Source organism: Pelodiscus sinensis, chromosome 14, assembly GCF_049634645.1.
Source record: "Pelodiscus sinensis isolate JC-2024 chromosome 14, ASM4963464v1, whole genome shotgun sequence".
NCBI classification, from domain to species: Eukaryota; Metazoa; Chordata; order Testudines; family Trionychidae; genus Pelodiscus; species Pelodiscus sinensis.
Window position 1 is genome coordinate 22,222,794 of NC_134724.1, and position 274,905 is coordinate 22,497,698.

Genomic DNA, 274,905 nt, shown 5'->3' on the forward strand with positions numbered 1-274,905 from the left:
TAATAAATGTGGTAAAGTGTTTCAGATTGGGCATCTGTTCTTTTACCTGTTACTTTTCTTTGTCATCCTGACTTTTGAAGCCATGTGTATTAGAGGATCAAGCAATCTGTTTCCTTGAGACTTCTGAGAGGACAATCAGATTGCTCCCCAAATTGTCTCCAGTTGTTAGTAGGACGAGGGGGAGGGGGGCATCAAACTCTCTCCGTTCTGTAAAACTAAGGGATTAGAATGTAAGAACGGTCATACTGGATCAGACCAAAGGTTCATCTAGCCCCGCAGCCTGTCTGCAGACAGTGGCCAATACCAGATGCCCCAGAGGGAGGGTACACAACAGGTAATCCTCATGTGATCCATCCCCTGTCACCCATCTCCAGAGAGACAGAGGCTAGGGACACCATTCCTATGCATCCTGGCTAATAGCCATTGATGGACCTAACCTCCATGACTCTATTTAGCTCTTTTTTTGAACCCTGTTAAAGTCCTAGCCTTCACCACATCTTTTGGCAAGGAGTTTCACAGGTTGACTGCGCGCTGAGTGAAGAAAAACTTCCTATTGTTTTATTTGAAAGGATACAAGATGACAAACCCTGCAAGCATTTATTTTACCTTGTACAGGAAGTAATAAGCAGAGGAAAGAGATTTTTTTTGAGCCTGTACAAAGTGTAGCAACTCCACGATCAGCCAGTACTTTATGGTTACAAGCTGGGATAGAACTAGGGGCCTGTTTGTGCTTTTGGATAAGGACCAGCAAGCATGAACTAGCTGATGATAATCTTTTGTTTTTGCTGTATCACAGTGGAGTACACAGCAGTCTGTCATTCAATGTCATGCAGTGGTAGATGTGCTACCTAGTCAACACAGGCTAATATGGAACAGTGTGCTGAGCAGGTTTAGGATTTTGTCCTCCATCTTTACCAACTCAGCTGAGACATCAAAACTTCAATCCAAAATGAAAACTCAGAAGAAAACCATAAAAATGAAATGGAAATCTGTGGCCCCAAAGCCACATGTCTCTGAAGAGTTTCCCTTGACACTTCTTCATATCTTCTTGTATTCAATTGTTACAGATGATCTGATGGTATACTGTCAGGAAAAAATGGTTGTTTATTGGTAAGTTTCAAAATTCTCACTGGCTTTTGTAGATTTAAACCAGTCACTTGATCTAACTTTATATTCAGGCAAAACCTGTGTTATTACTATTTGTACTTCTAGACTCCTTGCATTTTAAAAAAATCTTTCCCACACTATTTGTTTTCATTGGCATAATCAAGGTTTCTTTTACTAACTATGAAATATGTAGCCAATTGAACTAAGATATCCAGACTTTTTCAAAAGCATGAGCATTTTTGTCCATGTCGGTTGCAATAGACTTACAAAATTTACAGATCTAAATATTCACTTACTGCAGAAGTTCAGGTAGTTGCACTCAAAACAATACATCCAGCTAGAGACTAATACTTAATTCTGTCCCATTAGATTGTCATTTCAGTATTAAGTGTGAATTTTTTAAATCAATATTTGGCTCTACAAGCGGGGAGAGAGATTTTTATGCTGGAACAACATCAACTGTCTGAGCAGTAAAAGTTCAAATGGAGGGAAAGACAATGCAGAGACTAGCACTTCTGAACCACCAATATTCCAAACAAAAATCTGTTCTGTGTCTTCATGAGACGCATACAGCAGGGTAAACTGGGATATTGTCTGAAGCTCAGCTATAAACAGTGAACATTAATAAACAATTTAATTGTCTTTAAGTCAAATTATGAGACCATCCTAGATTTACAGGTCCACCCAAGAGAGTTTAATATCCAGAAAATAGTATTCTAAAGACAAATTCCTTTTAATGTATTCTATAGTATATCATTATAGATGAGGGTTTTTAAGTTACTACATAACTGCCTGAGCAAAAGAATCTGTAAGACTTAGCCAGTGTAAGTGAAAAAAAAAATCAGCAAGTTCATTCCAGACCCACAGACTCCTAACAGAACTAAAATGGAATTACAATTGTGTTTACTTGGAGAAGTAGCTTGGTACAACTGGTAGGGAGGAATGATTTTATTATTATTTTAATAACTCAGCCACTTTATAAAATGAACTGCACCATTTATGTAAAACTATTATTTGTGTTATAGTAGAGGCTAGAGGCCCCAGCAGTATTGGACTGGGCACTGTACAAACATATAACAAAGAGCTGGGCCCTGCTTCAGAGAGTTCACAATCTAAGTAATGGCTGAGATACTAAAGAAGTTACGCTGATGAGCAAAGAGATGCAGTAGGTGGTGACTGTGACTGTGTCTTTTATTAAAGATGCAGTCCTAACCTTTGCAAAAATAATTTCCACTCTTCAATCTATATAGGATCCATCACTTTATTTTCCTAGATGCCAGTGGTAGCGCACATGTCGCTTGACCCAATTAACTGCCACTGTTCCTTCTTGCTGTGCACTATGCCACTATAACTCACACCCTTGTTATCTGCAATGCACTCAACTTTTGGCTACTCCTGATAATCATCTGAAACTTTTTCTCACATGTGATGTAAGTTTTCATGGGCATTCAAAACTGGTGTTACCAGACCTGCATTGATTACTGGTGTCCTCCTGGGTACAGTTCAAGGTGTTTGTTATGCTCTAAAAAGTCATTGAAGGTCTGAATCTGTTCTCCAACAAGTCAGTTCTTCCCCTGTGGCCTGTCCCAGTAGAAGAGAAATCCTGGGTGATTCTTGTTGTCTGTACTTGGAGTGAAATACTGAATGGATGATAGGAGTCATCGTTGGAGTCCTAGTAAACCTCTTCTTTCTAGATGTGTTCTGGAGTCCACGTTAGGTAAACTTCAAGTGGATGTGTTAGTTACCCCTTTTGTAGATGTCTTGTTTGCAAGTAAGGATCAGCCAATTTAGTAGCACAGAAAATAACTTATGTTAAATCTTTTGATGTAGAGAAGGTATTTGCTGTTGGTTGGCTTTTTAAAAAAAGAATCTAAAATGGCCAGGTAGATGCCACTATAAATCAGTAAACAAATCAAATAAATATTCCCTCCTTAGTGTGTATAAGCTAATGGTCTTTAAAAATCCCATACACCAAAAACTGATGTTCTCCATATTCCCCTATATTAATTGATGGGCAGTCAATTTATCATGTAACATTACCTCATATGTTGTAATCTACATTTCTGTAAGTATGCAAGATACCAAATAATACATCATAAATGTCTCATAAGATATCAGTCATCAGATTCTAATTAACTTGTTATGCAGGCTGGATAACTTTTTCAGAAGCTGACCCAGAACATGAAAGCAGTTAAGAGAAACTGAGTTCAAACAAATGTTTTAAGTGCCTCACTAAGGTAATATTTTTTATGACTTCATACCTTTTTGTTTACTTGTGAATTCTATACGTTTGTGTCTTTTTCATTATAAACCTCATTGGACATTTTCTAACAGCCGTTTTGGCAACAATCTACACTAGTTTAAAAGCACTCTGCTTCCAGAGTCACTTTAGTAAATATGTAGATTTTGCTATACACCGAGCAAGACCAAAGTAATAGGGCAGGGAGCTGAGAGAGTGGATGGTGCAGGAGTCAGGGAAGAGGCTTAGGATGGGTCAGGAGCAGTTTGGGGAGGGGCAGAGGCAGAAGGGCCATTTGCCTGGGCCAGTGGCCAACAAGATGGCAATCCCCAGCCCCAGCTGGCCACTGTCTTCCTTGTGCAGCTGTCAACCAGAGGTCACTCTGCAGTGTGTGTAGCTGTCCCTCCCATCAGCCTCCTCCCTTTCCATGTTACAGAAAACAATCAAATTCCAGGCACATCCCATTTTCTTGGCACAACAAAACCCTGACCTTGCTTTAAGTTAGGATAAGAGGAAGCTTCATATCAAATATGATTGTCCTAGCTCTTATAGTTTAGGAGGAGCTCCCTGTGTGACACACTATGCATCCCAGGATCTCATTACCTCTTTTGGCTAAACAGGGGACTCTCAAAAAGCAGAGAGGTTTTTTGACCTGTTTTTTGCACTGGTGTCACTTCTGCTAGAATAATGTCCCTAGTTCCAGTGCCAGCAATTCAAAAGGGTGTTGAAGAATTGGAGGGGGATCAGGAAAGAGCCCCCTCCCAAAAATTGAGCTCTATAAGCTTACCCAAAAGAAGATGAATGAGTATCTTGATTACAGTCCACCAATATTTACAAGGGGAACAAATGTTTAATAACAGTATTTTCTTTGTAGCTGAGAAAGATATACAGGCAGTCCCCGAGTTACGCGGATCCGACTTATGTCGGATCCACAGTTACGAACGGGGCCCGTCTCCCTGGTCTCCAGCAGACCAGGGAGAGGAAGCAAAGCGGCGGAGCACGCGGGCAGCGGACTGGGCTGTCCGCTGCCCGTGTGTTCTGCGGCTTTGCGCCCCGTCCCCCTGGTCTGCAGACCAGGGAGAGGGGGAGCAAAGCAGAGCAAAGCCGCGGAGCCCGAGGGCAGCAGGACAGCCACGGCGCGTCTGGGCTGTCCCGCTGCCCCCGTGCTCCGCGGCTTTGCTCCGGATGCCTGTGGTACAGCAGCTGGGGTGCTGCCGGTTGGTCCCGTAGCGCCGCTCTGGGTGCTACTGGACCAACCCGGCAGCACCCCAGCTGCTCTGCCCCAGGCGTCCTGATTCAGCCACTGCTGGTCAGTTTCAGCAGCGGCTGAATCAGGACGCCTGGGGCAGAGCAGCTTGGGTGCTGCTGGGTTGGTCCAGTAGCTCCGAGGAGCGGCGGCGCTACTGGACCAACCCAGCAGCACCCCAGCTGCTCTGCCCCAGGCTTCCCCAAGTCAGCCGCTGCTGAAACTGACCAGTGGCTGACTACAGGAAGGCCCTGCCCCGGGCTTCCTGGAATCAGCCGCTGATCAGTTTCAGCAGCAGCTGACTTGGGGATGCCTGGGGTTCTTAAATTGAATCTGTATGTAAGTCAGAACTGGCCTCCAGATTCAGCCGCTGTTGAAACTGATCAGTTTCAGCAGTGGCTGAATCTGGACGCCAGTTCCGACTTACATACAGATTCAACTTAAGAACAAACCTACAGTCCCTATCTTGTACGTAACGCGGGGACTGCCTGTAACACATTCCAATGGCTGGAAGCTGAAGCTAGACAAATTTAGTCTACAAAGGATGCCTACATTTTTAATGGTGAAAGTAACCATTACAACAGTTTACCACACCTTGTGCTAGATTCTCCATCACTAACGAATTTTAAACATTGGATATTTGTTCAAAAGAAATGCTCTATGAATTATTCTGGGGAAATTCTAAGGAAGTCAGACTAGATTATCACAATTATCTCTTCTGGATTTGGAAGTCATGGTTTTATGACTCTATGAAAAATGTTTCTTTTGGTATATGATCTCATTGGTATGCTTGTTGATCTAGTTAGTTTTAACTGATTAGCTATGCTGGAAGGTCAAAATGAAATGTGGCATACAAAGCAAATTAATCCTCTTTAATTAAATACTGCCAAAATAAAATGAATAGGATGCTGTTTCTATTGAGCAAGTAAAAGATACTGCATTTGTTTGTTTATATCAAAATGGTCCCACATATTTAATTTAAAAGGTTAAAGTGTGTGTTGCAAAAACATAAAAAATTGCCATAAAAAAAACTGAGCTCCTTATAGACATTTTAAGTAATGTCCATTGTGTTTTTTACTATATTAGAGTTGTAAGCCTAGATACTTAACCACACAGGTCAGTACTGTAATTATGGACAGTGAAATTGAGGGTCAAACTCAGAGAGTCTTTGCTGCTTCCAAAAGCTAGAATAATGTACTTATTGTGGGGCTCTGTACTAAAACATCAGTGTGATGGTGTTCTGCTACCCTCCAGATAGCATGTATTCCAGGCCTGTGTATTCTCAACAGCTGTAATGGCAGCTCCCCAAAAGGCAAAAGAATTTAGCATTCCAGAATGAACAGCCAGAAGAAAACATGTTGTGGACCCCAAAAACTTAGACACACCAGTGGGTTGTGGAGGAGGAGGGAGATGAGATTTGTTTTGCAAGGTGACTTACGAAAATTGAACAGTAAATATGGGAGCGTGGATGGGCCCTATAAACCACAGACATGGCCCCAAAAACATGACACAGCTAGAGCTATTGAAATTAAAGGAGAGACTGACTTCTGTTACTCTTTTACAACCTGCTCTAAAATTAACTGAAGTCAATGGAAGTCTTTCTGTTCCCTTCAGCTGGCCCTAGATCAGGCCTATACGGTGCAAGTTATCATCCACACTTCCTATCAAAAGGGTAAAATTCCATTTTTAGAAAATCAGTGGGAGCTGTGCATAATGTTATAAACATACATGGCAAGTCTGGAAATAAGCAGCTACTTGAGCAGTGGGTTCTTGGAGGTTTCTGATGCCATTACAATGCAGTAGAATGTGTGTATACTTTAAACCACTAAAATGAGACATTCTATAGGCAGTCTGATTTATCAGGTGTATGGTCCAATAGGGCACAGATCATCATAGCATAAGATTATTTGCATTTTATAATGAATAGAAATACTCTCTGCTCTCCTTATTTCTAGATTTCCTCACTGCATTCTACCTTCTTTGTACAAATCTTTTAGTGTGCAAGCTCCCCAGAGCAGAGACTCTAGTTCTGGTTATTGTACAGCACCAAACCTGACATTAAGGGCTGAACAGAAACGCAAAGCACATATAATGAATCTCATATATTCACCAGGCTTCTATGCTTGACAATCAGAATCCTTGTGAAACAATCTGAGACTTAGTTTGTTGATTGTGGGCAAAAAAAGAATAATTCTATCAAAACCAAGATTGTGTCACTTCCACGCCTGGAAGGATGTGATATTGAAGTTCCAACAAGGGAAAGGCTTCACTGTTCTGCTTTATTTATTTTTAATCTTGCTATCTGTTGCAGGTTCGCCTTGTCTTTACATATGGGCTTCATTTGGACTTCTCTATTGCCCAGAGAGCCCATTTCACTGAAAGCACTTTATTCATTATTCGGCATTCTCCAAGGTAAAGTCAATATCTGTGCGGTTTCCCTTATAAGGGAAACACAAATACCATCCTGCTTTTTAAGCCACTAAATCTGATTTCAACTGTGGCACCTCTAGGATGCATGTTTTCAAACAGAGGCGGAGGGCTCCACTTCTTTCACAGTCTTGGTTTCACGGAGGTACTGGAACAATTTTTACAGTGGGGGGTGCTGCTGACTGGGAGACTATGCATTTCGTGTTTGTTATTACTACTACAAGCCAGGAGCTGCAGCAGCATCTCTGCTCCCACCTGCTTTTATAAAGTGCTTTGCTGAGCAGCTTAACCGTAAACTAATGTAACTGCGAGAAGGTGAGCTAGGCTCTTCCGAGTCCCAGTGCCCTCTTCGCAGGTGCGGTAACTCGTGCACACTAATACCACCCCGGGGCTTGGCTAGACAGGCAGGCATTCTCCTCAGGCAGCTGCACTCAGGCCCAGTTAGGTACGGCCAGAATCTGATGCTTCGTGCGTGGGGCCACCCAGGGCATCCCTCTCCCTGCGACTTCAATGCAGGGGGAAAGGCATCTAGGTGCTTCTGCCTTGGTCCTCTCTTTCCAGCTGGCAGGGCGGGGCCAGGAGCTGCGGCTGGCCCCGGCCCACAGGACTTCCCCACCTTCCCTCCGGCGGCCAGCCGGCGTTCTTGGCGCAGGTGCCGCGTCCACCCTCGCGGGAAAGGTTCCCTGCCGCGCAGGCGGCCGACCCCAGCCTGGCACCCCGGCGCGCGCGGCCTCCCGCGGCCCCAGCAAGCCGGGGCGCGGCGCTAGGGGCCGCCCCACCCCGGGAGCCCCGCGGCCGGTCTCAGGAGCCGGGGTGGGGGAGGCTGGCTGGCCTGCCTCTCGCGAGACACAGCTGCGCGGACGCTACTTGAAGAGGAGGGGAGAGGGAGAAGGGAAGGAGGGGGCCGCCCGAGCAGCGGTGGGTGCAGCGGCCGTGACTGGAACAGCGGCGGGAACAGCGGCGGCAGGCTCCGTAGCGGCAGCAGCGGCTCCAGTGGGTGAAGGCAGCGCTGGGAAGAGGGTTTTTCTTTCCCCCCACCCCGGGGGTGCTGTGGCTGGGCAGGGGTGTCAGCGCCCGCCCGCCTCGTGCATGGCTCGCCCGGGCTGCCCCCAGCCTGACACCTCTCTCCTGCCGCCGTAGCTTCCCGTTGGTTGCGGTGCTGCTTTGCAAAGCCTGGCCAGTCTCATGCTTTGGAGACGGTCCCAGCCCCAGCGCAGCCTCAGCCGCCGCTCGGTGCGCTGGGCGGGCTGTGCAGCCCTGGCTGATGCTGGCGGAGCCGGGAAGGTACGGTCCCGGGAGCGATGGGGAGTTCGCTGGCCAGCCGCTTGGCGCAGTCCGCAGCGGGCAGGCGGAGATGCCAGCCGGGTAGAGGGGCACCGTCCGCCCAGGAGTCGGGGCGATTGGTGGGGCTGCGCCTTGCGCTCTGTGGTGGCTCCCGGGCAGCGGGGTGGGGGATGGCCGAGGTCTGGCTCCGTGTCACTGAAAACCCTTCTCCCCTCCCCTCCCTTCTCTTGCAGCTGAGCGGGAGTCAGGCGGCGGGGACCCGCGGACTTCGGCGGCTGGGAGGAAGGAGACGCCACTTGCAGCGCGCCGAGCCCCAGGGAGCCGGCGAAGGGAGGCGGCGCGATGTGGCTGGGGAGGCTGTGGAAGTTCGCCCTGGGATTTACAGTGCTTGTGTCGTCCTATCCGAGCAAAGGTGCTGAAGGGAATTTGGAGGCTGACAACGCGAAGGAAACCAGAGCCAGCAGAGCCAAGAGGCGAGGACAAGGCGGCGGCGGAGGAGGACACGATGCGCTCAAAGGGTAATTGGATTGGGGACCAGGGGGTGTCTGTACATAGCTGGACCTGACGCGCCTTTCAAGCTAGACGGGCGGTTGCGGTGAAGTGGCTCCATCCCTGTTGCGTGGTGGGGGGGCTTCTGCCAACGCACGGTCAGAGGGTTGGAGAAGAAAAGCCCCTGGAATTACCCAGCCTGGTTTAGACAGTGCAGTTGGGATTGTTCACTCCTGGAAGCCGCTGAAGTTGTCAGGAGACAAGATGTCTCTGTTCTCTTACGTTTAGGGAGGCTGGGGGGGGGGGGGGGGGTTGCACTTACCCCAAATCAAGCTCTGAGTGCGGGGAGGAGATAGTGGTTCCTGTTGTTGTGCAACGTCCTTCCTTTGCTTATTAAAATTTTTAAAAAAGGTGCCATGATACTGACAAAAGCAAAGAAAGTCCAAACTAAGGCTGTGGCCTTAGGGGATGGTAGACACATCATGTGCGCTACACACACCGAGCACAACAATGCTGGTATGTACACGTTTTCAGCCTGATTCTGCAATCTCCGTGCACCCAAACATCCAGGAGATTTGGATGGACCAGGATTGTGCGATCAATTATAACATAAATATAATAATATTTAATGTTTTGTTGCTTACTAATTTAACTTCCAGAAAGAAAAATAGAGAGAACCCACTCTCATTGCCCTTTCCTTCAAAAATAATTAGTGTTTCATTCCTCCCTTAATCAGGGCTCCCGCTGTTTATTTGAAAAAGAATGCCCATAACTCCTGCTCTTCAGATGGATTATGGTCTGTCATGCCTAGATAGATAATTGTGTAATATGTATCCTTGCTCATTTGGTACCATTGTGGTCTGATGTATAAAACATACACCATCCTCACAGTGCCATTCTTCTGGAGCTCTTAGTATCTAGTATCAGTGGTTACATTGGCGTATGCTCTAGGTACTTTTAAGTGTAATAAAGTCACTATGAAATCACGGTGCATGCTTAGTAGTTTATTTTCAGTATTAAAGCGTTCAGCCTGTAAACCAAAATGTTTCAGGATTTTTAAAGATATGTTTTCAATTTTAAAACATTGTTTTGTTAAATGGGAAATCTCAAAATAGTAGGTCTGGTTGTGTAATGTGGATTCCTGCCCTATCATCAGGGCAAAATTCTCAGTAGTTGAATATAGAGTTTATATGAGCGTTTTTATACAAGCCTACTTACATTGATATTAGCAGATGGCACAAATGGCTAGAGGCCTGCAGTCTTTTTAATCTGGTATAATCTTTCAAAATCAGAGGAAGTTTTGCCTGAGTGAGAAGTGCAAGATTGAGCTTTATATTTTTCTTTATTTCATTATTTGTCTAATAAGGAAACATTACAGTTTTATTTTCAGAAGATTAGATACATAGAATTCAATTTCTTGTCAAATTACCAGTATAATAATCATGACTATAGCTATAAAATTACATTCCACTCTTATGTATAGGTACTTGGTTACTTTATTCTTTCTCGGCATCATCTTGTGATCAGTTTTATGCTTCCAAATAGTCTCAATAACCTCGGTTTGCATGGTCAGGCCCTCTTATTTTATTTCCTGGTGTCTTGTCACCAGAGAGTTAGCTGGGAAGTGCACTTTCTGGCACTTCTTATTTGGGCAAAACTGCTGTTGACTGCAAGGATTCTAAGCAAAAATTCAAGGATAATTGTAAATAATAAAAGCTCTCAAACGTTAGAAAATTACTTTTCAGACAGTTACTATTCAAAGGATGACTTCGTCATTTCCCCCCTTAGCATAATTTGGGTTCTGAGTTAAAATATCAAGTTGAAAAATGCTTACTTAATCATTGGGCAAAATTCTGCCTTCCAGTACATATGTTGTCTCCATTGACTTCAGTGGGAGTTGCATGTGTATGCTGGAAGATGCAATTGCTTTGTTGAAAATAACTATCATTGTCTTTTGTGGTTGTTTAGAAAGTAAAAAAACAAAAACCCAAGAACAAACAGATGAAATCAACAACTTTTTCAGAGATGATATTGCAAGAATTGATTATGATTGAAAGCTGAAGAAATAGCACAACTGTCCAGTCTTGTGATTAGCTTCATGAGTTAGACATCTTTCATTTATAAAGCGTGTTGCAGTAATTGTATGTGTATAAAATATTTGTGATGAAGTCTGTGTTTTAGACAACATGAAAGTTTAGTATTAACAGAAACATTAGTTTTAGACATTCCATTTGATCATGGCCTGGTTAATCATTTGGAATATTACAATTCTTAAGTGTCCTGGAAGGCAGATACTTAACAAAATGATAACGTTTTGCCAAAGAGTCTGATCCAATAAAACACAAAACAAATCATTACTTCATTCAGTTATCATTAGTCCTTTTTTGCACCTCATTCTTCAGGCTGACGGTAAAATGTGACCAAATTGTTTAAGCAGTTGGAAATCTTTTCTTCTATTAGCCATATAAACATCCTTATCATTGTTATGAGAGTCCTGTTGAACATTTCCAATTTTGAAATCACAAGGACTTTCTTTGGTGTTGCAGTCTAATGTACAAAATGGGTTTCTTAAAAAGAGCTGTCTTTTTTTAACAGAAAGGGTTGGTGCTAAGTCTGTGGAAATCCATAGAAAATAGGCATTGAGGATATAGGAATTACCGATAAATTAAAGGATCGGGGTTGCTAAATAGACTTAAACATTCTTAGAAAATTCATTTTACTAGGAGAAGAGACATTCACATTTTTCCGCATTTATCCATCAGTACAAATATCTTTGGAGTTCTGAGAATTATACTATAAATTATAAGCAGATGCTGGTAGATTTTGTTTTCATATTACTGTAGTTCATGTAGTTGGGGGGGGGGGAGTAAGTCTGAATATGGCTTTAGAGTGTTTTCTGCTATTGATTGGCAATGCATGGATATGGGAGCTTCTTGAAAGATTTTCAGAGAAAAAATTGTGGTAGACTTTTTGTTAAGTATTTGGTTAACCTAACATGGAAAACCATTTAGATTTTAAAATATTAAGATTTTTTGGACAGATGTTGGTTTTATAAAAATACAGTTAGGGTTTATTGTTAATTTGCATCTAATTTCATATTAATTTTATATTTTATTGCAAGTTTAAAGTTGGTTATTTTCTTCCTCACTATCATTGCTTCAGTTATGCTGATGAGATACCTGAAAGCTAGAAGAGGACTGTAGCAGATGCACCTCTGTGTTAGCCAGAGCTTAAAACTTCAAGCCTGCTGGTGGTCCCGTAACTTACAATTCTGACTCAAACGTTATGCTATTGAGCAAATGGCATTATAGTAAAAGCGGAATCCCTTTTTCTCTAATCTAACATGCATGTTTACATGCTAGTTTCATATTGCTATCCATTGATCAGAAAACTATTACAGTATCAAAGTAACTTTTTTCAGAAAGTATGATTAGTTTTTTCTGTCAGTTTACACGTTCAGATATATACTTCTGTTTACATGTTGCAGTATCTCTGCAGTCCATTATGGTTTATTCCCCACCCCTCTTTAAAATAATAAACACCATACACGTATATAGATAGATATTTCATCTAAAACAGTCCTAAGAGCTTTAAAGACTGTTAGTGTATTTTATCACAAGGGTTTTATTCTGTAACCCCTGAACTCCTAAATCTCTCACTGTTGTCACTTGGAGTTTTGCCCAAGTAAGGACTGCAAGTCTGCGGGGGGGGGGGGGGGGGGAGGACTCTTCCTATACGCTTGAAGAACATGATGTATAAACTTAACTCTTGGATATAAAGTAAAAATCCAGTTATTTCTTTTGAACTTGTTCTGTTTTGATTAAATGTTGTTGTTATGGTTGTCTACACTCATTATAATTTCTCCCCAAAATGAGACACACACTTTGTAATATTTTAAAAAGTTACACAATTACCAAATAAGACAATAGTGGTTATTTGCTTCCTCTCATATTGCAATGGTGATAGATGATGATAGTTTGCTTAACGATAATTTGAAACTGAAATTTTAAAATGACTAAGGTTTCTTTGAGGTAGCTGAACTATGAGATAACAGATTTTTCTCAATAAGGCTATAATTAAATTCATACTAGAACTCTGTTTTTTGTTTAAATTGGAAATGATAGTATTACAGTACAGGCTAGTTGGCACTGATCTGATTCATGAAACTGTGAGTGAAACAAATGAAACTGTCCTACAGCAGATTATTATCCTTTGGGGATTAAGTGTTGCTTGCCTTACTTCCAAATGCAAGATGCACTGATTTTACTGGGGCTAAATAAACATGAATAAATCAGGCAGGATTTGGCCATTCATTTGCATTTGTTCACTGAAATAAAATAAATCTTATAAATCTATAACATAATTTCAGTTTTCTAATATATAATTAAGGCGTCTGGTTTTCATTTAAAACCAATACTTGCCACTAAAAACCTGCTGAAGAAAAGCAGACTTACCGTACTGGTAAATATTGGTTTATACTGAAAACCTCAAACATTTTTCTTACCACTTCTGGCCTAAACACCTCTGGCTATCCTCTTATGCCACACCCAGTCAGTGTCAAACTCTGGACTTGAGTGAAACTGAAAGCTGAGAATTTTGAATTGGGAACAAAGTGGAAAAGAATGTAAATGCAGAACAAATTGGGTCTTTTGGCTTTAGAGATGTTAGCCTGTACATATCTCTTGTAAATTGCCGCACTTCAGAGAGATCAACTTGAAATCTAGCCAATTAAAAAAAAAAAAAAGCCCCCCTCCCCAAAAGCAAATAAACAAAACTCAAAAATCAAAACCACACTGCAATATTTTTTAAGTGTGATAGCAGACAGTCTGTGTTTGGTGCCTTACAAACACGGAGGAAGGCATAGTTCCAGTCCTATAGATCTTAAAATTTAAAGACAGGTTGGAGTGCTATGCATGCTGGATTCTAGTATTAGAAGATCATGAAAAAGTTAAGTAGTTTGTGGTATTACATGTTTTCCTGAGGCTACCTACCATCGATGATGGTTTATTACAATTATTTTTAAGTCTGCATGAATTTAGGTCTAAAGCTACTTCTATGCTTAGAGCATTCAATTTAGAGGGTCTGGTAAAGACCCGCTAAATCAAATGCTGAGGAAAGCCCCGGTCAGTGACAGTACTCTTTGGTTTGCTCTCATTGACCTCCTGCTGTGGAGATGGTGCCAAGCTCCGCTGAAGGTACGTTGACTCCAGCTATGTTATTTATGTAGTAGGGGTTGCATACTTTAACCCAACCTTCTGGATCCAGTTTAGACCTAGCTTAATTCAGGGCAGAGTGAAATGAGTGAAGAGCTATTGGCTAGTCCCTACTATACATGTGAGTTTCCTTGTGCCTAAAAAGCGGAGCATCATACTATTTGATAAAGGTGTGATGCAAGATTGTGTGGAGCAAGTACAAAGCCCTGTAGGAAAGCATGTGCAAAATCTGTCTCTGCTATTGCTAGTGCTAACAAGTGCCAACAGTTTCTTGATCATGAAAGAAAGCGTAGAATCAAATGAAGTAAAAATATTAAATGAACTAAACTGTACCATCAAATCTCTATGGCTAGTTAGTAATTCCGTGCTCTAATAATGTAGCAGTAGGAATATATTAGTGACTGTGAAATGCTCCAGGAGATTAGTGAGTCTACAAAAATAAAAAAATCAATAATAATGAGGGGTTTCAATTATTCACACATCGAATGGGTACATGTCACCTCAGGACGGGATGCAGATAAAAAGTTTCTTGGAGCAGCTGGGTCTGGAACCCACAAGAGGAGTGGTAATTCTTGAGTTAGTACTTTGAGGAGCACATGATCTGGTCTAAGAGGTGACTATAGCTGGACCACTTGGAAATAATGACCATAATATAATTAAATTTAATATTTCTGTGGTGAGAAAAATGCCACAGCAGCTCAATACTGTGGCATTTAGCGTCAGAAAGAGGAACTACCCAAAAATGAGCTAGTTATTTAAACAGAAATTAAAAGGCACAGTGCCAAAGTGAAATCCCTGCAAGCTGCATGGAAACTTTAGTAACACCATCATAAAGGCTCAACTTAAATATATACCTCAAATTAAAAAAAACCAGAGAACCAAAAAAGTGACACTGTTGCTTAACCAACTAAAAGAAGCAGGGAGAGTAAAAAAGATATCACTTAAAAAGTGGAAGTATTTGATGGGACCACCTTCTGCCTGTCCAACAGGCTGGGGGTTTCAATGGGTATGCCTAGACTACAATGTTTTTTCGGAAAAAAAAAAAAAAAAAGCCTTTTTCAAAAAAACTTTCTCTGCGTTTAGACTGCTGCCGTGTTCTTTCGAAAGTAAATCGAAAGAACACGGCAGTTTTTTTGACTGCGGAAAACCTCGTTTTACAAGGAAGAACACCTTGTTTTGAAAGTGCTCTTTTGAAAAAAGGCTCTATGTAATGCAAACTGTGCTTTTTCGAAAGAGCATCCAGACTGCCTGGGTGTAGTCTAGACGTGCTTTTTCGAAAGTATCTTTCGAAAAGCCTCTTTGAAAAGAGGATTGCAGTCTAGATGTAGCCAACTCATATTGGCTACTAGCTCCATAGCTTGGAAAGTGAAACACAGTATTCTGGCATATTAGGAAAGGTCCTATTCATGGCTGGCTACATGTGTGACCAAATGATTGGCAGGTCAGAAGTGGGATCATGCTATGACTTCTGTTCATAGAGCTAGATCTGTAATAGGACTTGAATTTGTCTCCACTTGCCTGTTCCACTGGGTCATTTTTCTGTGAGGATGTGTACAGTGTATATTGGGGTGGGCAAAAGGGCCTCCCCTGGCTGGCTGGCCCACCAAGTAAGTTGATCCAGCCTGCAGAGGCCCTGCCACTTCCCTTGCCCCCGGGCCAATCGGGCTGCGAGTGGGGGAGGAAGTGCGCAAAGTCTCCTTCTGCTCTGCCCCCACTCTACAAGGAGTGTGTGGCATTCAGAAGTGCCACGTGCTCCTGGCAGGATGGGAGGACACTGTTTGTTCCCCCCCTCCCTTGAGCCCTGATTGGCCATGGAGGAAAGGGAGGAGAACACCAAGTCTCCTTCCACCTTGCAATGGGTGCTGCGCTTCTAAGCACCGCGTGCTTCTTGCAGGACAGGGGCAGAGTGGGGGGAGACTTCATGTGCTCTCCCGCCCCCAGACCAATCAGGGCTTGAGAGCGGGGAGAGTGTGTGAAGTCTCCTCCCACCCTGCAAGGGACTCAGCACTGAAAGTCAACGCCAGCTGCTGCTCAGTTGGTGGTTGACTCTAAGCATGGCGCTCCCTTGCAGGGCGGGGGCAGGGAGTGAGAGACTTCATGTGCTCCCCTTCCCCAGGGTCTGATTGACCTGGGGGCAGCAGGGGGAGCATGTGAAGTCTTTTCCCACCACCAGGAGCATGGGTATATAGAGGGAACTGCCGGCTGTTCAGAACACTGGGGGGGTGGAGGAGTCTGGGGGTGGGAAATCATGGAAGTGTCCTGATCCCACCCCTTCTGCCTGAGGCTCCGCCCCTTCCAGGGCAGCCTGGGGCCACTTCAAAAATTTCTGAAGTGGCCCCCTGGTGTATATGAATGATTTGGCTTTCCATGGTTTAGTACAGGGGTGAACAATAATTTTTGATGGGGGGGCACACTCAGAATTTGGAAAATGGTCAAGGGCTACGCTCTCCCATATTAATGGCAGAGGTGTGGGGTCTGAGATGGAGGTTGGGTGCAGAAGAGAGTTTGCAGTAAGGGACTGGGGTGCAGGAGAGGATGTGGGAGGGAGTTTGGGTGAAGGAAGCAGTTGGGATATGGTATAGGGGACTAGGGTGCAGAGGTTTGAGTTGTGACCTTGGGCAAGAGGGAGCTGTGACTTGGGGCAGGAAACTGGGGTGCAGGAAGGGGCTGCAGGGGTTTGGGTTGTGACCTGAGGCAGGGGATTGGGGTACAAGATCTGGGATGGGATATGGGTGCAGGAGGAGGACAAAGGGTTTGGGTTATGTGGAGTAGGGTGGCAGAGAGTTGGGGTGCCAGAGGCAGGCTCTGGCTGGGAGACTTAGCTGCTTGAGGTCCAACCAGCAGCCTTCTCCAGCAGACTTTGTGCCTGCCCTGCCCCCACACTGGCTGCAGGGGCCATGTGGTTTATGAACAGCTAGGAGCCTCAGGGGTGGGAGGAGAGTGCTTCTCAAGCTGTCTGTTGATGACAGGCAGCTCCCATTGGCTGGAAACCGGCCAATGGGATTGTGCTGGGAGAGGGAGCAGCATATAAAGCCTCTCCTTCCTGCCCTGGCCTCACAGCTTTTCAAATAGAACCCCATAGCAGCTGCATTTCTCAGCAACTGAGGCGGGCAGGCGGGCTCCCCACTGTGTCTGTGGGACGGATCCAGTAGCTTGGTGGGCTTGATCTGGCCTGCAAAGGGTATTTTGGCCAGGCCTGGTTTAGTATCATGTGTGTGCCATAGCTACTGGTTTTATATTGCTGTCTTTTTTTTTTTTTTAATTCCTCTATTGCTTTGCCCTCAGGACTATATCTTTTTCATCTGTGTCCACCTGCAAGACAGTTTATTTGCTGTAGTTTACCATGTTAGTAAGATGGGCAGTGCTCACCCAAAGAGGGGTAAGTGGTAACCAGTGCATAGAAACTGCAATTAGTTGGAGTGGGACTGGAGAAAACATAACAATTAGGGTTACCAGGTGTCCGGTTTTTGAACTGGACAGTCCAGTATTTGAGCTTTTTGTTCAGGAAACAAATTGAGAAAATATAAATGAGAAAAGAAAAATGTCCGGTATTTTCTAAATAAGATGTAATGTAGATTATGATGTAATGTCAAGTGTGTCCGGTATGTTTGTTTAAACCATCTGGCAATCCTAGTGACAATGACAGAATAAAATCTGATTTATAGCAACCTGCATGGAAGTTGGAGGGAGGAGCACAGTTTGCAGAAGGGAAGAGTTTGGAGAAGGCACTAGGGAGTGAGTCTGTGTGCAGGTGGCTGGAATGGTAGCTACAGTGGCAGCACCTGTTTGCAGTTTTTAATAGCCAGTTTAGTTTTAAAACAGTGAGGCCTCTCATGTTATTACCCAGCATGCGGCATATGAAATACTGATCATTCCGGGTTGAGGGCCAATCTGCATTTTAGTTGCTAGATTCAGCCCAACCTCATATGGTTGTCCCATTACCAGAATCAGATGGTCTGCATGGGATTAACACACCTATACTGGTTAGTTTGGGCCTGTATTTGGTCTCATGGACCCTGGCAATTTGATATAGGTTTAAGTCCCCTGGGCTGTTTTGTCCTATTATAGTGGCTGTCACTGAATAAAGTTGCAGCCTTTGTTTTTTACTCAGGTTCATTTGTCCCCTCATTGGCGTGCAGCCATTCAGCAAAAGTGTTGCTTGCTTAGTACAAAGAGTACCTTGTTTGTTAGGATTTATGTTCCATATTTAACTCTGTATGGACTTTAATGAAAGTTTTCATCAGGATCATTTTGGACACATCTGAGCATGTAGCTGTATCTGATTACTAGCACATTGACAGGAGCACTGTTGAACTGTTTACCTGAGGAAGCCAAGAGAACTCCTTTTCATAGAAATGTATTGAGCAAACACATGTGAGCTATATCCTAAAACACTCAAAGGAGCTAGTGATTTTCTACTCCTAGAGTAGAATCATTTGGAACAGAATTTGTTTTCCACTCAATCCCTCCCCAAAACCTGCAGATACCCGAAGATCCATGAGGAGCCCTGGACACACAGAGGAGACAGAAACATATAGGGTATGTCTAGACTACCGGGTTTTGTCGACAGAAGTTTTGTCGACAGTATCTGTCGACAAAACTTCTGTCGACAAAGAGCATCCAGACACATTGAGTTCTGTCGACAAAGCAAGCTGCTTTGTCGACAGAACCCTGTAGTCTAGACGCAACCCTACAGGCAATAACACTTTCTGTCGACAGAACTGTCGACAGAAGGTGTTATGCCTCGTAAAATGAGGTATACCAGCGTCGACAAAACTGCTGAGTTCTGTCGACGTTATGTCGACAGAACTCAGCGGTAGTGTAGACGCTGGTATAGTTTTGTCGACAAAAGTCCACTTTTGTCGACAAAACTCAGTAGTCTAGACACACCCATATAGATTAGAGCTTTCTGCATAGAATGGTTTTTTGTTGTTTTTTTGCTCTGCTCCAATGTCAAAAGTGAATTACAAAGTACCTTTCAATAGCTTTTCTTCAGAGCTCCATCTCAGTCCAACTACTCTATAATACCAGTCAGTGTCTTACAGGAGCATGACACCTTAGAAATTATATTCTCCCCATGTTTGTTAGCTGGAAGTCATTTTGGGCCCATTTCTGGGTCAAACAGAACAGAATGCACAAAATGTGAGACACCCACCTGGACTGCACAGCTGTTGAAGCTAAACCACTTCTGAAGAGGAAGGAAACACTTCCAAAATGTGTCCATATAATGTTTATGCAGCCACACATCCTTCCCCTGCTTCTGCTTCCAGGCATCACACTCATCTCAGAATGTCATATTTCATGTGGATCTCTTTCTTCGTAGGCGTCAGGGGGTTAGTCGGGATAGTGGTTCCTTGGTGGCTGGACAGCAGTCCACTGAATGAAAACACTTGGCTGAAAGACGTTGGTTTGGTTGACAATTCCAAAGCTAAAGATGATGGATTGGAGGTGGGATGGGCTAAAGTAGAGTGTCTGCTAGCATCAGCTCTTTCCAGTCCACTACACCTGGCTTTAAAAAGCACAAGAACAGTATTGCTAACTGCAAGAGTTCAAAAACTGCAAGTCCTCTCTCTTAGATTGGTCTAAAGATCACAGAAGTTGGGGAGCATACGGAAAGGTCAGGTAGATCTTCAAAGGCATGAACAGCAATTAGGTGCCTAACTCCTAGTGACTTTCAGTTGACTTGGGAGGTTCCCAAATTTTGGTTGTGCCATTGAAAATCTCTCCCAAAACTATGCTCTTTGGCTCATCTGTCTGGATTTTGAGCTCCTCCTGACCCCAACGTGCTTTTGGCAGAGGTAACTTAAAAATTCAGCCTTCAGAGCATATTTATGAGCACACAAATTCAGGCCCCCTTTTCCCTGTGCATCTGCTCCCTATCTTACCTCACTTCCCTTCCATGTCAATACCACAAACCCTTCCTGCCCTTCCGTGGCAGCCTCCCTCATCCCCACTCTCCCAGCTCCACTCCTCCTGGTGACAACCTGCAGTTCCAGTCCTCTCCACCTCAGATAGGTGCTGCCAGCCTCTGGCCTGCAGGGTTAGAGTGGATTCCCTTGCGTTCTTTCCTCCAGTGCCCTCCTACACTTTCATGCCCTGTGGTGGAAGTGAGACTGCTGCTCTTGCCCCGAGAGAGGGGTTGCTCAGCAGTGTTATTCTTTGCCTATGCTGTTGACAGTACGCAGGATGTGTGCAAGCCGCCTCTCATGGCTGAAGTGTGAAATACCATGCAAATTCCACAAAATTCCTGAGTTGACTTTGTTTCCTTGTGAGACTGTAAGAGATGCCCAGAATTGATCTCAGCTTTCAACACCAGCTATCATATTGTGAATGTTGGCAATGGTGCAGAAATCTTGACCAAGTCCCTTCCTCTCTCCCTGGCTGGATCTACATTGGGATGACTATCACTCTGGATCTAGAGATCTGTCTTGGCCCTAAAAGATGAGGTGAAAGGGAGGATTGGGGCATGCCATCCCGTGAGTGTGTCTACAGTTCTTGCTCATGGAGTGCACAGGGGACCTTTCCTTTGCTTTCCTTTCCTTTCCTAGGCCTTGCTTGGTTTTGCGTTAGTTTCCATGGCAAGCTGGGCCTAATGTACATTAGACTACCACGTAAATTGGGTCTAGGATTGGACCCAGTGACATTAGCACGTAGAACAATGAGAGAATGTGCCTAAAAATCTGTCGTTCTATAGTGAACCATGAGAACAATGCCTGGCTGTCAGGTCGGATAAATCTGTCCTTACAAAATGATGACCAGAAGATGCTGTGAATCGGTGTAGCTGAGTCTCTGAGACGTTGAATACCATCACCCAATTGCTATATTTGGTGGGCAGAGAGTGATAGAAGCTAAGGTTAACAGGATTTCCAGTGTTGCTGAAGGACAGAGCTTGCATGTCATTTTGAACTCCTGACATGCATGTTGGCTTCAGGATTGCAGAGACAAGGATGCCTGTGGAGTTTCAAAGTCTAGTCTTTCTTCAGCTAAACTGAGCCAGCATATTGGGACAGCAGTACCATCTTGTCAGGGTGGGGAATACCAGTAATTATTATATTAAACTCACTGCATAGAATAGACATATCTCATTTAGGGTTGCCAGGTGTCCGGTACTGACCCGGACAGTCCAGTATTTTTGCTTCCTGTCCAGTTAAAAAAAAAAATCAGAAAATACCAGAAACCTAAAATGTCCAATATTTTCTGATGTTTATTTTCCCCGGGCCAGGAGGTGAAAATCCTGGGTGCTTACTGGGTTCCACAGGGGAGCTGTCCGGCCCGGAGCATGGAGACAAAATGGCGGACGGCTGCCAGCAGCCTTTTAGGGCCAAAAAGCCTCACAAGCATTTCTTAAAGGGGCCACTCTGTTTTTTTATTTTTATTTTTTGCTTAACTCTCGGGGTCCCCCTTTTTTGGTCTCCCCCCCCCTTTTTTTTTTCTTCAACAGAATTTTTTCTCCAATGTGTGGTGTGTGTGTTTTTTTTTTTTTTTTTTTTTTTTGGGAGGGAAGGGGTGTTTGGTATTTTTGGTTAAACCATCTGGCAACGCTAATCACACACATGCTGTAGAGGAAGCAAATAAGAGATACAGGGCACATCACACACATATGTGCATAAAACATGGCACAAGATTTTGGTGATATGGGGCAGATGCTTAATATCTTATTAATGGGATAATAGGCACTATGGCTGAGGACTATGGTTGTTTGTACTGAGAGACCTGAATGCTTCCATGGATTTCTCTTCTATGCCACTGTTATAATAATTTTCAGTCTTCTCCCTCTCTTTCTGCCCCTGCCCTCTCCCAAAAGCATCTGAGGTAGACCAATCCCAATGATAAAAATATCCCATTTTGCCTGTGGATGAAAATTGGCAAAATTAGTTTGCTCATCAGTGGGATGTGTGAAAATCAGCTGTCATGGAAATGCATGAATTTTAAAGCTTCACAGCTTTATTAGAGCGGAGGGAGTAAGTTAAGCATAGACTAAAACTTCAGGACCAACAGAGTCAACACTCAATAGTTAAAAAAACAGCAACGGTCCTCTAAGGTGCTACAGGACCACTGTTGTTTTTTTAATTAGACTGACATGGCTACTACCCCTCTAAGATTTTTTTTAAATGCTCAATAGTGTTACCCTGGCCAGAGCATGGGGGAGGGAGGCTCAAGGCAGCGCACTGCTCTTGCCTTCCCTCAGCTGTCAACGGGAGGATGCGTTTACACCCCACCTGTGTACGGGTCTGGCTTAATAGGGAGCAGAGAGATTTCACCCTGTATATGATCACTACAACATCCTTCCCCTTTGTCCAGCTTAACTAACTGTTTTTTCTCCATCTCAGTTTAGTCTTTATCTGGCAAGCAAACTGTCTCTTCTACTTTCCCAGCCTTGCTCTGCCCACTCTGTCTAGCCTCTGTCTAATTTATTCCAAACCCATGCTTGATTTATCCCTGGCTTACGCCAACTTTGACGAGTGCATGGCAGGGCTCCGGACAGATTGTGGTACAAGTCTCAGCAATGCCAGCAACTCTCATGCACAGATGGGTAGTGTCTTCCTCAGTAATGAGCTGTGCTTTCTGCAAAAGGTCTTGACCAGGGCAACTGGTGATTGTAAACATTCAGCACCACACTGGGCAGGCTTCTCTATGGGGTTCCTACACTAGCCTGACTATATTTCACAGTTACCTTCTCCTCTCTAAAGGGCAGAAGTGCACATGCCATCTCCATTTTCCTGGAATCAAATTCTCCCCACTTCTGCAGCAGCTGCCCCCTTAATGCCAAACTATTGAACTCTTTCCTCTCCCCAGCTCCTGCCGCACTGTGTTTGGTAGTCATTGTAATTGGGTGCTGGTGTTTTGACATTGGAGTGACTCTGCTACACTGGTTCATGGAACTTTCTTGTCTCTTGCGAATACCCAAACTGAAATTTGCTTACCAAAAATCTTTCTGAAAAAAGGAGGTGGCACCCCTTTCTCCTGGTGATATTTCAGGCTGAAGTAGCAAAGAAGGGACTGGTTGATGAAAAGAAGACAAGACAACGGGACAGTGCTGCACACTGTAGTGAAGAGCCAGGTCAAAGATGTAAGGTACAGACAGGAGGCATAGCAGAATGGAGCTGAACTAGCTGATATTATTGTGCAGGCCTTTGATGACGGGGCAATGAACAAGCTAGGTATGTAATAGTGTAGTCGATTAACCAATAAGCAAAAGCCGGTCCCCGAGTTGTGAACGGTTGAGTTACGACCGTTCACATTTATGACCAAAGTGGTCCCCGAGTTTCAAACACGATCCACACTTATGAACAGCGTGGTTGCCATGTAACTCAATGGGGTCCGAGTTACGAACGCTTTGACTTACGGCCAAGTGTTTGGTCCATAACTCGTTTGTAACTCGGAAAGAGGCTGTACATGCATTCCCCCCACCCCCGCCAGTACATTTTTTAGCAGGCTGGCCAGCAGCTCGGCTTAGTCCTGGCTCATGCTGGATCCAGGACCTACCCCGACTGTGGTGCTGCATTTAAAGTGTATTAGGAGCCAGACGGGCAGACAACCCTGCTCAGTTCCAGCTCACGGCAGGTCAGTCCCCACCCCAGACAGAGGCTCTGTGCCAGGGGCAGCAACGTGGGGCATCAAGCAGCTGGTCCCCAAGGGAGCTGGTTTTTAAACCGGTTCCCCTCATGGACCAGATCTCTCCTGGCTCTCTCCTGGCACCACATGAGGCAGTAGCATGGAGTGGCAGGGGGCTCCTCGAGAGTGGGGCTGGAATGCACTGGCTGCCGCCCACGCCCCCACCCCCAGGAACTATAGAATAGTTGAGTAACCGATAAGAATTCATGAGATTACTCAACTATCCAATTAACCAATATTTAACATCTCTAGAGCAAGCACAGTTCCCCAGCTAGTGCTAGGGTAGTATTAATACAATGTAGGTATAGTGCTACAAAAGAATACAGAGGAGTCAATAATGCCTAATATATCATGATTATGCAGGCACATCATACATCTTGTGCCTACATAATCATGATCAGAGTGGCAGTAGGCTAGAGAGGCACTGATTCATTGCTTCTCTTTTAGATCTGTGTTAAAATTGTGAAGGAGCAGTACAGTATATCTGTGCTTAGGTTCTTTCATATGCACCATGCACATGCACCAAGTCTAAGGCTTTGATTCAGGTTACTTTTATGGGGATAGGGAGGTGGGGGAGAAGGAGCCCTCACTTCCCCATAGAAATGCTCTGCTGTAGTTCCCACAGTTCTTTCTGCTGCTGCACTCCTCCGCACAGGACAATAGTTAATAGACACAGTGCTATGCAGGTTCATCAGCTCTGCTCCTGTCTCTTTTTGCTACTGCTTTACCTCCACCCTACCCTAATTGAGCTGTGTAGTAGAGATGTGGAAGGAGTCACCACAGAACCAGACGTAGTCATATGCAGGAGGAGAGGATTCCATGTATTGGCCCAGATCCTGAACCCTCTTTCTAGATTAATTCTCATGTGTGTTTGTCTTGGCAGATTCTCAGAGGTAGGAGTCAGGATTGGGTTCGTAGAAACCATCACAGAGATCCAAAGTTGCTTATGTCTCTTATTAAAAACCTTTTATTTCCACTTTTCACATGCTAGGCATGCATGTCCTTGCAGTGAGTCCACAGTATTAAATATGCTGCAAAAAGCAGGCATGATTCTCAGCTTTTGCCTTTGCCTACTTGGAACAATTGTGATGAATTCCAGAAAGCTTTCAGAAACAGAGTTTAAGCAGCCAGAGATGACAGATGGATTTTAATCTAGACCAATGTTTCCTTTGCCCTCCAAAACACCTTTCCATCCACCTGTCTATTTCTCTCAGACAACAGGAGTGTTTTTGTCCTCTTCTGTGTGAAAAGTTATTTTAAAACATGTTTAAGCCATGAAGAGTTGAGTGTCCAGAGTAGAGATGTCTGAGCTGCCATCAAGCCATGTCCTTTTGATTCTACATAACTAAAATGCCAGGTACGTTTTCATAGTGTAGGGGCACATTGGCAAAAATAATCCATTTCTCATAACTCAGTGAAGATGCCTGCCCAGTTGGCTTGGTTCCCTTTGAGACATATTTGATAGTCTTAGTCCAGTTTTAGTGAACAGACGTTCATATCTAAGTAATGTCCATTGATATCAATGGAAAGCAGAGCTCTTAGAGTTCTAAACCCTTCTGAGATAGGTGGATGAGGTACTGTGGCTTGCTCTGCAACCTACCATGTTTGAGTTCAGGCTCTCCCGCCGTCTTACTCAGCTAGTCTGGGCTAATATAAAACTTAGAAATCTAAAATGCACAACGGCAAGAACTGAAGTGGTGTTAATGATGTGTGTTTCAGGATTACTAATCAAAATTCTAGGGAGAGGTTTTTATTTATAATTCACTAAAAGAAAAAAAGTATTTATCCAATGCTCTAGGCATCTTTCATAGGAATGAACCTACTAGTTACACAAAACTGACAGCTTTGCAACTGTTGATGCTGAAGGTGTCTGACTTGCACACAGCATTTATCACTACTCCCATGACACACTGAGTCTGTTGCTTCTCAAAGTGCCTTCTTAGGATGGTAAGTAGTGAAGTCTCAAGTCCAGTCATAGATAGCGTGTATTCCCTTTCCTGCTAACCACATGCATGCTTCTTTTATTCTTTAATAGTATTATTATCAAAACCACATTCTTTGAGCTACTGTCTTCAAGCATCAGACCAAAGGTATCACCAGCTGAGCATATCAGTCTCATGTATCAGTTAATGGAAACAGAGAGAGAAAAACAGTCATATACATTTATCATTTTTCCAGTAGATGACTAATATCCTTTGACAATAATTCAACTCATCTAGCTACTACATTTTCACCCGCATGTTATTAATTGAAGACAGAATTTGTTTATTTTGGAAGTCTTTGAACAAAGCTGTTGGCTTCAGTCAGGGCTTTTTTTTCACCGCCATGCAATCAGTGAAAGCCTTTGTTATGGTTTGTGAATATATGTGTAACTCTGAAAAATGTTCCATGGCAGCCTCTCCCCAATCTCCTGTTTTTTTTCCCCCCATTAAGGCTTTGAAAATAGGGGCTACTGAGTTCTCAAAATGCATGTGCTCTCTTTGGGACAGATTCTACTATCCTTCCTTATGCTAGATTGTTCCTCACTCTATGGGTGGTTGCATTGACTTCAGTGGGACTACTTGAGGGAGAAGGTGGTAGTCAGAGTAGCATGAAAGGGTCCAGAGTTTTAAGATTTTTGGGATACTATTCAGCTGTGTCTACATTGGCACCCCTTTCCGGAAAAGGGATGCTAATGTAGCACTTTGGAATAGGCAAATCCGCGGGGGATTTAAATATCCCCCACGGTATTTGCATTAACATGGCTGCCGCTTTTTTCCGGCTTGGAGATAAGCCGGAGAAAAGCGTCAGTCAGCGTGATTCTCCGGAAAATAAAGCCTTTTCTGGAGGATCTCTTATTCCTACTTTCAAGAGATAAGAATAAGAGATCCTCCGGAAAAGGCTTTATTTTCCGGAGAATCACGTCTAGACTGGCGCTTTTCTCCGGCTTATCTCCAAGCCGGAAAAAAGCGGCAGCCATGTTAATGCAAATACCGCGGGGGATATTTAAATCCCCTGCGGATTTGCCTATTCCAAAGTGCTACATAAGCATCCCTTTTCTGGAAGGGATGCCAGTGTAGACACAGCCTTCATGTTTCTTATGAAGTGTGGTGAAGGCGACTGTTCAAATCTCCCTCTTTTGCCAACAGCAGCATCGGGGTAATGTCTGAGTTGCCCGTGCTGGCTTTTTTTCTTTTGTACATAGTCTCTCTTTTATTCCCACTCTGATTTAATTGTATTTATTTAAATGGGTAGTACTCACACAGTGCTAGGTGCTATACAGATCCATCTTTGCCTTAAAAAGCTACAGGCTGAAAGATAACAGCTAAGCAAAAGGTGTGTGTGGGGGGGGGTATGTGTGTAAATTAATGAAAATGGTGTGTCTTCTGCTTCTTTTTCAGAATATAGTGTCATTTGTGCATAAGTGGGTTTTTTGTTTGCCTCTTCCGCCCCGCCCCCCCCCCCCATCCAGATCTGTTCAGTCTTCCAATTTGCCTGGGAGACCCTTGATTTTTTGTTTGTTTGTTTGTTTCCTATGCTGTGTTCCTGAGAAGTAGTTTCAGTCTCCCAGTGGGAGACCAACGTTGCAGACTTGTGGGGGGAGGCATTCTACAAAGTCATCTCTAGATGGGGACTTTCTGGCTACAGATATCACATCTACAGCTAGCGCCAAGCTGCTACAATCATAGGTATAGGGCAAAGCCGTGATGTAAGGGCTCACTCTAGTCTATGACTCTGGGTGTGTTGGGGACCATCCTCTAGGGCAGGCAGAAGAAGCTGCAGGATGTGAGGAGGAGGAATGCAGGGAACCAGACTATGAGATGGGATATATGGAGAAACCAGACTGTGGAGAAGGGGGAAATTTGCTCAGAGGAGACAGAGCTGGGGGAGGAGTTGTGTGGGAAACTTGATAGGTTTTGTAGTGAGGAAGAGCAGGGAATTGAAGGATTTGATGATGATCTGGATTTATGTAAGAGAAGCAATTCAGTGAGCATGCAAGCTATGCCCATATCTGAGTGCTGCTTCATCTCCTCTCTTGGGCGTGTCCCTCTATGCCTTAACTGCTTCTGCATTTCCTCTATCGACCGTGGAGAGGGAGGATAGTTGGAGGAGCAGGAAAGGAGACCTTTACTATTCTGTGCACTTCACAGTGCCCTCAGCGAGATGAGAGGGTCTGCGGTAGCTCTTCTTCAATCTGCAGGCTGCAGGGGCTGCCATTGATAAACTTCTCCTCCCATCCACAATGCATGTGATCATAGGCCAGGGGATGAGGCAGAGGCAAGGAGACCTTCACCCTGGCTTAGGCCTGGGGAGAGAGGGGACCAGCAGCTGGAGATCTTCATTCCCAATCCATAGGGTAGGGGGTATGTGTATTCATTCTTCCTCTCTCCCTTCCTTGCTACTAGCAGCAATATGAGCAGGAGTAAACAGGGTCTTTCTGACTTCTACTGTACCTTCCTTTGCCATTAAGGCAGCAGGAGGTGGTGTAGAGAAAGAGATCTGCTAATGCCTCTAGTGCTACTTGGTGGAAAGAGAGGAAAAAACTCCTGGAGAGCTACTTGAGCACACTTCATAAGCTGCCAGTAGATCACAACCCATGTGCTATGGAGAGAAGACTGCAAGGTCCAGGATTCTTCTTCTGGTACTTTTCCCAGTGCTCACTTGACTTGGAGTGCTCCCCCACCACAAATGCCACACACACTGCATAGAATGATGTAATTTTGTAAATTAACAGGGGTACACCCTCGTCTACAGAACAATATCCAGCTCTGGAAAGATAAATATTTTACTGATGGTTGTGATATAAATACCTGGATAGGTAGTTATGGTGAGGTATAATAAAGGCTTGAATTGTTTAGTTTCCAAAGAAAGAAAGAGATGAGAGGTGCGTGGCTGAGATTGTTAAGAGTCATTATGTCTCAGTCCCTCCTTTTTACACTGTTCCGTGATACAAGAACAAGGAGATGCTCTGAAAATTAATGGCAGTAAGTTTTCGGATGCATTTGTTTATGTAGTGTACAGCCTGTGAGTTGGGAAAGTCATTTCTGGAGGTCACCAAGACAAACACAGGATTGAGGGGGCAGAAGAAACTGTGTAATTTTATTATTATTTGAACTCCTTGTAGCTATGCAAAATAAAGCTGTGATCATGGTAGTAATCAGGGTAGTTGAATGTCTCGTTTCAGTCTCTAAGCATGATTGCTCATTGGAAGTCTGGCAGGTGTTTTCCCCTGTGTACAACATTACGTTAGTTAACTGCATTGACTGCATAACTAGGTGCAGTCTAGTTCTGGAAGTATATAGAATATAGTGCATAGAGATTGTGGGACATATACAGGAGCGGCCCTAGACAAGCTGCCGGCAACTGGCACCCTAGGCGAAACACATGATCGGCGCCCCGCCTTCAAAGCCCTCAACGGCCGTTTATCTTGGCGCCCTAAACAACCGCCTAGTTCTCCTGTATTGACGGGCCGCTGCTGGGCATATATATGTTTTACTCTTTTTGTTGTGAGTTAGTTATGATAAAAATTCATTCTTCATGTAACTCTCTTCAGGGAAATTGTTATAGTGCTTAGTATTGTGCCACAGAATGCATCACTAGGGTCTCTCATCAATAATTTAAAAAAAAAAATCGTTCTTTAAAAACATTGACATTTATCTCTTAAAAGCTAATGTTCCTATATAGCTGTTGACTATATGACCTTGTGATTGTGTTATTAAAAATTACCTGGTTGACAATTATAAAAGTGATCTTAAAACACAGTATATTTTAAAAAGAAACCTGTTGAATTTGGCCTGTTTCATAACTTGCCATAGACTAACAAAGTTTATTGTACTACATACCGTGTCTGTTTTTATATATGTATATTTTAATCACAAATATTACTTAAATATGATCTTTTGTATCCTTCTGATTTTTATTTATTTCAAAATAAATGTTACAGTTGTTTGTTAGAATTTTATTTCAGTACCCCAAGTTATTGCTTGTTATGCACAATTCAGCTGCCCTCTCAATTTGATTGTATTGAAATGGTGGGAGAGGAGAGCATATGACTGAAGAAGTAAATTCTAGATACACCAAAGTAAGCAGGTGAAAAGCAAAGCTTATAAAGTTATACATGTATTTCAATGCAACAAGCAAAATTGACTATGAGCTTTAGTTGCCACTTTTATTGCAATCAGTGGTGTTGTGTCCACTTAAATAACTGATTAATTTAGTCCAACTTCTCTGTTACTGTCACATTACAGACAATAAAGTGGACTAGATTCTGATCTCATTCAATTAATGTATCTTTACAGCTTATTTTTGTCATTTATTACGGTAGTATCTGAGCATCTCATTACACTAATGAATTTTAGGGTCACAATACACGAGTATTTATCCCCATTTTATAATTGGTCTCCCCACTAGAACTAGTCAGAAACTGTGTTTTTCTGTCAAAAATGTATATTTGTTAAAATTGAAACATTCTGTGGGAACATACCTCATTTGATGAAATTCCAGTGGAAACCAGGAGGCTTTCAATAGGACCTTGCTTGACAAGCAGGCTTCAGAAAGCCATGTGATTGCTTCTGTTGGGGTTCCCAAGACTTTGAGTATCACTGGGTCTAGGTCAGTCAACTTTCTCCTGGAGCCTGGTACTGTGAGGGCTCCCCAGGTCCCATTATGGAATTTCCCAATTTCCCATGGAACTGAAATTCCATTTTCTCTCTAGCTGTACCTCTGACTCTTGACCTGTGTCTTAATCACAAGACCATCTACTTACTGTGGATTTGCACTGCTTTAATTGGTGCAACTGGGATAAAAATTGGCCCAGTGTCTAACTGTTGTCTTGCAGTCTTGTGCTTAGGTGTTACCCCCAACCCAAACTGGATACTGTCAATTCATGTTCACAGTTGTAACAAGCAACAATGCCACCCAGTCTGCATTAATAAGTTCCATCATTGCTTCAGACAGGAGATTGTGAAAGAAAATCTTACATGTCTAGTTCCCAGTCTTGATTTGGCATGAGATATTGGAGCAGTTTCCCTTTGATGGAAGGACAAAGTGACATAGTTGTAGCCCTAGGGGCATGTAGCTGAAATAATTATGATGGAATATGTTGCGAATATATGCATCAGGAGTTTTAAAACCTATAAAAGCAGTTAAAAAGCTATGTGATGTTCTTAGAAACAGGGCCCACTTATACAGCCTGTACTTATCTTGCTGAGCATGGAGCTATTGACCCAAAACCCAATGAAGTTGATGCTAGTGTTGCCCTAGATACCAGTGAGCTTTGAGTCAGTTTGTAATCAGCAGTATGAAGCCATTCAAGTGGGTGAAATAATAATATTTAAGATTCCATTAATAATGTATTTCACTAGATAAATATAAGACAGTCTTTTGGGACATGCACACAAATAAATGTTTATACTTATAAAGGAAGTTTGGAAATCCATCCTGCACCATGCAGGGTAGATGTTTACTTAGACATTGTAATACTGTGTCCAAATAACTTTCTGTATCTATATTACATAGTTTAAAAAAAACACACCTCTAAAAAAGGTCAACAGTTGTCCTAAAAAAGAAAAACAAGCATCTAATTTGTTTAAAGAATTCATGTTTACTAAGATTTAGATTGTGGCACACTTTTCTCAAGTTTTGTTGCTTGAGTAAGGGTTGTAGGATAATAAGGTTATGGTATGTAAAAGAAAAGGAAGATCTATTTTCTTGCATCTGGAGCTATATCCTGTTACTCCTGTAAGGAAGACTAGGTCCCTTGAATGGGACTTCTCATAGTAGTAAAATAAGCAAAATTTGACTCATGGAGAAGCACAGAATGGTGGGAAGTTTGATAGATTGGACTCTGTGTCTAAGAAGTGAGTAGCAAGAATAAGTTCTAAGTATACCAAGTGTCTTAGTATTTATTTCACAGGCATTTCAGCTCACTAGAATTCATACATTTTACATTTTTTGCCAATGATTCATTTTTGCTAAATAAATATTTTCATGTATTGTCTTTTTAATTTGGCTAATGTAATAATTTGCATTACTCTTATTCTGGTCAAGATAGGAGTAGTATAGCATTTTAGAGCTGGGTAGGGACATAGAAAAGTACATGAAGCTACAAAAAGTCAGGAGTTATCATTCTGAGCATGTTAGACTTTTGCCATATTCCCTGATCATAGGCTTGATCCCTCACTCTTTATTTCAGTGGGATTATGGCTGGCAAGAGGAGTGTAGGATTGAACCTTGTACCTATTGTTCTATTTCCCAAGTTAAATCTACAGTATCCATATAAACATTCAGTAGCATCTGAAATGCTGGAGCTCTGTTACATTTTTTTTCTTTTAGCTTTCTGAGTAGTTTTAAATATAGTGATTCATTTTACATTTTTGCAGTGTAATCTTTGGCATCACAAGAGAGTAGGCATCACTAAGGTCAATAAGTAGTGTATATATACTCTTTCTGTTAAATATGCACAGACATTTATGCTGAGAGCTGATTCCCATAATGTGTACTGCACTGCTTTTATTTTTGACTTTTTCAAATGTTGGTTATTAAAATGTATTTTGGAGGAAAAACAAGAACCAATTTTTCTTCTAGACCCAATGTGTGTGGATCACGTTACAATGCCTACTGTTGTCCTGGATGGAAAACGCTACCTGGTGGAAATCAATGCATAGTCCGTAAGTTACTGTCATTGAACATTATGGCCAAGATTTATCTTTTCCGGTTGCATTGTTTGCATGTTTATGTGAATGTATTGCTGGTCTAAGTTCAATACTGGTCATACTGCATTTATTTATTGTTTTAACATGGAAAAGATAATATACAAAACCCTGCTAAGCTACAATTCAACATGTATGTTGATGTGTTGGCAATATTTGAACACAAGCCACAGGTATGTTCCTTTTGAGTCTGTGGTAAATCATACAATACTAGATCTGGAAGGGACCTCAGGAGATCATCAAATCCAGTCCCCTGCCCTCACGGTAGGACCAAGCACCATCACCAACACCATGGTGACACTGCTCATCAGGCATGTTCCCTTTTGGCCATCTTCTACCACTACTGGTGATCCTAATGCTTGCCCATGCCTTGTTTGCAAGGAGCATGCATGTCAGCTTTCTGACTCTCCCTACAAATAACGGGATGGACCACTTTTGGGTTCCATTCCCACATGCAGAGTATGCCGTCTGTGTGCTGAGATTTTGTCTGCAGTATTATTGTAGCTGTATTGATCTTAAAATATTAGAGAAGATAAGTGAGGTAATATTTCTTGCAAAAGGAGAGGGCTGGACACTTCAGGGCAGATGGTTCTGGGGAAAACTGGAGTTGGGAGTGTGTTGTGTCACACTGTAAATAGTAGGAAAAGCGGGCGGAAGCCAGGGTGGGGCTCTTGTGTTGTCAGCAGTTTGCTGGAGTCAGAGTTGCTGATCCAGGGAAGTACAGTCTTGTGATCTACATGCTTCTCTGTGGGCTATGGGGGTCCAAGTCGGTCCAATAAAAGATATTACTTCATCTGCTTTTTCTCTGTAAGTATTAATTCCACTCAATTTGTATTGTGAGTCAAGTGCCTTTTGTGTGTTAATGGGTTTTTAGTAAAGCATGCTTTAAAGTCTTTTTAATTTTATTTGTAGCAATTTGCAGACATTCCTGTGGGGATGGATTTTGTTCAAGACCAAATATGTGCACATGTCCAAATGGCCAGATAGCACCCTCCTGTGGTTCAAAGTCAAGTAAGTATCCTTCTGTACCTTCTGTTCCTGTTTTGAGTCTGCCAAGTTATCAGCAGTTAATAATGTTTCAGACAACTAACCTCTGAGTCAGTAGACTAGACCTCTTTACCACAGCAAAGAAGGCCCAGTTCCCTGTGATGAAATTTGAAGAATGACTCAGAAGCTCGCTATGGGAACTACTCCTTTTTGCCAAATTAAAACCAAATTAGTTGTATTAGAAACCATATTAGCTTGCCAGCAGAATGTTATTTTCTGGAAGATTCCTCTTCTCTATTAGACACTAAACTTACACATGAGTGTACAAAATGCATCATGATGGACATGATATTGCAGACTATGGGCCAAATTCTACTTACTTGTATAACTTTACTGAAGTCCTGTGGGGCATTGATGGGCCAGATTTTGTTCTTCTTTACCTGGATAATCCTACAGTATTTACTTGGGTAATCCGATGTTGTAACAGATAGCAGAATTTGGTCATTTCATTTAAATGCATTAAGACTCAAGCTTGCTGTCCATCTTCTGAGGCTGATCCTGCTAACCATATTTGGGAAAAAGTTAAGGTTGTCCCAAGTGTCTAAACATCACAAGGGGAGTAGTGTCTGATTAAAGACTGCAATATGATCTTGCCTGTTTGTTACAATATATTGAATCTCCACCTTGTGGATCTCTTCAGGATCCTTAATGGGGGGTTTCAGGTTGGCACCTCTTCTTTTTTTCGCTCTTGTTTTATAGGCTGTAAAAACTTTAATATTAGCTGAGCATTATTTGTCTGTGGTTTTAACATTCTTTTCATGTAGTAACGGTAAAAAAAAAAAGTAGAATGTGAGGGAGGGGCATGTTTCAAGCACTGAAGTCCTTCTTTTGGAGTTTGTCACTCCTAGCAGGTACAGCCATGGACTGGGAATGGTCTGGAGCCACACAGCCCCAGAAGAGCTCTGGGAGGTCTTCTACCTCAAGGAAGAAAATATTTCCTTTTGAGGTGGGCTGGGAGAATGTACTTGCTGCTGCATCTCTGAATAGGGTGCATTATGCCATTATACTGCCCTAATCATGTGCACTGACGTCCTTTGAGGTGCACCGGGGAGTCATCTTTCAATCTGTTATGTTCCTTCACTTGTGTTTAGAACAGGTATGATCTAGCTGTTATACTCACTCTGTCATTACTTGGGCAACATGGACATCAGAGGAAGCTTTTTCTGAGTCATAAATTTAAAAAAATGAGGAAAGACTTGGATTTGGTGCAGTAATTTTTTTCGGCTATGACCTGCCATCTATTTCAGCACAGGACTCCCAAAGGCTTTCAAGAGAGTTCCATGCATGGCTAAAGGAGGTGGGAGAGTTTGCTGCAGTTTTGAGTAAAGTAATTTTTAAGACCAATTCTGTTCAATTGTCAAGCAATCTCTTGTGATATCTAGGGTATTACACTAACCAGCAATTTTTAGTCAGGCTGATAATTTCCCCCTTATTATTTAATTGTTTTTAATATTGTGGATTTCCTATATACACAATAAAACACTGAGGGTATGTTTACACTGCACAGCTATTTCGGGATACTGAAGGTATCCCGAAATAGCTACCCCACGTCTACACAAGCCACCTGTTATTTTGAAATATTTTTCAATAACGGACACGCTATTTTGCCATCTGGTAAATGTCATTGGATGAGGGATAAGAGATGGCTTGAAATAGTGTGTTATTTCAAAATTTGGTGCTGTGTAAGACGTGCCAAATTTCAAAATAAGCGATTTTGAAATAGTTTCGAATTAAGATATGCAATTTGATAGCACAAATTGCGTATCTTATTTCGAGTTTAGGGTGCTGTGTAGATGCACACTAAGACTTCAACTTTATGTGCAGCTTCTGTTTTAAAATAAATCACTTGGAACTTGCTTAAAGGATGCAGTAGTTTTAGGCTCACTTTAAGAGGTCACATTGTTTTTAATCAGTAAAGCAAACCAGAGTTTAAAATAAGAAATGACTGAGTTATGTGAATTAGAATACAGCTACTGCCTAGGTGAAATTTTATGTAGTAATTTTTATCACCAAGTGCTTCTACTGCACAAGGACTTTAGAATGTAGTCTTTGGGTGAATGGTTAGCACAGTTGGCACTATAGATAGATTCCATGAATATATATGTACACAATAGACCACAATAGCTTGGCGCTGCCACTCAGAAACAAAGGAAATCTAACATTTAAAAAACCAGTTTAACATTAAAGGGATATTGTCAACTTAAATGTGACTCCAAATTAAAATGTGATCAAAACAGGTTTTTATAAAATCAAAGACAAATGGAAATGTTCTGCAAATGATGCTAACAAAAATAAATATAAATTCTAATTGAAAACAATTGTTAAATTAATGATCATTGCCCTGCAATTTTTGAAACCCAGATATTTCAGCTTAAGAACTTGAAACTTAACAGTAGTAAAAAAAGTGAAGCAAATTTTATTGATTTTTCACTGTCCTAGTTGACAGAATATGCAGTGGCAAGTACATTGGATTTTAAATACTAATTTCTCACAGTGTGCGATTGGCCAGTGCAAACCTTACCACTGTTGAGAACTTGCTCATCCAAATCGTGGTGTTGTCTTCAGTGAGATGGTTTCTTACTGGTGTTTCTAAAAATTTTCAAAAGAGGATCCAAAATCAGTGTTTAGATTCCCTGTTGTATGTCACTGGTTCTGCTATATAGCACTAGGGGAGACAGCTCACTGACTTGTATGGGCCATATTAATAATGATGGCTCTGTGTACCACCAAACTCCGATCCCAGTATTTCAAAAAGTAGATAGAGCTTTTACTTCAGAAGAGCTTCTTTGAAAAGTAAGACAAATGATGGAAACAATTTTTTTCATGGCTATATGCAAAGCCATTCCTTTTCCCAAAATGGGAAAATATACTTTTGCTTTCAGCTTGAACAAATAATATAAAACTTAGCAGTTTAAGCTACTGTTAACCTTTTTATCTCAAATGTAGTTCAAAGTATTTAAATGGTTTTGGTACTCATGTGGGAATGGAAATTAGCTTTTGGCATGGCTTACTCTAATTGAAATCAGTTTGTGGTTTTTAAGTTCCTACCCTGCTTGACAGATGATATCATTTCCTATGCTTTTTCTAATCCCCTCTGTTTTTCTAAGATTGTATAAAGCTAAGCTGAATTACACATTTTAAAGTAACTATACACCTTTTTCTGACCTACTTAGGATGCTGTCCAAAAACCTTCACTAGACACTTACTCTGAATATTTTCAGATATTTTCACTTTTTGTTGAGGAATGTTATTACACTTTTTGTTGCCTAACATACTTCCATAGCAAAGTAAAAATGTATCATCAGCCACAAATAGAAACATGGGAAATTTAAATTCTAGTTTTATCCTCATACAATTTAAACATTAACAATCTGCGTTTATATTGGTGGCTGTATTATAGACTGGCAGTATGTACCTGTGCCAACAAAAGTTACAATTGTTACTTTTCCCTAAAAACAACAGCAACAAAAAAAACCAACAACCACCTCACTTGCATCTGTGTGGAGCTTAAGTTACCAAGGGACCTACGGAGGTTTGGCCGCAGAAAGCTTTCATAGGTGATTGTATGATACTGGCAGATGGCAAGTGGTTCCTTGAAGTCTCTTTTCCTCAGTTCTTCTGAGCATGTCAGACAGCATAGTAGGTATACTGTGTTATGTACCAATCTACCAAAATGCTAATCTGACAGTATTCCTATCTGGGGAGGAGCCTTTCATGTGGTTCCTGTTAAAAAGAAAACCATTTCCTGGCTAGAATGTCTGTCTCAGTTGGAATCTGTCAGACAGTGGGAACTGTGAGGGGAATTAAATCAGGAGGCCTCTCTGCTTCCATACAAAGGAAGTGCCTGATGTTTAAGTGGTTCCTGACATCTTAGTTGAATAACATTTTTGTTCTTATTATCAGAAAAGTGCAGTGCAGGCTTTTCAGCTTTTTGGCGTTAGACGTAGATTGGATGTTAACTGTTAGTAAGTGGCAAGTGCTTAGTTATGGAGGAGCATGAAGTAGAGCTCCCTTCCTCTGCTGACAGCTTTGGGAGTGCTTCCCCTTTCTCTGGCTTTGGGAAGCGCTGCTGTAGCATACGCCTCCAGCACATCAACACCTTTGGTTGGTGATGGGAAGACCACATACGGGACAGAGATGTTGCACTGCAGTTTCACCTACTCCCACTAGAGGTCCTTAACCTTTCAGCTCCCCTTTTGATCTACCTGTGTTAACAGGAGCAAGAATTTTGTTGGTCCCCACGTGCGCTTATTTCCCCATTGTCCTGATGATAAACCCTGGTGCTACTGCCTGCCAACATCTTTGTTTTCCTTTTTAAGTTGGCGTAGTTTCACCACTGAACTGCGACTGTATCCTATACCCATTATTTAAGTGTGAAATTCTAGTTGGTTCAATGAATAAGAGCTGGAGGTTGGACCTTCCTTTGTTTCTCGCAGTGTTTTGAGTCCCTTAATACTGAAACTTACTAGTATTTTCTCTTCCATTTTCTACATATCAAAAACCTAATTCTATAGGGTGCTAAGTTCTCTCTATTTCTAATGACTCCCTCATTGCTTAGTTCTTCACAGAATCAAACTGTAAAATAATCACTGAGCCATTTTGCTCTTTGCTGTTCCCAACTATTTTGCTAATATGTAAAAATTATTATTTTTCATTCAAGTACAACACTGCAACATCAGATGTATGAATGGAGGTAGCTGCAGTGATGACCATTGTCTCTGCCAGAAAGGATACACAGGAACACATTGTGGACAGCGTAAGTATTAGTAACCAAATATTTACATATGTAGATGGGAAAGGTACACAATATTAAGACAGATAGATCAGTCACAATTCTAGTCTAACTCGTTTCAGCTAACATCGGACTCAGTGTTAGAGGACTAGAATGGAATTTTACAGGACTTTGAATTACATGCCAAGGGAATTCTTTTGGATCAAAACTATTTAAAAACATGAAGTAAATTCATACTAATTGGCTATAACGTGATCCTGTAGTTCTTATGCTAGAAAAATTTGCATTGTCCTCCCAGGGTTTACACATTGCAGCAATAGGCCCTGCATTTCAGTATTATCAGGAGATGCAATAGAGTTTCTTATATTTTTTTAAAAAAAGCAATACCTTTATGTAATGTTAGTATTTTTAAATATTAATTATGTTGTGTACCTAGATAACCAGATAGGTTTGACAATGCCAAAATGAACTAATTAGGGTTGTTCGACATAGTGACTTTCTTTGATCACCATACTTCGCATTGGATTACATTATCTATTCTTAGCTGTTGTGTTCAGACTGGAGATATGCCAACCAGGCAATACAAGTAACTCCTTTAATGTAAATGCTGCTCTGCTAAAGAAGCATATGGTTGATCTATGTGAGATCGCAGTAATGCACGATAGGAGTTCTTTGCCTCTTTCAGCCAGGGTATTTTCTAGGTCTAATGAGCTCCTGTATAAATCCACCTCTTCTACTCCATAACAATCAAATACACTACAGTCATAGAGGAGTCTCCACCAGCATTTTAGACTCCACTGTTTGAAGAGTACTAAGGGCTGATGCTGATTATGCCTTTCCCAACATGACTACCACAGTTCTATTAAATTCAAATGAAAGTTCAATGATCACTTTTGAACCCAGTGTTGTCATGTTGTTATCCAATGAGCTATTAGTCCTTCAGTGAACATTTATTTGAATACAGACAAAAGCATTTCTTCCTTGGGTAAGAACTAGGGATGAAATCCTGTCTCCATTGATGGCAGTGGCAAAATGCCAGTTGACTTTTATGGGCCCAAGATTTCACCATAGGAATTTGAATGGCGGGGGAGGAAGAGGAGAGAACTTTGTTTATGAATGAGAAGGTGGAATCAGTGTGTGTGGTTTGGATGTGGAGTAACAAGTAGGAGAGGAAGGATGATCTAGCAGGGCATATTATAGATGTTTCCTTGCGTAGAGTCAGGGTTACTAAGACACATATTGCTTAAACCGAATCACACCAGAAAACAAAAAATGTGGGGCTTGTCCGTTTGGAAATTAACCAGGTGCTGGTTCAGTGAGGACTGAGGAAACCCATGTTTTATAAGATTTTATGTGAAACCCAGTAGGTTTGTTTTATGTGAATATTTATTGGTTATCTTTTTGACAACTGGAACACTGCTTTTGGACTTTAATGTCAGGAGAAGTGGATTCTGTATCTCGTGATGCATCATAGGTGGCTGCAAGACCTGGTGTACCTTGGTTTGGATCCAAACAATGAAACATGAATAGCTGATATCTGTTCTGACTAGCCTGTCTGATACTGTGATTTACTGGCTGTTAACAAGAAACCCTGGGACATTTAATTATATTTTTGATATGTCTGAGTGAACAAATCAGTCTGTTAATTTGTCCCTAGATTGTACAAAGGCGGGGACAAAACCTGGAGGATTTGGAGATAATATGTTTCCTATCTCTACTGAAGAGTAAATACCTTAATTTAACTGTGAAGTGATGTTTGAAACTATGGCACAGACTTGTTTCATTATAGGGAAAACACCAAAAACCTAGAGATATTCTGCTTTTAAAGTGTTTGCAGTATCTGCAAAATTATTGTGCTTCACTCAATAAGAGTGGGAAGTTGTGCAGAAATTGAAAAATGAGACTTAAAAATTCATTGAAAAATAGGTCCAGTATCTAGACTAAACTAAAATAGACACGCTCATCAGATTCCAGGTTTCGCTATTTTCCCCAAAGCTGGTAAAACTACATCTATTAGGAATGTATGTCATTTTGGAAGTATCACAATTCATAGTTTTTGCCCCCTTCATTTGCAGCTGTCTGTGAAAATGGGTGCCTTAATGGAGGGAGATGTGTGGCTCCAAACCGATGTGCTTGTACATATGGCTTCACTGGACCTCAGTGTGAAAGAGGTATGTGCTGGAGATCATGTATCCTGATGTCTGTCAGCATTTAATGCTTTTTGGTTAAAATTGTAAATTGACACAGTTTAGTCTGTAGAAATTTATTAATGACTGTGAATTATTCATGTAAATTAGATTCTTCTTGAAGAACAATATGCAGATTCTAAAATAAAAACTGCCATCAGAGAGAATTGTGAAGGTTTGTTAGTGGTCCTCCATAATTTTGAATGAATTTAACTCTTGTAGATGTAATCTTTGAGGATGAATGATCTGTTGATAAATAGATTCATTATCTTTTACATAGAACTAAATGTTTAATGTCCTATTGTCTTAACTTTCTATTTCATGTACCTGATTGATGGCCTTGTCCTGTAGTACTTATACAGCCCAATGATAGATTTTGTAATTCTCAATTTATTTTTCTGTTGCTCTCTGTTTAATTGCCATTGCATGGGCTGTAGAGATCAAATTTCCTCCACAACAGAATGAGGTTTTTAAAACTTTTAGACTGAAAATAAATATTCAGTTTAGGTATAGAAATATGTAAGTTTGGTTTAAAAATAGGCTCCAGAATGAAAGGCATATGAAACTGATTAAGGCCTTTGTTTTGTTCCATTTGTGATGCTTATGAGAACACCTACCTCCAAGAGCTGTCAGATAAAAGCATGAAGACATTTTTATATAAGCCTTAGCTCTCTGTTTAAATTATGAGAGACGGGTTTTTTTTTTGTATCAATCAGACTGATGCATTTAACAATGATAAGCAACATTCTGACTGTGTGTGTGTTTGTGTGTGTGTGTGGGGGGGGGGTTGTTTTTTTTTTTGTTTTTTTTTGGCAAGGTTTACTTAGTTTTTTACATCTTGTATAAATTTGTTGTTACCAATTGGAAACTTGTTGCTTAAGAGTGACCATAGCAACAGGCACAGCTGTTTCCAGATGAAAACACAGCCATACCAACTGCCTTATCTGCAACACTGGGTTGTTTCAAGGAAATTAAATCAGTTGAATGGTTCACTGGGGACAGAGGCCAGGCATCGTTGTTTCTCTGTAATCTTGAAAATAATGTTTGTTTAAATTTGATAAAATGTCTATTAATTATATGCTTCAGAAAATTCATCTATATCACTCATAAATTAGAATTCTTTATATGCTCAATAAGACTAAAGAAACTATAGGTATATTTTGGGCCAGGCCCTGAGATGTATTGATCATCCAAAACTCCCCTTGACTTCAGTGGGTGTTCTGGATGTTTTTCCCTCAGGACCAGGGCCCTTAATCATGGCTGGCTCACCTATTCAGGCAGCCTAAGTGGTTACCTAATGCAACCCTATAGTAGAGGCAGCAAAATATCTGATTGTTCTGTGTTTGATCATAGGGTGGGAAGTCCTAGACATTTCCTACCTTTTTTAAGATGGACAGAACTCCAAGAGTTGGCATTAAGAAAAGTCTTGAATAGAGTTCACTTGTATATGGTTTTGCTCTTGAGAATGTTCAAAACTGCTACTGAAATATTTCTGCAAACTTCTTGGGTACACCATACAACCCCTCTGTTATTTTTTGCCATCAGCATTTTAAACTGGTGATTTCTGAAGTTTTTTTTAAGGGAGAATGATAACGATATATAAGAAACGATAGTGTCAGTTTCTGTGGGAATTCTAAAGGATATGCATTTTCCCATGGTGCCCTCTGTATGTTCACTACATGAGCTTAGAGTCTCACCTATTTGCTGAGACGTAAGTTTAATTCCTTTAGACATCAAATCTGAATTTGACCCACTGAGTGTGAAGGAATCTAACTTGGTTCATATGGCCAAGAGCTTGTAAAAGAGATGTGTAGCAGGAAAATCACCCAAAAGCAGGAAGATGCGTGAATATGTAAGCTAAACTAGTGCCTTTCTCTAGCTTATTCTTTTTTATGCCTTCTTCCAGTTCTTCAGCGTGTTAATTATGTCACTGTAAACTGCATAGATGACTATGCAGTCATGTGTGTATATACCCACAGCATCTTATTTACCACCTTCGAATTTGACCATTACCACTGTGTACTCAATTTTCAAATTTCATGTGTACAAACAGGGTTTGCCTGGGTCCTGATTTGTATTTGTGCAATGGGAATTTCCTGCTGCAACTTTGATAAATTGGTGCTGTTCGTCACATGGGGATGGCATGCAGATCATAGGTGCTGTTCGAGTCTGGGAGATATGAGGAATCAAAAAGGGCTAAAGGATCCAAGATTAAAGCCTACTCAATCTAAAGGATAAAAAAAAGTCTTAGTGTGTGCGTTGTACACAGGATTACTGGATAGGGACTATTCATATAACCTTGCAGACAGTGGCAGCTTGTTATTGCAACCATTGGGATCAAGTATGGATCTGGCGAGACGTTGCCTAGTGCAGGACCTGAGGAGGGAGAGAACAATGGTGGCTGTATGCTATGTTTATGCCCTCTGCCCCTGGGGCTGCCAGGGTTCAGTTTGATTCCCAGTGCTGTCAGAACGGTGGTAGGCTGCCCAAAGATGTGTCTAGCAGCCAACCTTTATGCCATTGTGGAATCTCAGGCAAGCAGCTGAGCCAAATCTAACCTACTTTGTGCCAGTGGACTGGAGCAAAGCAGCTGTAGCAGGGGTCAGGGTCTGACCTAATGTCTTCAATCTACATGCCTTTTCCATAAGGCATTTTCCTAGCATATGTGTTTGATTCCATAATGATCAGGAAAAAAAGATTATTCTTGTTGATGACTATTGAAGAACTGAGGCTTCTTCTGCACCTATGAATTCTCTGAATATGGTACATTGGTATCCCTGCAGCCTCTGTACCTACTGCACTAATATATTCCTGTGGGGTTCCAGATCCCTGAGTCATACTATGTCATCAGAAACACTCCACTCTGAAGAGAACATTTTGAGTATAAGTTAATGCTGACCTTAGCTGGAATACCTTGCGTTGTTCAGCATCTACATCTGTGTTGTCGCTAGAGAGTTGTCTGGTTCTCTGGCTCATGCGATTTTGCACATCTGTCAGTTGAATTAGAGATCCAAATGTACACTCTAGCATCAGGAACATAATGTGGGTTTGTGACTCTCCCTGGAGGACTTATTGTACATATATGTATGGATGTGATCCAATGAGTGGATTAGTGTGATGCATACTGCGTAACAGTACTCATTTTCATGTGGCCAAACCTGACCTGTCAAAGGGGTGGGTAGCACCTTTATCTAACCATAAATAAAATGAGAACTATGCATCAGCATTCTTTTAAAATTTCTGATTTTTGGGGTGAACAAAATAGATCCAGTTTCTTGGTTGACAACACCATTCATAGGTAAATGCAATGGGAGATGGAGTGGCAGGGCTTGGGTTTGCGGTGCGTGCCTTGCAGGCATGTTTGGCTGTGGCTTGACTTCTGGGTTATGCCAGTGTTCTAAATCATGTATTATGGCTAATAATTATATGGTGCTTCTCTCTACAAACATTAATCATTACAGTCAAAAGAGCATTTTTGTGGCATGCCTTTTAGTTCATGTAAGTCATATGCCAAAGAATCCTGCAACCCCTACTATATAATGTTGCAGAGTATAGCATTTTTATACAGCGTGGTGTGTGGCATACATGTTTGGAAGCATCCTAATGATCGGAGGTGGAAAACAATGAAAAGGCTCTATTGTAGCAAAAAGTGTGTCCGTTTTTTAGATCCTCAGGTAGGCTATGTGGTTCAGTAATATTATACTGTTTTAAAGAGAATTTCTGTTACGTACATTTTGGCCCATATGTGTAACATGAGACAGGCTGGATTTATATTATTTGAGTAAAATTCTGGCCATGTGCTTGCTAAATGAAGATCTACAAGCCCTTTCCAGAGGCCAGCTCTTTCAAGCACCAAGCCAAACAAATCAAAGGGCCTATTGCAATAGAAATCCTCCAGACATGGTAGCACAGTGAGATCTGCTGAAAGTGGCGTCGAGTACTTTTGACTTGGAAAGGGCAGCATCTGGCCCCAGATGATTAGAGCATAGAACTTACATTTTGTATGGACCAGTGGAAGCCTTCCTGACAATATAAAATACTATAAACAAGGCTTAAAGGAATGTTGTTTGTTTACTTTTTTGGCTGGAGACCTTAAGCACGTTGTGGGAGGGCATGTTATGCCATCACTGATGTATATTCACTTAGAGCTTGACTTATTTGATGGCTATGGCATGATTGCATTAGTCATATACCTATATCGATAACTCCTAAGCTGTTGAGCATAGTATTTGGCTCCTTTCCAGAGCAGAGGAAGCCTACTGGGCATATTGCCAAATATATGCAGATGCATCATTAGGAATAAAACTGACCCGGTATTTCTTTGAAATAATGAGTATTATAAAGCTGGACATGGCAAAAATTAAACAATGAAATTGGAAATGCTTCCTAAAACAATTTTAGACAGATGTAAGATATATTAACCAGGAAGGAAAATATATCTTCTAGAGCCTTGCTTGGTTGAAAGGAGTTCAGCTTTTAGGGCTCCATCCTGCAAGGTGCTGAGTGCTCCAGCCCATATCCAGTGAAGTACTTCAGCATGTGGCAAACTTTAAAATCAAGAGACTTATGTTTGTAATTAAGTTTGTGCGTAAGTGCGTTGCTGGATAAATGCCTAAGCGCTCAAAATCAGCAAAGCCCTTAAGCACCTGCTTAACTTGCAGTGTACGAGTCTCTTAGGATCAAGATCCAAGTGAAAATAAAGTCCAAATTATAGATTAACTAAAATATTTATCCAGTGTTGCTCTGCTCCTTAACTCCATTTTTGTTTTTTTGGAAAATTAAAAAAAATGTACATGCTTCATTTAAATCATTGCTCTCTGGCGTGGTGCTAGGAACGAAGGGTTCAATATGCAGGCTGCCTTGGGGAGAGAGGACTGCCCCAATCCCCTCTCAGTGCAGCCAGGTGAGAAGTGCCTCTCCATGACTGCTGCAGCTCCAGCAAGCAAGGCCAGGCAGGAGGGGGAGGTGCATGTCCCCTTGCTGGGGCTGGTCCAGATTCACCTGCCCCTTATGCATTCCTGCCAGTGTGAAGGATGCAGCAAACTGTGCACTTTCCCCTCCTCCCTGACTAAGGGGAACAGCCAGCAATGTCCCCATATGAATTGGGGTAGTGGAGCTTTAACCCTCCTGTCTTCCCTAAAGGGTATCTGGGGGTGGCAGGCTGGGGCAGTCCCAGGTGAGCTGGCTTCTGCCAGCCCCTTTGACCTGCCTGGTGATTCTGTCTCTCTTCTGTAGGGTTTTATGAGAAGCAATCCCATTCGAGGCACATCCCATGCACAATGTTACCTTGCTTTAAGTTATGATACTAGGAAGCTGTATGCCAAATTTAGTGCTCCTAACTCTCATAGCTTGGTAGGCGTTTTTGAACAAACAGATTTCTTTCTAATGTTTAAAATAGATTGGACTGTTATATACTTTATGAAAAAAACTCAATTAAGAAAAAAACAGTACAAACTAAAGTCTTAGCCATGTTAGTCTGTATCTGCAAAAACAATGAAGAGTCCTGTGACACCTTAAAAATGAAAAGATTTATTTGGGTATAAGCTTTTGTGGGTAAAATCCACTTTGTGAGATGCATATAATGAAGTGGTTTTTACCCACGAAAGCTTATGCACAAATATATCTGTTAGTACAAACGTAATTATCAGAAATCCTCTAAAAACTAAAACCAGATCCCCCACTGCCTACTAATTACAGTGAACACTCCCTTGACTTTTTGAACATATCACTCTTCCTGTTTGTTAACTATACTTTTAAAGGGTGAGCTGTATATAATGTACAATGGATGCTGCACATGGTTGTGTACTTGCACTACAGAAACAACCTGAAAAACATGCTTTTGCTACCTGCACGCATTTGGAGAACATAGTGAAAGCTCTTAGAAAGTGATACAGCCCTGTTTATTTGTTCATGTCCTTGGAGCAACATAAAGAACCAACTCCTGTTACTTAATGGATTTTTGGCATGGGCTTCAATGAGAACAGGATTGGACCCACGGTAGTTCAAATATTATTTAAAATGTATCATGTTTCTTTCCCCCCCTGGACTCTGAATATGAGCAAATGAATGCTTTTCCTACAAGCCGAGTCATTCCTGTACTGTTGTCATGCAGGAATTTTTTGCATGATTTTTAAACTATATTTGGCCATTATTAAAAGTTCCCAAATTGAATGCCTTGTGTAAACGTCTCTTTTCCAGAGAGCCTCTGTGTGAGTGCGAACACTGTGTCCAAACCAGGCCTTAGTGCTGTGCAGACTTTCTGCTTTCTAAATATTACAACTGGTAGAATATGGTTTTACAGCAAGGACGCTGAACCCCTTAGCGTGCCCCGTCTCTGGTATTTAGTCTAAATGGAAAGTAAATAACAAAGTGTAGATAGCAGTAAAAGTATGTTCTCAAAGCCTTATGTCGCATTTAAAGTAGTATTGCAGCATATGGGTAGCTGGCAAGCATTTGAATAAACTGGATTTTTGGAGCTGGCTTCCAAGAAACACATCTGTTGACATAGACATGTAATTTCTGCAGTCAGTAACATTAATGCATGTACAGTATTGTAGCAGCACACTCGAGCACAGCTGTAGTTGAAGGCCTGTAATAACGGTTGTTATTGTAGACCCTTATTTTCATGAGTTTATAACTCAATCATGAAAATTTGCCCCAGGCTGAAATGTAGTCGATTCAGTATCAGCCCTGGAGTGACTTTTCATATGTTTTTAATTTTAAAACCAAATTTGCAGGTCGTCTTTCCAAATGAACTAGTGCTGTAGAGTATTTTTGTGCGTGAAAGAGCCTGATCTAAATGGAAATTCACTTGAGTTTTTCCACTTCTGAAATAGAGGTTATAGCTTAATCCTGGGGACAATAGTTCACATGACACAATTAACACACCCAATTTAAGATGCTCTTGCATTCACAAAAGCTTTTAATCCATGAATCTCTAGGCCTGAATTGGATAAATTAAGCTTAAGACTCAGAGTTATTTAAAGCAAAAAATAGCAAGGATTTTGAGTAAGGCAATAGCACACTGCAAAAGGGATAGTTGTATTAGGAACTAGTAAATCGTGGCTGGGGTAAGGGATTTTCCCATTGTTCTGTTCCTTGCATATGTATCTGACAGTTATCTTACTAGCCATATATTGTTGCTTATTCTATACCTTGCGCAACACCAGATATTAAATAGCATCTTTTAAAAGTGCTTACTAAGATCTCTCTCTCTCTCTCTCTCTCTCTCTGTGTGTGTGTGTGTGTGTGTGTGTGTGTGTGTGTGTGTGTGTGTGTGTGTGTGTGTGTTGTGGGCATGGGCGCGCACACGCGCGCACGCGCACACACACACACACAGAGCTAATCATGATACATAGGCTTCAGGCCAGAAGGACTTAGGGTTTTTGGGAGGAACTTAATCCTTCGTGCACAGTGCTGGGCTTTTAAAAAAAATTCTCATAAAAATCAAGGCTCTGTTTGGGGACGGAAAACCATCACATACACAGGCACCCCAGTACCTCCTAACAATAAACCCAAACAAACCACACACCCCTCCCACCAAATCAACAAGACTTCATGTGTTTTTTCACAAATGCCACAATAAAATGTGAATGGATTTTTTTCATTATAAAAGCCTCTACCTTATCCACAGGCCATTCAGGCCATTGACCTGCAGATACACAATGATGTACTGGGTTTTAGGTTTGGGGGAGTTGTTAAATGTTTTGGTAGAAGTGTACAAAAATTCAGGTGAAAAACCCAGGTTTCTACATTGGATTCAATGTAGAAGAGATAGGACCCATCATCAGCAATTAAGTGTATTAGTGTATGCAGACAGACTTCATAAATTGTGATACAGGTTGAATCTCTCTAGTCCAGCACTCTCTGGTTCAGCAACATCTGTGGTCTAGCACGATTTTAGTTAGCCAGATGTCCACTTATCACAGTGTGGCCAAGTTTCCTTTGATCCGAAAAAGTTTGTTTACAGCCATCAGTCCTGACTCTGTGTTCTGTGTTGTTGTTCAGCCTAATTTACCCCAAATGTCTTCTAAGAACCCAGTAAGCAGTGGAAGTCATGGTAATGCTGCTAGACAATATTGACCTTCCATGATTTGGCAAATTCTTTGGTTCGGCACTGGTCAGATCCTGAGGGTCTTGACTTAGAGAGGTTCAACCTGTATAGATATTTCAAAAAGAATGGGTTGAAATCATTTTTGGAGTTTTGTTGTCCAGATTATGAGCCTAATCCCCCAAAGACTGAGCAGTTTTCAAGTTCCTTAGTGGTGTGGGTGTGTGTAACTCATAATTATTATTTAAGGGTTGGATTCTGCTTCTATCACTGGCAATGACACAACTCCCATTGACTTTGGTTGTACATGATCTGACCTAGGGATGTTAAATTTAGATTAATCAACTAATTGAATAGTAAATGGAAGAGTAATATTGCAGTATTGTTGATGGAAGAGACTGTGGGGCTCTTGTACATTTCAAAAGCAAACTGAGCCAGGGGGCCATCAGGGGACTGCTTGAGACCCCTGCTCACCCTGTGCTCCCAGTGTGCTTCTGCTTTTGAAATGTAGCAAGAGCCCCGCTTTTGCTCATTTCAAAAGCAAAAGTGCTGCCAGTTCCCCACTGCGCACTTGATTCTCCAGACAGTGTTGGGAGGAACTGGCTTTTAAGCAGGTTCCCCCCAACACCGGCTCCTGCTCCCCCCCATTTGCTGCCTCTCTCTGATAAAGGCAGCAAGGATGAGGAAATGATTAGTTGAGACACTGGTTGACTATCCAATAAGCATCTTTTATAGGAGAGTCAACTAGTCGCTTACATCCCTAATCTGAACCTTAGTATCTAAGAAACCTTGTATACATGGACATACTTATATAAAGATGTAATAATATACAAGAAGGGATGTACATGCGTGCCTGATTATGGGATTTCACATTAGTACTGATCTGACTTATATACACGGTGCACACAGGTGAAGATTGTAACGTCCCTGAAGAGCTTGATGGCTAGATTTGCACACACAGTGCTATAGATAACGTGGAGGAATCTATAGCAAAGTGTATTGTGTTATGAAAGACAGGTTGTTTCATACAATGAAGGAACTGCAGGAGTGACTGTGCTTTGCTTTTGAGCCATTTCCATACAGATGCATCTCTGGCCTTCATAATCAGCATGAACATTCAAGTTATTTTGACTTTTTTTAAACCAACATTACAAACATAAACTTAAAAAACAACAAATAGTATGGTAGCACTTTAAAGACCAACAAAACGTATCCTGTACAGACAAACTCGGCTACCCCTCTGAAGATTACAGATATAGTCCCAGTTACCTATATGCCAGGTACCTCTCAGCTTATTGCTCTGTACGTGTTTCCTAGAACATATAATAGCTCAGGAAAAGGAATTCCTGTAGGAGCTTTGGCTGAAGAGGTGTTTGGCTTCCTAAATGGGAACTCCTGGGGTTAAAATAATAAAGGGGATGAATAAATGAGGCTGAGAACCTATTTAACTGTGCATGTAACCATTTATGGAGAAAAGTGTTTGTTCTCTTCTGGGCCTCTATTTGTTTTGATACAAGAAAGCACCAATATCTACAATCCCTTGATTTGTTGCTATGAAAATAAATGTTTTGATTGTGAATCACCAAGAAATTTTATGTGAATATTTTCCATTCATATTCTTGCATTCCCCTTTCCCCTACATTGAAACATTAGGCTGCAAGTTTTCTTACTACTGCAACAGCAAGAGACAAAGTAGTGAAATTCAGATGCATATGATCCCTATCTAGATTAGTTTATTTTAAAATAATGATCCAAAGCTTGAATAATGATCAGTTCTAATAAAGTAAGGAGACCCTCTTTTGAAATATCATAGTTCATACTTAAATACAAGGATAAACTGACAAGGGCATTTCCAAATGAAACAATTCTTGTGTGTAGATCAGCTTCAAAATGGAGGTTATCTGTAATGAAAATAGATCTTAAATAGAGGTCAGCTCTCCTTGCAGCCTAGTTCTAATAAAGTTGGAATTTTTTCCTATCAAAGTTGATTCATTTGTGTGGTAAGTGTTGCACTTAAAATAATTTCCTTATTTTAATTTCATCAGAAAAGTTGCAAATAAAGGTAGGAAATAGCTACTTAGGAACTGTTACAACAGCCACATTCACACTTCTAGTTAGCCTCGGGAAGTTCAGGAATAATGACTGAGTGGTTTTTATATTTTTCAGTGACCACATGTACTGTTTGGCACTCTGGAGCTATGCTGTAGGAAAAGAAAAGAGGCCTAAATAAGGTTTGAAAAGGAAAGAGCCTTAAGAGAAAGATCTGTCTCCAAACTCTGCTCGCTATAAAATAAAGAATCTAGTTTTACACTCCTTAACCAGAAAAAACTCCTGTTGAGATTAATAGGCATTTTGCTTGAATAAAGCAAATCGTTTTGAGTATTTCTGTTTGTGAAAAGGCTTTAGTGCCTAGGGATTGGGGGAAGTAATCAATAAACCTCTGCTATTGTTAAAAATGAATACCACTAGGAGTTTTAAAATTACATATTTATTCTAAAACAATAGCCATAACTGATCATTGGCAACAGAAATCAGCAAAATTCAACTATAAATATCGATATCCATAAACAACATAGAACAGCATAGTTACTCATCTAGCCAGCTCATTTACTGATTGTCATTCAAGTCCTAAAAAATATATTGTATTTCTAATGTCAAGGCTTATCATAGGATTCTCCAATGCATCCATTTGCCACCTGTGTGATTTTACATTACAGAGAAAGTTTCTGTGCTGTAACAGTATTCCAGTTCTTCACAGTTTACTTTGAATATCACATTTCTCATTCATTCTCTTTTAACATTTTCTTTTAAGTATACATAGCTATCGGGAAATAGCTGGATAGACTCTTACAGAGAATAAAATCCTCTCTCAACAGCAGAGCTACAATACAGGACTCAAGCAGTACAGAGTTTTTTTTCATTTCATGAGGCCAGTACCTCAGCTGTGGCAGTTTACAGTTGTTGAGGATGTATAAGAATTTCAGAAGCAGCCACATGATGAAGTCCCATTTTCAAAAGTGATATAGGCACTTAGGCTGCTACGTCCCATTGAAATTCAGTGAGAGGTAGATTCTGAATTACATCAGCCACTTTTGAAAATGAGATTTAGGCTCCTAAGTCATTGAGGCGCTTTTGAAAGTTTGATTCCCACTGTTAACTGCTATTCTCACTTTTACCATTAACGAATACAATAACCCTTACCTTATTTTTTGTTTGTGTTGTTTCATGGCCCAGCTTACTATGATGACAGTAGCATTAATGACCACTAGCACAAGCATTTCTTCTCTGGTAATGACCATTTGAATTGAAGGGCTTTGCCTCCAGCCAGTCATTAACTAGGAGGCAAAGCCCTACCCAAATTAGTTTAGCCTTTTTACTATTTAAAATATGCTACTAATATATATTGTGTTTCTGTGTCACTCTTATAATCTGCTCTTACTAAAGGGCAGCATGTAGTTAATAGATTCAAGAGTCTAAAGCCTGAAAGGCATCTACTTCTACTGGATCTTCTACTCTGACATACTGTATGTCAAAGGCCATTAAATTTCACCCAGTTACTGTGTTCTGTGTCCAGTAGCTTATGTTTGGCTAAAGTATATATTTCACAAAAGCATCCTGTTCTGATTTGAAGTCTTCAAGACAGACTTTCCTTAGAGTAGTTAATTCCAGTAGTTAATCACTCTCATTACAAATTTGATCCTTATTGCTAATTTGAATTTATCTGGCTTCCACTTTCAGCCATTGGTTCTTATTCTGCTTTTTCTTTGCGAGATTAAACAACTATGAAATACCTTGTATTTACTTCCTCTGAATGTCTTTATACACTGTAATCAAGCCACTTATCAATCTTCTGTTTGATAAAGTACATAGATGGAGCTAAAGCCTCTCCCTGTAAGGGATTTCCTCTTGGCCTTGATTCATTTTCATGGCTCTTTACTGCACCCACTCCAGTTTTCAAGAACCTTTTACAAATGTGAGCACTGGAACTGGACATAATATTCCAATTTTGATCACTTCAATGACATGTATATAGGCATAGTCACCTCCCCATTCCCACTTGCTTCTCTCCTTTGTATACAAGAAAGCATCACATCAGCTCTTTTTGTGATAACATCACTCTGGGAACTCATGTTGTAGTGTTCATTCAATATCATCCCTAAATCCTTTTCAGAGTCACTTTCCAGTATACAGCCCTACATTGAGTAGTTAGATGTATATGTAACCCACTAAACTTTGATTACACAAGTATCCAACCTGCTCCCAGTATTTGTGGATTTCACCATTTGTGGTGATCTCAAGAACATATCTCCCATGAATGGCGAGGGCTTCTTGTACTCCTTTTCAACAAGAACAGTGACAGAAGCTTGGGTGACATACCTTTGCATTTGTCTGTCTTAAAACACATCCTGCTTGAATGGGCCCAGTGTATTGAGCGTTGCAGATCTCTCTGTATGACTAGTCTGTTCTCATTATTTACCATTCTGCCAATCTTTGAGTCATCAGCAAAAGCAATCAGCCGGGATTTTATCCTGAGCCAGCCCAGGACCAGAGCAGAGACTGAACTGTGACTGAAGGAGTAACAAAAAATTCCTTGCTTCCTGCTTGGCTGGAGGGGAGGGAATAAGCTACTCCAGTCCCTCTTTGCAACTAGTTCAGCTGTGCAGGCTGCTATGCTGAGAAGAGGAGATACTACCAATGCCTGCCTGCCTGCCTGAGAGGGGGAGTAGCAACCTGGCACTGTTGCTCTCAGCCTGAACTGTTGTTCCTTGCTGCAAAAGCAGACTGGCAACCAGGGTAACACACTGGCACTGCAGCAATGGTAGTGAGTTCAATCGGATGGTAAGAAATATCAGCTCAACCTTTTATTTGAATATATTTACTATATTTCCAGTTTTTGCCAGATTGTCCACCAGTAGGGCTCTGAATTTCAGTCCGTCTCCGTGTCTCTGTGCCACCATCCTTCTCAGAGCTCTTTCCTTATCACTGTATGCCCATGCTGACTTCATTTCGTTTATTAGCTGGTAAGCTTTGTGCCAGGCCAGCGGGAGAGGCTGTCACTTCTTCGGAAAACTGAGCACATAATACATTGTGTGCCTGCAGGTCTGTAAGGTGACACCCATTCCAGAGATGTGAAGACTTATTCATATGTTTTAAAAATTTTAAAAGTGTAAGTCATGTAGAAGAATACAGAAGAGAAAGCATTATTTCAAAAATAATACTTCAACTTTTGAGAACTGAGACAAATGTGCCTTTTCCTTTAATTTGTAAGCCAACTAATGGCATCAATGGAGCGCTTTAGCAATATAAGAAAGATCTAGTGCCCACGTTGTCAAATGTTCATAATTCAGAATGTTTTGAGTTCTCTTGAGTGTATATGCTGTGCTATGCAGTGAGTGGAGCAATGATTAATTGAGTGCTGTGAAGGAAAAGCACATGTTATGCTGACAATACCTAATATGCTTGCCTAATAAAATCTTGAAAATGAAACTGCTAGTTTTAAAAAATTCAAGCTGACAATGTTACAGTGGTGGATGGGGGAGGGAAAACCCCTGCTTCGACTCATGTGAAGGAGATACAGTACAAACACACCTTTTGGCCATCAGTGAGATTTACACATGTAAACTTCCCATTTGTGATGCCTTTGCTTTTATTTCTGAGCCATATATGCTTGGAATCTTTGATAACCTAATGTATTAGAATGAAAGAACATCAGAATGCCATGCAGACCCAGACAAAAGGCTAATTTAGCTCAGCAACTTATCTTCAAATAGTGGCTAGTGCCAGATGCTTCAGAAGGAATGAACAGACCAAGACATATATCAAGTGATCTGTCCCTTGTGCAGTCCCAGCTTCCAGCAATCAGAGGCCTAGGGACACCTAGAGCATGGGATTGTCTTCCTGGCCATCTTGACTAATAGCCCGTGATGACTTGATCCTCAGTTATACGTTTGCCCTTCATAACATCTCTTGGCAATGAGTTCTACACATTGGTTTTGCATTGTATGAAGAAGTACTTGCTTGAGTTGGATTTAAACCTGTTGCTTATGAATTTCATTTGGGTGACTCCAGGTTCTTGTATTATATGAAGGAGTGCATAACATTTCCTTATTTACTGCCTCCACATCATTAATTATTTATAGACCTGTATCATGTCCACTCTTAGTTATTTCCTTTTTAAGATGAATGGTCTCAGTCTTTTTGATTTCTTCTCATATGGAAGATGTTCCATGTCTTCAGCATTTTGTTGCCCTTCTCCATATGTTTTCCAACTCTAACATATCTTTTTGAGATGGGGCAATCAGAACTGCACTCAGTATTCAAGGTGTGGCTGTGCCATGGATTTTGTATAATGGCATGATGTTATTTTGTATTTTATTATGTCACTTTCCTAATGGCTCCCAATATTCTGTTAGCTTTTTTTTTTTAATGCTACTGCACTGAGCAGATGTTGTCTGAGAACTGTCCACAATGATGCCAAGATCTTTTGGGGTGGTAACAGTTAATTAAGACCCGCATTGTAAATCGAACCACATTGTTGTGGTTATAGACTAGTCATAATATAATAATAGGTGATGGTTGCGGCAGAGTATTTGTGGAACTAATCTTGGTAACTAGGACACTGAAGACTACGTTTAAAATCTTATCATGTTTTCCTTTAATGCAGTGTCTGGACACATCTAGACCTGGCCTTCACTTTGGAAAGAAGATATGCAAATTTGGTGCAAATTTGCTTATCTTTTTCCAATCGCTTTTTTGAAAGAGGTTCTTTCAGAAAAACAAGTAGTCTAGATGCTGTTCCTTTGGGGGTGGGAAAAAACCCTTTTTCTAAAGAACTGTTCTTCCTAAAAAGAGGATTACAAGGTTCTTTTGAAAAAGGGGTTTTTCTTGAAAGAACCACATCTAGACTACTTGCTTTTTTGTAAGAACCTCTTTTGAAAAAGTGATTGGAAGAAGACATGCAAATTCACACCAAATTTGCATATCTTCTTTCAAAAGAGAAAGCAAGTCTAGACATGCCCTGGGAGGCATAGAAGTAGTCCTCTCTTTGGGTGCTATGGGAACTGGGAAGATCATTGCATACATGCTTCTTTTGTTGCCTAATTTTGGAAGTCAGTTGAAGTTAGATACCAATGTTTTCTGGCAATCATTGTCAGCCATTGGTGCAGCTGAGCACAATTAGCTACAAGCATAGACATGACAAACCATAATCAGCATCATTTTAGAAACATGACTTAAAACTTTCTCTGCACCAAGTAGGTGTTTGGTAAATATACCCAATGAGTCAGCATCAAAGGTAAAGAAGTGAATTAAATTGAACCAAATTAAAGCCACTTTAATTCTAAGTGAGTGTGTCCACACAGGGATTTCATGTAGTTTAACTAATCCACACCTTTAATTAATGCACATTATTTTTCCTGAGTGTCCCCATCTAGAGAAGCACTGAAAAGAAGGTTGGAATCTTACCTGAAATCACTTCTCCTTGATACTAGTTAAAATAAGAAAGAGCTTCCCTAAATTGTTTTGACTGGATGCCAAGAGGGCAGCTTCAGCATGATGAGAGAGCCTGTGAGAGCTTCTTGGTGTGGTGCTTTTTATAGAAGTACGCCAGGAATCTTTCTGGCATGATTTTCCTACATGAATGATGTGTTTCTCTTCTCTCAAGAGTGTGATACTCATCATTCTTCACACTTGTCCTATAGCTGAGAGGAACTTTGGTCCCTTTATTTTCCTTATGACAGGTATCCATTATTATAAGGAATAGCAATGTTTTGAAGGAATCAGACTAGCACAACTGCCTTCTTGTTACTATGTTCACAGAGAGAATAGAATGCCAACCCAAGGGAAATAAGGATCATGTAGATGAGAATTAAACAAATACATTGTTGCTAAAGACCTGTTTTCATGCTGCGGTCAGGTTTTTGGTTAGGAGTAGACAGTTGTGACAACATTGCCATACTGCAGTAACATATTCTCTGCTCTGTAGGGGTAAGAGATACCTATGTAGCTCTGTGCAAATGTAATAGTGTTGCAGCACACACACTCAAAGACTGTTTGGAGTCTTCACCTGGACTTGCTGGGCTGGTGTCTTACTGTGATTGTTGGCTAGCATGAGCAGTTGCTCTCATGTAATCGCTGTAAAGCCAGTGGGAAAGGACTCAGCCTTTCATTTTCATTTCTAACTTTCTTCATTTGGGAGGAGAATGTCAGATGGAGGCTAATGACTTGCAAGTAGCTGTGTGTTAGAGAAGCCAACAAGCCAGGAAAGACTCACTTTTCATTCTTTTCTTGATGTTTACCTTGGTTTTGGAGCCTGTACTCCTGCTCTCAACACCAGACTTCCTGGCATTATTTGAGGTCTGTCTTTCTATTACTGTGTAGTTACAGTCTATGCATTTGAGGTTTATCCTTACTTTGGTCCAAGCTCCGTCTTGATACAACTGAGGGAGGAGAGGCTGTATTCAGGGGAAATGAAATGACATAGTCTCATCATATGGTGATAACACTCTTTCCATTCCACTAGTACATAAGGAGAATGTTAAACAGAAACTACAAAAGTTAGACACATTTTAAAACCAGAAGACCCAGATAATTTGCATCCAAGAATTTTTCAAGAGTTGGCTGAGGGATTCACTAGATGATTAATGTTAATTTTTAGTAAGACTTGGAACACTGGGGAAGTTCCAGAAGACAAGAAGAAAGTTCCTGTTGTGCCACTATTTAAAAAGTAAATGGGGTGACACATATAATGTCAGTCTGTCGATCCCATGCAAGACAATAGAGCAACTAATATAGGACTCAATTAATAAAGAATCAACGGAAGACAATGGATATCAATCAACATGGGTGTATGGAAAATAGCTTCTGGTAAACCACGTTGATATCTTTTAATGAGATTACAAGTTTGGTAGATAAGGGTAATAGTGTTAATGTAATCTGTACTTAGACTTTTGTAAGGCCTTTGGTTTGGGATTGCAGTAGAGGAATATAAAGTTAACATGGCATATATTAAAATGGATTTAAAAACTGGCTATGAGATAGGGATATAACAGTAAACAGAATTGTCATCAAGTGGGTGTCCTTTAGTGTGTGGTAAAAATGTATCCACAGATTCCGAGAGTAGAGGGTTCTGTTATGATCATCTAGGCCGTGTCTCCAGATTGGATCTTCTGGTATTCTATTTAAATGTGCTAAATAGAATGCTGAGGACACTGGATATGTGCACAAAACTGTAATCAATCTCAAGCCTATCCACTCCTTCCATCTACAGTAGGGGTGGGCAATCATTTTTGAAGGGGAGATATTTCACAAATTTGTGAAGTGGCCCCAGGCCGCCTTGGAATGGGCAGGACCTCGGGTGGAAGGGGCAGAGCCAGGACACTTCCTGTGGTCCCATGCCCACAGACCCTGATTAGCTTGGGGCCCGGGGGGAGCATGTGAAGTCTTTGCCCCCTGCCGCCCGTGGCACCTAGAGAGAACTGCCAACTGTTTTAAAAATCTGGGAGTTCCCTTTAGGAGCTGCATACCCTTGGCGGCAGGAGGGTACTTCATGTGCTCCCCCCAGCCCAAGGCCAGTAAGTCTCTTGCCACCTGCCCCCACCCTGCAAGGGGTGCACAATGACTAGAGTGAACCGCCAGCTGTTTAAAATAGCTGGCAGTTCCCTCTGGTGCTGTGTGCCTCTGCGGGAGGAGACCTTGCATGCTTCCCCATCCCCAGATCTCAATTGGACTGGGGGCAAGGGAGCGGCAGGGAAGCTGCAGGCCGGATCAATCCATTTGGTGGGCTGGATATTGCCCTTGGAGGTTCTCTTGCCCTTCCCTTATCAAACATTCAAATTGTGCTAAACTAGGGCTCTAGCCCAGAGTACTGGGATTCCACAAGGGTGGAAGATTTGAGTCTGAGTCAAGCCATAACTTCGAGCTCTATTGCTTTGTAGTGTGGCCCCAGCCCTACTGGACTCATTCTGTGAGAGCCAGCCAAAGGTATCCCATAATCCTATGGCCAACTTCTTTTATCCTTTGGATGGTCAGCTTTGGGGGTCAGTCAAGTTTCTCACAGTGAAACACAAACCGAGTGCTCCAGCAGCTACATTTTGGGGAGACACTAAGAAGTCTTGCATAAGGTGGTTGGACTAGGGCCTAACTAATGCAGCGTTAGACACTAGAGCCCAGATTGGGATCCAGGGTTCAACAGTTCCTAACCTGGGGTTATAAATGAGTGAAGATCAGTGGTACTCACTGTGGGTTGGGACCCCAGAGTGGGTTGCACTCCATTTTAATGGGGTCACCCAGGGTTGGCTTAGATTTACTGGGGCTGAAGCCAAAGTCTTGGCCCCAGGCCATCGGGCTTAAGTAGAAACCCAAAGGCATCAGCTGTTGGCAGCAGGGCTCCTGTTATAGGTCCCCTGCCTGGGACTGAAGACCTTGAACTTCAGTTTTGACCACTCCTACCACCCCTGAGTTGAGCAATGGGGTTTTGGCTTTGCCCCCCTCCAAGGCAGTGCAGCTTGGGTGGGCTCAGACTTCAGTTCCCCCTCTTAGGGTCAGATAGTAATTTTTGTTGTCAGAAGGGGGTCATAATGCAATGAAGCTTGAGAATCCCTGGTGTAGGGTTCAAGCCCTAGTAATAGCCGCCCTCAGGCAGAGTAAAAGGATGTTGAACTCTCTCAGCTCTGGGAAGAGTTGGCTATAGGGATTTGATAGCATCCAGGAACACAGCCCTCAAAAGTGATCAAAACCACAAATAAATCCATCTTACTCTGTCTGAAACTTTTACACAGAGAAAGCTCATAAAGACTTTTGCCTCCTTTATCAATGAGAGAGAGGTGCACAGCTACTGTCCCATTCCCTCTCCTTCCCCGTAATAATTTTTTACACTGGGCTTGATGATAAACAAAAAATTATTTTATTAAGTATAAAAAGTAGGATTTAAGTAATTACAAGTGATCAAACCAACAGATCAAAGTTGGTTACTAAGCAAGACACATAAAACAGAACATGTCAGCTAAGCCTAATATAGTAGAACAGTTGGAGTAAGAATTTGCAAACAACAAGTTTCTTAATCGTCTTTTTCACAAGCTAGGCAGCCTCCTAGCTTGGGTCTGATCCTTTCTGCTGTTCCGTCTTTGCTGTTTCAAGTAGGCATCTTGGGTGACAAGTGGGAGTCTCCTAGAATTTGCAGCTGTGCCTATTGTTTGGTTTCCCACCTTTATATCCCTTTTGCCCAAGGTGGGCATTCTTTGTGTTCAGTTCCAACTTTTCTCACCTTGATTGGAAAACTATAAGATCCAAAATGAGTTCCAGCATCCGGTGACCTGGCCACATGTCCTGGCAGGATCACCAAGAGTCGAGGCTTACAGGAAAAACAAGACTATTCACAGGTTGTTGGTTTGAGTTCTGGGCCATTATGTTTCCGGAGTATCACTAATAGCACTCATTAGCACATCTAGATTTATAAACAGATTCACACTTCATGTTTTTAACTTCACATTCAAGAATGATACATGCACAGAAATAGAATATACATAATCAGCAGATTTAAAATATGTCACATGGTGTATTTTGGCTAAAGCATCTTTGAATTATGCATATTCATATCCATAAGCCAATTTTCATAAAGCATGGGGTGGGGAGTGGGCCATGACCATATACATTGTGACTGAGGTGCGAGCCCTGGTGTTCACACTAGTCAGAGAGCCTATGTAGTACAGTATGGTTGTGTTAGCAGGTATTTACATTTTTATTTAGCGATTGTAATTTAGAATCTTATTTTATTTAGTAATTTTATTTATAACATGTTGAACCTCTCTGGTCCAGCACTCTCAGGCCTGACTGGTCCTGGATGAAGGGATTTTGCTGGAGCAGGGGAGGCCATTTGTGGCTCTTCTGCTGTGAGCCCCTGTCCTGCCTCCCCACCGGGCTTCCCAGCTCTGCCCTTCCCACCTCCCCCTGTATACCAGCTGAGCCACATGCCAGCTCCAAGCTCCCATCCCCCATCCACATCCAAACAACTACACACATCCCACAGCAAGGGGCAGGAGAGGTGGGAGATGGTGCCCATTGGGTGCCAGCTTAAAGCCAGCTCCCACTGCATGCTGGTTCCTAGAGAGCTGCCTGCCCCACCCTTGCTGCCTCCCTGAGAGGCAGCATCATGGGGGACAGGCAGGAGCTGGTGCTTGGAGGGAGCTGGCTCCCCATGAGCACTGTCTCTGCAGAGCCGCTTGTTGTCTCCTCCCCCGCTGCTGCCTCTGTATCAGAGGCAGCAGCCAGGGTGGGAGGGGCTGGCGGGATCCTGGAGCTCAGCCCCTCCCCCCCCCCGGACAAGGGCTGTTGCCGCCCTGTATTAGAGGCAGCAGCGCAGGGGGAGGAGACAACAAGGAGTTGGTCTGTGCGGGGAGCTGATTTTTAAACTGTGTCCCCTTGTGGACTGGCTCCACCTGCCACCCTGCACTGCTGCCTCTGATACAGAGGTAGCAACATGGGATAACAAAGGACTCCCTAGGATTGGGGCCAGGAGCATACTGGCTGCCACCCCTAGGGGAATATTTTAGTAACCGAGTAACCGCAAAAAATTATTGCATCTATGTGATTACTAAAATACACAGTATCTAACATTTCCTAATAGATGTACCATAAACAGAGGCCAGGCCCACTGATGTGGGGCAGAGAGCAAAGGAGTCAACTGCCCCAGGGCCTGGTGATTCAAAAGGGCCCGGGGCTCCCAGCTGCTGCTGCTACTGCAGCAGCAGTGATGCCTGGAGTCTTGGGGCCTTTAAATTGCCGCTGGAGCATTGCTCGGCATGCTCTAGGCAAAGTTCAGGGCTGGGTGTGAAGTGCGTCACAGTCTGGGTAGCACGGAAGTCTGGTTGCCCCTCGCATTCACCCTTTCTACCTGGGGCCCCGCTCCCTTTGGTAGCACAGAGCCAGTCCTGCCCCCTAACTTTTTCAGGGGCCGGTGAAGCAGCCGGCTCTCTTGAAGGAGTAGAGCTGTGGGGAGATTTCACTCATAGACTTGAAGGCTAGATAGGATCTCAGGGGTCACCCAGTCTATCACCCTGCCAAGATGCAGGATATGTTCTGTGTATACCACCCCAGACAGCTGATTATCCGACCTCCTTTTGAAAAACTCCATTGCATGAGCTTCCACAATTCCCTTAGGCAGTCAGTTCCTTGTCCTATTGTTCTGACTGTTAGGAAGTTTTCCTGAGGTTTAATTGACAGCAAGGACAAGGAGTTTAGACTGAATGTTAGACAAGGGGGGGAATGACGAATAGAGATGCATTCTATCCATGTGAATGACGGTTCTGTTAAAAACATTGAGACCTCCGCAAGCTGCCTCGTTGGGTAGTTAACCTGTGTGGGTATCTAGCTAATGTGAAATACTTCTTTTGGCCAGACACAGAATGGGCAGAGTGAGGTGGCAAGCGTTCTGCCTCATGCTATCTAACATGGTCTAAGGAAATAGTCACATCATTATTGCCTTCTCATTCCAACAGGAGCTTATTAAGACATGTCTACATGAAAGAAAACTGATATACTAAATTACTGGAGCAAAGTTAGTTCCAAATACAGTTCAGGTATTCATGTTTTTAGAAACCCATCTTGTATCTAACACCACTGTGTCAGCTACTGCTGACATCCATACAGGAAAGAAATAAGTACTTCTTATTACAGCTGCTGTCTGAAAGGAAGATGAGAGGTTAAATTAGGTTAGTGGAAACTAAAGTGGTATAGTGGAAGAGGTGTTTATATAGTTTGCCATTAAATAACAGGATTTTAAAAATTTAAGGCCAATTAAAAATGTGCTGGATTTTCCTATTTATAATAAACAAATTATTTACTTTTTCCTTATTTTTTAAAATAATATTGAAAATCATGTCAAATTCAGTTGTGGCGTCTTGATTAAACTTCTTGGGAGTAAGACCTGAGCCACCAGTGTGTGTGAGAATGATTCTGCTCTTCTTATTACAGTTGATTACAGTGTGCTCTGTTATAAAGGGTGGAGACACTTGGTGGTTCTCCAAAGAAAGTGAGTAATAATTGACCTAATGTACAGTGCACATGAATAACATATTCTTTTGGTAAGAAATTTATGTTTTACAGGGTGTGCTAGAGTTCACATCCCTTTTTTACGTCTTCCAAAAGATTTTAAAATACTCAGCTGCTCTATTAAATTTCTAATTCAACAAAGACTCAAATGCAAAGTATGCATTAGATAAAGCTCTTGAGTCAAGTCCAAATGCTGAAAAATCTTTTAATCTGCCTTGAAAACAGCTGTTTAGAATTTTGAATAGAAATAATAACCATTTTCCTCAGCATATATTATTGCTGTTCACATCAGTCCCCAAGTGGGATAAATTTCTCTTTGTTATACTGATGTGAAGTGTTTCTGCTGTTATAAAGGATCAGCTGTTGTCTAACCATACCAGGTCTGATAATCTGGCTCCAATGAAGTCAATGTGAGTTTTGTCTTTGACTCCAGAGTGGTGATGAGAAGCAGGAATTTATCCCTGGTGTTTTGATTTGCTAAGAAGAAAGGAGTTGACCTGGACTCCTTCTGTGCCAGGCTTATGAACGTTGTTGGTGTTCTTATTAGTCATGAAGATATAGTAGCACTATCTAATTCCCTTTTAATGGTACAACTTTTAGTCCCTATGAACACATTCAAGGAAGTGGAATATTCTTTATGCATAAGAAGCTTTTAAACCTCTTTTCATAAATAAATGAGTAATCTTTTTAAAATATTCACATACCAACTCATCAAATAATGTTAAGTAAAATTGAATTCCTAGGCAACTGCGTATTACAGTCAAAAATCACAAAAGAATTCAAGGTGGTTAGGTGGTTAATATGATAACAGTGAACACCAAAAGAAATAATGGTTTGCCACTTGTAAAATGATGTCTAAACCCCACTGGCCTGGCTTGCATTTTACTGTATACTACAACTCTTCATTTTGTCATAGGCAAAGGATAATGCCTTTCACAAAGAAATTGTGCTATACAAGAACACATGGACCCTTTTTTAAAAAGACTCAGATATAGAAATAATGTATTCTAAGAGGAAATAAAGTCTGACTGGAACCTGTCTTGGACTCTGGCTCTGATCCAGAGCCCCAAGAGTCAAAGACAGGATTCAAATTCAGAATAGTCAGCTTATGTCAGCCAACTGAAGGGTGTGAGGGAGTTGGAGGCACTTGTCAGAGACCTGTGCATTTGAGGCAGTCCATAATTTTGGTAAGACACTTTCAGTTACAAATATGAAATCACTTTAGCAAAGAAGACTTTTTTTTTTTTTAGGCTCATGGTGGTCAGATGGGGATTGCCATTACTGGGGTAGGGTTTTTTAGGTCTTATAATAAATTAGTAGTTCTGGTTAGAGAAAGATAATGTACTAAAATGATGGCAAGCTAAGTAAATATACAACTGTTATAGCCAATAATGCGGTCTACTTTTTCATTTGGGCTTACAACCCTTCATTTGAAAATCATCTCTTTTGTTTTATTTGTATGCTTTAGAAATGGGGATTTCTTAGCTGTTGGGATGTTTATGTATGCATTGGAGGTCACATAGAGAAATATGAAAACACAGCATGTGCATGTGTACCCCAAACAATGCCACCAATGAAAAGCTAGGTAACCAATTAAGTCTACAGAGGGAATGTAAGCATTTCTTGCTAGAGGCTTGATCCCATTGCATCTTTCCGTTAAATTCAGTGAGCTCTAGATCAGGCCCTGACTTTGGTGCATGGAAAAGTCATGAGTTCTCTTTTCAGTGAGGGTATTTCATCTTTTTGTAATCAACCCTGTACTTGGTTTGCAAGTGCACATAGGAGCATCCTGCATATACTAAGTGATATGTATATGCAGCCACTGATGGCAGTGGATCCCTATGTAGGCAGCCGTGAGCAGTCTTTGGTCACAGACATGCAACATGCATGCTGTATTTTACTTTCCTGCAAACTGGAACACGAAGATTATGTGAAAAATCAACAAGATAATTGTATAAATAGGGTTTTAATTAGCTGTTTAAAAGATATGGATTCAATTTCTAGTTCCTAATTAAATTAGTTGGGGGGTTGTCAAAGCGACCTTCTTGCCAAGGAGGAGTTCCAATCTGGTAGTTATCTCATTTTAAACATGTGGGCTAGCGTACGTTATCTTTATAATTTAGGCTTACAGTATACTCAAACGCTAATAAAAGCTTTGTGTTTAAGGGCGGTCTAACCACATCAAGCTAATTTTATTTTATAAATCTAAACAATGTAATGCTTTAAAACATTTTTCTAATTCCAGTTTATCAGAAGTATGGCACAAAAAGTGAAGCTTACGTATTAAAATGAGGGTTTGTGGCTAATCTAAGTACCTCCGCACAGGAATGATATGGATAAATGGCATACTTTTCTTGGAACTTGCTTTTTGGACAGAATGCAGAATGACTCTGACAAGTAGGAGGAAGCTTTCTCTGCCACTGTAGTGTCCCAAATTATGGGCTTTCTTTTCTTTTATGGCATGGTTTTGTTTTTGTTTTGCCATTTAAAGCCACCTAAAACTTTTCCCACGGTATTGTTGTGAATGCAGCTGTAACTTTTAGTACTAGTCCAAATAGTCTGTTCTGCCATTAACATTGGGGTGGATGTGTGTATGTCAATGTCAATCTAGATTCCTAAATATTCCCATTCAATTGCAAATGAAAACCAAAAAACTTATTTCAAATATATAGTTAATTAGTTTTATAGTACAAGTTTGAAGCACTGTTACTGCTATCCCTTGCATATCAGCTCCTAAAGAGGAAGCTTATATACCGTACTGTACCACATCCTGTAAGCTTGGCTCCTTGACATTTCAATTTGGAGAGTGTATTCCTGGTTAACTCCATCCTGTTTTCCATTTTCTCCACTCTCCTAACACTTGTTAGGATCCCCTGTACTCTCTTTCATGTAACTTAATGGCTCTCTTGCCATAAATCCCAGACAGAAATTGGCCCCTAATAGGCATAATGTCCACAGCCTCAGAGTGTGAATCTGTGTTGACTGAGAGATTGGGAGAGTTGGATTTGGCTGGAAGAGGTTCCCAACGACTAAACGCCATGGGTTTGATTCAAAGCCTGTTGAAGTAATAGATTTTCACTGACTTCAGGTTTTCTTTCATTTGCCAATTTACTGCATTTTGTGTGTGTGAGGCAGGTGGGTGGGTGAGGGTTATGTCATTTATGGCATATGTCATCTCTGCAGCTGGGTTAAGCCATTCCTGATGTAGAATGCAACCCATTAACTCTTACTTGATCTTGCCATATATCATGGGTGTAGCATTTGTTTTCTCTGTTGTCTGGCAATGAAGTATGAGAATAATATCAGGGCAAAACATTTGGACCACGTCAGCTTGAAGATAACAGGCCAAAAAGAATGTGAAAATCAACTGTCTACAGACAGGAAACGGTCCTTTTGGAAAATATGAGGTTAATAGCTGCAATTTATGTAACTTTGTTTATTCATATGTGGTCACCTAGTGCTAGCTAGTGCATAATATTTCAGAGAAAATAGCCAGATGAGAGAGTCTATTGTATTAGGTTAACAATCTACTCATCACTGGGCTCTAACATTCTCATGAATTTTTGCAAGCAGATATCTTCCTGCTGGAACAGTGCGTGACCAGAACCTTGCTTTTGTCCCTTTCTTCCTTACAATCACATCCATCAAGGCATCCCACTCCCAAGATGGAACTAAGACTTTTTTGGGGTCACTCCTTGCTGGCTTTGTTGGATTGGCAGCTCCTAGCTATGCCTCCCTGTTAACTAATTGCTGGCTGGGTTTTGGCTGGCAGGCTTTCTCGCTCCTGGTTAGCTGGCTAGCCTCTCATGGCTGGCTGACCACTCTTTCCTCCCCGCCCCTTTTCTCTCTCATGGGTCTCATTACTTCCAAAGTTTGTCTCTCCTCTTGCTCCCCTCACCATCTTCTTGTCTGCCTCTCCACCCATTACATTCACTTTGATCTTCTCCTTTGCTACATCCCTCTTTTCCTAAGCTCTCTTTTTCTTTCTTGGCTGTTTATCCCTATTTCCCTCAGACCTGTTCTCTAACCCCTTTTCTCTCCTCTTTTCCCTCAGATTTGCTCTACTACTCTTGGTGCTTTGGGGGCACTGCCTGAGGAATCTAACCTAGCCTCCACTTCCATTAAAATGGAGGAAATTATATTGTTAGTTCACTCTCTACATTTGTTTTTGAAGATGTTATTTTGGTTGCTTGTGCAGATCCTCCTTTGACTCCCTTTCCTGAGCTTTCTAGATTTGTGAGCCCATTCTATGCTCAAGCAAATCTTATAGTAATACATCTGATAGAAACCCAATTATAGTGTCACATACTTCTTCTGTATCTTCTTACCCAACATTGTTGTTTACCAAGAAATCTGTCTATCAAAAAACCACTTTTCTCCTCTATAATTGGCTATTGTTTCCTTCAGGATTCCTTTAGAAATGCTTCAGCCCACTGTTTCAGAAATTGCAATTGTGGTCTCACAAACACTTCATTACATTGGTGTGGAACAAGAATTTTTTTTTTTTTTAGTGATCACAATGATGGGAAAGGAAGTACAGGCAAGGGTCATGGCAGCTAAATAAAAGTTTGCTGAAGAACCTGGTATTTAAAACAGGCATTCCCAAGTAAGATGAGGTGCTGCATTTCATAAGAGTATCCTTTTCTCTTCTATTTCAAGCTCAATCTTACTCTCTGCAGTCAAGCTTCCACTGACTTCAGTGGAAATGTTGCCTGTTTAAAAGCTGCTTGTCTGAACCCCTTATTAGCCGCTGTGTAGCTTGTCACTTTCCCTCTGGCTGAAAGCTATGTTAGTATAATCAGTACTGATTGATGGATCTGCCCCAAGAGGTCCTATTTAAGGCAACTCTCTCAACATTGTATTGAAAAAAACCCAAAACTTTCTCCTCTCTCTCTCTGATGTGTTAAGCCACCTTTTATGTCAGAAATATGAATCCCACCTGAGAGGGCATTGCTGCCAGATGATAATTTGTTGCAGTGAGAGAACACCACCTGTCCAGCTACTGAAAGATTCTGAAGGTTTGTAGATTGCCTTTTCATATACGCCCAGATGAGGTCCATTTCTATGTAAAAATTGTACATGCAACTTATTGAGTTGGAAAATTAATTAGACTATGTAATTGATTGCACATGAATTCCCCTGAGGAATGTGTTCTATTGCTGGTGCTCTTGTACAACACAGAAAACCTCAAGAAATAATTCCTATGGACTTTGACCAGAGGCTGATGACCAACCGTGCATAGAAACATAGAGGATCTTAGCATGAAAAATGTTACATGAAAGTTCTTGATTATTTGCACTACAGTGGGGCTAAGAGGCCTCAACTGAGCTTGGAGCTTTATAGTGCCAAGTACAGTAGACTTCTGATAATCTGGAACCTTTGGGATCCAGGTGGTGCTGGATTATCAGATATGCCGGACTATCAGGAGGTACTATAAACTGATTATATACACATATACAGTATATACTGTATATAAAGTGTTTTAAGCCTTTTTATTGTAGCACAAGTACTGTCCAGCATCACACAATGCCAGTGGCAGACTGACTCTGTCCCATCCGGTTTCATTCGGTTCGGCTGCTACCACTGCTGCCTTGTGACTCGTTTTTTGCCGAAGCTCACTCACTAGGCTCTTGCCATTTTGATGCTGTACAATTGGATGCTGGACTATTGGAGTTTTACTGTCCTGTGCAACTATATACTAGATCTTTGCCCCAAAAGGGACTAGTCTCATTAGAAGGAACTCACATTTTGCAAGTGTATGAAGGAAGGATGTGTATGTGTACTATTAATTCCATTTTACAAGTGGGGAACTGATGCACAAAAAGTTGTCCAGTGACAAACAAGAAGCTAGAAACTGAATCCAGGTCTCCTGAGTTCCAACCATCTGTCTTAAATAGAGGAGCATCCTTCCTCTTTAATCGCCCAGTCAGTAAGCAATTTCCAGCCTATTCTAGACAGCACTTGGTAAAACTATCAAGTGATACATGTACAGTAGACAGGCATCTGGACCTCAGTTCTTGCAGATTCTTTTACCTGTTAGCAGGAGTACGTTATGCAGTTCATAAAACTTCCCAAACTGCTTTTATCTATAAAAGGTTTAGCAGTAGGTTATAAATAATATATTTAACTATGACAAATTTGAAATGATATTAAAGGTATAAATGTATTTTAAATACACTCTCATCACCCCACCCCCCACACATACTCCTTGGCTTTCAGTAGTATTCATGTTATAAATTCCTGCCATGGCTCATTTCTCATGATGAATTAACCATGATGCATCATGCCTGGTTAAGTAGTACATTACAGTCTGTTATGTTACCCTGGAGAAAGAGAGACAGAGAAGGGGGAGGCAGGTTAACCCCACTCTACTTGAATGTTGGGAACTCACACATTGGGATTTAGCAAGATTTCCAACACATAGGCCTACAACATATTCTCTCCTATAGTATAAGCACTTAAAGTGAGATTAGATTCTGTTTATACCAGGGATTTCAAACTCCCGGTCTGTGGGCCAGTCCTGGCGGAAACAATTGCGCAATCTGACCCAGGACTCCTGGGGTGGGGGGGTGGTCTATTACTAGCCCCCACATCTCACCCCTTCCCACCTATCACACCACCCTTTTCCCCCCATGGCACCCCATCCCCTGAGTGCACTGGGCAGGTACACATGCAGGGGGTTGCAGGGTGACCACAGCTGCTGCATGGTGCCAGGCTCCCCCAGTGATCCACCAAGTTGTGTGCTCAGGGGATGGGGTGCCATGGGGAATAGAGGGCAGGGCAATGGCAGGAAGGGGCAGACCTTAAGGGCATCCCTGGCCCATTGGGAGTTCCCTTCTGGATTGCGCAATCACTCTGGATGGAACTGGTCCATGGGCCGGGAGTTTTGAGACCTGCGATATCTACCCACAATATCATAATAATATAAACAGTACAGTCAGTTTATATACTATAAAATAAATGGTACTATATATTTTATACTATAGTATAACGTAGTATATAGCAGAGTATATAGTAAAATCAACTTTTGCTTTAGGCACTTGCCCCCCAAAGAGTACAAGGGAATGATACACAGCACAGTCTCTCTTTCATATATGCTCTCCATTCCCTTTCAACGGTGATCTCATGCTTTTTAGTATGGAAGCAACAGTATTCTGTGTAAGCATGCATAGAATGAACAGAACTACATGTTCTTGTCAGTGTAATAATTGACTTTCTGTTGACGTGTGCTTAGTTTCTTGAGTCCCCTTCACTCCTCCCCTGCCCTTTGAAAAAATGTTGCTATTTATTAGTTCCTATTGACATGGATTCTGGGAGCACCACTGTTCTGGATCAACTTCTTGACTCCATTAGAACCAGATGTTCTACATATTTACATTGACATATTTAAATGATCATCCTGGCAACAAATAAAAAGCACAGCTTTGAAGAAGCTTTGGGATTTACACAGTGCAGAGGTGAGAAAAGCCTTTATTTTTCTGCAAGGGGGTCATCAAAATAACTACCCAGGGATCTTCCAGAGCTAAACAACGAATCATGCAATGGACCACTCGGCATAAGTTAAGGTTTCCCAAACTCTTGACATTTATCCAGGAACAGATCATTAGTAAAACACAATTGGACCATTGTCATTTATGATTGAGCAAATATGAGTCTGATTTTTCAAAAGAGCCTCCTAACTTTGAGGGGTTCTGTTTTTGGATGCAGAACTGTAGTCACCTAGCATGAAATCTTGTCTCATTAAAATCACTCATAGTTTTACCTTTGACTTCTGTGGAGCCAGGGTTTCACCAATAGGAATGGATTGTCATAAGTATTGTGCACCAACAGCTCCCCTTGACTTCAAGTGGGGTGAAAGCTGCTAAGCATCTCTGAAAATTAGAATGTAGGAGTGATATTTAAATGATTATCTTTTCAGTACATTCCTATTGATTTCACTGATGTCAGAATTTCACCATAAACTTCTAAAGTTGAGCACCTTAGCAACTGACCTGCCCCAATTTAGAAAACCCATTTGAGAATGTGTCTATATCAGTCATTTGTTACAGCAATTTATTGTAGTGAAGAAATGAAATGCATGTCTAGGATTTCCATGGCAGCGTCTGCCTTCTGGGACTTAGTGGCACTGAGTGTGGGACAAGTGGAGTTTTAAGAACTCATTTTCCCACCAGGAAGTAGAAGAGTTGTTGTTTGATTGTTGTTTTGAATACTTAGATAAATGATTGTTTTGCCGTACCTGTTATATTGAGTAATGTAGACGTACTAGCAGGAAGACTATGGAAAAACAAATTACATCATCACAGATGTTAGACCAAACTCAGGAAATGTTAAACAATATGCTGAGAATGTGGGATTATTTTTACATACTGAATAGCAACAATAAATTTGCCATAGTTGGTATGTATGTAAAAATTCCATAGCCTGCTGGGACTACTTATGATTCTACTTTAACCAGTATGTCCAAGTTTAACAAATAGTGAATAACTACTATCTTTATTAAGTGGCTTACTGGGAAGTTCAGTAAGACCTTCTGGCCAGCATACATATAAAAGCAGAATTTGACTTTAAATTTAGACACAGCCTAAAGCTAAGGATTCTAGGTTTGGTTTCTGTTTTAACTGATGTTTATTTTTGGCTAGCTTGATGCCTCTCCGGCATCTTAGAAAAATGTAATGTTTAATGTGACAGTGATATCACTGAGAACCTAAATCAGTTAATTTCTTTTCCCCTTGGGTGACAAAAACCTGTAAAACATTGCTGCATGCATCAGTCGCTCAGACTGTGTAGCAACTCATTGTTTTTAGAGCCCCTGCCGCTCAATAGCACTTCATGAGCAGAAAACTCCCTGAACTGTATCTCTCATGCCTGCTATGCATGACCAAGAAGAGAATGCCTGTTAGGATCCTTTCAGAGCAACATTACCACTTTCCATTAGTATAAGAAGTTAGTTTTTTTTCTAACCAAATATTAGTAAGTTAGAATAGTTTGAGGTTGCTTCTAGTTTATATATAAATCCAGAATCTCAGTATAAAGTGTAGATTTTATTTAATTCATGCGTTGTTGTTTGTAGAGCAATATAATACCTTTTTAGGCTGTGTCTAGACTGCATCCCTTTTCCGTAAAAGGGATGCAAATTAGACACATCGCAATTGCAAATGAAGCGGGGATTTAAATCCCCCCACTTCATTTGCATAAACATGGCTGCCGCTTTTTTCCGGCTTGGGGTTGTGCTGGAAAAAAGCACCAGTCTAGACGGGGATCTTTCCGAAAATAAAGCCTTTTCTGAAAGATCCCTTATTCCAAAAGGCTTTATTTTCCAAAAGATCCCCGAATTAGTATATGATATGTACTGGGTACTTAGACCACTTACAACAAGAGTTAAGAATAAGTGAGCTCTACAGCTTAAGATGAGAGCCAGCAGGTTTTACAGCTCAAGCTGTAGAGGCTCCTATACTAAGTTCCAGAAATCCCACCTTCAGATCTGCCCAGTGGTGGTTACAGATACATCATTTATTCTCAGCCCTTTTCTATGTTTTTTTTTCTCCTCAAATCTCAGTGATGGTACAATCAGAGATACTCAATTAGTGTCATTCCTACATGCTTTCATTGTTAAAATACGTGCTAAAATGAAACCTACCTTGATGGCTAAGCATGATGAACCAGATTCTGATCTCAGATACACCAATGTAAATACAGAATAACCCCGCGGATGTCAGTGGAGTTGCTCCATATTTGCAGCACTGTAAATGAGTTCAGAATCTGTCCCTATGATATGAACAGCTGTACAGTGTGGCTGAATGATATTAGCTGGTGGCTGAGCTGAATGCAACATGGTGTCTGAAATGATTTGTTTATGTGACAGTTTAAATTTAAGATTCTCTGAGACCATTTGGGATGCAAGGTGCAATATAGATATAAAATCATGATCAAGGACACTGTGAAGATGAAGTAGAATATTTGTATATTATTTATTGTCTCCAAATAATATTTCGTGCATTTATCCAGTCAGTTACTGCACAGAATTATATAAGTTTCTTCAATCTTATTCGTTGCTTATTGGCACTGAATTGAACAAGTTGTAATGAAGGACTTACATTTTTACAGTAGATCAAAACTATGACTAATCACAAGTTTCTGAAATGCTGAGATTTGTACAGATTTTCATGTTAAAGTGCCTGTCTGAACAGAGTTGGATGAGTGAACATTTGCTGTGTGTCAGAGTCCACATTCTAATGTAGTCTGCATGCTTATTATTTCTGCATAGGAGAAACTTTTTCATAGCAGTAATTTCCCATGAGTGTTGACTGTAGTTGCTTATGGCAAAGAGGGAGAGGCTTTCTCCTCCCAAGCAAACTAAGTTTGGCAGCAATTAGAAGGAGGTAAGAAGAGATTGGCGATTGCTCTAATTATCTCTGTAAGGGACTGCCAAGTCTAGAAATTCTACAGTCTGACGTAGGATCACAAAAGCAATTCTGTATGATGCAAAAATACACCTGTCAAAACTTCCTTAGCACATTTATTGCTATCACTTGAAATGATCCAGTGTGAAATACATATTCTAAGTTCTCTTCCACCATTTCCATTATGCATTCCCTCTTTGCATTTCACCTAGCTTGGATGTTGAAACTGTCCAGTTCCCTTCATCTCACCTCCCTCTTTTCTTTGCAATCCGTTTTACTTCTGGACTGGGTCTCAACTCAGTACACTGCAGTTGTATTTGGCATTACCACACTACAGAGGAATATTTATTTTTAAAAAAGAAATGAAGAGAACATTCTAGATTTCTTTTTTTAAATTACCCTACCCCGTTTTTTAAAAAATTACTGACATGGCCCTTTCAGTTCTGGGTGTTATGTTGTTCAAGAGCATTTCCTCTCTCTTCAGGCTGGAGATAGCTCTATTTAATCTACTGTACCTCATTAGGAACAATTTTTCTTACACTGTTTTCACTGCTTTTGAATACTCCAAACTATTTTGTAGTGAATGTCTTTTGGAGCCAAATAGAAAAACAGAACAAAAAAAAGTTAATCATCTAGTATTGTCTTTACCTTGCTGTTTAATAGTTAATATCAGTGGTGTGTTAGGAGAATTTCTATAACGTGGCACTTCTTAAGAACTCTTTTAAAAAAGAATTAAGAACTGCAGCCAATTTGTTTTAAGTGGAACTTCCAGACTATTTAAATTGAACCCATTCTCCTTAATAACCATCCGGGCTTGACAGTAAATATGTCATCAAAATGTGTTATTCTTTGCAAAAGGAGAAGAGAAAAAATGAGTTCAGATTTTATTTCATTATTGTCATAATTTTTTTAGAAGAATTTTTAAAAAATGGAAAGCTACAACAGAACATTCCTTTTCAGAGTTTACGGAAAAAGAGGAAGGGAGTAAGAATCTGTCAGGTAACTGATTATTCCAAAATGAGAAGTTCCCCGTTTGGTTGCATTGCTTACTGTTTTCTTCATCATGGAAAAGAATAAAATGTGGTAACAATTTTCTGTATTTGGACTACTGCCGCACATAATTGGGAACAACAGAGAAAAAGCCTTGATTTTGGTGAAATGCTTAGTCTGCATGTTGGATTAAAATGTGTGCAACAAATCACTCCAATTTGATGATAATTTTGGATATTATTTTTTATTTTATTACTTTAATATTACTTTTCAGTGACGGACTGAGAAGTGGGTCAGTTGTAAGAACAAAACTGGCATGAAAAGTTGTCTAATTTGTTCTTGAACATGGATTGCCAAAATACTTTTAAAATGGTCAGCCTGATTTGTTCTGTGCATTAAGTGCAGCTGATAAAAGTTAGTTAGGCTTATGTAGTTAATAAAACTATTATTTAAATGTCCTACTCTTTAACCAGTAGCCAGGAGTACTAGATAGCCTTGGCTAGATAGACATGTTAAAAAGATCATCTTGTAAAGATGGGTTTTTGAAAAAGCTTATAGAATGGAAAATAAATTTAGTCTAAAGTGTTCCAGCAAGGCAATATATAACTTCAGAACAAGCAAAGGTGGTGGAGACATGGACAAATGGGGTCAATGAAGCTATAAATTAAGGCTTGACATTTGTGGTACTAGAGTATATGAAAGAGTAAACAGCTTTTGTGGTTGATTAAATACTTAAGCAGAGCAATATAATAACAGTAAAAGCAGCTTGCTGCAAGTACTGTGAGTGCCAGCATCATGATAATTATTCCTGTTATGTGACCATGGAAAATAATGAGGCAGTTAAGCATACTAAGAAATAGTATTAAAAATATGTACAAAATGTTGCTGTTTTCTTTTCTCATGACTGTTTGAAAGCCTCTGCCGTGGATTTTCCAGTAACGATGCATTTAGGGCCTGGATAGGATGAGTGTGTGTGTGGATGAATGTATGTGTGTTAGAGTGAATAATTTTTTTGAGGAAATGTCTCATGTAGAAAAAGGAGTGTTGCAGTTGGATGCAGTGATCATCGAATAGAATTTCAGTGCCAGCTGTGATGGGTTAATCATTCTAATTGAATGTTTTGGTGGTGATTGGTTGAAATTCTTCTTGTCACATAGTTTGATACAGTATTCAAATGGACAACATGATTCAAAATAGGCTAGATTGATAAAAGGCAGGAACTCATGAGTCTCACGTGTGCTGCTGACTCAGTATAAAATCAGAGGAGTCGCATAATCGAATTAAAACCCCTATATATAGTGGTAGCATGCAATCAACTGACAGGAACATTTTGTAAGGGAAGCAGGAATGCAGAGTATTTGCCTTCCCCATCTCTTTCTTGTCGTGAAATACATTAAATTGCATTATCTTTATTGTTATTGTGGGACTGGGGCTGGCTAGGTGTGTGTGAAGCGTAGTATTTGTTTAAAAAAATACAAGCTCAACCGTCTCTATCATGGGACCTTAAGCATGTCTGAGATATCTAAAAACACTCTGAAAGACTAAAGAGCACTGCAAATTGAGGCCCAACTTCTAACCTTTGTTTTCCACAGTTACATTCTAGTTTATTACTACACTCAGTCTTCTGTCACTTTCCCATCACTTCTCAGTCTCACAGTAATTTGTAGAATGCAGTCTGATCTCATTTTAGTCATAGCATGCATATTGCCTTCTGGAAAGAGGCATGTTGTGATCTTCTCTGTCATATAAGTGTACAGCTCCTCCATTTGTTTATAATTTTTATAAAGGCTTGGATTAGAAATAATTGGAGACTGATAGATTAATGTACATCATTTTGTTCCTTCCATGTGGTTTTCTTGCTCTTTGAGTTCAGGAAAGAAATAGTGACTGAAATACTGTGGCACATGTGGAAACTGAAAATCTCTCTGTTAATATTGTAGCTAGTGGGAGGTAAGTGTATATTAAAAGTTAGTGAGGCAACTAATATTTTAAGTTATATTGGTCTTGAAAGACTGCCCAGGAAAAAGATACCCATGGCAGGTTGTGGCTCCTTAGTTCAAGACTTCTAGAAAAGCAAGTCAATGGTGTTGACTTAAGAAACTTGCACAACAGTTGGACATAAGGCAGCTATGCACCAATGAACTGTAGTAGCACTGTGCTGTGACAAATGGTTATTCTTCTTGACAGCAGAGTCACAGACCACAAAATAGATAAAATACAGATTACTCAGAGTAATATTATTGCTTGGGGAATGCTCATATGTCCTGTACGTTTTGGGCCAAATTGAACAGTCTTTACTCAAGCAAAATTCCCCTGAGTTCTTTGGAGCTTTGTCTGAACAAGAGTAGCAAAATTTGGTTGCATGCTTTTACTGTGTAGGAGGCAGTTGCAACCACTCTCAGAAACCTTCTTGTAGGTTCCATTTTTTGTGGGGTGTCAGTAGTATCTATTTTTAATTAGAGTAACTATGTTACCCCACATCACTGGCTTTTCCACACAAGATTATTTACAGACGGGTGTTTATTCTTACAGAATAAATGTTGTTCTCTGAAATTAATTTGCCAGAAATACCACTTCTGTACTGCTACATTTCTGATACTAATTAATTCATTACAGGAAGCGTTTAGTGCTTGTAAGGTTACCAGGGTTAGATTTATCTTGGCATGAGCATTTAGCTGCGATCTTTCAGTAAGAAAAGTCAAGATAGTATTTTTTTCAGTGATATTTCCTTTTGCTGATTGTACAAACCAGTGTTCTTTCTGATATGTCCATTGGTTAATAGATTCTCACAAATGTTTACAGTAGAGATGGGCTCAACCCTCGCATTTTGAGTATTCCAAAACTCAGAAGATTACAGATGTGAGTTTTTGCTTTGGTCCATTAACAAGACCAGGATTCATTTACAAAATCAGGATCTGTATCTAAGATTCGATTTTGAAGACCCTCAATGTTTGGATTAAAAATGGACTCCTTCCTATACCTAGATTGCAACACTGATGTATTTGATGATATTATTTGAAGTTTGTATCTGATTTAGAAACTTTCCTACAATCAAGACCATCATCATCATCCCATCTTTAAATCAGCACAGAAATACACAAACAGAAATTAGAAGAGGGCCTATGTTACATTGTTACAAACATTAAAAAAAAATTAAAAGTAACATTCAAACGTAAGGTATTTGTTAAAGCATCTGTACTTGTCTCAGAAGCAACAATGGACCTGAAAGTTTTTTGTGGCTTAAAATTGAAGTACTCTTCATAATTCTATGAAACATAACACTTTTTACCTGAAGATCTAAAGTTTCCAACCCTACCAGGAAATAATGTTTTCTCAAGGAATGGCAACTGTAACAGATAGTATTTATTACAACATTCACCCTGGTGTTGTGTGGTCATTAATTTCAAGTTCTTTAACAATACAAGGTAATATAATCATGCAGTTATGGCTTTGTAACATCAGCTGAGTTAATAAAGTATCTTAGCCTGTATAAGCACTGCAGGATCAGATTCTGACTTTGGACATTCTATTATGTCATGAATCTTCTTTGTAACTGTCAGGTAAATGTAGATGTATGTTTAGATGCATATGATTCCCATGAACATCAGTGACTGTATTTCCTTGTGGAATTGTATATTGCTTTTTGAAGTGCTCTAGTACTCAGATTTCCATTTTTACAGAATGCAGATTAGCAAAGGGGTCGTGGTTTCTAAAGATGGCTTTTAAATCTCTGGTCCAAAAATAAAATTGGAGGCTAGGTTGTCATCTTCTGCTTTCAACTAAAGCATAGAGACCATATGTCAATGATATCAAGAGGCCTTGATTGAGTTTCAGACTTGCTTCAGCCTTGTGGTCAGTATCTCTTTCCAACCACATTGCCTACCTTTTATCCTCAGAATTCTTTATTTTTTTTATTCTGAAGCTTTAAATTTCATCTGCTGGAAACGACATGTAATAAGGATAATCTGTGAAGTCTCTCATCCTTTCCTCACAGACTTTGCCATGTTTTTTTGCTTCCTGAAGCCATTGAGATTGAAACAGAATTACTTTGCTAGTCCTTTTTCTGATGAAGCAATGAATGAAGATTCGTCTCCATCCATGGAATTCAGTGGACTCCACTGGTGTGGGATTGGTTGCAGTTAATGTTCTATCAGCAGACTGTGTTCAGGTGAAGATAAGAGGATATACCTTATTCCAGCATGAATTGTTACAACAACTGCGCAATCAGTTTAAATAACAAATGGAGTTCAAAGGGTGGACAGATATCATGTTAACTAAACTTGCCTTCCTCTTATTCTTGGCATAATAAGTGAATGATTTTGTCCCTCTTTTTAGCAGTACTGGAGAAAGGGGAAGTTGGCAGGTTAAATAACATCAGCAATGCAAAGTTACATACAGAGGAGTTTCAACTTGTGTTTGAGGGTCATGTAGACTTTTTCCCCTATGGAATGTTGAACAGCTGTTAAGAATGCTCCATCCTTCCAGGCAATATAGTTAGTTTGCTCAGGCAATGGTTTGGCATGTGGTTCTAACTTAGGATGTGTAAGTGTAAATGTGTTTACACACCCGGCTCCTCCCAACCTGCTGCTGCCTCTGAGGCAGCAGTGTAGAGGGGTGGCAGGGAGGAGCTGGTGCTTGTGGGGAGTCTGCTTTATTTTAGTAAGACCCCCTGCATGTAAACATGAAATAGTTGAATTTTTCAGTGGTTACACATTTGCCTAAATAAATGCATTTTAACATCCCTTGTTTTAACTAGATACTGCAGTAGTCAGGTTTCAGAGGTAGCTATATTAGTCTCTTTCAACAAGGAGTCCAGTAAGAGCCATCCTTAGGGGCACGTGGGAGCTGAGGTAATCCCCCTTCCTTAGGTCTTGCTTCACCCCCACCTTACCCCCACTCCTTTCCTTCACACAACTTCTGCTTTGCCCCTGCTCTGCCCCTTTGCACGGAATTCCACCCCCAGCCTATGTGAGCTGGTGCATTACTGGGGTCCTGGCATGAGGTGACAGCAGGGCGACAGCCATAGGGGCAGCAGGAACTGGAGCAGCCTGGCAGCATGCTCTGCTCCGCTCCACCACCTCACCCGGCCCACTGCGCACCGCTTCTCTGCAGCAGTGAAGAGTAGAGTGCCCTTTAGCTGGGGTGCTCTGTTTCCCCTTGCCAGGATGAATTGGAGGGGACCCCTGCTGCTGTCCCCATGCCAGGCCTCTCCCCCATGTAATCCCCTGGGCTGCCTTCGGACCTGTCCATAGGATGGTTGGAGCAGCCACTGCAGGGTCTGAGGCAGCTGCCCTGAACCATCATATGGACAGTGTGCCTCTGAGTCCAGTGGTACCTTAAAGACTAATATGGCAAAAGCTTTTGTGAGTTGAAACTCACTCATGCATCTCATGGAAGTTTATGCCATAATTAAATGATTAGCTAGTAAGGTGCCACTGGATGCTTTGTAGATACAATTGTGTAAATGGAAAAGGTAGCATTCATTTTATCATGATCTGTATCTTTATAATAGTAAGATTTCTTATTTTTCCTATTCTTGTATTGTGATCTTGACACAGTAAAATAAATGCTGCATTTTTCGGGCTTGGTCCTGTGTGATACTAAGTCTGGTGCACTTTAATAGGGGATTAGAAATATTTGGAACTTCTGAACAGGTGCTTCTTATTGTGCAAAATGAGGCCCTTACACGGAACCATTGTCCTCCTAAATCTGGGGCAAAGACTTCAGAACGAGAATTCCTCTCAGTTTAAGGATTGTAATTCCTGTGAGTAAGGAAGCAGGATTTCTCCTACGGTCCTTAGACGGATCTGAATTTTAAAATGCTCCAGTCTTTTGAAATTTACTTCTAAACAACATATTTATATTAAAGACGAACTGTAGTTGCAGACATCAATGTTAATGTGATGTGAGCACCTAAGGACTCTAGGGTGACATGTATCTTGTGTTGTCGATGTTGGAGATAGCTTGATGCTCCACGTCACATCGGGGTGTGCCATCCAGTCCGTACTTGGACCAGTTCTTGGTGTTTAGTGCTCTTCTGCATTTTGGACCACATTTGCCAGTGATACATTCTTCAGCAGCCTATATGGTGATTTGAACACAAGGGATCTTTCAAAGAGATATGTACAATGATCTAGTTGCTCTGGTCAGAGCAGGAGTGATTCATTTTGCAACATCTTTTCATTCCTTCTCATTGATTTAATGGGCCAGATCTTCAGCTTGAAGAAATTAACCCAGCTCCATTAACTTCTGTATTATTTTTCTGACGATGATTGCAACAGCAAATGCTGCTCCAGTTGCCATCCTTTTATCAACTGTGTTGGGGGGTTGCTGGCCCCTTTAAGGGGACTCTGAATCCAGGCTACCGGAGACAAGATAAGGGGACTGAGCCTTTTTGGTGAGGTACTGTTCCACCTAGTGGCACTGAGCCCACTTACAGAAAGAATGAGTCTGCTACCAACCTTAGCTCATGTGATAGAGATTCATGTACTAAGCTCCATAGGTCCCAGATTTTATTCCAACTGTCAGGGCACTACATAGGCACTTAATGGAATAATGAGCACTGGAGCTTGATAAAATGCCATCAAGGTTCAGTTGTAGTTTCTCCTAAGAGAAAGCTGCTCCCAGAGAAATGTAGGCCCCAAAACAAGGGCACTGTGCAACCCCTGGAGCCAAAGGGGAGAGACTTTGTTTCAAGATTTTTTTAAAAAAATAATAAAGTCGAATCTCAGCAGGGGTATTGTATCTTATACCTTCTTGGATGGTGTGGTGTTCCTCAGGGACTCCTAGAGAAAAGAAATGGAGTCAGGGATTGGCTATGATGACATTATACTAGGTCAGGAACAGGTGCTGCAAGGCATGTCCTGTGACAAATTGCCATTGGAACTGGCTTGTCCAATTAACTAGTAGATATATGACTGTGTGTGTAAATGCCCACAAAATGAATAATGGCTCTATCCAATAATCTGGTGAGCATCTGCAGTGAAGTGCTAAGCCCGACCAACTGATGTTTAGTAAAAAATGTTTGTGTTTTCAACAGCAAATGTTTGCAAAATTAAAATATATTTTTAAAGTTATTTTTCCTGGTTTTCAGCCAGTTTATAAAAAGGGTCAGATTTAAAAAAAAAAAAAAAAAACTTTAAAATTTTCAGTGAAAACATTTGGTTTTTTTTCTTATTTTTTCCTGGTAGCTTTGTTCTCAAATCCTCATTAAGGGCTTGATCATGCAGACCATTATTTATTTCCTTTGCTTATTAGAGTAGTTCCATTGTCTTAACCTCAACAGAATAACACATGCAAGGATGGATTGTATACAGAGTGTAAGGAAGGGTTTCCAGTATAAGGGCCAAGTCAGTGGTAGTTGAGTTCTTTGTAGAAGAAAGCCAACTATTTGTGACCTATTTTAAAATCAGTATGATTTACAAATCTGCACACTTTTTTAAAAGGATTAAAATAGTTCTAGCGAGATAAATATGTATAGGTTAGGTATAATTTATAATGACTCTGTAAGGGGATGGGCCTAGACTAGATGACCTCCCAAGGTCTCTTCTAGCCTTACATGTCTATGATTTTATAATATCTTTGTTAGTTCTGCAATTAGAATTTCTTATTCTAATATTTTGAAATGAATTCATTTTATTTTATTTTCTTAAGCATTCGTCTTGTACTGTGCCAGCATATATTATTAGAGTCTGATCCAAAACCAGTTGATTTTAGTAGTCAGAATCCTATTGACTTCATTGGGTCTTGAATCAGGCACTTACATGAGAAACTGGAAGCTGAAAAAAAATTCAAGATTTTTCTGTGGCTGCTTAACGTGAGAATCAAAATTAATCTTTTCCTAATCCTTTTTATTGGCCTGCAGATTTTTTCCATTTAAAAAAAAAGGGGGGAGGGAGGAGAGGGAAAGAGTAAGAGAGGGGATCTTCTGTAAAAAGAAGAAAATGTCATTTGATGAGATTGGTCTGGTCTGACACGTGCCAGAGACAGTAGAAATTCAGGTTGCTATTTGTTGTTGCCCTGGGAGAGTGAAACAAAATTAACGTCACTAATATTTTATTAAGATTCCAATTTAATTCCATCCATTCAATAAAAGACTTGCTGTACCATAAATAAATCAAAGCAGATGTATTCCACATGCCCATAGTTAAGCTGCTGGTCAAAATTTATCCATATGCTTGGTATGGAACGTGGCTATATGAGAGTGAAAATTGTCCTTAAGAAACTTCTTATAGACGAATAGTAATAGAGAGGTAGCCATGCTAGTCTGATCTTGCTAAAATAAAAGGAAAAAATAGGTAGCACTTTCATCTTGTTAGTCTTTAAAGTGCTACATTATTTTTTCATTTTCATATAGACGACATACTCTTGAGACCCATTTAAAAACAGCAGTTGTGGAAACAAATAGAATCTGACTGTCAGCATTATTTTTAAATGCTGTACTAAATATTAAAAGAAACTTAATTCAATTTGCTGAAAAGACCCCCACTAATGTTGTGAGTAGAGATGAAGAAAAGCTGCATAGAGGATCCAGATCTAGAAGTTAACTTCTGCAAAGTGTTCGAGTCAGTCAGCTCCAGGCTTTTCCTTCTGGGACCTTCAGAAATATGGACGTGCATTCAGGAAAAAAAAAATACAAATAGTCAATCAAATTTGTAACTGAACTCATTTCAGTCATGCGTGTGTCCATTTTCATTCTGGTTTTCTGTGAACACTTGTGGGATTGTATTTTACTCACACACCTATTCACAGAATGGAACCTGCTTAATTGTACTTGTGAATAACCATGAAGTCTGATTTTAAATTTACCCACGCAAAGATGTATCCCCTCATCTGATTTGTCTGACCAATTACAACTAAGTTTGAGTGTCTGCCGTTTGATAGATGTATTCCTCATCATGATAATATTTGAGTACCTCCCGCTTAATAAATGAAAACAACAAAACTCTTACTCCTCAACATGTACAGAAATCATTTGAAAAGCAGTGGAATTCTTTTTCTCCTCATTTTTCGCCCTCACCCAAAACACATGTGAACTCCATAAAGAGCTATGGTAAAAAAAAGCTAAGCGAAAGACATAAGGGCTTTCATTTATTTAGTCCTGAAAATTATGAGGAGACTTGGAGCATCTTGTGTATCAAATATTCATAGTAAAACCATTGTGATCATTCCACAGGGATGTTTATTTCATATTCAAATATGTTGACCATTAAAAATAAAATTGAGAGAAATGATGTGCGCATGGATATCTTCTAGGTTGGAAAAGCAGGATTTGGAGGATTTTTTGTGGGGCAAATTATTACTTGCAAATTATTTACCCAACTCCACTTTATTATGAGTTATGTAATGTTGTTCTAATGCGATGCTGACTAGACCTTCTTTCTTTGGTTCAGATTATAGGACTGGCCCATGCTTCTCATTGGTAACCAATCAGATGTGCCAGGGGCAGCTCACTGGAATAGTCTGCACAAAAACCCTTTGCTGTGCAACCGTTGGGAGAGCCTGGGGCCACCCCTGTGAAATGTGTCCAGCTCAGCCTCATCCCTGCCGACGAGGTTTCATTCCAAATATTCGCACAGGAGCCTGTCAAGGTGAGTTAGACACAAACTTTCACCAGAACTGCTGAAATTACTAATGACTTAATCTTGATTGAGTTGCATTGCTTTGTATAATCTGCCCTATGCCATTCTCTGCAGTACATGGGAAGAATGGAAAAACAATGTCAGATACGTTAGTTTATGATTCACAAATGATGTTCAAGTAAAAGCATTAGTAACTTAGGTCATATGAGAGCAGCCAGGTTCTTAAATGAATTTCTCACTGCCAGCATGTCCTTCATTGGTGTTTCTCTATACAGCCCGTCTCCGGAAGGGTTTGTGCTGTTTCAAACTGTACTCGAGGTAGACCAAACCAAATCAATGAACATATTGCTCTCTCTGCTTGCTTTTTTTTTTTTACGTGCGTTTGTTGGCATTAGATTCAGTTTGTATGTCTTGTCTTTTGAGCTATGTTGATCTGATCTGGAGCCTGCTCCCAAAGCCAGCATCTTACACCCTCTCCTACAGCTCCTGGAGAAAACAGCCTGTCGTGCCATTTAAATGCCCCAATTAAAATGTCCAGTTGTACAGTTTAAACAGTTTTGGAAATACATTTTCATTTATTTCAAATAAAAAAATATATGCAGATGTTGCTTTCTTCTTTCTGAACATGCCTCACCCTAGAAAGTCCTTGTAGTGCTTTTTTGGCTTTTATTCTAATACTTCCAGCTGTACAAATTCTTTTATTGTCTGGATGTCTGGCAGGAAACAGGAGAAAGTTAACAGGGGCAGCCATGTTACTAAACTGGTGTGGATTATAAATTCCCAGGATTATATCTTCGGGACTTCTAACATGCACTATATTGTGAGAACAGAGGAGATAAAGTTTATACATATATGACTAATTTTATTTAATTTTGAGATTCCCATGAAGTACTTCAAGGCATTCCATTGCATTAAAATATTTAGAAATCCTGTACCACTGGCCAATTCCTGTCTGGTGGCTGCAAAGAGATATGACATATCTCTAGGTAGACACATGCATGCTGCAAAAGCAGCATTAACATGTGTCCATATTCTGAGATCAGCCATTCGAAGGCATACTCCTTTCTTCTTGTGCAAGCACAGGGATAAATTGCAGAGGGCTGAGTGTTGAAGTCCATTGGCAGGTCAAGGAGAGTATATAAATATGTGACCCACGCCCTCAGCTTTTAGGCTATACCAGTGGTCGCCAGCCTTTTTATGCCCAAAATCCCTTTTTAAATTTCAGGACACCACCAGGATCCTCTCTGCCCCTTCCCCAAGGCCCAGCCCCTTTCCAGAAGCCCCACCCACTCTTAGAGAAGAAACAGGCGACCCAGAAGTGGATGGGGTTAACGGAATTGCTTTATTGCCCATGCACGTTAACCTCGGACATTCAACACTATGTCCAAATGGCAACAAATTCGCCTTAGTCAGATGCTTTTATCTATTTTAGTATGTTAATTCACACATTTATCACTACTTTTCCTAAAACATTATTTAGTAATGTTAACTCCCATAAAATTAATATTAATAATCAAATAATGAATACAATTTTACCCACCCTTAATTACTATTTATATAATTTCTAATTGAATCATCAATTTCCTATACTACAAACTAACAGTTTACAGAGATTACAAGGAATTTGACCCTAAAGATATTATGCAGAGCCAGTGATGCAAGAGACATAACAAAATAAAGCAACTTCTTACTTATCTAGTTTCCTAGGCTACAAGAATGAAGAGAGAGAACATGTGTATACATCAGAAAGGATAATACTGGTTTTGCCCGGATCCTTAATCTGTCTCCCCAAACTATAAAACACAAGGAAAAAGCATGTTTAAACGGTAATACTGTGGCTGACCCCTGAACCATTAATGCAGAGCCATTTCAGACCTTTTAATTTTTACATTCCCCAACACACTCCATTCTCCCCTTTCTCCATCACTTACTCTCCCCCATCCTCACTCGCTTTTACTAGGCAGGGATGGCGGGTGGGGTGGGGGGGCTTTAAGCCAGGACTGAGGGATTTGGGAGCAGGAAGTGGTGAGGAGTGCAATCTGTAGGAGAGAATTCGGGTGCATGAGGAGTATAGGAGGAGATGTATGATGCTGGCTCTGGGAGGGGGCTGCAGGTTGGGGCAGAACATTGGGGTGCACGAGCGAGGGGAAGAAGGGTTGCTGGGTTTGAGAGGGGGCTACAGGCTGGGCCAAGTTTTGAGGCACAGGTGGGAGTGTAAGGTGCTGAGCAAGCACCCAGACAAAGGAGAAAGCCCCTGAATGCTTGTGGAAAGCAAGGCTTTGCACTTTCTCCTCAGAGCCCCCTAGAATGCAGGACAGCTGCCCCCTGGGGCTGTAAGCCCAAGGGAAAAATCTGTGTGGGAGAACATGCCATAAGGCTTGGTGGAGGAGTTTCTTTGACCACAAGTTCTGTAATGGGGTGGTCTGCGCTGTTGCCTAACTCCATCTGTGCTCCTAGCTGAAGCAGTGCTTTCTTCTTAGTGCTTACAGGCACCAGCCCCAATTCCCCTTGGCAGCTGGTTAGCCAGTTTGTTATAATCCCCGACTCCATCCCCGAAACTCCCTGTTGAATGCACGGGCAATCCGTGCAGGCAGCCTCACTTCTCTGCCTGAGGCTGTGTGGGCCATATTCAGAAAAATACTTTCTTGCTGGCCAGCTCCACCACTTGCCATAGCAGCTGGACCAACTCTCTCATCAGATTCCCAGCGTAGTCCTTTGAGCACCAGAAGTCTTCCTGAACACAATCAAGTCTTCCTGAACACAATCACAGGGTAGCCAGAAGGAGAGGAGGGAGCTGCCAGGGTTGGTAGCAATAGCAGTAGGAGGAATCTTATTATGCTAGAGGCAGCAGTGTGGAGGGAAGCAATAGCAAAAGGGTACAAGGGCAAGGGTAGAGGTAGCAGAAGCAGGAAGAATGAAAATTAGAGGAGTCCCAAGAGAAGCGGGGGGAGGAGAAGAGTAGCAAAAACTGAGGGCTAAGTGAGTGAGAGGCAGCAGGAAACAGAAGAGCCAATAGGATGGGGGAAGGGACAGCAGTAACCCGAAGACAATGGAGCAGGAGAGGAAGTCACTTCTAGCAAATTACAAAGTTGTCCGAAAGGTGCTCAGGTGAGACCTGGCTGTCCAGCCCCTCACTCGCTCTGCGTAGCCATTGCAATGGCCCTTCTCCCTGCTGGAGAAATATGATCAGCTCTGACACTGCTTCGTGATGTCCAGTGCTGTTCTCTCCTGGGGCTCTATGAAAGGAAAAGGGAGGGGTTCCTGGTTTGTCATGCTCAGGGAGATTCAGAATACATTGTGCCTGCCGCCTACTCATCTCACTGCAGGGGAAAAAAAACCCAGCACACACCTTTTGTATTGTAAAGCAGCCCAAATCAATTCTACAGGGAAACTAGCTCTCCTGAAGCTTTGAATAGGAGCCCACAGGGGAAGGATAGGAAGCTGCAGGGATTTCTCCCCCCCCCCCCTCCACCCCATGTAGTCTTCTGGTTGGCTGTAGAACAGAAGCACCCTGACCCATTGGGCATTACTGGAACTTGGGCATTGCAGACACAGCTCCTGCCCAGCTCCGGAGTTGGGAGATGGGCAGTTTTCTGCTGACTCCTTTTCCAGATCAGAGGAGGGAACCTAGCAGCAATTCAAAGCAGTGAGCCCAGGCCACACCCCCTCAATACCTCCCTGCTGAGAAAGCATCCAGCCATTCAGCATGGGGCTATGGCAGCGGCGCAGCCAGTGGTTGTGGCAGATTGAGACTCTGCATCTCTGCTGCACTTTGAGTTCAGATGGCACGTTGATAAAGTACCATCTGCTACTGGAAAACAAAGCGGGCAGGGAGGAGATGCAGGACTGAGATGGAGATCGACCATTAGAGCATCTGTGATTGACCAGCTGATTGCAATCAATGGATTGGGGACAACTGGGTATACCTTGTTGCACCTCTCCATTGTTCCTACCACAAGGAGTGGCCTCTAATGGCTTGTATGGTCCAGAGCAAGGCTTCTTAGAATGCAACTGTATGTAATGCCAACAATACCAACCCCGTTTTGGCTCCATAGGTTTGGCTTATACTGCCAGTTGATCTGTTCTCCTGTAATGTCTCCATGCTTTTAACAGACCAGCTATGAAACCATGAATTAGCTTTATTCGTCATGAAATTGTATGACATCCAATCCTTTTGAAATCAGATAACTGAAATGTGTTATTTCACATCCATATTTGAGCTAAATAATAAAATTGAGGGCAGGTTCAATAAAATCAAGGCTTGTTTACCCAGGTTCTCTGGAAAAAGAACGAACCCACGATGTTCCAGAGACATTAAGACAGGTACATATGCATGCGTACACACGCACAAATAAATATATGGAGAAAAATATAATTTCCTACCCACTAGTTGCTTTCAGTTTTACTACTTCAAAAACAAAGATTAAATATAAATAAGATAAAAAAGGGAAAGTAAAAAGCCAAGTCATTAATATCTAAACACAGTTATTCATTAATGGCAGTCATGGCTTCTTAAACTAGGCCCTAGATACCATTTAATAGTAGTTGGCATCTTGCCCTGTGGGAGTGAAGAATTAAAAATCCCTATCAATATTAAATGGAATACCATAAAGAACAAGGATCCATCCCACAGACTGTAACTTGCAGCTCTCACATCCAACATTTCTGCATATTCCTTATGTTGGATGACCTGCTGTCGAACATGCCTGACAAGATTTTCAGAAGGGACTAGTGATTTTTTTTGGGTGCCCAATTTGAGATGTCTTAAAAGGGGCCTGTGTTTCCAGGAGACAAGGTTCTCTGCACTGAAAATTCCCCCAAATGTTTTGAAAAAACAGAAGTAAATGTTATAGCAATAAGCTGAAAGGGTGAAACAATAATAAGCAAGCAACTTCTTACAGAAAATTTTTTAGACCATTCTAATGAATCATTCTTTCTGTAATGTAATTACAAAATCAATCTCTTCCCGAGCAAGAACCATAATGTTATGATGGGATGAGCATCAGACTTAAGTCTATTTACTCTGTTATGGCTCTTTCTGAGGAACAAATTAAATGTGGGTATTTTTTCCTTTATTATTATAGATGTGGATGAATGCCAAGCTATCCCTGGGATCTGTCAAGGGGGAAATTGCATTAATACTGTTGGATCTTTTGAGTGCAAATGCCCAGCTGGACACAAGTTTAATGAAGTGACACAAAAATGCGAAGGTAAGAACTTTCAGAACTTTCGTCACGAAGTAAGGGGGAAAATATTCAGTTTGATGCCAGCTTTTGTTTAGAATATTGTCACAAATGTTCCAGTCTCTCTCTTGTTTCCTTGAGTGCACAAAAGATATTGCACGCAGCACAGATGAACAATATGCCTTTCTCCTTCTAAACCAGAGAATCTTAAATATTGGCCCTGCAGCTTTTTCCCGTTTTATTCATGAAACGTTTTACAGACTTAAAAACTCAAGGTACATCTGAATCATATTAAACATGAAAACATAAAATATTTATGAAGTAATATTTTGCTTTTGAAATATTTGAGGCACATGTCTTTGCACAATTTGATTTATAAGAACCCTTATATGACATGCAGGATCTAATTCCTCTTTCTTTGCTCAGGGTAACACTTCATTTGACATTAATGGGAGCTGGGCTTGAGCAACAACTGCAAGATTAAGCTCTAACTGTCTTTGGAAGTTCTATATTTTGTGACTTTTCCCCTTTTCTACATTAAAGGAAGAATTTTGTCTTCCTTGATCAGTGCTTTGGTCCTCCTTGTGTAGATGAGTGTTGGATGGTAATGCAGAAATATACTTTTCAAGCCTGACTAAGTGAAGGTAGATGGGATTAGTGTCAAGAACTTGGAGTCAGACTCAGAGCTGGTGTCAAGGTCAGCAGTCCAACAGAGACTCAAAACTGGGGTTGGAGTTGGAAGTAAAGCTGTGGGTCAGAGCGGGAGACAGTAAGCAATGCTGAGGGTTCTGAGGGTGAGTACCTAATATCAGTGCCAGTGTTAGAGGTCCTGGAGATGGATCAGTGGTCAGAATCCAAATCCAAGTCTAGGTCGACACCAGGAGTTCAGAAGCAGAGCAGTCATTGCAGCTAACTAGGGATCAACATGGTTGCCTGCATACTACTTGGTATGTCTCATGGACTTCTTGTAGGGTCAAGCAGCCAACTAGGGATCGCTTGTCAAACCACTTAAAGTGGAACTTCCCATGGTGTTCAACTTCTGTGGATTGTAGGGAGAAGCATTGTTGCAGCTGCCCTTGGGGACAGCATGGAGATGCGAGTCACTTCCTAACTTAGCTGGCCTTGGTGCAAGTCCTGCTGATCCTTACAGTTATGTGGACATGGGGATTTTTCTACTGCTTAACCCTGACTTGATAGTAACTCATTTTTCTTAACATCATGTAGCTGGAAAATGGGATACTTTGCGTTTTAACCAATCAGGGGAAAAAATGAAAGCCTGAAATTGGAAGCCCTCTCCCCGCTTTCATCCCAAACCTACATTGAAGTCAATGAAAACGTCTCAGTGACTTTATTAATCCAAGACCAGGCTTCAAGTGTTACTGCAAAGATCTGAGTGTCCTTTTTGAGAGTACATATAGTGAAGCACAGGATCCAGTCTTTAGAAGAGATTTCTTTCACATTAAGTAACTGGAGGGTGGTTTCCAAAGCTTTCTGGTCCATCTTTGGTTGAGTTGTCTAGCTATAAAAATGCTTGTTTCCAATGTATGTTACTTAACTAATTTGGGGCCCAGTCCTGGTACTAGGAGTGGCCCTTGCCATTTTGCCAACCAGGGCAGAAAATGCTTTTGGCACCACCATGCTGAGAGTGGCAGAGGAAAATGGCCAATCGGAGCAAAAACAAACAAAAAAGTCAAGGCCACAGTAGGTCAGTGCTCCTTGCAAGTTGGCATCCAGCATGGTCCCCCAAAGCCAATCCTGCCCTTACTTGTGCTGTGTAGCTCCTTCCTCTGCAGGTGGTTGAATTCCAACTGGCTTTACAAGGTATAATTCATTGTGAGCAAGTGCATCAGAAAACGGCCCCAGGAGGATAATATCAATCTCATGTTCCTGTGCAAGGACTGATCCTCCATTTCATGCTTACACAAATTCACATTCATTTCACTAAGAATTTTGGGTGCATAAGAGATCTACAATTGGGCCTTTTGAATATCACTGTTGACTACACAGCCCAATAAAGCACATATGGTTTTGATTTATTCCCCCTTACCGACAGCTTTTTTTCCTGACAGTGTTCATTAATAGCAGTAGTAATCAGACCTCAGTGGTTCAGCAGCCAAATTAGCAGTCAGCATTACTCAGTAGAGCCACAGCAATGTTGAATTCATTTTTTTAATTTACTATACTGTTTCAATATGAATATATAGCACTAAATACTTCCCCATCATAGTTTATATATATCTGTAGATATTTTATTCTCACAGCAAAATGGCTGACCAAGTATTATTATTATTATCAACTACAGTTGGTAATAAAAAGCATCCTGATTTGGCCTAATAATAATAATAATAATAATAAATCATTTAGATTTGGTGAATAATTAATCACACTGTTTTATTATCACATGCTGCCAGGAACTGCAGGACACTCATTGAAGAGCCAGTGGCTCTGCCTCAAACTGAATATCATAGATTTAGGGTGTTATGTTTTAAATAGATTCCTGTAAGGATGTAGGAAAACAGGTCTACATTTTTCAAAAGTGATTAGTGATTTTGGGTGCATATAACACAATGTGACTCATCACTAGGACACCTCCTGATGGTCACTCTGGGAATATGCTTCTCCTCCTGGGGCCGTATTCTGATGCACTTGCTCACAATGAATTGTACCTTGTAAAGCCAGTTGGAATTCAACCACCTGCAGAGGAAGGAGCTACACAGCACAAGTAAGGGCAGGATTGGCTTTGGGGGACCATGCTGGATGCCAACTTTCAGGGGCACTGACCTACTGTGGCCTTGACTTTTTTGTTTGTTTTTGCTCCGATTGGCCATTTTCCTCTGCCACTCTCAGCATGGTGGTGCCAAAAGCATTTTCTGCCCTGGTTGGCAAAATGGCAAGGGCCACTCCTAGTACCAGGACTGGGCCCCAAATTAGTTAAGTAACATACATTGGAAACAAGCATTTTTATAGCTAGACAACTTAACCAAAGACTGTAGTGACCCCTTTTGGCTAGTGTCTCCCTGTGTCTGTGCACTCTGGGGTCCTCCTTCTCCAGGAACCCCCAACTCCTTATATCCTCCTTGCCTCTGGGGCAAACTGCAGTCTGAAATGGCCACTCATGATTGGCAAGAGGGTGTGGACCTGCTGCCTTTACCTACCTGTGCTGCTTCTCTGCAGCTTTAGTACACTCAGGGCTTGCTCTGGCCCTGCAGCCCAGGAGCTTGCCTGGCCAGAGCTTCCCCAAGTCTGCCTGACTTTCCCCAGTCCTGCTCTAACAGCCCTAATATTCTCAGGAATATATCAGCCTGGGAGTGAGATCTGGCCATAGGTCCCTAGCTCTGCCGGCCTCTTCCCACTACTGCCCTGTCTCAGGAGGCCTATAGCATCTCTAGCAGCCAGGTCCCTCCTGCTCCCCAGCCAGAGCAAGAGTGTGTCTGGCTTGACCCTTCCAGGAGCCTTGATTTATACAGCACTCAGCTGGGCCCTAATTGGCTCATACTGGCCACAGCTGCTGGCTCTACAACTCCACTGCTGCAGCCCTCTCCCAGGGCTGGCTTTTAACTCTTAAAGGGCCACCGGAGGCAGATGCCCTGTCTGGGTGCCCAACTCATAACATTTTACAGGAACCTGATTTTGAGAGGTATTTATCCTCTGTAAATCCACCCTCTTTCAGGAATCTTAGATTGGGCCCCAAAATTGAAGGACCCCGAATCACTGGCCATTTTGGGGCACAGTCGTTTAAAAGAAAAAAAATCCCTATTTGGGTAATAAATATTGTACAAACATTTTAGTTTTATTGTAGGGTTAGTGAAAGCCCTTTCAGAAGAGTGTTTATACAGCATGTTTTTCACATTGGGTATTGAGAGCGTTTTGCAGAAAGTGGCATAATTTCCAAATAGCATAAACCAACATGGCTGGTGTTTCTTTCTGGGGGGAGGATAAAGCACTTAGGAGATGAAGAATCGTAAAGACTGAACATGCATCTTGTGAAATATTCATGATGGCATAACTGAAACGTACAGACCTGTACATCCCAGCAAACACTATCCTACTGCAATTTTCAGGCCCTTCAGCGAGGAATTTGCTACCTCCATTTGAGCCTATATGCTATACTTGGTATATCTCGAGTTACATTGAAATGAATGGAAATCCTGCTGAAGATTGCCACAGAGATATGTGCAGGTTCTGTTAGCAATGAAGACTCTGCTATATTTTCTTCAGTTAAGTGTTGGTTCATACATCAATCACTGTGCTTAATACTATGTGATATGGAAAGATAATGGAACATAATCACAATATCATGTAGTTATTTGTATGGTTATCAGCCTTCCCAGTTGAAGAACCATGGAGAATGTAGATACCTTAGAGAGAATGCTATTGCACAGGTTCAAATTTTGCTAGGACTCCTAGGCAAACACATTAGTTTTAAGGAATGCCACAGAATCACTGTTAAGGGATCCCTGGGTACAACTTGGGGCTGTTCCCCCATAATGCTCCACTCTAGACTGTCTATCAAAATGCTTTACCAGTAACAAGCAGCAAACCCCTCCAAGCACAGTTGTCACTCAGCCACCAGCATGGAGAGGCATGCCGAGCTAAGTTGCATGAAAGTTCCTCAAGCCTCTCATGAACTACACCTAGGGAAGCAACAGCAAATCTCCCACACTCCCAGCCTTGCACCCTCAGAATATATTTCACCACTTTGTCAAAGGAAAGTGGTCATGGACCAGTCTTTGTGATGAATAGATTTCCTAAGCACTTTAGACAAACTGCCTGAGAAGGACAAAACATGAAAATAAGTGTATTGCCTGTAGAAAGTAAGGATGTTAAGTATTGATTAATGTACTAGTCGAGTAGTCGGTGGAATTTCCATCGACTGCTCGACTACTCGTTAAGGAAGGGTGCGTTAAGCGCTCACTTCTGGCTCAGGCTGTCTCTCAGCGTAACTCCTGGCTGCCACTCTACACTCTTAAAGGGACAGAGAAGATCCGGCATGTAAAGATGCTGTCTCATTCTCTGGTCCCCTGCCGGGTCACAGGACAACCCTCACACTGTCACTTTGCACTTTTAAATGGGATGCAGCAGCGGCAGCTGCCCCCCCCCCCCCCCTTGATCTCCCTCCTGCTGCCCCTCTGCATTTTTAAAGGGACGCAGCTGCAGCAGCTGGCTTGTGCTGAGACAGACAAGAAGACAGGTGCAGAATGGCAGCGTCAGGGTTGTCCTGAGACCTGGCAGGGGACCAGAGGATGAGCCAGCGTCTTTGCACGCCAGCTCCTCTCTGTCCCTTTAAGAGTGCAGAGGAAGGATGGGGGGAGTGATTGAGTAGTTGGTAAAGCTACCCGATAAGCTCCTGCTTATTGGGTAGTCGACTACTCCACTGCTGCTTCAAATCCCTTATAGAAAGTTGGATTTTAACTGGTTTGAAGCAGTAGGCATGAAAGGTCAGATCTAATTGCCAAAGAAAATGAAAACTAAGTATGCAGTCTAAATCCTAAACCCACCCCAGATAGGCTACAGTCCTTACTACATAGACTTGACCTTTAAGCTGAAGACCAATCACCTTACTTCAGGTCTTTGTCTTCCCAGCATTTTTATAGCCTTCAGCCTCAGGGGGGGAGGAGGGGAAGGAGGGAGAGAGAAAGGCTACAGTCCTTACTACATAGACTTGACCTTTAAGCTGAAGACCAATCACCTTACTTCAGGTCTTTGTCTTCCCAGCATTTTTATAGCCTTCAGCCTCAGTGGGGGAGGAGGGGAAGGAGGGAGAGAGAAAGTAATCACATGATGCCGCTGTGCCTTATTTTATACCCTCAGTCCATGTGCCAGGAAAATATTAGCCCAGATATGTCCTGGTGTGCTCTTGTGTAACTCTCTTAAGGAATGGTAAATCCTTTTGTTTACAATTCCCCTTATGATTAATGATTGTTTAACACCTTCCTGGCTGCTGGTCACCTCCTTTGTTGTCCTCAATGGGGAACTAGCAGAGTGCAATTCCTGAACTCACAACACATTTCAGTAACAATCATATAGCAAAATCTCATCACTTCAAACAATATGCAGATTTGACAGAACAATGGGTTTCTGCAGGTCATGACCTTTCCTATGCTATCTTGCATGGCATACTTTGTATGGAATATCACAGCCATATGAATGATCTACATTGGAGTTAAAGGGGGCACTTTTGGGGTTCAGGGTGTCATAGTCATTAATGGCCACGAGTTAACAGGCAGGCTCTTGGACTTAGGCTTCATTTAAAAGAATGTACTTCTAGTTGCTTGCTGCCTCAGCATTATGCTGAAGTTTGATTCAATAATGAAAGCATTTTCTGGCAAATTTTGAATGCCAAAGAGGAGAGTGGCTTTGGAATACTGTTATAGCTGTGTGCTTTTAATCCCAAAGGATCTCTAAGTGCCTTAAAAGCAGTACAAATATTTATACAGGAACCACTTTGTTGAAAGGAAGGATGGATGGTCTGTGGGTAAGATCCTGGACAGGGACTCAGAATACGTAAGTTAAATTCCAGGCTCTGTCGTGAGCCTCCTACTGTGTCGTCTCGAGCAAGTCATTTGAAATCTCTGTAAAGCTGTTCCCTTTCTGTAAAATGGGGTCAGTAGTTCCTTTCTCCCACCTTTTGTCTGTTTAAACTGGAAGCTCTATGAGACAATAACTGATTCTTACTAAATGATTGAACAATGCCCAGTGCAAAGGGGCCTTTTTGTCAGTTGGAGCCTGTGGACAGGACTGCAATGCACCTAATTAAAAATAACATTTCAGCTCCCTCTGGTGTGAAAGGGGATGGCTGCTGAAGTTTACGGGGTCATTGCACCACATTTCAAAATCCTGAAGAGAGCATGTAGCTCAGCATACATCCTTTACTCAAATTGGAATCTTTTTTTAGGATACCCTGGGGATCTGTAATTGTCACAAGTGGTCAGGTCATTGGGTCTGCATCTTGTCTGTTTAGGTAGCATCTCTGGCAGCCCTAATATGATCTCTGGCATTTGTACATCAGATCTGGCTCGGCTATCTACTGACTCACACACAGCAGGCTTCCTGCAGTATTTATCTCTTCCATGGAGATCTTCCATCCAACTTCTGATCAATTCTGACATTTCTTAGCTTGTGAGATAACAGACTTACTTGGAAAGCCAAAAAGCTTTTAGCTATTATGCTATTTACCAGGGCTGATGATGGAAGATTAGATTCAGAACATTACATATGAGATTGTTTCACTGCTTCATGCCATTCTCTCTATTTTAGTTTCACTAGTGCTAAGCCAGGTAACTTTCTTTTTTTTAAGTGGTGGTGATGGTGGGTTGGGGTAATTCTTTCTGCAGCAACCTTTATGGCTCCAAGTATCTCAGACATACTTACCTTTTATAAAACTCACATGCTTAACAATCATACTGTTGTTTACATTAACATCAACAGTAATATAAACAGTGAAATGCTATTTGAGGTAGATTCCACCTAAAACAAAGAGTAGTGATTTTGCTTTTAAGACATTCGGAGTCTATATAAACAGTGGCAACACTGACTTTAAACAGTCATGAATTTGAGTCAAATGATACTTGATTCTGAGCTACTTAGGACTGCATTTTTCTCTGTTAATTGAGTGGTTTATTCAGACCAAAATTCAATTTCCATTTTTTTTAAAATTTTTGAGACTTTTGGGACTCTTGTGGAATATAATACTGGTGCAGAAGTCAAAAGTCTCCAATCATTGCTCCCATGGAGCTGAAATTCAAGGCTTGTACATCCTCCTTTAAGTAGCATTCTTCTGTACACCCATGTGTGAAATGTGGCCCATACAAATGACACCATAACAGCTCACTGAGATGCTAGGAAGAATGCATTTTTGATGGACATGAGAAGGGGTTAAACTGAACCAATTGCTATATACTCTTAGAATGATGCTCTGTACTCTCCTGCCAGATCTCACTATAGAACAGTTTAAAGCAGCGGATAATGGCAGGAAGACATGGATAACATTTGTTTTTTCTGGCCTGGAAACCTCCAATGAGATGTGCAATTGATATCCTCTCTATCTGTACTAATTAAAAAATCCTGTGGGAATTAGTAAAGGTGTTAGCCCATCTGTTAAGGCCAAACTTCCTTCAAATAATTTTTAATGCATAAAATAGATCTCTTTAGATATCTTTACATTATGTCCTAACTTATGTGGTGTAGCTGTTAAGCAATTGCTATATTTCACTTCAGATATTTCACTGATGGGAGAAGTTATTCCTACCTACATGTATATAAAATTGGTCTATTGGTTTCTGTATCTCCGGATGAAAGGTGCAGTGAAATCCTTGCCATGTTCCACACAATCAGACACTCAGAGGCCAAGAGCATTCTTTTATTCTTTGTTTTCCTTTACTGTGCGTAACAGGTACTGTTTCTTCCTGATGTTAGTAAATAGGGGTTAAACCTCTTCAGCTATGTTATATGAATTTGGTGCCTGTTGTTTTCACTTATTTCCATACCTTTTTGATTCATCTGGGCCTTTAGTGTCACTGCCTGTCACTGGATTCTCATAACATTGAGGGCTGTGTGTTGATGTTGCAGACATTTAGATGGATGATCGTTATTGTTTTCACCTACTACAATGCAGCCTGCCTTTTTATGGTTACCAGAACACACTCTTCTTGTTTGCTAATAGGTCCGTGTTCTTATTTTAGGCACTTGCATGGCAGATGATGGAAAAACATTGTCTGTCTTTCAATACCTGTGCACTTGAACTCCACAGAGTGCTAACCAGTGCCATCTGGGAATGGCCACAGAAGAAAAAAGGGATGATAAAGTAGCATAAGCTGACTACCTCCAGCAATTGGCAAAAAAACTGAGGTTGACGTAAAATTGATACTGACATGACACTGCAGGTCACTGAACCCCCTAGCTGTGGAGGGAATACAACCCTCAACATTACAGACTTTGTTATCAGTATCAGCTGGTATGATTGGGGGGGGGGGCATACAGTTCCCCCCCCCCTTTTTTTTGTGGAGTGCTGGCACTGAAGATCTTCCTGTAAATGGTTTGTCACTTGAAGACTTATAAGGGCTACAAAACTCCTAGAGGTTGCATCCGTTGCATGAGCCTTTTGTTTAAAAGTGATAATCAGTCTCTAAGACAATTATGGATGTGATCTGCCCTCTGCCATCTCTGTTCTGGTATATACTTCATTTATGTCCAGACATTTATGAAGACCTTTATTTCAGACAAATATTGTGTATTAGTAAAGACATGTATGGGTAACATTAGGGCAATGTTTTTTAAAGATGGAAGATCTTTAACACTGGGAATTTTGATGTTCATTTACTTCCCTGTGCTGTGATGCTAACAGATCTTATTAGTTAAACTGGGTCTTTCTGGTTAATACTTGAGTGGGAGGTTTCCAAGGAAAACCTAGACATGGTAGGAAGTGGTGTTGATGATTCAGTAAGTGGTATGCTTCCCTTTGCGTCAGGGTTGAACCAGTGCCCAAGCATGGTGTTAATAGCACACTGTACTTCTGGAATTAGCAGGAGACATAAAAAAGAGCTTCTGATCATGTGTGGCCATTAAAGATCCCATGGCAATTTTCTTAAAGGTAGACTGCTAAATCCAGTGTACTAGCTATATTTAAATGTGGCATATTACATTTTGCCTACACTCAATAAGTTCCTCAACAGTTTTAAATCAAGTTTCAGGGTTGATCCCATCGTTATTAACCAGTGAAGTATACTCTCTGTGCTTCTAGAATTAGAAACTATTGTGTTTCCTTAGATTCAGAGTATCTCATATGTATTTATATGATGCCTACCAACATAAGGCTATGCTCCCATTTTGGGGCCACTAATTCATACTGTATTATAAACATTGCTGGCATAACTCCATTGTTAGCCCAAGAATTTGACCTTAAATATATGATAATTATAAATATATTAATGCTGGAATCTTGATAATTAAACTGATCAGATCTCTTTCTATTCTAGATATTGATGAATGCAGCACCATTCCTGGAATCTGTGAGGGAGGAGAGTGTTCTAACACTGTTAGCAGTTACTTTTGCAAATGTCCACCTGGTTTTTATACAGCACCTGATGGCACAAGATGTATAGGTGAGCATAAAACTGTTGAATCAGTAGATACAACTAACATTCATAAATCCATAAATGTAGATAATAGCATACAGAAATGTATTTAATTAAACCATAGGAGTGCTCTTGAAATCCCTCTTGAGAGCAAATGCCCATAGCCATTGTCGAAAGTTAGTGTTCTATTTTTTTGCTGTTGTAGCTAATGATACTCTTGCAATTTAACACCATGTTCATGTGGCTATTCCCTTTCTGATATGATTTGATATTTTGCTGTATATCCTCACCCATACTTTTAAAGTTATTTACTGTACTCTGTCCTTTTCCCCTCTTCTTTTTTGTGTTATGCTGTTAAAAAGGTGTGTTGCTCCAAAATAAGTTGAAGTTGTTTTATAGGGTTCCCCTTATCATCTTGTTCTCTCCATTAATTTTTGTGGTAGCCTGCGTTATGCTCATGGTTATGTTAAAAAAACAACCCTTAAAATACATTCCTAGACATAGAAATTTGAACCATTGTCAGTCGCACACTTTATAGGTTTTATTCAAATGTTTTTCATTAAAGAAAATAATCTCTAATGATTCTAATCAGCCTTGTTGGTGGCTGTGATCTTTGAAGTGCAGACAGTAGTGTGTGTTTTGTGACATTGATAGCGTGGAGGTGCTATTGGTCTTACTTTGAAGGTGATGGAATAGATATGGCCCTCTAAAGCAGTCTTTGTGTCATGTTGTTTAACATAATGCTCCAAAGCTGTATCCCTGAAGTTGCTATTGTGCTTCCAGACAAGGTGTTGGAGGTTGCCAAAGCAGGCTGACTGATCAACAAAGTACAGTGCACTGGCATGAGGATATCCTTCCCAGGAATAGTGTTTAGTACTTATTGACTGATGATATCCACAGTTGTCTAGAATAAGATTCATATGTTTCGAACTGGGCAAGTATTTTAGGATCCGCCATTATTTTTTTCGTCTTTCCTTTCAAAATACTGCAAGTATGATGTTCTCTATTCAGTCTTGAAAGCCAGAGCCTTCATAGTCATTGAAGTGATGAGCAGAAGCATTGTAAGTGATATACTAAGCCATGAGCCATCATTAACATTTGCATCATGTCCATAGCACAGTGTGCTAAATGTGAAGCATTGTTAATTTATCTGCACAAAGTTTAGATTTATGTCTAATCTGTAAGGTGTACCTTTGCACTATAAACAAGGACATGGCCAAAATCTGCATTAGAGTTAGGCAGAACACTTAGTCTTGATTAGGTAACAAAATACCTGTCCTCAAGTAAAAAGTATTAGGTAAGTGTTAACTAACTGGGACAGATAGGGCCTTCTGAGAAATTTATCCCTCCTGGGTCTACAACTAAAGGTCCCTGGATTAAGAAGCAGGGATTGGAACTGCTTCTGTCCTCCCTCTGTCATCCTGCCATCACTTCACCAGCCTCATAATTCAAACAGCAAAGAAATGAATGCAGCATAGAGTACGTTACATAGATGTTTCATTTGTATTGGCCCAGTCTACAATTCATTTTAAAATGGTAAATTTTTGGGTTGTGGTTGGAAAAAAAGATTGAAAACCTGTAGGATAGATGGTTTAATATGTCTTTTCTAGCTAAAAGTTTCATGATTCTCTGATTTGAATTGAATTAGTTCTAAAAATTAGACACATGGCTGACCTGTTCCATCAGCTATAGTACTGCTAATATCTTTGTTTAGGTTTCCAGCTAATGAAAGGCAAACCCACTGCAGACTGTTTCATCACTGAATTACATCTGTTCCCTCAAAATAATGGGAAAGTTCCCTGGCTTTGTATACAAACTATAGTATCTCATCTGCTAAGCTCTGGATAACTGAGTTGCTGGATAATTGAAACACCACATCCTGGATAATTGCAACACCCTTTTTTAAAGGAATGTTGCATGCTGATATAAGATTATGTCCACATTTTTCTTCTACGTTTTCACAGTGAATGTTCTTGGGTTTTAAAACCAATCTGGTTTATAGTGCAGCATCAAATCATGATGCAGCCTGTTTTAAATTAAATTATGTTTGACATGATGTAATATCCTGTGAGGAAAATTGCTCAAAGCTGCAGATTGTGTCATAGACTTTGAAAAGGTGCTTGGGTGTTTTTCCTGCTCCTCCCTCCCCCCCAAAGATAGGACATGTTTGTAAAATGTTGCTAGAGCGGAGAAGGTGAGAATTGGTGTTCTTTGTACAGCACCTACTAGCCCATTTTAGACATGAAGCTAACACATCTTTATGAACAATGTAATGGCACTTGTTGCAGTTGCATTGTGATTTCTTGCTCTGCCACCTATCTGTAATTTCCATCATCATTCACTTCAGCTTCAAAAGTCAGGGCTAATGAAAAATAAATTAATGTATGGGAATTGTAGTTTGTTACTGTTCAGCCACAGCCTTTAAATCAAAGCTGAAATAATAATAAATTGATGTTGCTTGTAATAACGTAGACCAGCGTTTCCCAAACTATGGGTCGCGGCTGCGGGAAAAAAATACCGGGCCTCAGTGTGGCTGCCGGGAGGGGAGCAGAACGGGGTGGGCTGGGAGGAGGTGTGTTTGGGATGGCAGGCGGTGGAACCAGGGCTGGATGGGGGGGCTGGATGGAGGAGATCAGGAGGAGGAGGATGGGAGAACCAGCTGCCAGAAGCAGGGCTGAATGGGGGCAGCGGGGCTGGTCGGGGGAGGGTTGTTGGGGGAGCTGGGCTGACCAGGGGAGATTGGTTGGGGGCGGGGGGGAACCGGACGCCGGAAGCAGGGCTGGACTGGGGAGATCGGGAGGAGAAGGGGGGTGGGGAGCAGGACTGACCCGAGCATATGCAGACCCGGGCACATGAGTGAGTCCGGCCCCGGGGATTCCATTTTGTGCCCCACCCCCGCCCATATCCTCCCTTGAGTAGTTGCGAATTGCCTGATTGGTAGACACACTCACGCAGCGTGAGCACATCTACCAGCCAGGCAGTTCACAGCTAAGGACTGATACACCTAATTATAATAAAACTTACCTAATTAGAAAATACCAGGTATTTTATATGTCTGGTAATTCCTCAATTTATTTCCCGGACAAAACCCTCAAATACCAGACTGTCTGGTACAAAACCGGACACCTGGCAACCCTACCCTTCCTTGCACCCTCCCTCCTAGCCAGATACCGTACCCCCAATCTGCTCCTGCTCCCGCCTCCTGGAGTGCCCATGCAGCGCTGGGTCCCCCAAACCCTGGCCCGGGCTGGGTGGATGATGCAGCCGGGTGAAACACTGAAAATGTATTCATTTTTCATTCTTTTTTTATATGCATTTATATTTTTGGGCTGCAAAAAACAGTACTGAGAAAAAACGGGTTCCAACTAAAGTGAAAAGTTTGGGAAACCCTGATCTAGACAGCTTTCTATTCATTTTACAGTCCATTTATCAAATCCATATTCCCTTAACTTGCTGGCAAGAATATTGTGGGTGACTGTATCAAAAGCTTTGCTAACACTGGGACTGGGGGCTTTGGGAGGACTAGAAACAACTTATTTGAATATTCATCATTTGCTTAATGAATATGCAAATGAATGTTACCAGTCCTCCAAAAGCTCATGAATGGATTTACTGGTCCCCGTGTCAAAAAGTTTGGGAACCCCTGACGTAGACAGTTACAGCACCATAGGGCTTTTCTGTGAAGGCACTGAAACATTTTATTAAATGTTGAACAAACTTTTTCTTCTTTCTCCTTTTTTCTTGTCTCCTGCACTGTTGTTTATAATTACTGTATTATTTTATTACAATGTGGGACTCTCAGCTCAAGTGTTGTGTGCTTTTTTTCCTTCAGATCACAAGTACCCTTCAAACATTTTATTTGGTTTTAGTTCCTATTGGGTTTGCACCTCTGAATTTCACTTTAGCTTTCAGGTGTCCATGATGAGCTTAAGAACTCAAAGCAAAGTCTTGTTAAAAACCACGGGGCACCACCTGGTTCTGAAGTGAAACCATGAATCTGCCCATGGTTTGGCTCAAAATGGGTCCAAAATGGCACAGAAGATTTGGGAATCTCTCTGTGTTGCCATCCTCACGCATTCATAAAACATGAATCAAGTCAAAGTGTCATGTGGTTGGCTTAAAAACAATGAGATTAAAAAAAATCTCTTTGGGATAGTTCTTATTTGCTTGCTGGCTTTTGAGTCTTTATAGTTCCCATTTTGAAGCTTTATTCTGCAACCATGAGGGCTAGATAATTAGGATTTTTCAAATGAAAGCTGAGATTTTCACACAATCACCTGACTTCAGGGACTTAACCAAAACGTCAAATGTATAGCGTAGGAGTGGGGAGCCTTTTTTGGGCTGGGGGCTGCAGACCCCAGGCAAGTAGATATTTTTGTGCTACAGCTCCGTTGTGGGATAGTGGGGAGGGGGGTGCCAGCGCAGGCTCCCCAGTGCTGGGGAGCGGGGAACCCCAAGCCGGGGCAAGGACTGAATCCAGGGAAGTCAGGGGCCATAGGTTCCCCACCCCTGGTATAGAGATTCACAATAAAAACCATTAGAGTTGGCAATACTGAGTCCATTAGAGAAAGCTGTAGTGGGTTTTGAGTTTTTAACACTCTGGGTGTGTCTAGCTACATGGCTCTGTCGATGGAGCCACGTAAAGTAGTTTACTCGACATAGTCAATGAAGCAGGGATTTAAATAACCCCAGCTTCATTAAAATAGAAATGCCTGCTGCGCTATGCCGACAATCAGCTGATCCGGAGCAGCGTGGCAGTTTAGACATGGCGTGGTCGACAAGGGAAGCCTTGGTCGACTGCTCCTGTAAGCCTCTTCCTGCTGCGCTGTGCTGGATCTCCGTTGACGGAGCCATGTAGTCTAGATACACCCTTTCATCCTACCGTGTCTTACCTAATTACTTATATTTTCTGTTAACTATTTAAAATTAATATTCTTGATACTGAATCAGTCCTGATTAACCAGGTAAACCAATACAGCATTAGGAGCAACAGACCATTGGCTTTGCGAATCAAAGATGTGTGTTTTATAGGTCTGGTAATTTCATGTGCATTTCTTTCCCCCGTTAGACGTACGTCCTGGATACTGTTTCTCTTCTCTGACGAATGGCCGTTGTGGCAATCAGCTCCCCCAAGTTTTAACTAAAATGCAATGCTGCTGTGACACCGGACGATGCTGGTCTCCTGGAGCAACAAGTGCCCCTGAAATGTGCCCAATCCGAGCTACTGGTATGGATCATCTTGCATTTTTTATAATAATGGTTTAGCACTTACTTGTTCAGTTACCCTGTTTCACGAGTAATGTTTGGAATGTTCACTTAGCTGAAATCTTATGAAAAGGATTGTGGCTAGTGGTGAGCAATCTCTAAAGTGTTGGATGTTCAGTCTGAACCTAACTTTTAGGCATCCTTCTCAAAAAATCCTGCAAAAAGGTATTGACTTAGTCCCTCCATAATCCTGTAGTAGGCTCAAGTTCCTTCCCATCTCTCCTCCCACCATGCGCTCCCGTAATCTTTATGACCCTTTGTCTGGTCTCTCAATCATCTGATTGTCATTTTTTTGCTGAAGGCTTGCAAGCACTGAGGGGCCTTTTATTTTAGTTGTGTGATTCCTCTCTATTCATCCTGACTGTCAAGGAATTCATGTGCTCTGCAGTTATTTGCCCCACATTGCATTGAGTGTCTCAGAGAACATGTCCTGTGGAGTCTGGGCTGGTGAGGGCCCAGCAGAGATGTAGTACAAGTGAAACAGAGTGGGAAGGGACAAAGGAAGGATCTGCTTTAGCATGTTGAAGAGAAAAGGTGGACTGAAGGCCTGCTGGAAAATCACAGCAAAGAAGAGCGTAGGAGACTTGAGGAAGATTACAGGGGGGAGAGCTCACTGTAAATCAGGAGCTAGGAGAGGAAGCTTGGTTAGAGTGGAGGTGGAGTAGTGACTTTCTTTATTGATTCCTGGCTCAAGTAGGTTAAAATAGGATGGTGAGTTGTAGGGGAATGCTTTTTTCAAAGGCAGGAGGGAGGAGTGGGAGCTCCCCTCTGCTTTTAACATGCTGCTTGCTTTCTCTTACACGATTCCTGATTATTCCCATGTAACAGCTGAAGAAATCAACTCAGAAAAGTGGTTTGTCTAGGATCACACAGTAAGTCCGCGTCAGAGCAGAATGTAGAACGTAATCACTTCCTGACTCAAACCTGTGCTACGTCTGTCACGTCATGCTTCCTGGAGCAACTTTCTTAGCTTCTCTGTTGATTTGTATTTAGGACCTTTTCTGGTAACAGTGTGTGGGATACAGTGTAGCTACATCCCATGGTGAAAAACAGGTTGTGTCCACACTGCAGTGTGCGTGATACTGGAGAAAGTCCCAGGATCCTTACTTTGTTACCTCCGCCATGCCAGAGCCTTTCCCCACTGTCAGTCTTTCACGGTGGTGGGGAAAGGCTCTGACATGGAGAACGCTGCGGGACACTAAAAACAGCAATGTAGATATGGGAAGCACATAGTGTGTAGAAGCCATGTGCCTCTCTACTTGCCTAAGCAGTGTCTCACTTTCTACACTGCTATTTCTACCCATGTAATGGGATTGTGAAATATGTATCGTACATAAAGTATACCATACATACACCATAATGTAGACCTAACCTAAAATGGAGTTAGTAATTTATAATTTCCTTTCTAAACTGCTTTCAAATTCTCTGATGGAAGGCTAGATACACATACAATGCACACGTGCACACAGAGCATTATCATCAAAAGTATTCCAGGCTCACTGATTTCTAAATATGTCCGAAGGGTGAGCCCAAATCTAGGAATTGTAGGGCTGTCAGTGAATTACATTGGAAAGGCAAAGTCTCTCCAGTTTTGATATGGAAATTTAATGTAATACAAAATAGAGCACTGGTTGCATAATTGGGCAGTTGTCTTTTCAATGTGGGCAGCAAGCACTCTTGCAGCTGTTACTATAAAGTAGGCTGTTTATGGCTGGCAATTATAGATGGAGATTAGAGTTCCAATAAAAAAGGCTTGCACTGTATTCTGTTGCGTACCACAGCAATAATTGTTTATACTGAAGGGCAGAATTCAGCATTAAAACTATAAATACTTTGAAATTGTTATCTGAAGTGTTCAGCCTAGTAGATCCACTTCTCACCTTAACACTTCCTTGGTATTGGCTCTTGGGTCTGTTGGGTGGATTTCTAACACGGGTGCTGTGATTTGTTTTGATGAAAAGAGGATGGTCCAGTAATGTGTTATATTTAGCTACTTTGATACACCATCAGACTTTAACGTAGAGTTATTTCTCTCTCAGAAACTGGTCTAATTGTATACACATTGTCTGTCTGTCTTTCTGTCTGTCTTTCTGTCCCTCCACCTTCTCCCCATAACTAGATTCCTTCTAACTGTGATACATTTAAAAAATACTGTGATAAACACTCTCTCTAATTATGCAGAGCATCAGAGAAGTTCTCTGTGACCTCACAAAAGTGATTTTTCTAAAGTAGACACTCAGGCTATGTCTAGACTGCAAAGAAAAGTCGGAAAAAGATACACAAATTGTGAACCATAATTTGCATATCTTTTTCTGCTTTTTGTTGGAAGAGGCTTTTCTGAAATTTGACCTGTCCACATGGGGCCAAATTTTGGAAAAACCTCCTCTTTTGGAAAATCCCTTCTTCCTCATACAATGAGGAATACAGGGATGCTGAAAAAATGAGTCCACTTTCTCGGAAACTGTTCTGAAAAAGAGGATACCCCCAGGATCCAGGAAAAGCTCTGCAGTGTAGATATAGCCTAAGGATATATCTACACTGCAAGGATATTATGGGATACTGAAATAGGTATCCTGAAATAGCTACTCTGTCTTTTGAAAGCATCCGCTAATGCAAAATATAGCGGGCCTGCTATTTCAGCATCCTTGTAAACTTCATTCTGTGAGGGATAAGGGCTGTCTCAAAATAGTGTGTTATTTCAAAATTTGGCGCTGTGTAGATGCACCAAATTTCAAATAGCTTATTTCTAAATAAGATATGCAATTTCCGTAGTGCAAATTGTGTATCTTATTTCGAGCTAAGGATGTAGTGTAGATGCACCCTTAGGGTGTCCATATGTAGGTGTTTAAAAAGGATTAGATCACCTGTTTGCTGATTTGAACACAACAATAAGGGATTGGGAGTTGCAATTCAGATGTCCATTTTTGAAATTTGGTCTCCTACTCTGTATTTACAAGGGAGTGAAGTCTCTCTGGATTTCCACTAGAACCACTTTTATGCTCCAGTGACGACAGGATATCTAGTGTTCCAGTGGGCAGTCATTGTTGCTATCTTGTGTCTCCAGTTCGGGATACTTCTCCTGGTTACCTCTCCTGTCCTGAAGATGCATGTAGTCATTAGCAGATATTTAAATCTGTTCAGGTCTGCCTTTTTCTCAGCATTCCTTCTAAATGTTCTAACATAAAAGTTGTTATAGTCTAACTGAAAGCAGATTTAACACTTTTTCTGAATGAGGAGTGAAAAAAGAAAATTATAACAAATCTGACAAACTTAAATCACTCCCTCCCTTCCCCCATCCCAAGCTCTTATTTAATAAAAAATTATTGGGAAAGACTTAAAAAATATAGAGTAGTAAAGGGGAGTACAGTGAAAAGTAGATCAGCCTGGCTGTCAAAGAGTAGTAAAACAAATAAAGTATTAGAGGGGTAGCTGTGTTAGTCTGGATCTGCAAAAATGACAAGGAGTCCTGTGACACCTTAGATTAACAGATGTATTGGAGCATAAGCATAAAACAAATCAAGTGGATCATGAAAAGCTAATATTATATTTAACAAATCTACTCTTCCATACTTATTCAGCTTAACTTTCCTGGATGTGTCCTTAGGAATAGGTAAATTAGGAACTAATTTATCTCTTAGCATTATTTTTACCAAATTCCTTCATTATATGCCCCAAAGCCTTCAAGGTTTGCGTGCACATATGGCTTTGGGTATACATGTTTTGTGGGCATGATTAAAAAGTTCACCTGAAAATGTGGCTATGTGATCATCCATTATATCTGCATATTACATCTTTAAAATATATGTAAAATTGCTTTCAATATTATAGGTTTTGTTAATGTAAGATATGTAGCCTTCAGGTTCACTGTTCTTATACTGGGCTAATCAAGGTAACTTGAAATGTGAATGGAAGACACAAATTCAACCCTGGAGCCTTAAAATTTCACTTGACCTATAGGAAAGAAGAATTTTCTTAACAGAAACTCAGTGTTTTTCTGTGAAATCCATCCTATAGGACTGAGTGAATTTTTAAGACTTCAGGATGGTAGTTAATTTGGGATCTAGTTCAAAAGTTCTTTTGCCCATTGAATTCATCAGAGGTTTTGCCTAAAAGGGACTAAATAAATACAATAGGACTGGTTCTTTGATGCCCCCTCATGGCTTTTAAGTGTAGATTTCCAATTACATTTTCTCTTTTTACTGGTAGTATTCTGATGAAATGTGTACTAAATTCCACATTAGACATGAAAGCCAACTCACAGATTAAGGTCCTTTGTTATGAAACAAATTCATTTAGTTTCCATTTCCCAGAAGAGGTATTTCATGTCTATCACCAGACTGACGTGCTTTGTATTCAATGTTTCAGAGGAGTATCGCAAGTTGTGCGTGGTAGCCAGTCTAGTGCCTGGGAGACCTGAAATTTTTCCAGACCGTCCAGGTGAAGTCCCTCCTGTTATTTATCCTCCTGTGATCCCCGGAATACCACATCAGCCGGACTTTCCTGTTCCATCACGGAGCCCACCTGCACATGGTAAGAATAAATATTAGCCTTTTCCCTCTAGGATATTGGCTCTTCACATTAAAAATGTGAATTTCTTAAGAGCAGTATGCTGTCTCCTATTGCTGCTGTCCTGTGCTTGCTTTGGGTGAGGCATGTGCACTGACTGGGTTTCAGGTTAACTACGTCCCGTTCTCCTTGTTACCAGGTCCCTTGTGGTAGACTTGCATTCTCTGTAATGCTTTTCCCTTCTAAATGGATATATAAGGCTCAGTCTTGAGCCTGAATGTCTGTGCAGGGGAGTAAGGAGTAAAATCCCAGCCCATGATAGTACATTAATATAATGGACCTCTCAGATACTTCAGTTGAATTCAGTAAAGTCTCCCAAGGATATGGCAGGAAATTGCTGTATTGCTCACACTTGCATCAAGGAGAACAGCTGCTGCTCCCTGGCTGCTGCTTCTAGGCAGTTGGGAATTGGATGGGGAGAAGGTGGAAGCAAAGCTTCAGTTCCCTTCGGCTGCACACTCATCCAGCACATTGGATCATGCAAGTGAGCCACCACAAAGAAAGAAGTAAACTATTCCAAGGAGAAGGCTGGGGGAAGGTTAACTGTGTCTGGTGTAGGGATGTAAAAATCCCTATCAATCAGTTAACCAGTTATACATTAGGTTAACCTAACATTTAACCAATTAATCAACTAAGTGGAATCCTGGGCAGGGGACCACTACAGCCCAGCTAGCGGGGCTCCTGCTTCCAGCTCCGCCCAGGGCTGGCTGCTGGTTCCTGGCCCCAGCCATGCAAGGTGGCCCCCACGGGAGCTCTGGAGCAGCCCTCAACCCATGTGAGGCCACAGGCATGGGGCTGCTTCCAGGTAACTGGTTAATCATTACCCAAGAAGTATCACCCAGCAAGGGTGACACTTACCAGCACATCTCTAGTCAGGTGCAAAGAGGAAGTAGGAAAAGAACTGATACTCTCAGAGTGTCAGTTCATTCCCTGTCCTGTTGCTTATTCAAGCTGGCTTGCAAAATGCCAAAGCAGCCAACAGTGAGTACTTGCCAAGTGATACCGCATAATTACCACTGCAATCTTCTGAGTGCCTGTGCAATTACTAGCTATAAAAATGGAGATATTTGAGGTACTGTGCTACTGTGTAGCAGCTATTGGTTAATGATGACTTTTTATAGTCCTATATAATACCACACACCTACTTTATTCTTCATGCATCTGTGTGTGTGGGTGGTTTGGGTGGGTTCATAAATGTTGTCATGCAAAATGGGAAAGCAGAATTATACATGTTACCATCAAAAAGTCAACATTTATCAGCTATTCTCCGGCAGTGCTGTTTCCCCACACGTAGTGCTACCCAAGTTCTTCTCTATCTGATGATGGGAGGTAAATGTTAACTTTTTAATTGAGAACACTGAATTGTGTATTACAGAAAATCATTTATAACTATTAATTTTCTTTTCTAACTTTTTCTTTTCAGTGGTCTTGCCAGTTAATTTCACTGACTATTGCCAGCTATTCAGACATCTGTGCCTTAATGGGCGCTGTATCCCAACTCCTGGGAGCTACCGCTGCGAGTGCAACAAAGGATTCCAACTGGATGTCCGAGGGGAATGCATTGGTATGGGATTTTCCATGTGCCCTGTAAATCGGACAGTGATAATTGTACTGTTTTCCTGGCCCATACCGTATAAAGACCTTCATTCATTTCTTTTTAAAACAAACCCAGAAGCTGGTTCCATGTTTAGAATGGCTGTAACACTTAATTGGACTTCAGATGCAAACTCATATTTATAATGGTTTTACCATGTTCCTAGAACTGGAAGGGACCTTGAAAGGCCATTGAGTCCAGTCCCCTGCCTTCACAGCAGGACCAAGTATCATCCCTGACAAATGTTTGCCCCAAATCCTAATGGCCTCCTCAGGGATTGAACTCACAACCCCGGGGTTTAGTAGGCCAATGCTCAAACCACTGAGCTAGCCTTCCCCCCCGGTGTATCCCTCTTTTACATGTATCCCTCTAATGTATTACATGTAAAAAAATCCCTTGTGATAAATTAAGTTTTAACCACAATCAACCACACTTTATGCTTAAGAAAAATATTTTTAATTTTAAATAGTTAGAATACTTAGAACTTAATCAGTTTAAAATGTTGCCTGCAGTTTAAATATACAATTTACAATCACAGAGTAAAGTAACATTTATAAAAATAAGGTCAGATCGTATAGTCCTTATTAAGCAAAATGACTTCAATTACTATTGATTTATTGACATTTTGCCCAACTAAGCAATAAATAAGGAGGCTTTAGCCCACTGTAAAGTGGAGGTTATCTACTATATATTTGAGGGAGTTTGTCTGTCTATCTGTTCAAGAACTTGTCCTAAACGTTAAGAGCTAGGACAACCAAATTTGGTACCCAACTTCCTTTTATCATAACTTAAAAGCAAAGCCAGAGTTTGGTTGTGCCAGGAAAATGTTTCCAGAATGGCATTGTTTTTCATAAAACCATACAGAAAAAAAGACAATCATCAGGCAGGTGAAAAGGACTGGCTAGGGAACTACCCCTCCCCCTGTCTGGGATTGCCCTAACGCTGAGCTTCCCACACCACTGGGCCCTTTAGGGAAGGCTTGGGGGCCTGTAGCTCTTCCTCCTCCCCCTCTCACGAGTCATACAGGAATGTTGCTGGTTGTTCCCCTTAGTCAGGGAATGAGGGGAAAGTGCACAGTTTCCTGCATACCTCACTCTGGCTGGGGAATGCAGGGAGCAGAGGAACCTGAACCTGCCCCAGCTGGGGGGGATATACACCCTTTCGCCAGCTGTCCCCACTGGAGCTGCAGTGGTCATAGAGAGGTGCTTTTCACTGAGCTCCAGGCTGCTGCAGTGAGAGTGAGCTGGGATAGTCCTCTTTCCCTTGGGCAACCTGCATACTAAATTCCTCATTCCCAGCCCCACCTCAAAGCAATGATTTAAATAAAGAAAACCAAAAATTAATTGTGGTAAGGATCTGAGCAATGCTGGATAAATCTTCTAGTTGTAAATAACAGCAGGTATTGATCTTCTGCTAATAAACACATAGGCTACGTCTACACTGGCCCCTTTTCCGGAAGGGGCATGTTAATTTCACCTATCGTAGTAGGGAAATCCGCGGGGGATTTAAATATCCCCCGCGGCATTTAAATAAAAATGTCCGCTGCTTTTTTCCGGCTTTTAAAAAAGCCGGAAAAGAGCGTCTACACTGGCCCCGATCCTCCGGAAAAAGCGCCCTTTTCCGGAGGCTCTTATTCCTACTTCGAAGTAGGAATAAGAGCCTCCGGAAAAGGGCGCTTTTTCCGGAGGATCGGGGCCAGTGTAGACGCTCTTTTCCGGCTTTTTTAAAAGCCGGAAAAAAGCAGCGGACATTTTTATTTAAATGCCGCGGGGGATATTAAAATCCCCCGCGCATTTCCCTACTGCGACTCATGAAATTTACATGCCCCTTCCGGAAAAGGGGCCAGTGTAGACGTAGCCATAGGCTACATCCATATTGCGCATTCTTGTGCAAGAAGATATGCAAATGAGGTGCAGCGATTAATATCGCCATGCCTCATTTGCATTCCTAATGAGCTGCCATTTTTGTGCAAGGGGCTTTTGTGCAAGAAGGAGCAGTCTACACTGCTCCTTGTGCAAAACCTGCCTCTTACGCAAGAGCCATTCTGCCTGAAAATAAGCGTCGGACCATCTCTTGCACAAGAGGAGGGGGGTTTTGCACAAGAAGGAGCAGGGTAGACTGCTCCTTCTTGCACAAAAGCCCCCTGTGCAAAATGGTACTCATTAGGTATGCAAATGAGGCACGGCAATATTCATCTCCATGCCTCATTTGTATATCTTCTCACGCAAGAATGCACAATGTAGACGTAGCCAGATAGGATAATGTTTACAATACAGCTGCTCCCATGGAGCGGTCATAAAGGCAGTCCGCAAGTTACGAACGCAACCTGCGCTTATGAACAGCACGGTCGCGTGTAACTCAATTGGGTCCGAGTTACGACTGGATCGAGTTACGGCCAAGTGTTTGGTCCGTAACTCGTTCGTAACTCGGAGAGAGGCTGTAGTCCCCTTGCATTTGTCTGTGACTAACAACCAGATTTAGAACATGCAATTCTAGAGATGAATTCTAATAATAATTTTAAAATGTAAACGCAGCAGTTTACATAGAGACTTGCTCTATTTCGAGGGGTTTTTTTTTTTTTTTAAGGTACAACATTTATATGGAAAATAATTTTTGACTTAATATCCAGTGCTTGCCTAGAACTTTTGAATATGAAATACTATATGTATAATATAGAATTATATTGGTGAGGGCAAACATTACTAATTTTTGAGTATTACATAACATGTTATTTTAAAAAGTATGTTTTGCTCATGTAAAATATACTAATAAAATAGCTCTCAGGCCTGAATACCTGCCAAGCAAATGTCTTACTAAAAATATCCGGTCTATATTTTACAGATGTCGATGAATGTGAGAAGAATCCTTGTATTAGTGGAGAATGTATAAATACCCAAGGATCGTACATATGCCAATGTCGTGCTGGATATCAGAGTACGCTTACTAGGACAGAATGTCGAGGTGAGCTACAGCATTATACACCTAGATGTACTTCTCTGTACACACCAGAGAGGGATAATATTTTGTTATTCTTAGGCAAAGTTAAACATATGCATTGTATAAGTATTTTTTTTACATAAGTGATATAGTTTAGTAAAAAATACCTTTTCAAAAAGGCTAATGCAAACCTACCTTATGGTTGAGTTGGTACCACAAAGTACTAAGTCTCAGAGGAGGCCAGGATCATGAAAAGAAATTTGGATGTAGGAGAATTTACCTATCTCTGAGATGCAAAGTGCATTTTTCACCACTCTCAAACATTTCTGGACAGTGTTGGGATATGAATTTGGTTTTAAAGTTGCATCTGCTCCCTTGCTAGTTAATTGATTAGATATTTCTGCTGAGAAAGCATTTGATTACTCAATGAGGGCATGACTGGAATATATTACAGGAAGACAATCATGCAAATAGGGTGAGTTTGAATGCTCAAAGACTCAGATTTGTTTTCATCATATTTCCCCTTTCTATACAAAGAACAGGATTTCCTACCCATTCTAGGGATGTAAGGGAGTAGCTGACTAGACAACTACCTGATAAGCCTATGCTTATTGGGTAGTCTAGTCAACTACTCGCATTCCCCCCTTCTCCCGCTGCCTTTGTATCAGAGGCAGTAGGGTGGGGAGGGAGCAGGGGCTGCTACTGGATAGGTAGGCAGCCTGGCTTAGTCGTGGCTCGCACCTGGTATGGGACCAAATCCTGCTGCAGCTCTGCAATTTAAAATGCAGTAGGAGCTGGGGAGGAGGTGGGGGGCGAGGCGGGGTGGGAGGCATGAGCCGGGACTGAATGGTGCTGCCTATTGACTAATCAACTACTCCATTAGTTAAATACCCTGCTTAACAGCCCTCGCCTGGGCTCTGAAGTTGAGTGTAGTAATAGAGATGACCGTAAAAGAAAAAAGGGAAGGTCTCAAATTCTCTTCAGTCTTAATACATAGCTTTTAGTATCTACTGAAAAGTCCTGACATGAAGTGGAAGGCTTTTTTCTTTGTTTATTTAAAATTATTACCTAGGATCTGCTTTATCAACTTCATTTTCACAAGAGTCCTGTGAACTGTTTCTTCAGCAAACTAGTAGGGGACATTTAGTGACCATTGAGATGGCATTACAGGGAGACACAAAGGAATTCATGTAAAGTGCAGTTCTTCTCCAACAAGGTGGCTGGAACTGGATTCTTGCCTCTCCTCTAGCCTTTTGGCTACTACTATATGATAAGGACTTCCAAGAGGTAGACTTCCTAAGAAGTGAATGAGTGGCACAGAAAATGAATGAGATGGGTATTTCTGGTTATTTTTGATTATGGGAACTCAGAACATTATTTTCCCACTGTGCAATGAAAATAGTAATTTAAACCCAGAAGGGGATTGTGAGTAGTCTTTACGGAACCTAAGGCTGCCATGACTGTTTTTAGGATGGACTATTGTACAGGCAGTCCCCGGGTTACGTACAAGATAGGGACTGTAGGTTTGTTCTTAAGTTGAATCTGTATGTAAGTCAGAACTGGCGTCCAGATTCAGCCGCTGCTGAAACTGACCACCAGTTCCGACTTACGTACAGAATCAACTTAAGAACCCCAAGGTCCCCAAGTCAGCTGCTGCTGAAACTGATCAGCAGCTGATTCCAGGAAGCCCGGGGCAGAGCAACTCTGCCTCGGGCTTCCTGTAGTCAGCGCTGGTCAGTTTCAGCAGCAGCTGACTTGGGGACGCCTGGGGCAGAGCAGCTAGGGTGCTGCTGGGTTGCTCCAGTAGCGCCGCTCCTCGGCGCTACTGGACCAACCCAGCAGCACCCCATCTGCTCTGCCCCAGGCATCCTGATTCAGCCGCTGCTGAAGCTGGCCAGCAGTGGCTGAATCAGGACGCCTGGGGCAGAGCAGCTGGGGTGCTGCCGGGTTGGTCCAGTAGTGCCCAGAGCGGCGCTGCGGGACCAACCGGCAGCGCCCCAGCTGCTCTGCCACAGGCGTCCGGAGAAAAGCCTAGTCTGCTGGGGGGGGGGGAGCGTACTAGCTGTGCCCCCCCACCCCAGCGGACCAGGAAGACGCAGGTGGCGGACCAAGACGCACTGCGGTCCCGCCGCCTGGGTCCTCCGCGGCTTTGCTCCCAGTCTCCCTGGTCTGCTGGAGACCAGCAGACCAGGGAGATGGGGAAGCAAAGCTTCTGAGGACGCCAGCTGCGGGGCGTCTGGGCTGTCCCGCTGCCGGCTTCCCCTGAGGCTTTGCAAAGCTGCGGAGGGGCTCAGGCAGCAGGGCAGCCTAGGCGCGCCTGGGCTGCCCCGCTGCTGGCTTCCCCGAGGCTTTGCAAAGCCGCAGGGGGGCTCGGGCAGCAAGGCAGCCCAGGCACGCCTGGGCTGCTCCGCTGCCGGCTTCCCCGAGGCTTTGCAAAGCCGCGGGGGGGCTCGGGCAGCGGCTTTGCTCCGCGTCTTCCTGGTCTGCAGACCAGGGAGACATGGAGAAAGCCCCGGAGTACACGGGCGGCAGGACCGCGAGGTCCCGCAGTCCGTGTCCTCCGGGGCGAGCCCCGTTCCTAACTGCGGATCCGACGTAAGTTGGATCCGCGTAAGTCGGGGACTGCCTGTATATCAGGATTGGGTGTCCAGTCTCCTGTCTCACAACCCCCTACATGTCTAAGCAAAGACCAGTTGCTGATGAAAAGCTGGCAGGTGGACTGTGTCTGAACTGCAGATGTACCAAGGTAAGATAGAAACTTACCAGAGCAACAGAGTGGGTCTTCTGCCACTGTAAGAATCCATCTCCCCAAGAGACAGTAACTAGGTAAATGGAAGAATTCTTCCTACAGCTACTGTTGCGCTAGGACTGTCTACACTAAGGTGGGGCGGATGAGGAAGGGGAGTCAGCTCAGCTTGCTTAAGTCTTTCCAGAGTGTGTATTTTTCATGCCTCTGAATAGATTTAGCTGTGCCAATATAATTTTTCAGCATAGACCAGCTTTTAGTGTGTTTTGCACTAGGAAAGACCAAATGAAGAAGTGAAGATAATGACCAAAAGCAGTAGTGCTTAAACTAACAATTTATTACAGATGGCATAGGTGAACATAGTACTGAATGAAGTCAGAATTGGATACTCTTAACACCATTACTTAGAGGAGCCTCAAGAAAAAAATAATTTGGGACTTTTATGCGTGGTTAAAGAGATATTATAGGATGCTCAAAAGAAAGTAAAGTTCAGAAATCACAGTGGAATTAGAGGATCAGAGTTGGAAGCAAAGAATTAAAAAACAAAGCCTAGAGAAAACATCTGCAAGCAGCCCTAGCAATGAGGGGACTAGACAGGCACATGACCAAGTGCCTCATTGCCAGAAAGCTTGAAAAGAAAACCACCAGCACTGGTGTGGGATCTTTTCTTTCTGACTCAGAAGAGCAGCAGCAATACAAACTGCTGTCTGCAGAACAATAGGGCATTTGAAAGAAGTGCCCATGGTGTACATCTCTAGGAATATCTGACCCAAGTGTTCACCAAACTGTCTTGCCTTTAGCATGGTACAATCACATTCTCCTGCTCAGTCAGTCAGAGAAGTGGGACTTCAAGGCATGTCATGTTTGTTATATTGCTTTAATTCAATTGGCTGTGAATCATTAAATTCATACAAGCCTGGTGGCCATTGCAGTTAGAGTGTGGTCACTTCACAGTTCTTTTGCAATTCATCGCAGTACTGCTTGTCACGCTGCAGTTTTAAAATATGCTAAAACAGGCAGGACCAACCACTTCTGTAGGAAGGACTTTAAGGAACAGTTATTCAAAACTACGTTTGCCAAAATGTGCATGCTCCTTGTGTGGTGGCAAAAAATAGCATTTACATTTAAAGTGGACAAGTGCAGGTGCAAGTACCTGTTCTGCCTGCACGGGTGTTTCTATTGCACATACCAATGTGAGTTTTTACAGTTGCATGTCTCGCTGTGCTGTTGCACCCCTTTCTGAAAGGTCCTCAGTAACCTTGGGACTTTTGTAGGTACTAAGGTGCTATGTGATGAGTCTGTGACAGATACAATAATATTCTGACCAAACCTTAGAAAATTAAGATAAATATTATTGAATTAGATTAAATTGGATACATTGTATTAAACATCCAATTGTTTGTGTGTTTTTATGTAACTCAAGATGTGTTAATGTAATTCCTCTGGTTATCAGCCCTTTGGAAGGGTTTGCATCTAAATCAAACTGGATTCTTCAGGGACACAGAGATGCGTGCGTGCATGTGTACGCGTGCAGACACAAAAAGGATTTTTGATTAAAGAGACTGGTTTTAAACAGGCTCAAGGCCTTCTTCCTAATCCAGCAAACGGACAGGACCCTTGGTGTAAAAAGTCCCCAATCTTTAGGAAGGACTGGACCTACTGATGATCCCATATGACTCTGTACTTGTTCTGAGCTGAAGCTGTGGTGATCTTTGAAACCCCAAGAGAACCTGTTAGATGGGGTTTGAAGGATTTCTTCTGCTAATGCCCATGTTAGAGTTGGGGTGATCTCAGGTAGGCTTGTAGTATGCATATAGATTTTTTTTGTTGTTGTCTTTGTAGTGGTTTTACCTTAAGAATACAATAGACTTGGCATTGGAAGTTCTGTTCCTATACTGGTGAATGATTACTCTATCTCTAAAGAGAAAGTAAGAAAGCTTGTGTTGGCAGAGTCACTTGCTTGAATATGACAGTTTTGTCAGGGGCTTTGCTTCTTGGAACTACTCCTCATAAGAGGGGAGTGAAATGCGGGTCTCCACTCAGAAGATGAGATAGCCAAGGGAGCCTGAAGCCTCAAGTGGGCGCCTTTGTGGGACCACAGATTTGGAACACAGGTGCAGTTGCCCTGAACTGTGACAGAGTCCCATTGATGTAATTATTAAACCCGGCATTTCAGATCCCACAGTACTTATACAGCTATTACTCAAATTCCCAAGAACTTCAGTAGGAGTTTGACTGAGTAAACTCTGAGTAAAAATTAGTGAAGATCTCAAATTTGGGCCTACTAAAGAGATTTTCCACACTAAAGCTGGCAGCTCTGTGTCTAGTGATTAAAACTCAAAGAATTTCATTCAGTGACATAAGGAGGCAAGTAAAACAGCACTGGGGAAAAAAATACAAGTAGTATTACCAGGATTAGCCAGAAGAGGCAAACAGAGAACAATAAAATGGCAAAGATTATTTTCTTCACCACGAGTCAGCTAGCAGCAGGTAAATACAACTGAAGATCCTTAAGGACTGCCATTGGAATTACCTGGGACCGAGCCCCACTCTCAACTTTGTAGCAAGAAACTGAAGAAAGGGGCCCAAGAGGCAGGAAAATTCCTCTTGCCTCGTTTCCTGTACATCACCCCTGTCAGCCTTCACGTTGTACCTAGGAATCATGGGAATGGGACTTGCTGAGGAAGAAACTATGGGATGATTCTTGCTTCTGCTGGTCCTTGAATTCCCTGGCAGCCCAACCATTGAGGGGATTCCCTCTACAAGTGCTCAGTGGAGATGGTTGCCACGGAAGGGAACTGTGATTTTAAGCACAATTAATTCTGCCTCAGATATTAATATAGGTAGCTGGGGACATGAGTCTCTTCTCTGCTCATCCCCAATCCCTGGCAGAGCCCTTTTGGATAGAACACCTGTCAAGGGGCGTCTGTATCACGGCTGAGGAAATGGAGAGTGACTGGGTAGGGGAGGAGGCATCTGCATGAACTGGTCCAGATCTTTGTACAGAGTCTCCTGAGGGCAAGAATCTCTGGGAGATGTTCCAGTGCTTGACGAACAGCACTGAGTGATCTAAAAAACGTCTAGACAGTTTGTCTCAGCATCCCTCCCCCTCATTTAGGGGAGAAGGAGAGCTGCCAGCCTTGTGTGATATCACTAGGCAGGTCCTCCAAGACCCTGCCAAGGGCCTCCAGCAGAGAGAAGGAAATGAGGATTTGATGTTTTCAATATACAAATAAGTAGAAAACATTTTGTTTTCATATCTTGGGGATGGGAAAATCTCCAAATGTCTCACTGTATTCCTACTTCAAACAATAACAGATAAGGACAACAAGCCTTTAGTTTTGTATATCCTTTCACTTTTAGTAAGTTTAGATTTTAGTGAAAACCCTTTTTGTAAGGATCTGAAATGGAGAAACTCACATATAATCAGCTAGAAGGCTCCTGAACCCTATTTTAGCAACATACAGTCTAGTGTTTTCTGAACTAAAGTTCAGTTCCTGCTGCAAAATGAAATTTCTTTCAAACTAATCATTTGATACTGATACTTCCCCCCCAATCTTAATGTTCAGTTATGCAAATCAAACCTTTCTAGGCAAAGGACATTTTTATATGGAGGCAAGAAACTGGAAAAGAAACAGCAACTTACATTTTTTGGTTTTTGCTTGGCTTTCAGATATCGATGAATGTTTACAGAATGGCCGGATCTGTAATAATGGACGGTGCATAAACACAGATGGCAGTTTTCACTGTGTTTGCAATGCTGGCTTTCATGTGGCAGTCGATGGGAAAAACTGTGAAGGTAAGAGTTTTTTCTATAGTTATTTCCCATCGATGATTACAATTCCAAACGATTACTCATTTAAAAAAAAAATAAAAAGACTTGGGGTGGAGGGAGAGAAGGAGCTGGGAATCAAATTTCTAAATACCTTTTCTTGTGTCTGGGAGGGCAAGTAAACCATCCTTTGCAGCCAATTCTGGAGCCTTGGCTTGGCAATCGGCAGCAGGATGTCTGTCCAGCAAAAGAAATAGTACATACCACTATCGCAATATGTAGAGTTCCTTTGATGGGAGTGGTATGTTTTAGAGTGGAACACAAATCACTTGCTGCATGATTTTATTGTGAGATTAACAGAATGCTATATGGGACCTTACTGGATGTCTAGCAATGTGCTTTATTTCGATTTCCTTTGAGCCAACCGAGAGAAAATCTAGGTTTCAAAATTTGAAAATGTGAACTTTAATTGATGTGTTCCTACCTCATAGACCTATGGTGGGGGCGGGGGGGAGTAGAATGTTCTTTCTCGTGCTTCCCAAGGTCCTTGGGAGAGTTTCCAGTGATCTATTCAGACATTAAAAGAATTTAAAGCATTGTTCTTAGAAATGCTTTTGGCAGAATATTATCTCAGTGATTCAGCTCAAAGCCTTTATGCCAAAATTCCTGGTTGGGATAGAGACACAATTTTTTAAAATATCATAAATAATTTTGGTCAGACCTAGCCTGTAAGTAAAAAGAAACCAAACCATGTCTAGGAGTATAATTTCTGTCCAAGACAGCTGCAGAAAATAGCATGATTCTGAATATATTGTAATGTCTTTTTGATCCAGTGATTTTATGTTAGTAGTGATTTTGTTAATCCTTGGTAGAGACAGACATTTTAGAGATCTATTTGTCTTACTTCCTTTAAGTTTAATTTAATACTATCGACATCTATTTAAATATCAAATATGTAACGATATCATCTAAATATAAATTAAAATCTGTTGTTACCCAAGGCCTGACCTCTTCCTTTCCCACTAAATTCCATGTGCTAATAAGAACCAGTGCAGTGTATATGACAATCTGATAAAACATTTGTAATTCTATTAAGCATGTTGCCACAATGTGTCTGAACATCTTGTATTGCATCAATTTCTAAAATCATTGCATCTGCTGCACTGTAGCTGGTCAAAGTTTGCTCTTGGGAGTGTACACATACAGTACTCATTAAAGAAAATGGGAACTCGGCATGCATATGTCAGATCTTAAGTGTAGATTAAACTGATGACTAGTCCTGGTCTTTGATAGATTTAATGCCCCCAATTTAATACTGTCCTGTATCTTGTATGCTCATTTATATCAATGCAGAATAAGTGCAAAACAAGTATAAAATGTTACCAAAATGAGAGAGCGCATTTTGCATTCAGTTTGCATTGATGTGAATGATTGCAGAAGGTACAGGACAGCAAAAGATTAACCCCATTTATCTATTAATACTTAATATGTAAGAGTTGTGGAGAATGTGTCGATTATATTTATAACTTGTGTGTTAGTATTAAACAATAGATTGTTTTCAAATATTGAAAATAAATGTAAATTGAAATGGCTTTTACTTCATATTACAAACTAGATATTTCTCAGGGAAGAGAAAAATACCTTTCATTCCATACACTTGGTCACAGAGGATACCTGATGCTTGTACAATTCAGTGTTAGTAAGTTTTCTAATAGGCAACTTGTCACCTAAAGAAGTGAAGTGATAATTTTATTTTAAAATTAACGTTAGCATATGAAGAGATTGCCCCACCCCCTCCCCCTATGCAGGTTTGAGAAACATCCTGAGGAGTCTGTGTCGCACAAATCTGGGATCAATGGGGGTTAGAGGAGTTTTCACTCCTACCACAATCTTCTCCTCCACCCACATGTAGGTATTCTTGTCTTAATAACAAAAAATTGTGATTACCATTCAACCTGAAGGTTGTCTATAGTAAAGCTTTCACATATCTGAAAACCACATTTTCTCTTCACCAAGGGAGGCTTAGGTCTCAATTTGGAAAACAACAAGTGTTTTCCCAGGTGGCAGTTGCAAGGCTTTCTTCTGTATGGAGAGGGGGGGGGAGGAGGAGTGCGCACACGCACGTGCCTGCTTTTCAGTGATTTAAAACATATTTCTTCACTTACAGATGATTCAGTGCTGTAAATATGAGTAGTTTCTCTGGGCATCCTCCATGACAGGGATTTTGGTTCCATCACCTGTTGATACTTACCATAGATTCACCCTGCCACGTGAGAGTTTGGTTTGGTCCGATCCATTATTTTGAGGAGGTTGTTAACAGAAGCTCTTACTGTTTTGTCAATGTGAACATTTGTATCCATTCTGTGCAATTTCAGATATGGATGAATGCAGCATAAGGAACATGTGCCTTAATGGGATGTGTATCAATGAAGATGGCAGCTTTAAGTGCATTTGTAAACCTGGTTTCCAGTTAGCATCTGATGGACGTTATTGCAACGGTGAGTTTGTCAATGATGATTACAATAAATTAGTGTTTTCAAAGGGCATGTGGTTTATTTCTCTGTGACAGCTTAAAGAATCACTGGATTTCCTTTTACACTTTCACCCAACACTGACCCATGAGACCAAGAAAGACTTAGCAAGATTCCTGTCAAATATGTTCTTTAATCATCTGGAAAGATCTAGCATTGACCAAGGCAATTTCTCCTAACCACAGTATTAGAAACTCATAAACAATCAGTGGAAATATTACTGGAGTAAAGACTGAAGGATTTAGGTCAATGATACTTCTGGTCTACCCCTTTATCTTCTGCAGCTAGGCTCTGATATATTTTCCCTTGTCTCTTCCTGCTCCTCTCGTTGGCCATCCAAACACCCTGACTCTCTGTCATCCTTGGGTTTTTCCTCACACTCCTATTTCTATGCTTCCCACCCTATCTAGCACTCTGGGGAAGACTGAGCACCCTGATTGGTGGGAACCTAGATGAGCGCATTACAGCAGCTGAGTATTTCTCTTTTGGAAAAATAAAACAGTTTCAGCCTCTTTGGATGACAATCTAACATTCTATTTGCTGACTGGGTCATCATCATTTCCGTCTGGTCCCTTAAGAAACTGGGAGATTTCTGTGTATGTATCTCATATTTCAACAAGTTTTATCGGCACAAAGCAGAAGTTGAAGCAAGGAATAAACAAACGCTCAGCCAAGTTACAGTTTTTCTTTTTAAAAATTGCAAATCTTTTAGCTCTAGGGATCAAGTCAGCAATTCCCTAGGGTAATGGAAAAAAAAAAAAAAAGGTTCATTGGCTCATACTGGAGCTTGTTTTTTATTCCCTGAAGAGCAGTCATATAAAAATCATGATTTTGATTTCAGTTAATATTCAGTTTTATATTCAGTTAATATTCAGTTTTAAATACAATCATTAATACAAAAGATAAATGAATGTGAATCCATGTCTTGGGTCTGGATTGGAACCACATCTTGTCTGAGAACGTGGACTCAGATCAGGTTTCACAGATCTGGTAGAACTTTGAAAAGCTAATACAATAGTTATTTGACACCTCTCCTTGTGAAGCTGCAAGGGGGAGCTAGCCAAGATTTAGGAAATAAAAGGAGAGTCACCTGTTTCACACCAGAGAACATCTTGGTTGCTTAGGGTATGTCTACACTGCAGTGCTAAATCAGGATACCACTGTATTCCAAAATAGCTATCCCACATCTTCACAGCAAGCCTGTTATTTCAGACTCTGTATTCCCACGTCCCTGTAAACCTCATCCCACAAGGAGTAAGGGACCTTTCAGGATAACAGGTTATTTCAAAATTTGGTGCTGTTACACAGCGCCAAATTACAAATTAAGCCATTTTGAAATACAGGCAGTCCCCGGGTTACGTCAATCCAACTTACGTCTGATCCCAAGTTACAAACGGGGGTGAAGGGGGCGCAGCTAATGCGGGGTGCCTCCCCCACTGTCGCCGCCTCCGGCGGCGGGGGGGCGCTTCCCCCCAGCAGACCAGGGAGACGCGGAGTGGCTTTTCTCGCCGCAGAGGACGTGGGTCTGCAGGGGGGAACAAGACACCAGCCAAAAGGGGGCCCCCCAGAGAGGAAAAATTAATTTCCTAGGGAACAGCAGAAGCAGCAGGCAGTGAGACCCATTGTGTTACAGTCCCCACCTTGGGAGCAACAGCTCTTTCCCTCTTCAGCACTAGAGCTGCAAGTATCTTGTTAGCGTCACGTGAAATTAACAAGTCCCTTCCAGCCTGGCACAGCTGAAGCTGAAAAATTACCCAGTGGTGTGGGTGGGCAAGAATGGGGAGGAGCAGGGCAGAAGGGAAGAGGGGATAAGCCCCAACCCCACACCCTGGCTGGAGCGGAGCAGGGTAAGCCCCGAGGGGATGGGTCTGGTTGCAAAGTGGGTGAGTGGACAATGAGGACCCACCTGTGGCTAAACTCCTGTTCCCAACACAGAATTTTTCTTTAAAATTAATCCTGTGGATAAATTCACACACACACTTCACAGGAAGGGATTTCCATTTTCAGCTCAGCACAATACAACAACAGCTTTGATTGTATCAATATTTCACTGTGCTCTCCAATGACTATTGATTACACTTAATACCCATTTCACTGAACCATCTGTAGCAAATTCTATTTGGAACAGTAATATGCATTGAATAAACTTTTTTTAGTTATAAAAAACAAAGATTCTGACTATTAAATGAATAACTGGGATCTTTCAGGAAGATTTGGATATAGCATGAAACACTGAAACTTATGATCAATTTTTAATTAAAATATCAACCAAAAAAACCTTCATATCAAAACAGTATGTGTTTTTCTTAGAATAAGGAAGTTGTATGAGAATCAGGGTCTTTTCCACCTAACTCCAGCTCCTCGCCCCCCCAAAATATGTACCAGTTCCGACTTACATACAAATTCAACTTAAGAACGAACCTACAGTCCCTATCTTGTACGTAACCTGGTGACTGCCTGTAAGATCAAAATAAGATACACAATTTGCATGGCTCAAATTGCATACGATATTTTGAACTACAGTGCAGTGTAGATGTAGCCATGGAGTCCATAGGGCTGTTTAAGATGGTCGTAGAACTTTTATTTTTCTATATGTCAGTGCCTGAATGGACAGAAGGAGGAAATACGTACATGGCCAAGATACTGAGACTACAAGCCCAGCGATAGGTTTTTGTCCTTGCATCAGCACAGTTGTCTAGTGGCGGCTTTCTATTTGTTGGGGACACACAGCTGCCATCACTAATAATGTTGGCAGCCTCCAGCAATACTATTCCTCCATCTTTTAAAACAGATGAGGCCAGTAACACTGTATCTCCATCTGCTGTCAACCTAGAATGAAGGAAGTATTGCCTGTTCCATCTGGTCTGGGTGCAGAATGGCAGTGGAATGTGGACTTATACAGTAGGTGGATGGAAGGATGCTGTGGCATAACCTCCCTCTGCCCCCCCCCCATCCCCCAAGCAGTCATCTGCTGCAGAACACAAGTATCACTGGCACACAATTTGACATGTGATGCCACCAGCAACCTGAGCCCTCCCATTGACTTTCACTTTTGGCAGAATCGCTTTTTAATGTTTTTAAAATGAATCTCTGCAAGGAAATGACATAGATCAAAAGTATGGTAGATAAATAGACTGACATTATTAAAAGACAAACCTGTGATTCTCTACTCCCCCAACCACAGTTGTGTGCCTCAGGGCCAAACAGGAATGAGGATCTATACAAAAAAAGTATTCCTAGCCCAGAGAAATGTTATTTCTGTGCAGTAAGGGGGAAAGTTTTTTTTTTTTTTTTTGAAAATTCTCCAAAATTTCAGGCAACTCAATGAAAGTTGGAACTGATTTTGCAATAAAATAAAGTGTTCCCCTGTCACCTTTCAGCATGCATAGTAAGCCTGAATCTCTAACAATTAGCACATGAACAGCCAGGAAAGGTGAGATTGTCATCGAGTCAAAATCCATTTTCGCAAAACTAAAACAAAAGGCCAAGCCATCTAAGATGTCTTTGCTTTCAACTTTGTATTCACCTCACCTATCCCTGTTCCACACCCCCAACCATGGACCTTTCTGAAATAAACACTTCTGGGACGGCCTGGGGCCATGTAAGAAATTTTTGAAGTGGCCCCTGGTCAAAAATTATTGCCCAACCCAGACTTAATGGGTGAAACCCTGACTATATCAAAATCAATAGGACTTTTGCCACTGATTTCAGTGAAGCCAGCATTTTATCTGATGTGTGTGATTTTTTTTTAGCCGATTACTTCTCTGTGCCTCAGCTTCCTGATATTTTAAAATATGATCATGCTTACCTGCCTTTGTAAAGTGTGTTGAGTTGTAAGGAAAGAAAATATGTCTTCTATTCCTGCTTGTATTTTTATAAAGTTACAGTACATTTTTAAAAAACACTAAAATGACAAAGGAAAAATACACATATTTGTGTTCAGGTCTGTCTTTGAAATAACCTCTAAAAATAAAGTTTAGTAAAAGTTTAAGCTGGTACTTTATAGAATATGTATCGCTGCTAAAGAACTTCCTTGTCCTCTAATTAAAAATACTCTTCACTGATATCCTGATGTTCTAATTTAGTTTTTACTCAGATAAGGACTGAGTGTAAAGTAGGGAAAGAATACATGCATGATTTATCTCTCTGCTTGAAACAGAACAAACGCTTACAGGCTAACTGAAATGAATTTAACTCATGTACTCAAATATAACTTCTGTTTTAAAATATATCTTGAACAAGGAATCCTGGATCATACAAGCTATATTTTGTGCCAAACAACATAACCCAAGTAAAACACAGAGGTGTTTCACTCTTAATTTGCTCTTTTAAGGTCAGAAAAAAGGAAATTGTCATCCATTGTATATATTAAGGAGAGCTGTTCTAACTTTATTTTATAAGTCTTCTACATGCTTCCAAACAAAGTTTTAAAACATTCTCCTCTGTAATCCCTAACTGAAGTAAATTGCATGTTCCCCATGTCAAAAAAATGCTCTCTCTTTTAGCAGGATATGCCGTTTAATAAAATGTTTAACTAATTTGACATCCGAACTCAAATGTTAAATAGTTTTAATCTTGTGTTTCCGTGATACAGTACTTATTGTTCCATGTGGCTATTGTTGGACAAAGATGGTAGCTTGTATTTAAGTATTGTTCAGGTTTGGTTCATTAACAAATTCCTCATGAGGCTGATGTGTTATTTTCCCATTAAAAAGTTTGTGGGGGTCTGTAACAAACATCTGATATAAAAATCCAATTGTCATGCAGATCACCATGGGGACACAATGTGTGGGCAGGGCGTGGATGCTTAGCATCCAAACTGAACCCACAGCAGGAAGAATAAAATTCTTTGGGGGCCCCATAAAGGCTAGTCATAGGGGTCAAAGCTTTAATTTGCTATCTGGCCTGATTTTTTATAGTACAAACTAAATGGTAACAAAAAAGGGAATGCCCTGTTAAGACAAAGGGCTCGTGTAGTGTTTAACAGTCATGGGTTCCTTCTTCTTCCAATTAAGTTGTTGCCTGAGTGACCCTTACTTTGGATTATGTATCTCTTGGGAACATATTAGGAAAATGTAACTCTTTGCACTGGAGGAAAAAGGCCACAGAGAGCAGGATATTTTTTTGCCTTGAATTTTGCTCTCTCAGCTCTGGATGAGCTAATGTTGAGCTAATGTTGGAGTGTTTTTATTTTTAATAAAAAAGTAATTGCACTAATATTTCATTTGGGGAAGTGGGTTTTGTGTGTGTGTTTGTTTTTATTGAATACATTGAAAATGAGCAATGCAATTTTCCACCAGGCTTTGAAAATTATTTAATTTCATTTCTAATAACAGCTTATTCTGTTCTTTAACAGACATTGATGAGTGCGAGACAGCTGGAATATGCATGAACGGGCGCTGTGTGAACACTGATGGCTCTTTCAGATGTGAATGCTTCCCTGGTCTGGCAGTGGGACTAGATGGACGTGTGTGTGTTGGTAAGACACGCTTATTGTGAGAAAAGTCACAATTAATTAAGTTAAAGTATTAAAATTGCAATAATGAACACATCATAGGTTAGCTCATAGAACATACCACATGACACTGGATTGGAACGTTCTTCTAAACTAATGAATGTCTTTATTTGTGATGCTCACTACAATTGTTCACTTTTCTCTATTTTATTCTTTCCTTTTTGAAAAAAATTTCAGGCAAGCCTCTTAGCTGATGTACATCAGCATAGCCCTATTCAAATCAATGGAGCAATACCAATTTACATCGGTTGACAATCTGGCCACTTGATTTTAAAACAGGTGCACAAAACTATACATAAGAACAAGCACTGCCTATTAAGGATGTTAAGGCCTAGTTGACTAGTCAACTATCCAACAATTAAATGCTTATTGGATAGTCGAGTAGACCAGTCAATCCCCTCTGCCCCTTGCTGCCTCTGTCAGATACAGTCAGAAAAGGGTGGGGGAGGAGAGGGAGCTTCAAAGCAGAAGTGCTGCATGGAGGCTGTATCCAGTTTCCGTGCAGTGCTGCTGCTTTGAAACACTGCATCAGCGTTTCAGAGGGGCAGCGCCTCCATGTGGCCAAGGCAGCATTTCAAAGGGACAGCACTGCACATCTGAGCCCGAGATGGTGTTTGCATGGGGCCCAGGATCAGCTGGGGACACTAAGTCCCCTGCTGGCCCCCAGGCTCCATGAGGGCTGGCCTTGGGCTGCACATGGAGTTCCGCATTCCTCCTTTGAAATGTAGTAGAGTCTCAGCCGTACATTTCTTGTATATTTCAAAGGAGGAATGCAGAAGTGCCTATCGACTAGTCGAGTAGTTGATGGAAATTCCATCGACTACTCAACTAGAAAATTACTCTATATTTAACATCTTTATTGCCTATTAGCACTTAGCTGTTCTCCTTTAGAGAAGAGAGAAATTCTTCCTGTATCTCATGATATTTGTTAGTTTCATCATTAACATTATATGAAGTAAATTTCTTCTGTGTCAACATAATAGTCTATTTAAGGTGGGACATGAGAACTTTTCCAGTGTCTAGAGATCTACCTCTGCATAACCAAGAAAAACTTCAACCCATTTTAAAATAATTTGTAGTTTCATAGATTCAGAAATGTCACACATCTTGAATAGGCCCCAGTCCTGCAAACACACAAATGTTTTAACCCTATGCACAGAATTAGTCTGGTTAACATCTTGTTTGTCAGCATTTCTAGTATTGGGCCAGAGGTCCTATTCATCTACTTACACTGTGACCTTTTCTGTGTGTTCTAGTACAAAGTATGTGAATTTCCAAATGCCTACTCCTCCTTTAGACCCAGTTATCAATTGAAAACAAAAGCATCCATGTTTTTGCTTTAGTGCATATTCAGTCTCTCTAATGAAAAACAATGAAGTAGATGCACTGTGACTGCAGATTCTTGCTCTGTTATGGAGGTAGCTTGTGGGCCATTTGGAAGTCAAGTTGCTCTGTTCAGCATTTCTATCTTTACCCTTGTATTGCACAAAAGGCAGATTCACTGGGCTTATTTCCCAGAGTTTCCGTAAGTGATGAATTTGGGCCTGGGGTCCTGGAACAATTTTCATAGTAGGGGTGCTGAGACCCACTACACCAAACTGTAAATCTTAAGTACAATGGAAACTACTTGAAACTGGGGGGAGGTGCATGAACACTCCTAGTTCCAGCACCTATTTTGGGGCTTATATGAATCAGGAACAAATAATACATTTGGAAAGAAATAGAGGGAACACAATTTAATGTAAAGGGAAATCCACCTTCTACAAGTGGAATATTCCAAAATAGCATTGTTTATGTAATTTTGTCCCGCAAAAAATGATGTAACACCTCAGAGTGTCGGCACATTCTATCTTCATTTCTGGAGTTCAGTCACCTGACATGAGTCAGGTTATGAAAAGTTAATGCCCCGTCACATTGCTACCTCCCAAAACTGCGCTTAGGTCTTAAAAGCCAGCCACCCTCCATTCAAATTTATATTACTCCGGGGTTGTCAGTTAATGATTGCAATTCCCATGCCATTAAATAATAATGATGATAATATAGGTATAACCACAGATATATCCTCTTCAAATGGAAGTTGCAAGGTTTCATTAATAAGGATTTTGAGATGAAAAGCCCCAGCATAGTGTAATCTCTTGTTTTATAGCCTAGTGAAATTGTTCCATCTTCCAAAGTTAATTGTCTGATAGGCTCTCTCTGTAAGGGCTCCGCCCAATAATATGGAAGCTTACTTTTGCATGTAGTAGCTATGGAGAATAGATTTTCCTCAGCATTTTCAGCTCCTGTCAGTCTGTGTGAGGCAGCAGAATTCTTTACATTGAGATGAGTGTTCAGTGATCAGAGAGGTTATAGTTGAGTAAGATTTACTGAGAAAATGATGAACAGAAATTACATGTGACAGCTGCTTCACAGTATTTAAAACCTAGCTCTAAAGGTGTGGCTGAATATATTTTGATTTATGGCATTATTCTTGTGACTAAACTAGATCCCTGATGGATCATGTTTCTCATTTAGATACACATATGCGAAGCACATGCTACGGCGGATACAAGAGAGGTCAATGTGTTAAACCATTATTTGGTGCTGTTACTAAATCGGAATGTTGTTGCGCCAGCACTGACTATGCCTTTGGGGAACCCTGTCAGCCATGTCCCGCTCAAAATTCAGGTACAGTATCTTTAAGAGTTATGAAATTTTCCCTGATAATGTATTTTTACAAAGGTCTCAATTCTGACTCTCATAAAATAGAAAATTACATGCATTGATCCCTTTATTCATAAATCCTGAACCTGGAGAAGGATCATATCAGAAGCTTGACACTCACCTTGCTGTTCTGAAGAATGTGCTACTGTGCTGCATGTATTAAGAGTACTGGGCTGAGGTTATTTTAAAGAGGGCATAAATGAACACCACAAATCTGGCCTGTGATTGCTGCATGCATTATGCCGGGTTTTCAAGCAATGGCCTCCATTGTTGTCAATATGAATAACCATGGATACAGTTTCGACCTCAAAATTATTAATGGGCACATTTTAGGTAACTGGGGTGTCCAAATAGTTAATTGCACCTTCCATTCAGGTGTCTGGATATCTAAATGATCTACTTTGTGTCCACAAATAACTGCGGGATCAGCCAAAATCACGTCTTCCAATTGTGGGTGGAGAAAGAGCCCCGTTCAGGACCCTTTCTCCCCAAACTGCCCAAAATAACACCATTCGCTTCTTTGGAACATAGCTATTCTCCGGCAAGCTTACAATCCTAGGCATTCTCTACACAGTTATTGTGTCCAAGCAAAATGTGCCATAAAACATGTAGCACAGAACAATCTTAAGCTATGGAACGATCTCAAGCTAATCTGTTATCTACTTTATAGGAGAAGATAGTTCAGGATTTTTTTTTTAAGCTTAGTTTTATTTGCCAGCCTTCTGAAAAGGGACAGAGTCTCATAAGCAGTTGGAACAAATTAGCTCAGTTTAGTTGACATGAGATTTTCAATGGGACCAGGCTGTTCCACATTTGAGCGTAAGCCGCTTTAGATAGAATAGCAACAAAACACCAGTCATTATCAGAGCAGGAAAAAGTCATTCCATCAGTGCCTGTTGATACCAGGGCTCTCCTCTTACGGCACAGTACAGTTAAAATGTTTTGAAAATGTAGGGCCTAATGCCATTGACTTCTGTTTCATATTTGAATTAATTTAACAGAACATTTACACACGTGGAAGTTATTTCTTCTGGGCGCTCTTGCCCTCTTCTTCTGTTAAAGATGCCAACGCGTAAGGGTAAAATATAGGACATCCTCAGCTGCTGAGGCAGAAGGGAGGAGAGAATTTTTCAGAAATAAGTTAATTGTTTCAGGAACTGAAGAAATTCCTCGAAGGAAGGAGTTGATCTCTTGCTTCTCAGAAACTCCTCCCACACCAGCCTTACTGTCCTATTCTAAATATAGCTGTGTGCTGACTCCAATGGGTTTTAGATTCTTTTCATCTTATGTGAAAGTGGTTATGTGATTCAAGCCAGGGAAAGTGATCTATTTGAAATTTCTGTGTGTAAAATTACTTCAAGCCCAATCTTGACATGGGAGTTTTGCCAGAACAAGGACTTCAGCAGAGAGACTTTGCAAGATGCTGAACACAGTATATCTTTGTTTTCTTTTCTTTGGGATCGGGGAGCAAACACTTGATGCCAAGTTATTGGCAGATTTCATAAGTAGGAGCATCTGTTAAACATAGGGTCTTTCATACACAAATTCAATTGCTGATTATAACAACAGTGGAAGACATTTTGCATGCGAGTACTAAAAAGAAAGAGGGTAAGATCACTAGTTATAGAGTGATGGCTATTATCTAAATTAACAGCATTGTAATTAACTAGGCAGTTAGCAAAATATATGTGTTGGAAGATGGTGACCTGTATATAGTGGTGGTTTTTAATATCATTATGACTGTGCAGTGCTGTCTGTAGAGCGTTGTGAGCCCATCAGAAAAATTGTAGACATTTACAGAAACTTGTGAGACTCCTTGTAAAAACGAGTCCCTGTGTATGCCTGAAAACTTTCCAGCTCATCCACCTTACAGTCAAGCACATATCATTGTGACCTGCATTTGTCATGTGTGCACATTTTTACTACAGTAGCCTAAAGTTGATGATCTTTAGAGCCAAGTGATAGTAATGACACTTCAGAGTGATGGCAGAATGCTTTGTTGTTGTGGGATAATAAATCTGCTTGTAGATGAACTTGCAAACTATTGGCTCAAAAGAAACAGCTATTTTAAATATTTTTCAGCTGAGTACCAGGCTCTGTGCAGCAGTGGACCAGGCATGACTTCAGGAGGAATAGGTAAGAGCATATAACAGTGTCAATGTGCTGAGATACCACAGGCAGCAGGGATATAGTGAGAGGCAGGGCCTCTGAATGAAGGATGTTCAAAGAAATGAACTTAGGTTTAAGCCCATGGAATGCACCATTTCACTCTACTGGCAGCTCAAGTGTAAGCACATACCCTCATCAGGCTTACGTAGGAATACTCCTTGGGAGCAGTGGAATTGTAAGCCATGAATTTTTACAGCAGCACCATTATCTTTTTGTTATTTTAGAGAACGCCAGCCTGCAGCCACAGGTGTGCACTTAGCTAACTGGGTACTTTAACATAACATCTCCCATCCCCCAGGATGGCACTGAGAGGCCTGATAATTTACCAATTCAACTTGAAATGCAGGGCAGATGTTTGTAGATTGCCTCACAAATAACAGCCTTGGGATGGATTTCTGGTCATTTTCAACACCATGGCTGTAGCAGGGAAGGCCAACTTGTGAGGTGAGGGAAAAGGGGAGCCGTCAAATTGAAAAACCCTCATCTGTGCAGTTGATTCTCTTTATCCAGTGGTCTTCCCCACTTAACCAATATTGAGTAGCTGGCACATGGCACATTCTGCAGGGATCAGGAGCAATGTGTGCTGAGCTGTGCATGATAAGGTGGCTTCATTTTAACAGTATTATGGTCCTGCAGGGCTGATCAGAGGTTAACATGTTCTTGTGGTGGTTCCCTTTGAAGCCCTATAATCGTAGACCAGTTCCTGCAAAGCTTTACTGTAGGAGTCAGTAGGACTGTGCTGCAGAGAAAGCAGACGGTGTTCAGGAAGAAGGGCCACAGAGTGCTACCTGCAATTGGAATGAAGTGGGGTATGCAGTAATTCCTTAGCACTCTGTGTTTTCACATGGGAGACCCTCGTTTCAGTGATGTTAAGTAATCTCCAGCTCCTGTTTTCCTCTGCAGGACTTCAAATACCTGTAGGTTTTTGGTGGATATTAGTCACCATGAATGTGGGTGGTCTTTATTCCTGTGGGGGAAGGAGAGCTTTCTGTAGGAGAGTTCAGATGTGGAAACTCGATGTTCTTGGTATTGAGAATTAGGACTCTCTTCTTGTTTAATGAATTTGACACACCAAAGTGAATCATTAACTTTGTTGTGTTTGTTCAGACATTAATGAATGTGCACTGGATCCTGATATCTGCCCAAATGGAATCTGTGAAAATCTGCGTGGAACATATAAATGCATATGTAATTCTGGGTATGAAGTGGATCCAAGCGGGAAAAACTGCATTGGTATGAAATTTCCATTAATCCCTATCAAAGTTTGATGTTTAAGTCTCTCTGCGCAAGTATTCCATTGATCCTTCCTGTCTGCTCCACTGATACTTTCTGATGTTTCCTCTGATTCTTCTACCTGCCTTTCTGTGGCCTCAAATGCTCTTTCTGCCTTGCAACACATTATGTGCACCTTCAGTGCCCACCCCTAGTTATTGTATCTCTTTTGTCCTACCCAGCTCGGTGACCTCCTAAGATACTCCTCTGAGCCATCCCAGTTATTGCACCAGAACGTTTCCATGCTTCATTACAACTCTTTCCCCATTCCTCTGCAGTCTGGCCTTCTCCCTTTACTTTCCTGGACTTCTTCGAAGCTTCCCAAAGTTTCTGATTTACTTCCCAAATCTCCCTGCCCTTTGTAGTATTTCCACAGTTTCCAGCTGTTGTTTTCCTTTTTTTCCATAGCATTTCCAGCTTCTCCCAACATTTTGTAGGTCTCTTTCTGATACCCAGTTCTGCCTAACTGCTCTCTGGGCCTTACTGATGTTCACCATCCTTTATCACTCTTCTTACAGCTTCTCTCAAATGACCAAACACATCCAAAAATCCCTCAGAAGTCCCGAGCTTTGGCTTCTCAAATGTCATGTGTGCACTTACGTTTTTATTCAATTTTTTTTATTTTATGTTCTGACTGAAATTATGTATATATTAGCATTTATTTTAAATAATTTCTAGAGACGTTCCTGTAAGCTATTAAAAATGTCCTAAGTGCTGCTCTTTTAGTGCAAAGAAAGGCATCTTTGTTTGTGTGTGTCTCTCTCTCTCTTTGTCTCTCTCTCTCTCTGTCTCTCTCTCCACCTCCCTCCCTCCCCCTCCCCAGCAAAACCATCCTAATAAAATGAGGCTGCTTGGAAAGGGAGTTCTTTCATGGCCTCTTGTCAAGGCCTGTTTTTTTTTTCCTCATAATGTTTTCAATTTTCATTGCAGACATTGATGAATGTGCATTGAATACACTGCTGTGTGACAATGGACAATGCAGAAATACCCCTGGAAGCTTCACCTGCACCTGTCCCAAAGGATTTGTATACAAGCCTGATCTAAAAACATGTGAAGGTAATTAATAACAATCCATTGCATTCTAGCTGCATTAATTGCAGTTTAAAACATTTTACCATATTACTAGAATTCTTAATAGCTCAGTATTCTTCTCCAGCAGTTGATATGATTTTCAGTTAAGGTAGAACAGAATAGTTGTATATTATACTAATGCATAGAAACCAGTCAGTGAAAATTTGATCCATGAAAGCTTAATATCTAATAAAATCTCCAATCCAAACTAGAGATGTATTTATAACCTACTGAGAACATTGAAAATTGCCAATATTTTACCTTTGACTCTGAATATTTTTTTAAAAAGAGCTATTTGTACTGAAAGAATTTTCGGGACAGGGTAAGGTTTTGACTTCTGCTGTAAAGACAGATGTCAGATGTACATAATGGAGCTTCTTGCCCTATTTATTTAGTATGAGTAGTGCAGGTAGTGATGCCAACTGTCAAGGTTTTTATTATTTATCATGTGGTAATGTTGAAAATGTGCCTGGTATATATGAAACACCAAGGGGAAAACAGTGTCTGACCTGAAGAATTTGCAGTCTAAAAAGACAAAGGGAATTGATAGGTGGGGGACAAGAATGCAGCATGGGAAGGTTAGACAACATGATGATAAAAACACCTGTGTCTGGTCGAAACCATCAGTGTCCTCATCACTAACAAATATACATGCTTGTGACAACAGTAGGGAAAGTGCTAGTGTGAATGAGACTTGAGTATTTTAGAATATATTGTGTAAGTTTAGCTGGGCCAGGGAGAGAGGGGATCCTAGTTTAAAATCTGCTTTGAGCCACAGGCTTAACATGTGGCCAAAACATTTGCTCAACTCAGGCAGTTCTGTTGTAAAACTGGGCGGTCGCACCTCACTGAAGAAAACAGATGCGGCAGCTGAGTAGAGCTTTCCTGTCAATGTCATGAGGTAGCATATTTTTTATCATGTTCTCCATCGCCTTCTCAGAAGAGCACCCATAGCTAGAAACCAAAATATCAGGAGAATTTCCTGTGAAGTAGGAAGGTTCTGTGTTTTAGTTAGATTAAAGGAGGCCTTCTAAAGTCTACTGGCATCTGTAGGCACTAACGTGAGGGTGTTTCTCTTCTTCTAGATATTAATGAGTGTGAGTCTAACCCCTGCGTTAATGGATTATGCAAAAATACACTTGGCTCTTTTGCTTGTGAATGTAGCCCTGAAAGTACTTTGGATACAACAAGAACCATCTGCATAGGTATTTATTCATTAAAGGTTATATGTTCATTAGCTGAAAATGTCCAGTGACATACAAATATTGTACACCAAGAATAGCATTTTTCTAAAGAGCATTTAAAAATAACTTGGATAGATAAGTTTGGTGGAAAATGTTACAGAAAAATGTTAAGAAAGTATTTGTTTTCACCATTGCCTTGGGTACATGGCTCTAGTTTTTGGAACACAATGTACTTTTATATCAGATTTCAGAGAGATGATAGATTTTGTGCATACTGTACAGACTGCTAGGGCTGGCTCCTTAAAACCATACCTGCCCATTTGGGTGCTTCTACAAAAGAGGCTATTCAAAGATTACAGGAAGGGGTAGTTTGTGACTTGAGGTGGAGCCTGAGCAAGGGATGCTGGCTGTGCAGGCTTTCCCACCCCAGGAACATCCCTGGAAAACAGGGTTTCTTGGAGATACTCCCCGAGTCACAATTTCTGCTCTGCTTCCTTCTTACTCCTGGGAGTCAGTAATTTAGTGTTGCCATAAATCAGCAATAAAGTACTAACCCCAGTCCCGATGCAGGGAGGTGAAGACAAAAATTTGTTAAGCATTCACTTATGTAACGCCAACAGATCCCAGTTGTCTGCAGGCGGAATCAAACCTGGGACCTCTGGAACTTAGAACATGATCTCCTCCTGCATCAGCTAAAAGCCAGCTTGCTGTTAGCTAAAGCTGTAGAGCAGACTCATTTTTCTCTCTGTAAGTGGTCTTGGTGGGAGAGTGGTCTAGTTGGGACATTAAACGACACCCAGGAGGTGTGGGGGTTACACTTATTCTTTGCCAGTTCCTACCCATCTGCTCTGAGAAGGCAGGACACTAGTCCAGCTTAGTCTAATGCACCCTGTTCCAAATATCAACCAGGGGGCGTAAGAGGAGTTCGTTCTCCCTCCTACTGTTCTGAGTCCCAGTAAATATACTCCAGATCCTGAATAGTGCCACTGGGGCCAGTGGGAGTTGTAGGTTTTCAGTACTGATCCAGGGGTTAGGATGTAGCCCAGAACATTTTTAGTAACACTGTTTCCTTCTAATGCCAGTTACAAGTTTTGCATGCTGAAATTCAAGCACTTTGGCAAATATATGAGCCATTATATGTGTGTCGTGTTTGTGAATATATGTAATGCTACATACTTTATATGGCAGCGTCTTGTTTTTCTTTCCAATAGAAACTATTAAAGGCACCTGTTGGCAGACTATTGTGAATGGAAGATGTGAAATAAATATCAATGGGGCAACTCTGAAGTCCCAGTGCTGTTCCTCACTAGGTGCTGCTTGGGGTAGCCCATGCACACCCTGTGAACGAGGTAAGTTCACTGGTTTATTCTGATGATACCCCCATATTCCCAATTAACAACATGATTCTTATCACAGTTAATATAGCTGCTTCCTCCTCTCCCCTCACAATTTAATTTATAAAGCTACTCAAATGCATGACTACCATAGTAATTCAGCCAGGTGGGCTTGATAGAGCAGGTCTAAGCCTACAAAAAGGATAAGTGGCTAGGATTTCCAAAAGTATTTGGCACCTAGTTTGTTCTTTTAATGACTAAAATAGAGGCCAGTGAGCATTTATGTACCTATGCCACATTAAAAAAGGGGACAGTAGACATTGTCTTAATCCCTAGCTACCTAGGGCAAGCTTTACACAAATGCTACACATTACTGTAGTCAATAGGGCAAGGTGGTCAGCTGACTTTTTCTGGGAATTTAAAAACTACTTCAGTGCTTTGCTTACACCCTACAACTTTATTCCATATCTTAATAGGGTATGTCAACAGGCATTTACAGCAACTATGCTCACCGGTGCTCAGTATTTCTGAAAATTTCAGCTAGTTCTATTTAGAGTCAGTTCAACTGACTTCCATGGTGCTGGGCATAGGTTGGTAAAACTTGCATCACAAAATAATGTTACTCACAGTTTTCCCACCCAGGGTAATGTTTGCGGGGCAGCAGTTGGTCATATTGGGCACGTCTAGACTGTATTTCTCTTTCTGGATACCGGAAGTATCTCAAAATAGCAACGTTGCGTCTTTAAAAGCGCCCACTATTTTCCAAAATAGCAGGTGCACTATTTCAGCATCCCTGTAACTCTCATTCCAAAAGAATTAAGGGATTTGTTGGAATAGTGCCTTATTTTGAAATTGTGTAGACAGCGCCAAATTTCAAAATAAGTTCTTTTGATTTAGACTCGGAATAAGCTACACAATTTGCGTAGTGCAAATTGTATAGCTTGTTCTGACAGAAGGCTGCTGTCTAGATGCACCCAAAATGTCCTGAACTTGGAGCTTTAGATTAACATGTTCTGCAATTTGATTTGAAGGACTGGACTACAATCTGATACTTCATGTCTCTGTACTCTAGTTTGTATTAATTAGTGATATAGGGATCCTGCCAAGGCAGCATTAGGTGTATGGCTTCAGAGCTCCCACTAAAAGTTATTAGACATATGGATGTTGTAGTAATGAAGATTTTAGCCCCTGTTATAAGAAATCCTGGATTACTTAATTATGTAGTGAATCCTACATCAGAAGAAGGAACTGCTCAAGATCCTTGTCTGTGTGTTTGATAATTAGATAATTGGTGTGAATGAAGCTGGAGTCATTTAACTGCACCTTTAGTTTAGTTAGTGAGGAAAAGAGCCAAAGCGAGTAATTGACACATTCCATTGTTAATGTAGTTATCCTGTTCTGTGCCTTTAATAACTCAGAAATTACTTTCTGGACTCCCCTATTTTTATAGGAAGAAATGTTAATGTTTAATGTCTTCTTTTTTGTTAATAAAGTAAATCATAGCAGTGAGTGCTAGACTCTGAAAGTTCATGTTTCTTTGTTTATTTACAGACCCAATCTGTTCAAAAGGATATTCAAGAATAAGGGGAACATTATGTGAAGGTATTTACTGTTACTTTCAAACATAAATCATGTTTTGAATGACGAAATGCTGGTGTTTAGATTTGGTGTTATTTGCCAAGGAAAAACATTGAGCCAAATTCATCCCTGATGTTACTCCATTGGCATCATCATCTTTACACCCGGGATTAATATGGTCTCACTGGTTAATTCGTGGTAATGTTATAGATTGATGTCACTCACTCAGAACACACATTTTTGCAAATACTAACTAGAGTAGTAAATGGAGATGGTTCTACCTTTTCTAATATTGTTACTAATTATGTAGTAACATTCTGGGTCAAAACAAAATGTATGCAGTGTCTGTAATAAGAATTACAGAAGAGTAGTTTTATGATATAACAATAGGATTTTGTCATTAAAACACTCCATAAACATACACAAATAAAATAAAATTACAAAAATGTTACAATCAAATTTAAATATTTTCTTTTTTAATAATTACTAGCTTTAGATTTCTTGTTGTACAAGGAATCTGTCTCAGACCATGGTAAAACATTCATTAAAGAAAAGGTTGGTTTTTAAAACTTTTTTTTTTTTTGTAGTGTGTGAGATCATCACATTTTATGCAGTGAAAATGTAAAGCCCCAACGCCCTTTTCCTTCCTTATTGTGGATTAATTTGAACTTCAGCCAAAGAACTGCACTGTGTATTTTCCCTCCTATGCACAAGCTTAGAGTCTCAAACTGCAGCAGGTCATCATGACTGACAGAATCTGACATGACATTGCAGTTAAAATATTTTAAAAACAAATTATTCCCACATGTGGCTTCTAGAAAGAAGCACTTTTTTTTGACAAATGAGCAAACTAAACACAACCAAAAAATTGAATAAGTAGAACACCCCCACATGTATTCTGCACTTTCCAAATGGTGACTGAATACCTTGGCACTTCTATACCACAGACCCACTGTATAGAACTTATCTGACCTCAGCAATACTTTCTGGAGTGTGTAAGTGAAAGAAAAGGGGAAAAAAGTGGCCCCACCTATATCTATTCATAAGGAAAGACTTAGTACATTTTCAACACTGCTGGGATGGAAAAATTATTAATCCAAGATGTGAACACCGTGTTTTCAGCATTTCTTTTACCGGCACTTTAGTTTACAACTGTTCCATGCTTTAATCCTTCTCATTCCAGTGGGCCAGAATAGCTCAGCTTTCTCACACTATTTATCCTTCCTTCTCAAGTGTTTAAATAGTGTTTGGTGTCCACAAACATAAGGCCTGTTCAAATCAGATGATGCAGGGGAAATATTTGTTTAGGAACTTTAGGGAGGAGGATGGTAATAGAAATTCCCAAGGATGATAGACAGCCACTCGTTCCAACACACAGTTCAAGTAAAATGGGTTTTGTGCAGGGAAGTAAGTTTAGGTTAGTGGGCTGGAATTACCAACAGTCTTCCAAATCACAAACAAGCCCTGTAGCTGAAAGTGTCCACAGGTCATTTTCCACCTTGTCCAATGAGGTCTGTTGCATTTGTTGCACATAAGCATGGACCCAGTGGTCTTCCTTTCTATTTCCCAGCCATTATGGAGCTGTCACTTACCCCTCTGGAGTGTGCAAGAAATGCAAAGGTTCCCTAGTGGCAGCTCTGGCCACACAGCTGTCTCACACCAGCACAAGAGTCTTGCACAGGTTGTTTCCATGCTGTACATTTCACCCTATTAGCCTATCAGTATTGCCGGCCCCAAAAATTCATACCCCAAAAATCAAGATGGTTTTTTTTTTTTAAAGAAAGATGATGTGTTATGGGTCTGTCTTTTGATTGTTGAATTCACTCCACAAATGTTCCCAAATTTATTAAAGTGATTTTGGCCTCCTGGTCCAGTAGCTCTCACCTCCTGACCCACCGCTCACAGGAAGGGAGGAAGGAATAGAATCCCTTGAGCTACTGGATTCTCTCTGCTTCCTCCTTCCCTCCCTCCAGTGAGAATGAGGATGGCTGCCTGAGGGAACGGGTGGAAAGTTCTACTTTAAATAGCTCCCTGAAGGGGTCTTTCCCAGGAGGAGGGAAATGGAGAAGATAGCCAATCAGTGGAGTTTCCTGTCAAAAACTAATATTTATATAATTGGTACGGAATGTCACCTGTCACAGGCAACCTGGCTTCTATGTAGGCCAGACTCGCATTACTCACATGAAGATATTGCAAGAGTTGGCAGCACTACAAAATTGGAGCGACCAATTTCCTGGTGTTACTCTCTGAATGAGCAATTCAGCGGCGGGTTGTAACAGCCTTTCCATTCCAATCTTCTGGGCTTGCTCCGTCCAGATTTGTTTAAATTTCTAATGCCTACAGTTTAATTTCTAAGATAATTTTCAACATAAATGGTCAAGCTGCTTTTGTGTGAAATATGGCATGTTCCACAAAAGGAGTAGGTAGAAGGGCATTACAATCCAGTTATTTATGTTCAGGCTATCTTTGTTAAGCAGAATGAATTATTGTTTATACCTCGTCATACAAAACAATACAAAATTTACCTCTTAAAAATAAAATTCAGATGCTTTTATACAAGTTAAAATCCATGCTCACCAGGGATATGTTAAAGAACTTAGGTTGATCCATGAAGTCACAAGTGGTTGAAAAAAGCCCACTGTACCAGATTTTTTTAAAGTGTCTAAAGATAAAGATAGGTACCCTACATACTTTTACAAAATTGTCTCATAATGAACATACAGCAGGACAGCTTTTTTCAGTGACCTAGTTTTGTTTTATTGATTAACCTGATTTCAGGAGGCATATCAAAGGTGCAATGATAACACTTTTAATATATTTTAATCAGTTGCACAAGGCTGTAATTAATTCAGTGTGACTTGCATTGGAAAGCCCAAGAGTTTGGAATTTTGCCAGACTTTGTGGACTTTGATATGTTTTTGTAGTCAGTCTTGAAATGTGAGTGCTAAATGTTACATTTTTTGTAATGTGGATATGTTTATTGCATTGATTTTCATTTTTAAAATTTTGTCTGGAAACAGATGTAAATGAATGTGAAGTGTTTCCCGGGGTGTGTACAAATGGCCAGTGCGTCAATACCTTGGGTTCCTTTGTTTGCCAGTGTCCTAGTGGAATGATTTTAGATGCTTCTGGACGGACATGTCTTGGTAGGTATCAAGCTATTTTACAGGGGAGATGGGGTAGAGTTTTATGTTGGGGGGGGGGGGGAGGGACACCCAAATCTCTGTATGTCAAAGATTTGCATTCTGTACTTTCTTGTAAACAGGGATTTTATTCATAATCATTTTAAAATGGGATTAATAATGGGGCACAGAGCCATTTGACTCTTGGTTGCCAGTTGGGATGAGGTAGTGGAGTTAGTGGCCAAAACTCATCTGATGAGGGGTCAGGAACCCATCTGATGAGATGGAAGCCTTGGTCCATTTCCAAGAGTGCAAGTGTCCATGTTATAACACCACTCAGCAAACTTAGCCGTGTTTGGCAACCTTTATTGGTTGGCCGCAGCAAGAAGGATAGAACGGACCTGGAGACTAGGCCCACTCCTCCCTGAAGGTGATCCCTCCAAGCCAGGGCTGGGGTACATATGGGTTTGAGGAAGCCTCCCCATGCTGCATCTGCTTGTGGAGAAAGTCTGGAAAAAGACTTCAGCTTCAGCTTTATCCATAGCACATTCACCTCTTTTTAACAACAGATATTTAAGATCTGTTGGACAAAGACACAGATTCTGGAAGCATTGGAATTATGGCAGCACTGGGCCCCTTGTTCCCTGATCCAAAATGGACTTCAAATGCTGAGCCCCATTTCCTGGAAAGTTTTAGGTCTATTAAATCTAGGAAATATTAATTCCAGAGCTCAATGACAGTAATTTCAGGGAAAAGAGCTATGCGGTATCTCTGGTGCATACTCCTGAGCTGAGGAAATGGAGGAAGCCCCACTGAGAAGGGATTTTGGGGGAGGAGTCTTGTGTTATGCTTTTCCCTCCAGCCCTCGTTTCTCCAGACTTTTATCAAATGCACAGAAATTCATGAAATTTCTCATACAACGCACTTGTGCGTGCACACGCATAAAGTTTTGTCAGCTCACTGTTTAATTACCCAACAGACATTCGCTTGGAGACTTGTTACTTGAAGCACGAAGATGAAGAATGTACATTACAAGTAGCAGGCCGGCACCGAATGGATAGTTGCTGCTGTTCCATTGGTGCGGCATGGGGCCCTGAATGTGAAGAATGTCCTCTGAAGGGAACTCCTGAATTTGAAGCTCTTTGTCCCAGAGGTCCTGGATTTGCTACTAAGGAGAAAGACTTTATAAATGGAAAACCATTATTTAAAGGTATGTAAGGGGTTTTAATTAATTTGTAAAGCCATTGGGGGAGGGGAAGCAAACCTTGATGGCATTCCTTGCTTTTTATTCTTTCCTTACTCAGGTTAAAAATTCTGAGGAGTTGAAGTCTGCAGGAGATAGAGCTTGGATAAGGATGGAATGCTAACTGAGTTAGGATGTATGGCCAGACTTTTCAAAGGGATTTAGGCATCCTAAGATGCAGATAGGCACCTAGTGGGATTTTAAAATGTGTCTAAGCAACTAAACCTGGGCCCTAACCCACATTTGAAAGTTTCACCAGGTGCTTGTCTGCATCACCAGGCACCTAAATACCTTTGTACATCTGGCGTTGTCCCTATATAAATCGAAACAAAATGAGCATCTAACTTTGGAATGATTATAGAACCACTGCCTACTGCACCTGATGTGTATGTTTAAGTGACCTTTGAAATCCAGGGAGAAAGAGACTCCACACACCTTGAAAATCTTTGCACAGCTGATGGATGCTGAAGGAGAAACATAAAGATAGCTTCAGCTGGGCAAAAGTGAACCTACTCTAGATTCTGAGTCAGAAAGTTTGTTGGCCAAATCATTGTATTCTCATGGTAGAAACCGCATATGAAGACTTTGTTCATTTATATCATAATGTGATACTAGGAGTAAATTTCAAGCATCAGTGGGAATAATGTAGTGCCCATTCTGAAAACTTCTTCCCTTTGTTACCAGTTAGATTGGGCAACTTGGTGACAAAAGTGCAAGGGGATGTGGATGTGTTTGGGAAAAGCATTTAAAGAAACTAGTTAAACAACAAAACCAATGCTTTCATGTTAGAAAGGAAGGGGAAACCCAAATGCAAATAACAATTGGTGGTGGTTGTTTCAGGATCAGTTTTATAAACAGTTACCAGACATTTAATTATCCATAAAGAAGTGTGACATGTGCTTTTGTTTATGGCAATTATATTCTCTCTGACTCATGGACTTCTCATTTTTCTCAGAAATCAGGGGATGGAGCGATTCTTTTGGCAGTTTTCTTTGGCCAGGATGGGCATGATCCAGTGCCCACTGAAGCTAATAAGTCTTTCCATTGACTTCAGTGAGCCCTGGACCAGACTCTGTTAGATAAAAGGGGGGAAAAATAGCCATGAGTGACAAAAGAAACTGGGACTCAGCTTCATGTGTGTTGCTGCTTTGCATTACTATGGTGGTGAATCACTGTATGAATTATTTGCTGTGATCTCCAGTTATAAAAGGGGTGGGAGTATGATAAATGGGAGTCCCTGAACACTGAAGGTAGTGAGACCTTTGTACTGCTCATGTAATGACCCCTTATTGCATGTTTTAGGGACTATCTGGGCCTCATTCCTGCTGTCATATGCATGGAAAGCGGCTTATGGGAACTTAGTAGTGTGGTCTGTTAAGATGATGTGAAGTCAGGGCATTAGATCACTGGTTGTGTTACCGCCAAATCCTGCCTCCCAGCAGCCCCCTATTTTATGGTACAAGATCATAAAAAGAAAGGAGCTAGGAGGAATCTGGGGCTTTTGAATAGCTTTGCATTAAATGAAGGCCTCTGTTACAACCTAGTTACACAGCAAATGCTGCTAATCCTACTGTTCCTTCCATACTGGTTCTCAAAGTTCCACTCTCCCTAGTAATTCACAGTGTGCAATCACTTCACTCCACCTCCCTCTCATAGCATCAACTGTGAAGGTCTTTATGTTTATCCATAAAATCATAAAAAGAGAATGAACTACTTTAAATAAAGAAGCAGGACCAAATTTTCACAAGAGCCTCACTCAAATCATTCTCTACATTTGTTTCTGTACGGTGCAAGTACATTCTTTTTCTGATCCATTCTTTTTGTTCCCAGAATGCCCAAATGAAATGTGAACATGTCGTACCTCATTTTTCTCATCTGTGAAACAGTACTAATATGTTCCTATTTTTGTAAAGCGCTTTTGAGATCTAGTGATGAAAAGGGCTATCTGATTGCTTAAGAGGTTTTCATTCTTATTTGTGTGTGTGTTGGTTTTCATGCACAAAATTGTAGTTGCAGCTTTTAACAAGTTAGTCATTTATTGCTGGATATTCTTTTTAACTAACCTGGATCTCTTTCAATGAAGTTTGACTAAATTGGATGATTTCTGAAAATAACCAAATCTTTCTTTGTCTCATTTTTAGATATCAACGAATGTAAAATGATCCCAAGCCTTTGTACCCATGGAAAATGCAGAAACACTATTGGCAGTTTTAAGTGTAAATGTGACAGTGGGTTTGCTCTTGATTCTGAAGAAAGAAATTGTACAGGTAAAATCTTACCTGGTAACTTTCAGAACATTGTATTTAAAATTCAGATGTTGAATTCTATTTTAATGTGTTTTAAAATTATTTGTATTTTAGATATTGATGAATGCCGCATCTCTCCGGATCTCTGTGGCCAAGGCAGCTGTGTCAATACTCCAGGGGACTTCGAATGTGAATGTTTTGAAGGCTATGAAAGTGGATTTATGATGATGAAAAACTGCATGGGTATGTTCTATCTCACATACTAAAGATGCGGTGCAGAGGCTACATGTTGGGGTTGGTTTTGCAAAGTCTTGTTGATTCAGTTTCCAAAACAAAACCTGACTGGTTTCCTGATCTGGTTTTCTTTTTACTGAAAAGGCAAATGGAAGGTTTTGTTTTTGTTCCATTTCCCCAGTGGGTAAACCAGACTGGTTTTGGATTTGCAAAATCTTATTAGTCAAATCCATCATTTGGGTCTTTGGTTCATTTAATCTGAACCACTAAAGTTCAGGGGCTGGCTTTGGAAGAGAGTTAGGATAAAAGAGCCTGGGCTTGGCCTGTCTCCACTCAGTGGTTTGTTATTTCAACATGCTCTAGTTTTGTTCTTGAAATTTTCAGTTAAAAATAATAAAAAGTAAATGTTGTTACTTATCTCATTTCACAGCTGACCCTAAAGTGGGTGCTTAGGTTTTACTCGACAAATAATTTTGCTGTTTCTCTAGGGTGTCAAAGCACAAATGCACATAGGGCAGAGATTCTCATTTCATCCTCAAGAGCTCCATCTCCCAGCTGGCAGCGTGGCCTTACATGGCATCACTAGTAGCAGTGTTTGTATGCTTTGTGTCATCATTGTTAGTCAGGCTATGCCCTGAGAGACCCTGGTGTGAATCAAGAATAATTTTATGGAAATGAACAGAGTTACTTCTGATCGAAGCTTGTGTGATTAAGAGCAGAATGAGGCTCTTTGGGGGAGGAGGAGAGGAGCAGGGCAGAGCATGGCTCAGTTTAAGTGCTGAATAGCTATAGTATACATTTTAAATGATGACTGATGCAGGGCCTCAAAACATGTAGGAACAGTGCACAGTGATGTGAAGTGACAATTTTGAAAGTATGTTTCTCTTTTAAGAGTGTGCACACTAGTAAAACCTACCAACCTGCCCACCCACACTTAGGAGACAGGCCGTTTTCTGATCCATAATTGTAGTAAATGGGGTTCCAGCAGGCTGGAGCTCTTCCCTAAAATGAATCTTGTCTTGCCCTGCTTCCTCACTGGTTGAAACCCTTCCAGCTTGGCAGCTGGTGCTCCTTCTGAAGCCCCTTTCTGCAGCTGCAATCTGAAGCTGACTACTGGGTCCTCAGCCAGCAAAAGAAAGCTGGTGGACTTGGAGCTCATCTCTGGGTGGAGAGAGAACTCAAAGCCAAGAGGCCAAAGAGAGAAGTAAGGACATTGTCCACAAGGTAGGGAGGAACAGTTTTATTGATTCTCTGAGGGCAAAGGGGGTAAGTACCTGAGAAGAGGGTGTGTCTCTTGAGATATGGTGGAGAAGGATCAGCAACTGAAAGAGGTCAGAATACTATTCTCAAGAGCGGGAGTGATGCATAGTGAAGAGTTGCATATAGGCACTTTCAGACTTCCAAATATCAATATGCACCTGTTCCTAGCATGGCTATCAAGTGCCAGCATTTTCTTCTCTGTTGCAGGCAGGGCCTTTTAGTTCCTACATTGATGTGTGTTCTTTTCCTTTTACAGACATTGATGAATGTCAGCGAAATCCTCTTTTGTGCCGAGGTGGTGTTTGCATAAATACAGAAGGAAGCTTTCAGTGTGAATGTCCCATTGGTCATCATATAGCTCCAAATATCTCCGCATGTATAGGTATGATGATGCCAGCAAATTGTGCACTGTATGTAGGTCATTCCTGTACTTGCGTTCTATGGCTCTAGCTATGCAAACATTTACGGCATTTACTCAACACTGTTGCAGTGCAGAGACTTACAATTTGTTACCTTTGTCTTTTTTGAAATAGACATCAACGAGTGTGACCTAAGCCACAACCTGTGCAGAAATGGACATTGTGTCAACCTGATTGGAAGGTATCAGTGTGCCTGCAATCCTGGATATAAGTCCACACCCGACAAATTATACTGTATTGGTAAGAACTTAATCCTCAGAGCATCTTTAATTATTAATGAACATAGACTATCAATTAATGCTTGCTACTTAATTAACAATAGTTGATGTAAAGAATAGTTTCTATCTAATAAAATACAACTTCATCAGATTCAGTAATCTCAGGCGCAGTGTCAAAGCAGTGTGAAGTACCCTGAGTATGCACTTCCCTTTCTTTGAGATGGAGGAAGTGACATGATTATTTCAAATGTGACCCTTATGCCCACATTTTCTTTGCCATTTGCCCAGCAAACACGCTCAGTATTTACACAGCATCTTTATTTATTGGATAATTTTGCACGGTAAATTGACGGGAAGATATAAAAAACCCAATAACTTTGAATGTGACATAAAATGTAATAATGAAGGACACTTACATATATTGTGATACCCCTCAGATCCGTATTTTATTTCAGATTGAGGTTGCTGCAGTTGCATTGCATTGGTAGAGTAGAAAAGTGTGTGTGGTTCAGTGGCATGTATTTTTAAACTAATTTGTAAATATCTCTATTGTACACCTTCCTATTGTCAGTTTCCGTAAAAGCAAAAGTTCAGAAAGGGCTTGTACGCTCAGACCAGATACTGGGTATGAACAAATAGGAATGCACTTTTTGTGTTTTGAAAAACTTCGATGTACATGGCAAAAGAGTAGCTCTGATCCTGTCTGAGTAAGGTGTACATAGTCAGGGACTTTAGCCCAATCCGGTATATTTTTACATGAGCTACTCCTGGGGGGAATTCTGTGCCACTGTGCATGCATAGAAATTATGTCCTCCATAGATTTCTTTGCTTCCCCACAGAAAAATTACTTTCTGGCAGGGAAGCAAAGGGAAGCCACAGGAGCAGTCACTTGACCCTCCCCAGCAGTATATTTCATGTGCCCAGGGCAGCCAGAAGAGAGAGAGATCATTGTGGGGCACAGGGCAGGAATGGGGAAAACTCAGTTGGTGGGCCCTATCCTACTGAGCTCAGCTGTTAGCCCTGACTGGATGGGACTTCCTCTGACCCTGCCTGGCATCCAGTGTTGTGTCAAACCCACTGCCAGATTCTACCCTCAGCTGTAAGAAGTTCTGCAAATACCTCCCGCCCCACAACCTGCACCCATTGCTCCTTAGCTGCAGGGTGGAAGGATCATTGTACGGGGAGCTGCTCCCACACCTACTGAACCACCTACCCCACTCATACCAAGACCCTCTAGCAGATCCTCATCCACCCCTCGAACCCAACCCCCCTCCTGATGAGCCCCACTCCCCCTGTACCTAGACATCTCCAAAGAACCTCCCATACCTGGATCCCCACCCCACTGAGCTCAAATCAGCTGCACTTGGATTCCTGCCCCACTGAGCCTCCCCCTGCCCAGCTTCTGGATCCCACATTGAGCACCTTACACCCATACCCACTGCTGAGCTCTAGATACCCCCCCACACACACACCACACTCATTGAGCCCCAGCCATCTTCACCTAGGCCCTCTTGCACTGTCCCATTACCTTTGCATCCAGAATCCCCCAACAAGGTCCTGGTCAGACAGATTCCGTCCCAACACTCCGACCCCCCCACAGAACCATTTCAACCCATTCCTGAATTCTCCCACACTAAGCCCCTCCACACTTGGACCTTGCCAGGCTGAACCTGCTTGCTAACATGTAGCGCAGAGGGGCAGGCTCTTGGGGTATTTCTAAGGCAAGCCCGGTCCTTGTACTGTGTCAGGATTGGGTGCAGCCTCATGGCTGAATCCATGTCTTGGGGGGGAAGGGGCAGAGGGTGCTGGAGAGTAATTTCCTACTTCTGTGCAGCCATGTTAGAGCCATCACATTTATCTGACAAATAAAATGTGCACAGAAATGTTAGAATGCCCTAGGGGTAACAAGCATTTCTGCTGACTTCAGAGGATTCAGCAACTATAGTAATGGGGACTATATGGGTGCCTAAATGCATATGCAAATAATCCTTTACTTCTGTGTAAGTACCTGCACATGCAAATGCAGTTGTGTAAAAAATTGAGCAGAAATTGTGTGGGCAAATGTAGATGATGTATTGAAACTCCTTTTAAAATTGACCCAGCATGTATCCCTGAAATGTGCTTAACAAAAAAAAAAAAGCTATTTGTTTTCTGTGTTTAATTTTCCTTTCTTTCCTTTTAGATATTGATGAATGCGACATAGGGAATGGAGGTTGTGACACCTTCTGTACAAACTCAGAAGGCAGCTATGAATGTAGCTGTAAACCAGGGTTTGCACTAATGCCAGACCACAGATCTTGCACTGGTAAGGTAGATTTGTGAGCATTTGTACTGACAGTTCTTTACTTTATATTGAAAAAGAAGGTGCAGTTTTAAGAATATAGATTGAAATAATTTATTCTAACTTATTTTCATTAATTCTTACAGTTCTCCTTGCACACTGCCTACAGGTTATGCATAATATATTTTATTTAGACAAATATTACATCAACTGGCTTTGAGTCACACCTTTGGGTCCACAGTCATAAGCAAATAGATTTTCGGTGAACAATTACGAGCCTGTTATAATTATCTGGACTAGTAAGAAGGTGCTAATGTAGCATTTCCCAAATGCAGCCACCATGGCTGCATGCAGCCATTGAGGACTTAGCTTGTCACCACAACCTCCTGGGTAAATCTGCTATGAAAAGTGATACTTGTTAATAACACTGTTCACAACATATTTACTAGCTAGAAATATGTGTATATGTGCATAGTTGTTTCTTTTTTTCCTAAAGCTAATTAAATATTTTGAGAGAGTGTGAAAGCAGCCCCCAGCAATAGTTGGTGGCCACACCTTGAGGCCACCAGAAAATTTGTCATGAGAACCTCTGCCCTGATGCCTGTTAAACTGGACCATAGTCCGCGCAAAACAGAGGCAAATCCTAGAGTATAGTGGCGGATTTGGGGCAGGGCGAGCGGGACGGCTGCCCCGGACCCCGCGCTTGCAGAAGCCCTGTGCATGCGCCGTGGTGCCACTGCGCATGCGCCGTATCAAAGGGAGGGGCACCGCGAAATTGTGCTGCCCGGGGCCTCGCGGCACTCTCATCCACCGCTGCTAGAGTAGGATTTGAAAAGTTGACTGTATTATAGACGAGTCCGCAGGCGGATCTAGTCAAATCTGACCTTGATGAAGGGCCTAAAAAAATTATGAATTTGATTATCTTTGTATACATATTGCCTCCCAGTATTATTAGGGTTACCAACTTTCTAATCACCAAAAAAAAAAAAATGAACATCTACACTTGCCCCTCCCCTCCCTTGAGGTCCCATACTTTCTCCAAGGCCTTATCACCCTTCTCTGTATCCCTCTGCTGCTCACTCACCCCCATTGTCACTCACTCGTTCATTTTCATTGGGCTGGTAGGGGTTGCAGTGCTGTGGGGCATGAGGGCACCAGTTGCGAGTGCAGGCTCTGGAGTGGGATGAGAAATGAGGGGTTCAGGAGGAGACACACTTAGGACTCGGGGTTAGGGTGCAGGGGGTGGAGACTCTAGGGATATGGCCAGGGATGTGTAGGAGGGCATTCCAGGCTGTGGAAGAGGGTTGGGATGCAGAGGAAGGGGGAACGGCCCCAGCTGGGGATGAGGAGTTTGGGATGCAGGAGAGGGCTCAGGGCTGGGTCGGAGTTTGGGGTACAGGAGTGGGCTCTGGGATGGGGCTCAGGACTAGAGCAGGGGAGTGGTACCTGGTACATGGAAAGGGGTTTGGTGTGTGGACTCTGGGTGGCACTTACCTCAGGTGTCTCCCAGAAGTGGTCAATATATCCCAACAGCCTCTAAGTCGGGTAATAATTTTTGGTGGGGAGGCCAGTCCAAGATTTTGGAATGTGGTCAAGGGCTACACTTTTCTGTGTTGGAGGTGCAGGGTCTAGGATGGAACCTGGGTACAAAAGGGTGCATGGGGTAAGGGACTGGGGTGCAGGAGGCGGTGTGGGGTCCGAGAGGGAGTTTGGGTGAAGGAGATTGGGATGCAGTAACCTGGTACAGGGGATTGGGGTGTAGTGTCTGGGAGGGTGTTTGGATACAGGAGAGGATTCTGGACTAAGGGAGGAGTTTAGGAGGGGATACAAGGTCTGGGAGGGAGTTGTGACCTAGAGCAGGCAGGTGCAGAGGGTTTGGATGGTCACATGGGGAGGGAGTTGTGATGTGGGAGGGGCAGGGTGCCAGAGGCAGGCTCTGGCTGAGAAGAGCTCTCTCCCTGCCTGCTGCAGCCCCAGATCACTTAGAGCAACTTAACACTTAACAAAAACAAAGCCTAGGTATGTGGATGTAGTTGCAGTTCCCTTGAAGAACTTGGCACTTTCTCTTTGAATCACTGTTGAACTTGATTTTAGAAGCCATTTCCATCAACCACATGAGTGGGATCCCCATAAGGAACAATACTGTCTGTATTTGCTTTTTAAAGGATTAACATTAATTGCCATATTTTCAGCACCAGCCTCTTATTACAAGTGTAATATGGCATCCATAATTTTTTGCAACTATGAACCAAACATTAATTAGATGCCTCACCAAGTGTTTCTCCTACAAATCAGACAGCTTGCTAGCAATATACACTTGAGTCTATAATGCATTACGAGGAGAAAACAGCAACCACAATCAAAGAGTTGGGTGCTACCCTAAATTTTAATGGGCCTCCTTCACAGTGCTTGCAAAAAGTAGTTTCTTCTGCATATTCAAAATGTGTAATTGTGCATGCAAATATTGAATTGCCAAAAAGGTACATGCACGATTAAGAATGTCTACTGAAAATTTGGTTCCAAGAATCTTATTTAACTAAATGAGTAAAGATGCACTTGGTTACATTCAGTAGCCATTGTGATAAATAGGTTTTACTATGGGACACTGAGTGACTGTATAAACAACAATATACATTTAGTGGCATTGTGGCTTGAGTATATGGAACAATGATTTTCAGTTTTCTCTATACATTGTTCACAAATGTCTTGTATTTGTAACATCACACATGACTAGAAGTCTTTGCAAAATATATTTATCCATAATTGAACTGCAATGAGTTCCATTCATTATAATAGTAGGTCAGGTTGGTGAGGTTATGCATTAATAATCAGTTCAATTAGGAGAAACAATAAATTCTTTGTCAGCCAATTTTCAACCCTAACTGTTAATGTAAGACATTGGCAATTTAGCATATGTAGTTCTTTGCTTATAAAATAAGTTCTTTATGTTTGTGGTTCCCATCCCCATTTCCAGCACTTATTTTGCATTTAAATTCACATTCCATTTCCAAATCTACATTTTCAGGCTAATGTGTATGCCTGCATTACTTGATTAGTAGGATGAACAGTAGAAGGTCACCTTTTTTCCATGTAAGAGTCAATTGCCCGTACAAAAAATTTAGGTGCAACCATTTCTGTTTGCTGCTGTTAGAAATATAAAAAAAGAATAATAAACACAAGATTCTAGGACAAACAGTTAAACTGAGTTGGTGTTCTGCAGCTGCTTAATTACCAAAATCCACAACAGGCCAGGCTGATAGTGAGTTACACCCTTTCCCTCTCAGGGGGTTCTCAATTCATGTCCTTGTTTTGTTGGTTTTTTCCATTCAGTCACTGAGCAGAATCTTGGATCTCAACTGTGCTGGGATATGTTGCTGGACAAAGAAAAATCTGAAGAGCTTTTAAAATAAATTAATTCCACTGACTTTTAAAAAGTAGATCCTAGCATGATTGCAATAAAAAATAAAGTCTCAGTACCTGAGATCAACCCCAGTGATGGCTAATGTTTTGATCAAGACGATATTTTATATGCTGGAGAGTAAAAGGATATAGCCTGACTGGCCAGCTCGGGCAAAAATATCCAAATACAGGCAGTCCCCGACTTACGCGGATCCGACTTATGTCGGATCCGCACTTACGAACGGGGCTTTCTCGCCCCGGAGCTCGCAGGCAGCGGTCAGCCACCTCGACCTCCGGGGCAAGAAAAGCTGCTCCCGGTGCCCCTGGTCTGCTGGAGACCGTCCCCAGCAGACCATGGGCACCGCGAGCAAAGCCGCAGCGGCGGCGGGTCCCGCGCCAGAGCAAAGCCTCAGAGGCGAGGCACCCCGCCGCTCAGGCTTTGCTCCCCGTGTCCCTGGTCTGCTGGGGGGGGGGGGTGCAGCTAGTGTGCCCCCCCCCCGCAGACCAGGCTTTTGTTGTGGACCCTGGGGCAGAGCAGCTGGGGCGCTGCCGGTTGGTCCCGCAGCGCCGCTCTGGGCACTACTGGACCAACCCGGCAGCACCCCAGCTGCTCTGCCCCAGGCGTCCTGATTCAGCCGCTGCGGGTCAGTTTCAGCAGCAGCTGAATCAGGATGCCTGGGGCAGAGCAGCTGGGGTGCTGCTCAGTTGGTCCAGTAGCGCCGAGGAGCGGCGCTACTGGAGCAACCCAGCAGCACCCCAGCTGCTCTGCCCCAGGCGTCCCCAAGTCAGCCGTTGCTGAAACTGACCAGCGCTGACTACAGGAAGCCTGAGGCACAGTTGCTCTGCCCCGGGCTTCCTGGAATCAGCACTGATCAGTTTCAGCAGCAGCTGACTTGGGGTTCTTAAGTTGAATCTGTATGTAAGTCAGAACTGGCGGTCAGTTTCAGCAGCGGCTGAATCTGGAGCCAGTTCCGACTTACATACAGATTCAACTTAAGAACAAACCTACAGTCCCTATCTTGTACGTAACCCAGGGACTGCCTGTAACTGGACCTACTTCTGTGGGAATTTTGTGTATGGAGTGGCTTTTTAAAATCACTTCAGGTCCAATATCTCTCTCACTGAATTCGTTGGCAAAACTCTATCTGACATGAATGACAGAAAAGCTGAACCCAAAATTTTCAATTGTGTGGGATTGTATGGTGTGAAAAAGATTGTTCAGTTCTCCTACAAGTGACTTGTGTATACAAAACTTGCTTTTGCTCCCATTGGAATCAGTTGGCATTTTATATAAAGCTACATGTGGTTTAAATGAAAAGATTGACCATATGCATACATATCACAAAGCATCAAGAATTCTGTTTGCCATGATTTGTTGCAGTGCATTTCATGACAAGGAAACACCTATCTAACAAATGTGTTAATGTAAACTTTCCCTATAGATATTGATGAGTGTGAAGACAATCCTAACATCTGTGATGGAGGCCAGTGCACTAACATACCGGGAGACTATCGGTGTCTTTGTTATGATGGATTCATGGCATCTGAGGATATGAGGACATGTATAGGCAAGTGAAAACATCTCTCTTATAATCTTTCTAAGAAGCCGTCTTCCATAATTAAGTGATCAAAGATGATAACATAACTAGATTTATTTAAAATATGTAAGCTAATAAGAACAATGAGTGTCCTAAGAAGAATGGTGAGCATCTAGGTAATCCGGTATTTTGACATTACCCAGCAAGACTACAAATACATTTGATGGATACATGTATTTGATGAGAAGAGGTTTTTGCTTTCACGACTGTGCAAGTTGAATGCTGGCTCAAAACTGGCAAACACTAAAACTTAAAAAGCAGAACTGCTGTATTTTGACTAGCTATTGCCACATGGACAGCCCCTATTTTTGTCACTAGTAGGAGTCACCTGCATTTTTTCAGAAATCTTGGCTGAGTTAGGGAGTTTAGGAGGTAAGATAAGCTGAATAGGCCTTCTCTCTTTTGATCCCATTCCAGCGTGCCTCTGTGCTGCTCAAATCATAGATAGCACTGTAGGAAGGCAGATTTACAGATGAGTCAGAATCAGTATTTTGGCCAAAAAGTTGGCCGAAGGACAAAAGGTTAGAGTGTCAGCTCATGTTATTAGACCAAAATATTGGAAGTAAAGATTTGCTGCATGTCTGGATGAATAGAATTTTACTTCCGATTTAAAATTGAAACACACTTACTGCTCTTATGAAACATCAGTGCAGAAAACAACAAAATATATTGAAAGGACAGATAAAATGCCAACCTTATCCTTAGTGTAATGTAACCCTGTTCAATTTGGCCATTTGTAATTATAAATGAATGTTGGAATTAAAGATCAGAGAGCCTGGGAAATAAATACCCAGTGCAATAACATAATAATAATAATAATAAATCTAATTTTGAAAATGTACAGTATTTTACATTGCTGAAGAATACTTAATCTAATTTATTTTTTTCTCTGCACGTGTAGACACATTTTTGTACCAATTCTAATGTCTCCAAGATACTGGGTTAGTTACAGCCTAAACATTTTGTAAAATCTGTATTTTCTAGATGTCAACGAGTGTGACCTAAATCCAAATATCTGTCTAAGTGGAAGCTGTGAGAATACAAAAGGTTCATTTATCTGTCATTGTGATATGGGATATTCAGGCAAAAAAGGAACCACAGGCTGTACAGGTAAATTTTAAAGTTAATAATTACAATCTTCTGAGTCTTCATTTCTCTTTTCTAACTCTTAAAACCTCTCTTGAATCTGTTTGATTTCCATTCTCAGTGAAATGTTACACTGCACTGTGTTTGTATGGCATATCGTTGGGCTTGATCCTTCTCCCATTAACGTGAATGACAAATATCCCATTGGAAGGCAGGTTGAGCCTATTATTATATGGTTGTTGGGATGACCAAAAAGAACATGTAATTCAGCATAACATGACAAGACCACATGAAGGCCACCACATTGGATGTGGATTAGATAACTGTATACTGAATATACAAATAACAGGCATCCTTTCCAAATGTTATTTTGGCAACCATTAGTGGCTTTAAATCTATTCTAAAATATAGACTCAGTTTTTGCAAAGTGGCAGCAGTACAGATACTCGACCAGTTGAATTATAAACATATTTCAGTGAAAACAAACTATACATTATTTCATGTCGGCAGGCAGCCAGCGATCAATGCTGAGTTTGAAAGTTAAAGGCTCAGAGAGCAATAGTATTAATAACACAAGATGCTAGTATCTGAGCCAAGGTGTTCAGAGTCATGAGCTTTGCCCAAAATATGAACACAAACATATGTTTAATTTACTTTTGAATACAGATTAAACATAAACACAGTACTGGCAAGCCCTTCTGAGATGAGTATATAACCTGATAAGTCTGTTCTTATAGAATAATATTATTCATGTTGTACAATAGGTGTCAAAAATAGATTATGCTGATTTTTTTACAGCTTACATAGAACAATGGGGTAGTTGGAGTTCTACTTGGTATATTGGACCCTGCCTGAAGTTATGCATTCGTAACAGCTGCCTATTACAGACATGTGAACTGATCTAAATCCAAAGAGTCCTTGATTTTTACCCTATAGACCAACATTTCAACATTCTTTGTTTCTACTCTAAATTACACCAAAATATACAGAGCTTTAGATCTGAAGACTTGAAAAACCTTTGTGTTGTTGAGTCACGCCCACTGCAGCTGTCGCTCTCAGGGAAATGAAAGGTGATGACCCAGATATTGGTTTGTGACATCTGCAGGGCTACACTGATGGGTTAGAGCTGCCAGGAAATACTAAGTAATTGGTAGGAGATGGAAGGGCAGATATAGGCCCTATAGGGAAAAGATCCTGGGGTATTATTTGGAGGAAAGTTTCTGGAAATTCCTGCTATATTGGTGACATCTAGTGTCGGCCAACTGAGGAAAAAAAACCTCACTTGAAAACTCATCCATGACAGTGTTGGTTTACTAATAGAGTAAGTCTGAGAAATCTTTCCCTTCCAATCCCATCTTCTGATTCAAGCATTGATATGCAGCTACAAAGAACCAGCTGTTTCTGGTACTTCATTTTTCTGAAGTGTTTCATCAGCCTTTTCCTCTCTTTGTCCTTCAAGTAACCACTCCGCCCCTTCCCTTACTTGCCCATCCTACCTACTGTCACGTCTGCTTTTTGAGAGAGAGAAAGAGAGAGAGAGAAATTCCAGCATGAGCAGATAGACAGACAGACAGACGCACACACACAGGCATGCCAGTTCTGATCCAGCTAGAATGCCAAAGCCAAGGCAGTGTGAGTGGAAGGAGAGGCTAATCGTTCTGAGAATGTACTTGTGCAAGCTTTGTCAGACCTAGTGTGGGTACAGCTCCTTGAGCTGGAATTTATATCTCCAGGTCGAAGCATAGCTACTCTCTCAGAGGCAGAGTTAATTATCTAGTCACAGCCAGTGCGGGGGAGGCGGGTTTACCACTCTGAAGAGAAGCCAGCAGAATGCAGAAGGGGGCTGAAATGTCTTGGCATCTTAAGAGCAGCATCTCCCTGCGGGGAAGAGAGTGGCAGTAAGGCAGGGGTCTGAAAGCCTGAAGAGTGTTTGTTTTGGCTCTGCGGGTTATTGGGCAGAGAAAGTGTAGCAAAGCAGGGGGAAAGGCTTCTTGCAGTCCACCACAAGGGGCGCTTCTGTGCAACTCTCTAGTTAGTTCAGCAGCTCGCTGGGCGGAGGGCTGAAGTCTGCACAGACCTGCAATTTGAGTACAGGAGCAGAAGGGGACAGGCGAGCCTTACACGGAACAGGTTTTGTATACAAATGCTTGGTCAGCTGGTGACCCAGTCCAAGCAAGAGCATTACTGAAGGAATCAGGGTAATGGAACAAAATTAAATGAGAAACAAAACAGAACCCCTCATAATGCTAGAACAGCTTCACTTGAAGGCTGATCCCATTCTCACTGAGTTCACCCAATAGTATTCTTTGCCCAATCACAGCTCACTGGGATCAGCATCACATTACTACAGAACACACAGCTAATGGGCAGCAACTGAAGACAGAAGCGGAATAAACACAAGAGCTGGCAGTGTGTGAAGATGGTGGGGTGTGGGCTCAAACTGAAATGAAAACATCCTAAACTGACAGCCTAGGAAAGGGATGATTGTATAATCCCCCTGTGGTCAAAATGTGCACATTCCTGTGCATTAAATTAAAAACTCTGTTTGTCTATAGAATGTTGAACTCTCCTATCATTCTCTGCACAAATCTAGTGTCACCACTGGATTTCCAGTGCGTGAAAAGATAAGCACTGTGGAAGCAGTATTTAGTGCTAGTATCATAGAAGGAATTCTACACTTGTGCTGAATAGTGCCATGGTCACAGTGCTCAGTTCTTCCCCTCTTGAAGACAAGTAAAAATCATCCACTTCCTTAAAAGAACAAGCACTCTCGTGGAAAAAAATTACAAAAATGTGTGTGGAGCTTCAAAGGGGAGGTTCTCTGTTCCATGAGAACAGCTAAATAATGTCCTCTGGGTTACATTACAGTTTTGTCTAAATATTTCACCTCCCTTGTCATTACTGATTGTTTCCATTTTAACAAATAAACATGTTGTTTTCCCCAATCATTTAGCAGAATTCAAAATCCACCCACTGACTTACATTCCCATCCCACACAGATGTTAGATTTTTTTCCTTTCAGTTCTCAAGTAAGAATGTGGAGAGAGTTTAGGAAAACATTTTGTTTTATGCAAAAATATACATAGCCAGTGAAGCCAGTCTCAGTGAGTGCTACAAATATTCCATTTTTATTTATGAATAAAACAGGCTTTCCCATAGCTGAATTAGGTGAACTGATCTTAATTTTTCATAAAGAGGGAATGGAATATATTTGCTGTAGAATAGGGTTGTGGGTCAGGTATAGAAGTGCACAGATTCCCTTCCCTCATTAGAGATTGTCCATCTGTCTGCAAAATTTCCCATCACTTTGTGTGTGCACATTATGTTCCCTTTCATATATATTCTTTGTGCTCATGCACAGGTAAAATCCTGTATTGGCATAAACTCACCTTCTCTTTGGCTTCAGCTCTGTGTGGTGGGTGAGGAAGGAAGCTCGAGTTTTCTGCCTTGGGCTCCAGTGAGTCTAAGGTTGACCCTGCCAAAGCCCATGCTCCACCACATGGGCTAAAGTCAAAGCTTGAGCAATTTAGGTTTGCCAGCTCTGAAGAGAAAAACCCCACTCCCACCCATCCTGTGATGAGGATTAGATATAAAGGAGCAGGTCAGTAGACTGTTAATTACTGCATATTTGAAAATAAAAACATTGCAAAAGAGAACAATATCTGATATAGTAAAAGCAAGCACCCAGCCGTGCAGCTGTCACTCAAGCGTAGTCCCATTGACTTGGAGTAGCCCTAACGTTGCAGCTGCATTCATAAGCCTGCCTCTTTCTCGTACTGGCTCCTCCTCTAGCCTCTATCCACTAAAAGCTCAGTATGCCTCAGTCTGGTGGCAAAGGACAACTCAGCGAAACACATACATTTCCCCTTCGGAATTTGGGAGCTGGCAATGTCAAATCCAATACTAAATAATTATGATACATCCAGAGAGGGAAATACAGAAAGCCAATGGTATACGTCAAATGAATTTTCCCATGTAAAATTAGGAGAATGATTACAGTTATGTTGGATAAAAAACAAGATAGTTCCCAAAGGAAGGTAATGGTTTCGTAGACCACTTTCTGTTTGCCAGAGTCAGGCAATTAGGGGGTTAAAGTCCCCCTCCCCAGGTTTCTCTAGTTACATCAGAGCTCAGTTGAAATTCATCCTCTGCTTTGCTACACAAATCCATTTTCTGCAAATTGCTTCTGCTCACCCACCTGCTGATATGGGATTTTCTCCATCAGGCAGAGACCCAGGAGGACACATGCCATGTGACTTTTATATGACCTTCTCCATGGGATCTGGGCGCAAACTCAAAATACAAATGGGAACATAAGTCTGATAAAGTTGGCAGATTTGCAGAAAGAGACAGTAAATAATCAGAAAACCCTTTTACTAAAGTTTGCAGACATGAAAATAATTCCATCTAAACAAAGCTGTTTCATTGGTTGATACTGGATTCAGTTTACTCCTTTAGACAGTATGCGCCAGGCCCTCTAGTCTACTAAGTCCAGTGAAGCCCCTAATGTGTAGTGTAAATGATTCGTAGAACCGTTCATGGGTTCAGTGTCTGAGACTGAATGTATAAGTTTTCATGGTCTTTCATTAGCTTCCATGTGGTACTGCTGTCCAAATGTAAAAAAAACCCTCCATTTATTCAGAAGGTCTGGCCTCCTTCAGCCATAGCTCCAGCCAGAACTGGTAGCATGGCTCCTCCCACTCCATAGAGGTGGAGAAGAATGCACATGATTCCCAAAGCATGAGCAAGGCTCTGATGATGGACTACTAAATAGGTCTTTGCTTTCTGCCTGGGATTTTCAGGACATGCAAAAACACACACATGTAATTGTTGTGTGCAATCGTTGTGCATGCACATTGTGTTATTTGTTCATGGAGTGGCCACTTTTGTGAGCATAAATGCAGTAATTACACATTCTAATTATGCATACATATTGTTGCTCATGCACAATTAGAAACATTTATGCCTCTGTGATTAATGGGTGATACCTTATTTATTACTTAATTCATGAGAAAAATAAATATTAAGAGAAGTGAAAAAGAAGTAAAATAGCCAATGGTAAATGAATACTGACAGTTTGTCCTCATTGGGCCTAGAATTCTATAATATCAGAACTACCTGTTACTTACCATGAGCATAGTCAACTGTTATAGTCAGACAGCTCCCTAAGGGTATGTCTATGCTACAAGGATATTTTGAAATAAGTTATTTCAGAATAACCCCTGAAATAACTATTTTGAAATAGCACATCTTCCAGGGAAGCCTTTAGTCTGGGGTGGGCTCCCCTAATGTGAACATGTTAACATGATTTGGAGCCCCAGGAAGCACTAGGGAGTAATTACTTCGAATGGCCTGGGGAGGAGCTATTTCGAAATAGCAAAGTGTCCACACTACAACTATTTCAAAATAGCTATTTCGAAATAAGCGTTATTCCTTGTGAAATGAGGGTTTATTATTTCGAAATAAGAAGCCTGTTATTTTGAAATAATTTCAAAATAACATGCTTGCTCTGTGGACACTCACCTTATTTCAAAATAACTCACGTTATTTTGAAATAATGCTGTAGTGTAGACATGCCTTTAGTGTTAATGAGAGTAATATGATTAGAAAGATGAGAACACGTGTGCTGCGGTATGGTGCACAGTGGGACAAGTTGAGGATGCAGTGCGAGCCTTAGATTGAAATTTCTTTGTTTTACTTGGCTTCCCACAGCTTTATGTTTTAAAGGAAAACTTTCACACTGGAGAAAATTTAGGAAAACAAAGAGTGTTTATACAAATCAGTGACTCGACCCCACACTCTTTATTCTAGTAAAAATCTAACTGAAGTCAATGGGAATTTTGTTGGTGTAGAGTGTGGTGTCAAATTCTGACTTGGCTAGCACTTTGTTATATTCTCTTTGAGCCTGGTTCTGATATTTTTCTTTCAGCTAAGTGGTGCCTTACTCCAGGAGTAGCCCCATGCAAATAGGTGGAACTGTTTGAAGAGTAGGGCATTTCATACCTCAAGGAAGGGTGGCAGAATCTGACCCTTTGCTGTCCTGGGAGAGATTTCTTTCAATAAAAGCATTCCCTTTCAGAGCTCGCTTTCTCTTTTGTCATCCTGAGAAGCCAGAATTTAATACTCATGGCATCCTAAAACCAAATTACGGCCCAGTATAAGTGGGCACAACTCCCATTGATTTCATTGCCCTTTCACACACAGCTACCATTAGCCGGTATGGTTTTTTGGTCATGGAAATAATTGTGGTCCAGGTTGGTTCTCTAGGCTACAACTACATTGCAAAATAGCTATCCTGCATCTTTAACAGCAAGCCCGTTATTTCAGGCTCACTATTCCAACGTCCCTGTAAACCTCATTCCAACATGTCAGGGACATTTTGGAATAGCGAGTTATTTTTAAATTTGGTGCTGTGTAGACTGCACCAAATTACAAAATAAGCTATTTCAAAATAAAATCGAAATAAGAAATGCAATTTGCGTAGCTCAAATTTCATATCTTATTTTGAACTACAGTGCAGTGTAGACGTAGCCCTATAGTCCATCCTTCCTTTGTCTAGCATCAGCTGTGGTCCAGCATCCCTATGGTTGGAGCACTTACAGGGAAAAGCCTGGCCCTGTGCTCAGCAACTCATCCTCCCACCTTCCCAGAGCTTCTAGAGTGCCGTAAATGAGCTATTTGTGGTGCTCAAACACAGAGAGGGCAGGGGGGAAAGGAATGGGGATGGAGGAAGAGGTAGGAGCAGCGGCCAGGGTCAGGAGCACAGCCCAGCAGCTGTGAGGCTTGGTGTGCTCCTGCAGGGCTGAACTGTTGGCCTCCTGCTAAGGGACTCTAAAGTCTCTCTCTCTCTCCCCCCCCCTTCCTCAGAGTGGAGCCCCCACAGCTGGCGGCAGCAGAGGGGCTGACATTGCCATCCCCTGGTTCAGCAAATTCCCTGGACTCTTCCAGGAGATGCTGAATCAGGGAGGTACAACCTGTACAGTCAATTCAGGCTTATGATGGCACCATGGGATTTATAGAAAGAAGATGGCAGAACAAGATCTGGGTTAAAAGCCTATAACTTTGAATATAATGTAAAAACTGGGATGAGTTTGATAATTTGTACATCTACCAGTTTTCTTCTGAGGCTCTGAAAGCCTTTTACATACAACAGATAGCTCATAATATCCCTGTGATGTTGATTCTATTAGGAAACGTGTCTTTAAGTCCTTATTCTGCCTTTATTCTGGCAAAATTCATTCAAGTCAATAAAATTGTTTTCTAAATAAAAGCTGAGTAAGTCAGGATTTGGATCAAAGCAAACAGAAAGGTATTCCTGTGGATGATACCTATGAAAGGTCTCTATTTAATATAGATATGCATGCATGACTTTCATTCTGGTTTCATCCAGTAAAGGATGTAACTTTCAAAATATGCATCAAGTGCACAAAAAAAGGCAACGGCAGAAGAATGCTTTGAGCATATCTAGTGTGATTTAGTGCTTCTGAACGATAAAGAGCACATCCTTCAAGAGATGGTATTTCCACTGTGAGTCAGTGATGCATACCACTTAGCAAGATTGGACCATTAGACTACTAAATAGTCAGATATCACTAGATGCAGGTGAAGTGAATGTCCATTCATTCCTTGGCATAGTGAGACATGATGAGAAAATCAAACTTCCAGCCTCTAGCTTTATAAATGCAGAACTTGATGAGCCTGAAGCTGTACATAATTATTCTTTCCTTTAACATGGATGGATCCTGCTCCCATTGGTGTCAATGGGAGCTGGACTGTGTCTGTGATGTGATGATATTGGTCTGTTTACTATTTCTGAAGTTGCCTTACAAAATTGAATCTGTACCTAACATAACTGTAGCTTAACTATGGCATGCAAGTTTCCATTTGGTGTTTACTGGCAGTTTAAAAAATTCTTGGCAGAAGAATCTGGCATGATGTGTTTTTTTTATGCTGTTGTGTTGTGCTCAAAAGGTTATAAAGAAGCATGTGATCACTTGACTATTTCAGAGTATCAAATAATCAAATACAGAGCAATCTTAATATCATCGGTAGTTTAACAGCTTTTTAAAAACAATCACATAGCCTTTAAAGATGCAGACTCCTTGCCTGTTTTTTCTTGTCCCTATGTATTGTAGCTGACCTCTGGAACTTCTTTCTAGCTTTTCCCTTCACTTTAAGCCAAAATTAGCCTTCTTGACCACCCTTAAGATCTTTAACAGACACTGGTTTCCTGCCTAGGGTAATATTAGCATCTTACAAGTGTCTGCACATGATTAAGGAAAATATGTTGTGTGGTTATTCACCTTTTCAGAAACTTTTTTTTATAAAATGGGTTCAACAATCTGGATCAATGATCTAGACTCAGGCTACCAGATTTAGATGTGGATCTGGATCCCAACAACCAAATTTTGGACCCATCTAAATATTGGGGTTATTCATCTCGGGTAGGGTCCAACAGAAAAACTTGGACCCTACCTCCTCTCCGTTGCTCTGAACAGAGGAGCAAAAATAAAACACATCAGTCTCAATACTGTTACCCAAACTGGGATTTAAATTGCACAGTGAAGGGAGTAGGCCTACATGTCATTTGTTCCCTCCCTTTTCACTTATAGCACCTCTGGAAGGGGGAAGATCTGGGGCATGGATTCTCTTGGTAGGTATCTTCCCCTAAGGACTATAACATCTAGAAGGTTAATCCTTGCTTAATTTGAGGCTGCTCCTCGCATCACTAAGTTACAAACCTTGGCTGCCAGTTCCTCTGAAGGGGAGTTACTGTGCACTGAAATTAAAAACCAGAAAGCCAGAGCAGAGAGGCAGTAGAGCCACAATAACAAACATACTTCTGGGACTGGGGGCAAAGATATTTTAAAGATAATGTTTCAGAGGGGTAGCTGTGTTAGTCTGTAAATTAAAAAACAACCAGTTGTCCTGTGGCACCTTGGGATATGTCTACACAGCAACATTATTTTGAAATAACTTTAGTCTGCGTCTACACAGCAAGCATTTTGAAATAAGCTAGAAGACTTCTTACTCTTGTAACCCTCATTGTACAAGGAGTAAGGGAAGTCAGAGGAAGAGTGCTGTGTTTTGAAATAAGTGCTATGTCGATACTCCCTATTTCAAAATAAGCGATTTCAACATAAGCTTCACAGTTGACGTAGCTCAATTTGCGTTGCTTATTTTGAGTTAAGCCCTGCTGTGTAGATGCACCCTTAGGGTATGTCTACATTAGACCCCTAGTTCGAACTAGGGAGGCTAATGTAGGCATTCGAACTTGCAAATGAAGCCCGGGATATTTAAATATCCCGGGCTTTATTTGTATGTTCCCATCCGGTCGCCATTTTTAAATCCCACTAGTCCGAACAAACTGCCCGCGGCAACACGCGGCAGTCAAACGTTAATTCGAATTAAGTCCTTAGTTTGAATTAACTGTTACTCCTCGTGGAAAAATATATATAGTATCACGAGCTTTCTGTGAGGGACTGGCATTCGGTACACATATGTATCTTTTCTATTGATATGTTTGTTTCCAGTAGTGCTGATGTACTAGCCACTCTGCAAACGTAAAGGAGGGCACAAATATTACAGTCTAAAAGGCAAACAATGGATAGAGAAAAGGAGTACAAGGAAAGAAAGCAAAATGGTCAAGATAGTATTTAGACATATCTTGATGATACAATAGTTAGCTCATACTTCTAGAAAATTAGAAATGTAAAACTCTCCCCAGTTACTCCTCTCCCTTAGTGGCATTAGATGGAAAATTTCTGGTAGGCATGATAGTTGAAGCATTGAGATCCTTGGGTTTGGGAATTCCCGTGGTTCCTAGTCAAAGTCCCCACCCATTTTTTCATCTCCCCCAAGAGGAGAATGGGTTAGGTTTTCTGTATGTTAAATGATGCAGAGTATTTTGCCTTCATTTTTCCTTTCTACCGGCTGTTCTGCAGAATGGGATAATTTGGCCTAAGCTACCACTAAATGCAGTTAAAAGGGCTGGGAACAACTGATAGAAAGTCTAAAAGGCTTGATGTGAATTCTAGACAGTTTACATCCTGTATGGAAGCAGAACAAAACACAGCTAGAGTCCTAGGTTACAGTAAATGTTGTAAAAGCCATGGCTCATGCATGTGAGAGAATTCCTGCAGCATTTGTTTTAGTTACCAGAAATCATTTCTGAAAACATTGTCTTTGAGTTTATACATTCTCCAAGTGCTTATTTTAAGCACTGGTTTTGTGTTGTGATAAGGAAGGAGCTGCATTAGGTTTGTTTTTTCTCTATATACATTTTTATATGCCCAAGAATCAAAATAAGGAGAAAAGAACAAGTGCTGAAATGGAAGGTGCTGGCAAGCCTGTACGGTTGCGAATTAGTGTAGCTCGCCATATGTTGTCTTCAGGGATGGTGTCCTTTTCTTCCCTTTGTTTAGGGTTGGTGAGCTGGTAATGAATAATACTCCTAGAACACTAGGTCCTGTGCTTTACAATAGGACCAAACATAATGCACCAAAACCTCCCTCCCTATCTTGCTTCCATTTGCTTTGTGTCACTCTGGCAGTGCAAATATCTACATCACTGGTTGGTGAGGGATACCTTTGGCATGGAGGAATCTGCTAGTGGAATAGGGGGGATATGATAGAGGTCTATAAAATCATGAGTGGTGTGGAGAGGGCCGATAAATAAAAGTTATTTATTAGTTCCCTAAATAGAAGAACTAGAGGACACAAAATGAAATGAATGGGTAGGAGGTTTAAAACTAATAAAAGAAAGTTCTTCTTCGCACAGCGTGTAGTCAACTTGTGGAACTCCTTGCCAGAGGAGGCTGTGAAGGCTAGGACTATAATAGAGTTTAAAGAGAAGCTAGATAATTTCATGGAGGTTAGGTCCATAAAAGGCTATTAGCCAGGGGATAAAATGGTGTCTTTGGCCTCTGTTTGTCAGAGGCTGGAGAGAGATGGCAGGAGACAAATCGCTTGATCATTGTCTTCGGTCCACCCTCTCTGGGGCATCTGGTGCTGGCCACTGTCGGCAGACAGGATACTGGGCTAGAAGGACCTGTGGTCTGACCCAGTACGGCCGTTCTTATGTTCTTATGGAACAGAGCTGGCATATAGCAGCAACTCCATTGATGGGGTAGGGAGTGTGCCCAGTATTGCGCTCCAGTGATCCCTTATTGGAAAAAATGGCCCCTTGGAGCTTGTGACAATGCAGTGTAATTTAGGGCAGCCCTGAAATCCCAACAACCCCTGGAGTGTGGGTGGTAACAGTATAATGCAGACTTTGCCTCCCTTTCGTCAGCTTTCATTTACTGTTCAAGATATAGGATGGTGGAATGTTGGTGTCTTACTAATGTAGGGTTGCAAATCTTGGTCCTGGCACCAGGGCTGTGTGTAACAGGTTTTGACAAACGGCTTTCCAAGCCTGTTTTAGGGAGATAGAATTTAGCTGCTCTAGCAGTCTCCATGCCTGCTGTTCCCCTTCTTTCTGGAGGCCAGCACTCTTCCATCATCACACCAATGAAACGGACAAATATGGACTCCTCGCACTGCGGATGGTATTGGGGCTTTCGAGTTTAATACATCATAGAGTTCATAGGTGCTACATGCTTCAAAAGTGCTGTTTTAAATAACTCTCCAACCCCTCACCCTGAAACAGAACAAACAATAGTAGGCCAATATAGGTTTGAAATAGCCAACTATTCCACAGATTTTCTTTGCGTGAGTCTGTTTCTTTTATGCCTCGTTCTTAAATGTTATTAGCCATTTGAAACAAGTTAACAAAGAAACATAGTCTTGCTGGATATAAGGAAAGTTTGACATGTGAATTCTTTCATACACCCCCCCCCCCATGTTTTTACAGATATCAATGAGTGTGAAATCGGAGCCCATAACTGTGACAGACATGCCATATGTACAAATACGGCAGGGAGTTTCAAATGTGAGTGCAGTTCAGGTTGGATTGGCGATGGCATCAAATGCTCAGGTGAGTTTCATACATTATGTCTGATTTAGCATTGCAAGCCATCAACAAAAGTGTTTAGACAGCTGTGGAAAGCAAACTTTAAAATAAATTATCACACATGTTAAAGATGTCAGTTTACCTTACACTACAAAGGAAAAATTCACCATCATGTGGCACACATGTCAACATGCACAGTTTCTCTTGCTTGGCTTGCAAGACTGGTGGAAATAGTTTGTGGCTTGGAAGGATAACCTGACTCCATTGAAATGAATGGGTGTTTTACATTGATTTTAATGGAGCCAGGATTTCACACTTTGTCTTTAAGGGATGAGTCTTGGTGGCTCTTTCCTGACACAGACATCTTAGCAAACTTTCTTAGCTAGGTTGCAAATATGCTGGAAGTCCTGTTTTCCTGTCAGAAGAATATCTGAGTGGGGAAGGGAAATGCCTGTTGTGAAGAGAAGAAAAAAGAAATCTCCCTTTAAACTGAGAGAGAACAGCTGGACTACCCTAAACTACTGAATGCACCAATAATAAATATCCAGTGATGAATGTCGGGGTATTTTATTAACATCTGTTAAAACATGTCAAGTAAAAAAGTCATAAATGTGTGTTTTGTTTTTGTGATAGATTATTTAAAGTAGTTGCCCTGTGCCATGAACTAAGAATTTTAAAGCTTACATTGATGATGGATTTGGTTTTACTAATGCAATTTTTGTTATATTAAAGATCTGGATGAATGCTCCAATGGAACACACATGTGCAGCCCACATGCCAATTGTAAGAACACAATGGGCTCTTACCGTTGCCTTTGCAAGGATGGTTACACAGGGGATGGCTTCACATGTACAGGTGAGCTTTTTTAAGTGATGCAACTGTCGGTATATAATACCCATGTTTCTTACGTCAGGCCCTTGGGCAAGGTGGGGGTGAGTGGCTCAATGCTCCCGGAAGGGATGTGACCATCGGTAGAAGGGACGAGGACTGGGCAGCCAGCTGTCAGCACTGCCTTGAGCATGCCACACCGGCACGTCCCATCCCCACCCCTCACACCTTAGATCTGCCCGGAGCATGCTAGGTGGCACTCGGGCAGCAGTTTAAGGGAAGTCACCACCACTGCCTCAGTAGCAGCGGCCAGGATGCCAGGCCCTTTCAATTGCCATGTCCTGGGGCAGTTGCCCCTTTCCAACCACCCCCATTAGTGGGCTTGCTCTAAGCGACTAATTACAGGGAAAATTTACCCACTACTTATGGGAGATTCATTTAAATATTCAATCTGAAGTCAATATTTACAACCTAATTCTAAAAACCTGATCCTGCAAGCTTTCTGTTCTCAGAATTCCTAATGAATTGAATTTTTAAGTGTGGATCAATGACAGGATCGGGATTGGGAAGATGAGACATAAGACCAAAGTGTTTTCTTTGACACTTCCTAGAATCATGTTAAGTTGTATTATGTTATATTGTGTTGTGATGTCTCCCATTTCAACTAACATGACATCATCTGCCATGGAAAAGTTGACCAATATAACCTGACAGCATTTTTTCCCGAGTATGGAAGGTATTAATGACTGTTGCTTGTAAAGAAATGTGGGTGGCAAACTTATTAAAATAGCGCAGGGCAGTATAATTGGACCAGTTAGTAAACTAGATTATTGACCACCCACATCATATTTGAGTAATGGGGCACATCTGTTAAAATTCCTTTGTATGGTTGCCTAAAATGTTTTATTTTTTCTTTTGAGAAGGGACCATGTGTTCATTTCCCTCTTATTGCATGCTCAGTGTTGTACCCTCAGGATGTGATGCTCACACATATATTGGCCAGACTAGCTATTTAAAAAAAAGTCATGTGTAAATTGTCACCAGAGAGACCCCTACCCAGTGGTTACATGTTTATACAAATACACAATTTTTAACATCCCTAGAATAGACTAATACTGTGTTTCCAGCAGCCCTGTGGTAATGTGTGCACATCAGTCTTGATATGCAGGACCTTTGTTTTTCCAGGCCTGGATTTCTGCAAACTGCTATTGCCAGCTAAATAATGTGCCACCTCTGTGATGTGTATAATGTCAGCTAAAGGCTCAGGGCCAAACTCTCTGAAAGGCTGTGTGGTCTAGGAGCTAGGGCACTCTTCCCAACTCTGCCACTAAGCCCTCGGGTGACCTTCACTGCTGTCTGGCTCTGGCTCCTCTCCCTCCCTCTCTTTGTTGAGTGGAGACCCTTTGGAGCAGATTCTCTTACCATTTATTTGTACATTGCACAGAACTGAGCACAGCAGAGGCCTGATCTCAGTTGGAGCTTCTGGGCTGCACTGTTAAACCAGAGTCCCCAAGTGCCTTCCGCTTCTAAACCTTAAACGTCTAGACCTATTGCTCCTGTTTTTCTGTTGTAAGAACTTATATTTTCAAAGTGTCAGAAATGCCACCAGCCTTATAGAATGCCAAGACCTGCATGTAACAACTACAATTTCTTCTGCAAATGTTCTCAGTTAATATGGCGGTTAAGACTTTTGGATATATGTGTCTTTGCTGAACTGAACATCAATGAGAAAAATATTTATGCTACAATTCCTCTTCCTTTTACAGACCTTGATGAATGCTCAGAGAACCTGAATCTCTGTGAGAATGGGCAGTGTCTCAATGCCCTCGGAGGGTATCGCTGTGAATGTGATATGGGATTTTTGCCAAGTCTAAATGGGAAAGTATGTGAAGGTAATTCAGTGTAAGCTTTAAACAAGACCCAACAAAACCTACCTGAATAATGTTTTATATTTGAAAAATGTTGGTTGCAGTGGTGTTTACTGTTGAAAACTGCATTCACTTGCAAAATATTTTAGGGTGAAGTTATGTTATCTTTTTTCAGTTCATGCATCTGGACACTGATTTTGGTTTCAGAGCTCTAAACACAGGGTACATCTACACAGCACCCTAAATTCAAAATAAGATATGCAATTTGCACTACACACATTGTGTCTTATTTTGATTGTATTTCGAAATAGCTTATTTTGAAATTTGGCGGGTCTACATGGCACCAAATTTCAAAATAACGTGCTATTTCGAATTATCCCTTAACCCTTGTGGAACGAGGGTTACAGGGATGCTGTTATTTTTAAAAATATTTCAAAATAATGGGCGCGTTTAAAAGACATGGGGTAGCTATTTCGGATATCCTGAAATAGCTCTGCTGTCTATTTGTACCCATAGATATGGAGAATAAGAACAGCTCTTTAAGGTACCTTTTACTACCGCATAGCTAGTTATTTGCTAGTCTGATTGGAAATGCAAAGGCTTTTCAGCCCCTTCTTCCCCTTGGTCACACTTTTTCATATCTCCTTTCCTACGCATTTTATCAGATTGTTGTAATGATGTCTTTTACCTGTAGGTAGTGCAGTGTGTGGGAAGCTCAAGACTGAGCCAATGCCCCCTGAAATCAATGGAAGAACTTTCAATGACTTCAATGGGTTTTAGCTCAGTCCCAGACCTGACAAGTTTTGGTATCTTATTTAGCTAGCCCACTCTGAGCAGTTTCTGTGACATTCAAAAGCACATATGTATCACCCCATGAAAGAGCACAGTTTATTAAGCTAATAAAGAAACAGATCTGAGCAAACAGTAGAGAAATAAATGCTATGAATGTGTGATCAGATTTAAAAATGTGTTGTAAATCAATCATTTGCAGATCTTTTGAATGAATGTTCAAGCGCTTGAGCTTTAGAAGCACAGGTGTACTTGTGAAAAGTGAATGTTTGCAATCGGGTTTCTAGTTGTGTATTTGATTGTAACATTTGAAATCTACAATTTATCTCCTAGTGACTAGTAATTTAAGGAATTCAAGGAACACGAGACACCATCTGACAAATAACCTAGACAGCATACATGTAAAAATTTTAAATCTTGAATTTTCTCAGTTACTTGAGTAGCTTTAAATACAGGCAGTCCCCGACTTACGTCGGATCCGCACTTACGAACGGGGCTTTCTCGCCCCGGAGGTCGAGGTAGCGGATTGCTACCTGCGAACTCCAGGGCGAGAGAGCCCCGTTTGTAAGCTGCTCCGGTGCCCCTGGTCTGCTGGAGACCGTCTCCAGCAGACCAGGGGCACCGGGTGGGTTCCCGCGCTTCTGAGGCTTTGCCAGAGCAAAGTGTCAGAAGCGCGGGAACCCGCCGCTGCTGCCGCTTCAGTCGCGGTGCCTGTGGTCTGCTGGGGACGGTCCCCAGCAGACCACAGGCAGGGGACTGAAGCGGCAGCAGCGGCGGTTCCCCGCGCTTCTGAGACTTTGCTTTGGCAAAGCCTCAGAAGCGGGGGAACCCGCCCGCTGCTGCCGCTTCAGTTGCGGTGCCTGTGGTCTGCTGTGACCATCCCCGGCAGACCACAGGCACCGCAACTGAAGCGGCAGCAGCGGGCGGGTTCCCCTGCTTCTGAGGCTTTGCCAAAGCAAAGTCTCAGAAGCGCGGGAAACCGCCGCTGCTGCCGCTTCAGTCCCCTGCCTGTGGTCTGCTGGGGACCGTCCCCAGCAGACCACAGGCACCGGGACTGAAGCCGCAGCTGCGGGGGGGTCCCGCGCCTCTGAGGCTTTGCCAGAGCAAAGCCTCAGAGGCGCGGCACCCCGCTGCCGCTGTGGCTCTGCTCCCGTATCCCTGGTCTGCTGGGGGGGGGGGGGAACGCGGCTAGTGTGCCCCCCCCCCGCCCCCCGCAGCAGACCAGGCTTTTGTTTTGGACCCTGGAGCAGAGCAGCTGGGGCTGCCAATTGGTCCTGCAGCGCCTTCTGGGCACTACTGGACCAACCCGGCAGCACCCTAGCTGCTCTGCCCCAGGTCCTGATTCAGCCGCTGCTGGTCAGTTTCAGCAGTGGCTGAATCAGGACGCCTGGGGCAGAGCAGCTGGGGTGCTGCTGGGTTGGTCCAGTAGCGCCGAGGAGCAGTGCTACTGGAGCAACCCAGCAGCACCCCAGCTGCTCTGCCCCAGGCATCCCCAAGTCAGCTGCTGCTGAAACTGACCAGCGCTGACTACAGGAAGCCCGAGGCAGAGTTGCTCTGCCCCAGGCTTCCTGAAATCAGCTGCTGATCAGTTTCAGCAGCAGCTGACTTGGGGAAGCTTGGGGTTCTTAAATGGAATCTGTATGTAAGTCAGAACTGGCGGTCAGTTTCAGCAGCGGCTGAATCTGGACGCCAGTTCCGACTTACATACAGATTCAACTTAAGAACAAACCTACAGTCCCTATCTTGTACGTAACCCGGGGACTGCCTGTAATTAATTGAGGGGAAGTTATTTTAAAAATCACAAATACTTTTAAGTGTTGAGAAGATGTAAGAATTGTGCAATCTGTTTGCTAATAGAAAAAGGAAAGAAATGTAAGGAATGAATAACTCCTTGTGCATTGTTTGCTCAGATCCATAAATAAATGCATGTTTTCCACAAGGATGAAATCTTACAAACCAACCAGCTTGAATGCATTGTAGATTCTGGTATTTGATGAAGTTCATGAGTACACTATAAATAGAATTTGGTACTTTTTCCAGCAAAATTTGTTCAGTGTATTGTTTCTTACTAAGAAAGGAAGAGACATCAATTTTTAAAGTTAAAATTTTATGTAAAGTAGAACATAATTTGATTTCTTAGTATTTCACCTATGAAACAATTTACTTTTAAGCTATGTAGTCTTCAGACTAACTAACAGTTGGCTTGATGCCTCTCTCCTGTTGCTACAACAATCTTCTCTTGAAGTCTCTGGTGTGTATACTAACTGCAGAAGTATTTTAAAGTCCTCTGTAAACATGTTCTCTTTGTTATTGGATCAAGTTAGTCATTCATAATGCAATTCATATAAGTATACTATAAACAGTGATTCTGATCTGCAGTCCTCAGTCAGACAAAACAGCAAAGGAGTTACACCCAAGAAATAAGCACAGTGCAAAAAAATCTAAAAAATCTGTCATACTCAGTAAAACTGAGTAAAAGGTGACATTAATTTGTTTGCAAAAGCCTGTGCATCACTTCAGTCCTATTTAGCCCTTCAGCCACTTGTGCTAGCTATCTGCATAGAGCTCAATTTCACTTCCAAGGCAATTAATTAAGGGGTTTTAGATTGGACCCTGTTGGGTAAAATGTAAATTCTATATATTAGTATTTTAATCTAAAAATGTAGTTTACGGATTGCAACTGCATGTTCTGTAACTAGTTCTATTCATTTTCTGAACACTTATTCAGACAAAGTTTCAGCAAAAAGATCACAACCAAATTTTCCCTTCTCTTTTGTTCTTACAGATATTGATGAGTGCTCCCTTCCTAGCATCTGTGTATATGGGACTTGTCATAACCTCCCTGGTCTGTTCCGATGTGAGTGTGAGACAGGCTACGAACTGGACAGAAGTGGTGGTAATTGCACAGGTGAAGACTGATTTTAAACCATATAATTTTTAACATAGCTATCTATACGTGAACAGTTTCCTAGGACATCTGTCATGTCAGAGGGTTGTCTGGGCCAAATTTGAATGGTGGTATAACCCAGTGTGTCAGATCACAATATCATTCACTCAAATGCCAAATCCACTGCCCTAAAACTAAAAGGAGGCTACAGCACCCTGAAGTTTTGCCTAGACTGTCAAATTGTCCTGAGTGTCCTCTGAACATAGCTGTTGTTATCTTGGTCAACTCCTTCAGCAAAGCTTTTGCAATATTATAACAATTAAATTATAAATAAGAAAATATGGAACTGCATTGGATCCTTCACTACAAAACAGCACAGTGGGCAAAACAGGGACTGTGGAAAGTTACACACAAATATTTCGCCTCATTTGGGAGGCTGTGAAGTCATCCCCAAATCTGTTCCCTGCTGAGGTGTGAATCCCTGGGGTTCCATTGGTGAGGGAATAAGGGATTGATGGAGAAGAGGTGTCACCCTTCCTTTCCACAGATCCCACAGATTGAGATTTGCTGGGTCCTATTCTTTCTGCTCCCAGAAACACATGGGTAATTTGGCCGTCAAAATGATCTCTCTGCTTGATGTTTTTCATCAACAGGATTAATGTTTTGGTCATCTTATGTTACCTTTCATGTTGTAGATTTTTTTTCAGGAAAAAAATAAAATATTTCTCAATGAAATGTTGAATTTGTGTTGGACTAGTGCTCTGCTTCCACAGGTTTTTAGTAGGTTTCTGGAGCGAGGACAAACACCTCACAACTAGCAATAAAACCAATTGTTTTCAACATCCGGCAAGTGGTTGGCTTAACTGGAATACTGGGGAATTCACTGCCTACCCGTTGTTGTTTCAGATGTTAATGAATGTTCAGACCCCACCACCTGTATCAGCGGCACCTGTATCAATACCCCTGGCAGTTACACCTGTGAGTGCCCTCCAGATTTTGAGCTGAATCCCACACGTGTTGGCTGTGTTGGTAAGCCTGCATTTCCTGTATTATTGAGAGATGAAGTGGCACAAAGGGGTAGTAATTCTAGCTTAAATAGCTAGCTGAGGATTCCCAGGCTATGGTGGAAAGCTTTTGGCACAGACTCTGCAGTTCCCACCCTCCTGCTCCTGACCAGTAGGGTGTGGTGGTGGGTAGGCAATATGGCCTGAGCAGTACTGCATGTCAGCCATCCTCTGCTGCCAGAACAGCCCCGTGGGGCTAGTGCAGCTGTGCACAATTTAGAGGCTGCTTTAATTTGCATCAGGGCCAAACCATCCTCTGTCTGGCCTGAGGAATGAAGAAACACAAAGGTGTGGCATGAAGCCAGCATCCACCCTTGGATCCTGCTTTGAGTACAGTTCAGCCAGACTTAATTATTTTGTCACTGGAGACACTCTTGTGAGTAAATTCTGGAGGGTTAGGCCCCAATTACCCAGAACTTCCCTGAAGCTCTCTGGCCCCGGATTGTTTCGTTCAGTTGGAATGTGTTTTAATTTCTAAGTCTATGTGTTCAATAGATGGCTTAATTTGTAAACTCATTAATTTCAAGGGGAAAAGAAAGTAGCAGTCTTTAGGATTGGGTATACAAGTATGTGAGACTAAGGATAGGCCCTTTGGTGATGAAGGACCTGGGTCTGCTATTCTTGCTCAGAGGTTCCTTAATCGTTGAATATTTCCACTGATTGTGGTCAGACTGTTTGCAAAGCAAAGTGCACTGCTGCCCACTGTAACCATGTCAGTTGGACCTTATAGTAGAAAGTAACCACTTTAAACCACAGCTTTCTTATGTGAAATTTGGAGCTCTCTCTCAGCCTCGAGACTGCCCAGATATTATTAGTCTCAGAAGGGTAACCGTGGTAGTCTGTAACTTTAAAAACAACAAGCACTCCCGGAGCACCTTAGAGACTAACAAATTTATTAGGCTATAAACTTTCATGGATAAAGCCCACTTCATTGTTTTGTGGATTTTACCCATGAAAGCTCATGACCCAATATGTTTGTTAGTCTTTATGGCACCATTGGCCTGCTCAGATATTATTAGTTCATTTATTTGTATTACCATAGCACCTAGAAGCCCTAGTCATTGAACTAAGTTAAGAGCTGTACAAGCACAGAACAAAAAGCTGGTTCCTGCCCCTATGAGCTTTTAAGTGCATCTTAAGAAACAATAGATGGGGAGAAACAGGGGAGTACAAGCAAACAAAGCCTCCTTCCTCTCCATCAGATGTAATGTTGGCTTTTGTGTACATTTTGAATAGACACGCGTTCTGGCAACTGTTATTTGGATATTAAACCACGTGGAGACAACGGAGATATAGTCTGCAGCAATGAGATTGGGGTTGGTGTTTCCAAGGCTTCTTGCTGTTGCTCCCTCGGTAAAGCTTGGGGGATTCCCTGTGAACATTGCCCACCTGTGAATTCAAGTAAGACACCTTTACTGGATTACACCTAACAATACATGCCTGCTTGTTTATGCCCGCCTTTACTTTCTCTAGATAATGGGGGTGCTAGTAAAATTATGGCCTGAATATGTACAAGTACTAACCTGCCTGAAATTATGCCAGTCATAGTACAAAATCTGCTGGCTTTGATATCTTATCAATCAGCAGGAGAATTGTATAGTTCTGTCATAGTTGGGTGATTACTTGGACACCTGACTGCGTTAGCCAACAAGAAAAACAATACCTGATTTTGTACAGCGGGGGCTTGTTTTAGAATCAGGCTGTCTTCTAATATTCTATAATAAGATTTACAAGCTCAGAGATCAGTGTGATAAAGATGTTTAAGTATTTTAAATTCATGGAATCTCTTTTGTTTTCAGCTGAGTATAAAGTTCTGTGTCCTGGAGGGGAAGGATTCCGACCAAACCCTATTACAGTTATATTGGAGGGTAATGCTAATTTTTTATGCTTTTACATGTCTTAAATTGCAATGTTCTATGACTACCCTGATTTTTCATGGCGTGGAGTAATGTTGATATTTTTGCTTTGAATAGATATTGATGAGTGTCAGGAACTACCGGGACTTTGCCAAGGAGGAAAATGTATTAATACATTTGGTAGTTTCCACTGTCAGTGTCCAAATGGCTACTATTTGAATGAAGACACTCGAGTGTGTGATGGTATGTAGTTTCACGGTTTATTTGACATTTGGTAGTTATTTCTTATCAAGTACTGGCAAATGAGCAAGCATCTAAATTATCTGTTCCTTAAAAATGCACCAACAAACTAACCTTGCAATTGCAGAAATAATGGAACTGGGCAGAATTTTTCCTTTAAAAGTTTTTCAATAGAAAATTTGTTTTTGATTAAATGGAAATTTGTCTAAAATTTTCTGGTTTCCATCAAAAATACAGAATCTAAGTTTGCAGTTGTCAGTTGCATAAAAATATCATTCTTAATCATCTCTAAGAAATAGCCACTTGTCCATCCGCAATGTAATTTTTTACGTGACCACACATTAATACCAACAAGCAGCATACTGCTTGTGTGTGTTGCACTGGCTGAAATGGCATCGTCCATTTTAACCACAGCTCATTGTTTCTCTTCCTACAGGCTAAAGTGTGATGATCTGAGTCTCCAACTGAAAACATTTGTCATATTACAACTTTCCCTCTTCCCTACTCCCCTGTAGGCAGTGCATGCATTCAGAATATCACAGTTGTCTACTTAAACCCTCACCCGCCAGGTTGTACTTTTGTACAAAGTTTTAGCCTAACTCCCCAAATCTGATCACTCATTTTTCATTTTCCATATTGCCTTCAGCCTCCCAGCTCATTGCTATTATTGTTTGTTTCTCATACTGCCCACTACACATTGAGCCCTGTGAAAACCTATAGGAAAATTCAGGCAAAGAGCTTACAAATTAAAAATAAGACATACAGGCTACATCTTGTGCAAGAAAATATGCAAATAAGGTGTAGCAGTGAATATCACCACACCTCATTTGCATACTTAATGAGCCGCCATTTTGTGCAAGAGGCTTTTGTGCAAAAAGGAGCCGTCTATGCTGCTCTTTTTGCGCAAAACCCCCCTCTTGCGCAAGAGCTGTTCTGCTGCTTTTTTTCAGGAAGAACGACTCTTGCACAAATGGGGAGTTTTGTGCAAAAAGAGCAGCCTACGTGGCTCCTTTTTGCGCAAAAGCCTCTTGCACAAAATGGCAGCTCATTAAGTATGCAAATGAGGTGTGGCAATATTTACCGCTTTGCCTCATTTACATATTCTCTTGAGCAAGAGGGGGCAGTCTAGACATAGCCCCCGACTTTCTGTGAAGTTCTGCACCATTTTAGAACTTGGAAACTGGTTTCCAGTGCAATAGAGAAGAGAGAGAAATCCATCTGTCCCTATAGATTGTGTAAAATGCAGAAAGTTACTTAGTGATTTTTTTTAAAATATATTTTAAGCTTCCAGTTTTATCCTGTACTTTTGGCTTGGAACCACATGATGAATTAAGAGTAGCATTATTTGATGGGTGCAGCTCTTTCACCTTCTCTGCACAATAACTCAAACTCCCGAGTGGCCTGAGCGGTCAACACTGCAGCATCCCGTGTCTGTTCAAATGAGCTCTCTGCCTTTGTCCACTACCTGTAGGCCCCGTCAGACTTATGAATGCAGACACACCTGGACAGGATGATCACTGAGCCCTCTTGTCACAAAGAGCTAGAGGGGCTAGAAGTGTAGAATGCGTGATCTGTTCTGATACCACCTTATTTCAAAGCATCTCTAAAATATTTCTGGATCAGAGGTGCAAAGAAGAAATAGAGGTTCACTGTTCTGGACCCACTGAATATGCCAGGGGCCCATGCCCCAGCTGGTTGTGCAGCCCTTAGGCTCATTAGACATGGCTAATCATGGAATCACTTTCTCTGCGATGTAGCCCTGCCCCATCATGACCCAGCAGCCCAGATTTCCTTGACGTGCCCCCAGCGAGTGCATTGCTACCCAAGTGCTGCTGAGATGGTTTTACCCAAATTCACTGATTCACAAAAAAATGTAAACCAAAATCTGCTGCAATTATTTAATATCTTGTTGCTTTCTTATAGATATTAATGAATGTGAAACACCTGGTATTTGTGGGCCTGGCACTTGTTATAACACAGTTGGGAACTACACCTGTATTTGTCCTCCTGACTACATGCAAGTCAATGGTGGCAACAACTGTATGGGTATGTTTTTTTAAACTGTTCCTTCTATATTGCATGTCAGGGCTTCAGATGGTGTAAATCAGTATAGCTCCATGGAGTTCATTTATACAAAAGAATTATCATTGACTTGAAGGGAGTTAATGCTGGTTGACACCAACAGAGGTCTTGCTTATTTCTTTATTTTTACTAAGTCAATAAAGACAGGTTTTTGTCAGAGGTTTGCTGAAAACCACAATTCACAGATCAACATAGAGTCTGTTTAGGTCAGCATAAAGACATGTTCCCTTTTTCTTCCAGCCACTGCATAAAGTGCCATATTTACTCATTGTATGGAATGAATTTCACCCTTGGCAAGAGTGAGGTTTCATGAGCACGTAGGGCTGTATCATAGTATTGATCTCTGTGCAGACCTCCCCACTGGAGAGTGCATTGTAAAAATTGATGAATGTCTGTAATGATTTCATGGTGGAAATTACTAACATCAAGGGTTTGTTCTTGCTCCCATTGAAGTCGGTGACAAAACTTCCATTGACTTTAGTGAGCCAAGATTAGGCCACAAAAGATTAATAAACATGACTTTGTAAAGCATTAAGGCAAGACTGGAGCTGTAAAGCCACTGTCTATTTTAGGGACGATGTACATCACACCAGCAGAGCCCACAAAGACATCGCTAGACATGGCTGTGCTCTTGTCCTATATCTCCCACTTTGGAGAGTCTAACATCAGTGGTGCTAATAGAATCACAGACTCCTCATGATGCCTGTCCTTGTACCCAAGAACTATTACAGTGCTGGGCTCTTACCCTGGGGCACAAAATGGATGCACCAATAAACTTTCCCTCACAACCTGTGCAGGGCCAGGCACAATCTCACCTTGAATATGTATTGTTGTAAAATCATCGATAGAGTAGTCACCTGAACTGCTATAAAGACATCAGGAGAAGATGGGCCAAATGCTCTAGTTCCTGACACGCAGCCCTTAAACAATGTGAGTGAGTACAGTTTGGGCCCACTTCTCAAAATCTAACACAACATAGAGGCTTTGCAGTAACTCCTCTGAGGTTTGCATGGTGTGGCAATCTTGTTTCTTTTAGCTCAGTTCAGTCCTTTCCATCTTTCACTTTGACTTTTGAGCTCACACAGACCTAAAATCTCTCTCTGAAATGTGGGAAAACCACAGGGTTTTGCATCAGAATAATGTGAAGTCACAAACTGCGCATGATTTTAAGATCAGCCACAAAGGTGCTCGGGTTTGCTCAAGTCTGGGCCAGGGTGTGCAGGCCTTAGTGAACCTTCTCTGAGCCATAGCCAGTTTTGTAGGGGGTTGATTTGTATGGTTAATTTTAGGGGTGAATCCATATTAGGTATGTTAAATATTGGTTAATTGAATAGTCCAGTTAACCTCATGAAATTTTATCGGTTGTTCAACTATTCTATAGTCCCCAGGGGTGGGGCTGGCAGCCACTGTATCAGAGGCATCAGTGTGGGGTGTCAGGCGGGAGCTAGTCTGCAAGGGGAGCCAGTTTAAAAAATAGCTTCCCTCATGGACCGGCTGCCTGTCACCCCACACTGCTGTTCTGAGCAGCGCCGGGTGGCAGCAGTCCCTGTCTAGGGAGGGTCTAAGCTCCAAGACCCAGCGTGAACCAAAACTGAGTTGGAATGCCTGCTTGCCCAGCTCTTAATACACTTGAAATGCAGAGCTGCAGCAGGGGTAGGTCCCAGACCTGTCACAAGCCAGAACTGAGAAATTGACTGGCAGGGAAAGGGAGAGATGGAAATGCATGTAGTCTATAGCATTAACTATAAGCTTTTGCTTATCAGTTAATCGACTACACTATAACATCCCTAATGCATAGAGGCAGGGGTGGGTTTCTAATATAAAAACACTACAGAACAAGCTTTCTTTAGTGACCACTGGAGGGACCTTCAAACCAGATGTTTAAAAGAGGTGACCTAGGAATGGTAGCACAGAACTGGGCTCAGCACAGTTGGGAAAGGAGGCTGTCTAATAAGGATGGTCTCTCATAAACATTTCATATACTTCAGCAAAGCTGCTAACGCACACAGTACTGTCATTATATTTTTGGTTTCTTTGCAGATATGAGGAGGAGTCTGTGCTACAGAAATTATTATGCTGACAATCAAACCTGTGATGGAGAACTGCTCTTTAATATGACCAAGAAAATGTGCTGCTGTTCCTACAATATTGGACGTGCATGGAATAAGCCTTGTGAACAGTGCCCTATCCCTAGCACAGGTGTGTTGAATTTGAAAGATAGCTGAAGTTCCCATTTACAATATGGTTACTGCAAGCTGCTATAGAATTGTTAGATGAAAATGTTCTATATTGCGTACAGCTGTGTGTCTATGTATGTATATAATCTAAAAATATTAAATGATAAATTCTTCATACCCTGGAGAAGGATTAAGGTACATGAGTAGGTCATTGAGGAGCAGTATCTGTTCCATGAATTACTAGAGGACTTGGTTCTGCTTGACTGTCCATCTGTCCCCTTTGACAAACTTATATGGGTCAGATAATCTGGGTTTGGCATGTGACCAGAGTGGGATCAGAAGTGGTGCTAAGCCATTTGTATGTTCCCCTTTTCCTGGGGTAGCCAGGCCCCCAGGTCAGGCCTCATCAAAAATCAGAACTGTATTTTACCCATGGCTTTCATGAGCCTCAGAGAGGCTTTCTAGCAGCCAGGGATTACAGGAGCACCTCAGCCCTTTCCAGACATGGTTCCTATGTGGTGTACAGGAAGCATGTAGCATAGGAGTCACTGTTACAGTCCTCTGCTGCTGCATAGTTCTTCCACACTGAGGGACTCATTAGCAAGCTGGATCTGCCAGGTGTTCCTCTGCTTTGTGTTGATGAGCTGGCACAAAATAGACTCAGAGGCCCCAGCCTGGTCACTGTCAATTTTAAAAAATATTTTGATGATTTCCTGCTTACGATGCAGGTTTGTGATATACAGACCTGGATGTGTTCAGATAAAGTCCAATGCACTCTGGTAACCGGACAAGTGTGACCTAGTCCTGCGGTGGAGCGTGCACTCATGTAAGGTGCCCATGCTGTCTTTGAAAATCTGTTCCTCAAAAGATACAAAAAACAAGTGAAGACTGTTTTTCCAGGCTTGGGGGTGAAATTAATCGCTTACTTTGATACATTTAAGATAAGTGTTTTCTTTTTTTTTTTTTCCTGCAACAGATGAATTTTCAACACTCTGTGGAAGTCAAAGGCCTGGTTTCTTCATTGACATTTATACAGGTTTACCAGTTGGTGAGTAGTGATTACTCTGTTTTGAGTTAAATTCCACCTTACCTAGGCACTCGTGAAAGGGAGGCCTTGTTTTTCACACCCTTACTTTCCTGGAGAGGAATAGAGACAATGCCACAAAATTCAAACTTCTGTGCAACCCTTAACCCTTGACTTAAATCAGATCCTGCAAACTTTCCGCCTAGCTCCTCCTAGCTGGCAGCCCTGATTACTGCTGCTTGTGATCAGAGTAATGGAAAGCTCTGAAGAAATGGTAATCGAGCTAGATGAATGGCCTGTAGACAGCGAAGAGCAGAGAGGTTCTGGGAGTCAGGCCAATCGGCATTTGGTTTCAGAGGAATTATGAGTGTTTCCTTTTGACTAAAGCACAGATTTAATCTGACGTTTCACACCAATTCCTCAGCGTATTGAATTAACCCAACAATCCCTTTTTCTGGGCCGCTGGAATGTTTCTCACATGCGGTAACGTGTGTAACATTGGTATTGTGTGTGACAAATGAGTTCCTCATTTTCTCTCTTGTTTTGTTTTGTCAATGAAGCCAAATTCACCCTTAGTGGGGGCTTCCTTTGGTTTTTGTTCCCACAAAAAGCCAAATAAGAGGTGAAAAAAGCAGCATACAACAAACAAGCAGAAATACAGTATGTAGACAGCAACAAAGTGAATTATCATTCAGATACTATGTGGGGATGTTAAATTTTGTTTAATCAACTAGTCGATAGATTTTCCATTGACTAGTCAATTAGTCGATAAGTGGGGGAACCGCAGAAACCCACTGCAGCTCTGCCCTTTAAATATATTAAGAGTCTGCCAACTCTTTTTACATTCAAAAGGTTGAAGCACAGCAAGAGAGAGGGTCCCAGCGTGAGCTGGGCCAGCTGGTTCCTGACTAATCGCTTACATCCCTAATACTATGGTGATGAACACTACCAAGTCCTATAAAAGGTAGCTTGGTAGAATAGTGTCTGATAAGATACAGTGTATAATAAAAAAAAATACTCAGAACATATTGTACATTGTGTTCTTGATCTTTGGAGGAGCAAAGCACCAGATCTCTTACCATAATACCTCATTGACCAAAATTATTATGCTCTCTCTGACTAGCAAATCAGATTTAGGAGGCAAGTAGTAAAGTACATGCCCCACTAGCTGCTCAATCAGAGGAACTCATGTGAGGTTGTGTCCGGCCCTGCATGGTCTGAGCTATGTCTGCACAACATGATGTAATGTGAACTGAGTTGATGTGGATGGAGTCATCCTAGGCATGGTGTACATGTGCACCATATGCAGATCTTGCATTAAGCAGTTAATAGCAGCCTGAACCCCCTGGCAGCTTAGTATTTATTTTGCTAGCCCTGTTCAAGCTGGAGTACAGCAGCCAGTGCAGCTGACTTTTGACATCCTCTTTTATCTCCTAGCCAATGGATCTCCAAGCCATCAGCCACACTGGTGAGACAAAGGTGCTTGGCCAGGGCTGCATTGTGCAGCAAACACACACTTTCCCTGTGACTCTTGGGACCTTTGTAGGCCTTGCTAGGTTGAGATACCCAAACTGTTCCCTTTACCACTTCAGCAGGACAGTAGTAGCCACTCCCACTCCTTATACGCACTAGGTCAGTGATTCTCAGCCCACTTGTGGCCCAATCAGCACCCAGCTGCAGTCCATGATACATCCCCAGAGCCATATAGGTAGTCCATATAGTGTGTAGATGTGGCCCACATAATCCACAGGGAACTGCATATGTGAGCAACAGTGGTGAATACATTGACAACCTCTGAAGTAGGCATACTGGCTTATACCACTGCAGGAGCAGTCCACATTGTGCAGTGCCTCATGAGTTTGGTTGCCATTGTGTTTATTTTCCATTAGAGTTCTGTCTCCATATATGGGATGTTTGCTTCTGATGGTGGGAGTTATGGAGTTAGGTTCTGCCTTGACTCACCTCTTTTATAATCAGCAGGTTAAAAATCAACAGCATCATCGAATCTTGTGTAGGAAATTAAAAGCTTGGTCTGGGAGCAAAAATTGGTCCCTTCAAAATCACAAACTAAATATCGTAAGTGTGAAAAGAGCTGTCTAGTGTAACCCTCCCCATAATGTTCATTGGTCTCTGTGGATCCCCACAGACAGCATCCTTTACAAAAGGAAAAGGTTTCCTTGGATTTTCTAACCTGTATAGTGAAGTTAGATTTCTAAAGAGATGTATAGCTAATAAACCTAGTAAGGGATTTGCACTATTTATGTTTTGTTTTAGAAATAGAAACAATGAACTGCCTTTACAAAGCTACCAAAACAGGAAAAGCAATTGCTGGACATAATCAATGTGAAAGCAAAGTTATGTTGCAGGCCTTTAACATATGGTACCTTCAGAACTTTTGTAAAAGGGCATAAAACACACCAAGCTTTACCAGCTGGTGAAGTTGGATGTAAAGTTGAGTCCCAAGAAACACGGGAACTCAAACCCACTTTGTTTCTTTATGCTGATGAAGGACAGACAGCATGTTCTAAAGACAGAGTCTTTCCATTGACTTCAGAGAGTTCTTTGATCGGGCTTGTTAGAGAACAATGAGCTTTTTTTATTAGTACAGAAGAAACTTTGTTTACAGGCAGTCCCCGGGTTACATACAAGATAGGGACTGTAGGTTTGTTCTTAAGTTGAATCTGTATGTAAGTCGGAACTGGTGTCCAGATTCAGCTGCTGCTGAAACTGACTGCCAGTTCTGACTTACATACAGAATCAACTTAAGAATCCCAGGCGTCCCCAAGTCAGCTGCTGCTGAAACTGATCAGCAGCTGATTCCAGGAAGCCAGGGGCAGAGCAACTCTGCCTCGGGCTTCCTGTAGTCAGTGCTGGTCAGTTTCAGCAGAAGCTGACTTAGGGACGCCTGGGGCAGAGCAGCTGGGGTGCTGCTGGGTTGCTCCAGTAGCACCGCTCCTCAGCGCTACTGGACCAACCCAGCAGCACCCCAGCTGCTCTGCCCCAGGCGTTCTGATTCAGCCACTGCTGAAACTGACCAGCAGCAGCTGAATCAGGACGCCTGGGGCAGAGCAGCTGGGGTGGTGCCGGGTTGGTCCAGTAGCGCCCAGAGCGGCACTGCGGGACTAACCAGCAGCGCCCCAGCTGCTCTGCCACAGGCGTCTGGAGAAAAGCCTAGTCTGCTGGGGGGGAAGGGGGGGCGTACTAGCTGCGCCCACCCCACCCCAGCAGACCAGGAAGACGCGGGCGGCGACCGAGACGCACCGCGGTCCCGCCACCTGGGTCCTCCGCGGCTTTGCTCCCAGTCTCCCTGGTCTGCCAGGGAGACGGGGAGCAAAGCCTCTGAGGACGCCAGCAGCGGGACAGCGGCGGGGCGTCTGGGCTGTCCCGCTGCCGGCTTCCCCGAGGCTTCCGCTGCTCCGCTGCCTAGCTGCCCGAGCCTCCCCCCCCCCCCCCCCCCCCACGGCTTTGCTCCGCGTCTTCCTGGTCTGCAGACCAGGGAGACACGGAGAAAGCCCCGGAGTACACGGGCAGCAGGACCACGAGGTCCCGCAGTCCGTGTCCTCCGGGGGAGCCCCGTTCGTAACTGCGGATCCGACATAAGTCGGAGCCGCGTAAGTCGGGGACTGCCTGTATATTACACTCGGCTGACAACAAAATAGATTAAGATGGATTCTTTGGTTTTCTAAGGACACATTGTTCCATTTGAGTCTCCATTTGAGTGGCCTTAAAGTGGCTAGAAATGGCAAGTGGATAATTGCCTCGATGCAGAGGAACTCTGCAGGGATGCAGGCTGGTGGTGATGGCTCTGCTATTGCTTACACCTGTAGCCTTACCTCCAATATGACAGATAGCAGGAGACAAGTCAGGAGCTGGAATTTAACAGATTATCAAGGGGATGGAACTGGAGAGTCCTGTGCAGGCCTAACTTGCCTTGGGCTGGGCATATCTTGTAGACAGTGAAAAATGAGAGCCATCGAATAGACTATTTAGTTTTCCAGCACATGAAGGAATTATTGTATGTCTGATACCTTTTCACACTGTAATAGAATCATGCTATTAATGTAATCATTGTGATATTCTCCAGTGAGAATTACAAAACATGTCTGGTAGGTGGGGATTGACAGTTTCAGACTATTTAAAAATCATTACAGATATTGATGAATGCCGGGAGATACCTGGAGTCTGTGAGAATGGAGTCTGTATAAACATGGTTGGCAGCTTCAGATGCGAGTGTCCAGTGGGATTCTTTTATAATGACAAGTTGCTGATCTGCGAAGGTAATAAGCTTGTACTTCCATCACAAATAGAAATCAGATCATTCATCAGTTGGTAACTGAAACACTGAGAAATCTGTTGTACTTGTAAACTCATCCATACTAAGATCAGAGAACTGAGGGTCAGGTATGTCTTAATGAAAACATTTTGGCTTTCTGCTGGAAAGTTTGGTGCCATGTTTCTTTTTCATTGGAAGGAAAGTTCCAGATTTTCCAACTAGCATATAGATCTTGAAAGAGGTTGAGCCAACCAAGTGAATGGCAAGTGAATCTTTTTACTTTTCGCGGTCTGGATGTAAATATGACAGTGGGTGGTCTTCCCATGTCAGATCAAGACCGGTGTTCACTTCCAAGTTGATATTTCGTTCCTAATGAAAATTAGGGATGTTCGATATGGTCTAATTGAATAGTCGTGTAACTGCATATTTTTTTAGGGTTGCCAATAAAATATTGTTGCATTTCTGAAGAACCCATGTGGCGTTTTGGTATTGGTATTTGTCTTGCAACAGCTTCTAGAAGATTCCAACCAAGATTGGTACCACTGTGCTAGGCACTGTGCAAACCTATAGAGAAGAGATAGCACCAACCCAAAGAGCTTAACAAACCAAAAAATTGTCATTTGAAAAGTTTTGAACTTGTCTTTATGTGCATCCCTCTCCTACCAAAATGTGATTCACCCTCTCATCTTAGAACTTCAAATGTAAGCAAATAAGAGATGTGAGTTGGTAAAAGATGTAATTTTTTTGTTAACTGATACAGATTTTTGTCATATTGAAGATTTTGAAACGTTCATAAATACTAATAAAATATATCCGTTCTGATGACACAAGATTAGACTGTGATGAATGTGTTCCTTCAGATCAGCTGATTATATAAACCTGTGGTCCAACACACTAGCCACATGTGGTAGTTTGGCATGTAAAGTGTGGCTATTTGGCCTGAACAGTTATTTACATTTTCTGAACAATGTGGCTAGTTAGCAATAGTGGCTACTGCTTCAGAACTGATTGGACACCACGGAATAAACAAACCACTGCTAGTGTCTGACACTAGATCAGTGTCTCCACGGTGCTACAGGACCATCGCTTGATCAGTGTCATTATTTTTAATTTTTACTGTGGCAGGGACCTCAAAATCTGGAAGTGGCCCAGGCCTCTCTGGACTTCTGAGGGGGACTGGCTATCTGCAAAGGGATGAATTTCAGCAGTGGATTGCATCAGGATCATTTACATCCAACTAAAAACTTATTCTCACTGACATGTTTTCACTACATTAAAAAAAAATTACATTTGGCACCAAACAAAAACATGTAGGTTCCTTACATGTAGGTTAGAGAGCATCTCTTTGAATTTAAAAATACATTTTATTTTCTTGTTCGTTGTCAGGTTTTCCTAAAAGTAATATTTTTTTCTTACATTAAAAGATATTGATGAATGCTTGAATGGACATGTGTGTCAGCCAAACGCAGAATGTGTCAACACGGCTGGGAGCTATCGCTGTGATTGTAAACCCGGCTATAGGTTCACATCAACAGGCCTATGTACTGGTGAGTATTTGCAGGCTTGTTTGTGACTCAGTATGCAGTAGACCAGGGCTACTCAACATGCGGCCCGCAGGTGGGAGCCAAAACAAAAAAGTAGTCAATATATTGGTCCTCTGTTGATATGTGTTTTAGTAGTTAAATTCTCAGACTGTCATTGCTTGTTAAAAGTGCTGTCATATGGGTGGAAATTGGGTAAATATTGCATTTTCTTAATATCAGCAGAACTGACTTAAATGGGGCCTGTGTGTTGTGCAGTCTTGCCTTAAACTTTGTATTCATGCCCATCAGTGTAAAATATTCTATTGCATATTTTTGCATATATATTTGCATGTATATGCAACCACACTTAAGTTGCAGTCCTTGGCATGTGCTGTGTGTATCATTGCGGCCCCCTTGCAGTAAACAGTGGCTTTAAAAATAAACTCTTTTAAAACATATACCTTCTTTAAAAGGCTATCGGATTTGTGTGTCATGCTAAATGGAATGTATCCACACACCCCTCTGCTTCCCAGGCTGAGGAATGTGGCTAGGAGTGGGGCCACAGCCGGGTACCTAGAGCAGGGGCTGAGTGCGGGGGGTTGAGGGCTAAGAGTGGGGAACAGGAGCAGAGCCAATGTCGCAGTTGCCGTCAGGATTGGAGCAAAGCTGGAGGCAGTGTGGCACTTCCTCTCCATGTGGCTAGCCTGGGTCCCACCATGCCCCTCGAACATTCTTCCATGTCCCCTAGGAGGGAACCCCTCACAGTTTGGGGACCACCACTCTACTGGAGTGTTTGTATGTTATATGTTTGAGCTTTAAGGGTATGTCTAGACTACATGACTCTGCCAACAAAGGCATGTAAAATAGGCTACTTGACATAGTCAATGAAGCGGGGATTTAAATATCCCTGGCTTCATTAAAATAAAAATGGCCGCTGCACTTTGCTAGCTCAGCTGATTGTCGGCACAGCGCAGCAATCAAGATGCAGATCGGTCAACAGGGGAAGCCTTTGTCGACCGCTCCCTTTTGCCTTGTGAAACGAGGGTTACAGGAGCGGTCGACAAAGGCTTCCCCTGTCGACCGTACCGCATCTTGCCTGCCGCGCTGTGCCGATGATCAGCTGAGCCAGCACAGCATGGCGGCCGTTTATTTTAATGAAGCCGGGGATATTTAAATCCCCGCTTCATTGACTATGTCAGGTAGCCTATTTTACATACCTCTGTCGGCAGAGGCATGTAGTCTAGACGTACCTTAAGGTCCTGCTTTCTGACAATAATGCTTTTGAAAAAAATTCTTTTTATCTCTCTCATGGCTTATATACCTCATGCCTGCAAAAATCCAGGTGTGTGATTGCAAAATAAGTCTAATCAAAGAACCTCCAGAGAGGGGTTTTGAAATGTCTTCTGTCAAAAGAGTATATCCTTTGAATCCAACATGGAATAGAGTATTTTCTTGAATGGTAACAGGTAAAATTGAACTAAAAGATAGGCCTTGACGTGCACTCAGTACAGTACTAACTGTGTGACTATTGTTAGCTGGTTGGATGCTTGTGTATACCTCCATAACAGATCACAGTAGCTAGCTATGGAGTAGCATAATCATAGGACTGGAAGGGACCTCGAAATGTCATCAAGTCCAGACCCCTGCACTCATGACAGGACCAAGCACCATCTAGACTAGTGGTGGGCAATGCTGCTGCTGCTACTACTACTACTACTAAATAATAATAATAATAATAATTAATACAACATATAAAGATTATTTGAATCTCATACAGAGCCAAATAAAATGTGTCTAGCTTTTATTTAATTAATCTGAAAAATGAGAATGAAACTAAGAATTAACAGAACTAGAGGAACTTCCATAGTCAATGTTACAGTCAGAAAATTCTTGAAGACTGAGTAGATTTTCTATATCTTAGGTATCTCAGTAGGCCTTCTGTACCCATATTTCTTTCTTTGAACTGACTGTTGTGCTTAACCATTTATCTGTGATTTATCTGAGGAGGTGTGGGTAAGGAAAACTACTGTTTTCTAGCCCTGAAAATTCAAACCACTTCCTGGGGAACATGCACCATTTTCCTCTGCCTCTATATAATTACTGTGGTTTACATTGTCACTTGCTAAATGTGTTATAACTAAGGATACAATTTAACCACAGAAGTTACAGATTCTGTGATTTCTTCATCTTCAGCTGACTGCTCCAGGAGCTGGAGCCAGGGCTGGGCAGTTCTCCCATCACAACTGCCATGGCAGACCTCAGGCTGTCAGACCCTCCCCACCTAATGCCAAATGGGACTCCAGCTGCTATTCTTCCCTCCTGTCCCATCTCCCCCCAGTTACGTTTAGTGGAAGTCACAGACAGGTCACAGCTGCTATGAATTTCTGTTTATTTTCTGTAATCTGTTAGTGACTTTTACTTTAAAAAACTGCAACCAAACCTTACCCTTAGGTATAGCACACTACTGACCTCTCAGATTTTCACAAATCTCTGCATTTTTGGAGTTTGTGATGACAACATGGTCTTATCTGCTAGGTGATGTGCAGAAGCTAGTTTAAAAAGCTTAAGAATAGAGTTATCACCGTTTTATGGATTTAAACAAGGCCCTAGAGGTTATTTAATATACTTATTTGACAGGGATTATAGTTCACTTACTTCATAACAAGTCTTACTTCATAGCAAGAATGGCATTCTTGTTATCTTGATTATTTAAGGAATCACAAAAGTTTTACCGAGAATTGTGTGCCAAGTAGTTCTAAACATTTTATACATTTCTGGACAAAATAATAATTACGGAGGAACTAGGTAACATTTTCCTTGGATTTTCTTCTCCTTAGCTTTTGAGTTTTAGGAAATGCACTTTTCATTACAGTGCACGTTTGCATTGTTTTGCAAGACCTTCGTAGGAAAAGGGTGTAGGGGCAGAAAAGAAAATCACTTTGAGAACTGAAGCTTGTTTTGTTAAGATACATGGCAACACGTGCAAATAGTTAACATGTTGTTTCCATAACTGTTGTTATAACTCCTTGATTATAGCAGAACAGGAAGACCAGGGAAGGTTCTGATATGAGCCACAATACCCTAATACAAATTGGCACAAGCATTACTTCCCTGTATTTTGCCCTTATTTTATATTTAATGAAAATAAGGTGGAACAATCACAGTCAAAATAAAAGTGGTTGATGAAAGGTTTGATCCTGCAAAGCTCTGAGCAAAGTGCCCAGCAGCCTTACTAAAGTCAATGGGAGTTGAGGGTCCACATTGCAGGATTGGGTCCACAGAGCAGCCGATACATTTTGTGCTTAACAAATTAGTATTTTATTGCCATGAGAGAACAATTGTCATTTAAATTAGAGCCATGAACTGGACACTACTTTTTGTAGTTGTCCCCAATTGTTTCCAACTTTGTGGTTTATGGAACAATTTTCAGGATGTCTTTTATTTACAGATCGCAACGAATGTCAAGAAATTCCCAATATCTGCAGTCATGGCCAGTGTATTGACACCATTGGAAGTTTCTATTGTATTTGTCACTCGGGATTCAAAACCAATGCCGACCAAACGATGTGCATGGGCAAGTATCAAGTTATGCTGTTAAATGAATATGGAGTTTGAGGCCTTCGTCTGTCATAGTAATTGCAAAATCAGAGCGGACCAGTGACACTTTTCACCTACTAACTTACCTCTGACAGTGATCAGTAACAGATTCTTCTGAAAAAGGAGCAAGAAATAACTCAATTGGAAATTATGGATAGAACTGGCCATTGGCTAAGTTTATTCTGCATCAATTAGTGGTTGTCTTATGCTCTGAAGCATATAGAGCCTATGACTTTAAAAAGTATCCTGTCTAACATAGCTACACGGGAATATTTTTGTCCTTCATATAAATGTTCAGTCTTTTTGGAATGTTACTAATTTCTTGGTTTCACTCCTACCTCGGGGAGATGAGTTCCACAGGTTAACAGTGCAACATTGCAATGCAGTACTTGTAAAACTGTCTAATGCTGAAGCATATAAAGGCCTGACTTTGTGCCAGGCAGAAACAAATCTGTTTTAGTAAAGCAAGAGTTTTCATATTAAATCCTTTGAAAGCTACAGTTTTAGGGCCAAATTACTTGGTGATTTCAGCGGACTTGTGCCCACTTGTGCTAGTCATAATATAAATGCATCTAAACTTCTAAGCATCTGCTTCTGTAGTGCTCATCTCAGATAAGACTGGTCAGATTGGGCCAATTTGTCTTTTTTTTTTCCATGTGGACATTGTTAGAGTGGGAGGGAAGAAACACACCCTCTGTCCTCAGTTTCACCCTGTTTTCTTATTGACATTTTGGATGTGTTTAAATTAGAGTTAACCAGACACTTAAAAACTACTGGGGAGACTGCCTATCCCTTATAGGTAAGATTAATTTATTCCTTATTTGGAAAGGGCAAGATGTCAACTGCTTGTAAACAAATTGTGGATCGGCCTTTGCTCAAGAAACAATTAAGTATATAGCCTTCTCTCAAATCTTCCATTATTTAGGAAAGCTTAAACTTTATTCTCCCATTTGCTATTTTAATTATACAGGATCAGTTCATTTCTTCTCCACATTGTTTGGCTATCTGGCCTCCCTTTTCAGTAATAAGATAGTAATAAGAGTTCTTGCTGTTGCTTCTCTTTCATAGATATTAATGAGTGTGAGAAAGATCCATGCGGCAATGGAACATGTAGAAATACCATTGGCTCTTTCAACTGCCGCTGTGATAATGGATTCATCCTGTCACACAATAATGACTGCATAGGTAAGGAGATATTAAAACTGTTGCTGAAACCAGACCAGCTTTTCTAAGACTCTGTTATTCTAGTTACAGAGGCACAAACACCATCTTTTTCTGCTGAATTAGAATCCCAGCTGTATATTCAGTACAATGAGAGGTAAAGAGCAATTTCTTTCCTCTGGAAGCCCGTTTATCAGTCTGATACTATGTGCAGTACAGAGGTAGCCATGCCAGTCCCAGGATATTAGAGAAACGAAATAGATGAGGTAATATCTTTTATTGGACCAATAAAAATAAAACAGAAGGTATTACCTCACCCACCTTGTCTCGCTAATCTACTCCTGTTTTCTGGCAGTAACTTGAGCATGTGCCGTCAGAATATACAGTCTGTTCTAAATACAGTCTGTCTTTTGAGGAAGGGGGAATCCTATAAAACAATCAAATGATGGCAATTTTTCCTCAATAGTGTTTTGAGAAAACCAAAAACCTTTATGATGCAGAAGATGCTATTGTGACTATCCTCAGAAGGTGACAAGAGACAGGAACATTGTGAACTTAAAATTTCTGCTGCTCCAATTAACGGGATTCTAGAGTGGGAAAGGCTGTGTCAGTCGGTGGCCCTAGTGTAGGCAAATGGGACTCCTGGAGGGAGGAAGAACCCATGTGTGCATATCCCTTTGAAGGATTAGGGCCCACATTTGGGGATAATGTTTTACATACAGAGACCGATACATTCAGGGCTGCACAACTCTTGATCAATATTGTGCCGTGAGGATGAAAGACAGTGTAATAAACAGAATTCCTTCTTGCATGTTTTTAATCCTTGTGCATATTCGCCGTGCATTTCTCATGTTAGCTTTCTTATTTAGATGTGGACGAATGTGCAAGTGGAAATGGGATGCTCTGCAGGAATGGCCGCTGCATAAACACAGTTGGGTCTTTCCAGTGTCTATGCAATGATGGGTATGAAGTGCCCCTAGAGGGCAGGACTTGCGTTGGTGAGTTTTTAATCTAGCTTTGGTTTACTGTGGCTAGAGGACTGTAATCCCTCAGCCCACAGTGCGTACTAAAGTTGTGAGACAGAGGCAGGGTAGAAAAGAACTTTCCCTGCTATCATTGTGCCTTTTTAAGAAAGCACAAATACTATAGGAGCACGCTGCTATGTAATATTGTACTCCTTGCAGTACTCATTAAGTTAGTGTGCATAGAGCCTGGAAGGAATTTTTACTCTAAGACTGGCTAAAGCTATCTACATTTCCTCTCTTTGGGAAGTTTTTGTTAAATATCTTGCAGGCTAGTGCCTGCAAAACTAAAACCTTTTTAAAAAATTCATCTTGCATATATTTCAAGGAAATAGTTAGGTCTAGTAACTTTCCCAAGTCGTCTCCTTTCACAGGAGTCAGATTTCACTTCATTCTTTTATAATAGCTATTAATTATTTTTAATGTAGTAGCTCTGCACATTACCATGGCACTTTACCAGTGTATAATATAGCACCTTTCCTGGCCAGCCTGCACTCTTGCATAGAGGCCTGGTCTGGTAGAGCCTTTTCCGGCTTGTGTCTTCATATAATCCCAGTGACTTCAGTGGCGCAATGCAGCAGACTGAGCATACACACAATTGTTTTTTCAGGATTGGGTCCTAAGACAGATAACAAAGCAAGACAACAGGACACAGCACAGGTCAGAGTAAGGGGAGATAGTGGTGAAAGGAAGAAGGTAGGCAGGACCCCTGGAGGAAGCTGGTTTTAAAGAAGGTGAGAGTGGATGCCTGGAAAACAAGTTGCAGAGGGCTACTGTTTGAGAGAGAGAGAACAATGTAAAAGAAGGCTTTGGGTGCTTAATAAAAGTGTTCAGCATGTGTTAGCACTTCACATTTCTTGGGTGCCTGCTCCCTGTGAGATGTATTTGATCCACTTGTACCTCTGACTACGCCTGACATGGGAATTAATAGATAAGATGAGGAATCTTTAATCTTTCTTGATTTATAAGCTAACGAATAGCACATTAATCTCTTTGTGAAAAAGGGATACCTCCTGCCTGCACAGAGCCGTTCCAGTGACGGATACGCCCGTCCTCATTGCCAGGAGTTTTGAACTTATCTTGATGGGACCAGGATTAGAGCTGCCTCATGACAGTTCTGAACATAAGCCAATTGTTCCTTCATTTCTTTGCTTGTAGACATCAATGAGTGTGCAGTGGAGCCTGGGAGATGCTCACCTGGCACATGCCAGAACCTGGATGGGACATACAGATGCATCTGTCCTCCTGGATATATTTTGCAAAATGACCGGTGTGAAGGTATGTAAAAGTCATTTGTATTTCTTAATGGTAGTCAGATTAAGAGCAGCTCTCAGTTTGAATAATATGTGTAGGCATGCTTCTCTTTAGGCCTTCTGGTATCATTTTTAACCCGTTATGTGTTTGAACCTAATCATATGAAAAAATAATTCCAACAAAATTAAGTATCCTGTAAACTTTATGTACATGCGTGCCAGAGCTGCTGGTGGGGCCAAATGCCCTGGGGCCCAGCAATTTAAGAGTCTACATCTCCCAGCTGCTACCACTGCTCCTGCGGCGACGTTAGTGCTTGGAGTCTGGGCCGTTCAAATCACCACTGGAGCCCTGGGTGGCATGGGCTGTGCAGCGCTGTAGGGCTGGCTGGAGGATGCTAACTTCCACCCCATCCCTTTGTCCTTGCCCACAATTCTGTCAAGAACCTTGGAGTGGTTAGTATTATATAGGTGACGAAAAAATTAATTGTTTTATTTTTAAAAAACTATAATTTAATTAAACCTTTCAGGTTAGGCAGCCACAGAGACTTTTACTTGGGGGGGGGGGGGCAACCCATTAATTTATCTAGATAACTATTGTTTGTAATATCTAAATGCCCAGTGTTACTTTTCTCTTGGTAATATGTGATGCTAGATAGCCTGTGTTGTCATCACTCAGTACTTACTCAAAAATCTCTCTGAATACGAACGGCGGGATGTGACATCTGGAAAGATATTTTTAAAAGTCTGTGTGTCCCGGAGATGTCTCATTAGGGAGGGCTTGCCCACTGGAAATGTCTTTGGAATTAGTCCCAGATTATACACCTGGATTTATTATCAATAGAGCGCCAACGTTTATTTTCATTAAGGCACGGGGATTTGCTCTATGCAGTGTAATGCCTGCTAGATTTCAGTTACTCTGCTGGGTATTGTCCATTACAGTTTGTGTTTTACAGCTGCCAATACAGCAGTGTTGATTTCTGAACTATTGTGTTACTTTTCATGCAGATATTAATGAGTGTGCAGAAGAGCCAGAAATCTGTGCCTTGGGCACATGCAGCAATACCCCAGGCAGTTTCATATGCCTGTGTCCTGAAGGGTTTGTACTGTCTTCCACTGGAAGAAGATGTCAAGGCAAGTTATTTCATGCTTTTTGGTCTTTATATATGTATTTGCTTTGTTTACTTAAAACTACTAGAGGCTTGTTTCTAATGGAACAGGAACGCTGTGGAAACTAATAGTGTTTTTCAGAAAGAAAGTTTGATGCTTGTGTACTCTGGTCCAGATTCTTTCCCACACTGTCTCCTCAGCACAAGAGAGAGAGGAGCAGTTACAAGTGAAGCGAAGAAACTCTACCCTCTTGAACTCTTTCCTCACCTGCTTGGAGAAAAAGAGAGGAGGAAAAGTGGAAAATAAAGACAGAGATGGCTACTCTGAACTTTGAACAGACAAAGTGTACGAATGGGAGCTGAGGATAAATATACAGAACCACTTACATTAGGTTAATACTAATGGAGAAGATGAGAAGAAGAGAGCGGATGTGAAAAGGAATTAGCAGATGTTAAGTAGTGTCAGATATAGGCTGTTCTCACTGAAAGATGCAGTAAAGAAAAGACTAGAAAAGACTTTGAAAGCAGTATTATAAAAACAGTAAATACCCTCTGCTTAAAAAGGGTGTGGATGCCTTTGTTCTGCTGGAATCACATGAGGTGTTTTGAGCATAAATGTGGAACTGACTAAATAAAATGATCAAAAGATGCACAGCTCAGAATAGAAAGATGTAGGCTTGTTACTGCCAGCTCAGAAGTGCAGCAAACTAAGGGGAAGGACATCTTGAAGGCTTTGAAGAAGCTTAAATACACTGTAAATATAAACTTCCCAATTCACAAACAGATACCTTGTTTCACAAATGCAACCTAAGACTCACCAGTGGCCAAGGCTTCCAGGATCTCTGTAGTTATGTTTGGCCCAAGACAGGGATGCTCGTTAAAACTGGAGTGAGCTCTTCATTCCATGGTAGCTAAATGAGATTGCAGTTTTGATGCGATGAATCTAACCTGCAATAAACATTTGAGTTGGCACTGTGAAAATAGCAGTGCTATTTAAAAAGTTGTGTAAAGCCTTTGTGCTATCAATCTTATGAAAAATCACCCACCACAAAGCAAATAATTGCTGAAGAAATACAATTTCATCTTATCTTTTATCAAAGAGGACAAGTGTTTCATGTTGATTGTCACAGGACAGTTCATTGATATCTGTGCATTGAACTTCAAGCAATGTGCTTTTTCTGCAGAAAGTTTGGTTTTTGAGTATACTGAGTCAAACAAGCTTCTGTTTCAAACTTCACATTACCTAAAGCTTCTCTGAAGTCTGGGTGGTGCCCAGCACTAAGCTTGCAGCCAGAAAACGGATTGAGCAGCTGCTCCTGCAGCTGACCCTTATGCTGTCTGAGTGCCAGCCTAAGGAGTTGCCAGCTTGCTTCCTGCTGGAGGCATGTGGTCTGTGATCTCCCTTTTTGTTCCTGTGTTTAGGTTACCCAACATGTACAAACACAGTGCTACGTCTAGACTGCAGGCTTCTTTCGGAAGAAGCTTTTCCGGAAGAGATGTTCCTAAAAAATTATTTCAAAAGAGAGTGTCCACACTGAATGGACGCTATCTTGCATTTAAACTGTGATTACTATGGATGGAATGGCCACCAGGGCACCTGTGCTTTTTCCTCTTTCCTCTTCTTTCGAAAGAACTCTCTCTTCCCTGTCCACACACGCCTTTTTTGGAAAGAGTTCTTTTGGAAAAAGGCTTCTTCCTCGTAGAAAGAGGCTTACCAATGTTGGAAAAAACCCTTTGTTCTTTTCATTTTTTTCCTGAAAGAACATGATTGCAGTGTGGATGTAAGTTAAGTTTTTTTTGGAAAAACAGTTGTTTTTCCGAAAAAACTCAGTAGTGTAGACATAGCCAAAGTGTGGTACCATAGAACCAAAGGCCCTATTGAAAATTGCCACTACGTTATTTTTTACATGAAGTGTTATCATCATGGGTTGTCTCGTGCCTTTTAGTTTCTGTGTGGTTTATTAACTGAAGTTCATTGCTCTAATAGTAGAATATGTACATAAATGAAGCTAATAGTCAGAGGCTACAGGAGAGGGGAGTGAGGTTGGGAGGAGCACAGCTCCCTCTCCTATTCCAAAGCAGTAGGGAATTCCCCCTCTTCTCCATGACTAGAGTAGCATTTCTCTCCCATGGATCTCTTCTTCCTTGGCTGGTATAGGAAAGGCTCTGTTTTCTCTTTCGATCTACTGGAATCACAGGCCACGGCAATGCTTTTTAAGATAATCCAAATGGAAGTATTTTTGTAATTAGCCTAAGTTTTGATTTTCACATGCCAGTTGCACCAAGTCCAAATGCCTTTAATGCAGAACTGTATTATAATGTGCTTTTGTTTGTGCAGATCTGAGAGTGAGTTATTGCTTTACCAAATTTGAAGAAGGGAAATGCTCAATTCCCAAATCCAGAAACCATTCCAAGCAAGAATGTTGCTGCGCCTTGCAAGGACAAGGATGGGGTGACCCATGCGAGCTCTGTCCAGAGGAAGGAGATGGTATGTAAATTGAGCTAATAAAATAGCATTATAGGCACTCCAAAGACAAACAGTGGCTTTGAGAGTCATGGATGTGGGGATTAGAAAACAGAAAGGTCTTCCTCAGGGCATGGCATATTATTTTGTTTTAACAATGTCAAAGCCTTTGTGCTATGGAAAGGCTCACAACATACCCATTTCTCAAAAAATATTTGTAGCATTTCAGGGTTGTTTCATGGGAAGTATGTGAGATTAGTCTGCTCGTAATCTGCTCTGGTGCTTTCTAATGCGGTGCATTGTATATTTTAAAATTTTGGTAAAACAGTATTATGTCCTTGTCAGGCAGCAGAAAACGCCACATAGGCTCGAAATCTAGTCAGGCTGCGCTGTTTTTTGTAGCTCTAAAAGCAAGCACAACTATTACACTTGTCTCTCTGAGTCTCCATGCCAGTCTTTGTGGGTTTACAACAACATTTTCTTATTTTGTAAACATTTTTCTCCATCATGTAACTGTGGAAGACTCAAAGCACAGGGGGAACAGCGAAATTGATTGTTCACTGCAGCCCTGATTTAGGAAAGCAACCCCATCAGGATAGTTCTGAAGCACATTCTGACTCAGCTGAAGTGTTGATGTACAATTTTTTACTCAACAAACCCCTAGGAAATTCACAGTGTCAGTGCTGTTACAGGGCAGTTGTGTTACAGGCACATTAATTCAGAATGACAGATTGCCATAGACAGTATTACTGTTTATAATGACGTGTTAATACCAGTCAGCTCATGAACAAATCGCGGAGATGCTGAGCAGACTATGCTCTCTGAAGCAAGAAACACATCATCTGTTTTCCTGATTGTGCTGTTTTTGAAGGCTTCTTCCCTAAATAAGAGTGAATAAATTGCCCTATCTGTGTACAAGCCAAAAGGCTAGAGTGAGGTAGAAAAACATGATGAGCTTCAGAGTGTTCTCCTGAAGTGACTGGCAGAGTCAAAGGGGGCAATTGCCCCATGGGCCGGTGATATAACAGCCTGGGCCCTTTAAATTGCTGCCAAAGCACCATGTCAGGACAGCATTGAAGACTGCTGGAGGGAGGGATTGCAGCGCTCTCTGGGTGGTGCTGAGGGCTGCCTGACCCTGCCTCTTCTAAGGTGTGGAGCAGCACCCCACTCTGTGGGTGTGTCTAGACTACAGGGATTTTTCGAAAAATGTCTAGACTGCCGCCGCATTCTTTCGAAATTAAATTTTTTCAACCGCAGTAAACCTCATTTTACGAGGAAGAACACCTTTTTTTTAAACTGCTCTTTTGAAAAAAGCTGTTCTTGAATGCAAACAAGGCTTTTTCGAAAGAGAGCATCCAGACTGCCTGGATGCTCATTTTCGAAACAGCATCTCGCTTTTTTGAAAGAAGTGGTTGCATACTTCTTAAATTCAGATACTTTCAAAAAAGCACCCCGCTTTGCCCAGGGGCCTAGTGAGGCTGTTGGCCCCACTACCCACACATTGGTTTGTCCCAGTCTGAATCATGGGTGGGGGAAAGTTTTGGATTCAACCCCAAAGCTTATGGCTATGTCTAGACTGGCATGATTTTCCACAAATGCTTTTAACGGAAAAGTTTTCTGTTAAAAGTATTTGTGGAAAAGAGCATCTAGATTGGCACGGATGCTTTTCCGCAAAAGCACTTTTTGCGGAAAAGCGTCCATGCCAATCTAGACACGCTTTTCCGCAAAAAAGCCCTGATCGCCATTTTCACCATCGGGGCTTTTTTGCGCAAAACAAATCTGAGCTTTCTACACTGGCCCTTTTGCACAAAAGCTGTGCACAAAAGGACTTTTGCCCGAACGGGAGCAGCATAGTATTTCTGCAAGAAGCACTGATTTCTTACATGAGATTGTCAGTGTTCTTGCAGAAACTCAAGCGGTCAGTGTAGAAAGCTGGCAAGTTTTTCCGCAAAAACTTACCAGTCTAGACACAGACTATGAGTTTATTTGTTCTGGGTCTGACTCAAAATCAGATGACAAGATCAAGGCTTTGTTTCATTTCATTTTGTACCATCACAGAAAAAGGTACAGGGTGGACCTCCCAAAACTGGGATTCTCTGATCTGGCAACATCCGTAGTCCGGCAGGACCCCAGATGTTCCTGGACCAGGGAAACCTGGCTGGGAGCCCCAGCAGCAAGAGAGCTGGTGGCTCAGAGCCTAGCAGGGCTGGGACTGGGGTTGGAGTCCTGGAAGCACAGCTGGGGCCACAGCAGATCCAGTTGTGGGGCCAGAGGCCAGGCATCCCCAGTAGTGGAACCGGGGGTAGGGACATAGCAGCCTTGGTAGGCAGACCAGGGGTGCAGCATCCCTGGGAGTGGGGAGAAGGGCCAGGGCTACTGCAACCTGGATAGTGGGGTCAGGGCTGCAGCAGCCCTGATATCAGGGCTAGGGCCACGGCAACGCTAATAGCAGGGCTGTGGCAGTGTGGAGGGGGGCTAGGGCCAGCAGTGGGGAGGAGAGGTGGGTGGAGTGCTGGTAGCAGGGAACCTCCCCAGGTCTGGCAAATGCCCTCATTCAGGTCTAATCAGGTCCCAAAGGTGCCGGACCAGAGAGGTGCAACCTGTAACTAAATTAATCCCTAAGACAAAACTTCTACAGCTATGTCTAAACACAATATAGGTCTGATATGCTGTAAGCCTACTCACAGTTTACTGAAGTACTTCAAAGTAGAATGTTACTGTATCTTATGAAAGGAAGGGTTATAGTGTAGAGTAGATAAATAATATCTCAGAGTGGGTCTGAACTAAATCTCAAATCCAAGACTCCACCCTCCTGCACAAATGCAATGGGTGGGAGGAGTGGGTTTATTTGTTCTGTGTCTGAATCAGAAGGGTTCTATCTTCTGGATCTGAATTGATGGAAATCTTGTGAGCATATTCATTCTTGCTGGTTTTTGCTTCAGTGTAGTAGAATTTTATGATGATTTCATTTATTTTTTGAGTGCCCAGCGTGTGCTAAGTGACTCTCATAAACAAGAGAAAACATGCTCGCCATGCCGAATAGCAGGCAGTAACCTCATCTTTCAAGATTTGTGCTATTTAAAGTCTTGCAAAAAGAGCTCAACTAGTTTGCTGACATCAAACTAATTCTATCATAAGTCTAAGCTGAACTGAGACATCACAACCTTAACCCATCTGTAATAAACTCAGTGCTTGATGTATAAAAGGCAGCTGTTAATTTGTGGCTCCACAGGACTTAATAAATTGGTTTACAATCAGATCAGGCTGTATTTTCTTCAGAATTTTTATTTACAAGAAAAAAAAGCAAAGTCATTGCCATCTTACTGCTTTTTAATAGAAATCTTTTACTTAATGTCTGCCATACAGATAAAATAAATTGTAAACTTGTATACATAAATGGTAAATGAAATGAAAATAATTACTTCATATATAAAGTAGTTTCATTATGTGTAGTTTATCACATTTGAGAGCGTACATACATGCACACCCCTGTTGAATATAAGATCTAAATGAAAACTGTCCATCTATAATGGTAAGAATGCAACCCACTGCACATTAACCTGATAATGAATGTATAACATTTATTGCTGTGATTTGGGATAATATGAGCATTTCACTTACAGAGGCATTTCGTCAAATTTGTCCATTTGGAATTGGCATCCTTCTTGGACCAGGAGATGAACGGGTTGGTAAGTGATGAGTGCTCTGAATGTTACTGTATGGTCATAACTCTAGCCTGCAACTTTGTGTCCATCAGCCACTGTCCCTTCCAATTCAAAATCACTTCTCTACGAACATTTTCAAAAGCCCTGGATTTGTCTTGCATAGACACTTTGCAAGGAGTTATTTATACAAATGTAAAATTCAAACTTGAACTTCTCTCCCACTCTATTAATTATCCTTGAGGAGAATACTCTCTGTCTTTCATCCTGTTGACCAGACATACCAGGGGGAATCTGGAGAACCTAAAGACTGGATCCAAGCAACATATTTTCCCTTCTTATAGATCATATGTAAGAAATGGTTTTAATTTCTTAGTACTGAAAACCACGGAGTCTTGATTCCCCAGTATACATTCTTGGGTCTAATTCCCTCCATAGACAAACAGCCCAAAGCTTTTGGTAACTCTTTTGATATCCAGAGAGTGAGATGGCTATTTATGTCATGATGCCTTTTCTTACTGTGACTCCTGTTAAAAAGGCTCTTAAACCAGCCTTTACAACCGTTAATGCTTATGTGCCACCCTTTGAAAATTTGGCATGCAAGTTTCTGAGCTAATCGCTTTTCAGATACTGTATTTTCATTGTGAGTTGTGGAATATTCCATTCTAAATTCATGTTTGTCGTTCTAGATTAGACTCAAAATGACAATTAATTTCACTAACTCTAGTCCTTTTATTTTTGTTTCTGGGCTAAGACGTGGATGAGTGCCTTGACCCAGATAACTGTCAATTGGGGCAGTGTATCAATACAGATGGGTCCTTCCGCTGTGAATGTCCTTTTGGCTATATCCTTGAGGGAGTTCAGTGTGTGGGTAAGTATAAGTGTTGTTTTCCATTTTAATGACTCTGAATTCCCCAAGTAGAACATTAAAGAGTAATAGTATGTGTGACTCCACTTTGTCATCCTGGGTTATAACTCTGCTCATGAATAATGCAGAATCCTTGCACATGGTCAGAATCAAACACTTACAGCTTCAGCCTCCTGTGGGATATTCATGCCTTGTTTTAATTGCTTGCAGATACTGATGAATGCTCTGTGGGAAATCCATGTGGAAATGGAACTTGTAAGAATGCTATAGGCGGCTTTGAATGTACCTGTGATGAAGGATTTGAGCCGGGACCAATGATGACATGTGAAGGTGAGACTTCTCCTGTGCAGGGTCTTTCAGTTACAGTTTACTGGTAAACACCAGTAACTTCAGAAACAATTGGTAAGTACAGAGATAACAAAGCAGGCAAACTAGGAATACTATTGTGCTGTGATTCCAACATTCTGTGTCAGACTTTGCTTCCTCCCCACTGCAAATACAGGAATAAATACTGCTTCTGCTTCGTATCCAAATGTGAATCCTTTTACCATGTTACCCTTTTTCTAGCGGGAAAAATAGGTGAGCAGCTTCTTCACTTTCAGAGCTAGTGCCTGCTGATGGATTGCCCAGATGGGGATAACATAAGCAAGTTCCATTCAGTACCTTCTCCAGAAAGGTTACTGATTGTACTCACTATGCATGCAGCTTTGATGTGAGAATTCAAACTTTTTAGCATAACCTAGTTCTCTCCAGCAGTGCACAGGAGTGTAATTCTTCCACTGGATTGGCTTGTGCCACTTATTATAAGCACTGAGGACCCCATCCTGCTCTTACAGAAGTCAGTGGAAAAATTCCCATTGACTTGAGTGAGAGGTAGATGAAGTGCATAAACACCAGAATGTAGTTTAGTTCAATTTACACAGCACATAATAAATAAATATGCTTCAGGTACTGGGGGTCACAATAAGGATCTTTTATTAAATGCAGGTTACAGAAGAGTCAGTTGTCTTGGTTGGTAGCTAAAATGAAATGCCTAGTATCAACAACATATGTGTAAGTTAAATAAGAGCTGGGGCAGGTGTTGGTTTACCACTAGCTGTATTTTATCAGTACAAAGCTGTAAATTCCTGCTGTTGCCTGATTGATGCTGCAGGCAGTGATTTCTGCTGCCCTGCTCACATAAGAAACTCTAAGCAACCAGGAATGTCTGTGACCCTGCTCCTATGCAGAAGTGTTTAGCCAGCCAGTAGAAGCACAGATCTGACAGTAAAATGTAACTCAGAGCAGTTTGGCATCTCTTATTTATAAACCAAACTAAACAGCATACTTTCTCAGCTGGTGTCTTTTGCAAAAGCAAATTTCACTTTGCATATGGTTATTTGTCTGACTACAGATGTAAATGAGTGTGCTCAGAATTCTCTACTGTGTGCCTTCCGATGCGTAAACACCTACGGATCATATGAATGTAAGTGCCCAGCTGGCTACGTTCTCAGAGAAGACAAGAGAATGTGCAAAGGTAAGATTTCATAGTTAGATGATACTGTGATTTCAGACAGATTGGGGTATGATTCTCTCAGTGCTAACAACCCTAGGGAGCCCTAGAGATAGAAGATTTAAAACCTAAGGTGAAATTCTAAGGCCTGCTATTGTTATGCAGAAGGTCCAACTAGTTGATCATATTGGTTCCTTTTGCTCTTAAAACACATGAATCTACTCAGCGTTGCTCGGATAGCGCAAGGAGTGGTGAGCTCAGGGCTGGGGGTAGGGGGTGCTGCAGTCAGGGCAGAGATTCGGGAGTATGGGCAACTCAGGGCCAGGAGTGAGAGGGGCATCACTGAAATCAGTAGGCCAGAATCTGAGCTAGCTGGCCAGCACAGTAGGGACCATGCTGCCCCCAGTGCTGTGGTGGTGAGGGTGACACTGACCAGGCAACAGCTCCCCAGGGCTGGCTGGGGCAGCTGGGGTTGTGCTACCCAGATCCCTGGGGCTGGTTGGAGTGGCAGGGGCCACTAGCTACAGTGGCCAGCAACAGCCAGACCCTTGCCCCTAGCTGTCTACTCTGTTTCCGGTGTGACTGGCACGCTGAGGTCATTCAGCAGCATGACTGTCACTGCTAGCAGACCCCTCCCTTTCCATTTGATTAGGAACAATCAAATTCCAGGTGCAAATCCCATTGTCCTGTTGCAGCCTGACCTTGTGATAAGAGGAAGCTGCATACCAAATTTGGTGATCCTAGCTCTTACCGTATAAGAGGAGTTCTTGAACAGACACTCTCACTCTCTCTCTCTCAAATATACAGTAGATGTAAAGCTTGGTAGTTTAAAGGGTTTGCTTCCTAACTGAAATTAGTTACCGCTAGACCAGTAGTTTCTGGTTATTAATTTAGCACAGCAGAAAGTTGTTCTTGATTTCACTTTCAAAATGAAGATTTCGTTTTTATGCATTTCCAAGAGAATCTCTCTCTTTACGTATGTATAATTCTGTCATATTAATACTCTCAGATCTGAACGAATGTGACGAAGGAATTCATGACTGTGACTCAAAACAAATGGAGTGTAAAAATCTGATTGGCACATATATGTGCATATGTGGACCAGGATATCAGCGGAGACAGGATGGTGAGGGCTGCATAGGTAAGTGAAACTGTTGAAATCTCTATGAGGTAATAGCTTCAGCTCAGGTGAACTGAGCTGAATTTCAGGTTACAGAGCCAGGTTCTGGAGAAAAAATGGCAATTTTGGATTTGACTAATTGATTAGAAATCACTCATATAACTGTATAATTGTTCCCAGTATTTCAGGTAAAGGGTTGTGCAGAGCCTACTTCTACACTGCCTTACATGTGCAGTCACACATGGAAGAGAGGTGTAAAATGCTAACTGTATTAGTGAATGGAGAATTTGAATCAGGCAGTATGTATACTCCCTTTGCACAGAGGTTAATGACCAGCAGCGATGGGCAATAATTTTTGAAGGGAGGCCACTTCATAAATTTTGGAAGTGGCCACGATCCGACCCGGAAGTGGTTTGGCCTCGGGCGGAAGGGGTGGGGTTGAAAGCTACCCCATTGGGATCTTTGCTTGGCCTGGGGTCTCTGCCCCCTGACTTCTGGCCAATGGAAGGGACCTGGAGCAAATGGCAGGGTGCTGGGGGCTAGCCTCCTCCCACAGTTGTCTGGGATGGAGGCTTAGAATTCACATAACACGGCTGGCAGCTCCTGGTCCCTGCTGTTAACCTGTTGCCTGGCAGTCACTCATAGACTCATAGACTTTAAGGTCAGAAGGGACCATTATGATCATCTAGTCTGACCCCCTGCACAGTGCAGGCCACAGAATCTCGCCCACCCCTCTTAGAATAATCCTCTCACCTATGTCTCAGATATTGAAGCCTTCCAATACTTTGAAGGCCCCAACATGCAGAGAGTCCTTCAGCTGTGATCTGTGCCCAATGCTACAGAGGAAGGCGAAAAACCTCCAGGGCCTCTGCCAATCTACCCTGGAGGAAAATTCCTTCCTGACCCCAAATATGGCGATCAGCTAAACCCTGAGCATGTGGGCAAGACTCACCAGCCAGACACCCAGAAAGTTCCCTATAGCAACTCCTATCATCCCTCCATTGACCTATTTCCAACTGGAAATGAATGGTCAATTAGTTACCAAGATCATGTTATTTCATCCAACCATCCCCTTATCATAGAATCAGAACTGGAAGAGACCTCAGAAGGTCGTCAAGTCCAGCCCTCCGCTCTAGGCAGGACCAATCCCATCTAAATCAACCCGGCCAGGGCTTTGTCAAGCCGAGACTTAAACACCTCTAGGGATGGAGACTCCACTACTTCCCTAGGTAACCCATTCCAATGCTTCACTACCCTCCTAGTAAAATAGTTTTTCCTAATATCCAATCTGGACCTCTCCCACCACAACTTGAGACCATTGCTCCTTGTTCTGCCATCTGTCACTACTGAGAACAGCCTCTCTCCATCCTCTTTGGAACCTCCCTTCAGGAAGTTGAAGGCTGCTATCAAGTCCCCCCTCACTCTTCGCTTCTGCAGACTAAACAGACCCAAGTCCCTCAGCCTCTCCTCGTAGGTCATATGCTCCAGACCCCTAATCATTTTGGTTGCCCTCCGCTGGACCCTCTCCAATGCGTCCGCATCCTTTTTGTAGTGGGGGGCCCAGAACTGGACACAGTACTCCAGATGTGGCCTCACCAAAGCCGAATAAAGGGGGATAATGACATCTCTGGATCTGCTGGCAATGCTCCTCTTAATGCATCCTAATATGCCATTAGCCTTCTTGGCTACAAGGGCACACTGTTGACTCATATCTAGCTTCTCATCCACTGTAACCCCCAGGTCCTTTTCTGCAGAACTACTACTTAACTGGTTGGTCCCCAGCCTGTAACTATGCTTGGGATTCACCCGGCAGGCACAAGCCCTTTGAATAGAAGCAGCTGAAAGGGCTCACGCCTCCCAGGCAGGTCTCAGCCAACAGGCCAGTGGGACCAAGAGCTGCGAGGCCTTTCGATTGCTGCTGTTTAAAGGGCTTGTGGCTGCTGGGTGACTGCCCCACTAGGGTGTGGGGCCTGGAACTGCTTTGAGGGCCGAATCAAAGCCCTAGGTGGGCCAGATCCAGCCCACTGAGATACTTTTGCCCACCCTTGCTAGACAGGCAGTAGAAAATCAATTCCTCAGTGGGATATATTCAAAATTCAGGTATACCCAAAATTCAAGCAGAAGAAAACCAGAAAAGAAAAGAGCAGACACATTTTGGCAAATTTTAGTATTTCAAAATGACTTTTTAGTATTTCACATTATTTTATCAAAAACAACGTCCTGCTTCCCTCTGTCTGCGAGGTACAGTCCCCAAAATGAGCACTCAGTTGATTTAAGTCATTTATGTGCCACAGTGATTGTCCATGATTTACCATACCCAGCAGTAGCGCCAGTTGCTGCCAGAATACTTATTTAATTGCATTTACCTCTTGATAAAAATGTCAGAAGTCGCTGCATTAAACTGTCCTTTTCAGAAATCTTTCTGAAAGATTTTAATGTCTTCTGTAATCAGACATTTTCAGGTGCTGTGCATCTAGTCTATGTCTAGACTGCAGAGCTTTTCCAGGGTACCCGGAGGTATGCTGGAAAAGCTCAGCTGCATCCAAGGAACATGTCTACTTTTCTGAAAAAAGTTTTGGAAAAGCAGACATGTTTTTTCAGCATCCCTATAAACCTCGTTTTATGAGGAAGAAGGGATGTTTCAAAAGGAGGGTTTTTTCCCAAAATTAGGCCCGTATAGACAGGCCAAATTTCTGAAAAGCCTCTTTTGGGAGAAAATTGGAAAAAGATACACAAGTTGTGTACTGCAAATTGCATTTCTTTTTCTGATTTATCTTTGTAGTGTAGACTTAGCCTCAGTGTATCACTGATAAACTTAGCCAAGTTATGCTGATTTACAGCAGCCAATGGATCTGGCCTTGTCTTTCTTCTTTAATGATATCAGAATATAAGAACATACATAGATCCCTTCCAATGAGGTCCCTAACCCTAGAGACATGAAAACACATCCATTAGATACATAATTTGCTTTTTCTCTTTATAAAGCACCATTCCATACAAATAGTAAATAAATTAGAGCTCTAAGTTATAATGAATCACAAAGTGAATCAATAATAATCCTAAATTATAATGAATCATGAAGTTAATCAATAATAACCCTCTCCCTAAAATACCATATTAAGTAGCATCTTGACTGTAATCAGTGTTGTTTGGAACTCAGGAGAACCAGCAATGGCTAAGACATTTTTTGAATGACTAAATAGTGTGTACTATGTTGCAGAGAAGTAGTGTGGTATGGGTTTACCTGTCATCTACTTAGATTAATCTGATCCTTGAAACACTAAATGTCAGTGTTTTAAAAAAATCATTGCTTATGTCAGTTTGTTCCATTTGTTCCCTTCCTCACATTTAACCAGTAGAAATGCACCACTTTAAGTATATAAGAACTGCCATAGTGGGTCAGATCAATGGTCCATCTAGCCTAATATTCTGTTTTCTGATGGTGTCCAATAGAGGCAATGAACAATATAGGCAATCGTCCCATGTCATCCATAGGCAATCATCCTTCCCGCAGACAGAGGCCAGGGACACTGAGAGCATGTGGTGGCATGCTTGCCCATCCTGGCTAATAGCCGTTGATGGACCTAGCCTCCATGAATTCAAACCTTCATGCTGATTTTTTTTTTTTACTACTGAAATATTTATGGATTTTATTTTTTTGTCATGAAATTTAAAAAATATAGATGAAAATGAATGTCAAACCAAATTTGGGATCTGTGAGAATGGACGTTGTATCAACACAAGAGGAAGCTACAGATGTGAATGCAACGAAGGATTCATTGCCAGTGATAACCAGAATGAATGCCTTGGTAAGTACCAGGTAGCTGCATTAGCAAAGCCAACTAGCATCATCTTTAATACTGGAAGTTTGAGGGTTCCCATATCTCTGGTATGTGGTAAATTGGGATTGTTACACTTGTTAATAATATACTCATATTTTTGAAGATGTATTCAAGAAGTTGAACTCAGTGGGATAACCCAAGGCAAAGTTACAGTGTCTGTAGGATGGGGCCCTTTATAACTAGGTGCCATCCTGGCACTAAATGCTTCATTTGCTAATTGTGTGCTTGTATCAGCTGGTTAGGTTGTACTGGATTTTTATGAAAGTCTCCTGCTGATTAGTCAGAGTCAATCAGCATGGCATTAACTCTGTCCTTTTTCTCTGTGACAGTTCTGTTTTCAGTTAGCCCTTCTTCTCTGGGTTCAAACAGAAGCACGTCTTTTCTAGGCACTCTGTAGCTTCACTCCTACCCTCTTACTAAAATTCTTGTCTCCTTTGTTTCCCTCAGACATCATGTTCTCTTTCTTGCTGCAGCCAGACTTTCATTCTCAATTCCACACTCCCAGGGTTAAGTATGCTTCCCTTTCTTTGATATTTCTGACTAAATTCTAATATGTCATGACCCTTCTACAGTTATTGCCACTAGTAGTCTACATGCTGCATAATTTGTCTTTCAGACAACAGAGAAGGCTACTGCTTCATGGAAGTGTTACAAAGTCTGTGTCAGATTGGATCGAGCAATAGAAATTCTGTCAAGAAGTCTGAATGCTGCTGCGATGGTGGGCGCGGTTGGGGACCGAACTGTGAGATCTGCCCCTTCTTAGGCACTGTGGCGTTTAAAAAGCTTTGCCCCCATGGCCGAGGATACTTGACCAATGGAGCAGGTATTTCTGTCTGCCAAAGTTTAAGGGCAAACCTGTAATCAGTGACTATGAAATGAAGTGACGAAGTATGAACTCCATTTGCCATACCTTTGAGCCTACTAGAATCCCTTATTGTAACCCATAGACATTTGCAAGCTTTTCAGTGATCAGAATACAGACTTTGCTACCAACCTAAGTGCATCAGCAAAGAGGTGTTTGTGCAGCCAACTCAGGCAGTTAGACACCAACGAAATCCCAAATTTCAGCAGGCTCCCCAAATCCTTCACTAGCAAGATGTATATTTGTGTGCAGACACCTGATAGGCATATGTGAATATGTATGTTTGCACATTGAGATATGAGCTTTGTGCCTGTGCATAATGGAGGACAGCTGAAATGTTGATCCTAGTATTGTTTGGTGTGGTTTCCTGTTTGTTTCTGTCCAGTTATCTTTAATGAAACCATACAATGGACTTTCAATTTAACACACCACTGAGCATTCTGGATAATCCAGGTACAAGGGACATTTCAGCACACTTATCATTGATGCTGAGCATCCATGTTTTCCCCCAGCTCTTAGAAATGTTGTTCCCTCCCACTCTAAGATCAAGAGCTCCTGCTGAGTGTGACACCCAGCATACTCTCGGTTGGTGAGTTGCAAGTTGCATACGTGCACCCCATGAACAGTGTGGGAGCATTGGAGAGACAAGTCCTTTTAAGCCCAATATTGCACCATTTGGTGAAGTTTTCTTTCTAATGTGCTGTGATAACTAAAAAACCCTGGCAAAGACAAGGTGGAAAACTTCCTTTAAAATACACACCATTGGAAAAGTGGGACTTTAGCTAGGTCTATATGGGCCCCAGTGATTTTTCAGTGGTGTTGCAAGCAGTCAGCAGCAGAATTTATGCAAAAGTGCTTAAGGCGCTTTTACTTTTGAGGTAGGTTCAAAAAGCAGATAAATGTCTACTAGAATGTTCAAAACCATCCATCTTAATCTTTAGGCACCCAAATAATTTTGGAATTTGGCCTCATGTGATCTTTGAAATTGAACTTAAGCATTTAGTGACTTTGAAAATGTTACACAAATTTCCTTGGAAATATGCTGATGTATCCTTGTTAATCTTCTTTGGGCCAAGTCATAAACAAAGACATGAGCTTCACCGATAGCTTAAATGGGATCAGGCACAAGCCTTTTATGTGGGATTATTAAGAGCACCTCCTACACTAGTTCATTTGCATTTTAAGTTTGCTCGTTACATTTAATTGTTAAATTTGTGCTAACTCGCTTATATCCTTGCATATTTTTTTTTCTAAAGAGACAAGCCTCCAAAATGTGTGGAGCATTTCATTATGTGTATTTTGCATGTTTCATGTCAAAGCATAGGAGTCGCACCAAAATCAGGTACAGTAATTGCCTATTATTTGTCATCACTTTGACAACTCACTTGTTGTATTACAGATATTGATGAGTGCAAGGTTATTAATGATGTCTGCCGTAATGGAGAATGCATCAATGAGAGAGGCTCATATCGCTGCCATTGTAAAACTGGCTATACTCCAGATATAACAGGCACCCTTTGCGAAGGTAGGTTTTCCGTTATTTTATACCTATTGTACATAGCTAAAGAATAAACCTGAAAGGATATTTACAGGAATAAGACAACCCTTATTTCTTTCACCATAGGAAAACAAAACATCACTTTGATAGCAGACTTTGGGAAGATATTTTTGTGCTAAATAGCCCCCTGGATATTTGTAATTCTTCATTACAAATCTTGGTTGATATCACCAAAAAGAGTCTGTTTTTTTCTCATTGTAGATCTGAATGAATGCAGCCAGTCCCCTAAGCCTTGCAATTTCATCTGCAAGAACACAGAAGGGAGTTACCAGTGTTCGTGTCCAAAAGGATACATTTTACAAGAGGATGGGAGAAGCTGCAAAGGTAAAAACTGAAAATAAAAAGTTTGACTGGAAGAATTCTGCATTTCCCAGACAAATAGCTACCCAGGACATGCCAACGATCTGACTCTGATTTCACTGCCTCTGGTGCAAATCAGGAGTATAGCCACTGAGCTGAACAGTCTACAACTGGAGTAAATATGAGAACAGAGCCAAGCCCAGAAACATTGGAGACAGTTGGAATATTCCTGTCACAGTAACTTTACCAGTGAATTTTATTTTCTGACTTTTTTTCTTTCTCAATATTTACTCAGTGGTAGAAAATATTTTTTCTTCTGGTTTTACTCCATGGTAGAAAATATTTTTTCTTCTGGTTTTAGCTATTTGTCTGAGAAATGCATGATTTAAGCCATGCCTTGCAATAATTAATTAATTTATGCCAGTTATTTTAGCTCAGACTGGATGTTTGCAAAAAAAATCAACTAGTTCTGCAATATTCTCTCAAGCATCAGTAGTGTTTTATCTAACCATTCCTGCAACGCCGGATGAGAGAGGGAACTGCAGGAGAGAATTAAAAACATTTGTTGCATTTTTATTTATTTATGTAATGGCATTAATATCAAAATGCTGATTAAAGCCCATGTAGATGATAAGAGGAATTCCAAACTTGGCATTGGAAATGCCATTTTACTTTATCATTCTTGATTAAATATTTCCTTTGGAATTACAGCCCACGACAGCAGAATACAGCTTATAGTCTGCTGAGGCTCCTTTAGGAGACAATTGACTTCAGTAGGAATGGGCACTTATTTTGTAGAAGCATCTTTCACAAAAATCATAATGATGGCCTGGATGCTTCTGTAGGTTGCCTTAGGACAGACCATAAAGGGCATAAAATGTTCTATTTAATATAGAACTACACATGAAGGGAACTAGAAGCCATTGCAGGATTGGAAGCTTGACCTCAAAATGCTTTCACACAATGAATAAAGCAGGCCAGCTGACAATGTATTATAGAAATTATGGAACAGATTTTCAAATGGTAGAGCCCCATTTGCAAGTACATGTTGAACCTCTCTGGTCTGGCGCTCTCTGGTCTAGCTTCATCTGTGATCTGATATAATTTAAGTTAGCTGGATGGTCACTCATCATGGGTATGGCCAAGTTTCCTATGGTCCCATCGAGTTTGTTTACAATCAGCAGTCTTGGCTCTCAGTATTATGTGCTCTTGTTTAGCTCTAATTTACTCCTGAATGTCTTCTAAAAGAACATCAAGAGTAGAAGTGTTGGTAATGCTGCTAGACACTATTGACCTCCTATGGTTTGTCAAATTCTCTGGTTTGGCACCTATCAGGTCTCGAGGGTGCTGGACTAGAGAAGTGTAATTTGTATATTAAAAATATGTATCCAAATGTGTTTCTGCAGTATTGTGCACCTTTACTCCAAATACTCATACAATTGGGCATTGGCAGATGCAAACAATATTTAAATGCACAGCTACTTACTTGCCTATTCAGTTGCAGAAAATATATGTGCACTTACAGATGTATAAAAATACACAACCACCTGTTTGCAGGAGGAACTCCACCTCTCAGCATAGAAAAAATTGGCTCTGTAGGATGAGTACAGGTCAGCATTTGGCCATAATGCTACAAATAGAGAGCAAAATGGAAGTTACTAGCCAGAAAGAAAATGTCATCAGTTTAAGCTGAAATTTGAAAAGAGATGAGATGTGCAGATAGAAAGAGACTCCTCCAGATGGCAGACCCTGCAGAAAAGAGGCGTCACAGACCATTGGTTTCCTAGAAAGAGACAAAGAGGAGGCAGGTTTCTAGATGAACAGAAGCAGTGGCATGGAGGAGACAGAGAATATCCCTGAACGGGATCTGCATGGGGGTACCAGTGAGGCTGTTTGAGAAGTGAGATTTATTGGTAGTTCCTTTTGGAACTTGTGAGAGGATGGGTAGCTACAGTGTTTAGCCCAGGGCACTGGGACCTGAGAGAGCCATGGAGCTACTAATTGCTCTAGCCAAGGGGAAGGGAAATGAAGGCACAGATGAGGGTTTTGTGAGAGATGGAGCCAAAGAAGTTATATGATTAGTCATTATAGACTCAGAGGTGGGAAGGACCATCATGATCTTCTGATCTGACCTCCTGCACATTGTAGGCCACAGAATCTCGCCCACCATCTCCTGCAGTTGGCCCATAACCTCTACATTATTGTGTCTTCCTGCCAAATGGCAGTTTTGTAGACAGGAGAAGTGTGGATGAAAGTTCAGGGTCAAGCGTGATGCCAATATTTTTGGGAGATGGGTGTTAAGGGGTACATCTACACTGAATGCTTATAAGCTATTCTGGAAGAAATACTCCAAAATAGCTTATTTTGAAATAGCATGTCTATACTACAGGGAAGTCTCAAAATTAGTCCTAGACAGGCTTCCCTAATGTGAATGCGCTATCTCCATTTAGAGCCCCCAGGAGGCACTGGGGAGTAATTACTTTGGGTATGTCTACACTGCATTCCTCTTTTGAGAGAGGAATGCAAATGCAGCTGAGCGAAATTGCAAATGAAGCACGGATTTGAATTTCCCGCGCTTAGTTTGCATTATCGCGTCCGGGCACTATTTCGAAATGCCCTATTTTGAAAAAGGAAACACTGTCTAGACGCAGTTATTTAGAAAGAAAACCCTTTTTTTCTAAATTACCCTTACTCCTTATACAATGAGGTTTAAGGGTACTTTCAAAAGGAGGGTTTTCTTTCAAAATAACCATGTCTAGATGGCGTTTCTTTTTTTGAAATAGCGTCCGGATGCGATTATGCAAATGAAGTATGGGAAATTCAGATCTGTGCTTCATTTGCAATTTTGCTCAGCTGCACTTGCGTTCCTTTCTCGAAAGAGGAATGCAATGTAGACATACCCTTTGAATGGCCCTGGGGAGGAGCTATTTCGAAATAGCAGCAATGGAGCGTCCACACTACAACTATTCCCAAATAGCTGTTTTGGAATAGGTGTTATTCCTTGTGGAATGAGGTTTACAAAAGTCGGAATAAGATGTCCGTTATTTTGAATTTATTTTAAAATAATGGAATTGCTGTGTAGACGCTCACATTGTTATTTCAGAATAACAGCCATTATGCTGTGTAGACGCACCCAAGAAGGAAACAGGAGAGAGAGTATTCTCCTCTTACCTTCCTGAAGCTCTCCTGTCCCCATAGCTAATGATGGGAAAAGGTGTGCCATGTTAGGCTAGGTCCTCTGCCTATTACCAAGTTCTGCTCTGCTAGACCACTGCACCAGGCCTGTGCAATGTATTTCTGCATTTCACTTTTCAGCAAAATATTTGTACATTTAACCACTAACTTGCAGCCGCTTTTCTCAATGTCGACATTGAAATGTCAGCACCTTAGTAGGAACTGAACATGGATGGAATGTTGGCTTACTCTTCCAGATCTCGATGAATGTGCAACAAAACAGCATAACTGCCAGTTCCTGTGTGTCAACACGATAGGGGGCTTCACTTGTAAATGTCCTCCTGGTTTCACTCAGCATCATACAGCGTGTATTGGTAAGTAACATTGGATGTTACTCTTCATTAAGTGGAAATTCCAGTTTGAGGATTCTTATGGCATCTCACTCCTGACAGTGTTGTAACAAGATGGTGGGTTCATCTTACAGAAGAAATGAAGTGCAAGAGTGGAGGCAGTTTGTTCTGAAATAGTGGGCCAAATTCTGCTCCCACATATCCTGGGGCAACCAGAAAGGATGGAATTTGACCTAATAAGTTTGTTCGATCTGGATTTTGATTCTAGTATTCTGTGCTACCATGGCATCAGTGTCCATGGGGTATGCAAGGAAAGCAGAATATCAGCCAAGATTGAGCATGAAGATTTGAGAGTGGTTTCCTTCAAATGATATCTCCTGTTAGTGAAAAAGAAGGGAATTCTCTCTCTCATTTCTGTGGTGCAAGGTACAGAATGGAAAGGAACACACAATCAGTAATGTCAGTGTCTTGGGTCACTTGTGTTTCTTTTCTACTTTTCATGAACTTCCCTACTATAGATGAGCAATCACCTTGTAAAACAGCACTAATATTTTCATTTGTTTTTCTATTAGATAATAATGAATGTGCCTCTGAAATCAATCTGTGTGGGGCAAGAGGTGTTTGCCAGAACACACCAGGAAGCTTCACTTGTGAATGCCAACGTGGCTTTTCCCTTGACCAGACTGGAGTCAGCTGTGAAGGTAATAGTATGGACAACTGGAGGTCTCTGGTCATGTATTGTCTTACATAAGCCTGGGGCATCCATCATCGTAAAGTCAAAGAAAAGAGCATATAGTCTAGGGCTGCAAGATACTGTTTAATTGGTTGACCAGTTAGTTGTGATGTTTAACAGTTAACCAATTAAAGGGAGAACAGGAGACAGAGTGGGGAGTCACTCCAGCTCGGCTGGGCTAGAGCGATTACCCCACCAGTTAACCGGTGAGCATCACCCACCAAGGTGTTCACTTTTCACAGCCCTAACATAAACTTATTCCGTCTCACAGGGAAATTTGGAAATAAGGGTATGTCTACACTACCCTCCTATTTCAAAATAGGAGGGTAATGTAGGCATACCGCAATTGCAAATGAAGCCCGGGATTTGAATTCCATGAGGAGTAACAGTAGTTCGAACTAGGAAGCCTAGTTCCAACTACCTAGTTCGTGCCGCGTGTAGCCGCGCGGCACGGGGTTCGAACGAGCGGGGATTTAAAAATGGCGGCACCCCGCTTATGCAAATGAAGCCCGGGAAATTCAAATCCCGGGCTTCATTTGCAATTGCGGTATGCCTACATTACCCCACTAGTTCGAACTAGTGGGGTAGTGTAGACATACCCTAAGAGACTTCCTCTTGGATTTCCCTTCATTTCTCTCAACAGGCATGATGAGATGGTGATCTTCCCTCTGTGTAGAGCCAATGGCCTCTGTGCCAAACTGAACACTGTTAGGTCACTTCCAGTTGAATTTTGTCCCAGAATTTGTGGAGTCCTTCCCTTCCCACACAGAGGTGGTGAGATATATGGGCCCAGCTCCACCGATATTAGGGCCTATATTTTCACAGTCCTGTCCATAGCCAGAGGGCCTAGCACTCACAGCAGCAAGTGACCTTGGCCCTGTCTCGCCTTGCTCTATCGCACTCTGCCAGCTCCTGGCATTGCTTAGGGGAGAGGGCGGAAGCCAGGAATAGAGGTGAATGAGGGTTGGGCCAGGGGCAGAAGGGTGGTTGTGCCAGCTCCTTGTACATCCTTAGGGATAGTCCTGGAGGGGGAGAGGACCAGGGGGTGCTCAGGGCAATGGGGGGGATTCTGGTGGGCCAGACCACTCCTTGGGGGACAGGGTTCAGGACAGCCCCTACCCTCTGCTCCAGGCTTTTGCCCCCACTCCACTCGACCCCCCCACCATGCCTCCTTCCAGCTTCCATCCCCTCCCCCGAACCACACTAGGAGCTATCAGAGCAGGCGGAGGCTAGGTCACTTGCTTTTGCCAGCGCAAGGTTCCCCACTAATCCCCGGGGCACCAGACACTATAGTCATATTGATGCTGCCTGAACCCCCATGTCCCACTAACGCATGGGGGCCTAGGGCAGTTGCCCTGTCCATCCTATTGATGGGATGCATTCTGGGCACCACCAAAAACTGTACAAACCTAGCATCTATGTTCCTATGGGAGTTGTTGCTATTTGTGTATTGGCTTTGATATACAGGCAGTCCCCGGGTTACGTACAAGATAGGGACTATAGGTTTGTTCTTAAGTTGAATTTGTATGTAAGTCGGAACTGGCTCCAGATTCAGCCGCTGCTGAAATTGACCAGGGGCTGACTACAGGAAGCTGGAGGCAGAATTGCTCTGCCCCCAGCTTCCTGGAATCAGCCACTGATCAGTTTCAACAGCGGCTGAATCTCGAGCCTGGGACAGAACAGCTGGGCTGCCAGGTAGGTCCCTGCAGGACCAACCCGGCAGCACCCCAGCTGCTCTACCCCAGGGTCCACAACAAAAGCCTGGTCTGCTGGGGGAGGGGGCACGCTAGTTGCACGCTTCCCCCCCCCAGCAGACCAGGGACACGGGGAGCAAAGCCGCAGTGGTGGCGGGGTGCCGCGCCTCTGAGGCTTTGCTCTGGCAAAGCCTCAGAGGCACAGGACCCCGCCGCTGCTGCGGCTTTGCTCCCGGTGTCCCTGGTCTGCTGGGGACCGTCTTCAGCAGACCAGGGACACCGGGAGCAAAGCCGCGGCGGCGGAGTCCCGCGCCTCCCCGGCTTTGCCAGAGCAAAGCCCCAGAGGCGCGGGACCCCTCCGCCTCCCCGGCTTTGCTCCCAGTGTCCCTGGTCTGCTGGAGACGATCCCCAGCAGACCAGGGGCACCCGGAGCAGCTTTTCTCACCCCGGAGGTCGAGGTGGCGGGACCGCTGTGCTCTGGGCGGTCCCACTGCCTGCAAGCTCCGGGGCGAGAGAGCCCCGTTCGTAAGTGCGGATCCGACGTAAGTCAGATCCGCGTAAGTCGGGGACTGCCTGTACCTTCAAACAACTGGATCTCCAGAAGGCAACAATGAGGTTAGATTTTCTGATGGCTCTGTCTGTGAAGGTATGTCTACACATGAAAATTATTTTGGGATACCAGAGGTATCCAGAAATAGCTACCCCATGTCTTTTGAATGCATCTGCTATTCCAAAATATAACAGAGGCACTATTTCGCCATCCTCGTAAACCTCGTTGAATGAGGAGTAAGCAGTGGCTTGAAACAGCACTTTCTTTCAAAATGTGGTGCTGTGTAGCCTGCGCCAAATTTTGAAATAGACTCAAAATAAGCTATGTAATTTGCATAGAGCAAATTGCGTATCTTATTTTGAGTTTATGGTGCTGTGTAGAGGCACCCTGAGTGTAAAAGAAATTACTTCTCTGTGGATCCTATTCAGTCCTGCTGAAAACAAAGACAACGCCACTGAGTTCAATGGATGTGCACAAATCAGTTGGGCTATATATGCATGTTTGATAGAAGAAGGAAACAGTAATCATGTGTGTTATGTAAGTATGCAAAAATGTCGCAAACATTGGTCTCGGCAGTTTGACATCTGTTGACATGAGTAGGAGCTGTACTCGGTTATTTGAAGACATTCGTGTCCTGAGCTAATTCAGTGTTGCAATAAGCAAGTGAATGCAACACCATTGACTTAAAACAACTCTGAATTTGGCTCTCCATGTCTAATTTAGAGGAAGGATTACAGTATGAAGCATGGAGGAGCACTGTGCAAAACCAATTTCAGCATGCAGTTCACTTCTTCCCTGTGTGACATAGAAGAGTTATTGATGTTTGAGTAATGAAGGTTAATAGAATGTACGAAGAAAAAGAATGAAATGTTTGATAAAACCTAGTCCTTTTATGGCAAATTGTATTTAATCATATCATGCACATTTAACATGCACAATATATATATATTTTTTAAATGGGCCTTCTCTTAGATATTTTTCTGCCAATGCTTCCATTCAAACATAAGCTCTCCATTTTTAAGGAAAGCATCAACATTTATTGTATACTGCTTAAATACTGAGCAGAATTTCACAAGTCACTGTTTCTAGGATTCCACTTTAAAAGCATTTTTAAAATAGGTGATCACATTTTGTGTCATAAAATAATTCCCAAATGATGAGAGAACTAACCCAACAAACCACTGATGTTAATTTACTCCTCTCCTGGTATTCCTCTGTTTGATAGATTTTTATTGCCACTCATGTTTGCCCACCTTTCTCAAATTCTCCTCATGAATCACATGACATTACTTTTAGAGGATAGTAGGACAAAAAAAGAAAAAAAACATTTAGAAAGCCATGGAGAAAACAGTATCACTTAATAACTCTGCTGAGAAGAGAGAAATCCTGAAACTCAGACTGTGTGTAACCCTTTTAGATGTTGATGAATGTGATGGAAACCACCGGTGCCAGCATGGTTGCCAGAATATAATTGGAGGATACAGGTGTAGCTGCCCACACGGATATCTCCAGCATTACCAGTGGAACCAATGTGTTGGCAAGTCACTTTTTTTCATTAACAAAATAAGATACAGCGTAACTGTGTTAGCAGCAAGACTGGGAGGGGTTGTCTCTGTTTTTTTTTTTAGCTATGTGTTTCATAAAACTCTGTCCAAGAGAAGGCAATCCTGGTACAATACTGAGCCCCTCTTGTGACATTGAACACTCTCAACCCCCTTCCCCCCCCCCCCACACTGTAATTTACTGGCCAAGGACTGACTCTGTCACCCACTTAGCTCTGACTAGAAAGTAGTTCCATTGACTTCAGTGGAGCTACTACTCATATGCTTCAGTACTTTGTTGAATCTATGTAGCTAGTGGCCCAAATGTAGCTAGTGTGACTCAGCTGTCTCTCGGTCTTCACTCAGACCAGTCTCTCATTGAGACTTTGTGACATACAGGAATGGGCAGAATCAAACCTGTATTTGGATTGCAATAGACCTTGTAAGATTAGACTACTAGCACAGTACTTCATAAGCTTCTAATATTCCAGGATAAAGCAGCTACATCTGCACTTCCATGTTTTAGCTACAGTCCAACAATTAGATAGCTGTAGATGAGAACTAGCTTTAAAATCTGCTGCAATCCTATGTGTGAATGAATGGTTCTCAGAACCATTTGTGGAGGTTTGTCCACATTATAAATCTGAAACATGATTTGTTAAATTCATCCAAATTTGACTATATCGGTCCAAATATATTTCCCCAAAACTTAAGAGTAAAGTTTGCAAGGAGCACGCACTTAGCCAGCATTGTTTCTGCTATTGCTTCTTCAGTATGTTAAGAAATAGTCACCTGCAGATTAAAATGAAGCATTCGGTCCCCCTCTAAAATTTGGTTGCATCCCAAGTCTCTGACCCACATCAGTGGGGTTGCCCATAGGATATTACTCTTCAGTATGGCTTCAGCAGACAGATTTGGGCCTTACGTGTCTCAGAAGTCCAGGAAATAACACTGTATTATATTGCAGCAGGGCACTATGAATGTTCTGTATTCAAATAAGAGACACATTAATGTTCTGTATTCAAATAAGAGACACATTAAAGTTTTTTCTGTTGGCTAGGACCATGTGTATTTTCAGTCCGATTTAGCTGGGCTCCACACACGCTACAGTTTTGCCTGGATGGATAAAAGGATACTTATGATAACCCTGTCTCTGAGAATTAAGGGCCTCATAATTCTTTGTTTGGCTTGGTTTGCTTTTAAGAGCATATAAAAATGCCTTTGTTCGTTATCGTTCTGCAGCTCTAGGGAGGTCTCTGCTTTTAATTATGCTTACTCAACTTTCTGACATACTACACAGCCTTGGATGGAGAGTCTGGACAGTTCTGCTCCAGTGCTCAGTGCATTTTACATGAAAGGGAATTTGAGGTTGATTCAAAAATTGTTTGGTTATGGAAAGATTTGATTAAATGTGGGAGGAGTGGGGATTTGATTTAAATTAGAATTAATTCACCCTTTTTCAAACAACCTGAAAGTATAAGCTATAATTTTCAGCTGTCTTGAGTATCAAGGATGAAGGAACTTTTTGAGCCCCACCAACTAGCTAATGCTTGCAATTGAAACCCAGGTGTTGTGGAAAGATTCCTCAGAATCTAGAAACCTATTTTTCTAAAGTGATACATGTGCTACTAATGTTTATTAGAAACAATGAGCCAATCTCTAGAGAATCCTATCTATTCTACTATTGGATTTTCCTCCCCGCAATCCCCACTATATGTGGAAATCAGTATTTAAATTCTAATGATTCAAAATTAGGTAAAATGAGTTCACCTCCCCTACTTGCTGTGTTACTGTAACCTTCTCATAGCTCAAACTTACTGTAATTCATAAAGTATGCAAGATAAACATTAGTTCAGGTGCAATTGAGTATGAAGTTTCAAGCCACATTTAGTGACATAGGACGCAAACCTGCCCTCATTTTAGTTAATGACAAAACTCCAATTGAGTTCAGGGAGTCACGGTCAGGCACTAGGTTCTAATATTTCCTGACTGGAAGAATATGAATGTCTACCTTATGGTTAGATATTAACCTGGGACCCCTGGGCATACCACAGGAGAAGAGCTTGTGTCCTTGGCTTTTGCAAGACCTTTCCTTCATACCATTTGGCAGTCTTGACTCTGTAAACCATTTGTGTATTTATGAGCTTATTACGTGAAGTGTACAAGGACTTTTTGATGTTGCTGCAACACACATTTAGTTAATCACTGAAGAATGCTTTGGTTCCTCCCATGTGTTGAACAATGTATGACTAGCCCAGGCAATTCTGTTGTGCGCCAAGCCATAACTCAGTATTGCAAGAAATGTAAGGGATTGCTTTAAAATACAGAATGAATAGCTAAATATTGTCACAGAACAGCAGCCATCATGACATCGGGCAGCATGTTTGAATCTGCTCAGCTATTAAAGTTGGGCCTTTCTAAAGCTACGAAGGAGAGGGATAGTCCTAAAAAATAAAAGCCCGTCTCTAATCTACTGTACTTCCTTTCCAGATGAAAACGAATGCCTCAGTGCACACATTTGTGGAGGAGCATCTTGTCACAATACTTTGGGAAGCTATAAATGTATGTGTCCTACCGGATTTCAGTATGAACAGTTTAGTGGAGGTTGCCAAGATGTCAATGAATGCAGCTCTACACAAGCCCCATGCAGTTATGGTTGTTCAAATACTGAAGGTGGCTATGTCTGTGGATGCCCACCTGGTTACTTCAGAATAGGACATGGGTAAGGGCTTCTCATATTTAAACTTGTGGACATTCGGGGAAAGATCTGCTCCCCTGCCTTTGGCTATTGAGTTGCCAAAGAGCTGCTGGGAAAGGAGTCAGGCTTGGGAAGATGCACAAGACTTTCACTCTCACTCTCACTTCTGTGCTTGGAGCCAAGTTGTGCAAGGGAGGTGAGGCAGGGCCAGAGGAGAAGTAAAAGGGGGGCTGGAGGCTCTACAGTAATATGGATTCTCTAGTCCTTGCCAAGGAGGTTTGGCTCAGGGCTACAAAAGAAAATATAAGCTGGAGTAGTGTCTGCTGAGTCCATCCTGTTGGGAGGGAAGATTCCCCCTTGCCTTTTGTCTCACTACAAAGAACTCCAGCAACTAACCAGCTTATCTGAGCTGTGCACTAGGGAGATTCCACCCCGCAGTATACGCTTGAATCCTTTGTGGCATTGAGGCCCTCTCTATGAAGAGGGGAAAGACAATCGGTGTTTTCCCAGTCTTTTACTGATGATGTTAGAATGAACTATCCTTATATTGGAGTGATCCTGAGTTTCTAGCTGAATGGCATCCAACTTCCAGAGAAATGGTTTTCTGCATATCATCATGGTAGTGTGAACATTTGAGACTAAGGCCCATGCACAACCTACAAAATACAGGCCTGGGTCTGCAAGTCTTTGGGCAGCTAAAATTGCAGTAGCTTCATCAAGATTTTTAGGTGTGGGAAGAAACTAGGCTTTGGTGGATGGGACAAAGATCCTGCCCTCAGTTTTCAAAACTGACTAGTGATATATGGGTGTCCAACTTGAGATGAGAGGCTCAGTGTTTCCTCAACATCAGGACACATCAAGGTTTCTTGGATTGGGCACCTGAAATCACTGTCTTTGAAAATCAGGGTCTATGTTTATCCATCATTAAGTATTAACATAGGGCCAAACATTGCAGGCCTTTCTTAGACTAAGCCCCATTGAGTCAGTTTCTCTACAGCCAAAGCGTGACTGAGAAGAGAATTTGGCCTGTTAGCTACAGTAGAAATTTTGCTTGGGAAAAGCCAGCTAAATTGTCTGTTGTTTGTGTGTGTGTGTTAGAGCAAAACAAGTTCTTAATGTTGTGTGATGTGGGGTTCCAGGGGGTTTTTTTAGGGGTATAATTAATTTTATGGAATTTGTACTTCTTAATTCATCAGGCACTGTGTTTCTGGAGTGGGAATGGGTAAAGGTCATGGTCAAGAGTTGCCAGTCAGTGGTGAAATAGATGACAACTCTCTCTCCCCTGAGGCTTGCTATGAATGTAAAATCAACGGTTATCCCAAGAGAGGAAGGAAGCGCAGAAGTACGAATGAAACCATTGCAAATGAAGCTGAGGTAATTGTCCTTCTTGGGGAGAGATTTGGGCTGTTTTCTGGAGCCAGAATGAGAGACATAGGGTGCATAGAATCCAGAGGGAAAAAATTCAGACCACAAGCGGGCATGTCAATTCAGCATGGCCCAAGGAGTTGCTCTGAGACTTTGCATGTCTGTAGGGGAATTTCTGAAGACACTTACAGTCATCAGGGAGTGGACCTCTGTGGGATTTCCTAACACACTTGCTCATTTCCTGTTTCTTGTCAAACACGTAAGTTAAATGCCCACCCAACTTTCCAGCAAGGGATGAGCTCAGAAGGGGGACAGTTCTCAGTGTCAAAGGACAGCATGAATGTAGAACACTTTTGTGACCATGTGGTCTCAGAACAAAGACTCTTAGTTCTGGGAGTGGGCAAGTCTCCCACTAACAGGGACTATGTGGAGCATGGAGCAGGTGGGATCCTCTCCAAAGAACATATTATGTTCCAGAGGCTAATTACTGAAACCAGGTGGATTCTGATCTGTCCAGTCACTGCAGCCTTTCACAAGATATCGGGATGTGCTTCTGGTAACCCACAACTCTGGCTTTGGGCCAAAGGCTGTCAGAGACAGTCTAGCTATTAGTGTTCTCCTTGTGTGGCCTAGATAGCAGAGCTGGAAGCTGAATCTTAAAAAATTTTTGGAAAGCCGCTGGAGTGAGCAATAGTTTAATGTAGTTCCTTAGGTTGGGGTAATTGTGAAATGTAAATAACTTCAAACTGCTGTGATGCTCCATGAATTACCTCTACTCCTCATTGTCACTGGCCTCTTGCGCCAAATAATAATAGATAACACAACCACCTGTATTTACATGAAAAAGTGTCATGTGATTAGATGCATCTATTTACAAATTCCCTTTCACTCAGTCCAATGGGAGATTGTTTTCTTTTCATTTTTAGCAAACGTTTTTTAAAATAGATTCAAAGGAAAATAAACACTGTCAACCTCATCCTTACAGTTTGTTTTGAATTGACAAAACAAGTAGCTTCAGTGCTAAAGCTACCAATACCTTGTTCTGTTCTTAACTTGCCTAGCAAAAAAAGTTAGACTCTTACTGTTTCTAGCACCCTAAAATGCCTATGCACAAGAAGCTGCAGCGGCAGGTTCGACTTTGCATGTGCAATGATCAAATTTTGCATTCTGACTTGGGAAGAATTCTCCCTCACCTTGATGGGAGATTCATCTGAAGACTGCAGGATTTGGCTCCTTCTGTAGTTTGTAAGGCAAGAAGGGACTATTATAATCATCTGGTCTGAACTCTTGTATGACAAAGGCCAAAAAACTTCCTTCGATCAATTTATACTGTAAACTTCATATTCTTATTTTTGAAAAATTTTACTTAGCTTAGAAATGGCAGCAGATCCAAGGTTATTTAATCAATTCTTCCCTTCCATCTTTTCTAGCTACTTTATGACAGCTATAAACTGACAGTGGCAGGCTTTGCATTGAAATGCACATAAGCTGCAAGGAAATAGGCCTTTGCTACGGTCAAAAAAGATATATTGGAAATGGAAAAGGTTCGGAAAAGAACAACAACAAATGATTAGGGGGTTTGGAACGGCTTTCATAGGAGAAATTAATAAGACTGGGACATTTCAGCTTGTAAAAGAGATGACAGAGCAAAGAGGGGATATGATAGAAGTCTATAAAATCATGACTGATGAAGAGAAAGGGAATAAGGAAAAGTTATTTACTCCTTCCCATAACACAAGAAATAGGTGTCACCAAATGAAATTAATAAGCAGCAGACAAAAGGAAGTACAGTAAACTTCCGATAATCCGGCACCTTTAGGACCCAGGGGGTGCCGGATTATCAGATATGCCGGACTATCGGAAGGGGGGGCTATGAGGAGTCTGGGATGGGGTGGAGGGGATGCCACCCCAGACCCCTCATAGCCCCCTCTTCCGATAGTCTGGCTCTGCCCCAGGCGTCCCTGATTCAGCCGCTGGTGGTCAGTTTCAGCAGCGGCTGAATCGGGGATGCCTGCAGCAGAGCAGCTGGAGTGCTGCCGGGGTGGCCCAGTAGCGCCGACCCTTGGCGCAGTGAGACCAACCCGGCAGAATCCCAGCTGCTCTTGGGGATGCCTGGGGCAGAGTAGCTGGGGTGCTGCTGGGTTGGTCCCACAGCGCCAAGGAGTGGCACTACTGGACCAACCCGGCAGCACCCTAGCTTCTCTGCCCCAGGTATCCCCAAGTCAGCCGCTGCTGAATCTGAACAGCGGCTGACTCCAGGAAGCCAGGGCAGAGAAACTCTGCCCTGGGCTTCCTGGAGTCAGCTGCTGGTCAGTTTCAGCAGCGGCTGAATCAGGATGCCTGGGGCAGAGCAGCTGGGGGGCTGCTGGGTTGGTCCCCACAGCGCCGAGGGGCAGCGCTACTGGACCAACCCCGCAGCGACCCAACTCCTCTGCCCCGGCTTCCTGGAGTCAGCCGCTGGTCAGTTTCAGCAGCAGCTGAATCGGGGACAGCTGGGGTGCTGCGGGGTTGGTCCCGCAGCTCCGAGGGGCAGTGCTACGGGACCTACCTGGCAGCACTCCAGCTGCTTTCCCTCCAGCTTCCCCGATTCAGCCGCTGGTCAGTTTTAGCAGCAGCTGAATCAGGGAAGCTGGGAGCAGAGCAGCTCCAATGGTCCGGCTGCCCGGAGCACTTCTGGGTTCCTGATGGTGCCGGACCATCAGAGTTTTACTGTACTACTTCTCACAATGCACAGTGAACCTTGGAAACTCTTTGCCAGAAAATAAATTAATCGAGGATAGGTCCATTAATGTTTATTAGGCAGGATGGGTTGGAATGGTATCCCTTGCCTTTGTTTTCCAGAAGCTGGAAATGGGTGACAGGAAAGGGATCACGTGATAATTACTTGTTCTGTTCATTCCCTCTGGGGCACTTGGCATTGGCCATTTGTCAGAAGACAGGAAACTGGGTTATATGGGCCTCTGGTCTGACACCCTATGGCCATTCTTATGTCCTTACGGTCTTCACATTGTACAGATCTTTAAAGGGCTTTCTAAAACATCTCTGTGCCACATGCACACTTACTAAGCTAAGGGTCCTATATGCTCTCAGCTTATGTATATCTGTATATGCAGCATCTCACCCTGTATTAGCACAGGAAAAGATATCAGAGACACCCTTCATACATGTAGAATAGCTCAGGTTTGTGTGTACAAACCAACAGTTGTGTACATGGGGCATGTGCTATGCATACACAAATGTGGGAAAAGGGATTGGGTGCACTTTTCTGTACCCCTTGAAATTGGTGCAAAATGTGTAATTTTGCAAGATCAATTATTTAGTGCACCATAATAAATATACTTGAAAGAGGAGCTGTGTTATGAAGCAGGCTAAGTTGGAATGCCATCGGTTTGATAACTGTTCCTAAAAAATCATTAGGACTTCAAAGCTTAGGCTGTTTGCTGGCAGGTGAAGAGCATTTTAATCCTGCTGCAGGAAATGTCCAGGTTACTATCATTCCAGATGACATTCTTTTGTGCTTCTTGAATCTCTGCCTTAGAGAAATGTTGCTAATAACTTATCTCTGTGGAGTTTATTTTATATGCTCAATCACCTTGACTTAGGCTAATCTACACTGGAGTTGCAGTTATAATGTCCCTCTTGAATAGATGCGCACACACACACTAGTTTTAATAGGGCTAAAAATAGCAATGTAGCGGCTACATCCAGGTACACTGCTGAATACTATCCCATCCAATACCTGGGTTGTATTCAGGGCACTTAACCTTTCTTATGACTTAACAACAGAAGCTATACTGCTATTTCAGTGCACTAGCTCAGTTAAAACCAATGTGTGTACATCAGTCAAAGCAGGAAAACACACTTCTGACTTGAATGTAAATGTGTCCTCTGAAGGAAGAGCTGACACCCACTTTCAAACATACAATATTTCGACTCCCAAGTTCTTCAGCATTTGGCACTAGAGCAGCAGAGGGTTCCAGCAGAGGGTTTAGGTAGAGGAAAGCTTGCAAAGAAGAAAAATAAGTCCCACCCCTATCGTACACAACATGCTTGCTTCACAAACCACATTACCTTATACAGCTTAGTTCACGACTGCTTTTGACTGGGAGTGTGACACTGATATCTGCACCCAGCACACGTGGAGGGTGAATGAAGAGTCTGAACTTTGAAATGTCATACAGATGAGATGAGACATATAGAGAATGCTTGTTACTAGTAACTAAGACTTACTTTTGCCTTCATATACAAGACTAACTGCTTAGTTCAAGAGTCAAATCCTGCTCTGACCTAGAATTTTGGCAACTTAGTAATGGAGCAAATGAGGTTGCCAGGGTTTGACAGGCAACAGTAGTTTTCTATTCAACTTTTAAATTAGATGACCTATTAAGTTGGAAATAAATATTTATAAATGCATGAAATTGCAGAGACTAATGCTATTTTTCTTTTGCAGGATCAACCAGAAGTGGAACCAGAAGTCAGTCTTGCCAGTTGGGATAGTGAAAAAACAGCCCTCTTTTCCTTCAACGTTTCTGGGCTTAATAGCAAAGCTCGCATCCTGGAACTTCTTCCCGCTCTCACAACACTGACAAATCATAATCGATATTTAATTGACTCTGGAAATGAAGATGGTTTCTTTAGAATCAACCAGAAGGAAGGGATAAGCTATCTTCATTTCACAAAGAAGAAGCCAATGCCTGGAACCTACTCATTACACATCAGTAGCATTCCACTCTATAAAAAGAAGGAACTTAACCAGCTTGAAGACAAACATGACAAAGACTACCTCAGTGGTGAGCTGGGAGATAACCTGAAAATGAAAATTCAAATTGTGCTTCATTAATTCATCAACCAAAGACCAAATAATTAAAACCAAAGATAGATAGGTAGGACTGAATGTTTCTCCCAATCAGATTCTCCATATCATAGGTACAATCTTTCATGAGTACATTTGCATGAATGAGCACTATTATATTATTACGTAAGCCAGGTACAGGATGAATACCCTAGCTCAAAACAACCACTTTCTCAGGCTTCTTAAAAAGTGTAGCTGAGCTACCTTGATATGTTGAATTTGAAAACTGGGACTTTTATCATTGGAAGTTGGCCACTGATGCTGAGACACATCATTTCAGCAGAGGTACATGAATGTTCTTTCAACTGATGGACTTCTCTATTTTTGTAATTCTTAAACTTTGCTTCTCCAACTACAACTTACTAGGTCAGCCATTTATGATATCCATTTGGTGCTAGTAAATTTTCAACCTAGATTTATAAATGCACTGTAATATTTACACAACTTAGAAGCCAAAATTGCAATTATTCAGTCTACATACTTCAATCAACCAAAGTTAGCTCTGTAGTTTATCTCAGTTATGCCTATAATACATGTAAATTAAGTGTGTGTATACTGTAATCATGCTATTTTTATCAATGAAGCATTTGTAAACTAGATTAATAATACCCTTAATGTGAGGGTTTGTAATGGTGCTTATAAAGACCAACTACTTGTTAACTGTATACACAAACCTGATGATGAAATTTCTGTGACTTACCAAAATGCACTGAGGTCAGTAGGGACCATTAAACATTCTCAGAAGTCAGATGACAATCAGTGCCATCCTACAGCATGACATTATGTAATACATGTCAAGAATACCCATAGTCATTCATATCAACAAGGGTTCAACGTCACAATAAAACAGTGGGTTTTTTTAGTTTACTCTGTGACTCTGTGTTCTTGCTAGTACAAGTTCTTCAGTACACTAGACTGCATATTGATGCTTCATGCATTCCTGTATAGTAAGTAGTATGAGAGACACCGCATGTGTAGGTGATCCTCTATTGAACATATGCATCTGTAGTTTATTCAGTCTGCCTAGAGAGGAAGATAGAAGAGAAATACAGAATTATTCACAATATTAATTCAGCAGTGGAATTCTTTAAAATGAACGTGTGGCTCCCAAAGGGCAAGTTAGAACTTTTCCAATTACCTGACTTAAATTGTCCTGTCGATCATTAACTCTAACAGCCAAAACATACAAATTCGGATGTTAAACCATTATTTGGAAAACATGTGCATTTCATTTCAAAAGTCTTGTCTCCTAAAGCCCCTTTGGCATGCATATAATATTCCGTTCTTCCCTTCTCCTCCCAACATCAATTGTCAAATAATCTAAGGCTGATTACAAAGGGATCATCCAATATTGAAATCAAATACAAAGTGTATGACAGGCGGAAAGTGAAGGTGCCAGCGTTTGTCCATAAAGTGTCTAAGCTACCACTTCAGCAGGAAAAGAACATTCCATTGATATGTGACAATGTAATACCCAAAAGGAAAGGAAACAATTCATGGCTCTGAAAATACAATGGAAAAACTTGATTGGACAGCACTGTAGTTGATATATGGAAATATAATGAGCCATAATAATTTGTGAAAAGGAAATGTTTTGTAATAATTCATTCAGAGGGGTATTATTTTCTGTGATCAGATTTATCTCAGATTTTTTTTCTCCATAACCAGTTTAATAATATAAAAAGATGTTGGCACACAGAGGATCACCATGATGTTTTCAATAGACCATGTCTGGTTTTATTTACTGTAGTGCCATTGAATAGCATATTTTCCACATGTAGAATAGGTGTAGAAAAACATTTTCAGTTTTACTATTACAAATACCATTCCCTCTTCAACAGGTAGTGTGAGTATATTTTTAAAGCCCGTGAAGGTATGTACATTGTAGTTTATATGGCTTTTTTCTTTCCTGTGTATAAAATACTGAGAGGGACTAAAAGGATTTTAGAGAAATCTACAATCACACTGCCAAGTTAATTTGTTTAAAATTTAAATCTTTATACAACATCTTCTCATGCCAAAACATGCTTGATTGTGCTCTAGGAGCTTCAGTGTTGTCTGTATAGCTCTGAAAATCATTTTTGTTAACCGAATCGGCAGAAGGTGAAAAAAGGCAGTTTGAAATAGGGTTGCCAGTCCTCCAGGGTTGTTTGGGAGTCTCCAGGAATTCAAGATTAATCTTTAATTAAAGATTGTCATGTATGTGACCTCTAGAAACACATCCAACCAAAACTGGTAACCCCAGTTTGAAATATTGTGATTTTGTAGGTCCCGCAAAAGAGAGACTATTTTAAAGTATTTTCTTTGCTGTGGAGTAATATATTGAAGCAAGAGAAGATGTTTAGGAATAAGAAGGTTCTCTGTCAGTTAAACAAGTTTTGAATGATTCCAGTGTGCCACAAAATCTTGAAGGCAAGGCCCAATTCTGCAAACAGATTTGTGTATAGATGCTCATGTGTGTCTCCTTGCAGAATTGGGCCATGGATTGAGATTTGTCTCTGTATTCCTGTCAATGTAATTTAGAACATTTACCTTCAATAATTAATGTGAGTTTAATTTCTTAATTACTTCTGGCTTTGGGCTGAACAACAAACAGTAACACTACACTAAGCTAATAGTGTTTGTGGAGCCTAAAAATCATTAAATACAATTGTTTTCTTGTACTTCTTGTCTTGGTAGTGGGTTCACAGAGATAAGTGGAGGAGGAGCTTTTGTATGGTTTGTACATAAAAGTTTTCATTCTAGTTGAGGAGATGGTGATACATTTTTTTAGTTATAAATAATTATGTGGCTTCTAGCCAGCAACTTTGGACATAACTTATACCATATTTATGCCAAAATATTGTAATATAATTTCTGTTCACATACATCTTAACAAAAATGTTTCATTACTATATATACCTGATCGCGACTTTGTGTTGTAACAGTGTCTTGTAAGACTGGCAGATGATGTGCATTTTGGCAGGACATGACAGTTTCCATAGTCTCCCTTTGAAACTGTCTTGCGAAGTACCCAATTTGTTTGTCTTGTAGCAGGTCTGAGACCAGTTTCAAGGTAGCAGCTCTTTCTGGGATTTCATATCAAAGCAGTATGTTAATGCAACTTTTTCTAGCTTGTAGTTAAGTAGGGGGGTTCTACTACAGATCACCTAATCAGGAAGAGCTGTTTTTAAATAACTAACAAATCATCCAAAGCACAGGACTTGGTGGAGAGGGGGAACTTCAACTACCCAGCCATTTGTTGGGAAAATAACACAGCGAGTCACAGATTATCCAACAAGTTCTTGACAGTTATTTAATTTCAGAAAGTGGAGAAAACTACTAGGAGGGAGGTTGTTCTAGATTTGATTTTGAGGAACTGGTTGAGAATTTGAAAATGGAAGGCACCTTAGGTGAAAGTGATTGTGAAATTACAAGAATTTATAATTCTATGATAGGTGAGAGAACAGCAAAATGAAGACCATGGATATCAAGAAGGCAGACTCGAGCAAACTTCAGGAGTTAGTAGATAAGATCCTTTGGAAAGTCAAGTCTAAGAGGAAAAACAATTTGAAGACAGTTGGAAGTTTTTCAAAAAGACATTATTAAGGGAACCAAGAGCAAATTATTCCACTTCATAAGAAAGATGGGAAGTATGGCAAAAGATCACCATGGCTTAGCCAGGAGATCTTGGATGATCTAAATGTCAAAAAGGAGTCCACAAAAAATGGAAACTAGGTCAAATTACAAAGGATGAATATAAACAACACAAGTATGTAGGGGCAAAATTAGAAAGGCCAACACACAAAATGAGCTCAAACTATCCAGAGATATAAAAGGTAACAAGAAAACATTCTATAAATACATTAGAAACTAGAGGAAGACCAAGGACAGGATAGGGCAATCACTTAATAAAGAGGGGAAACAATAATGGAAATGACAGAGGTGCTTAATAACTTCTTAGTTTCAGTTTTCACCAAGAAACCTGACATAGTGAATGCTAGTGAAAATGGGGTAGGTTCAAAAGTAGGAACAGAAAAAGTTAAAAATTACTTAGACAAATGAGATGTTTTCAAGTGACCAGAGCCTGATGAAATGCATTCTAGAATACTCAAAGAACTGACTGAGAAGATGTCTGAGCCATTAGTTTCAAAAGTCATGTACTACAAGAGACATTCCAGAAGACTGGAAAGGGGCAAATATAATGCCAATTATAAAAAAGGAAATAAGGACAACATAGGAAGTTACAGACAGTCAGCATAATTTTTATACCAGGAAAGATAATAGAGCAAATAATTAAATAATTGATTTTCAAACATTTAAAAGGTAATAAGGTGATAAGTAACAACAGAGATTTGTCAAGAACAAATCAAGTTAGACCAACTGATAGGTTTCTTTGACAGGATAACAAGCCATGTGGATGGGGGCGGGGGAAGAGCAGTAGATGTGGTATAGCTAGACTTTTGTAAAGCATTTGGTACAGCCTCTCATGATCTAAATGTCATTAACAAACAAGGGAAATACCATCTAGATACAGCTACTATAAGGTGGATGCATAACTGGTGGAATAATCATTCCCAGAAAGTAGGTATCAATGTATCACAGTCGTGCTGGAAAGATATAACAAGTGTGGATTTGTAGGGATCAGTTCTGGTTCTGGTCAATATCTTCAGTAGTGATTTAAATAATGGCACAGAGTACCCTTATACAGTTTGTGGATTATATCAAGCTGGAAGGGGTTGTAAATGTTTTGGAGGATAGGGTCATAATTCAAAATGATCTGGAGCAATGGTCTGAAGTAAACAGTATGAGGTTCAATAAGGACAAATGCAACATACTCTACTTAGGAAGGAACAACCAGTTTCACACATACCGAATGGGAAGTGACTATCTAGGACAGGTCATAGGGGACTACAAGTTAAATATGATTCAGAGTGACACTGTCACAAAAAAAGCAAACATCAGTCTGGGATGTATTTGCAGGAGTGTTCTAAGCAGGACGCAAGAAGTAATTCTTCCACTCTAATTCATGCTGATTGGGTCTCAACTGGAGCATCGTGTCTTGTTCTAGGCACCACATGAAAGATGTGGAGAAATTGGAAAAACTCCAGAGAAGATCAACAAAACTGATAAAAGGATCAAGAAAACATGACCAGTGAGGGAAGATTGAAAATATTGAGTTTGTTTAGTCTGGAAAAGAGGACACAGAGTTTTTATTGTCTGAAAAGTTGATAAAAGGAAACAGGAAAAAATTATTCTCCTTAACCTCTGATGATAGGACAAGAAGCAATGGGCTTAAATTATAGCAAAGGAGGTTTAGGTTGGACATTAGGAAAAACTTCCTGTCAGGGTGGTTAAGCACTGGAATAAATTGCCTAGGGAGACTGTGGAATCTCCATCACTGGAGATTTTTAAGAGCAGGTTAGACAAACACCTATCAGGGATGATGAAGATGGTGTTTGGTCCTGCCATGAGCAGTGTTCTCTGTAGGCTGTGCTCTTGTGCAGCCACTCAGGAGAGATTCCAGTGCCACCTAGCTGATTAGCAGAGCTCCCACAGCTAGTTTTGTTTCTCCTTGTGGTGCACATTGGCACAAATGTATTCTGCACATGGATGGAAAACTATAAAGGGAACATTGGCCACGAAAGCAGAGGACTGGACTTGAAGAGCTCTTGATGTTGCTTCTCTGTCAATGATTCTGCTTAGGGCTCTATAACAGCTCTAGGTTCATGCAAGGCTTGCCTTCTAGGAGTTTGATACATTTGATACTTGTCTGTGACTCTTTGTCTCTCTAGGTAATGTTGATTCTAACCAGTCTACGTAAAACTTGTGATGTTTCAAACTCACCTATGATCAAACCAGGTGTGAAAAGCAGGACTTTTCCCTTCTGAGCCTTTCACATCCAAGTCAACTTTTAAAATCAAATTTCTAGGTTTCCATTTTAAACACCACAGTATTAAAGTGAATAAAGCCTCATAACAGTATTGGGGATCAGAATTTACTTCAGTCAAAATCAGTACATTCCAACCCAAGTTAAAATGCCACATGCATATTCTTTGGAACCTATATAGATACTATAAGGATCAGTGGTGAAAGTAACTTAACATTTCTTACAGGTACTGTCCTATTGCATTCCAGGTCCCTGCCAGCTCTTTAAATAGCTCCCTGCAGGCTTTTGTCGCAGGTCAGCCAGCTCTTGCAAGAGCGGCGCAACCAGAGCACGCCCACTTACTTTCACCTCTGATATGTATTCAAATCCATATAAATCCAATAAAAAGACCAAGAACATTCTATTCAGTATCCATGTTCTAGCCAGCATAGCGGTACTCACACTGCTTTTGCACAGCTGCACATGTAGATTTCTCATGCTGACTGCACAATCCCAGCAAGGAAGGAGGCAGCAAATGGATTATGTTCAATACCATGTGGCCCATGATCTTCAGACCTCATTTTGTACCACCTTCTCTGGGGTTTAGCATGGTCTGTAGATTTGAGGGGAACTACGAATTATTGGGTACGAATTGGGTACGAATATTGGGTACGAATATTGCACCTCACTTGGGTGACCTTTGTGAACTTCTACAAACAAAGTGTGAACTTTATTCTTCGAAGTGGCTTGAATTTTGCCATTTGTAATATTTTTGCATCAAAGTTGAGTGTCCCTTCGAAGTGTTCTCCAGAACAGATGACTAGGCACTACATTAGTATGATCATATCAAAACAACACCTCAGAGAAAATATTACTTTTAGAAAATCCATTAGCTTCTGCTCCACAAGTGTGGGAGGAACATATAGATGCCTGGCTTAAACCCCTACTTTGCATATTGGGTAAATGTTTGTACCCTCAAGTTTCATCTGCACAATGACAAACTCTGCTTCGCATGTTCCTCCTGCTATTATTGGAGCTGGTGCACAAAATGAGTCAAAAAAGGTGGAGTCATATTGGCTGGTGTGCTGTAAAGAACAAGAAGAAGCAATACAATCCAAAGGGCAAAGGATAAAACCAGTGAGACAAGACATTATTCTCAGAGTTCTCAGAAGGTATTACCCAACAAGTTCAGAATGCAAAGAATGTGTCCATCATGCTATTGTCCCATTGTTAACGGTCATGAAGTAGGAAAGTGCCCTGCCAAAGACCACTCATGCTTTCACTTTACAATTGAGTCAGAACTAATTGTCAGCAAATTTTAGAATTACTCTCCCCCAGTTCATTGTCATTGGGGATTATAGCTGGTGATGGTTTCCTGCAGTTATTATGAAATACAGTTATTGGCCAACAGTAATATTAAAGATTCAGACCCTTCAAACCTGCAGGCAAAAGTCTTGCTAATGCTCAGATTCATCTCTGAGGCAAAAGATCACAAATTATGTGATTTGCTCTCCCTGATGCATACTCACTAAAAGAATCTTCCCCTCTTTCCCCCCCCCCCCCCCCACCTCAAAGCAAGAGGTGGTATATTGGGTCAGACTGTGATTTCCATGACACCAGTGTAAATACAAAGTGATTTCCATGGCTGCATTAAGAGTTATTTGGTGTAACTGAGATCAGAATTAGGCCCATTTATGGAAGTTGTTTAATACTCCAGAATGCCATGAAGTAGCCTGACCACATTTAGCCCTAAATGTAGGTTCCGTTGCAATGTTTTCTTCCCCTAAGCTTTCATTTGCAGCCACTTTTCACATCCCCAAATCTCTTAACCCTCCACTTCCTGGAGCATGACACTAAGGGTATTCTTCACAGTGGTCCTCTGCAGTGCACTGAGTTAAGTCAGCCAGGAAGATGAGCATCTAGAAAAGAATAGATCCTTTAGCACACAAACTGCTTCCCAGTGATCAGATGTGATCTAGGTTCAAGATATAAGTACTTGAACCCAGACTACCTGTACATGTGGGGCATTAGCAATGCAAGATGTCAGCTGACTTCCAGCGACACCTGACTGGAAGAGATCAGAAAAGGAGGTTCTTCACATCCCTTAATTAGCAATTATGCTGGTGGCATGAGGCGGGGGTGAGCCTGCAGTGGACTAAGGAAAGCCAGTGTTTTATGTAAAGAAAAGTGACTGGTAGTTTACCCTCTATCCCCTGTGCTTTTCATCATGCCAGTAGCTTAGGCAAGGGAGATACAGGCATGTAAGGATGCATGAGCATCCTCAACTCACATTTTCACAGGCCAAGGCTTCATTTCTCCTAGTGGCTACTTCACCTTGGTTGTGGCGACGTTATTACCATATTCAAGAGACAATGTCTCGCTTCAGCATGAGCAAAATGCTCATTTTTTACTCATTGCTTTTTTATGTTTTTAAATGTTGCTAGAGAAACACCTTAGACTCCCACGTTAGACCACCCAAATCTCTTTCTGGCCCCACTAGCCCTCAATCAACTGCTGAATTCACTGGGGCCATGGATATCATTGAAATGTTGTATTCTGTGTGGCAGAGACTCTCTTCTGCTTCTGAAATGCCTTTCTAAAGATGAAATGTATCTATGATACAGGCAGGTGCAGGGCAGGCTGGATTAGGGCCTTTCCTGTAATGCACCAAGACTATTCCATTTCTGAAAAAATAATCACGTGCACTTGCCAACTGTTTCAATCTTATTGGTGTCATAACTCTGAATGTTCATACATTTAAATATAGAAGGGTATGTCTACACTACCCCACTAGTTCGAACTAGGGGGGGTAATGTAGTCATATGGAGTTGCAAATGAAGCCCGGGATTTGAATTTCCCGGGCTTCATTTGCATAAAGCCGGCCGGTGCCATTTTTAAATGCCGGCTAGGTCGGATCCTGTGCCGTGTGTAGCCACGCGGCACGGACTAGCTAGTTCGGATTAGACTTCCTAATCGGAACTAGCTGTACGCCTCGTTCCACGAGGCGTACAGCTAGTTCGGATAGGAAGCCTAATCTGAACTATCTAGTCCGTGCCGCGTGTAGCCGCGTGGCACAGGGTCCGACCTAGCCAGCATTTAAAAATGGCGCCGGCCGGCTTTATGCAAATGAAGCCTGGGAAATTCAAATCCCGGGCTTCATTTGCAACTCCGTATGACTACATTACCCCCCCTAGTTCGAACTAGTGGGGTAGTGTAGACATACCCAAAGAGTGCAGAATGGCTGAATATTTCCCATTGCTTCTACCAAAGCAGACACGTACTATGTCCAGCCTTTGCTAAGTATCCGAAAACTATATTACTTTTTCACATAGGCCTGATGAAGGCTCTCATGCACAGACAGTGAACAACCACCAGAACACCAATATATCTGTGCGCTACAGTTTAAAATTTATTACGTTTGTTTATAACATCACTATGACTCGCAGCCCTGTAGTCTCTGACCACCTCGCAAATATTAGGCTGTGTCTACATTGGTGTGATCTTGCGCAAAAGCAGCCGCTTTTGCACCAAAACAGCTGCCTGTCTATACTGGCCGCAAGTTCTTGCACAAGAACACTGACTTTCTAATGAATGAAATCAGGGCTTCTTGCACAAGAACTATGATGCTCCCACTCAGGAATAAGCCCTCTTGCGCAACTGTTCTTGCACAAGAGGCCCGTGTAGACAGCAACATGAATTTCTTGCGTAAGATAGCCGAATGGTTAAAATGGCCATCAGAGCTTTCTTGTGCAAGAGAGCGTCTACACTGGCATGGATGCTCTTGCGCAAAAGCACATACCAGTGTAGACGCTCTCTTCTGGAAGAGTTTTTGCACAGGAACTCTTCCGCAAAAGAGTTCTTGCACAAAATCATGCCAGTGTAGACGTAGCCTCGGCTTCTTGCTTGAGTAATATGCAAATGAGGCTAAGCATGGAATATCACCAAGCCTCGTTTGCATACCTAATGAGCCACCATTTTTTTTCAGAAGAGGCTCTTGTGCAAGGAGGAGCATCTACACTGCCCCTTCTTGTGCAAGAAAAACCCTCTTGCACAATGCTGTACTTCCTGAAAAGTAATAGGTGTAACGACATTGCACAAGAGGGTTTTTCTTGCACAAGAAGGGGCAGTGTAGACGCTCCTTCTTGTGCAAGAGCCTCTTCTGAAAAAAATGGTGGCTCATTAGGTATGCAAATGAGGCTTGGCAATAGTCCATGCTTAGCCTCATTTGCATATTACTCGCACAAAAAGCCCCGAGTGTCAACATAGCCTTAGTGTGGCTCCTTGCAACACCTCTGTGGTGTTAGCTCCATTTTATAGAGAAGGAGGTGAAAAACAGATCTCCTGCTTCAAGAAAGTGTGTCCTTAACTTAAGCACCTTCCTCAATATGAACAGAGTTAAGCACAAGAATAAGTATTTTCTCACTGGAGGACAGGCTCAGCCTAGAGTATGGGAAAGCGCATAGCTCTGCTGCCTCAGGAAGTTGTCCTTCAGAGGCACAATTCCTCCCAGAGGAATACGGAGGGTAATTAGCCCCTTTTTCATGTGCCCAGCCAGCTGTTCACTTACGTACAGGTGGTAGTATAAGGCACATCGTCTCCAGCTCTCCCTCAGTACTCAGAGCTGATCGCTGCAATCAGGGTAGAGTTGCCACTTGTGGCTGGACATATTCCTGGAGGTTTCCTGCTAGGGTTGCTAACTTTGCCAACCAGACGTCATTTCTCTGAAAGGTGTTTGGTCCATCCAGTTGGGAAAGGTGACAACCTGGTTTCATTACATGCCATCATCTTTAATTCCTAGAAACCCAAGACAATTTTGGAGGAGTGGCCACCCTAAATCAGGGTGAGTTGCTACATGGTGGAAAAACCTCTATGCAGCTGCTTCATCTTCCTAGAGCCACAGCATAGTTTGGAGCAGACTCAGGAACAGAATGCAGTTCTTCTGAGTCCCAGGCCCAGACTTTAATTCTTAGACCAGTCCTCCCTGGGTATAACTAACAAATCATCCAAAGCACAGGACTTGGTGGAGAGGGGGAACTTCAACTACCCAGCCATTTGTTGGGAAAATAACACAGCGAGTCACAGATTATCCAACAAGTTCTTGACAGTTATTTAATTTCAGAAAGTGGAGAAAACTACTAGGAGGGAGGTTGTTCTAGATTTGATTTTGAGGAACTGGTTGAGAATTTGAAAATGGAAGGCACCTTAGGTGAAAGTGATTGTGAAATTACAAGAATTTATAATTCTATGATAGGTGAGAGAACAGCAAAATGAAGACCATGGATATCAAGAAGGCAGACTCGAGCAAACTTCAGGAGTTAGTAGATAAGATCCTTTGGAAAGTCAAGTCTAAGAGGAAAAACAATTTGAAGACAGTTGGAAGTTTTTCAAAAAGACATTATTAAGGGAACCAAGAGCAAATTATTCCACTTCATAAGAAAGATGGGAAGTATGGCAAAAGATCACCATGGCTTAGCCAGGAGATCTTGGATGATCTAAATGTCAAAAAGGAGTCCACAAAAAATGGAAACTAGGTCAAATTACAAAGGATGAATATAAACAACACAAGTATGTAGGGGCAAAATTAGAAAGGCCAACACACAAAATGAGCTCAAACTATCCAGAGATATAAAAGGTAACAAGAAAACATTCTATAAATACATTAGAAACTAGAGGAAGACCAAGGACAGGATAGGGCAATCACTTAATAAAGAGGGGAAACAATAATGGAAATGACAGAGGTGCTTAATAACTTCTTAGTTTCAGTTTTCACCAAGAAACCTGACATAGTGAATGCTAGTGAAAATGGGGTAGGTTCAAAAGTAGGAACAGAAAAAGTTAAAAATTACTTAGACAAATGAGATGTTTTCAAGTGACCAGAGCCTGATGAAATGCATTCTAGAATACTCAAAGAACTGACTGAGAAGATGTCTGAGCCATTAGTTTCAAAAGTCATGTACTACAAGAGACATTCCAGAAGACTGGAAAGGGGCAAATATAATGCCAATTATAAAAAAGGAAATAAGGACAACATAGGAAGTTACAGACAGTCAGCATAATTTTTATACCAGGAAAGATAATAGAGCAAATAATTAAATAATTGATTTTCAAACATTTAAAAGGTAATAAGGTGATAAGTAACAACAGAGATTTGTCAAGAACAAATCAAGTTAGACCAACTGATAGGTTTCTTTGACAGGATAACAAGCCATGTGGATGGGGGCGGGGGAAGAGCAGTAGATGTGGTATAGCTAGACTTTTGTAAAGCATTTGGTACAGCCTCTCATGATCTAAATGTCATTAACAAACAAGGGAAATACCATCTAGATACAGCTACTATAAGGTGGATGCATAACTGGTGGAATAATCATTCCCAGAAAGTAGGTATCAATGTATCACAGTCGTGCTGGAAAGATATAACAAGTGTGGATTTGTAGGGATCAGTTCTGGTTCTGGTCAATATCTTCAGTAGTGATTTAAATAATGGCACAGAGTACCCTTATACAGTTTGTGGATTATATCAAGCTGGAAGGGGTTGTAAATGTTTTGGAGGATAGGGTCATAATTCAAAATGATCTGGAGCAATGGTCTGAAGTAAACAGTATGAGGTTCAATAAGGACAAATGCAACATACTCTACTTAGGAAGGAACAACCAGTTTCACACATACCGAATGGGAAGTGACTATCTAGGACAGGTCATAGGGGACTACAAGTTAAATATGATTCAGAGTGACACTGTCACAAAAAAAGCAAACATCAGTCTGGGATGTATTTGCAGGAGTGTTCTAAGCAGGACGCAAGAAGTAATTCTTCCACTCTAATTCATGCTGATTGGGTCTCAACTGGAGCATCGTGTCTTGTTCTAGGCACCACATGAAAGATGTGGAGAAATTGGAAAAACTCCAGAGAAGATCAACAAAACTGATAAAAGGATCAAGAAAACATGACCAGTGAGGGAAGATTGAAAATATTGAGTTTGTTTAGTCTGGAAAAGAGGACACAGAGTTTTTATTGTCTGAAAAGTTGATAAAAGGAAACAGGAAAAAATTATTCTCCTTAACCTCTGATGATAGGACAAGAAGCAATGGGCTTAAATTATAGCAAAGGAGGTTTAGGTTGGACATTAGGAAAAACTTCCTGTCAGGGTGGTTAAGCACTGGAATAAATTGCCTAGGGAGACTGTGGAATCTCCATCACTGGAGATTTTTAAGAGCAGGTTAGACAAACACCTATCAGGGATGATGAAGATGGTGTTTGGTCCTGCCATGAGCAGTGTTCTCTGTAGGCTGTGCTCTTGTGCAGCCACTCAGGAGAGATTCCAGTGCCACCTAGCTGATTAGCAGAGCTCCCACAGCTAGTTTTGTTTCTCCTTGTGGTGCACATTGGCACAAATGTATTCTGCACATGGATGGAAAACTATAAAGGGAACATTGGCCACGAAAGCAGAGGACTGGACTTGAAGAGCTCTTGATGTTGCTTCTCTGTCAATGATTCTGCTTAGGGCTCTATAACAGCTCTAGGTTCATGCAAGGCTTGCCTTCTAGGAGTTTGATACATTTGATACTTGTCTGTGACTCTTTGTCTCTCTAGGTAATGTTGATTCTAACCAGTCTACGTAAAACTTGTGATGTTTCAAACTCACCTATGATCAAACCAGGTGTGAAAAGCAGGACTTTTCCCTTCTGAGCCTTTCACATCCAAGTCAACTTTTAAAATCAAATTTCTAGGTTTCCATTTTAAACACCACAGTATTAAAGTGAATAAAGCCTCATAACAGTATTGGGGATCAGAATTTACTTCAGTCAAAATCAGTACATTCCAACCCAAGTTAAAATGCCACATGCATATTCTTTGGAACCTATATAGATACTATAAGGATCAGTGGTGAAAGTAACTTAACATTTCTTACAGGTACTGTCCTATTGCATTCCAGGTCCCTGCCAGCTCTTTAAATAGCTCCCTGCAGGCTTTTGTCGCAGGTCAGCCAGCTCTTGCAAGAGCGGCGCAACCAGAGCACGCCCACTTACTTTCACCTCTGATATGTATTCAAATCCATATAAATCCAATAAAAAGACCAAGAACATTCTATTCAGTATCCATGTTCTAGCCAGCATAGCGGTACTCACACTGCTTTTGCACAGCTGCACATGTAGATTTCTCATGCTGACTGCACAATCCCAGCAAGGAAGGAGGCAGCAAATGGATTATGTTCAATACCATGTGGCCCATGATCTTCAGACCTCATTTTGTACCACCTTCTCTGGGGTTTAGCATGGTCTGTAGATTTGAGGGGAACTACGAATTATTGGGTACGAATTGGGTACGAATATTGGGTACGAATATTGCACCTCACTTGGGTGACCTTTGTGAACTTCTACAAACAAAGTGTGAACTTTATTCTTCGAAGTGGCTTGAATTTTGCCATTTGTAATATTTTTGCATCAAAGTTGAGTGTCCCTTCGAAGTGTTCTCCAGAACAGATGACTAGGCACTACATTAGTATGATCATATCAAAACAACACCTCAGAGAAAATATTACTTTTAGAAAATCCATTAGCTTCTGCTCCACAAGTGTGGGAGGAACATATAGATGCCTGGCTTAAACCCCTACTTTGCATATTGGGTAAATGTTTGTACCCTCAAGTTTCATCTGCACAATGACAAACTCTGCTTCGCATGTTCCTCCTGCTATTATTGGAGCTGGTGCACAAAATGAGTCAAAAAAGGTGGAGTCATATTGGCTGGTGTGCTGTAAAGAACAAGAAGAAGCAATACAATCCAAAGGGCAAAGGATAAAACCAGTGAGACAAGACATTATTCTCAGAGTTCTCAGAAGGTATTACCCAACAAGTTCAGAATGCAAAGAATGTGTCCATCATGCTATTGTCCCATTGTTAACGGTCATGAAGTAGGAAAGTGCCCTGCCAAAGACCACTCATGCTTTCACTTTACAATTGAGTCAGAACTAATTGTCAGCAAATTTTAGAATTACTCTCCCCCAGTTCATTGTCATTGGGGATTATAGCTGGTGATGGTTTCCTGCAGTTATTATGAAATACAGTTATTGGCCAACAGTAATATTAAAGATTCAGACCCTTCAAACCTGCAGGCAAAAGTCTTGCTAATGCTCAGATTCATCTCTGAGGCAAAAGATCACAAATTATGTGATTTGCTCTCCCTGATGCATACTCACTAAAAGAATCTTCCCCTCTTTCCCCCCCCCCCCCCACCTCAAAGCAAGAGGTGGTATATTGGGTCAGACTGTGATTTCCATGACACCAGTGTAAATACAAAGTGATTTCCATGGCTGCATTAAGAGTTATTTGGTGTAACTGAGATCAGAATTAGGCCCATTTATGGAAGTTGTTTAATACTCCAGAATGCCATGAAGTAGCCTGACCACATTTAGCCCTAAATGTAGGTTCCGTTGCAATGTTTTCTTCCCCTAAGCTTTCATTTGCAGCCACTTTTCACATCCCCAAATCTCTTAACCCTCCACTTCCTGGAGCATGACACTAAGGGTATTCTTCACAGTGGTCCTCTGCAGTGCACTGAGTTAAGTCAGCCAGGAAGATGAGCATCTAGAAAAGAATAGATCCTTTAGCACACAAACTGCTTCCCAGTGATCAGATGTGATCTAGGTTCAAGATATAAGTACTTGAACCCAGACTACCTGTACATGTGGGGCATTAGCAATGCAAGATGTCAGCTGACTTCCAGCGACACCTGACTGGAAGAGATCAGAAAAGGAGGTTCTTCACATCCCTTAATTAGCAATTATGCTGGTGGCATGAGGCGGGGGTGAGCCTGCAGTGGACTAAGGAAAGCCAGTGTTTTATGTAAAGAAAAGTGACTGGTAGTTTACCCTCTATCCCCTGTGCTTTTCATCATGCCAGTAGCTTAGGCAAGGGAGATACAGGCATGTAAGGATGCATGAGCATCCTCAACTCACATTTTCACAGGCCAAGGCTTCATTTCTCCTAGTGGCTACTTCACCTTGGTTGTGGCGACGTTATTACCATATTCAAGAGACAATGTCTCGCTTCAGCATGAGCAAAATGCTCATTTTTTACTCATTGCTTTTTTATGTTTTTAAATGTTGCTAGAGAAACACCTTAGACTCCCACGTTAGACCACCCAAATCTCTTTCTGGCCCCACTAGCCCTCAATCAACTGCTGAATTCACTGGGGCCATGGATATCATTGAAATGTTGTATTCTGTGTGGCAGAGACTCTCTTCTGCTTCTGAAATGCCTTTCTAAAGATGAAATGTATCTATGATACAGGCAGGTGCAGGGCAGGCTGGATTAGGGCCTTTCCTGTAATGCACCAAGACTATTCCATTTCTGAAAAAATAATCACGTGCACTTGCCAACTGTTTCAATCTTATTGGTGTCATAACTCTGAATGTTCATACATTTAAATATAGAAGGGTATGTCTACACTACCCCACTAGTTCGAACTAGGGGGGGTAATGTAGTCATATGGAGTTGCAAATGAAGCCCGGGATTTGAATTTCCCGGGCTTCATTTGCATAAAGCCGGCCGGTGCCATTTTTAAATGCCGGCTAGGTCGGATCCTGTGCCGTGTGTAGCCACGCGGCACGGACTAGCTAGTTCGGATTAGACTTCCTAATCGGAACTAGCTGTACGCCTCGTTCCACGAGGCGTACAGCTAGTTCGGATAGGAAGCCTAATCTGAACTATCTAGTCCGTGCCGCGTGTAGCCGCGTGGCACAGGGTCCGACCTAGCCAGCATTTAAAAATGGCGCCGGCCGGCTTTATGCAAATGAAGCCTGGGAAATTCAAATCCCGGGCTTCATTTGCAACTCCGTATGACTACATTACCCCCCCTAGTTCGAACTAGTGGGGTAGTGTAGACATACCCAAAGAGTGCAGAATGGCTGAATATTTCCCATTGCTTCTACCAAAGCAGACACGTACTATGTCCAGCCTTTGCTAAGTATCCGAAAACTATATTACTTTTTCACATAGGCCTGATGAAGGCTCTCATGCACAGACAGTGAACAACCACCAGAACACCAATATATCTGTGCGCTATAGTTTAAAATTTATTACGTTTGTTTATAACATCACTATGACTCGCAGCCCTGTAGTCTCTGACCACCTCGCAAATATTAGGCTGTGTCTACATTGGTGTGATCTTGCGCAAAAGCAGCCGCTTTTGCACCAAAACAGCTGCCTGTCTATACTGGCCGCAAGTTCTTGCACAAGAACACTGACTTTCTAATGAATGAAATCAGGGCTTCTTGCACAAGAACTATGATGCTCCCACTCAGGAATAAGCCCTCTTGCGCAACTGTTCTTGCACAAGAGGCCCGTGTAGACAGCAACATGAATTTCTTGCGTAAGATAGCCGAATGGTTAAAATGGCCATCAGAGCTTTCTTGTGCAAGAGAGCGTCTACACTGGCATGGATGCTCTTGCGCAAAAGCACATACCAGTGTAGACGCTCTCTTCTGGAAGAGTTTTTGCACAGGAACTCTTCCGCAAAAGAGTTCTTGCACAAAATCATGCCAGTGTAGACGTAGCCTCGGCTTCTTGCTTGAGTAATATGCAAATGAGGCTAAGCATGGAATATCACCAAGCCTCGTTTGCATACCTAATGAGCCACCATTTTTTTTCAGAAGAGGCTCTTGTGCAAGGAGGAGCATCTACACTGCCCCTTCTTGTGCAAGAAAAACCCTCTTGCACAATGCTGTACTTCCTGAAAAGTAATAGGTGTAACGACATTGCACAAGAGGGTTTTTCTTGCACAAGAAGGGGCAGTGTAGACGCTCCTTCTTGTGCAAGAGCCTCTTCTGAAAAAAATGGTGGCTCATTAGGTATGCAAATGAGGCTTGGCAATAGTCCATGCTTAGCCTCATTTGCATATTACTCGCACAAAAAGCCCCGAGTGTCAACATAGCCTTAGTGTGGCTCCTTGCAACACCTCTGTGGTGTTAGCTCCATTTTATAGAGAAGGAGGTGAAAAACAGATCTCCTGCTTCAAGAAAGTGTGTCCTTAACTTAAGCACCTTCCTCAATATGAACAGAGTTAAGCACAAGAATAAGTATTTTCTCACTGGAGGACAGGCTCAGCCTAGAGTATGGGAAAGCGCATAGCTCTGCTGCCTCAGGAAGTTGTCCTTCAGAGGCACAATTCCTCCCAGAGGAATACGGAGGGTAATTAGCCCCTTTTTCATGTGCCCAGCCAGCTGTTCACTTACGTACAGGTGGTAGTATAAGGCACATCGTCTCCAGCTCTCCCTCAGTACTCAGAGCTGATCGCTGCAATCAGGGTAGAGTTGCCACTTGTGGCTGGACATATTCCTGGAGGTTTCCTGCTAGGGTTGCTAACTTTGCCAACCAGACGTCATTTCTCTGAAAGGTGTTTGGTCCATCCAGTTGGGAAAGGTGACAACCTGGTTTCATTACATGCCATCATCTTTAATTCCTAGAAACCCAAGACAATTTTGGAGGAGTGGCCACCCTAAATCAGGGTGAGTTGCTACATGGTGGAAAAACCTCTATGCAGCTGCTTCATCTTCCTAGAGCCACAGCATAGTTTGGAGCAGACTCAGGAACAGAATGCAGTTCTTCTGAGTCCCAGGCCCAGACTTTAATTCTTAGACCAGTCCTCCCTGGGTATTCGGAAGATCCAAGTTGCAATCAGAACTGAGCATGTACCTGATGAACTCAACATTTCGGCCAACATTTTGGTTTGGTCATCAGTAAAAACAGGGCTTTTATTGATGTGTCTATCAACACAACATTTCAACTTTGTTTTCTTAAGTCATGTCATTCCAATGGGTCCTAATCAACCCTTCTTCAAGGTGATTTTTTTCTTCAACAAGCCATTATAGTAGCTAAGGAGGTCACCTAGGATGAATGGTTGGTTATGCATATATATAAATTAAACAGAAATCAGTTTATGATTTACGTCATGAGCAAGGCAGGAAATACGCCTGGGATTTTTCTGTTTGTAATGGGCTGTATAGACTCACAGGCCTGCCTAAATGTGTTCTAATTGTAATCATAATAAATACTAGCTCAGTGAGAAGCCTTTGTAATAAACCCCAAACCAGGTGAAACTCTTGTGGTTAGGATTTTGTTACAAGCCCAAAACTTAGGCCAGGTTTATCAAGGTTCATGACCCTCTTGTTGAAACTGGGCTCTGTTTCAAGCAATCCTGGGCCAACTTTCAGGCAAAGCTGGGCCAACTCTTGAGCAAATTTGGAACAAATTTCAGGTGCAGTAGAGATGATTTATGATTTTAGGTGGAAACCATATAAAACTTGGAGGCTGCCCTTAGTTTCAAGCTGAAACCAAGAAGTTGCAGCATTTTGGCTGCATTTCACTCCTGAAAGAAAAATCGCAGAAGATAGTGTGTGGGTGAGGCCACGTATTCTAAATCTGCGCTGAAATGGTTCACAAAGCGAGGGCTCAGCCCATCACTGCATGTGAGTATGTGCTTAACTTAAAGCATGTGAATAGTCCTGAATAATAAGGGAAATATGCATGTGCTTCAAGTTCCACTCAGGCATTGCTGACCCTGAGATTGCCTCGGTTTGCACAGCTCTAATAAATCCAATCCCACAATGGGGGTGTCCCGGTGCTCGTGGTTTGAGGTTGTATATATGGTTTTGGGGCTTGAGCCAAGTCCATCATGGTTTAAACCACTGATTTCAATGGGAGCAGATTAGACCCAACCACACATTTTAAGCCCTGGGGACAAATTCACATCTGAAAGCAATACTTATACCAGGGATGAATATGGGCCCCCTGGTTTTGTGCTATGGTGTGCAACACACTTGGTGGGAAAATGTAATATTCACCTGCTATTTTAATGAACTACTCAGAGCCATTTGGCATCATTTTTCAGTCCAGCTGCTGCCCACAGTCCAGCACTCCCAGTGATGTTACAAGCCACAGCACAAAATTAGGGCTGCCAGTTTAGCCATAGAATGGCTGCCTTTTGAACAGCCAGCTGGAGTGACTCTCTTGCTCGTTCTCTTTAAAGTGATCTGGAGACATAAACCTGTCTTGAATAATAATAATAATTAATAATAGTCACTAATACCCCAATCATGAGATTTCTTTCACAAACTAAAGCTGGACAATATTTTAGCAGAAGCTGGTTTTAAGTCTCAGGCAGAATATAAGCATGGAATATAAAGGGTGAGGCTACAGAATAGGATGATAGCACAAGTGGCCAACAGGAAATGAGAAGCAAGGCACCAGTGAAAAGTAGAAACAAACTATGCTGTCCATACAAGTGTGAAACTACAGGAAACTAGAATGAATTAATAGAGGAATTAGCCATTAGACACTGCTGGTTTGTCACAGTTATATAGTGCTCTGTCACTGTTGCATGCAAATCTGCTGTCATCGATCCATGAAAATTACCAGATTTGGGTGCTAGGTAGGGTTACCAGGTGGCTTCAAAAAAATACTGGACACACTTGTTCTCAGATGGGGGAGGAAGGGCTGGGAGGGGAGCGGGGCTGGCCGGGAGGATGGGGGACGGGAACCAGTTGGTGGGAACCAGGACTGGTAGGGTCAGGGGCAGCAGGGCTGGTCAGGGGAGATTGGGCAGGGGGTCAGGAGCAGCGGGGCTGGCCAGGGGAGATCGGGGGGGGGGGACCAGCTGGCGGGAAACAGGTTTGGCAGAGAGGGGGTTGTGGGAGCAGAGCTGACTGGGGAAGATCAGGAGGAGGAAGGGGGGAGAACCACCTGGGGGGGAAGCAGGGCTGGTTGGGGGAAGTGGTGGTTGGCTGGGGGAGATCGGGGGGGGAGGGAGGAGGACCAGCTGACGGAAAGTGGGGCTGTCTGGGAGGTGGGTCAGGGGGAGCGAGGCTGGCTGGGAGGAGGTTAGGGGGAGCAGGGCTGGCTGGGGGGGAGAATCGCCTGGCGGGCAGCAGGACTGACCCGGGTGCACACAGATCCCAGGGCGCTATCCGTCCCACACACAGTTCCGGCAAAGCATGAGCAAGTCTGGCCCCAGGAATTCCATCCAGCCCCTCCCCTCGCATAGTTGCATGCTGCCTGGCTGGTAGACACACTCATGCAGTGTGAGCGTGTCTACCAGCCAGACAGTTCGCAACTAGGTACTGATACTCCTAATAATAATAAAACTTACCTAATTAGAAAATGCTGGACATTTTATACGTCTGGTATTTTCTTTATTTTTTTCCTGGGCAGAACCCTCAAATACCGGACTGGCCGATTCAAAACCGGACACCTGGCAACCCTAGTGGTAGGTGGTCAGTGCAAAGCGTCTCAGATGATCAACATTGTTGACTGTATCTGCTGAGTGCAGGCCTAAAACACAGACTTACTGTCCCACGTCTGACTCTGACATGGCTCTGGTCAGGACAATGGGGCACGCATGGGGGAGGTGTCATGCTCTCATGGCTGAAACACATGACTATGAGGGGCAGTCTATTCCCAAGTTGCTTTTGTGGAGTTAGTAAGTCATTGACTTGCTGTGTTTGTTTCCCCGTATGTAAAACTTTCCCTTCTTTGTAAAGCTCTTTGCCATCCTTGTGTGAAATGCACTGTAAAACTAATGTTCAGGAGCTTCAGGAGGTAGCCAGATTCAAGTACGTTAGATGATGTTCTCTGAATACTTGTGATGTTTTTATGGTAGCTGTGGTGTCCTCTAGATCTCTTGATGGTTCTTGATCCAAAGATGAAAATGTGGACATGGGCTGCCACCATGGTAGACAGCAGCTCAGAGTTCATGACCAGGACTTCTATATCCTCCGGTGTCCAGGCAGATTTGTTGTCATTGGACAAAGTCATTTTCCTGCCTTAAATCTAAAGCTTTAACATCTCTATAATAAAACCAGATAGATGCAAATATACATCAAGGCTATGTCTACACTGGTGCAATCTTGCGCCAAAGCAGCTGCTCTTGCACAAAAACTTGCTGCCTGTTTACACTGGCTGTGTGTTATTGTGCAAGTAAACTGACATTCTAACGTATGAAATCAGGGCTTTTTGCACAAGAACTATGATGCTCCCACTCAGGAATAAGCCCTTTTGCACAACTGTTCTTGCGCAAGAGGCCGGTGTAGACAGGCAACATGAATTTCTTGCGCAAGAAAGCCCTTGTGGCTAAAATGGCCATCAGAGCTTTCCTGCGCAAGAGAGCATCTACACTGGCATGGATGCTCTTGCGCAAAAGCACATCTCTTCAGCAAAAGCACATGCCAGTGTAGATGCTCTCTTCTTGAAGAGTTTTTGCACAAGAACTCTTCCGCAAAAGAGTTCTTGAGCAAGAAACTGCCAGTGTAGACGTAGCCTATGTGATGTAATACATAAATATCAGGGTACACTTTGCTAGGGAAAAGATCAGAGAAGCTATGGAGAAAGATGAAATGTCTTAAGCAGCTGGGAGGATCATTCTTTTGAGTAAGTCAGATGTGGTTTCTCCCCACTACCAACTGGGGGCCATATTTTAGGCACTATTGGTTTGGGATGTGGAAGGAAGAATATGAAGGACCTTAAAAAGGAAAGGGCCACTTCTCCCCTAAATTGTGCCTCATGCAGTCCCATTTAGAGTGGAATTTGGCTCAAAAGGCTAGTGTTATACCTATGCAGTGGCAGCCCATCATCAATACAGGCGACCTAGGCAGTCACCTAGGGGGCCAAGATAAATAGCCCATTGAGGGCTTTGGAGGTGGGGGTGCCAATTGCGTGCCGATTGCGTGTTTCACCTAGGGTGCCAGTTGCTGGCAGCTCATCTAGGGCCGCTCCTGTACCTATGTAGTTATCCAGAACACTGCATGTCAACCTACTGCCTATGTGCCAGTACCATTTCCAGAAAAAAAAAACATTTTGGGACATAAGTAAAAAGAGACTTTGTGTAATTTTCAGGCAGTGAAGCCAGCTTTTCTATGGAGGTGCTGATTGCTCCAGGAGAGAAAGGAATAAAGCTAACTCATGAAACATTTTTTTAAAATCCCTGAGACTTGTCAAATCCAGGTAACTATAAAACAAAACTCGTAAATGTCAAGTGTGGCATAGTAACTACTCAAAGATGAGTCCTCCTTTCACTGCTGAATCCAAAGTGAAAATGATTAATCAAGAAAGAAATGTACAGGTTGCCCGGTCCACATGTTTAAAATAGCCTTGACAAAGACAGCTCTTCCCTTCACAGAGGCTTTTAGCTGCCACCTCTTGTATCCAGGTGTGAAATGTGTTATTTTAGGCTATGTCTACACAGCAGCGTTATTTCAGAATTACTGACATTATTCTAAAATAACAAAGAGCACATCTACACCGTGGCTACATCTACTCAGGCATGATTTTGCACAAATACTTTCTTGTGCAAATACTTTAACGCAAAAACCCTTGCGTTAAAAGTATTTGCGCAAGAGAGTGTCTACACTGGCACGTGCCTTTGCGCAAGAGATGTGCTTTTGTGCAAAAGCATCCATGCCAGTGTAGACGCTCTCTTGCGCAAGAAAGCTCTGATGGCCATTTTAGCCCTCGGACTTTCTTGTGCAAGAAATTAACATTGCCTGTCTACACTGGCCTCTTGTGCAAGAACAGTTCTGGAAGAGAGCTTATCCCTGAGCGGGAGTGTCAGAGTATTTACGCAAGAAGCACTGATTTCCTACATTAGAACAGTGTTCTTGTGCAAGTACTTGCGGCCAGTGTAGACAGGTGGCAAGATTTTGCGCAAATGCGGCTGCTTTTTCGCAAAATCTTGCCAATGTAGACACAGCCCATAAGTCTTTATTTCAAAATAATATTGAGCTGGAGAACTTCTTACTCTGACTCCTGTAACCCTCATTTCACGAGGAGTAAAAGAAGTCGAAGAATGTGTTTTCTTCCTTTGACTTACTGCTGTGTAGACAGCGCCAAAAGCCGAAATAAGCAATTTTTTATTAAGCTACGCAATTGATGTAGCTGAAGTTGTGTAGCTTAATTCGACTGTAGCCCTGTACCCTGAAAAGACAGCTGTGCAGTTCATTTAAGTATCTAGATGCTATGACAACATTTGGGAAAAAAATAACAACCATACCATGCTACTGGGTGTTAGGCTCTGGGGCCGCAGATAATTAGAGCTATCTTCCTGACTCATCTTGGCAGCTAGATAGTACTACAATCAAAATGGCCGTGTTTCATTGTTGCTTTGCAGAGGTATGAAGGGCAACATGAGGTAGTGGAGGATCAGATCTAGAGATTTTTGGGCACCCTGGGCTCAGAGCTTAGGATCCAGCCTGAGCCTGGATGTCTACATAGCAATGATACAGCTCTGTAGTCCAACTCCTGTGAGCCCACATCAGCTGGCACTAGCCAGCTGTTGATTTGTCTTTGCTGAATAGACGCACTCCTAAAGAACCTACTTCTCATTAAGGAAAATACCGGTTTTGTGCAAAGGCTCAAAATGAGTTACACCTAGAAAGTGACATAACAATCAATAAGTGGTTTTATAAATACAGTAAGAGAAAGACAAAGGAAAGTGCAGGTCTGCTGCTTAGTGAACAAGGAGAGCTAATCAAGGACACCACCACAAAGATGGAGGAGTTTAATGCCAATTTTGTGTCAGTCTTCACTGAAAAGTTTAATTGTGACCAGATGTTTAACACTATCAAGAGTAATAACAAGGGAAAAGGAATATAGGCCAGAATAGGGAAATAACAGGTTAAAGATTATTTAGATAAATTAGATGTATTCTAGTTGCCAGGACCTGACAAACTTTTCCATAGGGTACTTTAAGGAGCTAGCTGAAGCAATCTTGGAACTGTTACCAAATATCCTGGAGAACTCATGGAGAATAGTTGAGGTCCCAGGGTATGTCTACACTACCCCGCTAGTTCGAACTAGCGGGGTAATGTATGCATACCGCACTTGCTAATGAAGCCCGGGATTTGAATTTCCCGGGCTTCATTAGCATAAGCGGGGAGCCGCCATTTTTAAATCCCCGCTGCTTCGAACCCCGTGTAGCGCGGCTACACGGGGCTCGAACTAGGTAGTTCGGACTAGGGTGCCTATTCCGAACTACCGGTACACCTCGTTTCACGAGGTGTACCGGTAGTTCGGAATAGGACCCTAGTCCGAACTACCTAGTTCGAGCCCCGTGTAGCCGCGCTACACGGGGTTCGAAGCAGCGGGGATTTAAAAATGGCGGCTCCCCGCTTATGCTAATGAAGCCCGGGAAATTCAAATCCCGGGCTTCATTAGCAAGTGCGGTATGCATACATTACCCCGCTAGTTCGAACTAGCGGGGTAGTGTAGACATACCCCCAGATACTAGAGAAAAAGCAAACACAGTCCCTATCTTTAAAAGGGAAAACAGAGGACTTGGGAAATTACAGGCCTGCCTTCCTAACTTCAATATCTTGAAAGATACTGGAATAAATTGTCAAGCAATCAATTTGTAAGGAGGGTTAAAAGTAGATGCCAGGACTTACTGGGGTATCTTGCACTGGGCCCAGTGGTAGGGTTACCAGATGGATTAAAAAAAAATACTGGACACACTTGATCTCAGATCAGGAGAATGGGGGACTGGCCAGGAGGGAGTCGGGGGAGCGAGGCTGTCCTGGGGAGATCGGGGAGGGGGGAGAACCGGCCGTCATGAAGCAGGACTGGCCGGGAAGGAACCAGGGGGAGCGGGGCTGGTCAGGATGGGAGCAGTGGGGGGGAACCGGCCGGTGGGGAGCGGGGTTGGCCCGGGCACACGTAGATCCTGGGGTGCTGCCTGTCCTGCGCACGGTCCCAGCAGGGTGCACGGGCCAGTCCGGCCCTGGGGATACCATCCCACCCTGGCCGCACCCCCCTCCTCTCTACTGTGTAGTTGCATACTGCTGGTAGAGATGCTCACGCAGCATGAGCGTGTCTACCAGTCAGACATACGCAACTACGTACTGATACTCATGATAATAATAAAACTTACTTAATTAGAAAATACCGGACATTTATATGTCCGGTATTTTCTCAATTTGTTTCCTGGACAGAAAGCTCAAATACCAGACTGTCCAGTTCAAAACCAGACACCTGGAAACCCTATCAGTGGGGCCACTGATGGGGGCAAAGAGGAGCAAAAAGTCAGCTGTGTGCAGGCCAGCCTGGCAGCTGGTACTCTGAAAGCATCTAGATCAGGGGTGGGGAACGTTTTTTGGATCAGGAGCCCCTGATCCACAGAAAAATCGGTTGGGGGCCACACACAAGTGAGAAGCAAAAAAAACCCCAACAAACCCTCACTGACGTGGCTCCCAACTGAGAAGGAGAAAGACACTCCCCACATTCCCCTCACACACCAGAGCCTAGGGGGGTGCAGCCTAGTAGATTTTATGTGCTCCAACCCCACAGTGGAGCTGCAGGAGGACTGGAGTGCTGGTGCAGGCTCCGTAATGCTGTGGGGGGTCCTGCATCTCAAGGGACAGATCCAGGCAAGCTGGAGGCCACATCTGGGCCTTAGGTGCCCCACCCCTGATCTAGAAGACGCTATGTTGAGAAGTAATAGCCATCCCATTGCAACCCCTTTTGAAGACAGAATTCAAATTCAAAATGTCATAGATGCATTGGAGGATTAGTCTGAAATCAAGAAGGTGAAAGTTTTAAAAGACAAGTGCAATGTACTATACCTAGGAAAGGGGGGGGGGGGGAACAACAATGCTCAAACACAATATGGAGAATAACTGATGAGGTGGTAGTACTGCAAAAACATATATGAAAGTGACAGCGGATCACAAATTGAATAGGAGTCAACAAAATATGACACAGTTGCAAAAAAGACAAATATCATTCTGGGATGTATTAACAGGAATATTATAGGTCAAAGATGGAAAATATTGGAGGGCTGTACTCAGCACTGATCAGGCCTCAGCTTGAGTATTGTATCCAGTTTTGGGTGCCACATCTTGTGAAAGATGTGGACAAACTGAAAAGAGTCCCGAGGAGAAAAACAAACTGATAAAAGAACACCTAACGTGTGAGGAAAGGTTAACAAAAGAAGCCCACGAGTTTTCTTGAGAAAAGACAACTGATGGGGGAACCTAGTAAGTCTTTCAATCTGTTAAGGGCTGTTATAAAGAGGATTGTGATCAATTGTTCCCTATGTCCATAGACTGTTGGACCAAAAAAGAAAAAGCGGCTTAATCTAAAGTAAGGGAGCTGCAGGTTAGATATTAGGGGGAAATGCTAACTGTAAGAATAGTTAAGTACTGGAATATGTTACCAAGGAATGTTATTGAAGGTTTTTAAGAGCAAGTTAAATAAACACCTTTCAAGGCCTAAATAAAATTGATTCTGGCTCAGTTCAGGAGGCTGGATTAGATGACCTCACATGGTCCTTTGTAGCCCTACAGTCCTATGAAGACCTGGATTATATCTGGCACTATATAGGTCCGGGAAAATTCTGATCTCTGCTATAATCCCTGTTGCCTTCCATGGAAGCAGTAAGTAAGAACAGAACTGAGTACTACATTTTGTATTGCCTCCAATTTGTACATGAGGTAAAGTGTTTTAAAGTCAGGTGTACTTGGGGGACCGGGTGGACGATTGCTCTGCATATGCTTCATTGGTCCATATATGTATAAGCAGGGCAAATCTCTCATGAGCAGGAGTCTTGATAAGAACGTCTGAATCATGTTAATAAAACGCTAAAAGAAAATAATGTCTGATCAATATAACATAAAATTATGGTGCAGAAAATGAATTTTGAATTAAAGCCATAGATAAATAATTTATCCTTACCAAAACCCTTTCTGTGTTTCTTATCCCAATAATTAAGACCATGTGTTGTGCTACAAACAATAACTATGGGAAATTACTCGTGATTCTTCCTTTGTAAACTTGGGAAATAAAAATGATGGGAGTATGAATTTTTTTGTTAACAGCTCTAAATTATTAGGGTGGAAAGCAAATGTCAATAGAACATAAAAGTGTTTTGTATAATGTTCACATTTGCTCATATTTGCAAATCCACTGTGGCTTATTAGTTCATGGGAAAAATGACAAAAAGGAATATAAACCAGAAATGAATCCAATATCAACAACTTGCCTCTATAGTAACAGAGAAATTGTAACTTGTGAGTAAAAAGTGGCAATGTTAGGAAATGTTCACTGGGCAAGCATTGCCATTAACCCTTTCCATCCTTCATGTTCTGCACGGTCTATTCAGATCAGCCCAACCCTACAGATTAAATCTTTCCCCTTGTTGTATGCTGCGCCTTATGTCAGAGCCTTGTGCTGATGAGACCCTTAATCTCTCTTTGCAAGAATGTATCGCTCAGCTGCAAAAATTCTCCCAGGGCTGAAACTTGACAGAAAATGTCCCCGCCTGGGAGGAGTTTCTTTTCTGAATTTGGTTTGAATTAGTGCAGCCCTTTTCCGCTTGCAGCAGAACATTTTGTTTGTTTGTTATATTGGTGGCTGTGTTGTTGTTAAGTAAGTGTATGTCCTAATAGTGGAGTGCATTTGATTTACAACACTGACGGCCAGTTCATCCCCATTGTAGAGCAGATTAGCCCACAATAACTTGGCTTGTGCCTCCCTTATGCAGTGTGCCCAGCAGAGCCTGCAAGGGAAGCCCGCGCTTGTTGCTGGAGCCCAAGGCAGCAGCATTGCTAGAATGCAAACCCATCCCAGCCATACCACTTACCCTCCTGCCCCAGAACATCCCCTATGCCAAGAGAAGCATTGCTGCTCTGTGCATGATGGAGAAATCCCCTGAGCTCAGGGGAGCTGACAGCCTCTGTGGGCCCCTGTACAAGGGGAGAGGCCGGCTCCATGCTACCAAAAAGGGCAGGGTCTTGGTTGGAAGGAAGGGGCCAGGGACAGCCAGCCTTCCAGTGTCACCTAGAGCATGGTGCACCTCACCCCCAGCCCTCGGAGCTGCCCAGAGCGTCTGGCGCGATGCTCCAGTGGTGATACAAAGGGCCCAGAACTCTAGCCACTTCTGCTGCTATGGTAGTAGCAGCGGTGGTGGCCAGCAACCTTGGGCCCCTTTGAATCACCAGGCCCCAGGATAACTGCCCCCTTTGTCTCTCTCCCTCCCCTGTGTTGGCAGGCTTGCCTGCACTAGGACTAATCCCTGGATAGTGTGGGCTAAAATCTGCCTACGCACTCCTTTTGCCATCCTGAACATCAGAAACTGAGGCCAATATACTTCAGCCCTGAGGTAGAGAGATTGCTTCTAGGAGTGAGAAGGTAATTCAGGCTCCACCTTCCATTTGCAGAGGTTGTTAAGAGGCTGAGAAATACATAGCAGTACTCAGCACCTGCCAGTGCCAAAATTCCCATTGGCTTCAGTGGGGTCAGGATTTGAGCCCAGATCTTAAGAGTACGAACACTAACTAATCCGTCCTCTCCATGCCCCTGTGAGCAGGGGGCAGATCATTGTCTCCATTCCCAGCTGGGAAAAGTGAGGCAGAGAGTTGAAGGCTGCACCTCAAAACTATGGCAGGGATGGGCTCCAACACATGGGATGAGGCCTCTGAGCGACAGGAGAGGCCAGAATGGAAGAAAGGAGACTGCTCTCTAGTTCTGCATTGGAATCCTGTGCTCCTTTGTGCCTGGAGTACAAGTAGACAGAGCCCCAGGCACCATTGTTCTGCCTCTTGTTTAGTCATTTACACTAGCCCCAGGTGAGAGCACAGTGCTACATGCTGATTTAGCAGCATTTCACACTGCTGTGAATGCCTGTTCCAGGAGCAGGACAGCAAGAAACAAAATGCCTGCTTAGGAGAGTGAATGCAAAATGCCACCAAATAAGAATTCTCTGTTCAGGCGTATAGAGGGAACAAAGGAGGGACAAGTTAGAGAAGCAATGTGAGATGGTCTCAAACACAGAGAAGACAGGCATGCCTTGTGATCATGGGTGGGAGGGGGGGAACCAGAGGTCCAGAGGAGTGTCAAAGGATACCCAGAGAGACAGTGTAGTGGGCATTTAATGCCTGTGCTTGCACTATTGTGGTCAGTCGGGGCTTTATTACTGACTTCAGTGGGCTCAGAATGAAGTCTTCAGAGAGCCAGTGTAAGAAACAGAAACATGGGCAGGGAGAGGCAGCCAGAGGAAAAGATCGCCTTCCATCCAGAAGTGCTTTAGCTTGAAACCAATAAATAACTCAAGCTCTGGGGTGACTTTTCTGTGTGCTTTTCATTGACTGCACAGCTCCAGGACAATTTATAAAATTAAAAGGTTATTAGAAAGGAGGGCTGAATTAGTAGTTCCTGCCAACATTTAGTTCAATAATGATGTTATATTTGCCACATTACAGTTCTGTGCATTCAGACCTGTCCCTTGTGAACTCCAACTGTAGCTTAAGCCAGGGCTACTCAAGTTTGGAAGCTTGAGGGGCCACAATGATACTCACAGCACATGCCGAGGGCTGCAACTTAAGTGTGGTTATATATTCATGCAAATATATATGCAAATGGATTTTCATACTGATAGGCATGAATATAAAAATTAAGGCAAGACTTCACAACACACAGGCCCCATTTAAGTCAATTCTGCTGATATTAATAAAATGCAATATTTACCCAATTTCCACCCATATGACAGCACTTTTAATGAGCAATGACAGTCCAGGAATATAACTACTATAATGCATAGCAACAGAAGTCCATTATATTGACTACTTTTTTGTTTTGGCGCCCACCCACGGGCCACATGTATTCAAACTGTATCGTGGGTCCAGTAATTCAAAGGGGCCTGGAGCTCCCAGCTGATGCTACTGCAACAATGACAGAGGCCTGACCCCCAGGCCCTTTAAATTGCCACCAGGGTGCCACACCACACGCTCTGTGTGGCTCTGAGCCGGGGGTGGGGAGAGGGACAGGCTGTGATCTGGACAGTGCTGAGAGCGAGCCGCCCCAGTCCCGCCTCTTCTGTCAAGGCCCTGCCCCTTCTGGGACAGAGTGGGCCCCCACACTCACCTTGCCTGGGGGCCCGTGGAGGCTGTCAGCTCCCCTGCAGATCTGACCCCTGCAGGCTCTAGTGCAGCTTGTAGTCTGAGCTGTCCATCAGGTGTAGCAAAGAGCTATCCCACCTCTGGACAATGATCCCTCGCTTTCACAGGCCTTGGGAGGTAGGCCGGTCCTTGCCCACAGACAACCCGCCAACCTGAAGCATATTCTCACCAGCAACTACACACCGCGCCATAATAATTCGAACTCAGGTACCAATCCTTGCAACAAACCTCGGTGCCAACTCTGCCCACATATATACACCAGCAACACCATCACAGGACCTAACCAGATCAGCCATACTGTCACTGGTACGTTCTCCTGCACATCTACCAACGTAATATATGCCATCATGTGCCAACAATGCCCCACTGCTATATACATTGGCCAAACTGGACAGTCCCTACGTAAAAGAATCAGTGGACACAAATCTGATATTAGGAATGGCAACATACAAAAACCTGTAAGGGAACACTTCACTCTTCCTGGACACACAATTGCAGATCTAAAGGTAGCCATCCTGCAGCAAAAAAACTTCAGGACCAGACTTCAAAGAGAAACTGCTGAGCTACAGTTCATCTTCAAGTTTGACACAATCAACTCTGGATTAAACAAAGACTGTGAATGGCTAGCTAACTACAAAAGGAGCTTCTGCTCTCTTGGAATTCACACCTCCAGATTAGCTGCTAGAAGTGGGCCTCATCCTCCTTGATTGGATCCACCTCCTCATCTCCAGCCTCATCCTGGCCTGCATATTTATACCTGCCTCTGGAAATTTCCACTACATGCATCTGACGAAGTGGGTCTTTGCCCACGAAAGCTTATGCTCCTACACTTCAGTTAGTCTATAAGGTGCCACAGGACTCCTCGCCGCTTTTGCAGATTCAGACTAACACAGCTACCCCTCTGATACTTCCCACCTCTGTGGGAGCTCTGGGAGGCTTGAAGCTCGCAGTCTGTCACATAAGGTGGGCTTGCTACTCCCTTGTAGCAAGGATCACTCCAGAGGTCACGGAGGAAAGGGGGTGTCTGAACACTGGGAATATACCCTAAAATGCATCAGAAAGGTCCTACAGCCTTCCCAAAGAGATTCTCAGAACCCTGCCTGATTAGGAGAACTGTCTGACTGTTAGCAAGCATTCACTGCCACTAGCAGAAACAATGCCCCTCCTGTTTCCTGCCGAATAGGAGCAAGGTGGTGTTGAAAAAAATCACCTTGCCTTTGTTTAGTGACTACTCTGCTTCTGCTGACTGAATAAATGGTGCTAGAGAAGCAAACCTAGAGACTCTTTTCAGATGAACAGATACTGTGTTGAACATACAGCTACATATACTGATGAGATAAGGATGATATAGATCAATAACCCTAATGGTAAACAAGCAGCCCTTTCTAGGGGAACACGGGTTGCAGCTTATTGTCTAGGATTGTTTGGTGTATATTTGATTAGGTTGATTACATGTGAAAAAGTCTGAGAGGGTAGCTGTGTTAGTCTGTAACTTTAAAAACAATGAGTAGCCTCTGTGGCACCTTAGAGACTATCAAAAATATATTTTTAATATCATAATCTTTTATGGGTAAAATGCACTTCAGATGAGCTTGAGTGTAGAAAAAAAGGTGACTCTGAATTAATAACATAAAAAGAAGGGAGAGGAGGGGAAAAGTACCTGTCATTTGTGGTACTGGTGCTAATGAGGCTAATTGAGTGGGCTGGAGAAGTCCCATATTTAGCTTTTGATGTCAATGAGATGTTAAATGTAAGGAAGGCAGGTTTTAGGTTACATTTGGTACAAGTTGTGTTGATTAGCTGGAGTTTGATGCTACAGAGGGATAAGACATGGGATTTGCTATACTCTAGTAACTGGAAGGTGTATGGAGTGGATCTGACATGATGAAGGATACTGCTAATGTGCTCAAGATGATGAAGAAAAGGTAAACAGGCCCTGCTGTCTCCAAAGCTGAGCAGCTGATATAGCCAGTAGGGATGAAGTAGCTGTAGTGATTTGAAACCTGGATTCAGTAGTTGCTGCAAGAAATCCACTCTTAAGCAAGAGTTACACTCTTAAGAAGTGAGGTTTGTTGATTAGCTGAACATGGACTGAATCTGCAGATGGGGAAGATAGACTTGTGCTTGTTAAATGTATCTTGAGTCAGTCTCTCACTCATGCAAAAAACAAAAGTGAGAGGGAACAATACCTCAGTTTAATGGAGTGTTTCTCAACCAGTGGTATGAGTACCCTTAGGGGTACTTGAGAGAAGTCTGGGGTGGTGAGTACATCAACACAACTGAAATTTGGAGAAAACTGAATTTTTGTTTTAAGTTTTACAGTGTTTTATTATTTTTGTACTTTTTTACACCCAAAAATTTCATCACCTGCCTGGCTACGATTAAGTTGTTGAAACAAATGTGTTGCAATAGTAGAAAAAAAATTGTGTCTGAAAACAGTAGGTACTGGGGGTACTTAAATTTTTTTTTTTAAAAAAAGAGGGTACTTTATAAAAAAAAGTTAAACACTGGTCTAATGCTCTGCCAAACCCCCAAAGTAAGACCACGAAATGTGCAGTCTTATATGCTAGTCTTAGCTTGACCTGTGCTTTTTAGTGGCAGCCATACAGATGGTACATAACCTCACTGACAGCTTTCAGGGCCTTGTAATGTTTACACATAACAGATTGAATTAAAGACACTGGAAACTTTCACAGTGAATTGCCTTTTGTACTGTACATGACTGTCAGACCATTTGTCTCACTGGGACTTAATATTTGTGTATGTTGATATCTAACGTACTTCAGCAGTAAAGAACAAATCACCCTTCCCAGGAAATTAGTCATACTACAACTTCACCATCCTTAGTATGACATTAGTCAATTTGTGGCTAGTCCAGTAAGATGATAGCCACGCATTATGTAGTTATGGGAACTCTGGTTTTTGGAACTGACTGAGGTTCCCAAGTTTAGCCTGAGCACGACTAGGGTAGGTCATCCATGTAGCAAACTCAGGGTAAAGAACATGTTGTGAGGCTGCAGTATCTCACACCCTCTCTGGGAATATTCGCAGCTGCAATATTGCTCTGTAAGCTTGAAAATGACCTGTCTTAAGCACAATACAAAAAATAATTCTGTAAGGAACAGAAATGGTGAAACATACAGAGCTACTTCTATGCCAGGCACTCAGCTGGGAACAAACTGACTCCACATGATTTCAGGTCAGAGTGTACTTTACTACCAACTTTGCAGATGGCTATTACTTATTGTTGATTTAACGAAAAAGAAGGTATTTGTATGACTCAAATGCACTTTACAAAGAAACAAAAACTTTTTGCATAGGGTAGATAGATACTGCTTTACAGAATTGAATATAGCTGAGGAGGACAAAATTATTTCAATGTTGAGAAGGGTGACTCAGGTGTCATGGGATAGAGGGTGAAAAAGGCTAGCCCAGAAGGCACTATGAAAGAATGGTGCCCCAGGCATCTTGAAAGAATTTAGCCCAGCATGTAGAAAGTGTTGAGATAACATCATCAAAATCTCAACCTCAATGTGTCTTTCAAGACTAAAAGCCTAGGTGCTAGAGTTAGGGTTGCCAGATGGTTTCAACAAAAATACCGGACACTTAACATTACATCACAATCTACATTATATCTTTAGAAAATACTGGACATTTATATTTTCTCAATTTGTTTCCCAAACAGAAAGCTCAAATACTGGACTGTCCGGTTCAAAACCGGACACCTGGCAACCCTAGCTGGAGCTAATGGTGTGGACACCCCTGGCTTGAAGTGTTTTCCATTATATACAAAAGCTACAGTTTGGTTGAATGGATCTCTGCTCCCCTCACTATAAAAATTGTTCCAGCCCCTCTGACTGAAGGAGGAGGGTTAATTGACCCACTCTGAGGTTTTTTGAGGAAGAATGGCTCTTACACAAAAAAAACCCCTCTTGTGCAAAAAGGAGCCATCTACATGGTAAAAAGGAGCCTCTTGCACAAAAACGGCTGCTCATTAATTATGCAAATGAAGTGCAGCGATATTCCATGCTGAGCTTCATTTGCATAAGCTTTCCGCAAAAAGGCTACAGTGTAGCATGTACAGTGTAGACATAGCCTGTGTGTGTGAGAAAGAAATCATTTACCAGTTGAAGCCAATGGCAAAATCCCATTGACTCCAAGGCTACGTCTACACTCGCGGCTTCTTGCGCAAGTACAGCCATTCTTGCGCAAGAATCTGCAGAGCGTCCACACTGCCCACCCACTCTTGCTCAAGGAAATTTACAGTATGGCGTGGTAAGAGAGGGCTCCTTAGGCAACAGTTACACTCTTTTTTTTTATCAGGTGTAAGCCCTCTTGCGCAGGAGCTCTTGCGCAAAAGGGCAGTGTGGACGCTCAGCAGAGATTTTTTTGCGCAAGAAAGCCCTCAGGCTAAAATGGCCATCAGAGCTTTCTTGCACAAGAGAGCATCCACACTGCCATGAGAGCTCTTGCGCAGAAGTACAGCATGCACATGGCAGTGTGGACGTTTTCTTGCGCAAGACTTCAAGATGTTCTTGTGCAAGAAGCCGCCAGTGTAGACATAGCCCAGGAGTCAGGATTTCACCAGCAATTCTGAAAATCACTAATGCCCTCCATGCTAAATTAACTCTCTGTCATTCTATCTTTTTCGAGTGACCTGATTTCAACTTTGCCCTTCCAACTTCCTCAAGTAATAAACAGGAAAAAAAACAGAGTTATAATAAAGTAATATAAAGTTCACTGAATTCATAAGAATAATGCAAAATTAAAATGACCCAACTAGGACTGCTCCTAGTTTCTTACATACCTTTGCCACCCAGTAGATTCTGTACAGTGACTGGGTGGCAAAGGTATATTGGTCAGAATCAAAGAATCATAGAATACTAGGACTAGAAGGGACCTCGAGAGGTCAGCGAGTCCAGTCCCCTGCCCCCATGGCAGGAACAAATACTGTCTAGACCATCCCTGATAAATGTCTGTCTAACCTACTCTTAAATATCTCCACAGATGGAGATTCCACAACCTCCCTGGGCAATTCATTCCAGTGTTTGACTACCCTGACAGTTAGGAACTTTTTCCTAATGTCCAACCTAAACCTCCCTTGCTGCAGTTTAAGCCCATTGCTTCTTGGTCTATCCTCAAAGGCCAAGATGAACAAGTTTTCTCCCTCTTCCTTATGACACACTTTTAGATACCTGAAAACTGCTATCATGTCCCCCCTCAATCTTCTCTTTTCTAAACTAAACAAACCCAGTTCTTTCAGCCTTCCTTCATAGGTCATGTTCTCTAGACCTTTAATCATTCTTGTTGTTCTTCTCTGGACCCTCTCCAATTTCTCCACATCTTTCTTGAAATGTGATGCCCAGAACTGAACACAATACTCCAGCTGAGGCCTAACTAGCGCAGAGTAGAATGGAAGAATGACTTCTCATGTCTTGCTTGCAACACATCTGTTAATGCATCCCAGAATCATGTTTGCTTTCTTTGCAACAGCATCATACTGCTGACTCATGTGGTGGACCACAAACTGAATAACTCCTAGATCCCTTCCTGCCATACTCCTTCCTAGACAGTCGCTTCCCATTCTGTATGTGTGAAACTGATTGTTCCTTCCTAAGTGGAGCACTTTGCATTTGTCTTTATTAAGCTTCATCCTGTTTACCTCAGACCATTTCTCCAATTTGTCCAGATCATTTTGAATTATGACCCTATCCTCCAGAGCAGTCGCAACCCCTCCCAGCTTGGTGTCATCCGCAAACTTAATAAGCGTACTTTCTATGCCAATATCTAAATAGTTGATGAAGATGTTGAACAGAGCCGTCCCAAAAGAGACCCCTGCAGAACCCCACTTGTTATACCTTTCCAGCAGGATTGTGAACCGTTAATGACTACTCTCTGAGTAAAGTTATCCAGCCAGTTATGCACCCACCTTATAGTAGCCCCATCCAAGTTGTATTTGCCTAGCTTATTGATAAGAATATCATGCGAGACTGTATCAGATGCCTTACTAAAGTCTAGGTATACCACATCCTCTGCTTCTCCCTTATCCACAAGGACTCGTTATCCTATCAAAGAAAGCTATCAGATTGGTTTGACATGATTTGTTCTTTACAAATCTATGCTGGCTGTTCCCTATTATCTTGCCACCCTCCAAGTGTTTACAGATGAGTTCCTTAATTACTTGCTCCATTATCTTCCCTAGCACAGAAGTTAAACTAACTGGTCTGTAGTTTCCTGGGTTGTTCTTATTTCCCTTTTTATAAATGGGCACTATATTTGCCCTTTTCCATTCTTCTGGAATCTCTTCTGTCTCCCATGATTTTCCAAAGATGAAAGCTAGAGGCTCAGATACCTCCTCTATAAGCTCTTTGAGTAGTCTAGGATGCATTTCATCAGGCCCTGGTGACTTACAGGCATCCAAATTTTCTAGGTGATTTTTAACTTGTTCTTTTTTAAATTTTATCTTCTAAACCTACCCCCTTCCCACTAGCATTCACTATGTTAGGCATTCCTTCAGACTTCTCGGTGAAGACCGAAACAAAGAAGTCATTAAGCATCTCTACCATTTCCAAGTTTCCTGTTACTGTTTCTCCCTCCTCACTGACCAGTGGGCCTACCCTGTCCTTGGTCTTCCTCTTGCTTCTAATGTATTTATAAAAAGTCTTCTTGTTTCCCTTTATTCCTGTAGCTAGTTTGAGCTCATTTTATGCCTTTGCCTTTCTAATCTTGCCCCTGCATTCCTGTGTTGTTTGCCTATATTCATCCTTTGTAATTTGTCCTACTTTCCATTTTTTATGACTCCTTTTTTATTTTGAGATCATGCAAGATCTCATGGTTAAGCCAAGGCAGTCTTTTGCCATATTTTCTATCTTTCCGGCACAGCAGAATAGCTTACTTTTGGGCCCTTAATAATGTCCTTTTGAAAAACTGCCAACTCTCCTCAGCTGTTTTTCCCCTGAGTCTTGATTCCATGGGACCTTACCTATCAGCTCTCTGAGCTTACCAAAATCCACCTTCCTGAAATCCGTTGTCTCTATTTTGCTGTTCTCCCTTCTATCCTTAGAATTGTGAACTCTATGATTTCAGGATCACATTCACCCAAACTGCCTTCCATTTTCAAATTCTCAACCAGTTATTCCCCTAAACCTTCATTTCAAGAAGGCTTCTCCATACAGCAGCCATTTTGAAGCAGACTGAAAAGGCTGGAATCTAAGCCATGCAGTGTTTTGTTTTGTTTTCCTGAATTCCAGAAGACAGCTATATTTTTCCATAAAAGTAGTCCAAAAGTTAGAGAAGTGCTCTGATACACTGATACATTTCCTAACCTTTAGCTTGCTGTTTTAAAAAAAAAAGTGTATATTTAAAGCCACCTGGCTTTCCCATCTTAGCTTACACTACCTTTTGCCTATTATGTTGCAGCAATACATGGCTTTAATTTAACGCTCAATTTCATAAATAAATATGATATATTTCAAATGCATTTCACATAAGAGATGTACAGCTGTGTCCAAAATTGTTGCATCAAATGAGTTTCTTTCAGAGCCAACTCTCTTGCTATTGGGAGTGGTTTTTCTTACAAGCTTGGTTTTTATGGTGTTTGAAGCGGCAAATAGCATACATTTTTTAGTTAATCACCTGATTAAACCAGGCACACCCAGAGTTACCCAATTGAAGCCTATATTAGGGAATTAACAAAATCTTAAGGGCCAGAGATCAAATTTGCATAAAAGAGACCAGATGTGGCCACCCTCCTCAGGAACCCAAAGGCATGGCCTATAGAGACATAAGTGGCCACCCCTGTGCATGCTCTTGTTTTAACTACCATGCTGGAGTTCTTTTAGCTTTGTGAATCATCAGGAATACTGCAAAGGCAGCACATTCAACCCCAGGAGAAATGGGAGGGAAGGTTATTAGATCACTCAACAAATTATTGTTCTGATCAATCAAGGAACTCTAATGTTGATGTAATGATCTGTTTTGAGCTGTGGAGAAGTATCCTGATCCAGTCAGAACACTGCATGATGGAATCCATGGTTTTCATTGGCTGGATCTGTGTATTAAAATTCAGAAGGGTAGCCTATGGGTCATATTATGGAACTTGGCTTGCCATGCTTGTCATGCTCCTATAGACATATGACTTGTTTCTGAAAATTAGTAGCCTGCTATCTATGGGGACCCCAGTGCCACAGACGAGCAGCAGTGCTGTAAATGCTGCCCTTAACCCCAGAGCCCTGGTGTGCAGGGGAGAAAGCAAACAGGAGAAGCTGACCTCACCATCCTTACAGAGCTTCTAGTTGGCTAGAGAACTGGCAGGAAATCCTGCCCCTGCACCCAGCTACGAGCTCCTGATATGTGAGCCTACAATTGCACAGGCTGCTGAGGGAGATACTATGTGTAGTGAGGGGACACAGATTGAGCAGCTGAGAGCTCTGGGCTAATGGACAGACTGAGCATGTGACATTTATTTTGTGCTTCATGTTAGGATCAGCCTGAAAGCAAAGGGAAGAAACTCCTGCCCAGTAGCTGAGAAGCTAATGCTGGAGGGATGGCAATTTCTTACTAATAACATGCTGAAGTGGTTTCTGGGGCTATGTCCAGACTGAAGACTTCTTTCAAAAGAAGCTTTTCTGGAAGAGATCTTCCGAAAGAGAGCATCCACACTGCAAAAGCACATCCAAAAAGCGATCTGAATGGATGCTATCTTGCATTTCAGCTGTGATTACTATGGATGGAGTGGCCACCAGGGCACCTGTGCTTTTTCCTCTTTCCCCCTTCTTTTGAAAGAACTCCCTCTTCCCCATCCACACACACCTTTTTCCAAAAGAGCTCTTTCAGAAAAAGGCTCTTCTCTGAGAATGAGGATTACCAATGTCGGAAAACCCTTCTGTTCTTTCCATTTTTCTTTTGGAAAAATGCAATTGCATTGTAGATGTAATTGAAGGTGTTTTTTTTTTTTTTTTTAAATGGCCGTTTTTCTGAAAAAATCCTCTGTAGTGTAGACATACCCTGGGTGAATTCCTGCCTCCTGTGCAAGGGAGCAGGGGAGGTCTCTCTGTGAGTCAAGGGGCAAGAGTAGGGAATTAATTTCCATTGAGCGGAACTCATAGTCAACATCCAAATAGCATATCGGGAAATTAATGTATTCTGCACTAGTGCGCTGTATCTCCCATCCTGGGCAAATTGTTCTTCTCCAATGTATTACACCGGAAGTAATTGTACAGTTACTACAGAGGGAAAAGAGAGCTGCAGGAAATGCAGATTCCTGGGGCAAAGAGGTTTTCTGAGAATATTCAGCAATGTGGGCTGGTATGCACAAGAAGAGCATTGGCCCTTTTTTTTTAACTGTCCTCTCATACATGGTTACTGTGCATATTCAAAAGCAAACATTTACTGATGTTTCCCGGATAGCAGTAGTGTTGTCAGGGCTGGCCTTACCATGAGGCAAACTGAGGCGTCTGCCTGAGGTGCCAGACTGGAGGGGGGAAGGGGCCACTAGGACCCAGAGTGTAGAAAATCGTGTCTGATTATGGTGCATATGTATTCTCTCTGCTCTAGATGCACAGAGATGGCGGAGTGCTGTGCTAGAGGAAGGAGGGCACAAGAGACACAACAGGTAGGCAGGAGAAAAGGTGGCATGGGGGGGTGTCATTTGAGCTCTTTGCCTAAAGTGCCAAAATGTTGTGGGCTGGCCCTGAGTGGTGTGAATAGGAATAGGACCTTCAGTCATGAAAATCAAGGAAAAGACCCTATTCTTCTACTTTGCCTTGTCTGACTTTAAATGGACCAAGCCAGGGGGATTTTTCCACCACTTCCCTCAAGAGGCTATTACACGGGCTACAGACCGTTCAGTTTAACGTCTGTCCCAGGGAAGATAATGGAGCAGGTAATTAAGGAAATCATATGCAAACACTTGGAAGGTAATAAAGTGATAGGGAATAGCCAGCATGGGTTTGTGAAGAACAAGTCATGCCAAACTAATCTGATAGGATAACGAGCCTTGTGGATAAGGGAGAAGCGGTGGATGTCATATACCTAGACTTTAGTAAGGCATTTGATACAGTCTCGCATGATATTCTTATTGATAAACTAGGCAAATATAACTTAGATAGGGCCACGATAAGGTGGGTGCATAATTGGCTGGATAACCGTAGTCAAAGAGTTGTTGTTAACGGTGCTAAATCCTGCTGGAAAGGGATAACAAGTGGAGTTCCTCAAGGGTCTGTTTTGGGACCTGTACTGTTCAATATCTTCATCAATGATGTAGATATTGGGATAGAGAGTACGCTTATTAAGTTTGCAGATGATACCAAACTGGGTGGGGTTGCAACTTCTTTGGAGGATAGGGACATAATTCAAAATGACCTTAGCAAGTTAGAGAAATGGTCAGAGGTAAACAGGATGAAGTTTAATAAAGAGAAATGCAAAGTGCTCCACTTAGGAAGGAACAATCAGTTCCATACATACAAGATGGGAAGCGACTGTCTAGGAAGGAGCATGGCGAAAAGGGATCTAGGGGTCATAGTGGACCACAAGTTGAATATGAGTCAACAGTGTGATGCTGTTGCAAAAAAAGCAAATATGATTCTAGGTTGTATCAACAGGTGTGTTGTAAGCAAAACTCGTGAAGTCATTCTGCCGCTCTACTCTGCACTAGTTAGGCCTCAGCTGGAGAACTGTGTCCAGTTCTGGGCACCACATTTCAAGAAAGATGTGGAGAAATTGGAAAGGGTACAGAGAAGAGCGACAAGAATGATTAAAGGTTTAGAGAACATGACCTATGAAGCCAGGCTTCATGAACTGGGCTTGTTTAGTTTGGAAAAAAGAAGATTAAGGGGGGACATGATAGCGGTTTTCAAATATCTAAAAGGGTGTCACAAGGAGGAAGGAGAAAATTTGTTCCTCTTGGTTACTGAGGACAGGACAAGGAGTAATGGGCTTAAAGTGCAGCAGGGGAGGTTTAGATTGGACATTAGGAAAAAATTCCTAACTGTCAGGGTGGTCAAATATTGGAATAAATTGCCAAGGGAGGTGGTGGAATCTCCCTCTCTGGAGATATTTAAGAACAGGTTAGATAGACATCTGTCAGGGATGGTGTAGACGGAGCTTGGTCCTGCCTTGAGGGTGGGGGGCTGGACTCGATGACCTCTCGAGGTCCCTTCCAGTCCTATTATTCTATGATTCTGTGTCACTGTGAGGGATAACTTAATCTTGATTCTGTGAAATAATAAAGTAAAAAATAAAATGGAAAAAAACCTGTTTAATTCAGATGGAAAGAAAATAGGTGAAGGAACCTAGCCTTATGATTGTGCTGTATCTCAAATTTAACCTTTTATTTTTGCATTCAGATCATATGAGGTTAACAGTGTCCCACCCCACAGCTGTCTCTTCCAATAATTATTCCTTGGACATAGTTATAAGTCATTCGGCAGCAGCGAGCAGCACATAAAACTCCTCAAACAATTGCATTTCATTTGGCTAGTGCTCAGAATTTGCCCCGTCACTTGTACTGTTCTCTCTGACTCTTACTCCCATTAACTGTGCCAAAGTTCTTTGGCTATTAGTAATGGGATGTCCTCGAAACCTACTGAAAAAATAATCATTCCAGCATGTTTCCGAGGTGAATAAAAAACACTGAACAGATGTTTACTGACGAGATGTTTACAATGAAATGTCCCTTCTGCTTTATCCAGCTATTAAGACAACTAATTTTATTTGTCAGGAGCTCTCCAGCTATACTGTTAAAAATCCTTAAAATTGCTCAGACTTGAGCAAAGCGAGTGAGGCAGCGATACAGTTAAGGCTCCCAAGTGTTTCCATTCTAACCCCCCTTAAGACCCTCTCTTCTTTCTAACTACCATAGTTTTGTGAAACTTTAATCTTTTCCAATGAAATTTTCCAGACCGTGTCTTTGTATAGTGTTAGTGTGTGTGCGCGCACGCGCACACATGCACTAAGAAATACACTTCCCTGTTACAGAAATAAAATAATCCACACTATCAGCTTTTTTTGAACACCTCAAGAGTCAAAGTATCCAAGCTAAATAAATGAGGGTATGTCTACACTACCCCCCTAGTTCGAACTAGGGGGGTAATGTATGCATACCGAACTTGCTAATGAAGCCCGGGATTTGAATTTCCCGGGCTTCATTAGCATAAAGCCGACGCCGTCATTTTTAAAAGCCGGCTAGTGCGAACCCCGTGCCGCGTGCAAAGCCTAATCCGAACTATCTGTACACCACATTCCATGAGGCGTACAGATAGTTCGGATTAGAAGCCTAATCCGAACTATCTAGTCCGTGCCGCGTGTAGCCGCGCGGCACGGGGTTCGCACTAGCCGGCTTTTAAAAATGGCGGCGCCGGCTTTATGCTAATGAAGCCCGGGAAATTCAAATCCCGGGCTTCATTAGCAAATACGGTATGCATACATTATCCCCCTAGTTCGAACTTGGGGGGTAGTGTAGACATACCCTGAGTCCTAATGAATATTACAGTGAAAACTGATATTGGTTTGGGTGTTATTACACATTGGAAATTATGTCTTGGGCATGCACAGTAACTTTAACAATTTAAAGACATGTTTTTACATTTTTAAGGCTCTGCCCCCACGGGAGCCAAGCCACCACCCCCCTCCCAGCACCATGGGTGGCTCCAGTTTATCCCCTGCACTATGGGGAGGGGAGAGGATGCGCAACTCCAGTTCCTGGAGCATGGGGAGGGCAGGCACTTGGGGACAGCAACACTCCACCCTCAGTACGCCTACAGAAGATGTTCTGGGGTTGTCAGGCTGGCGGTTTGGGAAGGCAATGCCTTCTCCCACCTATTGTACTCGCTGCCTCTGAATATGAGCAGTTTTAAAGGGTTAGGAGATTGGAGGAGGATTGTACGGTACAAAAGGAACTAGGTGGGAATCCTCTTGCCCATTCAAGGGTGCCATTTAGTACAGGATGTCTGTATCCCCTCTCTCTCCCTCTCCCGCCCCCTTGAAATCTGCAGCCTTGGATTTCATACTTGAGGTCTGCTTAAAGCACATGCCCAAGCTCCAAAGCAGTTTTTAACTTGCGACAGAGCTAGGGCTGCTTCCAGCTTTGCCTTTGGGGCAGGAAGTTTGTTTATAATCAGAGGGAAGCAGGGTGATAACTCTAACAAAACATTTGTCATTCAAATCATTGAAAGATTGTTAGATGATCATGAAAGTATTACCAGATACTCCACTTAAAAGATAGAGGGGGAAAAGTAGGAATAAATAATGGTGGACCACTGCTGTTGCATTTCTCATAAATGTTCTTGAAAAAGAGGTAAAGAGGGAGGTGGCAAAAATTGCAGATGATACATAATTACTTAAAATAGTTAAGTCCAAAGCTGAAAGCAAAGAGTTACAAAGGGATCTCACAAAACTGCGTGATTGGGTAGCACAAGGACAGATGGAATTCCGTGTTGATAAACACACAGCCATCCACATAGAAAAATATAATTCCAACTCTACGTACAAAATGATGGGAGTCTAAAATAACTGTTACCATTCAAAAAAAAGAGATCTTGAAATCATCGTGGATAGTTTCCTAAAAACTTTTAGGAAAGCCACTGCACATTTAGCAGATGTTAACACAATATTGGAACCAGTAGAAAAGCAGATAAGACAGAAAATATCAGATTGTCTCACTATAAAGTCATGGCTTGCCCACATCTTTGAATTCTACATGCATATCTGGCCACTGTATCAAAGAGAGACATATTGGAGTTGGGAAAGGTACAAAAAGGGCAACATAAATTATTAAGGGTAAGGAAAAGCTTCCATATGAGGAGAGAGGAAACTGAGACTTTTCAGACTGGAAAAGAAATGACGAAAGGAAGGATATGTTAGTGGTCTAGAAAATCAAGACTGGTGTGGAAAAATTTAATAAGGAAATACTATTTACTCCTTCACTAACATAAAAAGGTCTCCTAATGATATGTATACGCAGCAGATTTAAAACAAACAAAACAAATTATTTCTTCATGGTCAACCTGTGGAACTCTTTGCCAGATGGTGGTGGAAAGGGCCAAACTATAACAGGGTTCCAATAAGAACAAAATAAGTTCAAGGAAGATGGGTCCATCAATGGCTATTAGCCAGGATGGGCAAGAATGGTGTCCCTAGCCTATTTGGCAGAAGCTGGGAATGGGTGATAGCCTGACAGGGGATGGGTCATTTGATGATTGCTTCTGTTCATGCCTTCTGAAGCACTTGGCATTGGCTACTATTGAAAGACAGAATACTGGGCTAAATGGACCGTTGGTCTGACCTATTATGGCCATTCTGATGTTCTTTATATTGAGCCTAAATGTAGCTGCCCCTGCTGTAACCACTAGATCTCACTC

The 274,905-nt window shown here is 41.9% G+C and overlaps 1 protein-coding gene across 2 annotated transcripts; it reads left to right on the forward strand.

Annotated features, from left to right (window-relative positions):
• Positions 1–7,873: 7,873 nt before the first annotated feature.
• On the forward strand, positions 7,874–230,635 carry FBN1 (fibrillin 1). 2 transcript variants are annotated; one of them, XM_006135061.4, is made up of 66 exons: positions 7,874–8,012; positions 8,537–8,821; positions 32,186–32,268; positions 33,223–33,321; positions 38,018–38,113; positions 40,165–40,260; positions 83,154–83,351; positions 88,427–88,552; positions 98,500–98,625; positions 103,667–103,825; positions 108,229–108,393; positions 109,853–109,993; positions 112,865–112,984; positions 119,380–119,505; positions 121,854–121,976; positions 127,366–127,488; positions 130,039–130,191; positions 132,310–132,363; positions 133,504–133,629; positions 134,599–134,724; positions 135,825–135,944; positions 137,135–137,272; positions 138,809–138,859; positions 141,856–141,981; positions 142,937–143,167; positions 145,342–145,467; positions 145,561–145,689; positions 147,197–147,322; positions 147,474–147,599; positions 149,760–149,882; positions 154,700–154,825; positions 155,840–155,965; positions 167,795–167,917; positions 168,626–168,748; positions 170,488–170,613; positions 174,164–174,286; positions 175,172–175,294; positions 176,566–176,730; positions 177,129–177,197; positions 177,303–177,428; positions 179,349–179,471; positions 181,548–181,706; positions 182,661–182,732; positions 186,860–186,985; positions 188,406–188,528; positions 191,953–192,078; positions 193,170–193,286; positions 194,132–194,260; positions 195,443–195,562; positions 196,543–196,668; positions 198,982–199,131; positions 202,731–202,796; positions 203,524–203,640; positions 203,848–203,967; positions 205,031–205,153; positions 206,139–206,270; positions 209,933–210,058; positions 210,708–210,914; positions 212,353–212,478; positions 212,713–212,835; positions 216,243–216,359; positions 216,908–217,036; positions 220,730–220,849; positions 223,344–223,575; positions 224,748–224,925; positions 229,367–230,635. In XM_006135061.4, the coding sequence occupies exons 2-66, from the start codon at positions 8,646–8,648 to the stop codon at positions 229,754–229,756; spliced, it is 8,619 nt and encodes a 2,872-aa protein (XP_006135123.2). In that variant the 5' UTR covers positions 7,874–8,012; positions 8,537–8,645; the 3' UTR covers positions 229,757–230,635. The 2 variants fall into 2 exon arrangements, with proteins under 2 accessions (XP_006135123.2, XP_006135124.2); XM_006135062.4 differs by lacking the exon at positions 7,874–8,012 and adding an exon at positions 8,019–8,303.
• Positions 230,636–274,905: the final 44,270 nt, after the last annotated feature.

Excerpts from the sequence above, each read along its gene's own strand:
- FBN1 (XM_006135061.4), top strand. The coding sequence starts at position 8,646 with ATGTGGCTGGGGAGGCTGTGGAAGTTCGCCCTGGGATTTACAGTGCTT. Across the intron at positions 133,630-134,598 it reads AAGCGGGAAAAACTGCATTG|ACATTGATGAATGTGCATTG; the intron begins GTATGAAATTTC and ends TTTTCATTGCAG. Across the intron at positions 175,295-176,565 it reads CACACGTGTTGGCTGTGTTG|ACACGCGTTCTGGCAACTGT; the intron begins GTAAGCCTGCAT and ends CATTTTGAATAG.